This window comes from Aphelocoma coerulescens, chromosome 4 (genome assembly GCF_041296385.1).
Source record: "Aphelocoma coerulescens isolate FSJ_1873_10779 chromosome 4, UR_Acoe_1.0, whole genome shotgun sequence".
Lineage (NCBI taxonomy): Eukaryota > Metazoa > Chordata > Aves > Passeriformes > Corvidae > Aphelocoma > Aphelocoma coerulescens.
In genome coordinates, this window is record NC_091017.1 from 66,566,652 (window position 1) to 66,810,444 (window position 243,793).

Genomic DNA, 243,793 nt, shown 5'->3' on the forward strand with positions numbered 1-243,793 from the left:
ACTCACATGAAGATCACCTCTGCTCTTGTAACAGGACTCAGTCATCCCAAGAGATTAGGTTTAGCTTGTGTAGTTTGCAGGCTGCGATTTCCTTGATGTCTCTACAAAATTCAGAGCCTAGGTTGTTTATTCTTCCATGTCAGGTGTCTTCCCCATTCATTCAGTTTTGCTGAGCTCAGATGCATCAAATTCAAATCAGTCATGTGTAGCATTTTCATATTATGAAATTACCTAATTAACTCAAGAGAGATGCTAGGATCCAAAAATGCATATTTTGGCAAGGGTTAAACCTTAATCTCAAAAGCTACATGCCAATTCAAAGTGTATTTGTGTGCAGATTTATCTGAGAGTGGCTTGGCACTAAAGGATTTTCCATTGGCGCTAAAAGAGACACTGCATGCCAAGAAAGTAAATATCAAACAGAAATGTGCCAGTATTTCCTGCCAGCCTCACATTTTTGAAACTTTTTCCATCCTCCATGCCATTGATTTTTGATATGGTCCCAGGCTTCCTAGGGAAAGGCTTTTGAGTTTCACCCCAGGATGCTGAAAGTCTTCTAATTTGAATACTAAAAATGTTAAATGAAAAAGGACCCCTCCCCTTTCTGACACCCCCAGGAGAAATCCCAGAATATTTTCCTGTGAAATGCTGGAAGACTTCAACGAGTTTTTCAACCATCCAAAATACACAAAAAATAGAATGTGACATTTTTTCCAACTTTTGCACAAACAAGTTGGTAAAGCCTCTCCGCCTCTTTTTGGGATCTCTCATCCATACAATTTTGGTTGTTTTTTGTTACTGATTCCTGTGTCTCAGTTTCCCACAATTGGCATTTTAATTTTTTTTCTTACTCATTCCTACCCTTGGAGCTTTCTCCCTGCTCCAACATGCCAAGTTCCACCTCAGAAACTCTGTCCCTTGAAGACTCTTTCACAAGTTGTCCTTACACCATTGACCACTCAGTCCTGAGTCTGGACTGCATTTCTTTGTGCCTGTGTTGCATTCTCAGACCAGGAGTTCTCCAGTCCTGGAAGCGGATGGCATCGATCAACCTCCCAGTCACTAGCCTTGCTGCAGGACACCCTTCAGTCACAATGGGATCATGTTTAACAAATGTCCTGTACCAAAACAGCAGTAATAAAAGTATCCAGACTTTACTTCTTGGCCAATTCATTGGATGAAAAGAGGAAATGTCATAACCCACAATTCAACATATTTTATAAAGCATAGACTATTTTGTTTCTGTTTCTGGTTTGTTTGTCAGCCATAATAACATTTTTTCACTATTGTTTATAATATTTTGTACAAATCTCCTTTATTTCTTAGAACCTTTCTTGGCTTGCCTAACCACAGTGTTCAAACATCTGTCAGGTAGATCTTCTAGATTCTGGACATGGTACAACGTGGAAAAATGCAGTGAAAATCAAAAATACTTTTGCCTTACTAATAAGGAACTTTAAAAGGCATATTGCTTGAATTTGATGCTAGCATGAAGTGGTTTTGCCTCCTAAAAATTGTCTCATTACAATTTTTTAAGTTCTCTGGTAACCAGTAGAGCCTAAAGATGGGATATCATGAGTTTCTTGAAGTTGTTGTTATGATGGAGGCAGAAGTAATGACTGCTGTCCTCATCCCTGAAGGCCATTCTCACCTGACATTCCTAATGCCGCAGGGAACAGAATCAGAAATAATTCTCATATGATGGAGGAAGTATTATTTAGAAGCAACTCAAATAGAACTCCACCTCCTGAAGTGCTGGAGCTGGGCAATAGGAAATGCACAGCTTGGGAACCTCAATGCAGAACAGGGTTGAATGGAGGCTCTGTGTGTGCACATTTATCTGCACAACTGCATGCACACATTTGAACTCACTGAGAGAAAGAGACAGGAAGGGTGTTGTGCAGTAGAAGCTGAAAAGAATTTTTAAAATTTAAAAAACCCAACCAAAACAAATGAAATTATATGCATAAGTCTATGTTGATACTAGGAAAGTAGTATATGCACAAATAATAAAGTCAGATTGAGGGTTCACTTCATGTATATGCTCCATAAATTAAAGACAGCATTCTGCTCCTGGGTCTGAACTGTGGATCTCGACTGCACATTCTTTGCTGGAGTGAACTCATACCACACAGGGGCAGGGGGCTGCACACAAGGGTGGTGGCAGGGAAATGCCCTGCCACATCTGGGAGAAAAATGCTGCCCCAAATCCAGGGTGCTGCAGAGTTCTTCTCAGGTCATGGCGCTGCATGGTCCCAAGGTGGGGCTGGGTGTGGTCCATGTGTTCCTGGTGCTGAAGCTGTTGCTCACATTAGGCCTTGCTTCTCAGAGGGTGCATGGCCAGATGCCATGGCATGGGGCTGTTTGGGAATGCCAAAGTATATCACTGGGACTCCTAAAGGGCCACAATCATTGGCCTCTTTCACTGACCACTTACTGCTGGAATACTTGAAGACTCTTCGCTCAGCAAAGTCTGTGAAAATAAGGCAATAAATAAAATAAAATTAAGTAAAATAAAATATACCCCAAACTACTATTTTTACAAGCTTCTGGAGTGAGAAAAGTATAAACTCTTTCTACTAGAACTGACTGAAAAGTCATATCTTTTTAATCTGTGCCTGGAAGAGGGCAAATTGAAAGACTGAAAGACTCCTTTTACCCTTGTGTTCCTTGTTGACTTTTATTTAAAATTTCATCCCAAATATTATCTGACTGAAAATCAAAGTTGGTGAATTAATGTTTTTTCCTTAACTGTCTCTGCTGGGGACCTCTATCATTAGAAATCATCATCATAAAGCTACTTTGGTTCAAATCCTTGCTGTTAAAACTGCTGTAAGCCATGTTTTATATATAGTAAATCCTTAGCCCTGCCCAAAACTGGAGCAGAGAGACTCAGTGAAAGGCCAGCTCTCAGTTATGAATTTAATTTTTTTTTCTGAAGCTATGTAATATGGAATAACAGCAGGGAAAGAACCCCACCAACCATAAAAAAAAAGAACCTGTATTTACTCACTGAAGGAACTATGCAGCAAAACCCTCGACACAGACTCAGGGTGGTGTCACTGCATCTCACCTGTGTGAGGAAGCTCTGGAGCTGAGCTGTCAGGAAGTCCTTTCTTCTCCTGTGATGTGCTGTGGTTTTGCTATGGGTTTTAGAACACAGATGAGCAAAAAGACGACAGCTAGTCCGAGCTGTATCAGCCCAGGTTTGTAGCAATCTACCCACACTGAAAGTTAATGCTGCTGACTGTGTCCATGAGAAAGCCCTTGGGCAGGTTTCTATCCTAAAGGTAGATCAGAGGAGAAAATCTGTGAGGAAACAGGCAGCTTAATCCACATACGAGCAGTGTGTTCTCTCTTTTCCAATGGGTACAACAAACTGATCAGGCATAGATTAAACTTCTCAACAGGAGACTACGGTAAAGGAATGAAGAAATGTGTTTTTAAAAACAAGTGATATTTGATATAAAAATTGCAGGAAAACAATTATGCTGGTTTAGATTCTCTTGGAATAATTCACTTGCTGCTACTCAGCCTGTTAGTATAATTGGGCACACTGTAACTTATGGTTGTTTCTGCTGCCAACCTCTCTTCTGTAATTCATTAGTTTCAGGTTGCTGCTACAACATACAACTCATTTAAACTAGAGATCTTCCTAATTTTAATGGAGAAAAAGTACCCATGCTTATGTACTGTAAAAGTTTTGAAGCCTTTATTCAAAATGGACTGAGATAAAGAGAAGTCATGATGCAAGAGGTGGAAATGGAAAGCAAAACCCTGTCTTGCCTTGTTAATGGACATGGTTGCTGTGTGAGTGACAATATTTTGGTCCCAGACAGCATTTTGGTTCCAGAAATAGTGAACTCAGACTTTTGTGCTCAAACAGTAACCACACTCAAGTCACTAACCACACTCCTCTTGGGTGTAAATGATTTTCATGCCAGAATACTTTATGTGATTCAAACAGGAATAGGTAGCCCCTGCCATGGTTTTGAATGTTTATATAAGAGTCAGAGAGGTTAATGCTCCTTTTCCAGTCCAATGTTGAGGGCCAGTATCTGTTTGGGAACTAGATTATATGTTAGAATGGACCTATGAATAGCATCATGGAAAGATATTTTATTCATGCAGGTGCTCAGGAAAGGATATAGTGCATGGCTGGAGCTGAGGAACGTGTCTCCAATGACGCTTTTGAACGTGGGACCCCTGGCAGCCCTGCTGGCCCCAGCCTTCTGAGTCCATGATCCTGTATCAATTACTGCTCCTTAGCAGATTCTGGACTACTCTGTTCCAAGGGGAAATGGGGGAGACAGTGCACTGCGTGGATGGATCCCTAACCACGGGACCTCAGGGAGAAGCCAGTGGGGTAAGTCCCATGCTCAGCATGTGAGAATTCACAGTTCTGATTATAGACTGTGTCTATAAGAGAGACTGCTCTGCTTAAATGCAGCTTTTCTCTTGGGGCTTGTAAATCTAGAAGTGCTGTTTCTGTTAAGAAATATTGAAGTCAGACACCTTCTCACCATGACTGACTTGCTGGGAAAATTGTAGCTTGAGCCAGAAGGAAAGATCTTTTTGTCAAAACCTGGAAGAAAATGAGAGGGAAGCTGGCAGAATGTACCTGGTACCTAGCAAAAAAGCTATTAAGTGTCAGAGTCTGGGCCCATGGGCAGCTGTTCTCTGATGACACTTTCTAGCTATGTCCTTGCTGTGGAATTCAAAGGGGTAATTTTCAAAGGTTCCTTTGCAGTTTCTAGTTAAGTATAAGCTAAGGCACTTTGCTTGCCCTCCCTCTCATTCAGTTACTGTGCAAGGGGGGTGATCTGGGGTGTTTGTATTAATTGCCACTGTGAACTCTCACCTCTCTGTCCATGGTGAGCTAGTTTCCTAATCGCAAACCACGAGGGAAAAAAAGGCTCATTTCAGCCACTGCTCACTCATATGAGCATGTCAGGAAGCAGGAACCTGTGCCAGCTACTGGTTTTTCCTGCAATAGCCTTTTGGAGAGCTATGGGGACTCCTGGGCACCCGAAGCACTGCTCAGCACAAAGTTTTGCAATATGACATCAAAAGGAGTTATCAGTACCAGAGAAGAAGAACAAATCCACTCACAAATCCATTTCAGCACAAAGTCTAGCAACCATGGAACTAGTTTCTCCCACTAGATTTGCCCTACAATGCCCCCAGGTACCTTTATGCTTGATTCTTTTGACAGTTATGGTGGTGGTAAGAAACAGCTGGGAATATGGCAATACATTAATCTGACTGGTTTTGCTCCAGAATTTTCATGAGGAAGTAGGGAAAGATTTGGGTCTCTACTAATTTGCTTGTATACTCAATTTTATGGGTGCAGCTGCTAAAGTGAGATACTTCACAAGTCTGAAACCTCAGAAGCCTTAGAGATCAGACATTTCATTTGGAGTCAAGTGTCTATGGAGTCAGAAATCCATATTCAAAGGTTTTAAAGCACTTTCCCCATGTTGTAGCTAGTGAACAGGAGAGCAAGCAGAGAGAAAATCAATCTGAGACCATGCCTATGTTAAGCCAGGTGCTGATAGGAAACAGCGTGAATTTCCCCTCATATTTCCATAGCTAAAAGCTAACTTTATATGAAAAATTGTGTATTAAATTACACCACCTTGTGTGGTCATATGGATTATTATTATTATCATTAGTGTGTCTATTATCTTGTGGGGTTGCTTCTGTTTAGGTCTGTTTGTATTACAGAGTAGATAAGAAGTTTGTCCCAGAATTAGAGTCCCACTGAACAGGGTAGTGTGTCAGCAAGCAAAGACTGTGCTGGCTGGATACATCTTGCTGGCTGAGACAGCACTTGGCACATTATGTGCTAACACCACTGCACTCATGATATCAGTCATGCTATCATCAGTGAGGTCAGAACAGTTGAAGTCTGTGGACACAGAATCACAATTCAGTGTGATACAGTAAAAATAGGTTAAAACATGGAAGTTCATCATGGGAGCTGCTGTAGCTCAGGGGTGCTCAGTCATGTGCTGTACCCTAGTGCATACTGTCTACATTTTTGCTTTGACTGTACTGCCTAACACCTTCCTACAGGACATTTAAATTCAAGACTGTCCAAGGCAAACTTAGAGGTGTTGATACCTAAAATCAAAGCAGCATAATTCAAAACAAAAAGAAGAAATCTAAACATCTTTAGCTGAATGGGAAATACGTGGAACAACAGTGACTTGGACTCTTAGGAAGAAGAAGAACGAAATCTGATTGGTCTGGGAAAAAAAAAAAGTAACTATCTGGCACTTCTTTCACATTACACACAAAAATAAGTCACAAAACTTGAAATAACTTCAAAATATACAAAATGTTTTATTGTGGAAAAGACAGCACCTACTTAGATGTTTCAGGAACTCTGTGTTTGGTCTTCTCTTCAGTAAAACATTGTTAGCCTTACCCCGTAGAAAATTTGGAACCCGGTCTGTCTCAGCATAATGATCTGTTATAGAGGGCTGCAGAATGCCAGAGTGCTTCTATTTTAGTACTTAATGTAAAGACTTCTCTTCTGAGCTAGAAAAGACCTTTGATTTTCTAAGGAATGTCTTAGATGATCTGAGAACTAGTGGGTGTGTTAGTAATCACTTGAGTTTACAAGTGGAACAATTCTTTTAGCCAAACTGGATGAAGGATGAAGGGGAGGTGAAAAATCTTTTTAATCCTCTCACGCTTATTCCCACCAAGGAAAGGGAGGGAAAATCTAACTTCCTAATCTCTCCCACCCCAACCCCATGGAAGAAAGGTAGAGATAAAAAGGAACAGAAAAATAAAGTCTCTGAAAAAATATTAAACAGTGATGCTGAAAGCATTTATATATCTGGTTCTTTGAGTAACACCAGAAAGACATCACCAGGCAGGTAAGTGACCACTGGATTTCAGGTACCCTCATAAATCACAGCTCATTTTTTATTCCTCATCTCGCAGTATGAGGCAAACCTCCCTTGGCATTTCCATTCTGGCTTTGCCTTCCACATGTTCTGCTTTGCCCACTGCAGGAAAGTCCATACACCAAGAAGTTTTAGTATGAAACAGAGTCTCATAAGAAATTACCATAAGAGATTTCTGCAGGAACAACTGTCATTATCAGCAGCAATGTTGAAGACCCATGGCAGCCTTCCTGTAACAAACAAGAGATTTTTAAAAATTCTACATTTGAAAATGTTGCGCTGTGTCTGGAAATAGTGAGATGTGGCTGCTACCAAGGTTGAAAATCCAGACACTGCCGTTAATATACTTCTAAGATTAGAAGTCCAAGAAGAGCACACACAAGATTATACAACAATGAAATATAGATCTAATTTTTACTTTTCACATACTAAAAGCAATTGTAAAAATGTTTTTTCACAAGGAAAGAATGATCATTAGTTATTTTGGCATTATCCAGACAGTAATTATACCCTAGCTATGCAAGGTAATTATAATTACACCAGGGGAAGGGTCTCTGACAAAGACACAATAACTGGCTCTCTGTTACACAGCTGCCCATCTCCACAAAACATAGTAGAAAGTACAAGCACTGTTGTCCAGCTGACTTCACTCTGTGTGAAAGTGGAACAGCAAGAGGCAAGTCCTCACTGAGAAAGGGGAAGAAAAACCCCAGTGATATCTACCTGGAGCAAACCAGTCAGTTTGATTCCCAAACTACTGAGTTTCAGAACATAATAGGAAACAACAGGTTTTTGAGGCTGCAGTCATGGCTCAGGAGCACTTCTCTTCCTCAGATGTTTTCAAGCTTTTTCCCAGTCAGAAAGCAGAGCCACACATATTTTTAAGAAAGGAAAGCTGAAACTGAAGGACGCATTTTTATGACAAAAGGTGGTTACACGTTAAATTCCCAGGCCCTCATAGAACAGGAGGCCATGCTTCTGTGTTTTAAAATACTTCCCTGAAGTGGCTCTGGTGCAATGTGTCCTCTGTGACATCTGGACAGATCTTCCAGGAAGCCTGGCTGCAGCACTCCTGTGACACTGCAGGAATTATTGGCACACTCTTGCATGCCACAAACGTCTCTCTGCAAGGTGGCCCATCAGTTTTCTGGTTGCCTAAAAGCTGAGATTCTTTTCTGAATTTACAAGGCCAGCCTTGTGCTACCTTACAGTTATTAAACAGGACATCACTGGCTAAAGGCAAATAAATACACTGTATCTTAGAGAAAACACAGTTCTTAGCTGTTTCTCTGGAGTTGACTTTTTTTCTCCCACCCTGGGAACCCTCCTTTGCCTCTCCCCCTGCTGAAGTCTGTTTTGGTGTGTGTCCTGAAACTGTATAATAAAAACATATATTATTACTGGCAGATTCCCTGTGAAAAATCATAACTGTGGATTATTCTAGGCTTGCATTAGCAATGGGAGCTACTAGCAGAATTCATAGTAACTGTTAAATTCAATAGTAACTGTTAAACTGTTCAAGCTGCTTCATTATTTGATGACCTGAATGCATTTCTTTCTAGGCAATTAAAATTCTGCTTAGAAATGCTTTCAAGTACTCCACTGTGATTTTTATTTGAATGATCATGGACGTAAAATACAAATGAAACCAGAAATATATATAGCATATATAATATATAGCACCCTTTGTAAAACCATTCAGAAAAAAAATATTACGCAAGTGTTAGGCATTTTTAGTTGAGGAATATATCAGATCCACAGCTGAAGGAATCTTCCAGAGAAGTTGTAATTATTTGAATTTGTTATGCCACATTGGCTTAGCTTGTTCTGTTGCCTCTTGTTGTTTGCTTTCCATTTATCTTAAGAGTTTTGGTTTACAGCAATACTGGCAGAAGTAAAAAAAACCTTAAAAATTCCTACATGAACGGATGTTTCCAAGATCTGCAGCAGACACATTTCTGTGGTCATGATGAAATTTCTCTGCAATCTCTGCTCCTGTGGATGAGTGTTTAGACAGCTGATTCAGGAGGGGTAATTTTGCCAAATTACTTGAGCACTGTTTCTAAAGCTGATGGTATTGGGTATTTTTTCTAAGTTCATAAAAACTGGAGAAATATTACAGCAGATTTGCAGGGTCTCTAAATTAAGTGGTTAACTCATGGTCCTATTATTCTCCTAGATAAACCTAAAAATGAGTTCCTTGACGTTACAGAAATCCAAGGACCAGCTAAAACCTCTAAACATATTCATCTTTAAATCACAGATTAATCTATTTTTTCTTTACCTGTGAATATATGAGTACTTGAGGCTGAGAGTATAACCTAAGTTACCACAAGCAATGAGGAGGGAGTGGCTGGGGGACCAAATTAAGTTAACAATAGTTTGGAGAGAAACCACAATTTAAGATATATTTGCACCAAGGGTTCTGCATAAAGCAGCTGTTGAGCTTGGGAAACATCTTTTTCCGAGGAAGAACACCTCCCAGGGTTTTCCCGAAGAAACATGGCTCTGTGAGCCCTTGAAGATGAGGGTGGAGAGCTGGGGACAGCAGCACTGATCACCTTCCTGTCTTGTGGTTTGAACTTGGTCAGTGTCTCCAGTGTTTCTCAGTTCTCCCTAACAACAGGAACAGCAATGACAGAGATTGCCCCTTTAGCAATTTCTGGAGAAGGAAAGACATTTCCCTCTTTTGCTTCTGTGTAGTGATAATTCTTTTTCATTTCTAACATATTCCTCTTTGTGTTATTATTTTGAATAATGAGTGACAAACGGTGGTAGACACATCTACTATGGAGATTAATAACATCATTAATAGTTTTTAGAATGACACCTTTGCATTCAAAATAGTTTATGATGTTAAGGTGTCATGTCACATTTCTTTCACTATTGTGCTCATCCTTTCTTTCTCCTTATCTCAGTGTTTTTCAAACGTTTGAATTGCCCTAAGTAAGGCTTTGATCTTGCAAATGTGTGCAGACTATTTACCTAACACGAGCCATCTTCTTACATCCAATTAGACTATTGATTGCAGAAGTTCTTGCCTAAGTATTTGCTGATCAACGTTTTAAATTTGCACTGGAGGAAGGACAACGCCTTACTCTGTGTTTGCAAGCCGACAGTACCCATCGGATCCAGCTTCTGATTCTGTGTGCTAGCTACGTAGGCACAAGGCTGAACCCATAATACTATATGCTAATGATAAAATATTTACCCATATTTGTAGATATTCTGAAGTACGGTTTTTTAAAGAAAGGTTTTATGTAATCACGGAACACACCTGATGTTTGCATGAACAGTATTAAGCATTAGCATATATCAAATAAATAGTTAAATTGGTTGTAAAATCAAATGTATGGATTCTTCTGAGGGACTCTAGATAGGCCTGATTCATTGTGAGTAAGCATCCACAGATGGTTTTCACCACAGCTTTCCTTTGCTGGCAAATATACAAGATTTCCTTAGTCTCTTTGTTTCAAAGTTCACAATTTCCACTATTTATTGCTCACATCTGACATACTGTCCCTCAATGCTAGTACACAAGGTCCCTTATCTTTTATTTTCCTCTTTCCATTGCAACAAGTGACACCCCCCAGGGGAAGACCATTAGCAGGTAGAAGTCTGAGAAATGTGTATATTTGCTTGGTGCCTTTATGGGGGCTAAAACTGTACCTGGAATTATGTGGCCCGTTTGATGCCCTACCTTTTGTACCCTTGCTAGAGGTTTTGTGGGCACAGCAAAAGCAGCTGATGGGGACGCAATTAATTAGTGTTTGGAAGAACACAACTAATAGAAACAAAACTTTGGTTCACAGATCTGCCTTCAGTTCTGTGACTAAGTGGAAACCAAGCAGTCATGGAGATGCCTATCAATATGTCTAAATTTACTAAGAAGCTTTTTTTTTTCAGTGTTGATAGCCTGTGCAAAGGGTTGTGTGAAGGAGGGACAAGAATGATTCTAGATACATTCCCCTCGTGTTTACTTTAGGTGGTTGTGACTCACAGGATGAGCACAGGTGATGCAGTTGTGTCTGTTCAGTCAGCTTTGGAAGTAACCACTATTATTTACTTGAATGATGGCAGTGCCCTGCTTTCCCTGTCATGGATTAACACTCCGCTGTTCTGGCTGCTACACAAATAGCAAACAAAGACTTGTTCCTTGCCTCAAGAGCTTCTTCCACAAATAATAACAAATAGATGTGAGTTATCTCCCTTACTATTGAAAACAATTCCACCTTTCACCAGCTCTCTTGCCTCACACACATTTGCTGGGGCCCCCATGGACCTACAAACACTCGATTTTTGGAAAATACTCCAAGCATGCACAGTACCTAAATAACTTAATTTCTTTGCGGACAGCTAATCTCAGTTGTAGACAGCCTTCGGAAAATAATCACCAAGGCTGCAGACCAGGTGCTGTGTGCAGCTACAGGCACCCAGTTCATCCTTTCTGGGAGCTGTGGGTGTGAGCTGCAGTTCACAGCACTTCCTGAAGAATTTCAAGGGGGAATATAACAAACAGTCCAAGTATTCATACCAAGAGCTTTGTTTTCAGTTTCACTGCAATAACAATTAGCAACTAGTTGGCTTTTGGCCACTGAAAATTATATAGCCAACTGGCTAAAAGTAAAATTTTTTCCTGGCTTTATGCTTGCAAGCTGGGTGGCATAGGAGGACTGGGAGTGTATAACACTAACCTCTACAGAATAATGCAAGAACTAGTCAAAAGTGCTTTCTTCATACAGCCAAGGGCTAATTGCCAACCAGCTTCATTGATCTTCATCAAAACTGAGCTTTGTTAAACAGTGACATTTGCCAATGTCTTTCTCCTTTTGCCTGTTTTTCTCATGTTGTCTTACTTCCTCCCTTGCTATATTTTGGTTTTGTTTTGTTCCATGTATATGCACAAAATTCTTCCTGGTATTAGAAAATTTGCAGATAGATGGAAACCCCCAGTACCAAGGCACATTTTAACAGCAGTGCAGGATCTGTTCATGATACCCTCAACCAGTGCTCTGGGAGATACAGAGGTAACTTACTGGACCCCACAGCTGCCCTGCCCAGACTACGCAGAGCTGAGAAGTGCCCACAACTGGGTACTTCCCCCCCCCAGGACTGCCACGTCCTCTGAGAAGATGGTTGGATTGCAGCTGTCTCCTTTTGCAGCTGTACCTGTTTGCCCAGATTTCCCCCCTCCCCGAGGCGAAGCTGCCTCATTAGCAAGCTAGCAGGTTTCAATCCATCATCCTCAGTTACAGGCTGAGAGCTGAAAACATGTAACAAGCAAATAGAAGTTTACGACATTATAATTGCAAATATTTCTGCTTTGTTTTCATCTCAAGGAGGAGAATTTTGGAATGAAAGGAGATCAGAGGCTTGCCAATGCGTGAAGTTTTATGGGCTTATGTCCCAAAGTTGTAGCACCAGTTAGGAGCTACATCAGTGCATTGAATGCTGCTTAAAACCAAAGCAAACTCAAAATATATATATAATATTTGGTTTCTTTAGTAAATAATTAGCACTGGAATAGATAATATCAAAATTGCCATAATTAACATCTTTGTAAAATGAAAAAATGACAGAAATGAAAATGATAGGAAATCTATACTTTAGTAGAAGTGTGAGCATTTACTTATGTGTCTAAAAGAACAATTAAAAATTTGTTAAGTCAAACTCTCAAAAATGAAAAAAGGTTGCCCATGACCTTCTAAGTATTCTCTAACTTCTATTCACGTAACTGTAAATATAATAGCTCAGAACTAGTTTCAGCAACCCCTGGGGCAGACTGAGTTGCAAGCTCCCCCACTTTTGTCACAATCTTCTATTTTTTCTTTGAATTCCACAGCTCACATATTCAAGCACTGTGTGAGAACTTCAGCTGTCTTTTTTCTCCTCCTGTTGAATATGGGTAAAATTTTTGGAGTTTGAACCCAAAAGTCTTAAAAAAACCCTTTAAAATACCCAGGGTCATTACTTCAAACCATGTTCTTACTTATAAGCCAGCTATTTGAGGCACAGCTTGTACCTTTTAAAGATGAATATCACCTTAAGCACTGTGAAAATTAGATAGTAAATCCAGCAGGCACTATGTAGGCACCAGAATAAAAGTGCTGGTTTTCACACCAGTTTTTCAGTGTGGTGAGAATTTGTAACTTCCATTAACTCAGTAAGCTTATAAAGGAAGCCTGAAGCCATGTTTTTGTTTTAATGGAATACAGGTTGGTATCTTTATGTAGCAAGGCACATTAAATCTATTTAATACTGAGACTTTTTTAATACTGAGATATCAAGATAGCTAACTGGAGAGCAGTAACCTCATGAAAATACACCCAATATTTGCAGCAAGGGCACAGTAAGGTCAAGATGGGAACTCAAATCCCCTGAGGCAGTAAACAAGGCTGCTTAGTATCAATTCAAGCTAAAACTTCTAAGTTTTTGTCACTAGTCCGTGAGATGAAGCTTTGCAAACTCCCAACTCAAATCTTTTCAAACAAACAACAGGTTAAGTTGAGAGGAACACAAATTATCTTTATTTTAAATGTCTGATTGCTTCAGAAACCTCAGAATAACTTAGCTTGCATTCTGCGATCACTTTTCTGCAAGGGGGCAAAGTTGCAAACAGTATAAATTAAAAGTGGTAAAAGTATTTACTGGCAACCTAAGTTTTTAGGAGCACGATTTTATATGTCTCTGTTTGCATAGCTTCAGCATAAATGGGGCAATATTAATACCACAAGAAGGTCTGTTTGCATGCTGCTCCAAGAATTTTCATGCAAAGGAAAAAACGCTTGCCTTTGCCATTATTCTTTATGACCAGAAATCCTGGTTAGCTTAAAAAAAAAAAAATAAGGGTTTTTTGAAAATGTTTATATGATTTTTTTTTGTGATCATGGAAAGAAAAGATAATTACTTGGAACGCTTGATAAATCTTCATATTAGGATAATCACATTACTATTTTTGTCTATAAAAGACATCTTACCTGGGCTCGTTCTCTGTGTGGAAGAGCACTTATCATGCATTATTGTAGTCACAGTGCCTCTGTGCAGAAAAGAGATGGGGGTGTCTCCCGTTTGGACACAAAACTTGCATTTGTCCTTGACTAGCTAGAAACAGTCTATACACCTCAGACAGTCACTGGCTTGCATCTTTGTCCCAAATCCATTTTTCCTTGATGGTGTTCACGTCTTCAGCCAAACCCAGCTGGTAGAAGGGAGCACTCACCAGGCTGCTGCTACCTTGCACCAAGCCGGGCACAGGGGCTGCTTGCACTAAGCCAGTTTCCAATGCCAACTCTGCAGCAAGACATAAGTTCAGACTAATGTGAAAGCAAGGCAGAGATCTCTGCAAAACTTTTAGTGAGAGTCCTCCTTCCTGTGAAGTGCCAGTACACAGAAATGTACAACAAAACAGGGCTGCTGGGCCAGGAAACGATAATTTTTGCCCCTCCACACCAGCATCTGTTCAGAGGTTGAAAGGATGGAAGAAGACTTACTGGCCCCTCTATTAGGATGGTATTACCCATTCCCACAAGTGCTACCCAGTTTCCTCACATAAGGCTGTCCCTACTTAGGTGGAAAATAAGCATGATTTGACTTTGCTAAGTGCTGAGAACACATCTCTCATTGATGCATTCAGGCGAGCCTACTGCAGCACTGATAATGGCACACAGGTCTGCTGCACTGACTGCTTTCAAACTATCACCTCCCCCATTTCACTGAAACTAGAAAAAAAAAGCTCTTTTCAGAACACATGGTCATGTGACCTGAAAATAAAACTGTTGTGTTAAATGACATTAGGATGTACTTGGGATAAAAGGTTGTGACATACCTGAGAGAGAGAAGGCAGAGAGAACCGCTGATGATGACTGGAAGAAAAAATTGTGGTGAATGCAGAAAGGAAGAACAGCAGCTTACGGAGCTGGAGAAATTCTGGAGCAAAGACAAAACAATACCAGCGGTTGAGAAACATAAGCTGGAAAAGTCTTTGGAGGAAATGTCTTTGAGATTAGCTTTGCTTTGAGTTCATACCTCGTGTACAGTGGGGTGATAGAGCCACAGCTAGGTTGTGGTATTGCCACTGTGCAGATGGACTCAGAAAAGGAAAAGATTAGAAACTGGGGCTGTGTTGTCAGAGTAGATCTGCCATACAGTCCCAGCCGACCACAAATCCATGACTCCTTGTCCTCTATATCTCATGGTGAACCAGGGAAGGAACACAAATGGTCTAGGTGCTTTCTTGGCTTTTGGGGACCCTGTGTCAGTGAAATAAGGACTGGGAAACAGGTGTTAATTAGGAAACTAAAAAAAAAAAAAAAAAAAAAGCATCTGGCTGGAAGCTTGTCTGCTTTTCAGACAAGAGGTAAGATTTATAAATGGCCAAGGTTCCAGAGCAATTTAGCCTGTGGGTCTAGGGCTGATGCTTTGCTTGTCCTCTTGTCTGTGTCATGGCCAAAAGGTGAGATGATTGATTTTCCTGAGCAGTGAAGCTGTGAGAGACTGGACTGCTAAAGACTAATGACAAAACATTTACCCATTTGTGGACGTTCCAAGGTGCTTAACTAAGGCCAGGTTTGCATCCCTCGAAGGACGAGGTGAGTTTTTGGGTGTGTAATGGCTGGTCTGCAAAAGGCAGAGGGGTGAACTAGCACTGCTTGGAGGCTACAAACTTCTCTGAGCTTTGAGGTTGATAAGGGGAAAGGCGTGAAGGTGCTTCTTATCATGTTAATTGCTCTGCCTTACACAACTCGATCTGTTGTAAAACTCCCCCCACACCCTGGGAAGGTCTAAGGGGGCAGTACTGGCTCAACTGTGCTGAAGTGAGGGGCAGCTGAGGAGGTGTCATAAACCATCAAAGGGCCCCCAAGCATCCCCTGACTCATTTCTGGAGCCTTCTACCACAGGACTGAAAGCTCCCCTCCAGGGGAGGCACCTGGGCGTTCCCACCCAGCCTAAGCATGTTTTAACCTATCGGACTTTGTGTTTTGGGGGCTTCTTCCCCTAATTCCAACAGATCAAGACCATCACTTTGACCAATGGACATCTAAGATGCAACAATCAAACGTCATCGAAGATCCACGGGTGGTGATTATGTATCTTTCTGCTCTTATCCTTTTTTTATCTTTCTTTTCCCTATCTTAAGTAATATTTATATGCTTTCATATTGCAGTATTACTATAGATAATACTAACCAAAACAGCTGCGTTCCTGCTTTCCATTGCAACCAAATTGTTCTAAACTAAGCCCTACATGTATATATTTACAAACACCGATCATCCAGTGTTGCTTCTCTCTAATCCACCCCAAGGGATCTATTAACAAGAAATTGGGTTATTCTCACTTCTGTGGGGCAGGTGGTAACAAGGCCAACACCATCCAGGGCTGGGCTGATGGATAAAGGACAATGCCAGTATCCTCCCACTGTGGATGTCTGGGAGGGGAGGCAGGAGGAAACTGAAGTCTCTGATCCACAGGATGACGAAAAGCCTTAAGCTTCCTCTGACCTGGCTGCCATGACCTTGCCTGGAGAAAACAGGGCTCAGGTGTTCAAGAAATCATGCTGTGTGTCCATCCAGCTGTTTCTGAGTTATAACAGCCATTTAATTTGCTTCAGTTTTAAGGTTTTTAGGAGTGAAATTGCACAGCAAAAAGTGGCATGGGAAGGATTACAGTTCTGACCAGTGAAGTTAACCTGTCATTACTCACATCCAAATAAATCAGAATGTTTTTCTATTGGTCACAAAAAGAGATGGATCTATGATGCAGTTAATTTAGTTGTTTTAATGTGATCTGTGTGGAATTTTCTTAGTATTTAGGAAGAAAAAGTGACCCTGGTTTGCTTTGGTCAAGATAAATCAAGAGCCTTGAAATTTGGAAACAATATATATTCGACCACACAAACTAATAAGGCTCCAGTGTTTTAGCAGACATTATAAAACATAAAATTAGATGGAAAATTGCCTTAAGCCCCTGTAAATTAAAATTGCTCTTTTTATAGCAAAAATGAGCCTTATATAGCAACAAACAATTTTGTGATCTTCATTTAACTAGCCAATTTCATATGGCAAAGAGTATTTATTCATCCTGCTCAGTGACCTAACCAGCAATTTACAACGTGATGCCTTGCATATTTTCACAGCATTGTAAAAAAATGAGGTTCTGTAGATTTATTTGATCCCTGTTGAAAAATTATTTTTTTACCTCCTCCTAACCAGTGTAAACTGGAAATTGTTCTTAATGTAATTCTCTTGCTTACCATGCACTCATTAATCAAGAACCTAATTAGAGCCAGTTTGCTTACTCTAATTTGAAAATGTGAAAGTAACATATGTTGACAGTTAATTTGGATTTTTTTTTGTTAACAGGCACACAAGTTTTTATAATGAAATAATATTTGATACTGATACAGAAGAACATGGGCTAATAAATTGCAACAGGCTGGGAAAATGCAGTATGTTAATCACTATGGGAATAATAACATAGATCATTTAGTGCTCTAGTTTTTCTGTTGATGATTTTCCATTTTAGCTATTTTTTACGGTATTACAGTGACTTGATTTGGAACTTCTCAAACACACGTCAATACAATACAAGTTTTCAGCATTCTGCAAGTTTCTACAGGCCCAGTGCAATTTCTGAGACCAATTTACAAGAAAAATATTATGCATCTAGGCTCCATTTCAAAAACTTCTGTTGTCTTGGCTTTTTAAGAATGTCAATATCAATAAAAGGGTGCCAGCTGACAGCCTGCAAGGTTCTTGGTTTAAGCTCAGTCTGAAGCCCACCCAGGTCATTTGCAGGCTTTGCCCTGAGCTGCTTTGTCACCAGGGCAGGTGACTGTCAGCAGCACCATGAGCACCCCCATCTGAGCCACCTGTGAGCCAGACACTGACCTTGACCCAGCTCTGTGGGAGTTTGGTTGTAGTACAGATGTCCCAACGTGTGCAGCCTTCAGCCCAGTGACAACAGCATTGGTGACTTCACCCAGAGAAACCAGCAACCCCTCTGGCGGTCTCAAGGTAGGAATTACACACTTTATTCACAGCTCCCTGCCAAAGCCCAGAAAACTTAAACCAAGTAGGGGAAGGTATGCTGCAATGCCGAGTGGTAGAGCTGGAAGAAGCAGAGACACTCTTGAGTAACAGTTATTAACTTTCCCCAAAGGACAGTGCTTATATCCTTTGGCCATCATAGCCACACCTCTGTGCTGATTGTTAGTATGATTCTTTTTAAAAATAAAGTGTGAAAATACAAAATCTCTAAGGTCAACCGCTATTTGGACAAGACATTAAATTCTTTTCACCGTAGAAAACTATTTTTTCAATGCAGAGTTTTCTCTGGCTATTTACACCAGAGCTATTGTTCCCTCTTGGCTTTGTGTGAGCTGAGGGGTCCCACCCCAGAAGTGGACAGAGAGCTGAGTAATCACTCTCTGGTTCAACTGGGTATCAGAGCAAGCTGAACACAGGCAGGTCCTGTGGTTTGAAGTGCTTCTCCGAGCTGAGCTAGCCTTTGGTCGCCTGCCCACAGCATGCTGGAAAATGTGCATGTGGAAGGGCTCTCCATGGCCAGGCTCCCTCTCTTGTGCCCAGCACTCACACTCATCACTCTGAGATGCTGCAGAAGTGATGGGAGCCATGGGCCCTGCTGAAGTACAAAAGACAGCCTGACCAAAAGCTCTCCACACAAGTATTTTCCAAGGAAAAAGGAAGTTTTTTATTAAGAAACCCATCCCATCTGCAGGAAGAATAAAAAGGCCAAAATCTCAAAGCACTTGAGACACCTTTACATCAAATGTTGCGTGGATAGTGTGTTCATGGCAGTCTCTTCTGCCTGGATGTGATGTGAAGAGTAAGCGGAATAAGGCCATGGAGGAGGCATCCCGGAGGCTCTGACACTCTGGGCATCACACCCAGTGCTGCCCAGCAGGCAGGTGGGGGAAACAAGAAAGGAGGAGGTACAAGAGCCACTTTTGGCCTCACATGGATGAGAGATTAAGTTGTTCCTAAGGCAGTAAGGCAATTGGGTTTCCTCAAGCAAAGCAGCTGTGAGTTGCTGCTCACATCATGCCCTTCCAGCCCTATCCAGGACACATGTATGGACTTAACAGGCTGGGACTTGGGACAGCCACTTAAAAATTTATAACTCCATTTCATTGTATATTAAAAAATGGAGCTGTACCCACCTGATCCAGCAGACCCGGAATAACACATGAGGCAGAGGTATCAATGTGTTACCAAATTAACAAATTATTCAGCAAAGTATGTTTTTCCAAAAAAAATATTTTAAAATGTGGAAGAATGGAAATTTGCAGTTAAAATTTGCTTAAAAGCAACAGACATTTGAGTTTATCTTTTTTATCTTTCTTTCAAAACTCTAAGATGCTATCTGGAGGAGACCTGGGATTGGCAAAGAGATGTGTCAGGAAAAGAGATACTTACTAGAGAAAGGGGGGGAAAAACAATCTTTGAATCCATACTGAAGACTTAATCAGAAAAATGTGGTGGGTTTTTTTCCTCTTGGAGTATTTCAACAACTTTAATTTTGACAAGCAGCCACTAGAGGTCAGCTGTGTTTTTATTTTAACAAAATTATTTCCATGTTTCATTCTTTTTTGTTCTATACTGGTGTCTTTTTTTTTTTGTTTTAGTCAAAGTTAAACTCACAAACAAAATAATTACTGGCCTTTTCTTTTGTAAATAAATCCAAGAGCCTACCATGTGAAGGAAATGATAGCAGAAGAATGTTGTAGTTAAATGAGTTACTTTTACAGAGGTAGTTCTCAATGTTATCGTGGAAAATCTTCACAACTGTATGATACATTGATGTAACTATTGATGACCTGGCAGATATTAGCAGAGATCCATTCACTTCAAATACATGCCAGTAGTTTAAACTAAAAAACGCTGCACTAATTTACTCTCTGCCAAGGATTTAGGTCTCTTGGAAAGTGACCTGACTCTGCGACAAATCTTCAAATTTCAAATCTTTACATTCTTCCTTTAATTTTGTCTTATTTTAGATTTGATATTTCAAATGACCAAGTTTGAAAATTTTAGGGTTTTCAGTTCAAGCAAGATAAATTAATCCTCTTGTCTGCATTTCAAAGTCCAAGTGATTTCTCATCTGTACCACGTGAATCCACAAACTGCTCATGTTTCTTCCCCCTCCACAAAGTCTCCCTTGCATTCAAAAAGACTTGAACACTCCTTTCTTCCTTAGTGGGAAATCAGGCATTGGGAGTGCTATCTATGCAGTTCTCTCCATTATTGCTTTTAAAGGTTTGCCTTTTTAACTGTCCACTATGAAATCTCTTTTGAGTGCGTTCATGGCAGGGCAGCAAGTCAGGAGTTTCTAATGAGCTAGCATGTTTTTCAAAGGATGAAAATACTGCCTCCTCTCTAGCTGTGAAATGTGGATTTTTACTTCAGAGAAGCATCAGAGTGACCACACATTGTACAGTGTAACACTACTGTAGATGACAATAGAATTTTGACCAAACTCTGTAAAATAAATTTTTACTATAATGTTCTTAAATCCTGAACTCTTTAGTCTTAACCACAGCAAGGCAATGACTCAGCAAGGATTTAATGACTGCCCTCCTGGGAAGGCAGGCAGGCCTGATACTGATTAATTTCTATTGGACATTGCCATGTAACATGTTGCAGACAAAACTTGGATGAATTACTGTACCTTAAGATGGTTTATGTAATTTATTCTTTGCTCAGATGCCTTACCCTGAATCTGTTCCCTGGCAGTTTTCCCAGTGAATTGGGCATGGCAGTAATTAGGATAACAACACGTGCTCTCCTGCCTGCTTAGGTCAGAGGATTATCTGCCATTTCTGCCTTAATCCTCTGCTTTCCTACACTGGATGACAGATCCATATTTCATAATGCACAGATATAATTTAGTGGTTCCAAAGGATAAGTGTTCAGCAGGACAAATATCTGTAACATCCCAGCAAATGGAGCAATGGCACCATTTATGCACCTTCCATTTTGAATAATTCAACAGTGGCATGCTGTGATGAAGGTTTTGGTCCCCACAGCTTGTACTACTCAGTATTTGGGGCCAGTGTTGATTAATGTGTTCATCAATGACTTGGATGAAGGGGCAAATGCCTCCTCAGCAAGTTCACTGATGACACAAAGCTGGGAGGAGCTTTGGGCTGATCGTCCCATGTGCTGTGCAGCCCTTCAGAAGCACCTGGACAGGTTGGAAAAGTAGGCAGAGGTGAACAATCTGAAATTCAACAAAAGCAAATGCAGGGTCCTGCACCTGGAGAAAAACAACACCAGGCACCATCACAGGCTGGAAACCAACCTGCTGGAGAGCAGCTCTGCCAAGAAGGACCATGGGGACCTGGTGGATGACAAGCTGTCCATGAGCCAGTAGTACCCTGGTGTCCAAGGGGGCCAATGGAGTCCTGGGGTGCATTAGGGAGTTGATCCTGCCCTTCTACACAGCCCAGGTGAGGCCACCGGGGCTGAGTAGACCTGAAGACCTGTGTCCAGTTCTGGGCTCCTCAGTACAAGGGAAACATGGAGCTCCTGGAGGAGGTACAGGGGAGGGCTACAAAGATGCTGAAGGGGCTGGAGCATCTCTCTTACAAGGAAAGGCTGAGGGACTTGGGCTCCTTTTTGAGAAGTCTTGAGGAGAGACAACTGAGAGGGAACTTCATCAATGAGCAGTTGATGAAAGAATGAAAGGCTGGTAACCTACTACTGTGAACAAAAACTTAATTGGAATTAAAGTCAAATTCCAAGAGATGTGTGTTTGCACCAATTGGAAGCACATTTGGATTTGGGGCAAGCTGGGGAGATCCTTAATGTTAACACTGCATTTTTCATCTTCTGCCTCAAGCCAAGGAGGTGTTGGCACTATCCTGGGCAATGACCCTGCTTGAGCAGGGAGGTTGGACCAGATGACACACTGTGGTCCCTTCCAACCTGACTCATTCTGTGATTTTGTGATTCTATGACCTGAGATTTTGGAGCAAAGCAAGCTCTCACCTGCCCTTGTTCAGTGAAGCAGGACTGTGCATATTATTTTTATAATAAATTACTGTATTAACCCACATATCTATAGTCATTAATTTCTTACCCTAATAAAAACTTCTTTATGAGATCTGAGATTCTGGGTCAGTGAGTGGGAGAGGGAAAACAGCAATACAACAGCAATGACTGTGAAATTAAAAGTTTGTCAGTGGGAACAATCCTGCACCAGTGTTTTGATCAAAATGTTCAATCTAAGAAGTGCAATTAAAAGCACAATAAATTTTTTTTTTTGTCTCAAAATCCTGAAGGGAGAACATAAAAGTCCTGGGAAAGCAGAAGAAAGAAAATTAATAGCTCAATTTTCTGCCCCTCTGTATTTCTGTGTGCAATACTGCATCCAAAGGCAAGACACTAAACCATATCCAAGATCTTTTAACTCTTTCATGAAATTATTTTCTAACAAAAATTCAGGCCTGAGACCGGTGGTGTTTCAAGTGTGTGTTGACACATCCTTGGGATTTGTATTGAGTCTTAAGAAGAAATGGGGCTCAGTTCCCTCGAGATGTACACTAAGTACTGTGGTATAATCATATGGCATGGAGTGTGTTATTGTGGTACAGTCAGCAGCAGCTCCACCTGATAGAAGTTCATGGACTAGGTTGTCTCTGGGTAGAGAGTGTCTGATCAAAGTGATCCTGACACCATCGTGCAGTGCCACTGCAGCAGGGGTTGGAAAAGTGTGAGTCAGAGGAAGAAGTAAGATATAGGTGGTCTTTTACCTGATGAGTTTGGTAGGATCTACAGTATCATCCATTGTAGCGGATGTGCTTTCATCAGCTCCTGTCTGAGATTTTCTGGCACCTTTTTTCAGACTTCAAGGAGCTGAGCTTTCACAGCCAGAGCTGCTCTCCACTCATACTGCCCTCTCCAATCTTGGCTCTGCTCTGACCTGCTTTCCCATTTCCTTTGGACACAGCTGTGATATAAAGTGAAGGGGTTGCAATTTATTTGCTTCCAGAACAAGCACTCTGCTGCTTATTATCTCAGGAGATGTTAATCCTAGACCTCCAATGTTTTTCTTCTGCTTAATTATATCTCATGGTAGACCCAGTATTACAGAGCAGCTTATCTTCAGATGCACATTTTCAGAAAACATAAAGACATACTAGATTTCCAAACTATTTTCCCACCCAAGTGTTGAAGCAATGCAAAGGAAAGCAGCTTGTTTAATTTCCCAGTGAAGCTACCAAGGGCAGCTTGGGTTGCTCTCAGTTCACACCTCCTCTCTTCTCTTGTCATTCATTAAATTTTTTGTTCATTTTGTTTTGAAGAGATGGTGGTGGGTGCTCTACAGACACCTGGCACCCAGAAAGTGGAGGGAGTTTTATGGAGAAGTTCAGAGGAACTGAGGATATTGAGAGAACAGTTAATTAAACAGGATTAGGCTCCACAAATTCAACTGTTTCATGGAACTATTTCCAAGCCAATATTACATCCTCATCATTTATTGCTGCAGAGCAGGAGAAAGAGCTTGTTCAGAGTGATGGCTCATGCAGTATATTTAATACCCAAGAAAAATGCAGAAGTCTGTACTGACAGGTTGTAGGATAATGTCTCTCTGGAGATTAGTGGCTATTACAGTAATACAGATCAAGAGTCTGAACCTGTGTTTAAAAAATAACAGTGATCCAAATTTATGACAGATAATTCAATTTAAGAAGTCTTCATTTTTAAGATCTGACTACTAACTTAGTTCAATTAATGTTGGGTGCTTTTCAGATCATGTATGTGGGATGACTTGTCCACAGGCAAGATGATTACTCTTTTCAGTGCAGTAAAGGTGAGAACCTTAAACTGTGTGACCTCCTGATTATAAGCTATTGTTTTCTCCCTCTCTGAACCAGAGCCCAGAAGGGCTGTTTAGATGCTCTTGCTGCTGGCAGTGGGTAGGCCAGGCAGTCACAGAGCAGAAACCATCTCATCTGACACTAATTTTTCTGCTCTGAGGGTGACTGAGCTCTGGCAGGGGTTGCCTAGAGTTGTTGTGGGATTCCCATCCTTATCCAAAAGCCAAGACCCGGTCCTGGGCAGTCGATTCTAGGTGTCCCTGCTTGTGCAGAGGGTTTGAAGGTGGTGATTTCCAGAGGTTCCTTCTAACCTCAGCCCCTCTTTTATTCCTATCCTGAGACACAGGTGATCTTTCAGGGAGGAATAACTAAGGAAGAGAGGTCTGTTCCTTCTATTCTCGCACGTAACCTTCTCTATCCTTCCTAAGGAAGGTAATTTATCTTTTCAAATCAGCCTCTTGTTTCATCTTCCATAATCATGTGGGCCTAGACTCACACATTGGTCCCAAAGAAAACAATTCCTTTCCAAATAGTGAAATGTACAGTATATGAAGTACGATTTAGAATGGGTCTATTTCACTAAACACATTCTTTTCACACGTGCTGGCTATTTAAGGGGAACGAATATTCACAGGGTCACAGATTCTCTTGTCATAATAGAGATGTTAAGAGTATAAAAGCAGCGGCACCTGGGACGAGATCTGCTAACACTTCCTTCCCCCCGACCATCTGCAGTTGTACCACTAGATAGCAGTGTGCAGCAATGAATGCTGCTTCCAAAGGGGCCTTGAAATGCTGGCTAACCAAGCACAGCGCTTGTTCCCAAACTGAGAGCAGACAGGGGAAAAATGGCAGAAGGAGAAAGCAGAGAAAATAATTCCCTATTGTTTTAAACCTCAGACACTTCTCTCCTGTCTCAGCTTTTGGTTCATAAAAGCACAATCCCCTGCACTTGCTGAAAACCAAAGTGCTCTCAAAATCAGCCCACAAGATTAAGGTAACACAAAGGTGTCTTTTGTTCTTTGATTTTCTTTTGGTGTAGAAAGGCTGCTCAGGGTACATCAGTACTTGCTCCGAAGGACACATGAGAGTTAACACTAGATGCTGAATCCTACAGTAGTCTCGTGAAAGAAGGTGTTGATGCTGGAGACGGCAGAAACTTCAAAGGCTGCTGGTGGTGGTGCTGGCCCCACAGGCTGTGGCCATTGCCAACACTGCTGTTATGTCCTGACATCTGCTGTGGCCCTACTTTGCTGTTTCCTCTATGATAATCCCTTAAAATCTGATCCCTACTGGAGAGAGTGGAGCTGGGTTTTTTTAGAGAAATACAGTGACTTGCATCAGATGTGCATCTATCTTAATTTACATGTGACTAATTCATCCCACCTTGGCTAGGGACCAAGTTAGATTGATTGGTGAAATTTATTTGTGCAGTGAACACTGAGTGAAGATTTGAATTCAAAACGAAGTCAGTCTGGCAAGGGCTGCCAGACAGGGCAGCAACTAGTAAACAGCAGGACCAGTGAGTTGAAAAGCATGTCTTAAATCTAAGGAGGGAGAGGAAGCATGGTGCCTCTAAGCTGATTATGTCTCTTTTTACAGAGGAAAAAATTCTGTGTAATGCTTGGAGGAAGTAATTCAGAACTGTACATGTGTTTTAAGTGCTCTTCCTGAGAGTAATCTCATATAATACCTGGTATTTACTCCCTTGTTGTCAACTTAAAAACAAAAATGTGGTTCACATATTCTTTCTTAAATGCCCTCTTTCTTTTCAGAAATTTTGTATTTCTGCAGAGCTCTCTGCCCTGTAGGTCATGTGTTTAGAGAGGTGCTGAAATTATGAAGGATCAAAACCCATGTAAGATGTGGGAATAAGTTGAGATACGGCACTGCTTTGAAATTGTTGTGACATTGCCATGAACACCACCAAATTTCCTGAGAGGGGCCTTTTCCCCCTATTCCCTTTCCTGAGGGAATCCCTGTGTGCTTCCCATGTCCTTCCTTTCCTGAGGGAATCCCTGTGTGCTTCCCATGTCCTTCCAGACGTCCCAGTGACTGCAGCATGTTCCTGTTCCTATTCCATCCTGTCATTGTGGCTGATCCTGGCAGCCCATGAAGCAGCACTGCTGGATGTGACACAGATCTGGTGTTAGAGTTTTACATCTTCTGCTTTTCTGTCAGTGTGTCTCGAGGTACTCACCTCTGTAAGGTGCCAGAGTGAATAACCCTGCTCGCTCACAGCACACGAGTGCACTGCTGCTGTTTTTCCCTTGCCACAATGACATGAGTACATCCATCTTACTGAGGCTGTGTGGATACTGTAGTCTTTGCTAACAAATGCATTACTCCATTCTTTTTCATAAGATTCACATCATGGTTATGGTGCCAGATTTATTTTTGCTATTTTGCCTTTATAGATTCTTTATATTCTTCATATATATATATTTGTAGCTCTGCAGCCTTTTATTGTATAACTACATAGATTCGTACCTAGCATTTCACCTACTCTATTAGACAGAAAGACAAAGTACATTTCCTAGAGGCTCCAAGCCCCTGGGGACCAAGGTTAAGTTTTCTGGGGACCAAGGTTAAAACCAGGTTCTTGAGACACTTCTTCATAAGCAAAATATAGTTACTATCTAAAGGGGGGGTTTCAGAAAAGGGTCAAACGGGAGGAATTACCTCATCATCTGTGTCTCTAACTGGGTATTCTTGTCAGTTATATTAATTTGCTAAACATACCAAGTTGTGCCCACTTTATGTCACGGTGTGCATCTTTGGCATTCTTCTGGTGTGTATTCCAGAGTGTTGTGCACCATAAGGATCCTCACAAAGGTAACTGTATTTTATCACCTAACTGTGTCTGGTTCATGACTTTTAGGATGAGGGAAAAATCATCAGTTATAAGAAATATTTTCTTATCTCCTCTCACTTTGAGTGAAAAAGCTTTGGTAGAAAAGATGTGGTTTTTCAGCACTTCTAGCATGTTTTACAGAATATGTAGATCCCACATGGATTATATTGTTAATTTCTCTAAGTATCTGGAAATTTGGCAGTGAGTTTAATAATTTTGTCAATGGAGATTTTGCAGATTTTTTGGAGGAGGGGACCATTGGGCTGCCATGAGCTGGACTTAGACCCATATCACACAGTTCACACTGTTTTATCTCTGCATGAACATGTCCAAGCTGTTGCTAGATGTTGTTTTAAAAGATAGCAATTAGTGTCCTGGCCCTGACAAGATTTTGGCAGTCATCATGTAAGAGTCTTCCTTGTTGCTTGCTGTTTGCAGGGTGAGAGAGGACGACCAAGCTGCTCCCCAGAAGGCACACTAAGGGTGGCTGGTGAGGGCTCCCAGCTCCAGCAGGTGTTGCTCAGGAGTGGACGATATAAATCCTCCTTGCCTGAGGGACACCAAAATTTGTGCCTTGCCAAAGGCACCTCCTGTTCAAAGGAGGAAGGTGGTAGGAGTTGCAGGGAGGGGATGTAACTCTCCATAGATAGGCCAGGTTTGCTCTCCCTGTGTGATAGATAGAATCCCACACGGTGGGGAAGGCCTGATTAATCCTTCTTTTCTTGCATAGTTCTGAGCTTACCATCACAGGGAAGGGGGGAGAATTTCCAGTTCCTAAAGATATCATCTCACATTATCTACAAACTCCAGAAGATATCTTGGTACTGCTTAACCTTTTATATTTTTACTGGGTACTAAGATCTGGGACCTTGAGCCCATGTCTGTATTGCTTATGCTTCAACATGTGTATGAATCACTGTATTACCATGTTTTCAGTCTGGTCATAGTAATTTGATCTATTTCTAGCTAAACAAGGATGAACATGGGTCATCTTCTCATATTTTAAGTTGAATTAAATTCCCTGCAAATTCCCACAGTGCCTGCAGATCTATGTCTGTTGGACATCCTGGTCTTGCTTTGGTTTGTTGGAGATCCTGGCTAGCAGGAGGAAAGGGTGGCAGTTGATGACAGGCAAAGCAGAAGTCAGATGAGGGTTCATGCTATGAGCCTGGTGTATTTTTAAAAGGCAAGGATTTAATCTCTGTGCAGGCAGGAAAATTGAACCCTTATGGAAAAAAGATCTTGTCCTCACATGGAAACTATCAGGATGCCTTTCTGTTTTCTGCATTAAATTATGACTTGTAAAACAGAGGTACATCTCACTGGTGGGACTGCTGTGAATCAAAGCGGTTGCTTTTTTCTGTAAAAAGCAGGAGAAGAATTGCAGGTCTGAATGAAGAGGCTTTGAGAAGAAGTATTTGTCATATATATTTCTATGAGATGGATTTCTCTCCTACCCACAGACAAAGGACACCTGGCTGCTGCAGGATGCACTAACTGCACTGACTCAGCTGTATTGAAAACTGGGGATAGAGGCAGAGTCTCACGCAGCTGTAACCTGTGGTCACCCTCCTGCTCAGGAAAGGAATTAATCACAGACCTTCTGTTTACCGTGGCCAAGTTCTTAGTAACAGGAGCTTATTTATTTCACTTTATGTTCCTTTTAGCCTTATGTAGTTTATGCCTGTCAGTTACTGTCACTTTGGGATAAATCTGAAGTGCTGTTCCAAAAGTCATTTAATACCAAAGACATAAGATAGACTTGTGTTCGGACAGGGTAGGACAACTTTGTGCATTCAGGTCAACTCTTCTCAGGAGCATCTGTCTTCTTAGATTGCTGCTGCCACAACGCATCAAGGAAGAGGAATTTCCTTAATAAGTGAAGCAAAACTGTGTCACTGCTTTGTGGAGAACACTTGCTGCTCTCAGCCCTGCTATGGGCTCCTGATAGCTCTGGGGCAGGGAAGTGTGAGTTATGATGCAGAAGCAGCAGAAAAATCCTGCAGTTTTTAATTTATGTCTTTCATCTTTTTTCTCCTCATTCCTGAATCATCTCTATGGATTACAAAGAATTTGCTGTAGTACTGATGCTAGAGCTTGGCAGGAGTACAAGGCGTTAATGATCCCTGCTACCTTTCTGGACAGGACCAGGTTATCCAGCCCCTCCAGCCATGTCCTGGGGGTGCAGGCAGTCCTGTCAATACTGCCCAGCATGGTAAGAAGGGGGGCATTCCCTGCTTCCATAACCTTTCAGTGATGGAGTTCACTTCTGTTGTACTTCTATAGACAGTTGTGACGTTTAAACTGAACTTTGAATATTTGAACAAAAGTATAGAGTGAAAGCCTCTTGAGCCAGACCTTTTCTTCTATAGGCAAAGGAATGGACTTTGTCTCCAGCTGCCTTCATGAGCCCTGACATCTGGCACATAAGGTAAGACCTGACTCCTATCATGGGAGCAGTTTGTATTATCAAATGCACTGCCGTTAATGCCAAAAGAAATAAGGAGTGGTAGACACTGGCTCTAAGACAGCAGAAGCCATTTTATGTCTAAGTGTCTGTCACACTAAAATCAACAGACATTTAAGTGTCAATAGGATAAATACCAGAGTGTTTGAGCATAAACTGATTGTTTCTGTGTCTCAAACATCTGGAGGTCCCTTCTATTTACAGCATTGTGGATGGCAGTTCCTCTAAAGCACAGGTTGAGTCACCACCATATGTAAGAGACAAGATCAAATGGATTAAAAGTTAAATCCAGTGTTTTAAATGTTTTGGTTGAGATTTCCCAGGTTTGCTAATAAACAGTAGCTGTAACAGTGACTCTGTTACTTATGAACTGCACACTGGTGTTTAATTTGGGCCTCAAATATGTATCTGCTTTTCTACTGACATATTATCCTCAAACAAATTCATAAACTGTGAGGTGAATTCCACTTCTCATTAGTGGCAGTCTGCATGTAGTACACATGGTAGCAAAGCCAATATGCTGGCTGGACTACTATTTTAAGTAGTTCTGTGGGGTTTTTTTCTTGCTTGGCTTGATGAATGAGCTATTGAGGAGAAAGGAAGTGAAAAACATGGACAGACAAAGCAGAAATTTTCTTGACTGTTTACTGTCTTTCAGTAGTGAGTTCATAACAGTTCAAGTGATATGGAAGGGAGTACATCCTTGGGGGAAAATACAGTCATAGATACCAGGAATTTAGGTGGGCTTCATGCAGATATGATCCCATCCACATCTTCAGCCTCAGGGGGAGTTGCACAATTGCAGAAGTATCTAAATTCATACCTTCCTGGCCTGGTTAATTTAGCTACCCTCTGGAAATTCTCTTTCATGCAAAAAGCCACTCTCAAAACAAAACCAAACCCCACTAAGGGATGAGAAGGCCAAGACTAAGAATTCTTCCTGAACAAGAGATGTCAGACACCTACAATGTTGAGCAGTTAATGACTCAGTGACCTTAATTACAGATGCTATTTTCCAGGCATTCAGCCCATTTCAAAGAACAAGAAATGAGGTTCTGAATGCAGAATTACTTCAAAATTTGTCGCAAAAAGACTGGTTTGTTTCTTAAGGGATTTTTCCAGTTATTATCTAAGGCTTTTAAGTCTTAGGCTCAAGAAAAAGTTCTGAAAAGCTGAACTATGAAGTTTGTTTGTTGTACCAGAGAGAGCAACCCTTTTGGAAAATGCCTTCTATTCCTGTAGAGGCAGGATGAAGATGAGTGGTCTGTTACTTATCTCTTCTCATGGATTTCTCCATACAACCCTGATAGGGTCTGTCTTTAGGTCTTGTTTATCTCAGGAGTGCTGTACCCTCAGGATGTGTCTGGGCAGGATGGAGGCATGACAATGGCTTCTCGGTCAGACTGACCTGCTGAGTGGGTGTAGTTTGGACACATAAAACTGAGACATGAAAGTGCTTGAAGAGCACAAGGTGTGCTGTAAAAGGAAGCTGCACTATGGGTATGTGTGCACCAGCTTTGGCAAACAGCCCAAGAGTGCTCTGCCAGAGTGGACACAATTGCCCTGACTGCACGCAGGCCATGCATCCCCATTCGCTCAGCCTCTAAGTCCCAATCTAATTTACCTTTCACTGAGGCTTGATGCTTCCTCCTAAGTGCAGCTCCACATTTCCTGGGTTGAGGCAGCTTGTTGCAGAGGCAACATCATGATTCCCCAGCAGCTCATCCCAGTCTAAGTTGGGCTCTCCTCCGTCCATAGCTGTGTGATTCTGCCTCCTAACCCTGAGGCAGTTGTGGGGTGAGACAGTGCAGTAAATGAGTTGTGTGAAAATCATCTCAACATGGGGTAGGTGAGTGTGTCCAAGCAAAAAGCAAGAGTGCAGCAGCCCCACAAAATCAGCTGAGATTGTTTTGAAACCTCTCACTTGTCTGAAACAGATGGAGGACATGGCTGGAGGGTATTTCTGCCTGCTCTGGCATGGATGGAGGAGGAGCTGAGCACACCAGCGTCTGATAACCCAGTATCTAACCCTGGGGTGAGGAAGGTAAGGATCATGTCTGTAGGACAGATATGTAAGGTGAGACAGATGACTTACCTGGGATACTGCTTTTTCAATGCTTAATTTACTGCATCAGTCTCTAAAGCATATGATAGGGAGGGGAAAATGACCTAAGGAGCCTGGCAGCTAGCTGCTAGCCAGGAGAGCAGCCCCTGAATGAATAAAATATGCTTCAGCTTCCTGTTAAACACTGACCAGATGGTTCTAAGTGCTGGCCTATAAATCCTTTCCCACAACAAAATACACTGCAAATGGAAATACTTGTTTGTGAAAGGGGACAATTTACAAGTCTGTGGTGCTCAGCTCCTGAAATGATGGGAAACATAGGAGGTGTGGTATTAACATGCAGCTGTGTCAGCACCTACAGTGCTGCTGTCAATGAACCATGAGTGTAATGATGTGCTCCACCTGGTACCAGCAAGTAACCAGCCACTAGTCATATTCACCTCATATACACTTATATTTTAATTGCCCAGCATCTGTGCTGTCACCTTATTCCCCACAGCCTGACAAGGAGTTAAATTAGTACACGTTGTAAAATGAGGCAAGGCATCACATCTGAAGTTAAAGCATTCTTGCTTTAAGGTCTCAGAGTGGACTCACATTCCTGGGGGGAACATACTGTGTAAATGCTTCTGGAAAGCTTTTCTCAGCAGTAAGGCTGTGAATCAGTCTGTGCTTCCTCTGGGTAAGGAAGCAGCTTCTCCTGGATGGTTACCTTGCATCTCTGTGGAGGATTTTAGGAGTGTGATTTGCCGCACTTCACAAAGTGGGGGAGCGTGGACTTGAACAATACCTGCCTCTATCCCATCTAGGAAATCCTCATTCTTGAGTTGCTTATCAAACAGATCAGATACCTCAGCTTTCCAAAACTGAAAAGCCAGCTGCTAGCATGAGCATCAAGAAGACATTAAATCCTGCCAAGAAGCTGAGAGTCTTGCTCCTGAAACAATGTATCCATCTTTTGTGACAGCATTTAATCTCCTTTTGTCCCCTGAAGGAAGAATAAAGAATTTTTCAGCTGCTAAAGCTTTAACAACAGATATCTTGAGAAAAGAGGACAATTCTAGAGTCTCCACATAAACACTTCCATTGTCCACCCAGATTTTCTTGCTGGGGTAAAACTCAGCAAAGATCCTTGAGGGAGGGAAAGGAAACAGCGGAAAGCCAAAGAATAGGTGTTTCACTTGTGTCTGGCTGCCTGTGCTGTGACAAGATGGAATGAGTCACTGGGTTAAAATGAAAGGCTGGAGCTTTTTATTTAAGAATATCATGTTTTCAATGGTGTATGCTACTGGTTAATATGAAGGGCTGAAATCCTAATTCCAAGGGAGAAGGAATAAGTTACCTCTTTTACTTCACTAAGGCCTAAATATCACCCCAACATTCACAAAAATTGGAGAACTACATTATTGTGAAGACACTGCCCTCTTTCCATACATTTCAAATAGAGCAGCTGAGGAGTTTTCCTTAATGCTAAAGGTCTGTGTGGCACTGATTTCCCTTGAATCCTGATACTGAAATCAGCCAGATAGAAACTTTCTAACACAGTTTTGAGTACTAAAAAGTAGGAATTGTTTACTGCAGCATGCTGGTCACTCAGAGGATCCTTCCTCTAACTGAGGGCCCCAAGCATCAGGTAAACAGAGTTTTGATCATACACACTGATTACATATTAATTGGCTATCCACACTTAATTGATGCTTATGTATTACTTTATTTTACACAGTTGTACCCCTTATTGGAAGTCCTTACTTGATTCTTTGGGGTCTGTCTTCAACGTCTGGTGTTCTTTTTAGGGCTGTTCCTCGAGCCCCACTTTTGAGTAAGCACAAACTCATTGTTTTGCATAACTTCTGCTTTGTCAGCCTTGCAGAGCTGAGCTGGCATCCTGCTTGTGTTTTGCATGACTCCTCTTTGCCTAATTTATGTCCTTTATCTACCACTCCAAGGCTGTGCTGTTCTGTTCTACTGTCCTTATCAGAGAAAAGTGCTGTTCTGTTCTACTGTCCTTATCATCCTGCTCCAAACAAAGAAATTCAGGGAAAGCTCAAATCCTCACAATTTCAAAGAATTTTCTTCATCAATTTAAAAGTTAAGCTGTAAGAGGTGTGGGAGAAGTACTGAGAACAGAGAACTCTGAGCATCTTCAAAGATCCATTCTGTAGGAATGTATTCATCAAAAGGAAAAAATAAACACTTATGACTAAGAATGAAATAGAATTTGCCTTTTTTTTTTCTTTTTTAACAATCTGAAGACATCTTACTAACTGCATAATGTAGGAAGAACTGGATGTTCTTTGCAAGAGCTGGGTTAAAACTCAGAACCAGACTGGCTTGTGAATACAGCTAAAACAACTGTTTCAGGTTTAATAGGATTCATTGCATGTTTCCGCATTTCTTTCTGGCCTGAATCCATTTTGAGAAAATGCAGTCTGAACCTAGTGATAACAGAAAGAAATAAATCTATTTTAATTAAAAATAGAATCACAATCCCCTAAAGCAAGACAATAGGCTATTCTCTTGCACCGAAAATAAGCTGACCAGATTTCTGAATGACAAATCTAGGGTATTGTGAAGCAGGTGCTATGATGTCTTATCAGAAATTGGAGAAAGAATGTTACACTGACAAGAGAAAAAGAATTTTTATGGTTTTACATACAAATAAGTACTAATATCTGAACACAGCATGGCTGTATGGTAAATAATGACATGTTTCTCTGATTGTAAAATCTAAGGGGAATAATAAGAAATTCCAGTTTCCACAGAAGTCTATCCAAACAGAAATAGAAGCATAGCTTATTTAGAGATCTACTATTATTAATGTGCTTGATATACTATGCCAAGTAAAAATCAGAGTGGAAGTGATTTACCATGGTGTTAGGTAATTTGGTGTGGTGGGAGTGTTGACAATATGTCCCAAGATAGAATCCCTTCAGTCTTAAAACTCCAATAACCAGGAAGGGATGTGGCTCTTGCCAAGGGTGACTGTGTCCAGATCTGATTTATTCATATTTTTTTCTTGTAAATTATCCTACTTGTAGCTCAAATATGTTTGTGTCTGCACAGGATATTTCTGTGGGGAGTACTCTTTTCAGAAAACTGTGGTGTGTGCTGATTTTGGCTGGGATAGAATTAATTTTCTTCACAGCAGCTAGTGTGTGGCTGTGTTTTGGATTTGTGACAGAAAGAGTATTGGAAACACAGGGATATTTTAGCTACTGCTGGTCAGTGCTTACACAGAGCCAGGGCCTTTCCTGCTCTGCATCCCACCCCACCAGTGAGGAGGCTGGGGGTGCACAGGGAGCTGGGGGGGGACACAGCCAGGACAGTTAGCCCCAGCTGACCACAGGAATATTCCAGACCATATGGAACATGGTCAGCAATAAACTGGGAGATGAAGGGGAAGAGGGGTTGTTCGGGGCAATAAGTTTTGTCTTCCCAAGTCATTGTTATGTGTGATGGAGCCCTGCTTTCCTGGGGATAGCTGAACAGTTGCCTACCCTTGGGACCAGAGAATGAATTCATTGTTTTGCTTTGCTTGCATGCACAACTTTTGCTTTTCTATTAAACTGCCTTTATCTCAACCCACAAGTTTCTCACTTTTACTCTGCTGGTTCTCTCCTCCATCCCACCAGCGGGAAGTGAGTGAGTGGCTGTGTGGGGCTTTGTTGCTGGCTGGGGCTAAATCATGACGATGTATATGAAAAAAGACAGGGAAAACTTGCCAACTCACATGTTGAATAGGCGTGTACGTGTAGGGAGAGCTGTTCAACATCCTTCCTGCCTGCTTACTGCTGATGTTGCCACAACAGAACAAATTCATTGCATGGTTTTTTTCTTTCCACCCTTGAACTCTGCCAACTTGTATTGGAGCCAGAGCTGCTCCTTGACTGTCTTCAGCAGCTGGTGGAAGTGGGAGTTCAGCTGGGTCTGAACCACTTTCAGGGTTGCTTGTGTTTGCTCTGGATCCAGTTGGCATTTACACATGTGCTGAAGTATGGCTGGTGGGAAATCCCACCAAAATCAGTTGAGGGCACATGATTAAAGTCCATCACAAGCGCTAATGCTCTTCCTTGACACTGACTCCTGCCAATAAGTGAAATGCATCAGTTCCATTACTACTAAATATCAGCATACAGAAGTTCTCCTTCTGGCATTCTTGGAGAGCTGGATAAAACCTTTGTATTTGTTATCATTGTCCCTTGAATACGATTTCTCCTGCAGCAGCCTGCATGAGCTGTGCTGAGCAGGGTGATGGTGCAAAGAGAAGAAGCATAGGAAATGGGATGGAGAGTACAGGAGAGCTTGCACAGAATGCTCTTCCCATCATCCTTGGAAGGAGAGAGAAAGAATAGCTTCAGGCCCTACAAGACCTGAGTGACAGCTGAGCATCCTGAACACTTATAAACATGTGCCTTGCCTCTCCTCTCTGTAGGGGTAGTGGGAAATTTTGGTTCTATGTGTTGGTTTAACACAGCCTGATTTTTTTGGTGGGGGGGAAGCCACAGAAGCGGCTTCTGTGAGAAGCTGCTGGAAGTTTCCATTATGTCCCGCAGAGCCAATCTCTGATGGCTCTGAAGATGGACATGCTGCTAGCCCAATTAGAGAAGGTGGTAATGCCTTTGTGATGACATATTTAAGAAGGAAATCCAAGCTGTGCAGTGGCAGCTTTTTCCCAGGGGTGCCAAGGTGCCGCCACCAGCACCACCCCGGTGCTGTGCGGCCACGTGGCCGCCGCCATCTGGGCACAGCCTGCGGCAAGCCTCGCCTGCCTGGCCACCCCTAGCCAGCCGTGCTGCGGGTGGAAGGGCAGGGGCGGTGGCCCTTCTCCTTTCCAGAGCCCTGCATGAAGAGAGGCGTTGAATGGCACTGGTGCCATGGAGGCCACAACTGGCCACGCAGTAGTGCCAGGGGCCACATGGCCGGCAGCCGAAACATGGCAAAAAATTCCCCAACGCAGAACGTAGACAAAATCAACTTCTCAGTGCTGCAAAATCCTGCAGAAATCTTTGAACTGGTGGAATTTGTTAGGAATGGTACTTACAAGCAGCAAGTTTTTCCTCTTAATCAGAAAAAGAGGAAGAAGTGAGGACAAGTGGAAAAAGACAACATGATGATACCAAGGTCAGTGGAAAGAAAGAGGGGGAGGAGGTGCTCCAAGCATAAGAGTGGAGCTCTCTCTGCAAGCTCTGGTGAGGACTGTAATGAAACAAACTCTCTCCCTTGAATCCATGAAGTCTGTGGGGTGATGCAGAGATCCACTCGCAGCCCGTGAGAAAAGGTGATCATGCTGGAGTGGGTAGATGCTAGAAAAAGCTGTAATCCAATGAGATACCTGAACAGAGTGAGAGGACCCTTGCTTTCAGAGATAGAAAAAGAGAGCCCTTGCTTCCAAACTAGAGCAACTTATCCTTGAAAGACTACACCCCATGGACTAAGTGACCCATGCCATGGCAGTTTTGAGATGGCTGTTTTGCCTGTGAGAGGGACTCATGTTGCAGTAGGTTGGGCAGGACTTCTACTCATGAAATTAAAACCACGTTGGAAACATTCACAGAGAACTGTCTCCTGTGGGAAGGACCCCACGGCATAGCAGAAGGAACTCGTCTCCCTAAGCGAACTGAAGAAGGATCTCAAGTGATGAACTGACTTAACACTCCCACGCCCTGTCCCCCTGGGCTGTCGGTGAGAAGGAGGGAGGGGCTGGGGAGGGGAGAAAGGTGTTTTAAAGGCTTATTTTATTCCTTGTTATCCTTCTCTGTTAATAATAAATTTACTTATACCTTTAAGTTTGAGCCTGTTTTGCCCTTAAGAGTGTTTTCTCGCAATCCTTAACTCATGAACCCTTTGTTATGATTTTTGTGGGTGCCTGGTATTTTAACTAGTGTCACACCATGACACTCTATCAGTAGCACTTTCCTTGGCAGGAAAGGGATGACTAGAAAGTCAGGGAACAGATGGAGGATTTCTCCCCACCATCCATGATGGTTGTGAACTAGCAGGAATTTGTGGCTGGATCTAAAATTAGCTCCAGGCAAGCCTGGAAGGGAAATACTGTTGAGAGCTGCATTTTTTATATGAATGGGGTTTTTTAAGATTTCATTCATAAAACATGAGGCAAGAGACAATGCTTTATGGGACCATGGAACTAGAGTCATTACATTCTAAGTGATTAAAGAACAGAAATTTTTGCATCTATTACAGTAAAGCATGTGGGTTTTCCTACATCCATGGGAGGTGCTTGAGGTAGGGAAGAAGTATTATAGGGGCCTTCACAGCAACAGGGAGCAAAGCTGGTATAGTGTGTGTGTGTGAGGGAGTGAAGAGCTATGGAGGGGGAATGGGGTGGCATTTGGAGGCAGGAGGACACTTTTGCCCAGTCTGAGCAGGACTGAACCTGCAAAGGCTATTCAGGGTCTGGCTGATGTCCACAAGTTTCTCCACAGGTCTTGCTGGGCTGATTCAGGTACAGGAAGAGGGCAGTGCTAGTCCCATACATGCCCGTATGTGCCAGTAACTGCATCTTCTGCTTTCTCCACAAACCAAGCACAGAAGATTTGCAGACCAACTTCCACTAAAGTCTGGCAGTTTTCTGAGTTTAGGCCTGCCTTGTTGGACAGATGACTGTTGGAATTGGTTTCCATCTCTCCTAATCTTTATTTTAAGATAAGTCTCCCCACTTCTCAATCTCAGGTTTTATCTCTCTCATCCATTGTTTAGCACAAAGGTACTTCTAACACATCCTGCTCTTTGCTTTGTTCAGCATTCAGCACTCTGAGCTAGCCATAAATTACACATATTTTCCTTTCGCTGTCAGACCAGTGTATGTCAAAAAGTTTCACAAATGCAGCAAGTGAAGTCCTTAATGAGTGTCTGATTTCTTGAGTTCAGTAATTGGAATAGGACTGTGTCAAGTCACACTTTTGCATAAGAAAAAGAGAAAAAAGGAAGCTTTAAGTGGCAGAACTACAGTCATTCAATAACCGCTCTCTTTCCTAGAGTAGGATTCTCTATCTTGCCACTAGTGTGCTATCTCCAAAGCAGAATAAATCTCCTCCTTATCTCAAGCCAAAACCAATTAGTGGAGACAAGAGTAATAGTTTAACAGAGGACTTGTGTGGTTCACAGGAATCTGTGAACTGTTCTCACTTCAGTTGTTGCAACTTAAACTTTGCAAAATTTATCTTTAATAATTAGATTTGACAGAACTTCAAGTTACTTAGTGTTACATGGATCAGTTTGCTGGATTATAGGTTAAAGATTTTTCTTGTTGTTGGGCTTTGCTTGGGTTTTTTGCTTTGTTTTGCTTTGTTTTGCTTTTTTTACATGGAGCTTTTTAATTCTCTCCATCTAAGTCGTGATATTTCCAGGCTCATTTAGACTATGACCTGGTCTTATTATGGGGCTTTGAGCACTGAATAACAGACTCAAAGCAAACAGGAACACTCCAAGTTTTGTGGATATAAACATGATGACCACAAAACGACAGCTCTGAAACAAACTAAACAAGAAGGTGGGGTGGCCCCCTGGCTGTGACTTTTCATTGTTTGACCTGGGCCGCTCTTGCCTCCTGTGATGCTGAATTTGTTTCCTGTTTTCTCTGCTGTGATAAGGCTGTATTTTCCTCTGTGATCTCTACCACAGAAAAAACCTCTGTGGCATCTTGGTTCATTGAGATAATTGGATGTTGTGCTTACTGTTAAAGGTAACAAACAGTAAGTTTTGGAGGAAAAAAAAATTAAAAATGTACACATATGTAAGTATGTACATATGTTCCTTACATATGTAAAAAGTTGGGCATTTATCAGCATCAATTAACTGAGACAAGTGTCTGGAGTCGGGGAGAGTTGACGAGGGAGGGAAAACTGTTGCACTTGTGCTGTAATAGCATTGAATTGCCCTGTTCTTCTGGATGTGACCATACAAAGCTAGAATTTCTATTTTTCAGAAATAAAACCTGTCTCAGAAAGCTCTAAAATGGAAGCCAATACATCTGTTAGCTTTTTTCTAGATATGCTGTTTAGACCACAAGTAAATTTGATAGGCACAGTGGGTCTCATCTCTGTTGGTGATTGTGGAAACTATTTGACTTAGTAACCGTCATGCAAATGCCTTATTTCTTGCCTACATTTTTTTCCTCAATGGTAGTACACATAATAGTCTCTCAAAATTTTTAGAATTTTCCAGTCTTTTACAGTGTGTATCAATTTTATTCACACTTTCCTGACAGTTTCTCTTACTGTGATACAATTCTTGAGATGCTTGTACCTAATCTCATTCAAGGTATTTGTGTGTTTAACCTCTGGAAAACTGGCTAACTTTTCTCTTCAGAATAATCTCCTGAATTCAAAGGGATTACTAAAATTATGTTTTTCATGTCTACATATCTGCAAGGTATGGTTCAGTTGCATGATACCTCCAATGTCTTGGTCTGCAAGGTATTTCTAGAACTCATAAATGTTGACTTATTAATTGCTTCCTGTATGATCTCAGTATTTATGTACTTGGAGAAAAGAGACCTTGATTTCCCTAGATACAAAGAGATTTGTGTCATTCAGGAGAACACTTTATGTAACCTTGCTGTTATTCTTTTACTGGAACAGCATGAACCATTGGTTTTAATAAGGGGATTAAGTAAAACAGGCCCACCTTATTTGGCTACATTGCCAGGGAACACATTTTCCTACAAAACTCTTCTGGAATGTCTGGTTAGGAGCTCATTCTATGCTGTGTTTTTAAATCCATTCCAAGTCAGCATAACATTTAAATATAGATTTAATGAATACCTATCTATCTAATTTGTTGAGCTGGGGCCAGCCATTAACAAGGCTGTAGCAGGTGATAAGAGGTGAGAAGTTTTTTTGGTGGGCCATCCAGCCCTTGTATTCACTATGGAACCGCATCAACACACTGTTGCTGTTATAGAGGGAAAGGTACAATGTGAGCTTCAAGGGGATCAGAAGGTTTTTCACATCCATTCACATCATCCTATGCTGTCAAGAGGTGGTGATGGTTCTACCTTTGATATCTTACATATCTTCTTTGTAGAGACTTGATTAGGAATTTAATTTAAAAAGGAGACAAAAGGAAATAGTGTGCCTTCCCTAGAGGAATATTCCTGACACTGAATGTACGGTCACACAGCAGAAGTGAAAGGGAAGTGATCGAGCACGGGAAGGCAGCAACTCATGGAATGAGCACTGTCAAGTGTTAGTCAGCTCTGTGCTCTTGAAGAGTAATTGGGGGCTTTTTTTAGTTTGTTTTTCCTTTCTCAAGGAAAAAGTCTATCCTCCAAATAAAGACAACATTCAGCTCTCCCCACCCTCCTCTCTTCTATGACAGAAGCAACTGTTTCTGCTATTCCAAGCTGGACTTAATGAAAGCTATTTGCGAGTGTAAAAATTAGTAGGAGCTCTTGTAAATGGAAAATCCCACATGAGCTGTTTAAATAGATTTGGACCTCCTTACTACTGAAACTAGTCTTTTGACCAAGTCTATATTTAGTCCTTCTGTCAGAGAAGATAACAGTTTGGAGGAAAAAGTTTTGAGAAGAAAAACTGCACTGGTGGAGTCTGTTACATAAACTACCTTTTAATGGAGTCCCTTCTCTGCTGAGAACCAAATAAACCTCTCAGATAGCTTTGGTAAAGCTGCACTTACCTATATTCCTTAGAGACAACCATCAGGAACATTTGCCTGCAAAAACACATGGATGTCATTGCAGAATCACAGAAAGGTTCAGATTTGGAGAAAGTCTAGTTCACCCCACATACTCAAAGCAAAATCAGCTGGAACAGGTTTCTGAGGACTCTGCCCAGTTACATTTCAGATATCTGGAAATATAAAACTCTTCAGTCTCTCTGGTCAGCCTGTCCCAGTGTCTGACCACCCTCACAGTAAGAGTGAGTGGGGAAGCAGAGGGGAAGGATCACTTTCATTGACCTGTTGGCATCATTCTTCCTATTGTAGCCACAATTGGGAATTGTTGGTGTGTGTTTAATCTGGTGTCCACCCGAATTTCCAGGTCCTTTTCTACAAAGCTTCCTTCTGGACTCCTCATCTTGTGCCTGGGGTTGCTCATGTCCAGGTGTGGATCTTGTACAACAGACCAGAACGGTTGGCCCCAGTCTCAACCCTTGAGGTATGTCACTAGTGGCCAGCCTCTAACTGGACTTCATCCTGCGGATAACAGCCTCTTGGACCTGGCATTTTATCCAGTTTGCAATCCATCTCATTGTTTATTTTTCTAGGCTGTATGCCAGTCTGTCTTTGATGATATTCTGGGAAAACCTTTTTGATGTTGAGGTAAACAGCACCCACTGTTTTCCTCTCACACGCTGTTATCACTGTCTGGTTGTAGAAGTCTATCAGGCTGGTTAAAATCACAAACCATAAATCCAAACCGTATCGCCTACTTTCCCATTATATGTTTGGAAATAGTTTTCAGGAGCACTTGCTCAGGGACGGAGGTGACGCTGACCAGCCTGTAATTCCACAAATTCTTTTTACCTACTCAAAGATAGGAATGATTTTTGCTTTCTTCTGGTCCTTGGAAACCTCCCACAATCACCACAACTTTTCAAAGGTAATTGAGAGTGGCTCTGCAATGACACCAGCACTTCCAAGTGAAACCCATCAGGCTGCAGAGACTTAAGTAAGTCCAGATCATCTAAATGTTTCTCATATAACTCTTGTCCCCACAGAGTAAGTTTTGTTTGCTCCAGATGTTCCTAGTGGTCTCTGAGGCCTGGGATTTCTGAAGTCTGATCTTACCAGTAAAGATGAAGATGAAAAAGGCAGTGAATACCTTTGCCTCCAGCTTTGCCTCCTGCTCTTTCAGCAGTGTCTCCATGCTGCTGTGGAATGCAGGTCCATGGACCTGTAGAAGCCCTTACAACCCCTTGCCAGATTCAGGTCCAGATGGGCTTTGTCTTGCCTAACCCTGTCTGAGATTGATCAGTGTCTCTATATTCCTCCTGGGTCTTCTGACCCCAATTGCACCTCATGTGAGCTTTACTTTTATATTTGAATTTTGACAGGATCTCCTTGGTCACCTATGCAGGCCTTTAGGTGCTCTTGTTTTAGCATGGGTAAAGATATTCTCTTTGAAAAGTGTGGAGCACAGGGAAAGTAATTTCAAGGGGAATAGATTTACAGTCTGCAACTTCCATTATATAATAGGATATTAATAAATCACGTTTTTGGGGGTTGATTTATGGGAATTGACTGAAAGGATAAATTAACTCAGTTTTTATGAGATGCACTGTTTTCTGCACATTTGGGACAAATTTATCTCTTGGAGTTCATGTGTCTTCCAGCAAAGAGAAATTAAACGTGGCAATAAACTTTTCATACTCCAGACTTACAGAGACAAGATGATCCTCATGCTTTCTTGTCAATCTTCCTCCAATTTATCCAAAGCTATCTTCAGCATCAAGTAGCATCAGAATCTGTCTGGCTATTGTTAATAGTAAACCCTGAGTCAGCTATAGAGAGGCAGATTTCAAAATCAATAGTGTTAAGTGGAATGAAGAAGACAAAAACAGTCCATGCAGCAGCTATCTGACTTTGCAATCTGACTTGGTGAGTTGAGTCATAAGTTTGTGAACAGATGAAAAGCAAAAGTGATGAAATGCCAAAATCTTGATTGTAAAACCAGTTTGAACTAACTAGCATACAATCTTTTAAGGGGGAGGTTAAGCTTAGAAAAAACCCAAGGATGAAAGGTGTGAGTTATTGTTGCCAACTTCACTGTTTTCACTGCAAATGTGCTGTTAAAACTCATGTAGCGCTCAGACAGTTTCAAAAGTTGATAGGAGTGTTTCTGCTGTTTTTTTTTGTTTTGAGCCCAGCTCAGTGACTCAGATGCTGAAACACAGCATCTGTTTTCCAGATTGAACAGGCAATGAACAAGAGTTACTTACAACTTAACAGATTGACTTGCTTCAAGTAGCAATAATAGAAGGCTATAAAGAATTTTTTTAAGAAACGTATGACCAGTTCAGACTCCTTGTGCTCCTTGCATAAGTTTTAGCATAGTTCCAACTCATGCAAGAATTTGTGTGATGGAGAAGGGGCAGGATTTTTGTGGGTGCATCCCCTCCTGGGGTCTTCTTTTGAGTCCCACAGCAACTGCAGTATGGCAGAACATGCCATTAACTACATTGCATATTTGTGTAAGAGCCTGGTATTGATTAGTCTGCATAGATTCATAAAAGGATATATCACTGCCTGCTACAGCTTCCTGTTTACTAGGATCCATTACTTGGTTTGATCTCTACCCGAAACTCCCAATAACATATCGTTACAGTCAGTAAATCACTCTTAAAATACTACAGTTAACTTAAAATACTAGAGTTAACCCGTCTTGTAACTGTTGATTCCTTCCCCTCATTTTTTAATTAGAATTGTCAACCCTGATCCTGACTGGATTCTTGACTTTTATCAGCTGTACAGTGACATTGTATGAAATTGCATTTGATTGCCCAGGTAAAAGAGAGAAGAGGTGTGGGGCCTTATCATACAGTCTATTCTGATGTCTTACTCTAAACATGCCATGTGTTTGCAGACACATCATATGCTCTCAGTGGTGGTGGCTGCAGAATTGGCTTTTGAAGATATTAAGAATGAATCACTGTGCTCTTAGTGATCCAGATTAAACAGTTAGTTATTGTTCTTCAGGATTTCAACATTTTTAAGGAATCTATGGCTGTTTTGAAATTGTTTGCTGCTGAATTCTGGATTATGTTCTTTCCAGAAAGCAATTTGTGAAGTACATTTTGCTGTGACTATCAGGTCTTTGTTTTTCAACATCATGAGTCCCATGCAAGTCACTGTGAGAGTATTACAGAGAATAGACTGACCTTTTTTTGGCTTGACAGTAGCTTTAACGTGGAGGAAATATTTCTTCAAACCGGTTCTGGCATATGTAATAAAAAGAATTTAAAATTTGGGCCTCAAACCTAGCTTTGGTCAAAAGCTTGCCAGGAACAATAAAATAGCAATTTGTTTGATTGCCATGTAAAATGCTGGATGTGTCACCCAGACTATGTGAGGACATGTGCTGGAGTCACTGCTCAGGGTGCTGGAGGAGGAAGCTCGAAAGACATCTGTTTTATTTTTGTCACTGTCATCAATTTGCTGTCTGATTCTAGGCAAGCTGTTTGTGCTACAGTGTTCATACACATACCCTCAAAACCACATTTAAATAACAAAATAAGCAGCCTGTTTAGAGGCCTCAATGCCTGAGCTTAACAATCTCTTTCTGAGTTGTCAGAGGTATTGTGAGGTGTAATTAATGTAAATAAAACACTTCATGATCTTTTCTTCACCTGTATACATATCTATCCAGATTTTTATGCCATGCTGATAAAAAATTCTAAGTTGAAAGCAATTACTGTACAAATGAAGAGATGACTGAGAAAGCCTAATAGCATAATTATCTTTATCAATAGATTTTTTTGAGAGCAACTTCTTGTTGTCCTCCTTTGAAGACAGTGATGATTAGAAATGATTTTATTTGCATAATTTCTCTTCTGCATAAGCCTGCTTTGTGAGGACGTAAGTGATAAAATGCTATTAGAGGAGACTGGAGAAAGACTGATGAATTTGCACTGATTGAGGAAAATAGTTTTGTGGAAATTTAAGTATCTTTCTTTGAAAAAGCAAAGAGGCAGGATGCTCTTGCCTAGTTTTTCTTCATTCCCATCCACATTGTTTGCTCTCTGTTCAGCCAAAATGACCAAATGACCTTTTGGATCAGCTGAAAATTTTTGACTCTGTAAGTCATGGCAAAATGACAAGGTTTAAGTCAAGTTTATCTCAGGCAATTGGACAAGCCCATTTGTTCTCACAAGTGCTGAGCAGTGAGTTGGCATGTGGGAGAAGGAGAAGGTGTGGCTCTGATCTTCTGCTTGCTCTTTGTGGCCACAGTGGTAGTTTGCCCAGCCTTCCCTCTCCTGCAGATTGTCATGCTGTATCATTTTTCCTTTTCCTTGCATCACTTCGTGACATTTTTTACCTTTGATGCAGAGGATTTCAGGGAGGACATATGTACCCCATGCTGCAAGTAATTTGACCATAGACTTTCTCCAAGTGTCTGTACAAGCTTGGGAAAGCTCAGGACACAGACTCCTAGGACTTTTTCAGCATTAAACATTTAGATACTTAATACAAACAAGACACTAGTGTTTGAAGGGAATAAAAGAAGAAAGTGAAGAAAGCTGCTACTTTGCAAGGCAGACATACCTCCAGAAAAGGCTATGGCTTCTCCAGCTCTGAACTGCACCAGCTGGATGTGGGTCAGGCCCAAGCTGTACAATCTGGTGAGTGTAAAGGCTGAACATAAGGTACTCATGACTGGCTTTAGTCTATGACTGAGTTTGCAGGTCTTCTGAAAAAAAGATTTAAAAATCAATTATGGCTTGTTATTAAAATTTCAGAAGAGGACACTAAGGCAAGCAGTATACTTAACATCAACTAAGAGACAGGCCGTTCTGCTTGGGGGCATCAAATGCAAATAATTCCCAGATATATGGCTAGTGACCTATTCAATAGAAGAGGGAGTCAATAGAACAGCCTGAGTGTATTTCTTTACTTCCTTGACCTGGCCTCTGTGTCCCGATCAAGGAAAAATTTTTGATAAACAACATACTTTCCAAGCCCACATCTTCTGGCCCTCTAGCTGTCATAAGAAGACAGGAACAGCCAAGCACTTATGGATCTTAGAGAGCTCAAAGTGGAAAAAAAGTCTTGATTGTGCAACTGCAGAAAAAGATCCCTCTGTCTTAAACAGGGGAAAACAAGCAAAAAAAAAAAATGTTGTGATGTTCAAATAACATTTTTTCCCTTTCTAAGTCATTAGTGTTCTGTCTGACCATGGTTTGCTAAAATTGACATTCTTGCTTGCCTTTTTGTCTCTGTAGAAATAACACATTTCCAATTCATTTATCCGGTACTTACCCAATGAAAAAGTCATCAGGACACTGGGAAGATCTGGGGTCTGTTCCCTGCACTACTTCAGTGTTTGTGTTTAAACTCAGTAATAATACGAAATGCATTAACAATTTGAAAGGCACAGCTCTTCTCCCAGGAGAACAACTGAAACACTGTGCTCCAAAATCAGTCTTTTATTTATTTGCTCAGTGTTAGGAACATTCCAGGTGTTAAAGCATGCATGGCTATACTTGGAAATTGTTATAACAGTTCTGAGCACAGTTTTGACCAGGGGGAGATGCCACACTTCCAAACAAGTTTTGGATCTGTTCTAGGGGATAGCACAGACCGGTGACCATTGCCAAGAAGCAACTTGGCTGCAGCAACCCTGATTAGGAAGGCAAGTGTTTAGTAGTTAGGACAGGAAAGCAAAAGCAGCAGCCATTGTATTTCACTATCCATTGCTTTTGTGTGTCTGTTTTTCCTCAAACATTTTTTTTTATAGAATAAGGTGGAATATTTTCCTCCCTATTCCTAAAAATAGGAATTTTTATATTCATCTTAAAATTTAAACAAAAAAGTGAAACATTGTCTCCAAATACTTGGAGATAATTTTTCATTTGTAATCTACTGTTTTCATGGCAATACCAATAAATCTTTATTTCTACACTGCTGGACATTGATAAAGCCTCAGCTGGATATCTATATGTAACTTCAAGCACTGTGCTCCAAAAAAGATGGGAAACAAGAGAATAGAGCTAGAAGAAAGGCAGCAAGAAGGATTGGGTTTTCTAGACCTCTGATCAAAGAAGGAAGACTGAAAGAACTGGATTTGTAGAGTAGGGAGAGACAGAAGTCTTTCAACTAACATCTGCTGCTGCTGCAAAAAAAAGAAAGAACAATCCAATATCCATTTCTGTGATAAATAAATCTGAAAGCAAAGGGTTTAAATTTTGAGAGGGTAAATTGAGTTCCAGGTAAAACTTTGTAACAAAAGAGGGGTCTGGGATGGATTGATTTGAACTGCTGTGGGCTTTCTAGATAACTGTTTCATAAAGTCTTTCAGGCCAACTGCTACCAGAAAAGACCTGTGATAGCCAGGCTAGTCTTGGGCTTAAGGGTTGCAGTAGGAGATCTTGAGTTTCTTTCTTGTTCTGTGACTTTTTGGTTTTTACTTCTGTAAGATTTGAATACTAATGAAGTAATGTAAATATATTTCAATCTATTGCAAAACATCTTTGGAGAAATTTTTCTTTCCCCCACATCTATTTGCCTTCCAAATCCTCTTACCTGTCTGAACACATTCTCTTTACAGATCTGCAAATATGAAACAAGATTTCAAGGTATGTATCGATACAGTTATCTGTATTAGAAAGATAGATATTGATAAGTTTTATGTTCATTGCTATATTATTTATCTCAGGATATACATTTACCCTATGCTGAGGAAACTTAGACTATGAAAAATCCCTTGATAAGAAGATCATGACCTTTCTCTGGACATTATCTCTGAATTTTGACTTCGTTACCGTGAGCTCCCTTGCAGACTGCTTTGTTTACTCTGGCTGGCACAGGGTTCCTAGCCACAGCAAAAGAGAAGTGTGAACCCAAAAGATTGCACAACTAAAGTTTCTGGAGCTTGTCCATTGTAATTTTCACTTGCATTGCCATACACTCCAAAAATGAGAAGATTTTAATGTGGATAAAAGTACTTGTCCAAGTACAGTGGTTAAATATTTGTAAGGTAACACTGTTTACCAGATTTTAACATTGTAGCAAAGTTTTGGAAAATCTCTCTCAGCATCCCATTAATGCAACCCGCAAACACCACAAGCATTGGAAATGGTGCAATGGACAAATGGGCACTCCCAAATCTGGTGTTTGGACAAACCAATGTTCTGCTCAAAGTGTACAGCCTAAAAGAGCAGATTTCTCCTCAAGTCTGCATTAATGCTTTTCCTTTTCTTAAAAAAAAAGAAAAAAAGAAAAAAAGAAAAATAATATTGGTACCATTTTAAGTAGTTGCAAGTCACATTCTATCCAGAACCTCATCACCCTGAATGACCTAATTATTTGTTCAAAGTCTGCCATCTTTCCTGATTTCACAAAACCCAGTGTATGAGGAGTTAAGTGATCAGAGTCCTTACTTAAGGAAAGCCCATTTGACTGGAAAAAAATAGAAGGGGAAGGAACTGGATCTAGTAAAATTGCTATGAAATTTTGTCAAAATTGGAAATTAATGTTTTTAATAGCTTTGTAGAGACAGTACCCAAGGCCTTGTGATTCCATATGATAATATAAGGGAGAGTTTAGCCATCCTAGGACAGGTCTATAGTGAGGCTTCTTGCAGAGACAGAGAAGTCTGCAAAAGAAAACCTGCTCCTAGGAATGACTGCTCCTTCCAACAAACCTCCTTCAACAAGCAAGAAAACAGAACAGATGCTTTGTTTTTCTACAATTCTTCCCTAATCACTGTAAAAACTAAGTGCAGTTTCTTAATGATGTGCTTGTAGTAATATTCTGTAATAAATAGGCAAGATGCCAGTTGGCAAATTACAATCCCTTCTTAATCCCTCCACAGTCTCCCTCTTGGCCAGAGCCCTAATGAGCATGGACTGCTGTGATGCAGGAATAAATGCTCAGCTGCATGAATGGCTCCACTGCTCCTTATATACCTGGTGAATTAAAAAGCTGGTAAACTTAATGTTGCACTGAAAGGGAGAGGTGGATGTTTCCTTGTCAAATTAAAAGTGGATTATATCTCTTTATCAGTGGGGTTTTTTTTGCCCCTAGACTGTGACAACCTGGAAAAATATGCTGTTCATAAAAAGGGTTCATCTAATCACAAATCTTGTTGAGACAGTCTGATTGACAGGAGGTTATGGTGAACTGAAAGAGCATAGGTTTGCTCTCAGCACACTTTCCATTAAAAATGTCATATGAGATGTAGAGAGAGTCACAGCATAAACCATAGGGAATAAACTTGTAAAAGCACACCAATGACCAGACAAACCTGATTCTGGGAATAAAATACACAGCATCTGCAAATGGTGGACAGGCTTTTAAAGTCCATGCAAGTATGTACAGGCCCCAAATCACCTACTTGCTTTTTGCAGCTTCTGCAGAACTAGGATGTACTGGTACACAACGGAGCTATTGGTAAGCAGCCAGTATTGCAGAGTATGTCCCTGTCAGTCATGAAAAAGCTGAAGTTACTAACAAAAACAGTGCAAATAAAGCAATGATTTCTACTCTGTTTCCAATTCCAGAGACTTCTTGCAAGATATTTTGTACTAAAAATATTAGGTTACATTTTCTTCACAGAAGTGAAGTTTCAGCCTGAAACAGGAGAAAATATATTTGGAAGATGGCTGAAGGAATGGGAACATCACGAGAGAAATCTGGTGTTAGGATCAGGAATTTCATCAAAATGTCTAGGGCAGGCTTAGCCTCAATAAAGAAAGAGGAGTTATGAGATGATCCATGAGAAAATCGTCATCAAATACTCCATTTCAGAGACTGTGTGTCACTGGGACAGGAAAGCAGCAGGGGCAGAAGTGCCACAGTTACCTGCACGTTTACCCAAGATCTGGTTCTAGGTGCTGTGGTATGGCCTTCTGCAGGAGACGAAGCACATCTTGCTCTGCAGTTGGCAAGCATTTGCTTGCCAACTCACAATACAAGCTTTACAACAGGCCAGTGTTTAAAACCTGTGACATCTGGAGGTGGAAAAAACAGCCAAAAATTAACAGCTTCTGCTGCCAGTTTCCAAGCACTTGTACTGCCCAATCCCTTGGTTAACTTTGTAAGCACCATGGCCTGCGATGACCTTACCACACTTTCTTGCGGGGTTCATCCATGCCTGACTTTGTATAAAGATATGAAAAACAGAGGCTGTGATGTGGTTTTAGTACTTGTATGGAAGTGGATAGACATTGATGTTATACCAGCACTGCTTTCTTCCCCAGGAGGAGTCTCTGTCCCTGGTTAGGGGGAGCAAAAGCTCATGGAGTCTGACAGCAAATGGTTCAACTCTACCTGTGTTTCTCCTTGATCCAGGGATCTGCCAGTACTTACATGACCCTTCTGTGGGTCCCAGGCTCCCCACCAGCATGCTAAGAGCTGCTCTTATTGCAGAATATGTCTGCTGATGAAGGAGTTGGTCTTGGGCATGTCCAGGTGATGCAGAAAAATAGGTATTGGTATCTCTAGAGTGTGTTGGATCTTGTACAGAGGCTGTTAGCTTGGAGAGAGGGGTTCTGAAAGGCAAACTAAGCAATGACTTTCCTGCTATTAGGACTATCTGAGCTGTTGCACATTTTTGAGTTCAGCCTGGTATTAGATTAGATTGCTCAGTTGCTGCTGTCTCCACCAGATGCTTGTAGAGACACTTGAGTAAAACCACTGTGGGCAGAATGGCTCATCTAAAGGATTAGTAGGGTTAGCACACAAGGACTTAATCTTCAAGAGGGAATGATAAAGTCTGATAGGCACATTCCTTGAATGTACACTTAGAATTGAAACATACTGGGAAGAAAAGCACTTGTTTATTTCTTCCCTACTTCCCCTGGGTTCAGATTTTCCCACCCTTATTCTATGACTCAAAGGGACAGTAAAATTTCCTACAGCTAAAATCAGACTAGTAGTTTCAACAAAACAGGGTGATTACAAAATAAAGAAAAAGCCCTTTCCTACCCATCCCCAACATTTATTTTCCTTTGGGTTAATGTTTTTATTCACTTATTTACATAACAGTTGTCAAATATTTTGGTTTGTACCATCAGGATGTCAAGCAGAGGAACTGTGATGTCATGTAAACACCCAGTTACGGAAAAAAACATGGTGAGACCACTGACCAAGTCACCAGGGTTAGGGGTGCTGTAGATGAACGGTCAAAAATACTATACTGGAGAGAGAGCAATTACTTGCACAGAGGGAAGAAAGGGATTCTCTGAGGTAACAGCTACTTCCAAGAATATGGGGAAGAACCTTTCTATTCTTGGCATCAAAGAGCTCTTGGTTGTGAAGGTCTCATGTGCTGCAGATTCTGAAGACACCCATGACTCTAGAATTATTGTCTGGAAGTTTTATTAATCCTGGTAGCTCAACTAAAAGGGTTACGTCTCAAAAACTGTTTGAAATTTTAATAGGCTTTCTGGGCCTCTGGCTTAGAATTTACATTCTCACAACTCAGAAATACTATTAAAAACAAATCACTGATTTCATCAAAGAAATTGTTTGCAGTATAGAAAAGTTCTATTAGTAGAAACTTATACATTGTCAAATCATGCAGACACAACAAAGTTTGCACTGCTATGGAAACAAAGGTTGTGCTGGGAAAAACAACTTGCAAGTGAATGTGAAAAGTAAGTTTATAAGAATGACACCTTTCAGCTTGATCTTGAAAGACATGTTGCAACACAAGCATCTTGGATTAGAAGACTGTTTTTATTTAGTTTTCCACAGACACATTTTTTTCACCTCTATTCTCACAAATCTGACATCAAAAACTATCAAGATATATATTTGAGCTATTCAGGCAGAGAAATCTGCCAGTACAACGTTACTATACGTTCTTCTATTAAACATCCTACGAAAAACAAATATGGTCCCTTCCATGCCCATCTAATACAAGAAAAACAGCTAAGTCAAGAGAGAATGTTAATCATACAGTTTTTTTCTTTATATGAGTCTAGTTATTCATAAAAGAGTAAAAATAAAAAATCTAGTTTCTGATGTTTAAACAAAACATACTTTATACATTTGGCTAAGCTGAAATATCATACCTTGCCAAACGAAAAACTGCTCCCTAATGGTAGGTTCCCTAGCAGCTCAGTAGGTATGCAAGGTATGCAATTCATTTCCTGCCAAGGCAGAGAAAAATGGGTGGGTCTGAGATTATATTGCCAGTGTGCTTGAAAAAGATCTTAGTTGTTAATGTTATAGACTGCATATACATATCTTGACTTTTGGTCACCCCGAAAATTTCCCAGGCATAACTTTTGGGTTTAACTGCCTTTTAGCTCTCAGTGATGGAGTGTTCAATGGGAGGTGAAATGGGAATTTCCAGAGCATTACAGTCATCAGTGAGGAACACCAGGTCCTGGAGAAACAAAACAAAACAAAAAAAGACTAACATTTATGAGAGGAGGAAGGCAGAAGACAGAACAACATTGAGAAGCTTGGGCCTGATCCAGTTTTGCTGGTCAGGGGACAGTGTGGAGACAAAAACAGCTAAAAGCAGGGACTCTGTCCCTGTTGATGCATTGAAGCATCCTGACCTACCCTTCTACAGTAGGAGATCAAGATGGTGTACAGGCTCCGGGCTTTTTCCTTCAGTTTATTCACTTCAACCACTCTGTCACATCCGGGGTAGGCCACAAAATCACGGAGTTTTGCCAACACACAGTAATTCTGCAAAGCATGCAAAAGAGGTCTGTGTAACCCTGCACAAATACAGATTTATGTTTCTCATCCACCACTTCCAAAATTCTTACTGCTGTGTGGGAACCTTGAATTCCTACCTCGATGTACATGTAACCTATGCAACCTTTAGTTATGAAAATTCATCATCAATATTTTATAACGAAGATGTTTGGTCCAAATAAGTGCTTGGAAAATTGCATATATACAGTCTTAGTCTGCCAGCTTATTTCTCACAGGCTTTAGGAGGTAGCAGTGCCAATACAATCAAATCTGCTCCTGTAGTAGGTGGAGTATTCTACAGAATAGGTGCACTATTTCACTTTTTAGAGAGCACCTGATTTAGCAGATGAACAGATTATCAAGATCTCACAGACTCAATTCCTCTGTTCCTGTACAATAGGTGAAACTGTGACTACCAGTCCTGAATTTTTCAGAGTAATTTTTACCTCAGACTTTGTGCTACCAAAATAAAGCACAGACAACATGAACTTCACAACATCTTTGTGAAGCAGGTAAATAAATACCCCAGCTTTTGCTTTAAAGCTAGGGAAACTGAGGCACTGGACTCACATTTCTTGGTCTTTGCCATGATGTGAGACACTGGCAGCTCTGGAATTGGGATTGAGAGTGTCTCGAATTACAAGACTTGGTGTAGTTGCTTACAGAAAATGTGTCAGACAATTTCTTTTGTCTGAAGTTTTCTGGTTTTTATTTACTCTGTTGAGCACTGGAAAAAGAAGCAAAATATATCAAATATCTCACTGCAGAACACTATGACACTAACTGTGTGCCGGAGGTTATTTTGTCTTAGCTGGGAGACAACTACTGCTGTTTTTTCTCAGTATCACACTTCTGTATCCTCAGGCACACTTTTTTCCTGGATTCAACAAGTAGCTATTTAAAAGAGAAAAAGCCAGCAAGGTATTCCTGCACTGCTTTTTATTAAAACTACACGCCAAGAACCACTCAGGATATAAAATGAAGTAGATTTATTAAGTGAAAAAAGTTTATTCTGGATTTCTTCTTTTAAACTATTATTCAAAGTTTTGTTTCACATATTTAATTTCTGTAAAGGCTCTGCCACAGTAAATTAATAGCGTGTATATGGTAATAACTTAAAAATATTGATGTCCTCATTTTAAAATTTTTAATCAAGTAAAATCTCAGAAAGTTCATAAGGATTTTAATAAAGTTCAAACTGAGGGGTTTTTTTGGTCACTCATCTGTCTGGTTAATTAAGCTTTTAAAAATCCTTTAAAATCACTCCTCTGGGATATAATATTATGAGCTATTCTCTCTTTTCATTAACTGCTTTTACTGCACAACAGTAAGAAAGAACTGTGCAAACTTACGTGTATGTCCAAGTACAGCCTGGGCAGCGTCTCCACACATGAGTCCTGCAGGAAAGAAGAAAAACCTGTTGCAATTTTGTTTTGAGAGAAAACTGTGTCAGAAGTGGCAACCTGCAATGTCTGTGCAGGAGCAGTTTTTAGGTGGGCTCACCACAGTTTTGGAGGTCTGCAACTCCTTAAAGGACTCTGTGATTTCCTTGCTCAGAGACAGCACCCTCGAGTAGCAAGTTGGAGGGGCTGTGCTGGCTAGCAGGGCAGCAGAGAGCAGAACAGACAGGAGTAGCAGCATCTTCATTGCGGGGAGCTTGTCCAGAAGAGGAGGAAGGGAGGGAAAAAATCACTGCCACTGGTTAGGTAGGTACTGCTGAGCATCAATGAGTAAGTTAGACAAATCAGTCCTCAATTAAATAGTCTCCTGCATGAACAGGAAAAAAAGTCTGGGGGTGGTCCGAGCAGCAGCTTACTGCCGTCTTAAATTTCCTGCCAACCTATGAGGCAGAGCTGCAAGCGCTTTCCTGCCCGGAGCAGGGAAAGAGGGAATGAGGGTAACAAAAACAAACACCACCAGCCCTTTACATTCCAGAAAGAAAACAACCTAGTGAGCATCTCAAACAACAGAAATATGTGTAAGAAAGAGCACAGGGTTATCAAGTGTCGAAGGCCCTAACCTCGTTGGTGCTTTGGCACATGCATCTCTTTTCTGAGCTGTAGGACTACAGAGACTGCAGATAGAGAGAAATCCTTCCAAAAAGCAAACTTTCCCAGCACAGGAGGGACATGGACCTGTTGCAGTGAGTCCAGAGGAGGCCACCAAGTTGATTAAGGAGATGGAGCACCTCTCCTATGAGGAAAGGCTGACATAATTGGGATTGTTCTGCCTGAAGAAGAGAAAATGTCAGGGTGACCTAATTGCAGCCTTCTAGTACTTGAAGGGAGCCTACAAGAAAGATAGAGAGGATCTTTTTACAAGGGCACGTAGTGACAGGACAAGGGGGAATGGCTTCAAACTGAAAAAGAGTAGGTTTAGACTAGATATTAGGAAGAAATTCTTTCCTATGAGTTTAGTGAGGCACTGAAGCAGGTTGCCTCTAGAATTTGTGGATGCAACATCTGTGGAAGTGTTCAAGGCTAGGTTGGATTGGGCTCTGAGCAAGCAATCTGGTCTAGTGGAAGGTGGCTCTGTCCAAGGCAGTGTGGTTGGAACGAGATGATTTTTAAGGTTCCTTCCAAAACAAGCCATTCTATGATTCTATGATTCACAATTATCAATCAAAACAATAGTGCTTGTTATGGCTGCTTCGGGAGACCCATGTATTTCATATTCATGGTCTCAAGGAATGTGAATACATCTCTATATGGCTGTGATAAATGTATAAAAATTATTTTGCTTTCTGAGTTGAATTTATGAGGCTTTGTTCTTTTATTAGATGCCAGACAGAGCTGAGAAATCCAGATGCTGGGATGTAGGCCTGAAGCTGAACATATGTTGTTTTATATGTTAATTGTCCTGTAAAATGGAGGTACCCTTGAATGAATAATTGGTTATTTTGAAAGTTATGCCACCCCCAACTTTTTAAATTCAAATTTCAGTAAGGTATTAACCAAAACAATAAAGTATCTGATGAAGTACTGCAATCCCCTGGCATTGTAGTACACCAGGAAGATTAATCTGAAGGTGGGAAAATCAGTTTTGGAGAAAAAAAACATACTCTGTATGGTGCAGAGGACTCTGACTTAAGTCCACCAAAACACCTGGGGGAAATAGGAGAACAGGGCTGTATACTACTGTCTTGTTATGCACTTCTTTGCCTTCCTAAAGAACAGTTGGTTTAGTGACATCATGTACTCCTGAATGCTAAAATGGTAGATCCTTGGAGAATAAAGAAAAGTTGGGAGCCCTGGTTGTGGGGATTTTAGGACTGGCCTTGGACTGCTGGGACTTATTTTCAGGAAAAGGAGTTGTCTAGACAAGTGAGTTAAGAGGCCAGAGGGAGACAGGAAGCCTTTTGAGAGGGCCCCAAGCAGCTGGATTATAATTCTAAATGCAGCTACATTATGCTCATCCAAGGAAAGGATCCTACTGACTGTGAGTCTTGCTAGTAAAGAAACAGATTCTTAATCACCATCTCATTGCTGTAAAGAATAGCTGAGGACAGGAGTGAAATATGATCCTTCTATCACATTCATGTTTAGCAAGCTGCTGAAATGTAGTTGCTCTGCCAGAACAGCAGTTTTCTGAACAGCATAAATGCTCTCCCAGTACTAGAAGTCAGAAACCCAGCTGCTGCCAAGGATGACTTAGGAAAGCAAAGGCTGGATCCAGCTTCTCCAAAACACTTCATCAAATTAAAAAAACCCCAAAACAACTATTTTGTGAAGGTGGAAAATTGCTAAGATAATTTGCTGTGAGGTTTTTGCTCAGCTGCAGTATTCCTGCCTTTTGGTTCCCTTTGATCCCATATAACCTAAGTCAAGGAAAGCCACCTTTGATGGATGCCTGAGCTATCCTCAGAAACCATAGGGGTTTTTTTTTCCTGAAAAAACACAAAAAACTGGAGTTTAATTTCCTCACCTACATATTCTCTCTGGGCCAGATTACTTGCATAGGTGACTCTGACCCAAATGATTATTTTCCAATATCCAGTATCTCATCAGCACTATTGCCTATCTCACTGTGCAGAATATGCAATTCAGTTAAACGATGACAAATACTTTCTTCTCAGATACTTCTATTTGTAGCTCATCAGCAAGATTATCCTTGATCTCTGAGTACATTCAATTTATGGTTCAGATATGACTAAATAATTTTTTTTCTCCAGCAAGCTCAGTGGTGACTTCAGGAGAACTTGCAAGTGACACCAGGCACTAGGAGTCCTTCCAGTCTAAGGCACCTGGCACAACTGTGAAGCAGATACACAGTTACCAAAGCCCTTGAAACTCCAGAATCTTTTCAGTGGCTGTCTTTATCCAGTCACTTATGCAAAGCCACTTATTAATTCTGGTGCATACCCTGCCTTGGGCAGAGAAGGTCTTTAACAGGGAAACACAAGCTGTTCTTCACAAAGGCTAATAGCCTCTTAGAGGCAATATTCAAAATGGACATGGAAATAGAATTTAGAGCTACAGGAGGGGAAGGGGAAGAGGATCAAAATATATTAGAGTCAAAACTTGCCTAAGGATTGCCTCTGTGGAGAAGCAGCTATTTACAGCCCTTCCAGTCTGTGGGACAATGCTCAGGCTGGCATTAGGAGGGAGCGCAGCGGGAGTCAATCAGCGTCACCATATTTGTTATCACACTGTGGACACCTCCAGCACAGACACATCTTTAGCATGCTCTTCCATTCAATGAGCACGGGGGTTTCAAGGGCTTGGGACACACACTCTCACAGTTTTGCATTAACTCTTGATGCTGATGATGTCACTACATCTTCTGAGTGCTCTTCACAGTGCATTTATTTACTCTTATATAAGTAATATTCCATAGAAAAGCAGACACATGGGCTGAGAAGAAACTGAGAAGCCTATCATGACATAACTGTATACATATTTTTATTAAAAAGTTTTAATCTATGTTGTCTTCCAAGTTACTGAAAACTCAAACAATAATACTTCTCTAAAAGTCAAAGGACTCACTATGCAGTCAGAAATTCTCCCATTTTTGAATAGTCTATCAGGGTGTCCACCAGCTTTTGACAAAAGCCCTTGGAAGCTGCTGATTTCTTTACACCAAAATCCACTTTCTTAATGAAAATACTTACTTTAAAATAGTTGGGGGCCATCATGAGACACCTCATATAATGAATATAATGAAAAATAAAAAAAGTAAAATATAAAAACAATAAAACAGAGAAAGCTCTGTGTTTAAGCAGCACCTCAAAGCCCAAAGTGACTCAGCTTTTTGTTGTGATGAAGGTGCCACTTCTTGTTTCAAAGCAGGGCTGAACTGCCCTGCAAGCTCCCAGCTCAGCACAAGACTTTTTGGAAACCCTGGCCTCTTGTTTAAGGTCTTACCAGTTTGTCATGTTTTTCCTTGCTGTGCAACAGTACATTTTGCTGAGCCTTTCTGTAAACATCAGCTGAAATTCAGTGCAGAGGTTGTGCAGCCTCACACATTGCCCTGAGTCTGGGGGTGCTGGTGCACAACGCTGACACATTCCTGGCACAGAGAGAAGCCTGATATGGCAGCACCGTGTGCCTGCATTTGAAGCTGGGATAATCCAGTGCGTCTTATTTTCTCTTCCATGATGGCAGTAAGAGTCTGCTGACCATCTGCATGGCTTGGCCAAGCTATGAGAAAAGGACAAGGCAGGCAGGGTCTCAGAGCTGTCTCTGGGCTGGTGCAGCAATGCCATTTCCCCATGATAATTAAGCAAGAGTTTTTTTCCTTACTCAGTGGTACAGGCTTCTTTTTTCTTCACTGTTGTTGTTATTTAAAAAAATTTACATATATATTGAGGAAACTAATGCTACTGCTCAATAGCCTGTTCTTACATAAAATGGTTATGGAAGCAGGTAAAGCCATCTGGGTCAGAAAAAGAAATTAGATGTTCTGAAATCTGTTGGTCTTGCTAGCACAAACCTGGCACTGGGCACTTTCCCTGACAAAAAACATATGGCAATGGGGAGCCCTGTGATCCAGGACACAGACAGGACAGCCCAGCAGACCTGGGGAGCAGGAATCATTTCCATGTGCAGCGTCAGACCAGTGACCTAATCATTTGCACTCTCTGTGCTGACCAGCCCTCTCTGCAGGCAGTGTCCAACCCACCTTTGCAGCAGAGCAGGGGCTCAGGCAGCAGCATCCTGCACCCAGAGGGCACACGGGGCTCTGGATGATGGCAGAGCCCAAGACAGCTCAGAGATGTCCACACGGGCATCTGTCACTGCAGTGCAGGCGTAGCCTGGCTTGTCTCCCTCCTGGCTGCTGTCTCCATAATGGGGATAATGGTATTTCCCACAGACGCTGTGGGAACTCAGCCATCAACACCAGGGAGACGGGAGATTATGCGGTTTTAGCCTTGTCAGGGATACTCTTTTCAGTGACTGCAAGGCGTATTGATTCAAGTAATGCAGGATTTAGAGGCTTAAGCCGTCACCACCTTTGCTAAGAAAAAGGCAATTTTAGCTTGGAGTAACTTGCAGACCTCTCCAGTGAAATAACAGTGGTGCTTTCAGCCTGGCTCCCTGTCTGGCCATGGCACAGGCAGAGCTGCCTTGTCCCAGTTACACACAAGTACCTTGTCTGGACTCTGCCTGGGCGTTGAGACCACTCGTGTATGAGTTATCCCAAGGTAATACCATTCTTTATTAACACTGCAGTCAGAGTCACAATAACAGGCCTTTGAGGAGGGAGCCTTGTTCAGGTTTAGAGCAGCAGTATTTCAAGTTATTCGTGTTTTCCTGCTCTGCCTTGCCGTCCATCCTCCTCCCTCTCTCTCTCTCACATGCAAATGTGGTAGATAGCTCTAGGTCTTATCATTGCTGGTCAGCTTCCCACCCTCCCTAATTACCCTCGTGATGAAAAATTATGTCAGCCACCAAGGAGTGTACCGGGGGTGATATAAATAAATGTATTCATCTACAAAATTTGTCCTGGATATAAGCCCTCCAGGCAATTCAAATGCTGAAAAATGCAAGGTCTAAGCTCTCTGCTGTCCCTCCAAGGAGCTCTTGTCTATGCTGTGGTTAATATACAAGGGGATGAGTGACTCTATTTTTTAGGACTGGTATTCCAGCACCTTTCAGAAGAATTATGTCACTGAAAGAAAAATGGATGAGACTGAAAGTGCAGCTCTGTATAACAATCTAATCCAAGCCAAAGAATAATCCAAAGAGATTTTGCTGAACTACTGCCTACACAAGAGCTTTTTAGTAGCTGCTTAGCATGCTAGCAGGCACAGTTTTCTACTTATTCTTGCCTAGAAAACTGCAAATGTCATAGCTTATGTTGTTGTGTATTTCTAGATACAAACAACAGTTCTTCCAGCAGGCTAGAAAAACTGCAAGGTAACATAAATTCTCATCTCAGCTGGCAGAGAAGGTAAGGTACAACTCCACACAATACGTCATGTCTTCCTAGTTCTGCTTGCTTTCTGTGGCTTTTTGAACTTCATACTTAAGCATAGTGGAAGAAATCCTGCCATCTCTGAAATCAATAACACAAGTCACAGACTCCTGTGGATCCACATTCTCACTTTAGATTAAAACTTGTGTTCAGTTCACTGGCCTTAGTAGCACAAAAGCCCTAAAGCCAACGTAAGAGTAAATCAGTCGCATTATTTCTTGTTTGTCACAGAGAGCATTACCTTTGGAGTCCTGTCTGTTGGTGACACAGCACAGATTTAGAGCTTTATCAGTGCCTTGAAGCCAAATGATATGACAAGTACCTTGTACAGCTAAAATACTCTTCTAAGGAATAAAAGTGTATAAAATAGAGGGGAATAGCTGAGGATCTACTCTACTATGTAATATCCAGAAGTGATGAAAATGAGTGGAGGTTAATTTTATTTAAGAAAATCCATAAACTTAATAATTATATTTTTGTTCTGTCAGCTTGACTTGAAACAAAGAAAAAATAAATACCAGAACATGTCAGAAACTGGTGTTAACAACAGACTGTGTTTCAGATGTAATTGCCATTTAAACTTGAACAACTTTTCTGTTTTAAATTCTTTTGATAAAAATAAAACAGAAAAAGGATCTCCTTCTGCCTCTGAATCACATATTACATGTGTTCCCAGATGACTAAGTGTCCCTACAAGTGTGGTTTTAGCTTGGTTTTGTTTAAGTTGGGTGACTGAGGAAAGAATGAGTCGAAGATCCATGGAGTGTAGCTGCATACATACATGATACAGTTGATAGTTTGCTACAAGAATAAGACTGTAGCCTGCAGGGGGTCTTTCCTACACCCAGAGGTTGCCCTGTCATCCTCACAGGTAGTTTTGAGAACATTTGTAAGGACGAGGTGCTGAACAGGCCCCTTCTGCCTGCAGGGCTGGCTCTCAGGCAGCTTCCCAGAGAGCACCCAGCGCTGGGTTAACCCAGCACTGGGATAACCAGTGGCATGGAGAGCCAGGGCAGGGATGTGTGTTCATGGTCACCACCTGGGTGAAAGGCATGGCAGAGCCAAGGCTGGCTTGGGGGCCTTCCTCAGAAGAGTGTCTACTTACTCTCACAGTTTTATAAAGTTTCAGTTTATAGTTATTCCCAAATAAACCACAAAATGGAGACAATATTACATCTGGGTAATATAGTGAGGAAAGCACTGAGGGATGGCACAAAGAGAAATATTTTGAGTGAAGAATCAGCCTAGTTGGAGCATTATGTCTTTCATGTGTAGAACCAGCCAAAGTCTTAAACATCTATGCTTTTAATTTTGGACCATTAAGCTAATTTCCATTGGAAGAATAATCAAATTAACATTTATTTTCCTTCTTTCTATTTGGCTGCAGCTTTTTTGTTTTGTTTTGTTTTGTTTTGTTTGTTTGATGTTTTGGAAGGGTTGTGGCTGGGGAAGTGAGAACTTGGCTTGATTTAAGATGTAAATGCAATTCTATCAATCTTCCCCTCTGCTAATGGTCTGCCTGGGCATTTTAAGGGCATATAGTGAAAAGGAAACTGTGACTGCTAAAGAAAAGCCACCCCCTGCTGTTCCTGTTCATATTTATTTCACAATCAACCCATTGAAACGGTGTGATTCACACTCTGATGCTGTCGTTGTCTAGCTGGCAAAGTCACTGGAGAATTTAAAGTTTCCCAAGCTGAAAAGTAGGCAGACTGCATTTGGGCAAAAAGCAATCTTATCAGCAATGAGAGTTAGTTAGATCACTGCAGTGATCTCTCTTGCTGAGAGCTAGGCCTATTCTTGCAAATGAGAAGCTCTCTTGAAATAAGCAGCTGTCTTCAAAAAACTGAGAACGGTTGCTTTTGAAATGTAAAGTGTCCTTCTGATATACATATATATAGAATACACAAGAGTAAAGTCACGCCAAAGTCTGAAGGGGCAATTTAAATGTTCTTTGTTAAAACATTGTTTCTCAAATAAATAGCCCAAAAAGGGTAAAAGCATGTGTGAGTGCACAAGAGGGAAAGAGGCTTCCCAATTCCCCAGTAATCTTGAGTAAATACTAAAGGAAAACCCTGTCTGTTTATCTTAAATTATCCAGACTTACTGTACTCACCATCTACCTAGTAACTAAGCAGCTTGTGTGAAATAATGACTTCCTGGTGACATAAAGACACACGGCTGAAGCTTTATCTTTACTATATTAATCATGATTTATCTTTGTGACAAGTATTACCATACACCCTTCCACTGACCTAACTTAAACATTTGGGATTCTGTATCAACATAAATGATCAGAAACAAAAAGCAGATAACTAGAGTCTGGATTAATGAAAATAATTAAATCCAATAGCACTATGTGTTTATCTATGGGCTTTCACATCGAATTTCTACTGTGCAAGAACTCATGGTGATGATGGAGGATGCAAAAAAAAGTGCTAAGTTAATTACTACATACTTGCTCATTAATCATGGGATAAATATTAGCTGCTTGTTGGAACAGCCATGAAAAAGGTGAATTTAATCTTAGGATGTGTCAGAGAAGTTACAGCCAAGGACAAGGAGATACTGATTCTGGTATAAAGGCAGGGATCTGCTCATCTGGCATGTTGGCCACTTTTGGCCACCCATAGTTGAGGAGGATGAATTCAGACTGCATGGGGTGCAGAAAGAACTGAGAATATTCAGTGTAAGGGAAATTTGGGACAAGGTGTGCATATTTCCCTTCTACATCTCTTTCCTTGTCACCCCAGTTACTTTTCCAACAGCTGGGTCCTTGCCCTGCTCTTCTGGCAAAGCCAGCTCTCAGCCATGTTGCTCAGAGCACTCCGGATCCATCGCAGCCTCCTTTGTTCACAATCCATTTTCCCACGGCTGCTGCTGGGAAATTCTGTAATAGGGGATAGAAAGGGAGGTGGTCCTGTAGACCCCTATGCACATACATCCCAGTCTCTCAAAATCCAGGCACACTGTGACTGTAGAGCCCAGGGAAAGAGGGAACTCTGTTTCTGTGTCCAACCCTTTGGATTGGGCTCTGCCTTGGTGGCTGACCAGTAGCTATCACTTGGACTGAGGTGAGAATTGAAGCTGCAGAGGCACAGGATGATGGTCAATGGCTTTCTAGGAGAGAGCTCACAGCTGCCTGAAGTAGAGGCTGGAGGCCTTGGAGTCCAGCCCAGAGAAGGATGTGACCATGTGCTGGCCAGGGAAGGACAGTTGTCCCACCTAGTCTGAACAGAGCATTAAAACAGCTGTGCCAGCAGCACTGTGCAGCTACACAGAAAGGCTGGTTTTGCTCCTGGGGAACATGAAAAGCACATGTACAGGCAGGCAGCAGAGCAGCTGCTACACTCAGAACATCAACCCACTTTATTCATTAAATGTATGCTAACAAAAAAGGTTGGCATCAACTTTGTTCACATCAAAAAGACACAGTTCCAATTCTTGCTATTGCATAATTTAGGTACACGAGCTTCTGTAATAAAACAGTATGCCAGGCAGAGAATGATAGCATTGTCCACACCATTGTCTCTCTGACACCAAAGAGAAATGGAGCAAATGGAGTCAAAGAAACCAAACAACATTCAGGAAAGTATCAAAGTGATCAAAGCAGCCTCTTTTATTCTGCTTTACACATAGTTTTCAAAGAAGTGTTACATTTCCAAACACACTCTGTCCCTTCTTGATGCCAATGAACCAGCTCTGTTTAGCTTTATGCTTTGATAGGAGTAGGAACAAAAAAAAAAAAAATCTTTAGTGAGTTGAGTTTTCTAAGCCTTGCTATCAAGTTTTGAACTTGCTAGGAAAAGGCTAAATGTATTTGTTGTTCTTTGAGGAAGCAGAGCCTTCATTGAGGGAGAACTGGTGTCAGGCCTGAGTAGCCCTATAGACAAATCAGCATTTGCAAGCATGAGGAGAAGCTCTGAGCAGATTTTTTGTTCATCTGTATTTAATATAGCTCTTTGTTAGCAGACCAAGCCCCAGGGAAAAAGAGCAACTCACAGAGTATGTAAGAGCATTTTGGAAAAGACCATAGTCCTTTTATGGCTAGAAAATATTGATTATTTGTATGTATCTATCTCCCATTATTTTCCCAAAGACATAGGCAAGGTTTCAAGGCACCTGATCTAAATGCACTGAAGGAAAATATTATTTTGTCGATGTTATCATTTGACCATTAATGATGTCAAGCACAAAGCTTTTCTTATACCCTGGCAGGATGTACCCCATTTCTGTCTTTGTAAAATCAGATTTTCTCTCTGTGCTGCAGCGACTGCAAAGCACAAGCTGCCCCCAGGGAGGTATTTTGTTTAGCTGTGTGGACACATTCCTCCAGGAAATACTGAAGCCAAACCACACACACACACACACACACACACACACAAGCCCTCCATTAGAAGAATTCAAAGCTTGAAGAGAAAACAAACCAGTACTGGGTCTGGAATCTGAACTTCAGTGCATGTTTAATTGTGTATTTCACATTCTTCTTTGTTTTTACCAGCTGGGCTGTGGACCAATATAGTCATTTTCTGAACACAGGGAGCACTGTCCAAGGACAGCCCTATATCCCCTGGCCAGGTCAGAGTGGAAAAAAACAACACGGAAAAAATATTTGCATATCCAGCACTCACTTGTTTTTCCCATGTGTGAGACAGACATGGAGAGTGGCAGTTGTTGTCATGAGTGAGAACTTGCTGCACAGTATGTGGCTCTGGAGGAGAATCATGCAAGTCAGGAGGCAAGAGAAGTCATATATGTATGATTACTCTTTCATGCCTTCTTTTCTTTTCACTCACTCAAGGCAGAGATGTGAGGAAAATCAGGTTCTATTTTATTCTCAGATGGAGCCAGATGCTGGCATCCATTTTGGCAGCTGGTGTCAGAAACAGGACAACTGATACAGTAACATGATTAAAACTATCAGTCTGACCCTCACTTAGGACTTCCCTTCAGCCCTGAAACAGAGCTGCTATTAGGCCAGACATTCTATGAGATTGAACTATATTCTAGTGCTTTATTTTTTTGTTTCTTTAACACATCTATCTATCTATCTATCTATCTATCTATCTATCTATCTATCAATCACCTATCTATCTATCTATCTATCTATCTATCTATCTATCTTTATTTATTGAACTTTTATTTATCAAGATTTTTATTTATTTAATTTTACTTGTTTTGCAGCTTCTGATCACAGGAACTAAAGACACCAGGGATTTGTGGGCTGCTTGCAGGGGGCTCAGATGAGCAAACATGAGGACAAACCATGAGATTTACTTCTCCTGCCAGACCCGGTGATAGGGGCCCCTCTTCTGCTGCCCAATTGAAGTCCTCGAGGATCAGAACCCCTCATGTCAGTGAGTTCAAGGACTCTCCTTCTTGGGGCTCCCTCCATTACCAGCTTCCCCAAGCAGAGGAAGAGCCAGAAAGCAGATGGTCCTGTCTTAAGTGACAAAGGTGAAGAGGTGCCAGTGTTTGATGCTGGAGTAATACAGAAAAATGGCTCCACTCAGAGGTGAAAACATCACAAGCTCTGCAATGGATGTTACAGCTTGTTTTACTCAAAGGCACTGCTAGATAGGGACAAAATTTTTATAAATGTTTTGGGCAGTGTTGAACACACCATCATTTATTAGCAAATGATTCTATTAGAATTCTATTAGTAATTAGAAAGCAGATACCTATAAACTAGGATAAGACTGATGTAAATGAGGGTGTTGCTCTCCCCTTCAGATTGTTCTGGTGCTTCAGCTAACATTAAACAGTAGATGCGACAACTATATTCTTAAAAGAAATACAAAATAATTTTGGATTAGACTGCTGATGTTGAGAGATTCTTGCTACAGAATATAAATTACTTGAATTTCCAGTGCAATCTCTGAAAGACCTTCAGCTGTGTCAGAGATCAGCATCAGATGCTGACTTCTTTTTCAAAGACAGCACTGATCAAAAGATGATGGTGTTCTTCTTGGAGTAAAACTCAAGGTTCACAGTCTGATGGTGAATTCAGTAAGGACACCCTTTGACCTGAAACTCTGTGTGTGTGTGCGCCAAGAGCATAAAAAGCATGCAGAGAAAGTTGTGGACAAATACTTGTGTGCAACTACCAACTCAAGTGAAGTATGCTTGGGTGGACTCTATGCTGGAGTTTTAATGCATAATTCAGAATCTTCTTTAATAAATCATGTGGCCATTGGTCCTTCTGAAGCACAGATGCCTTAGGGACTATAATGATTTCTGGCTTTTTTTTTTTTGTTTATGCATGCTTTCTTTAAAAAATTCCTTTTGTCTTTTGGCTCACAGCCTCCAGTGAGGGAACGAAATCTGCTGATAGTGAGTGTAACTCACTAGAGGATATCTGAAGCATAGAATAAGAAGACACTACATGTCATTATCTACTATGCTGCTGAGGGCTGGAGACTAATTTCCAGGTGAAACATGTTGTTAGCACTGCTGTATGGATTAAAGCCTACGGGGCAACATCATAGATCAACACCCACTGAGTCAGAAGCTGTGTAAACATGTGGTGAAAAGATGATCTCTGGGTCACAGAACTTTGCTGTACCCTCTGCACACTTCTCTGTTTAACCTACTGCCGTTTTTCTCTGCAGGTTGTTCCTTACAGTCCATTAATAACGATATATTTTGCTTGTCTGGCAATTGCATGCCTGCTTAGCATTTGTTTCATGGAATCAATAAATGAAAAATCTGTGTTAATATGGTGGATTTCTCACTGTTGTGTCTACTGGCATCAATTAATCATTCCTTCTTGAGACAGCACACTGAGAAGGTACTCAAATTTCTGTCTCTTCCAAGAGCACATACATACATCTGAAAAAGTCTGTATCTGGTTTGGGGGTTTTGTGTACATGGGATTTTCAGACTGGCCAGCTCTTCTTCCAACAGTTCTTCCTAGTAGAAGAAACACTGCTTTTGGAGTTTATTTCATCTGGCAACATTTAGGATGAATAGCACAGTGAATGTGTCAGTGTTTCTAAACAGTTTCTTCTGTTTGAGCCTAAACCCAAAAGGCAAACTCTTCCTTTGTATTACCACTCCACTATCTGGTCCATAGAACAGAGAGCCTTCACAGCACCAAGAACTTGGCTATCCTGCTGCAGCTCATGTATTCTGCTTCAGAAGGCCTCAGCTCAATTCCTGTCACTTTAATGTCCACAATTCTCTAATGGAGGCTCATTTGGCACTGAATAGACAAGTCCAGTGCCAGCCACTGGACTGTGTGTACCACATGCTTGAGAGTTGTTTTCTTCTCTGTGGTGCTTCCATCTTGATGACACTGAGGACTGAAAATGAAATATTGTGAGCTGGTGTCTTGCTGAGAGTGAGGATGAAAACCCTAAGGGCACGGGGAAGCAGGAGAGCACAGAATGAACCATGGACGAGAAATCATGGTGGTAAATGACCAGAGAGTTCTGCACTGAATAAAGCAAGCGAGCAAACACAAGTTGTGTGTTCAAGCAAGCATGAGCTGTGTGTTCAATGCTGCCTAAAGAGAATTCCTGGTCTTTTTGGCAAGAAAGGAAATGTTTGCACAAAATATAGGGAGGAAACATATTCAGATGTGTTTCCAGCCACAATGCCACTGGTTTGTATTCAGTAACTGAACATATCACGCCTCTTTAGGTACAGATAGCATGTAAATCAAAAGAAAAATAAATTAACTGATTTTTTTGGTCATATTTTGCTGTGATTTTTATGATTTTGCCTCCTTTTCTGTCCTGTGTAATACTCAATTTCAAAAGCAGCTTTTAAAACACCTTTAATAATTGGGTTACTGAATGCTTCAGTAACTACACACACCTAGAGTCTATAAACTAGGATGGATGTTGCTGGAGACTCATTTTTCCCTTGGTCAGTGCAGTATAGGAGGTGTATTCTGACTCCTCTGGACATACTATCTTCTAAAGCCTTCTGTAGTATTCTTCCTAAGAAAATTGGAGGCTTTCTGGTCTATTAATTTTCAGTGATAACTGAAACCAAATTTGAAACCAGCAAACTTGCTTTGAAACCAGCAAGAGTACATTTTTGCTCCCAAATTGCTGCCATGCCCATGGGCCACAGTAGAGCAACATGAGCAGGGGTGTTTGGCCCCTTGCACTCTTGCTGTTACCCCATTCTTGTGAGATGACTCAGATGGAAACTGCCAGGATTTCAGTAAAATCCTCATTTGTGAGCACACTTGCAAATACTTTCGCCTGGAACAAGCCCCAGCGCCCTACGTGAGAAAAGGCCACTTTTGGGCTCATAGCAGGAACAGTTAATATCAACAAACTTCACCACCAACACAATTTTATATCAACATTTTCCTTTCTGTGTTTTTTATCCCCCTCCAAGGGCTGTCGGTCGCTCTATTGAAGATTCCTGTAATTTCAGCAATAAGCCACAGCAGGCTCCTTTCAATCAACAGCAGCAGCATCACAGCAAGAAACAGTAACACATTTCCCTCCAAGCAAGCACATTCTGACTTCATTCAGGCACACAAATGTGCTCCAAATCCCAAATCACCATCTCCCAGCCCCAGCAAGACAAAGGCTACAAACTGAGTTGAAACAAAACAGATAAGCAAGCTAAAATATTTTCTTCCTGCAGAAAAATAACCCAAATATTTGCACTTTGCCTACCTGCAGGAGCTTCTGTTCCTTCCCATGGTCTTGCTGCAGTTTCTCCTCTCTAGGCTGAGGGGTAAAGCCCTTTGCAGGGTAAACATCACGCTTCTTTCACCTGCAGTTGGAAATTTATCATACTTTTCAGGAGACGTGAAGGAACTCCTACTTTTGGGAACCTTGATACCAAATGAAACAGTTTTGACAAGCTGCCTTCAGTGATGCTAATCAGATTTTGGCTTCAGAGTAAGGAAGTAGGAACCATGTTTTCTTCAGCTTCTTTTCTTTTATTTCCAGTTCACCATTTGCATCACTACTTTAGGGTCATTTTCCATCTTGAAGATGCAATGGGGCTTTCCTTATGGAAAATACTCACACGGGCAGAAGAATGGATGTGGCAGGTGGCAGTTGCTGCTGAGTATTGACATTTGTAACTCTCTACTCATGAATGTTTGTTCAGAAGCAGAAGAGACAAACACCTTTATATGCATGTAAAAAAGGAACCTCCTGGAAGCTGTTTCCATTTTTAAGGTTCTCACATGAATGATAATTGTCTATAAATGTCACGATTAGCACAAATGTACTCTGAAGCTATTTTTAAACATCCTTAAAGGGAGGCAAAATCATAAAACTCATTAATAATCACATATTACATTGTGCCACCAGTTGTAGAATATTTTGTGTATTTCCTGCTGTATTATTTTTCCTTTCCATTCTCCTTCATGGAAGAGTTCAGAAAGCTAAAAAAGAATTCAGAAAAGACATAAAATAAACAGGCTTGAAGGGGTCATAAGCACTGAAGGTTACAGTACATCTGAAAAGTCTTAAAATCCAGACCAAATCGTCATAAGTCTCATTTCTGTATCAGGACAGGAGAAACTGGATCCCCATTCAGTGTTTGTTGTCTTTTTTCTCCTCTTTCCTGAGTGACTGTGTCCTGAAAAGTCAGAAAAATATCAGACATATAAAATGACCCTTTAATAGATCTATACTTATTAAAAAGTTTAATTACTTTTAAATTATAAAATTATTCCTAGAGGCGTAAAAAACATTAACATTAAGATATTTTAAAAGCATAATTTTACTGTAAATTTAACCTTTGACAGAAGTTTCTTTCCTGAATTTAAATATGCCATTACACAGATTTTTCAGAGGAAAATATCTGAATAAAGATATCTGAATAAAGTAGAAATGGCAGAATAATTAGGAACTTCTTCACATTGTAAGGACTTACAACTGCATCACATCAATGCCATCTACAGAGCTGCATATATTAGGAATCCTAGAAAACCCCAGATAACATGAGAATAGCCAATTCCCCCTTCTGCTCTGACTAGTCTGTGTAGAAAGAGCTCCTTCCCCTTCCTAACCAAGCATGACTGTTCCAAACCGGGTGTCCAATTGTACTCTAACAAGAAAAAAATTGCTGTTGCGAATGTATGTTATCCTGCAGGATTCCCCCCAGGAGACAGACTCATTTCTCACAGCTCACTGGCTCCCAGGGACAGCTGATGTATCTGGCTGTAGCCTGCTCATCACCAGCATCCATGCACGGTTCTGAGGACTTTAAATAGGATGCCTCTCCTGGTACTTTTATACATCTTTCTGTTTGAATCATTGCTTAAATGTAAATTGAGATAAGATGGAGTGTAACACAGAACTAAATGCTGTTGTGACTGTACATAAAAAGAGTTTTCTTCACCAATCTTTTTCCCATAAACTGCATTTTCAGATTATTTTCTTTTTTTGGAGAAGGAGTGAAGAAAGAACAGGTAAATTCTGCAATTGATCTAATGATATGCTGCTTCATGTTCATGATAATGACAGAAACATTGGGTATTGGGAAGGGAGGAGGGAGGCAAAAAATCATTAAACAGGGGCCATAACCTCTTTAGGGGTCTGGAGATGTCTTTTCTATCTATATTAGCAATCAGTTCAGTGCTGTTGGCCCAGATCTGGAGTGGTAAAGAGTTGGTTCTGAGGCTGTAATATCCATACTGTGTGTGTTTTGGGGGGTCACTTGGATGATCTCTGTTCTGGTGCCATGGGCTGAGTGCCCAGTACCATCAGGTTGTACGAGGTGCACTCCTGCAAGGTACCTTCTGGTTCTGGTGACCCCCAAGGAATCCAGATTGTGTACTGAGACTGCTCCATGGTGTAAAGCACAGCACAATGGATTGACTCAACTGTGAGATTTGCTTTAAAAGTGCACTCTTGTGTCAAACCAAACCAGCAATGTCAATGTGGGCAGTGCTGGGGGAAAAAAAATGCATCTGGTCACAGTCCTAGGGACATGTTTGCTCAGGGCATCTCTGCAATAGTTTCACTTGAGGGAAATCCTAGAGCTGAGAAGACAAACATACCTTAATGGAAAGCTTTATTTGTCTCATTTTTTTCATTCAGCTAATGCATGGACTGGGGGATAAAGGAGCTTAGTGGGTTCATGGAAATATATTTTACAGAGATTGGTGATGACTTTGGCTCTATAACAAGGTTCTGTCAGATAGCTAGGCTCTTGTGTTAATTGGATAGGATTCCAGTAAATGTAATAGCAATGAACAGCGAAATGCTTTCCCATGCTTATGTGTGACCAAAGGCAAATTGCAAGGTGTCAGATAAATAATTCCTGCTATTTTTCACAAGGTGCAATTACATGCCTTTAACTTTCCAAACCCATGTAGTTCTCAAGCACCATTGGGCCTCACTTCCATAGCATACTTAAACCTCCTACTTTGCCCTTTCTACCATCCTATTGCACAGATTACAGTCTTGTATGCATTTATTGAATGTACATGCAGCAAATCCTTTATGAGACAAGGGCAGAGAGAGATGTGATTAAATCTCAAGAACAGCAAAGCAAACCAAACAGAGGAAAATACAGACATCTTTCTTAGGACTACAGTGTTATTCTTTTAGCTTTTTTTCCCTGAAAAATATCATCAAGTATTTATTTCCTACCCTCTAAGCAATTAAGGTAGTGGAAAATAATAAAATTATTAATTTCAAGAATACTTATAAAACTTTGGATTCTCATTTACTGTTTTCAGCAGACACAGGACAACATTTAAATTTTGTTCATTTGATCTGTATATTTGAATGTGAATTTTTCACCCTTTGCTGCACACTTCAGCAATTCATGAATGTATCTATCTAGGCTTTACTCTGACACATTTTAGCAAATAGAATGGGTTACTTGGCAGCTAGTGTTTTCCTTATTTTATACATCCAATTATTGTTGATAACAGTTCATCCAGGTGCCACTTTTGTGAAAAATTGATTTTTCTTTCTTTCATTTCTCAGCTACCTGTGTTCAAAACCATCATGGTTCCACAACTTGCATGGTTTTATCTTGTGAATTCAGCAGAGTATTTCAGCTTTCAAATAACAAGCTTATATTTTCTTATCTCTGAGATGAGAATACATGTCTTGAGTAGCTTTGGATTTTATGTCCAAATTTAAAAAAACAACACAAAACCAAAAGTAAAAGGTGTAGCTACACTCCTGAGAATAAAAGAAACAAGAGAGCTGTAAGTCACCCTGGCACCCCTATTTAAGTGTTTTGCCTTAATAGCCCAAATGTAATAGCTCTAAAAGAGCAGCCTCTTAACTATTCTTCAAAGAAGGGCTCTTCATCACTTGAGCTACTTTATGAGTTCTTGAAAGACACACTGCAGGCTAGGAAAGATTGGGAAGTCTATAATTTTACATCAATCAATGTCGCTGATAAATTACTAGTCACAAGAAAGGACGTGGCAAAACACAATAGGACAAGTTATTAATGGAGAATGCCCAGTGCTCCAGATACAGCTGTATTACGTGAGGAGAGGAAGAAAAAAATCGTTAAGCAATAAAGTTTATTAAACAGCTAAGATTGAGGGGATCATAAACCACACAGGGCTGGTACAGGCTGTGAGAGAGAACGGCTGAGCTACTGCAGTGCAGGGTAATGGCAGTGCTGCTGAGCAGCAGAACAGCAGAGCAGGCTGCCCAAGGAAGCATAGATCCAGCATGACCTCCTGTGGAATACCTAGCTGTGGGGAGGGGCAGGAGGTGGGTTAGGTGCTGGAACCATTTTGTCTCTCTAAAGAGAGGAAAGAAACTTCAGACATTTTCATTTGCCCCTTCCTTAAGTTGCAAGAAGTCTACTTTGAAAAATATACTTTGTACAGGAAAACATCTGGTGGAAAGACAAAGAAGTGTGTAGTGGCCACAGACCATGAGCAGCAGGAGTGGAACATGGGATCCCTAGTCACAGTTTCATGCCCAAGCTGAATAGGCTCAAGTACAGTTGATGTTGCAGTAAGTTGATCAGAACAAAGTCCTGTGGTCTCCCAAGTCTTTTGTCATATACATGTTTTGACAGCCTCAGAAGGCATAGAAAAAATCCTTTCCAACATGCCAAATATAAAATCAAAGGCTGTGACCAAAACCTGTACAGGCAGAAGATATTTTGCCCATGCTTCCTGTTCATGTACCTGCATGAAGTAAAAACCAATCTCTTGACCTTTTGTTTTACTTTTTTGGTCTTATGCTACTTGACTCTGCTCCACCACAGCTGTTTCTGACCCAAGTATTGCCAGGGATCTAAAGAGGACAGCCATACATAATCCTGCAGAGACGTGACACCAAGTTTCTCACATTCCAGCTGTACCATTGGGGTTTGCTCTCTCACATCCAGGACTTCAAAACTTCAGTCATATCAAGGAAGGTACTTAGGAAAGTCTTTCACAAGTTTTCCGTGCTATTTCTGTGCTGAGGGAAATAAATAATGCATACCATGTTGAATTCCACAGAAAACAGGTAAAAGCTACAAAAGAACAAAATGCTATTTTGAAGTGATTTCTGCTATATACCACAGTGAAAATTGCTTAGGATTTATCAATCTGAGATTCAGTGTAACAGTGTCAAATCACAAGATGGGCATAATGGACCTGATCAGGCTGTGACTGAAGCCAATTGCAAAAACACAACTCAATAGTAATATGTCAAAACTGGGGCCAGCAATTCTGGACCTGTAATTACTTTTGATCTCAGATTCCCGTAACCATTTTCTTTTCACTCCTTGAATACACACAGGAAGCTGACATCCTTTCTATAGACAATGAGCTTCTGAGGGACTCCAGTGGGTTGGGGACTTTCTAGAGCCAGTGCTGGAATGGTATTTGCTGTGCAAGTAGCTAATTCAATCAGGTTTTGCCATTTGGCTGGCATCCCAGTATTGTACAGAAAACGTATATATGATAAGTAAGACTAGAACTTAACTGGAAGCCCAGCCCCAAACCTACTGCAATTAGGACCCCAGTGTATTTGATGTAATACAGAAATTACTTTCCCCTCTTTATCTGTTTAGGGTTCTGTACAAATAAATTGTTCCAGTTTTGCTCTAATGTATTACTTACTCAGGCATCCTTGTTCTTCTTGCCCTTTATGTCCTTTTAAAGGTGGTAAAGGTTTTCTATGATTTCCTAAGCTTAGCTGGGACCATCAACTTTCTTTCTCTCCTGAATGAAGGCTGAGGATACAGCAGGTCTGAGTAAATACACACAGTTGTGTTGTGCTCACACAGATGCAATGCAAATGAAGGAGCTGGCTGGCAGCCTTTTATAAATAACAGTGAAACCTGCCGGCCTCCATGTACAATGGATGATGGGAAAAGAAACACTCATATTCTAACCACCCACAAGATTTGATTGTGCATGACTCGTGCATGAATTTATTCCATACTCCATTATCTTTGCTATACCTGCTTTTATCCTCACACAAATCCATGCCTGGTGACCTATACTGGGATTAGTCCAAAACTCTGTTATGCTTTAAACTGGTGTCTTGGGGAATAGAGAGGGGATGGGTGGGGAAGGAGCAGTTGGGAGAGCAGGTTGTGAAGCCAAACTAAGCCACTCTCTTCCAGGATTGTCTTAACTTTGGCAAAGTAAAGGAAACTTTGGTCTGTGCTTGAACCAATTGTTGGAAACTTTAATCAATGCTTGAATTTATAATCTGTCTCTTGCATGGAAATGCCAGATGATGCCAATTGTACTCACTGCTTTTCACAGTAAATCTCAATAAAACTCCAGGGTTTTAACATTATTTTGATAGACCCTTACAAGAAACAGCTTTCTCCAAATTCATCTGGAGTGAAATAGGAGTCAGTCAATTTGCACAGTCTCTGGCCTTTCTTGGAAACAGCAAGCACTTATGCCTGACGAGTGACTAGAAGACTGTCAGCATGTAATTCCAGTTCCTGCCTCTTGCTTGGTTCTTTAGCAAATGCTCCCAATGCATAAGTTCTCTAAAACAAAAAGAAATATGAGCAGAGGCCATCTTCTGAGAGCGAACCATGGAAAGAAAAAATTTTTCTTCTGATTTCAGCATGTTCTGCCTTTTGTCACATCCTACTGATCTGAAAGGGTTTGGGGGAGAGCATATGTGGTTTGGAAACAGAGTTTGAGCAGATTTACCACTGCTTCGGCTGATGTAGTGAACAGCCAAAGTGAGCTTACTGCAGTCCTGTGCAAAGTCAAAGAATAGACTAGACTAGACTAGACTAGACTAGACTAGACTAGACTAGACTAGAATAGAATAGAATAGATGTGGGGACCCTACTGGTTTTGAAGGAGGGGACTTTTAACCCATCATCTTTCTTTTTAAAGTAGTCATAACCATAAAGATAAAAGATGCTATTTCAATATCTTCTTTGTTAACTCCAGGATAGTATTCAAACACAAAAATGTCAGTGTAAACAGTCTGCAATTTACAAATATTAGCATATCAACAAGGTATGCTGTGAAATCAAGAACTGTAAGGTCACCCTCACTCCGTAAGTCTCATCAGAAGCATTTTTATACAAAAGCTGTAATCACAGAATTACTGGCTTTAAATCACTGAATTCCCTGAGGGAAGTTTTATAATGCAAAGGAGTGTAATCATATTTGATTTTCTTTATTGCTAACTCTGCATGGAGATCTGAAAAAATCATTATTAATCTAAGCCAGACAACATAGGCCTCAAATGAAAATGTAAAACAATATCTTAAAATGATGTTCATGCTGATTGCAGGAGGAAGGGGGAAAGAAAAGAGGGGGAAGAAAACAGCTCTATTAGACTGTCCTTTTTCCCTACTGTGTTTTCTGCATGGGCTATGCAGCAGTTATCTGCTAAAAATAAAATGAGTTTTTAAGTTTAGAATTTTGTTTACCTCAAGAAAAACCTGATTGTCTTTTAAGAGAAAAGAGAAGCATGAGAATTTGGGTTTGGTTTTGGTCTTGCAAGACTTAGAAATGGACTGCTTGTAGATTAGAAATCTCTGTGCCAGAAGAGTAAACATTTGATTGTTCTGAGAATTCTCAGGCTTCAGAGAGCTTTACTGATATGCATGATGTTATGATAGAGAATTTCAGACTTATTTCTGGTTTACAAAAGCAATTGGAAAAACATATGAGTAATTGTTCTTGAAGAGTTGTTGCTAAATTTGAAGAAGATGCAATGGAATTCAGATGGTTCTGAATATTTTTAAGAAAAAAGATACTGGAGTTATGCATCTGTTCAGAGTTTAGCATGCATTCAGACTTGCAAAGGACAAAGGGGAACCCAGGACCACATGAATAAAGAGCCTATGTGTCCAAGGCTTGATATTACTCATGTCAAAGCTACTGGAAAACTGCCACTGATTTCCTTGAGTCTTTGCTGGGCTCTGAGCACACATCTAAGCTTCATGCCACTGGACACCATTATGTAAACAACTTTTGATTTAGTTGCAGAAACACTGATGCTCCCAGGAAGCTCGTGAGTATCATACAAACACACCTTAGCTCACAGCAAAGACACTGACTGTTATGTTGCTTTCAGTACAGCAAATGCAACAATTCTTGTCAGACTATCATGTTTTTGGTCTGTTTCTATAGAAAATGGCTGTGAAGGATAATAGCTGGCATTACTCAAGTGCAAGAGTTATAGAGGAATATAATGTTATCAATTAATAAATCAAAAAAAATAATGTCTCATCAATACTTTATTACTGTATGTTAATTTTTCACATCTCCCATTAACACAGCATGCCATTTGTCTTAACCTCCTAGCTATGCTGAGGTTTAAACATAAGCCAGAATTTTTTACAAATCAAGGACAGATTTATTGCAAAGCTGTCAAAAAGGAGTCAAAAAGATACATCAGCCTAGTTGGAGTGACTAATTAATGGACCAAGACAACTCATTGTTCTGAAAATTGTTAAAACTGTTTTGTTTCATGATGGGCCTTGTCATATGAAATCAAGAAAGTCATCTCAGAAGACTCATTAGACTTTTGGTATATATGAAGGAAGTCAGATGTAAAAAAGAAATAGAATAACTCTTGGAGGCTGTTTTAAGTAATTTTTAATGAATTTGTATTTTCTGCATGCAAAGGAATACCAAACTGTTCCTGCTCACCCCTCATATCTATACTCTATGGGTGTGTTTCTTGTGTGTAAAATGATCAGCCTGGGGACTTACTGGCAAATTAGTTCTTTATGTTACTTGGACTTTAAAAAACTTTCACATGAATTGAACCATTAGGTTGACTGGATGTAAGCCCTTAGCTCAGGCAGAAGGTAACTCTTATCAGTTGAAATGTGTTAAACTCTAAGTGCAGTCATCCTTGGTCCTGCCAAAGAAAATGGATTAACATAAAGCACTGTGTTGGCTAGTTAACCCAAAAGAGAGCTGAAGGTCTGTGATTTCTAAATACTATTACTCTGTTCTGACTGAAGGAATATAACCTCAGTAACATGATATTACTTCTGCTTTTGACTGGATGACTAAATCTTTGAATGGGTGAGTAATAAACAAAAGAATAACAAAGAGTAAGTCATGCTTTCCAGACTACATTTTAGAAGAACAGTCATTGGTCAATGTTTTGAAAGCTTCCCTATTCTGCAGATGTTTCATATGGAAATAATGGCAAACCAAATAATTTAAGTAAAGGACATCAGCAGGTGATACAATCTGTCCATGCCTACATATGGAAAAAATATCACCATGTCTGAATTTATCAGTTTTCTGGGTTTGTAGCTGCTGCAAGCTCTAAGCTCTCAGCCACACAGTAGAGGGTCTTACCCACTTAAGTCTAATCAGCCTTTCCCAGAAAGGTTATAGCAGCATTATATTGGGTTCAAAGACAGGTGATGAAAGAAACTAAGCCAGGTAAAAATCATAAGCAAAGAGACTGAAAGTTCTGCTTTATGTAGTATTTGTTCTTGGGCTTTTCTAAACAGCTATACTGAAAGAAGAGTGGTAAATATTATAGGAGAACATTAAAGTCTCTCTGCCTGTGTATAAGGAAATACATATACACTGGCTTCAAGCTTCAATTCATTCTCCCTCTTCTCCCCACGTAACAGTGAAGAAGCCAAAAATGCAACTTCCATTTGATTTTTTTTTTTTTTTTTTTTTTTTTTTTTTTTTTTTTTTTTTTTTTTTTTGTCTGCAGGTTTCCCCTACAGGAACTGCAAAGGCTTTGACCTGGATATAATAATAATATGGATATTTATTTTTTTCAATCTGTTTCCCTTTGGAGGAAGTGCCAAACGCAACTCTTCCGACTTCACTTCAAAAGTTGCTAACGGTAGGATTTTTGTAAGGGAGTGATACAGCTATTTCTGTCTATACAATAGCAAGCCTAGAAAGCCCTTACTGCTTGCTACATGGCAGGTGATCCGTGCTATCCCTTACCGGTGCCGGCAATTTTCCCTAATGCACTTTTACAGGGGAGTGATTTCCAGATGCACAGGTGCACACATGTGTATGTGTACGTATTTATACGTGTCCATGTCCACACACACGCACACACACAGATCTCTGCAGGAGCCGCACACGCGGACCACCGGAGCCGCCCCGGCGCCGGGGCTGCCCGCTGCGGGCGGCAGGTGGCGCTGCGGGGCCGGGCCGCCCGCGCCGCGCCCGCTCGGGCCGAGCGTCCCGGGGCCGCCCCGCAAGGGGAGCGAGCGGCCGGGAGCTGCTCCCTCTGCCTTCCTTCTGCCACTTTGTAAACTCAGCGAACTTCGGGCAGCCGGCCGCGTCCCTCCGGGCTGCCGGGCATGAACGCGCCCTCCCAGTCGGGAGGCAAAACAAAACCCATCTGGACCCAGGGCAGCGTTCACCTTCCTGCCTCTGCCGCGCCTCGGGAGCCCTGGGCGGCCGGTGCCGCCAGCCCGGCCGGGCGGCAGGAGCAGCTCTGCACCCACTCCCCATCAGACATCGCCGCCAGGGCGGCGGGCAGGGCAGGGCGCGGGGCCAGCCCCGCTGCCGGGGCGGGAGCGGGGGTTCCGCGTTCCCCTGTGGAGGTCTCGGAGGAGGAAAAGCGGAGGAGGGAGGATCCGGGAGGATCCAGGTAGATCCAGCTTTTACCGCTTACCAAAAGCCACCAACAGCAGGACCTCCGCCTCCTCCCTCCCCCCTTCCCCCCCTCCATCCCTCCCTCCTCCCCCAACTCCCTCCCTCCCCTGCCCCTCCGCGATGAGAGAAGGGCCAAGTCGGTGCGCTCCAGCCAGCAGCGATCTCTGCCAGGGGCAGACGGATCGCTTTCATGTCGCAGGGTGACTGCTAGCCCTGCGGAGGTCCCCCGGCCGGGCCGGGCCGGGGCCGGGGCCGGGCAGGCGGCGGGCGGGCAGCTGCCCCGTCGCCGGGGTGCCGCCGGCGCGCTCCGCGGGATGCTGGCGGCGGGGGATGCGGAGCCGGCCGCGGACTAACATGGGGGGCGGCCACTCCCACAGGGCGCCCGTCTTCGACGAGAACGAGGACGGTGAGTGCGGAGCTGTCCGCGGTACCGACCGCGCCCCGCCCGGCCCCGTCGGGCTGCTCCGGGGCCGCGGCGCCTCTGGCCGTGCGGGGTGCGGGCCCGCTCCGTGCGGGAGCCGCGGGCTCACGTCCTCCCGCGGGCTGCCAGCTGCGGGTGCGCTGCCCGGGGGAGCAGCGGTGGAGCCCGCCTTTGTCCAGCCATCCACACCGAGAGAGCGGGTGGCTGCTTTTAGGCACAGGCTCAAGTCTAGCACATCGTCAGCTGGGGTTGAAGCACATGGCAGGTAACTTCATACCTGCGTTTATGAATGGGCATCGTTTTGGAGATGGATGCCCACATTTTTGCTTTTGTTTATCGTCCTCTCTTTGCCCACCTGCCTGTTTTAAATGGTGATGTCTCTCTTACTCTAGACTTCTTCCATCACCTATACTTTCTGAAACTTTTTTTAGCTTGTTTTATTACTCTGAGTTTCTACTCCCTGCCTAGATAATATGTCATAAGAAAGTATATCTTGTAAAGTTTTTGGAAGGCAGTGGAAAAGTTTGCCTAAAATGTGGTGTTTCTTTTCTCTTTGTGCATTTCAATGTCATTTTCCAATGTAGACTGTAATTAATTGGAATTATGTGAATGCATTTCAATTAAGAAAAATTTTGGGTCTTAAAGCAGAGAGAACACGGCACTCTTAGAAAGCAGATATTTGTATATGAACATAGAAATGTTTTTAATGTTATTTATGGAATAGATGTTGCTGCCTATCCAGACAATGGGTGCTTAATTTTGAGCGTATTCTTTCTCTAGAAGTTCCCAATATATATTTTTTTAGGAAGTGATTATGCCTTAATAGACTCACATTGTTTTGGCTTCCTGGGTTTCATAACAAGTCAAAAACATGTATGTTCAGGGTACATGGAGATATTTGTATTGTTTTGCTAGTAGGGGGGAAATGTCTAAAATGCAAGTAAAGATATATTCACCCTTTTAAGCACTTTACATGCATTAAAACGAGATTACCATTCCCTATTCCTTGGTAAAGCTTGATGAGGTGTGGTTTACAACATTCCATTGTTTGTGTGGGGAGTGGGACCGATTATTTACCATTTGTGTATTGTGGAGCCATAGCTGTCATTTTCTTGCACTGATATAAAATTTCAGACTTTTACCATAGATCATGCTGTGTAAACATACAAATGAGAAAGAGCCCCCCACGCCTCCCCCCAGGTAAAGTCTCGACCATGCACAACTGGTGTTGTAAACCTCGAGGTAACTCACTGAGAAATACTCCAGAGTGAAAGCATGCTGTCTAGACGCCCTAAGGTAAAAAGAAACCCATGCTCCTGCCTTTGAAGACTTTTAATTGGGCTCTCCTGAGTTAGCAGTTTCCATTAATTATTACCACCTTACTTTTTTTTTCCATGATACAAAAGTGTGGTCAGTTTTTAAACAAAATTAACAAAGTCCAATAGTAAATTATTGCAGAGATGCCTTCATGCCACTTAGTTCCCTTTCCATCAGGAACATGTTTCTGTAATGCAGCCATTATTAACAGCTAATAAAAAAAAGCACATGAAGTATTTATGGATTTCTTTTAGGTCATTATTTATTCTTTGCATGGTTTTGTTTTGTTCTGAGGTGGTTTTCCCCATTATGAATGTTCCTAACCTAATCTTTTATTCCTCTTAAAATATTTTCCTTGGCACAACCATCTAGTTCAGAAGAGTCCATTGCTTTTGAAACAATAACCAGTTTCCAATACTACTTACAAAATATTGTTCAGGATGGCATTTTCCCAAGTACCTAAACAATATGGGGAAATATCTCCTCTTTGAAAAAGTATCTTACAGAATTTAATGCAAAATGAAGCTGGTTTTTTCATATTCCCACTAGTAGCTAAAAAAGTCACCATTTCCCACAATATTGCACTCAATGTGTAATTTTAAAAACAAAAAAAGCTAAAGAGAAAGTATAACAAAAGAAAGTCGATTTGTTTCTTGAGATGGTATAATTTTGCTCAAAAATGACAATTCAGAGAGAACTGGAATCAGTAAATTGTGCATGAAGATGTAGGAATAGTAGAAAATAAGCTATTTCATGTACTGTGTATAATATCACAGCTGCCTCTTAAAATTATAAAAATGAGCAGAATAAAGTATTGTCATTTTATATCCATACACATTAACGACAGATGTAGAATAAAACATGAATTTTTGAAGAAAAGGTTTAAAACAATGTAATGTCACTCTGTAAATCATAGAAAAAAGTTACTGACTCAGTGTATTACTTAACAAATAAATGTATGGAAATAGTGTGTGAAGAGCACCCAGGTGCTGCCTGACAAGCCTATGGGGTGTCTGTTCCAGAGTTACAACTCCTGCTTTCTGATGAGAAGAGGTGCTGATCCATTGAGTAGATCTAAAAACTGTAAGTCATATGTAGACTCCCCACCATGCTCAGGATAATAGAAAAATTACTCTAGAGAATCAGAGGCCTGAACTGCATGCTGTTAGTCCCCAGTTATTACAGACAGTATAACACATCATTACCATACACTAATCTTTTTGAAGGCTGTAATGCATACCATTTTTACCAGCTACATTAGTTCTCTGTGTTCCATTTTTATTATCAGGATCTTACAGAATGTCTCTCTTTGAATGGTTAGAAACATCTGTTTTCCTGACTAAATGTTTCTTAAACCTATTTATAAGAGTTGTGTTTATTTCAAGTTTTTGTTAGTTTAAAATGCTCTCCCCCCTCCAGGATTACTCTGGGGCTTTGACAGACAGCAAAAATGTCCCCTCTCACTCTTTGGCTAGCAGGGAAACCTTTTCTATTTTTCTGTTATTTCTACTGCTTTCTCATTTGCTGTGCCCTGCATCTGTCTGCATTTCAACCTGTCTTGGTTTCACACAGATAACCCAAATTTCACACAGAATTGAAGTTTTCACCAGGACCTTGCGTTGGAAAAATGCATCCTGTTGTCTACTGGAAATAACTTCTAGTACAGCCTATAACTAACTACATATGCCATTTTCATGGATATACCATGTCCTGTCTGTCACCCTGTGGTCAGTGCCCTGCTCAGTAATTTCCATTGATGAACTCCAATCTACATTAGAAATTCTTGGTGTTCCTATGTACATGGCCTTTTGCAGGACTGAATTTGGTCCATTTCTATTATTCATAGCCTCAAAGATGATCACTCACTTCTTCCCTTGCAACACTCTGATTCTTCTTTATCCAATGTTTTAAATTATCACCACCCTGATCAGCTCCATGCCAGTTATCAAGACCACTGAACACTTCGTGTAAGTATTCAGCTGGATCATATCCAGACTTAATCTTCTTTGCTCTTAACCCCTGCCAACCTCATAATTGCCATTTCTAAATAATATTTCTTCCAGTGTAACTGTCATGGTTTAACCCCAACCAGCAACTCACTCAGCCCCACACAGCCACTTGCTCACTCCCCCCAGGTGGGATGAGGGAGAGAATTGGAAGAATAAAAGTGAGAAAGCTCGTGGGTTGAGATAAAGAGAGTTTAATAGGGAAAGCAAAAGCTGTGCACACAAACAGTGCAAAACAAGTAATTAATTCACTGCTTCCCAGGGGCAGGTAGGTGTTCAGCCATACCCAGGAGAGCAGGGCCCATCACATGTGATGGTGACTTGGGAAGACAAATGCCATCACACTGAATGTTTCCCTCTTCCTTCTTCTTCACCCAGCTTTATATCCTGAAGCCATATAGTGTGGGATGTCCCTGGGTCAGTTAGGGTCAGCTCTCCTGGCTGTGTCCCCTCCCAGCTCCTTGTGCACCCCCAGCCTCCTCACTGGTGGGGTGGGATGATGGACAGAAAAGGCCTTGAATCTGAGGAAGAGCTGCTCAGCAATAGCTAAAACATACCTGAGTTATCAGCACTGTTTCCAGCACAAATCCCAAACAGAGCTCCATGCTAGCTGCTGTGAAGAAAATTGACTCTATTCCAGCCAAAACCAACACAGATGTCCACCTTGCATTTTGCCAGTTAATCCATACCATATTCAGCTTTCCATATACTTTCTTACTTATCATTCCACTGAAACTGAGAAAAATTAATTTTAAGCCAACTCTATCATTTATGAAATAAGTTTGTCATCAAGGAGGAATGTCTGGTTACTCATGTGCAAAAAACTTCTGGTAAAACCATGCTGTATTAATGTCATTTTCTCTTCTTAGCCTGGGTTAAAGCACAAAAACAGCTAGGAATAATCCAGGGAACAGAGCCCTTTGTTTGCCTAGTCCTTGCACTCAGCTAATGATATAGAAAAATATGTTTCATTTCTTGATTTTTATTGCTGTATAGGTTGGATAGAGAATTAGGTCGGTGTTGTGCAACATCACTACCTCTTACCAAAGCTAGGTACTTATATTGTGTGTAACTGCAACATTTTTTCAGACATTTAAAAAGCATTTTAAGCAAGGTACTACCCAAATTGTGTAATCAATTCAGGTAAAAGGAAAACAGTTTTATTTTGGTTAATACTACCAAGGCACAGGAACCTGACTCTCTTCACTTTGAATATTTCCTGTTCTCATAACTACCCTCTCCTGAATATGTGTATCCAGTACTGATATCAGGAGAGCAAAGAAGTAAATTTTTCCTCATGTTCAACTCTTCAGAAACAGCAATATGTTCACAAGAATGGCAATAGAAGAGTAAGGGTAATATTCACCATAGGTAAATGTTCCTTGCAAATTCTCAGTAAATATCACAAGTAATGAATATATTAACAAACAAGTGTCTGTGAAGAGTGTCTTTCATGGTGGATTTGCTTGACTGTGTTCAGTTAAAATTTCAATCATATTCAAAATGTGTAAATGAAATAGTCGAAAAGAGTAATTTAGAAAAGAGCTGACTCAGAAGAGATATTAGTGCTATCAAACAGGAATAATGTATTTGCCTACATTGTGGTGGAAGATACAGAGGAAAGGATAAGAAACAAAGTGTTAGAAGTTAGAAGCTGGTTCTGCCAAGTGATATGGCAGTTGTATTTGATTATTTGGGGCTCAAAAAGGCAGCTTTGGTACAGTTACTTTTAGAAATAAGTGTAGTGAACCTTTAAAGAGCTTGTTTTTATTTTTGTAGTACATGACTTTACATTTAAAGTAAATACGTATTTCCAAAGAACCTTTCACTGAGCATCCTGAAGTTGTAGAGCTTGAACACCCCTCTGTGGAGATCATTGTGACAGGCTGTGCCTCAGTAGTGTAGTCTTGTGTGTGGGAAATGAGGCACAGCAACATGCCTTGGCTTATTCTCCGTGGCTGGAACCTGATTCACTTCAGTGCTCATGTATCTACTTCAAGGAAGTGCTGAAGTCCCACTTCCTTGCCTGAGTCATAAGGCTTTGTTCTGCTGTAGTGTCATAACTACAGAGCTCAATGGAAATCTTACATGCTAGAGAATATAGCATCCATCCTCTGGAGTTAAACTTCCAATTTGAAGATGTAATTCGAAATTGATTTCTACCTCTCCTCTTTAGAAAAGCCTTCAGCTTAAATGAAGGGTTTAAAATTGTTGGTGAGTGTCAGAAAACATCATTATTAAATGTCCATCTGCTGAAAAGACTTGTACTAAAAGCCTAAAACCCAGATGCAGAGCCCAAGAAAAATGCCTGCAATTAGTATGGATTCAGGTGGTTAAATTCTGAGCATAATGGCTGAGTTTGTATATAAGGGCTATGAAAGCTGAAGAACTATAAAGTGTCATAGGGAAAAATGACAAATGAGTTTTGCTTGGAACCAATTTAAAGCAGTGGTTAAATGTCAAAATGAGTCAGATTGAGAACAGAGTATGCAGTGTCCACTTATTGTCAGTGATATGATAGTGCTCATCATCCTGCTGCCACAGAGCTGTAATGGATAACGCCTGATGCAGTCACAGAGCTGCTGCACTCAACTTGAATCACGAGATAATAACACACTCTTTCAAACTACTTGTTCCATAAAATACAGCCCTAAAGAACAGTTAAATAAAGGGTTTGGCATCTAAATACTTCTGTTAGAGAAAGTAGCAAACATCATGTGGGATCAATATTTCTGCTGGAGTTTTACTTTGTTCTTGGAAGTTCTATGGTGTGTTACATTGCATTTTAACTTTTTCTTTGCAAAGATGAATATTCCAGTTCCCTTTAGAACTCAATTGGATAAGAATACCACAATGTGATTTAAAAACTGCTCAAAGGCAGTTCTGTTGAAAGCCACAGCTGTCAAAGGCATTATTTTATGTGGAATATCAATGTTTTAGATAAACTAGATCCAGACCATTGGATTTTTTTTAACTTGTTTTATGACCATGTTGAATTTTATACCATTTCATTTTCTATTTATTGAACTTTAGAGAGGAAGTCATCATTATGGGTAGTGCAAAACAGTTTGGAAACCCTAATACCAGTGTGTGTACAATCACAGAACAAAACAGATCAGTGTTGAGTTTACACTTACAACATGATATGAGACAGTAGGAGAATATAGATGGGAAGGAGAGCACAGGAGAAAAATATGATAATTTCAGGCAGCCACAAAGGTACCAACTACCAAACTGCTGTTGACAGTTTACATGGTCTGTGCTGAAGGAGGTTCAGAAGGAATATCATAACATTGCAATCACCATTAGCCCTCATCTTCCTGACTCAGGCTTTGGTACAATGAACACAAATAATGTGGACCTCTTCAGACACTGATAATTGTAGGTGAAGTTTGATACTGTGTCAGTTTTCCCTTTTTTACAGAGAACTCTAAAGAAGGTGGATCTGGCACTTTCACCTTAGCTTCTTGCTATCTCAAATGAGCTGCATCTCTGTTCCACCATCTGAATGTCCTAAAAATGTTGTGCAATATCAGATTTACCTCACATTGTCAGGATTAGAACAAAGATCCTTTCCAGGGGCAGTATTTGCCAATTCTACTTTACTTTACATGATCCAGATTCAACAAAATCTATGCCAGCAATATCTTAGAGGTGGACCAGATAAATTTTCAAGATCCTTCTTAATAATATTTACTACAATTCCAATTTAGTTTTCTGCTTTGGTGGAAACATCCTTGTCAGGACCTCCATCTTAAAAAAAGGCATAACGTAAGTCTTTGCTGCTGCTTTTGTAGACTTCTAAAATTTGCAGAAGTGGTTGGCATGACACCTATGTCTAAGAGTGTTAAGGAATTTCTTGTTGACTTGTTATAGAGGACATGCTCACAGAGGTAACATTTTACCCATGTTGCAATATGTGTCAGTAGTGTGCCTGCATATCAAGATAGGCTTCTTGTGTATAACTAAGTATAAATAATTCAAAGCTAACCAAGCCTCAAGCAAGGTAAGCTCAGAGACTCCTATTCAAGATCAGGGAAAATTCTGATTATGAAATAATCTCTGAGAAAACAAGATTATTGTCTCAATCTCAACACCATTGCTTTTACAATCCCTCCTTCACAAATTCAGACATTGTCTCCTGTCCCTGCCCACAGCTGTTGCTTGCAGTGAAAAGGCTCTGCTGCTTCAGCTGTGCTGCTGATGTTTTCTGTGCCAAAGAGCAGCTGGGTTCTAAGGGACTGGAAAAGCTGAATGGTGGAAGGGGTGGCAATCTGAGAAGTAAATGATTGGTTTTATCCCAGGGCTAATGGTTTTCAAATGTACAGAGATGTTAAACTGACTCTACTCCTCAATACTGGCTTCACTTCTGGGAGAGTTCAAAAGTTCTGACAGCTTCCCACAGAACAAGGGGGAACAGATCTACTTCCTCCCACCTGGCTCCAGTGTGACAGACACTGAGTCATGGATAGCACTTGGCATAAAAGTGAAAGAATTCCTTGATGTGGATGTGTGAATGTGGGCTACAAAGCCAGCAGTAGCTTCTAGGGAGGGAAGCAGTTTTTTGTGTACCTTGGGTATCACACTGTCCAATGAGTGAAGTTCAGCCTGGAATCAAATGTTGTACCTGACTGAATTAGAAAATGGCCAAGAAAATTTTTGGGAAAAAATGTATAGTAAGAAATTATGATCTTGCTCATAGATACTCAGAGAAAGTAGGTCCAGTCTCACCAGAACTGTCTTTGTACAGTATCTTCTGTGGGCATAAACCCAAAGAAGGCAGGGTTTTGTTGGCCAAGCACAAGACTCACTCTTTTCTAGCTTTCTCATTAAAAAGCAAGCCTGGGGAGGCAGAAGGCGAAACCTTCCTAAAGCAAAACCTGGTGGGCTGTGACACCTGTTACTAAGCACTGAAGGGTGGAATAGAGGAGAGATTGTCAAGTTATTTTGGAGGTTTCACAACATTTTGATTTAGCCAGAGTGAGCTAATGATGAGATGATGGGAAAGGTGTAGAAGAGAATAGGTTGCTACTGAGATCAATCAGTACAAAGCAAAAATTTCTGAGAGAATATTCAATTAAAAAGGACAGCTTCTAGTTCAGTCTGGTAGAGGAGCTCCACAGCATCCTATCATGTAAAACATGTGAGGGAAAGGAACAAAATGTACAGGACACCCACCAAACTCAGCAGGAAAAGCCTGGACATTTTGGATGGGAAGAGCAGCAGTAGTGCACATCAGAGGGTGTGATCTCTCCTGAGCACAGTTCTACTTAGTTTAGTGAACTAGTTAAATTGATTACCATGAATGGCATTACTTACTGCCTAACATAGGCCTATGTTGGACTGTTGCCTAATTTGCTGTTGTGCCTGTGAACACCATGTATGTGTGTGTGTATATAAGCTTCCCTGCAACAGGAAAAAGTAAAAGATTATTATTACACAAACATAAAAAACTGAAGAGATCAATAAAAGTTGTTTTCTTTACTAAATCATACTCTGAGTCCTTGGACTCAATCAAAATTTGGCATGAATAGCAAATACAGGGTCTTTGCAGAAAAAGAGCAGGCAAATGTCTTGGGTTTTTTCTCCTATGATTAAAGAAGAACAAAGTTGGTTTACTCTCTAGGGTTCAGTCTCTTATACATTAAATGTTTTGAAAAATAACTCTTTTTTGTTTGGCTACTCTTGATCCCAGGAAACTATTTCCTTTATCAGAAATGTATGTTCAAATCACACTGTGTCTGCAGATGAGCTCTGATGAAGCCCAGGATGCCTACACCTTCTCAGTACAAGAGGTTGTTGAGCATCAATATGTTCATCAGGACCTAGAACTGATTGCCTTAATACAGTATTTCATGGAACATCCTTTTATTTAATTTTAAACTCTTAGAAATCAACATTATACTGTTTAAATTTTACATTACATGTATACAGTACAGTTTTATAGTTAGGCCAATATATACTATTTATATTCTACAGTATAGTACTGTACCTTTATAAAACACATTTCTGGGGGAAAGAAAGAAGGCATCTGTTCACTAGCGAATACTACCAGGCTTTCCCTCCCAGATTCCTCACTTACTAAAATCTGACAAATACAATGGAAGTGCCACGTATGATGAGTATTCATGTTGTCCTCAAGAAAACCTTAATGTTATACACTGGTCTATTCCCTTAGGCAGTCAGCATTCACCTCAAATATCCATCAACAGTGATAGTAGTAGGGTTGTACTTTTGTGTCACAGAAATGAGGACTTCCTTCCTTTTGTTTCCAAATAAGTTATTTTCCACTCCAATAGCTAGAAGACTTATTTACATGCAGTCTCTCACATGCTCAGTTTGACCTTATCTCTAACTCCTTAACTTCCACTTTGACTCTCATCAACTTGTGTATTTTACTGAGTAAATGAAACAGTCTGAATGGACAGGCTAGGATTTGTGAGATCACTGGACAGTTCTGGTTTTAATCACTGGAAATTTGAACTCTGCAAAAAGATGTCTGTAAAAGTCTTCTTAATTCACCACCTCTTTTCTAAAGACTATCAACTTTCTGTGTTTTCCAACCTGGCAAGGAAAGCTTACTGGAGACTGGGCTCTTACAGGCATGGTTTAGTGGTGGACTTGGCAGTGTTAGGTTTATGGTTGGTCTCAAAGATCTTAAAGGTCTTTTCCAACCTAAAATACTGTATGATTCCGTGATTTCAGTTTATTTCACTGGTAGTCAGTCTGTCAAGGTTCGTTTTCCAGTTTTGCATATGATTTATTTCTGCTACAACTAGTGGAAGATTCTTTATAATCAGTTTTTCTCCTACACCCCTTTTCTATGATTGCTGTCACGGGTCTTGACACAAAACTATCAAATACTGTAATGCTTTCATTCTTAAAAATATTGTATTGTATTTTCTGATATGGGTGCTAAGTACGAGGTAGACACCTAAGCTTCATTCATTCCATAATAAAGACAAAGGTATTTTCCTTTTAAATTGAAGTATGGTTCTTAGGAAGCATTACTAGTGTTGGTGACAGCTTATTTATACAGGCTCTAATGATAACTGAACATGGTTGATGAATCTAAAATTAATTTTCCAAATTTTATATTACCATAAGTATTTTCTTCATTATATCACAACATAATATGAAATTCTTTATTTTATACTTCATTAAACTTTTTCTATTTTGGTATATTTTGAAAAAAGCTGTTTTAGACATATTCATCAAATCTACCATGCAGTTTGTTTATCTGAATCAAAATGTGAATTAAATCAGTGCTTTTGACTTCTATCTGGTAATAGTTTATTGATTTTGTGTTTATCCACTCTTTCTTTCTCATTTTCTTTCTTTCTTTTTTTTTTTTTTTTTTAATAATATCAGATTTAGAAACATTTAGATAAGTTCTACAACCGATGTACTTTTCTGCCCTGTCATTTTTTGCTTGATATGATACTGAATAAAATAGAGCACTGACTTCATCATTCTATTGCTAGCACTGTTCTGTGTAAGAAAGACTATTGTATTTAGTAAGACAAATATACTACAAGGCAGTCTGCTGCAGTGGGCAAAAAATACTTTCCTTCCTTTTCCTATTTTTGCAGTGATAAGGGAACACCTGCTGTTCCTTATTTAGGACATAAAAATGCAAACTGAGTTAATCCTTCCAGTAATTATTATTTCCTTTTGAGATTGTTCCACCTCCCTTGCTGAGTGATGAGAACTGTTCTTAGCTACCTTGTTAAAACAAAGATGCAATATAATCACAAAATCACTGTCAGCCTCCTGAGTGTCCTTCACACCTTTCTGAAACCTGTCTGAAATCTTCCACTTCCCCCTGGATTGCTTTCACATTATGTTATGAAGATTGATTTTGTGCCTTTTGGGGTAAGGTTTAGATAAATCTTTGTCCAAGCTGTAAAGTCTTCAAATACTTTTGGGGCAAGCAACTGTGAACTGCTACACAGAGCTCGAATCAAACAAGAGATCATCAGAAGATCGTTTTGAGAAGTGGAAAAAGTCATTCTTTTAAGCTGAGCTTCATATTTGACTCTTTTAGCATGTGAAAACTACAGAAGTACAATCTTCTGTGTGGGGAATTGCTGTAAAACAAAGTTAGATTTTATTGAGGTTGATTTGGATGTAACATGAAGAACAGATTAGACAGAAGTTTTATGCAGATTCATGAGATTCTTCTCTGCCCAGCCTTGGCATGTGATTTTTCAGTAACTGCATGCCAATTATGCCCTTATTGTCACATCTTTTCCTGCCTAGTGACATGTCTTTGAGATCTCTTGCTCAAGTTTTTAGACTGAGTGATTAAACTAGGGTTGTTTCATGGTGCAAAAAAATAATAGCAGGTGAAAATACCTTAGAAAGAAAAATACATTTTTAGTGTGAAATTCTCCATAAAAATCTCAGTATTGAAAGACTTTCTTGAAGGATTTATTGATCTTTATTGAACAAAACACAGCACTAAGTGCTGTGAGATTTTGCTGGAAAGGATTCATAAACTATTTAACATTTGCTGTTGATCCAAACGTTCAGCAGGGCAATCATTTTTCTTTTGGATTTAGTGAGCTCTCTTTTGGTGAACAGGGGAAGAGAACAGCTAGAGTAAAGCTGCCTGGGCAGCTTTCAAAATAACAAAAAAAATTGTTTACAATCACCTGGTCTGTCCTGTCCTTTTTTTCCTTTTTTTTTTTTTTTATTATTATAGTTTGGGAAAAGGACTGGAAATCAGGTTCATAGGTGTTGGCTGTGGCTGTGGGAGGCAGGACATCCAAGTGGAGCTTGTCTGGTGGCTAGGCAAATTCCAGCTGTTGCTAGGATTGTATCTGCTCTCTGAATGGCTTTCCCAGGACTTTTCTGAGAGTGAGGAGAGGTTATGCCTGCTGTTTAGAAAAGATTAAGTAATATGTGGCAGTGAAGGGTTGCCGTGTTTTCAGTGGTTTCAAGCACTTATGCTGAGTGCTGCCTTGACTTCAGGTTGTTGGTGCTCCTAAGCCAGGAGCCATCAGCCTGTCTCAGTGGTGTTGGATGAAGCACAGCCACAGATTTTAAATGCGTTAATAGAAGGCGGCCCTATCACTGTTGTAGCTGTCCATTACAGAGGCAAGATTGTGGCATTCGGGTTTCTCACTTGTGAGATGCAGAGAATTTTAAATGCTTCCCTGGGCATATAAATATCTGTAACTACCAGCTGCTGTCAGCCCTCTAACCTTCCTCTGCCAGGTGGATCATATACATCTTTTGATCCACAGACATATGTGGATCAATGACATCCTGAATTTTTGAGTGACAGGATGTCCCAGATGTTGTAAAAATCTTCCTGAGGTGCTACATTCCAGTTTGGAAAAGAACACACCCCAGCAGATCATCCAAGAAAGATTGCTCACTACTGTCATATAAATCATGTTTCTGCTAGTCTTTAGTGATATGAAGTTGATTTCCAGTCCTTTCCACAACCTGTAAATAAAAAAAAAGCCCACAATTTTTTTTTTTTTTGCTATGTTGAAAACTTTCCAATCTGTACAGTGAAGAAGCCAAGGTTGTTTAATACTATTTTCATAGACAGCCAGAAGAAGCTCTGATATACTGATTTGCCATTTTATTCTAGTTAAGAAAATATAATACAAATACACATGTATTTTTAGAGACTATGTCTCTCTCTCTCCCTCTTTTTCTCTCTATAGAAACAGATTTCTTTTATATACTTTACTCTCATTATGGGGTAGGGGACTCTAGAACTGAGTCACCAGTATTCATTATTTATTTTCATCTAATATCTATAATTAAACTTATTTGAGGTTCTTTTTCTGTGATTATACAGAATTGGTATAAGCACATTTAGTGCCACTTAATGTTTCAGGCACTAACAAGCCTTCTGCTACACTGAGCAATTTTATCCTCTGCAGCTCACTGTTTGTTTGTGCTTTGCACCTAGTAACTTCTGTGGTTAAAATTAGAACTTATGTCCTTTCCATTAATATCTGTCAACTACCCACCCTGCTCACCAAGAAAATCTTTATATTTTTTCCTGTTGTGTGGTGATATGAGGTAAATCTAAGCTAAGTTGTGGCTTAGAGTCTACTGACCTCCTGCTGTTAATGCAACCCCCAGCCATAACCTGGGAATTGTGGCTGGTGTGAAGTCCTCCTCCTCTCCTCAGTCACCACTGTATCAGCTGACCTGAGGTGGATTTGGTTTGTTTCGTAAGTGTATCTATGTTTGCTTTGCTTGAAGTCTTTAATATTTCACTTCTGTTGTGGTTTTAATCCCAGCTGGCAACTAAGTACCACACATCTGCTTGCTCACTGTGCCCCCTCCCAGTTGGATAGAGAGGAGAATCAGAAAAAGGCAAAACATGTAGGTTGAGATAAGAATATAATTGCTATAAAGTAAATTATAATATGATGACAATAATAATAATAATAAACAACACTATATGAGATACTAAGAAAATTAACTCTATTCCAGCAGAAACAAGGGCAACTCCTAATCTTAGCAGTGAATAGATAAGATAAAGTGCCTGCTTTCTTTATTCATATTTACTGTTTCCTACAATGAATGGTCCTATCAGCTTTGGTGTAATTGCTTGTGGAGTGTAAATAAGCATACTTATAAATAACTTGTAAATAAGTATACAAGAATTTCCCAGAGGTAAGAAGCACAATGATGAGAGAATAAATCATCAGCTCCAAGTAAAAAAAAACTTCTGCAGTTAGGTGGTCATTTTATGTACAGCAGTCAGCCCATCTTTTTCAGTCTCTGTAGGAAAACTACACATTCCATCATCAAATACTTATCTGTAAACACTGAGATGAAGACCTATGCATTGCACTGAAATTATGGAAGTTTTTAATCAATTAAATAGAGCTGTTATTATCAGGTTTTTTTCCCTACCCTTTCTATACCATCCTGAAGAGAAACAACCACAAAAAGTGATGTATACAAAGCTAACAGCTCAGATGAAGTCGGAAAAAATTGATCATGTTTGATCAACAACAGTTTAGTCCGGAGCATGTTGGTAAAAAAAACCTTTGTGAGACCTGCTTTCCTCCAAAATTGCAGAGAAAGTGGAGTGATTCTTACGCAAGTAGATGATTCACACAGTGAAATATTGAGAACCCTAGCTAGAATCAAAAAGAAGCCTCTTCCTGGCTCCAGATGACTATAAAAATCAGAAATGTTAAGCTGAGTTGAGGTCAGTCCCTTTACAGCCTCAGAGGTTGGGATTTGAGGCTCCATCTCTAAAATGGATTTTATTATTTTTTTAAGAAGTATAACTTAGTTTAAAAAATTTACAAGACCTATGAATAAAATGCAACTTGAGTGCTGAAGTACATAGTGAAAGTCATTTAACTATGGAGGATGGATAGCTATGAGTAGGCTAACAGATGGAATTAATGGAGCTCAGCCCTCTTAAAAGTATGTTGTGTCTTTTACTTAAACAGTCAGTAGAAATCTGGCCAGTTTATGAGGTATCTAGCATCCACTGGACTCTGAGGTGCTACTTTGTGGCCAGGCAGTAACGGAATACTTGAAATTTTCTTTAATTCTCCTGTGCTGGAGATCTGGCCCTTAAATGTACTCTCTATATGTGCTTAATTTAATTAAATACTGCCTTTTTCCATGATGAGAAGCAGATTTTCCTGTTTACAATCCCCATTCTACCCTCAGCTACTGCTGTGCAACCTTGCTGCATGCAGCTGGGTCCTAAAGCCATGGCCCAGGTTATAGCTGGGATGTGCCACTGGAACAGGCAGGGACACTTCAGGCACACTTCTGCTGCATCTTAGAACTGGCACCATTCGTTTGAAGCCCAAGGTGATGGTTTGAGTTAAAATCACTAAATGGGAGGCAATCCCAATTGAAATGGGAATTATTCTGTCTCTTTACTGTCCTTACTCACCCCAAGTATTTAATTTGTAGTTGTGGTTAATAATAGAAGAGATAATTCAAGATTTGGTTCTGGAGAGAGACTCCTCAAGTTTTGGGTTCTGAATTTAGAAGAAAAAGAGAACAACTCATAGATGAAGGTGTTTGAAGGTGTTCTCTAGATGTTTGAGTAAAATCCTCTTCACATGGGTCCCCAACCTCCCATTAACATAGCACCAAGACTCATTTTGTGAAATCCTGATCTGCAAGAACAGTACTTTCAGAGCCACTACCCCCAGGAGCCAAGAGCAAAGAGGTTTATTTGCTTCCCCTGGAATTACAGAGACCTTTGCATGGATAAGATTGATGGATGTCTCACTGAGGATTTTGTTGTTAACTTCACTTAAAGAATTTTCCTTCACCTGGGGATCACTCTGATAAATTTTATTGCAGGAGAAAACAGTTTGGTAAACTGATATTTGACATTTTATTCCCATAGCAACTTCCCTCAGAGAGCCTTCCAGGTCAGTTATTAATGAGGTTATTTTCATAGAAACTCTGAGTGAGGTGAATATTCCCACTTTCCAGCTGAAAAGAATGCTTCATAGTCTATTATGTGTATCCTGATCTCACAGGGAAGTCTATTACAATAAAGTGAAATTTAGATTTTTCTATATTGTAGCAATACATTTTCACAAGGAGTATCTTTTCTGCTTCTTATATCTGTCAACCTGTTTCTCCTTACAATGATTTCAGAGATTGTTCCTGTCAGCTCATCCATAAGTGAACAACATGGTCAATCAGAAACTCTCTTTTCTCCACAAAAGGGTGCTATGTTTTTTCACTTACCAAAAGTCTTAAATTTTGCATTGGAGCAGGTCCTGGGACTTTCCTCCTTAGTTTCAATGTCAATGTCTTTTGAAAGAGTTATGAAAATCATGAAGACTCACAGAGGCTTCCCTGCTATTCACTGGCTGTGATAAGGTCCAGTACATCAATTCAATTGTTACTTGATGACTTCTGATGTTTCCAGTGGTGCTATTAAGTTATCAGAACCAAATCTCTGTCCTGTCACAAAACAAAACTGTTTTCATTGCCACAAAAAGGGATCTTTAATTGACACTTTCACTGGTCTTAGAATAAAAATAATTCACTGACTTGTGAGTTTATAATAGTAAAATTCTATAAATTGCTGGTTATAAGAGGATACATGGATGAGAAGTTCCAATTACTTTCCACTAAGCCAAGTGAGTCAATGAAAAGAAACCTTTCTACTGGAAAATAGGTTACCTGATTATATGCTAACAGAATGTAGAAGCAGACAAATCAGCTTTGTTATGATAAACTAACCTATGGTTATACTGAAGATTTGACACTGCCTGACTAAATCCTGGTCATTTCTCTGTGACAGTGAGGTCAGGACGATGGACTTAAAGCAGTTTCATTGTTAGCCAATGCATCAAACCTAATAGTAACCTAATAATGGCAGTTATTCATGTCACATAGTTTCAGTGCCAGTCTAAATATGGAGAGAATTGTGTTCTTTCACAGAATCATGGAATGATGTGGCCATTTTCATGTGGCCAGCTTCATGTGACCAGTCAAACCGAATCCTGTGTGCAAGAAGTGAACATACCTACCACACTGTGTGTTATTTTCAACTACTAGCAAATCTTTTCTGAGCTTCAGGATTGTGTTAACCAGGCTCTGGTCATTTCCAGACATCAATATCTGTTATTTAGCAAAGGTGAGGATTGTTACCATATTTCAGTCTATCCAGAGGAGCACCTGACCTCTGATGGTATTTTTCCTAGCACTGAGTCATACATCAATATGTAAAACCCCTGACAGCCGCTACAGGCTTTTCACAACAATTTGTTGCTATTTGCTCTTTGTTGAAAAAGAGTGGTAGATTTGGCACTCCAAATTCCTTTCACTTTTCTGTTAAATCTAACAGTAAAAGCCCATGTCTTTGGGGTCCAATTGTTTTTGGGGGTTTTTTAGCTCAGCTGATGGATGTTTAACCAGGCATCATAACAGAGGATAATGAGATGTTGAAAAGGTCTGCTTTAAAATTATGCTGCTGAAGGATTACACTAACTTGACCCATACAATCAAGACCATCTAGGCTGACAGCCCATCATAAGCACTCAAATTCTCGCTCTCCGTCCATGGCATCACATTTTCAGACTGATCAGATCAGTGACCCTCCACCTCCATGGGCATGGAAGTAGCATTAAAAGAGTGTCATTTGTGGTTGCCCTGCAGAGTAAGCTCTGCACATATCTCTCTTCTTAGTCACAGTCTGAGTCTTTCCCACTTTGTGCCTTCACTATGTGCTAGTTCTATCCCTTTCTGAACTTGCCTTTCAGTTGATGATATCTTGGGACAGGAATTATTATAAATTTAATTGACTTTTTGCAGTATTATCCTCCATTCATGCTTGCCACTGTCGTATTTTGTCTCTTTTTCCTTTTAAGTTGTCTCAGCTGCTGCTGTTTTAAATCTTAGGTATTTGTCAAGGGAGCTTCACCTTGGTAATTGCCTGTACCATTAGTCATCATCAGGATTTCTGAAGATCTTCCATTATCCCAAAAAAAAGACAACTAAAACATATCATTGCCTGTGCTAATTTTTTTGCTGCTCACATCATCTGTGGTGACGTTAAACAGATAATCATTCTTTTGTACTGCACTGCTGAGGACATGCTATGAATTTGGCCTTGATCCCTACTAGATTGTCCAGCTGACTTTTTGCAATGATAACACACATTTCATGTTCCTTGTACCTTCTGCCGAGCTCTGATAGCAATATTTGACCTTCCTTTTGTTTTGCTTATTAATAAGAAACAATTTAAAATTCATTAAATTAAATGATTAACTTTGCCTTCAAATAATAGTAATTGAACTTTAGTCTGTATTACCTTAAATCTTCTCACATAGGTTGCTTATTATTATGCCTACTTATTTGCATAAAGTTAATTGGTTGCCTTCTTGGAATTGCCAACAAAGTCAAAAGACCTGCTGAGCAGGCAATTTTAAATTTTTCTTTATCTTTGTTGCCTGTGCTCACTTATGTGTGAGGAAAAATGCAAATATTGGTGTCAGTATATATTGACATGGCAGGGATCAGAGTTTGATCTCTACTGTGATATAAAGCAATTCCTGTTAAAGTAAAATACACAAATTCGGTACTAATAAGCACTGTAACTTCCCTATGAAGGAGACCATCTCATTGCACTGCCCTTGAAACTTGACTTCCAACCAAATCAGCACTGTAGGTGTATAATAAGGTGCCATAATCAGCTTAATCCAGTCTAAACATCCATACTGCCATCAAAAGGGGTGCTTGTGATCTCCTCTGTTCCTGCTGTCTGCAGCATGCCAGACGTGTCTTTGTGACTGCCTCATTTTCTTCTCAGTTTTTCAAAGAACAAGTCTTTTACCTGGATGATCATGTGCTCTTGTCATAACATCATATGAAAGGGATCATAAAGGGCTAAAATACAGTGTCGGTGAGGTGGTCTCTGAGAGAAATTTGGTATGGTATAGGGCCTAGAGCATATGTTTCTGATGTTGGGAAATATAAATATTGTCTACTTCCTCTCATTATTAGGCTGCATGAAAATACAGCCTAAAATAGAAGTCTTTCCTGTGGAAAGCCAAAAGGAAAATGAGAAGTAGAATTTCTTGAAATGTTCTCGTTTAGGAAGAAAAGTATCAGAAATGCACATACTCTATATGGACACAGACAGCAATAGTAGTGAAGCAGAAACCATCAGGAATCAATACTCAGAAATTTTTCATTTCAGCTGAGATGAGTGAAGACCTTTTGATTTTGTAGTTCTTTTGCTTTGCTTCCTTCTCCAATAAAAAAGAGGAAAAATGGAAAGAAGGCACAAAGCAAAAAGATGAGAAAGACTCCAAAACTAGGTAGCTTTCTGTTTGCTTTCATTGGAGCTGAAATCACATCCTTACTCAAAAGAACAGAACTTTCATATTGCTTTGTATCCTTCAGACAGAGATTATTTATTTTAAAGAATAGTTTTTCCTCTCACCTTTTCCTGCATTTGCTCACACAAAGCATCACAGGCAAGAATTGGCTTTTCAATTACTCTTTTTTTTTCCCCAGCCACCTGAGAGTACTGCTGTGTGCCTCTGAAACAGAGTAACCTGTCTCAAGACAGAGGCAGCACACAAAAATCTCCAATTAGGAATTGTTATGGTAAAAATGTGGACTAGTTTTAAAGAGGCATAAAGGCAAGAAAAGTAACTTTATTTTTTAATCTAATGATCCCAAGAAACACTGCAGGAGAGATATGAAGTCACAAGAGATCTTCTGATCAGTACAACTAATCTTTGCTAGTAAACACCTATTTGTGCTCAATCCTTCAGAAAGAATAGCTAATTTCATCCAGTCTGTGTTAAAATTCTTGTGGAGCAAAGCAGCAGCTAAACATCCCCACAGCTTCCACAGAGCAGCAATTTTTTTGTTTTTTTCACAGGATAAAAATAACAGCAACCCCTGGAGTCACTGGTGCTTCTGGTGAAGCTCTTACTAAGGCTACCACAGGGCAACCTTTCAGTCAACTTTGGGCAAAAGCTAATGACTGTGCTCTTAGATCAAAATCCTGCTGCAGTTTACAGCTGTAATGCTCTGTGCTGACTTCAGTGGCTGGCAGACAAATCCCTCCCAGTGACTCACGGAAGTTGACACTGACATCCCTAAAAACATCAGATGTCTTTTCTTGATTTTCGGTTTGGTGATAGACCTCTAACTTCTCAGACAAGGTCTGGAGACTGTGGGATGGCACTGAGGAGTTTAAACTTCCCTCAGAGAAAATTTGTAATGATTTCCAGCCTGTTCTACTTGTCAAAGGAGCAAACTTTGTTTTACAGGCTTCAGGTAGCTGCCTGATATATTTTTCAGAATAGATGTATTTAATGGCAGTATCATTTTAATTTGGCTTATTGGGGGTAAGCAGCTCTGGAGAAAAATTTTCATTTGATCCTGGGTTCAAACAGATTCTTCTTTACCAAGGAATTGCAGTTCCCTTGTGAATGCAAAATCTCATGTTGGTTTTTTTTGCAGCTTTTACAGAATACCATTAGAAATACAATTATGTTCTTTTACAGAATTAAAAGGGAAGAAGAGTTTGAGAATCAGTCCTAGTATCTTTTTTGCTTAGCAGCTTGGTAACTTTCAAATGCTAATTTTCTTTAGAATTTCAATGTTACTTCTGGTTCTGGCAACACATGCCTGTTTCTCTAACAGTGTAAATTATTAGCTGATTCACCAAATTCTTTTAGTCTGTTTTTATAGCATTTTGAAAAATGGTAGGCTGTTGTAGTTCTTTCCAGCATTCATTTCAACTAACACATTCAGAAAACTCCCCAGCCATTTAGGGAAAACCCCACTCTCTTTAACGATGTGATGTGAGGTGGATTTCACTAATTACTGTGTAGAACCTCATGATGCTGGCACTGCTTTTGATGAACAAACCATGCATGGTCTAAATACTCTGTGAATTTCATCAAATGTGTAGCTAAATTGCATGTGAAGTACTGCCTTGTAGGAGGATTGACATAAGGAAATCAGAATGTCTGTAATGTATCCCAGCAGATGTTCTTTAGCCTACTCTTTTATCTATGGTATCAGTTATTTATTGATAGAATATAGAAATAAGAAAGGTATAAATAAAATCACGTTGTTGGTTTTCTAACACCCTGGTACTGAGGTTTTCTCCCCACTTTAAGAAGGGAAAAGGTTTCTTCCCCTATGTTTTGTTTGAAAAGTGACATAGATGGAATATAACAAGATATAACAAGAAACTCTGTCACCCTGTTTTCTTTTTTTTTTTTTTTGAATCAGACCTTTCCTCTGGAAACAATTTAAATGAATAATTAAACTTGTTGCCAAATCAAAATTCTGTTATTTTCCTTGACAAAAATTAAGCCTTATGCTGGGAAAACAAAGCTGGTTTTGAAAGTTTGAATGGGATTCAAGTTTACCTTTCCAGATTTCCTTCTGGCACAGTTCAAAGCTGGACTACATTTCTGTGATATGATGCTTCTTCAAAGGTATTGGAATCAGATTCTTGTATCCCCTTCTGTAGATCCAAATCTTGTACCTGTTTACAACTCCTGTAGCCCAACAGGCCACCAGCTCAGAGGGAACAGAGCACAGGCCATGCAAGTGCTGTGAGGACACCCATGAAAGGGAGATGTAGCCCAGCCAACGATCCCATCCTGCAGGTGGCTTCACAAGGAAGCAAAACACAGAAATAAGCTGTTCTGAAAAAGCCACTATGGATCAGTCAAGAGTTCTGAAATGAAAGTCTTTTGATAATACAGGAATGTTTCACTTTGACTGAAGAAAGTGAAGTATGCAAACATGATCAGACTGAAATGCATTGTAAAGTTCAAAACAAAATTAGCTGAATTTTAAATAAAATTTGTTTGGCATGCCTACAAAGATCTTAAATTCTTTCTAATTGCAAATAAAGTCTGAATAATTATTTAAAAATTAACATAATTAGTTTATATTGAGACTAAAACACTCATTAATAATGAAGAATTGAGACATTGTGATGCAATTTAAATACAAAGCCTCTAAATATCATGATTCATCATTAGTGAGATAAAACCAGCTCTGAAACTTCTTTTTTGTTATGTATCTCTTTCTAGCTAGTAAGTTTCCCAGTCAAATAATGTATAGCAATGTCCCATTTTACTCAGAAACCTATGAAGCTATGCAGATTTGTACTCTGTTCACTTCAAAGATGTGCCTGGCTTTATCATTCTGTCAGCAGAAATTAATTTCTGCCTTAATTTAAGAAGTGTCTTTCTTCACTAATGCACTTACCGTGAACAGAGCATGATGGAATGTGACTCCTTATGACTACCCAAACCATTTTATGACCCTTTACTTAATTTTTAGGCACTGTTCATGTTTGTCCTATCTATGTCCATTCAAGCAGGGGATTTTATTATGACTATTGAATATATATGACTGTGTCTACTTGGTTACTCATCTTATGTGTTTTGTGTGGAAGGACAGTAAAAATTTTAACAAGATCTGATGGCTGCTAAGATCTGTTGAGGTTCAGAGAGCCTGTGGCTCTCCCTACAGAAGGCTGGAACACCTGAAAAGTAGACAGACACAGAAAGAAGATGGCAGAACTAGTCTGAAATCCTAATAGCAGTGCTATCCAGTGAGTCTCAGATCAAACCATACAGGCCAAATCTAGAAGGAAATTCGATTTAGTTATTATTCTGTTTTCCTGATTCACAGAAACAGGAAGCATTAAACCACCCCAAAACAGACCTGCAAGACAGTGCTCAGACTTAAATAAAAATCTATTTTTTTGGCTAATGGGCATATCTCCTTGTTTCTGTTTTCTCTTGAGATCAGTGAGAATGAAGCTCGATGTGTTGAAGTGCTTGTGTTAAAAATATGGCTTTACTGTACACCTCCTAATGCCTCAGTCCTCGTGTTCTGGTTTTGGCTACTCCCAGACAGTCCAAATAAATCAGTGGGACTCATCCAGGGAAGGAGAGTTTGTATTTAGCTTATCAAGTTCTTCCAGAAAGGCCTCTACATTTTTTTTATTCTGCAGAGCATGTGTATGCCTGTGCTTTGGCCACATTCAATTTAATAATTTCTCTAGGAGAAACAAAGTTCTTTCAGGTAATGGTTATTGAGTGTATTTGGACTAATCACATATACATGCAGCAAATATTCCTCAGCTGCAGTGAGAAAACATATGTCAGCTCTATCTAGAATCCACCCAATATGCATATTGCCTCTTTAGTTAAATGTAATCTATGCTTGAACAAATGATGTGTGACATGAGAATATTTTAAACCAGTAAAACTACAAGTGAAAGGGTAAAAATGTTATGTTCCTTTGTGAGATCATAAATCAAATACATAATACATAATGGTCTGTTGTTGATGTAACTTTTTTTTTTTGGTTCAAGTAAACATAGCATTTGTGAATAATGCAGCAGAGGTGACTGCTTATAAAATACTTTGTTGTTTTAACATATATCATTATGTATATAGTGCTGATTAAAAAAAGAATAGGCATTTCCACTACAACTATCCAGTGTTTTTGCGGGGTGGTTGTAAAACCCAATAGTCTGTGATGTGAATCTTTTCCCCAAAGTATACTTTATCCTCAGGGAGCAGTGGAGCAAGAAATATTTATTTTATCTTTCACTGGAAAGTTTTATACTAAATATCTGCTCCATCAGGCTCGTGCAGTTCGGAAGAGGTGCCTGAGAATGTGTGGTATGAAGTGGAAGCCAGGTTTTGTTCTCAGCTCCACCACAACGTGATGTGTGGGGTTTGAATCAGTCTACTGATTTCTGTACCTCCGCTTCCACAGTGGTGTAGACTTCTCACACTTTAAAAATGGGTTTCATTCTTCACAGTGCTTTTATAAAGCACTATTACCTGAATTGGCTCTTACTACTCTCCCAATTCTTCGTGTGTCTGAGCTGTAAGGTATTCCCTACACCTAATTTTACAGCTGCTTGGTGATAGAATATTCATTTTTTCTACAGACAGTGGCAGAAAATATTGGAGCACTTGTCTAAGGTCACATGAGAAGACTGTGGCAGTAGAGGGGTTCCTGTGTATAATTCAGTCACAAACCACTGCACCATCCTTCTAGATATTCCTGATAGTTTTTGACTATGCTAATATATTTGACCAGGTATCTGTAATGGTTAGGACCACATTTTTTTTGTTTTTCATGGCAAGCAGGATGAAACCTTTAATTCAGTTGTGATTCCCGTTACCATCATCTGGCTTTTATTTGTTCAAGATCAAACTACTCTACATGGGGCTAATTTGAAACTATGATTCTAATCCAAGTAAAGTACACTTGTGCTAAAAGTTGTTAATAGAGAGTCGAGTCTGTGCAATGGAATGAATTTAAGGTTTATTTGAGTAAGACTAAATGGAAAGTAACAAAATAAAGTATTTATATGTATATATACAGCACGTTGCTGAAATTAACGTGCATCCATTGCTCTGATACTGTAACATGAAACAGATGTCATAAATGCTGATCTGTTTTGTTTCTTAGTTAGCAAAATATCTGATTTATTCCATATTTCTTCTTAGTTTTGAATTAACAGTGGCTTTTTAAGGGATGAAGGTGGGAGATGTAGTAGGAGAGATTATAATACTTGGTTTTTCCAGATTGGTGGAAATCAAAGAAACTGGAAAGAAAGTCTCTCATAGTGTTGTTTCATTCTGTGGGTATACTTGTATGAAAAATTACCTGAAGATACAATACAAACAAATTTTGTTTTCTGAAAACTGTTCATATTTTAGACTCAAATTCAGAGCTGATGTATAAGACCTCCAAAGTATGGTGTGGTATAAAAATGAAGGTGCTCAAAGAGTTGGAAAATATATTTTTTTCTCTTGAGTAAAAGGTACAAAGAAAGCTATTTTCAAAAGAGTAATACTCATATTACTGATACAGAAGAAAATGTCTTTCTACCAGCCACACCATTATCTCAGTGGGGCTTTGCACTAGAAAAATGTCATTAGCTGTAAAACCAGGAACCAAAAGAACTAGACATAGCATGTTTTGGAGGCCAAGAATTTAACACTTGTGATCTCCTCATTGCACAGAGGAAATGGCAGTGTCTGACCTTGATGATATTTTCAACATTGGAAGTGACAGAGGTCACAATGAGCTGTAATTCTTCTCTGAGTAAGTGGTGATATTTTGGCATTGAATTTGCACCAAAAATAAGGACAAAAAAGCACATATAGAACCTGAAAAAAAACTTAGAGGAAAAAAATTAGACAAAAGTTTTGAGACTGTGAAAATAAAAACATTTGAGGAAAACACCTGAGGTGTATGGCTAATGTAGTACATTGGCAGTGAACTTAGCTCAACCCTTCACTATTTTCAGAGCTGTGCTGCTCTGTTCTAGATGGGACTGTTGCTTAAAGCATCTTAGTTTTACTCAATGAGTTTAGTATTGGTCTCAGCTGCAAGGTAGCCCATTTGTTATTCTTTCCTAATATCCCAAGAGAGGAACTTCCTCAGTTTGTGAATCTGCAATGTTGTATGTTTGAATGATCAAAAGAGACTGAGTTGTCTCACTTTAGTGAATTACTGTTTTCCAGAGAACCACAATGGCTGCAAGTGGCTTGCTTATTTTAGATGCAGGTTCAGGCATGTTTACATATTTCCTCAGTCATTTAAAATTGTCTTTATTTTCTCCTGCAAAAAATGTGTTACAATCATTGTACCTTAATTTAAATAAGGCTTATGGCACTGTTAGCTACAGAAAGAAAATAATCTTTTTTTTCTTAATGAAGATATGAAAATGTAACATCCCACTTTCTATTCAAGTTAAGCACAGAAATTAAGAAAATTTGACCAGTTGTTGTGGCTATGATTTTTAACCATTTATTTACCTTACTAATAATCCATCTTCAATTCCATGGTCTTGTGCCTCATTTAATAATTTCATTCTTATGGAAGTGCAATTTAAATTAAATCCAATTTAAAAATTAAGTTTTTCTAGTCATTCAGAGCAACAAACACGGGAAAGAAGGAAGTACAGAGAGCTAGAACAGAAGTTATTTGGACAATAAAAAACGTCCTTTTCATAGCTAAGATAAATGCTTAATCTTAGTTTTACAAAAACAGAATAATTCTTCAAACTGATATATTTCAAAACATGTCAGGTTTCAGAATATAATATAGTCAAGTAATACTGAAATGTGGCTTGACTCAAATTGAGATAATTACAGACTGTTGCAACAATTTTTCACTTGTTTTGGGAACTGGACTCAGCTGAATGTCTGCAAGGTAAGGAACAAATTAAAAATAAGCTTTTTTTAAGGAATGTTCTTGTTAAAAAATTTAGCAAAATAAGCAGGAAACACGAGAAAGTTTGAAAACAGAGGAGTGACACAGAAAACACCAGCATACTGTGCTGAATTTTTGGATGATTTTTTCCTATCAAAGCAATTAATGACATTAACATGTTGTTTAGGATATTTTCAACACTGTTTTGAATTCCTACCTAAATTAAGGATCATCTTAGACAGCCCAATCATGCACTTGGGAGGGATGACAGGTGGGAACAGGATTTAAATGGATGTAAGTTTATGCGGAAGGGGGTTTTGCTAAACTGGCTATCTTCTTCATCAGACCAGTACCAGCCAGCGAGAGCTACAAGAGAGTGCCCTGCTGGTAAAAACTGTCAGCACAGTTCCCAGCTGCAGGTTGCTGACAGACAATCTTGATTCTCAAACATCTGGGTAACCCTAAATCTTACAGGATTCAGCACAAATAATTTTTTTCCTGATTTTCAGTTTCCAAGCAGCTTATATATCCTTTGTAAGGTTTTGCATTTTTATTTCAGTATCCAAATTCTAAAACTGCTATACTCACCATCTTTGTTTCCTGTAGACTAGAGTCTGCTGCTCTCAGCTCTGTCAGCTCTGGGTTTGATTTGTCTGCAGCAATTACCAGGAAGGTGGTTGCTATAGCTGCACTAATGAAAGGAGCAACCATGTTTCCTTGAAGGCAGTGTAAGCAAGCACAAATAAACAAATGCTTTGTGGTGTTAATAGTGTAAATGAGATATTATTGCAACAGGGAAAGTAAGATATTAACCCTTTTTAGAGGCTTGATAGCTATCAACCTTTCAATTTTCTATGCAAAGCTTAGCTTGAGATGGTATAACTTTTTTGGCAAATACTTGAAGTATTATGAGTTTTATAGGATTTTCTCCTTCCTCTTTATGTGAGTACATTTTCACTGTAGTTGTTCTTGTTACCACATTTTTGGGTGGACCTGGAACAGGTTGCTCAGAGAAGCTGTGGCTGCCCCATCCCTGGAAGTGTTCAAGGCCAGGTTGGATGGACTTTGAGAAACCTGTCTAGGGGAAGGTGTCCCTGCCCATGGCAACAGGGTTGGAATGAGATAATCTTTAAGGTCCCTTCCAACCCAAACCATTCTATGGTTCCATGATTTTTTCCAGTGATAGTCTGTGTCCACAGTTTTGCCAGTTACTGTTACGTCAATGACAGGCACATAGGTGAAGGTCCATGGCCAAAGCCAGGAACATAAGACAGTTTTAATTTAAAAAAATCCTGTTAAGTTGCACTGAACTTTGTCATCTCTGGTTCACTGAATTTAGCTCTAAGTGTGATTCTTTTCTGAGAAGTGACTGTAAAAACTGTATCACACATTGTCGTGTCTGTATTTCAGTGGCTTTGCATCAATTTTGTTCAGGATGTTGTTGGAGTTTTTTTAAACTAGATCTACCAAGGAAGATTTGAAGGTCATGCTGTGTTTAAACTCATGTAACACCAATAGTAATGGCATTTCTGAGAAATGAAATCTCACTCACCCTCAGAGCAAAGCACTTCAGTGTCTAGGACAGTCTGTGCTGTCAGATTTCCTGAAGTGCAAGTAAATCCATGCTACTGCCAAGCTAAAATGGAATCTCTCAAAACAAACTTATGCTACATTTATGAAATAGTCTTACAATATTAGAATTAAGTATTGCATTAAAGTGGAAAACATTGGAAAGGCTGATCATACTAGCTCACCATGGGACATGCTTCCATCACTGTAACAAAATATGGGAATTATTGTGAAGAGTGACTACTGTAAAAATACTAACCATATGTTATTATGTATCTGTAGGTAGAGGGTGTTACTTACTTGAATTATTCAGTGTCCTTTTAATAGATCTCAGTATTTCTGGAAAATGCTGAGCAGTTTTTGCTAATGGCTGCATAATGCTAACTTTTGTCTCGTTACTTGGTTAGGACAGAGATATGTTTCTTTTTGGAGATTGTGGGCACTGGAGGAATTGATCCAAGATGAACTGATGAACAAAATGAAGGCAGCACATTTTAAAGCAAACTTCCTTTTTGCTAGCTATTAAGTATATTTGGTATTTTAAGAGAAAAATTGAATATCACATGGTAAAAAGATGTTTGTTGGACACACGGTAATTTCTTTTCTTGTCTGATTTCTGATTCTGACTCAGCATGCTACAAACTATTTTCCTTTTCTTCTCTCCTTTATTTTGCAGTTAACTTTGACCACTTTCAAATATTGCGGGCTATTGGGAAAGGGAGTTTTGGAAAGGTAAGAATAAACTTATTTTTAACAGTTAAAAGTTTAATAGGGAATACCTTTGTGTTTTTCTGGCTTGATTAAGGTAAAAGAATATAGGTTTTGTAGCCTTTTTCTTCTTAAAGACATCTGACAACCAGTGTGAACTGTCTGACTATTCATTAAAAATATTTCTATTATAATCCATTCACTAAAATTAATTGAGGAAAAATTATTATACTAATTAATTATCCCAAGTGGAGATTAGCAGAATTTAGAAATCTGTCCTGAAAACAAAAATGAATAAAAAGGTAGGAGCGGACTACTTCTTTAGACTGTCCACCAGAGTGATCTTGTTCTTAACTCTCTGAGCTTGTTTGTGTCTTTAAAATAATTGCAGTATTTTAAAGGCACTTTACATAGATTAAATCCTCTTGGGACTGTATAAACTGACATACACTATAATTATGATCATTGAGTAAATGTTTGTTCAATTCCACAGGATTTTCCGAAACAGAGAAGATTAATGGTTTGTTTACACTTGAGTAGACAACCTTTCTTTCCTATAACAGTGATTATAACAAGGTTTTAAATTTTGATATGGGTAAATACAAAGCCACAAAGTCAGAGAAAATCATATTTTAAAAATATTAGAAACCATTCCTCACAGGAATACATCTGAAGGTGAAATATAACTGATACTTGATCAGGTGACTGGTCAAACAACAGCTGTCTAGATCTTGATTTCAGCGATTCCTGAGTATATGCCAGCTCAGTGCTGGTGAGGCACTTCTGTAGTCATGCATTAAGAACACACAAAGGATTTTGCTGGCCTCCAATGCAGAACAATGACTTTAATTTTAGAGAGGCCAGAAATACTTCTTGCAGAACAGCATGGTCCTTCATGGCATGGTCCTTATTCAATTCAGTAATTTTCAAGAGAAACCCTCTTTGAGGTCAATAGAAGAATATGCTGCTTGTGCAAAATGGTACTTAAAAACTCCTTAAAAATCAGGGCAGCAGAGATCTGTGATTGTTTATTATTGCAATATAGAGATGGAATACCATGCCAAACTAAATAAAGGTCCAAGAGTGCAGGTTAAGTACAAGAAAAGAAGTTAAAGATATATCTGAATCATACTAGTCGTCACAAAGGAAGAGCTACTTAGATCAGAGATCAGCATTTTTGGTTTGAATATTTAAAATTGTCTGCTTCTGAATTTACTTGGCAAATTTTTAATATTAAAATAAAACCCATTTCATCAGAATTTCTAACCTATCCTCTTCCAATGTACTTGGAATCTGCACCAGATGATATACCAGGTGTGTGCCAGTGTCTGTCTGCATAGATAATACACCCGGTAGGTCTGCACGTGCCCAGGAGTGCGGGCAACTGCTTGGTGAGTGGTCACACACGTTGTGCCACAGCTTGCCTGTCACTTGCCTTGAACAAAAGAACCACCAGCTCACACAGAAGCTGTGGCTGTGATGGTCCTACGCAGGCTCAGACCTCACCTCCTTTATCTGTCCCTTACTTGGTGAAACCCGAGCTCTCAAAGGACACTTTTGGAGTGAGCCTGTTTGTTTCTAGAAAAAAGAGCATGCTCGTGGTTTTTCTTCTCTCCATACCCATTTCCTACCCTTCTCAAGACTGCTGTGATGTATCTTTTTCTGAAAAATATGCAACAGTGTCTGTGAGATGGCACCTGCTCTTGACATGTCCCTAAGAAGCAGTGGGTACAGAGGCAGCAGCTGAAAGCAGGTGGCCACTTCTCAGAAAAGACACGCACTTAAGATACAAAGCATTTGATACCAAATGGCCTAGGAATTCCTGTAACAGCAAATGGTGCTACTGTGAACTGAAAATGCCAAAAGTGAAGGCGGGGAGCTGATTTCTGAAGCCAGCTAGGGGGACAGATCACAGCTGCTGAAGCTGTGAGGAGGTGAGGTGCTGAGCATCACCTTAAGCTCTGTGCACAAGAGCGAGCTGAGCAGCTCTGCCATATCAGGTACCTCCCGCAGAAATATCCTGCAGAGGCCTAAGGTTGCTGTAGCAACCAGAGTAATTTAAGAAATATTGAGAGAGAGAGAGATGGAGATATTGAACCAAAAGCAATAAAATAAAAAAATAGAGCATGTCTTAAAACACCCTGTTGCTCTCAGAAAACAGAAAAGGCCACAGAGTAGCCATAAAGGAAGCAGGCAGTTTAAGGAAAGCGTGATACTGAACACGGTGTTATATGTTGCAAGATGTTAGAGCAAAACAGACCCCAAGCAGTAAACACCCAACAATAGAGATTAACAGTCTTGCATCATTTTTTGACATTTTCTGCTGCCAGGTACTTCCAGAAGGACAATAATAGGAAAAGTTGCCAGCAATGAGGCTTCTAAATGAACAATAAAGGCAAGACTGACTCAGAGAGACAGACATTTGAAATGGTGACTGATTTACCATGTTGTGCTTTTGGCTATGTTATAATAGGTCATTTTCAAATGGGCTGCTTTCTTTCCCTTGCCCATGGAAGGAAAAACAAGGTGATTTGTCAGAAGCCTATACTCATCTGGGAAAAACAAGGCCTGTTACACCAAGGACTTTCCTGTTGCATTTGACAACTGCAAAATAAGGATTTAAGTTTAGAGGGAACTCATACTCAAAACATGTTCTCTCAGGATTGATCAGGATCTTTACCAATGCAGATTCCCCAAAGCAGGTTCACAAGAACCACACTCATATAAACCTGTAAGAAAATTAGATGTTTTTAGAAATATCACAGAAATATTCACCAGTTTTCCAAATGCCATAGAGAAGAGTGGATCAAAATCAACCAGCAAGCCTTCATAAAGTACGTAGGTTTGTTTCATTTTCCTGTATGCTGTGGAAGGGTGAGGGCCCCTTTGCAAGGGCAGAGACAGTAGAGGCAGAGACATGTGATACTTTAGAAGTGCTCTCTCCTGCTTAATCTGGTTATTTTTTTTCCCATGTTGTTATATGTAGAGCTATCACTCTTCTCAAACAAAATACTGCAAAAAATTATATATTTGAAGATTATCCAATCTGTGCAAAATGAGGACTGAAATACAAGAATTCTCATTGTCCTTTACTGCAACGATAACCATGTAATTGCAGGGTTACTGCTGCAAAATAATTTGTATTCAGGTGTAACAACTAGTTCTCAGAGATATTATAGTACCAATTTTCTTTGAGTTCTCTGTTCGTGGGAGTAGGTATATTGAACAATCTGACCTCCTTAAATTCAAATTATAATTTCAATGTACAAACTCACTCTTGTTTGTCTAAGATGCTGAGACACAAGACTTAGTTCTGATTAATTTGGTTGTATAAAACAGTGACTTCCTGTGATGAAGTAATTGAAATTACAGTGGTGTAAACCAGATGGGAGCCCAGAACCACGTCTGCACTGATTGAGGGTACTTTAGTAAATAATATGCAAAATATTTCAGAAAAAATATGCTACTATCCTAAAAGCAACATAGCACACAACTACAGAGTATTAATATTGTTTGACAATGTAACAACCCATTTTTTAGCTTGAGTTAATATGAAAGGATACTAAGCAGATGCTTCAGCTGCTCCAGATGTCATGCTTTGCTCAGGGGAATCTGGGAATGAATCTCCCTGTTTAAAGGAAATCCCTTGGCAGCATAAAGACAAACTTATGATATCCATTCTCCAGCCTCTTTGTATAAATTTTTCCAGCTCTGCTTGTATGCTAAGACTATGAGAACGATTTTTTCAGAGCACATGGGTAGAACAGACAGGGTAGCAGTATTTCAGGCAAATGCTCAATAGCAGATTCATCAATTCCCACCTGGAGTGTGAAGGATAGATCTGATTTCTGTCTTGTAGTTCTCTGTGTTGGGGTGAGTTCTTCTGCCCAAGCAGTGCCACAACCACTCTGCTGGGCTGTCATTCCTCATGGCAGCTGTAGCTGCCCCATCTCATCTCCTGACATAAGATGCATAATATCATACAGGAGCATGGGTGAGTATGTGCTCCAGCTTCCAGCTCTCCACCTAACAGTGACTTTGTGCAGAGGTTTCTCTGGCTGTGGGGTTTTGTATCTCTCCTCTTTTATGACCTGTCGTGAAACCACATCAGGTGGCAGTCTGAGAGGTCTAAGTACTCATGTGCCAAATTCAGACCAAAATTGAGACTAAGTACACCTTGTTCTTTCCAGACCGTGTACATGGCAGCTATAAGTCTCTTCTAGTGGGAAACGGGAGAAATCTGTGTTTTACAGCAAGTCTGATCTTTCAGCCATCCCCATCTTTTGTTCTGGGAAGAACTTTGTTGAACCTACCCATGGTTGCTCAGCCTATACAGCATCATGCAGATTCCTTCAGCAAACTTTTAGCAAATTCTGCCCCAGTTTTACTCAGCATGACTCTCTCACTTCACTTACAAAACTCTGCAATAGCCTATAGGGCAGTTTGGCACCAACAGCACTGTGTCTGTGTGACCTCTCAATCTCCAGATTAAACCTGATTTGTAGGTTCTCTGTTTTCTGCTTGTGAAATCAGAGGAAATTCAAGAAGGTAGTTTAGAAGTGGACCACAGCACATGTTGCTCCTGAAAAATGAAGCTTAGCCCTACAGCCATAACCTATTGGCTTCCTTCCCCAGGTTTGAGGGGAAATGGCTCCAAGTCGCTCTCTGTTGAAATTTCTTTTAACTTGATAGGTTTTAAGGCAGCTCACTGTTACGTTCTAACAGAAATAACAAAAGACACCACCCTGTGATAACAACTAAGAAATGTTAACAAAACCTCTTTAGAAAGGGAATATTTTCACAAGAGATTTCTAAAAATAGCACTATGCTATTCCAGAGAAAAGTAACAGGGATTCATAATGCTTGCCTATAAACAGGTACTACACAGATGCCTGTATCCAAACCAGTAATCTGCAGTCTCTTTAGGGCACATTAGAAGGGAAACCCTCCCAGGTACAGAGATAGTCCCCTGTACCTGTTTACCTCTGTACCTTATGGGGAGATGGATGTTCCTGTCCCTCTCTGCTGACTGTGAAGCTGGATAGTTGTTGAGTTCACAACCCATATTTGCTCTGAATCATCATACTGTCTGGGCTTTGGTAAATGATATTCACAGGAAAATGGAAAGATAATGTGAGTGTGACAGGCTTCCATACGGATACATGTAAATAAGGCAGCTCTGCACAGACTTTCATCATAATGAATCATCACAGAATTTTTTTGTTGAGGTGCCAGAGCACCTGTTTATCCCTATTTTAAAATTGCTCCTTTGGAACAAAAAAAAAAAAACCCGCAACTTAAACATTTCCATTAAGACCGCACATGTGAGAAGACCTCGAGGGCTTTTCCTTCCTTTCTTGCATTAGTGGAAAGTTTCAATCCATTGATGTTCTGCTCAGGAGAAGAGCTGACATCCAGCAGGTAGAAGTGCCAGGGAGGATCTCCACTATGATCCAGTGCTGTCATAGCAATGTCAGGCATTTTTCACAATAACATCAAAATGGATGCAGGTCGTGTTTCCTGATTTTTAGTAGGAAGTAGTTTTATCATATTAATGAAAATCCTATTGATTTTGTAACCATGCTAAAAGATTTGTGTAGGTACACATTGCTAGAAAATGTTTACTATCATTCTGCCTTGAAACTGTGTGTTAGGCAAGCTTCTACCAACAACAGAAGGTCTGTTTCAGCTGTGCTGAACACCCTTGTCTTTACTGCCAGGTAAGAGAAGTGAATGCCTTCTGGAGTCACAGTAGTGTTTCAAAATCTGTTTACATTACGTATGTAGGTGCTGCATGTGATCTTGGTTTGCCACATCGGTCAAATATGTAATTTTCAGGTGGGTAAAACCCCATTCTCTCAGCAGTCTCTCTAGACAACCCTTCAGTAGGGAGGTTTTTACTGTAATGGAACAGGAGACTTCTGCAAACACCTAACTCTTGGCCAAGTTGTACATGAAAATCATGATGCAAACTAATGTACGTGACTGAACTCCTGGACTTAAGTTCTGAGCTAAAATCCCCAAATGTTGTACTTTATAATGTACTCACTAAAATGGAGTCTCCATATATTCTAAGACAGGATGTCAGGATTTGCCCCTAAAAATATTGCTTAGGCTTTTGAAGAACCTGTGGGAGCTTGAAAAATTCATTTCCGTCCCTTCTTTTCCCACTCAGTTTCAGCTCGATCCCAGTTGCTACTTTTTCTTCCTCCAAAAGGCCAAACACAAATCCCCATTGTTCCACAGGCAGGGTTCTTTCCATATAAATGTGAACCTTTAGTTATCTTAAGGGCATCAACAATATTCAGATTTTTCATAATAGTCCAAGGTGAAAAATGAAACAAAACTTCAGTACTCACCATTGTGCAAAACTGATGGGCTCAAAACAAAATGTTACCATCCATGTTTTCCTTAATAGCAGAACATCTCCTGATATTAGGAAAGGTAATTGGAAACTCTGCTTAATCATGCCTTATCATTATAGGTTAAAGGTACTCTATTAACTCTGCTGTTTGGAGTAGATTTGAGCTCAAGGACACATTTTATGAAAATAGAGTTTCAGAGAAATATATGTGGTTTGGCTTCACTGGCCCTGTTCTTCCCAATATCAGCTGTGGGAAGTTGCCTTAGTTACTCCTGATTGTTTCTAAATATTGAGTTCATAAATTCCTTAAAATACAACTCAGACATAAAGGATTTCTTTTTGGCTGTCACCACGTTGTAATCTGATCTCTGAGCACAAATTTCAAGAGTGCATAGTATAATTTTTTTGTGTGTATATGGGAGCATGTATGTGTATGTGTGTACGTGCATAAATATACAAATAAAAAAATAGCTCCCACACCAAGTGAATCCAGAATACCTTTGAACTTAGACACTACAGACCTGTGATACCTAAGCCAGATGTTTTCAGTACATTCAGAATAATTGTCTATTTCTGTGTTGCCAAAAATTGTACTTAACCTGATGCTTAGTTGTGGTGCTTGTGACACTCTCCAGCTTCATTCTCAAGGTAAACTACCATGACAAAAAACAATCTAGACTTCCCATGGGAGTTCTCTTGACTAAGGTTTTCTTCATGCATTTACATTATTTGACTTCTTTCAAAAAAAAAAAAAGGAAGATAAAGTAAAATCAATAAAATCATAGAAGTTTACTGCCAGAGAGTAAATCATTGTAATGGTCTCTCATGAATTCAGAAATATTATGATGAATATCTGTATAAAAATTCTTTTTATTTTCAACAATAATTAAGGGAGCATAATTCTGATATTTAGATGAAATATTGAGCCTCAGGAACACAGGCAAGGTTTATGATGCAGTAATCAAGATGTGAGTATTGACTTGTGGGAATGAGGACAATGATTGTGCATTTTCCTAGGCAGGAGGCAATAATTTCTCTGACTAATGAAATAGCATGTGATTTCAGCCATTGGCATATACTTCTCTCAGCTTTACCATGTAACTTTTGAAAATTAGACACTTTTCTGGGTCCCCATTTGTTCTTATGCAGGGTTGGGTTGGTTTTTTGTTAATTTTTAATCTATTACAAAGAATCCTGCAGAGCTGTGAAGTGAACTTACAAAGGTGTTACTCAGTTGTAGTATCCAGATCTGAATTAGTGAAATATCATTAAAGAATCCTTTTATTCAAAGTCACAATTGAATTCACTTTCTTAAGGTGTCAAAATTTTTCTTTTACTTTGCTGCCAATTAGGTGTGCATTGTACAGAAGAGAGACACCAAGAAAATGTATGCCATGAAGTATATGAATAAACAGAAGTGCATTGAGAGAGATGAAGTTCGCAATGTTTTCCGGGAGCTACAGATAATGCAAGGCCTGGAACATCCCTTCCTAGTCAATCTGTGGTAAGAAAATCTTTAAAATGCTTTCAAGGATCTCTCATTTTCTCCTTGTTGCTGAATCAGTTCAGATTATGGAAGGCTGGAAAGCTGAAAAGAACAAAAGATCTTTGGTGACCTCCTTTGTTAAAGGTATTGAGGTTTCACAGAGAATTTTTTTTTGTCATTAATATTTTAAGGTGTCTTTTTTAATTGGAATATTTAAGCCTCATATTCATCTGTTCATTTCTGGTTTGGTTTCTCTCCAAACTGTTACAGCAGTGTGTGGAAATGTGTTGTCCTGTCCAGCTTCATCATTTATTGGTGATAATACCTGGATTAAACATCTTTCATAAAGCCGTGGAATATCAAAACCAATAATTCATTTAATTTTTTTTTCTTGAGTTGATTCAGAGAAAAGTCAAAACTCAGTTACTTTCTAAAAATTACTGACACAGGACAGCAGAAAAGTGTCTTTTTGTCCCCTGGAATTTCCCTTATCTTCTCCATGCTAGCCACTGAATCTCTTGGTCACATATGAGTGTGAGAAAATGCTGGTCAAGGAATGCCTAGTGTCAACTATACCCCCAGCTTAAAATATTTGCTGGCTCTTATGTAGTGTGATAATACTTGCTGGTTTTCACAGCAATAGTAGTAATGGGATGCAGAGTTTTCCTCCTTTTCTAATGACCTATATCATTCCGAAAATAAAAAGGTGGAGGGGACATAAATCATTATGATAATAAAATTGTTTGCTTTGTGAATAGCTTGATTGGCTGAAGATGGTCACAATGCACACTGATCTTGTGCTTTGTGAGTTTTAGCTGCCTTACTTGAGGTCAGTGTTTTGCCCATCCCTTAGCTCACTCCTAGTGCCAGGTTAGCACTTTTCACCTTTTCAATTAAAAGTCAAATTGTGTTCTGTCTTGAGTGAACGCAGCTTTAGTATAATTGCACTCTGTTATAACAGCAAAGCATTTGAACACAAAATTGGTTCCAAAATGACCTAATTATATATATATATACACATATATATATGTGTGTGATCTCCACTTGACATGAATGATCTGAGCTAATCTAATACCCTGTTGAAGGCTTAAAGAAAAAGATATAAACATTGTGACTATAATACAAAACTTTTCCAGTATATTTTCCAAGGTTCCAGCAACCTGTAGTCTTGGGATTTCTTGACCAAAGATATACCATATCTGTGCCTAGGAGCCTGTGGATTTCTCTGTTATGCATTTGTCTACCTTTCCTGAGATCCCACTAACTTTTGTTCTTTATCAGGAGGTATGGAAGTTTCCACTGTGTAACCATACACTGTACCGAAACAGTCATAGGTTAATGTGATCCGAGAGATAAACATAACAGTGTTGAAAGACTGAAGATCAAATATTTATTGTGAAACAAAAACAATGCTAGATTCCCATAACAGAATTATAATAAGATGATAAATATTGTTTCTCTTTTTCTTTTTCCATGCCAAAGATTAAACTTGAAATAAGCAATATTTTAAAATGGTATTAGGCATTATGATGCCTTTTATCCTTCCTGCACTTCTAAGATACTGTCACAGGATCTCAAGACTCAAATGTTATACTATATGTGTATATGAGAAATGCAGAAAATGAAAGAGAAATATAGTACTCTAGAGTTTACAAAACATTTCAGGCATACAGGACACTATTCAAGATGCTTCAGTGCACTAACCATGTTTTATATTTGATGTCTCTAGCTATGGTTATAGTTGACCAATGTATCTACAAGTATTGATCTCTTCACTCTCATGGCTGGTGACAGGACTTGAGGAAACATCATGAAGTTGAGGCAGGGGAGGCTTAGGTTTGATATCAGGAAAGGGTTCTTCAACCACAGGGTGTTTGGACACTGGAACAGGCTCCCCAGGGAAGTGGTCACAGCACCAAGCCTGACAGAGTTCCAGAAGCATTTGGACACTGCTCTCAGGCCCGTGGTGTGATTCTTGGGGTGTCCTGTGCAGGGCCAGGAGTTGGACCCGATGATCCCTCTGGGTCCCTTCCAACTCAGGATATTCTGTGACTCTATGATTCTGTATGAGGCTCTACTGACATTCAGGGACTTGGACTAACACTATCAGAACTGTAGAAATTTTTCCAAAAAATAATTTCATTGACCCTTATTATTTTCACCTCAAGTGTTCACCTCAAACACTGCACATTTAAATGTTTGGTGATTCAAAGCCCTGACTCCAGTGTGAGCTACTGAGCTGCTGGAGAACCTGTATTTCACCCTGGGATAGCAAAGGGAAATCTTGAGCCTGAGCCTTCCCAAAATTAATCTAGTCTACCCCAAATAGGTCTTTCCTTGCATCAGGCTCATAATATGTTTCTATAAATATTAGCTTTGAACAATCCTAAATGAATTTAGAATAACTTCTGATATATTTCTGGAGTGTCTACACTTGCAGGCTACAGTAGCATGTTCCAGACTTCTGACTTCTCTGTCTCAAATTTCACCTGAATTTCAAGAACATTCTATGCATTATCTTCAAATAATGACTTTTGTAATTGAACTGCAACAAGGGCAAATCACAAAAACAGTAAGTGATCCGTGAATAATGGTCACATCTGTTCTGTTAACACTAAGTCATATGAAGCTTTTAAACATACGAATTGTATTTCATTTATTTAATATTTGAAACTACATTTCAAATGTAGTTTGAGAAAAGGAAAAATGCAAGTATGAATGGAATAGTCCTTAAATATGATATTCCCAGAAATAATGTCTTAAAATAACATTTTCATTGATTGTTGGTGAACTAGCATCCTGTTTAATGTATTTTTACTTGCAATTTAGATGCAATAATGATTTGCACCAAATACGTTTACATCGTAGTTATAACTTGTATTAGGTGATTAACACAAATCCATGAGTTTTCCTCTTATGAGTCAATTCGTGACGTACTAATGGGAGGAAACAGTTGAATCTGCATTTCTTCTGTAGTAATTGCAGCTAGATTAGTTTCAGAGTTAGATTTTGTTGTTTGTTTTGTTAATTGCACTGTAAATGTACAAACGGACTCTAACAGGAGCTACTAACCCTGTATTGTTTCAGGAACTGGAATAGTAATTTAACAAAAACCAGTTATGTCCTGCTGTATGGGGAATAACACAGCTGCAGTTTGTTTAAATGACAAGGTTCTTCTGGCCTGCTGGCTTTCCAGCCTCTATCACACTCTCTCAGGGCTCATATCAGTTTTCAGTAATCCTGTCTAAGGTATGATTTGGTAACTAAAATCCAGAAATCAAAATACTTTTATTTTTCCTAAAGTATCCTGTAGGAACAATTTCAGTGTCCTTTTTTTTTTTTTTTTTTTTTTTTTTGCATTGGGCTGAGTTGAAATTAAGAAAAGTTGAATCTTTCAATTCAAAATATCAAATCCTAAATCAAAGTTGAAAAGTATATTTGGAGGAAATTCTGTCATGGTAACTTTAGCATGTGTTTGTGGGACTGTCCCTGACAAGAACAGCTGATTTTCAAAAGTTTATCATCTGGTCTTCAAAATAAAATTAAAATAGTAATAGATCTCCCAACAACTCCTTGAACAAAAGGGAATACTAACCAAGCATGTTAATCTTTGTTTGAGAAATTACATCATCAAAAATAAAAGTTGGCAATTCAAGAAACAAACGTGAATACTGGAAAGTCCTTTAGTTTTTCATGATAACTGAAGAAAGTAATGAGATGTGTGCATACAATCTGCCATCAGTTAAATTCTTGTGGAGAGAAAAAGAAGAGGAAAGAGGGTGAACATTCTGTGGTGGGTAGTTCTGCTGGATCTATCAGTAACCACAGCTTACACGAGAATACAGAGCAGCTCATATAAAAAAATGGGTAGCATCTCAACTCTCAAAGATCTCTATTAAAAAGCTTTTTGAGGCTCATGCATCTTCTCTGAGCTTTATTAAATTTAACTTCACAATCTCAACCTATAAATCACATTATTTGAAGTATGAACTGTCTTTCATAACATCTGACACAGAAAGGAATTATTCTTCTGTAAATGCTCATAAAGGCTTGGAGGATAACAGTGTTTTTCTGGAAGGGTTTGGGGTTGATTTATAACCTTCATTTTAGAAATGAAATTGAATGAATGCTTAAAGCCAGTTTTATCACCATTAGAGGCATTTCTGATAATAGAGATTCCTTCTTAAAATAAAATTCAGTCTGTTTTTTATCAGAACTTTTTTTGGCCTGGGTATTTCAAGCATAGATGAATGGGCTGTGGAAATGTCAGCTGCCAACTTGGTCCCACCTTGAGACTGTTCCTCTCTAATATTCAGCATTTTATCCATGTTCATCCTTCCCCAGATACCTGAGTGTCCCCTGGGCAAGATGAGTGGTGTTCCTGAATGTATTCATATTTTAAATACATTTCTTACAATGTGCATTAGGACTGAGCCAAGAGCCAGGTTACTTGCCACATACCAGTGCAGGTAGGTTTGGTATTATGTGACTTGCCCTCAAACACGAGGAGATGTTTGAAGCATCTACTCTGAAAGCTCTGAAAACAACATGGCTTACTACAAAAGACAGAATTTTTTTTGCAAAAAAAAAATAATGTATCAAAGTGGTTTCTATGCTGATGTAGAACTGAAAAAACTGAAAAAAATTGGACCATTTCTCAAAAGTTTTGAAACATTGAAGTAATCTTATTTTTAATAGCCTTGCTAAATTTTTTTAACTTGTCAGAACATTTTCTAAAGCAGCAGAGGGAGAAGGATAACCATTTACTTTTTTCAGCTTATAGGTCATTTTCCTAGTATAGACAAAACAATATGTTTGATTTATTTAACAAGCCATGAAGAAGTGTTAGCTGCATTCTTAGAGTGGCTGTATACTGCGATGTATTTTTCTTTTGACTCATCAGTCTGCAGAAACTGCATGTATGCCACGACAGACCCACAAAAGTTCATTACTGTTACCAGCTACAGTAAAGCCAAGTTTGAAATGAGTGAAAAGTGAAGAACACACATTGCAGCAAAAATGTTCATGCATTTCTGAATTCATCTAATACCCCAACGTGCCTTCAAAAGAAAGAGAAGGTAAAAAAGAGGAAAAAAAAGGATTCTGGAGACAAGACATTATTTGTTCAGTCTCAAGGGTTGGATGGGTTCCTTAATGTACACACGTTTACAGATGTGTAACTGGAAATTAACACTTCCCTGTGAAGGTGCTCTTTCTAGAATATTTTGGGAACAATGTCACCTTGGACTGCACCATAGCATGGCTTTGCTCCTCAGGTTGGCATCAAAAATGTACATAAATCTACAAACTTAGGGAAGCAAGAACACCTGACCAAGTGTTTTACTGCTGGGTGGAGATGAAAATGACCAACCAAGGAGCACCAATTACCTATCAGAGGCAACAAAAGGAGGTAGTTTAGGTCAGTCTCAGGTGAGCTTGCTTAGTGGCTGTGGTCTTGTGGCTGCTTAACTTGCCTTGATATAGGAAGCCTAATCTGGAATGAAGAGATTTTATGGGGGGATTCAAAATTTCTTTTCTGACATGTGGTGTGACTGGCTTTCTGAGCTTCATGAGACACCACAATAAAGGCTGTGAGTAAAGTTCATGATCTAACAGAAAAATTGTTTTATGTTTCTGGAAGGGAGCAGTGGGGTTGTGTTTCCTGCTAGGACACAGGCTGGGTGTTTGCTACTGTCCTGACAGCCCTGTGCTGAAAAGGAAAGGTAACCTGCACTGATGTCTGTCTTCATAGTATGTGGTGGATCCCAAAAAGGTAACGAAACCATCCTGACACAGATTCAGTTTTCCTGGAGAGTAATGAAGGTGCTCAATGCTCTTCACTCTCTTTGGTTATACCCAGCTGCTCCAAGTCTGGTTTATGTGGAGCAAAACTATGGTGTTGTCCTCATTGGCTATGCCTATACCAGTAACTTAGAACTAGGTATCCTTTCTGGGCTCTCAAACCCAGTATTTCATGTTGCAAAATGTTTCTATGCCTGCTCTCAACCTTGCTGTGGGCTGGGGCATGAGCATCGTCCCAGAGGAGCCCCAGGTGCAGCCAGATTGCTCCCAGTGGGTAGGCAGCTTGCAAACCCACATCTCCCTGGGTTTGTGAGCTGACCAGGCAGAGGCATTTTTGTGCCATTTGGTCTTAGTGCATTTGGACAACAGTCACTGACATGTTTATTGATGCAACATGTGTTTCTTTAGTGAATTTAGCTGAGGTCATGAATGCCAGGCCATGTAATCCTGGTCAATTTCAGGTATCTGACAGTGTCGAAGTTTCTATTCCAGCCAAGAAGAGATTGTAAATCAAGGGAGAAAGATATATTTAGCATCTTGTACAGATCTTAGACAGGTGAATTATTTTTGCTATAGACAAAGCAAAGGGTGAGTACTTTCCTCAATAGCTAGATCAATTCTTCACTGCATTAATGTAAATCTGAAATAGGCAAAGATACTGAAAAAGACTGAAAACATTTTCTGTTCTTTAGAGCCTTAGAAGAGATAATGATGGAAAAAGGGCAGGGAAAGGTGATGAGGCAGCAAGAAGGGTAAGATAATTGGAAGAAGAGAGTATGGAAAAGATTTGACTTGAGTTGTAAATGTTCAGGATATTATTTCTAGCTGTGGAATTTACATCGGACTCAACAGTGCCAGCTGGCAACCTCTGGGTGTTTGTGCTAAATCAATGTTAGCTGTAACATCATCATCAACTGATGAATGTGTGATCCAACAGTTATTTATTTTTTGTGCTGATTTTAATACCCTAAGATAATAATTAACAGTATTGGGACACCGTCTGGATAAATTTTGTTCTGGTGACTAATTATTTCCTGTGAGAAATCGCTGTCACCTTGAAATATATATCTTTGGGCTCAACTTTAATACATTCCTCTTAAAAGCAGGAATTGGCCTTTGGCATAGTTTAAGTTTTGATCTTTTTTGCATTAGAAACTGCTGCACAAGATATTTCATCTCCTGTGTGTCTCGCTGCATGCTGAGACCCCTTAGGAGCGTCTGGATCATTCTTACTGAGACACACACTTTATTTGCTGACCCCATTAAACTTTTCTCACAGAAAGCTTTCACTGCAAGAGGAGTCCTACTATAAATATTGATAAAAATCAAACTTCTGGGAAAAATAATCTCATCTGTTTTAAAAATTTTCATTTCCAGTCATGTTTCTCTTATGAATTTGCAATACTTACCTTGTTCTGCCTTCACAGGGGGGTACCTGCTACCCAAAGCAGACCCTCTTGAGCTTGGAGGGAGCCTTGGCCATGTCTCAGGTTTGTGGTGTAGACAGCTGCAGTAATCCTCTGCACATTTATGGCAGGGATGAGTATTATTCCTTTTGGGTGGATGCAGAGCTCCAGTACTGTGGCAGGGGTATTCTCAAGAGAGCAGGAGAGCAGGGTTTTGGTACTCTCAACCTAATGAGGTGTGAAAGAAAGAAGGAAAGCATTTAGATATTACTTCAGTCTCCTCAACTGCCACTTTTGGCAAGCAGTGGTTTTTTTTTCTTCTTTTCCTTTGTTTTTTCCCTTCCCTGCTTTAAAGTTTATGAATGCCAAACACAATATCTAGAGTGTACAATTAGACTGATAACCAAGGTCCTGTAGGTAAAGTGGTTCTTGTGACAGAGTAATAAGTATGTCATGTAAATCTACTATTTCCAGTCAGGATCAATTCTTATGCTGTGGAAATTGGGACTGCAATTAGCCTGTAGTAAAGGCTGTTAAATGTAGATTATGCAAGATGCAGCTAAGCACTGTGCTAACAAAGCCCAACTACAGTGGAATGGCCATCAGAGGGCAAAACTGTCTTGGATGCACCTATAAAACCACCCAAAGGGTCAATGTAAAGTAGGTGATCATTGTAGAATAAAAATAAGTTCTTAACACTTGCACTGCAAAACTTTGATACAGAGCAGATCCTACAGATATACAACTAGTCCACAAATGTTTACAGTTATTATAGCTATAGAAATTTTTCCTGGTTTGCTTTTGAATATATTTGTGGTTTTAGTGATGATACTTTTTGTTCAAACCAGATAAAACACATAGGTGAATTCCTTGTTATTTATAACAGTAAAAGTTAAAAGCTGAAGTAAAAGTCACAGTAATGATACCAAAAACAAAACCAAAGCCCCCATGGAACTAGCAAGAGATATCAAAACAGTGACAGAAGGACAGAACAGAAGCCTAAGTTTGCATATATGGGAATAAGAGATGTAAATAAATAATTAAATAACAATAAAAATCCTGAGTGCAAGAAAATTTAAAATTTCCATTGTTTGAATTGTATCAAACAGACTGAATTTTAAATGGAAAATAGGGCAATTGAAGAAAGCAGGAAGTTCTGTAATGCATTAATTTGCCTGCCTAGGAGAACCTTTGCCTTAGCTCATTAAAATTTATCAAAGCTTTTATTAATTTAAAAGTCAACTACAGATTTTTACAGCATAAGTGTGCTTTTAATTCCATTTTATTGAACGAAAATTGTATTTATTGTGCTTGTAAAGTGCAGTGAGAACCTGATACTAAGACTTCAGAAAATTATTAATGGTATCCTGTTTCAAGATTAATGACAGTTTTGCAGTGTAAAGTTCTAATGAGAAGAGGATAACTCTCATGTTTCATAAGTACATGACACATAAGGGAGGATTTAAGGTTCCTTTTCTATGATGATGTACATTTTACAAATTAACATCTGGACCAAAGAAAGGTCATGGGCTGTGAAGATGACTATTAAAATTCCTCTGCAAAATGGATATGGCCAGTAGGAAAATTACTTCTGCCCATCAAATTCTCTCTAACTACCTAAACTAGAATTTATCCAGGGTGCAGGGAGCAAGTTCTTTCTTGCCAAAAGGTGAGGTGGTGGTATTGAATCTTGTTGACAAATGAGCACGTGAAATAGAACTAACAGAAATAATTCTTCTTCTTGACCATAGCTTTCACAGCCTCACCAACAGATGGGCTGGGAGAAGGATGAGAGAAAATACAGGTGCAAACAAAAATGGTAATGAGCCTGGTGAGCATGTGAATGGTGGGCTGAAAGGAGAAGGCATTTTTCTCCTTCAGTGGGTACAAAATCTAACCTAATTAGAAAGTGTAACCAGCATCACTGCATAAATCAGATTCTTCAAGGTCTGGACTTTCTTTACTGATGTTTAAAAATAAAGAAAGTAGAAGACAAAATCAGGTTTTGTTTCTCGTCTCCAATGAAAGAGAGATGAACTACAGACTTCTGTGCAAGTTGTTCTTTCTGTGGAAGTAGAAAAGTCTGCAGACTTTTAAAAAAATAACTAAGTATTTTGTTTGTCTTGAAGTAGAGCACTTGAAATTCTCTCTTGAGGAAAATTTCCTTTATTTGAAGAAAATATTCAAAACCTAGATATTCCTTCATAGAGAAAGTAGCTTGGTCATTGATAAATGATCAAATGATATGATAAGGAGGAACAGCACATTCTAAGCCATATCTATTTAAAAGGAATTTTAGGAGTTAAGCTTCATAAGGCACTAAAAAAATGTAGAGCTATCATTTACAAGTGAAGATATTAACATCTGAGAGGAATAAAATATGTTATGCTGGTCTCAAGTATTATGCTTTTTATTATTGTTCATCGCTTAGTTAATGGTGACATCTGTAGTTTTGACAGTACAGTACTGAATTCCTCAGGGAGGGTAAGCATGGCTTCTTTCAGGTCAGTACAAGCAGCTCTGTGGAATTGACAGGTAGGACATTTCCCATTTCTTGTACCAGCTTTACTGTATGATTGAGGTTCATATGGTGGGCACCTGCCTATTTTTACTGGGTCTGGGAAGTCTGATGCAACGTCTTCCATTGATATTCAACCATGGTGTAGTTGCTTCCATTTCTTCAGTCTTCAACAAAGTATGGTTTGAGGCAAGCTACCTGCAGTGGTCCTATCACTCCTCTAAAAGACTGGTGGAATATGGTGTATAACAAGGTTCCTATGAAATAATAATGACTAAACTCTGATTCTGGATTCTGATCCATATTTGGGATCACTAAATTATAGAATGGTACTAATGATGCATAGGGTTTTTTAGCATTTGTTCAAGTGGAAAGTGGAATTTTAGTTGCAATGAGAAATTAGCAATTAGCATACGAAGATATAAGAATATTGATAAGGCAGTCTTTTAAAAAGCAGTGACACATTGAAAATATCACTGTGAGTATCTGGAATCACAGAGTGCAGGGTGTTTTTGGGACTAGCTCTGAGCTGACTGCCTCATGCACACGTGAACTGAACTGAACAGCTCTTCCTCCACACAGCAAGTAAAAAGCTCTTTGACCATTGTGCACCTCACCAGACTGAGACAGCTAAACAGCACAAGAGGATTCACTCAGACTAACAGAGGAAAAAAGGAATACTCTTATGACTCTTTGACAAAGTTCAGTGCTCAAGAAGAGTTAGAACTTTTCTGCTGGCACTGCTTTTTCAGCGAGCTTGTATTTAAGTTTCCTTTGAGCTCTTAAAAAAACTCCACACAGTGTCTGTCTGTGTTCCTAATCAATCATTTTCCTGCTCAACAAGGTCTGTCACTCACTTGTGACACATAGAGAAACGCTTGCTCAGATGTATCTCCTGGGTTTCCTCTGTGGCTGGATGAACCATGTATTTTTAATACCTCTCTCCTTCTCTTTAATTTTCCTTTCTGTAAATAATTCAAGAAAATCTTATGACCTTTCAATAGGGTTTTGACACACCAGCTTCAGGATAACCCATCAATAAATATAGAGTTGCCTGTGGTTCTTTCTTTAGCTATCTGTTCATTACAATTGATGCCATGTGCACAGTATCTGCATAACCAGTGGCAATGGTTGATACTCTCAATTCTGATGGAATTTATCTTTAATTATTATTATCATCACAACCTTTGACAAGTATAGCCTGTTTTAATAACAGCCAGTATTAATTTTTCTGTATCTGTTCTAATGAACGATTTCATTTCACACTTTTTTTTCTTTTATCTCTCTTACTTGGGAGACAGCTGCAAACTTTTCATGTCACTGAGACTCTTGTGCTCTCCTGTATGTCTGTGTTCTTTTCCAGGGACAAGAGAAAAAGGGGACCCTCCAAATTGTTGTCCAGCTTCTGTTTAACTAGGAAATCCTGGCTGAACAATGCCTCTACAGCCTTACAAGCATGACTTTTTCATAAGCTATAGAACACAAGAAACTAAGGATGCTGTCAGACACAATCAGGCTGGGGAGCAGTGCTGAGCACAGAAGAGGGCAGGAGTCACAGCTGAGGCTCCCAGCCAGGCTGCCAGCATGGGGCAGCTGGAACAGGGTCCTGTCACTGCCATGGACAGACAATTTGGTGCACATCAGCAGAAATCAATATGCTCAAACATTTTTTTCCCTGCTTAATCAGTTGTGTGTGAAGTGATTCAGTTTAACATTGGGAAGATTTTGTTTTATTCATTCATAACTCCCAGAAGCAGAGGATTTATAGTTATAATGAAATTAAATTATAGTGTCCAATAAGCATCTCCTCCCCTGAGACATGGTGGGTTTTGTTGCAGTCTAAAATTGGTGGTAAAGACAAAATCCTATAACTATCCATTGTTTAAGCTGGGGAAAAAAGTATTACTTTTAATCTCCTGTCTAACTTACTTGTGGGACTTGATTATGTAATAAATAAAAAGTTCCAGTTAAGCTTACAGGATGCTCACCCATCCTATCCTTTCCCATATTCTCTGTGAATAGTGAATTTTTAACATGAAGCTGCAGCAGGGTGTAAAAAGCATCATGTGTACCATTGTGCTTGCAGAGCCTTCTTCTAAGGACAAGACTAGAAAAGCAAGATATGGTGGTTTGTACTGTTTTAAACAGTGAGTCTTTGGGGAAAAAATCAGATGTGGAAGTAAAGTACAGAGGTACCACAGTACACAGATGAATTAAACCTGGCAGGTGACAAAGAGTTTAATGAAGAGAGATCAACTATTTCTTTAACACCCTCTTGCCACCATCTTGATGCTGCCTCCCTCTACCAGTACCCACATCCTGACATGTCTCATGACAACCTGACAGGCTCCTGCTTCTAACCCAAGGGGATCCTTGATCTTATAGAGAGACTGCCAGGTTGCAGGGTCTAAATGAAAGAACAGTTCAAAGTGGTGTTTTCTCCTTTAAATTTAGCCCTCAGAATATATCTGGGGAAAGAGTGGTGGGAGAGATCTCTTTTATCCATCTTGTACTTCTGACTTACCCCCATTTTAAAATGTTTTTATAGCAAAATTTTTTTTTTTTTTGGGCAGAAATCCTTTAACCATGCATTTGAAAATCATGTTGTATGTGCTGCCATAATGTTCCCAAGTATTGCACAATACATTTGCTGTACAGAAGAATGATGAGACATTAATTAGGTTCCATTGTTTCTTTGCCTTTAATGTAGGTTTCCATGACAGCAGAGAGAGAGAAATCAGTCAAAGCCAATAGTTAAAACTGACAATTTGCATTCTGGTCAGTAGCCTTACAAATGTGATGTACATTTAAATAATTAGATTGTCGTAGTGTTTGGTCACACATTATACTGCTGTGTCTTTATTTACAGAGTCTTCTGTAAAAATGTAGACTATTATGAGATGCTGATCTGCAATTTTGACTCTCTGCTATTTACAGAATAGTCTTTTCAAGTACAATAAGGGGTTTTATCCTAACTAATGTAGTAATACGGAGTAATAAAATCAGGGTAGGAGTTGTTATACTGTGGCCTAACTACACAGTTATATGAAAATCATGTGTAAAGATACCTGAAAATAGTTTTAACAGAAAATGCTGTACTAACTAAAATCTAATATTTTCTTTCTTCTAAATGTCTGTCTTCTACTAGAAAAAATTCTGAAATCCAGAATCATCTTGATTCTCTAGTGTTGGCATCGATTCTCCCGCAAATTGTAGTCTGGTGCATTTGCTTCCTGTTTCAATCAGACAAAGATGAAAGGAGTTTAGGCACACACAGCAATCTAATTTACACATATTTACAGAGGTGTTTTTAAGAGAAAGTTTGTATCTTACTGTAAAAAGTGCTCAGAAAAAAATTCTGGAAATGTATGATTTCTATCAATGTTCTTAACCAGTGATGCTAGCCTGTAGCACAGGTATTGAAGATAGCTGTAGGTTTCCTCATGGAGAACCGCAAAGAGTGGAACTATGAAGTCATTGTAAGTTTTCTCAAGTGCTGATAGACAAGAAATTTGATTTTAATACTCTTTTGCTGTCAAATGGATCTGATATGGGTCTACAAAATAAATCAGTCTACTCCAAAACATTCAGCTGACTTCACCTGAACAGTTTCCTATCTTACAATGCTCCTTTTTTTGGTGTGTGTGTGATGGAAAGCACTGACATATTTTGTTGAAACACACACATGCACAATAATTCCTCCTAATTTCAGCTGTCTTTCTGGAGCATCAGGGTCTGTGAGTATCTCTGTGAGTACAGCTCCAAAAGTTGCATCTGTGTCTCACTGGCACAAGCCAGATACATTCCCACTTCTTCTAAGGGAAATTTTAAGCAGCAGAACCTTCAAAATACAAAAGCTGGGGTCAGATACCTGCGGAACAGTTGTCACATTTTATGACAAGCTGGGCAAAGTGCCCAATTCAACTATTCAACATGTTCAGTTGAAAAATACTTGCTGGCAGCTGGGGAGAGCTGTGTGAACACGCTGTGACTTCATCAGACCCAGTTCTTGGTGGTATGTAGATGATCAGATAATGAAAGTTGTGTGCTTCACCCCCTCCCCAAACACCCTCAGCCTCACCCTGGGTCCTTTTAGATGTCATCTTACGGATGTCTCTGAAGGGCCAAGCAACTGACTGCACTATTTATAGAGTGCAAGATACATTCCCACCCTGCTCCTCCAAAGGGGTCATGTACCAGACATAAGAAAGGGGATTTTGTACCTTGCACCACTTTCTGCATATAAGGAGGTATCACAAGTTGTAGAAAACTATACAATTTAAAATCCGAAAGGACCACACAGCTCAAAGATGAACACTTTGGAGGAGGTTTGAGTAGTGGAAGGAGGAGCTGCTTGTTTAAACTGGATTTTTAAAAGGAAAACAGTTGGAAACAACTGCAGTGGAAGAGAAGACAAGATATGCCCAGGATTTTTGTGATAAATGGTCTCCACAAAAGGTTTAATCAGGATGGATGTTATAAACTTTCACTGAATAAGTAACAGTGGACTGGAGAAAGTGGTTGCTGTTATTACTTGTCTTTCAGGAAAAATTATATAATTTCTGCCTTTGGCAATTAAAAGGTCTGCTTTGTAAAAGAAAGGCTTGCTTTGGCACACCTGCTACTTCTGCTAACATTTTAGAAATGCAAAGCTTGGCTGCTGAAGAAAACAAGGCACTTGTAAAGCCTGAGGATGGCTGTGTGTACAAGGTAGCTCTGCAAAAATGAAAACTCTGAAAGTAGTTTGATGTGTAAAGATGTGATGAGAGTGAGAAGAATCACTAATTAAATCCCAAACTGAACCTCCTGATACAGGATAGATTGGAGAATTAGGTCATTACAAAAATGACTTGGTTGAATGGGAGTCTGATTACAGTGGTGACAGCCTGCCTTCAAAGAGAAGGAATTACAGGGGAGGGTTCAGTTCAGAGACTGGTTCAGTGTTTGTGGGGATACTCAAAACCCTCCTCTTTGGCTCAGTTTATTTTGGAATAATTCCGCCTCTCTCTCTATGTGCTGCTGATATAATCTGAGTACAGACTTAACTGAAAGTAGACATAATGACAGTGAGAATGGTAATGGGGGTTTCTGGACAAAGGTAAGTGTATTGGGTTGACCCTGGCTGCAGTGCAGGTTCTCACCCAAGCCACTCTGTCACTGCCCTCCTCAGCTGGATGTGAAAATAGAATAAAAGGCTCATGGGTCAAGATAAGGACAGGGGAAGATCACTTACTGGTGACCATCGCAGACAAAACAGACTCGACCTGGACAAATTAACTTAATTCTCACAGAAACCACACCTGCAGCCCACCTGCTACAAAAATCTTGCTATGCTAACCCGGTGGAATAAGTCTTGGAGATGAAGGATGGATTAATGTTTTATCTGTAAGGGGATATGAAAACAGTATTTGGAACCCTCTTTTGGTGTACCCACAAGACTGATCTGTAAATGATGTGATAGTGTGGTTCATCTATGAAATCCCCACAAAAAGCACAAGCCTCAGAGGCAGAAAAATAAATGGAATTGGGAAGAAGCCTTTGTAGAGAAGTAAATACAATTCTAGCAACTTTTAAGTTGGATGAGCAATAGCAGACCAGTGTTACAGGGGCTCAGAGAAATGGAAATAACTCACAATTTAACCAGGAGCAATTACTATGAGGAGTAGTTATGCTACAGAAGGAAAGAAGTGTGCCCAAACAGCTGGGAAGCAGCAGATAACAAGTACCCGACAGGAGAAACCCTTTGCCCCTGAAGGCGCCCAAGTGTTGCTGTGACCCAGCCCACTGTGGGGCTGGGGCAGCAAGATGCCAGTCAATCCCAGCCCATCCCCTGGATGGAGTTCCCCGAAGAGTCAGACTCAGGGGGCGGCTCAGAAGCCTCAGCTGCACCCCCTGGGCAGTGCCCGGGTCCAAGCCACCTCCCCCGGTTCGGGAAAATTCCCGGTTACTCGGTTGTTCACTGGTTCTCTGTTATAACTCCCGCCTCTCGGTTTTCGCAGGGGTTCTTGTTAAATTGTATCCTCCCCCTGGCTTGTAACTCATTGGTTGTTTTCCCCTTTCGCCATGGTTTTCAAATTCCCTATAAAACTGAGGACAAGGCTCTGGCGAGCCATCCCATTATCATCCCATCTCATCCCATCATTCCCGTGACATCAGATTCCAGCTTGTTTGGGTTGTGAAACTTCTAACAATAAACCTGTCAGGAGTCAGACCAGAACAGCCTCTCTCTTCCTGTGTCTCCGAGCTAACGTGAACTGATCCCATCGGCTCCTGCCGTGTTCCCTCTGCCAAGAAGCCAGCCAGCCAGCCCAGCCAGCAGCTCTTTTCCTGATGCCGAAGTCGCTTCAGCGACGCACAGAAGTAACACAGCTGGACTCTGTCTGACCTGGGGCACGCCAGTGCTCGTGCCTCGAGCACCAAACGCTGCGTTACCCAAGTGTTACGGTGGCTTGAGAACAGGAACAATCATAATTCTAGTAAATGATATCTTCCCCTGCAGTAATGCTGTTTTGGCCTCTGACACAAGCCAATATAAATAACTTAAAGACTATTTTGTCTCAGCTCCTTTCTTGACTGCCAAAGAGAAGGGAGAAAAAAGGACAATGCAAAATGCTGTTTGACGTGTGCCCGTGCCTGCCACTTCAGCAGCTCCTAATGCTTGAGGAGGCTTCTGTAACACCATCCTCTGTGGTGGGGTGGGCAGGTGCGAGGGCTGGCTGAGAGAAGAGCTTTTCTTGAGGAAGGAAGAAGGCTCTTGACTTTGGTTGTATAATCGAGGGAGTAGGGTGTAGCTGAAGTCTTAGTCTGGTGAGAAAACTAAGGATTCTGTGCCAAAAATGTCTACAGGATGAAACAGTATATTTTATTTCTTAAGCAGCTTTTATCTACATTTTCCCTTTGTTTTTCAAAGTGTGTAGACAGTACTGACTTTTATTTCCCACATGAGATCTACTTATTACAGCACCTCACTAACTCACAGAAAAGAAACACCTTAGACAGTTGGAGTTGTGGTCAGTTTGGGTAAAATATAGGGAGCATTCCTTTTTTAAGTGGGGTCTTTTGTTTTTGAGGATAAGGTTGTTTGTTTGTCTTTTAAGGTATTATTGTAAGGCAAAAGATGCCGTAAATTTGCCTTCTAATTTTCTGAATTCTTAGGCTAATAAACGTGTTACATTGTGCACTTTGGAAGACAAAATTTTCTATCCAGATTGGCAATGAGAATATCCTTCTGAACTCAATCATATTTTTTTTTTTTTCACGGCCTTGAGAAAAGTATGTAGATTTCTTTCTGGTCTTTTGATTTTGTAGCTGTCTTACCATCTAAATTGCAGCAAGTTCTTTTGGAGATGAGCTTTTTTTAAACTAAGATTTCAACTGAAGGTAACATCTCTTGCCTAAAAACTGTGAAGTGAAAAAATGTCCGGTGTTGGAAAGTACTGGAACACCATGTTTTTAGTACAGTCCCCAAAGATTCAAGGGTTTGGGTTCCTGTAGCTCAGCTGGTCTTCTAGAACCCGTTGGCTCTTTAGTTCAGATCAATTTTGATGGCAAATGAACTGAGATAACCCAAAATGGATGTATTTTTCTATAACAGAAAATTAAAATGCTCATGAAGAGGTAAATGAATTTACCCATAGCACAGGGTCAGTCCTTCCTGGAGAAAGATGAAAAATTGTTGCAACCAACAGTCAGTAGCAGAGAGGTGGCTAAAACTTCTGACTGTGTTTTATTTAGTTCTTTCAGGCTGTGTCTGTATCAGCAAGGAGCACATTGCTTGCCCTCTAGGAATGGATTTCTGGAGTGAAGCAGTGGTTGCTGAGGTTTGAAGACCCATGCTATGCTCATTTCAAGGTGCTTTGCTTCAGTGTGGGTTTGTGGACTGGGACCATGGTGGTGTACACTGGGACTCCCAAGTTCCCTGTCAGTTTTTGCTTACGATGGCATGAGCACCCATTGCACCTCACGTGCATTTGTTGTGTGCTGATTGGCCAAGCTCTGCACATCTATGGTTTTAGTTAATATCTTGGGGTATGTAAATGATTACAGCCCTGGAAATAACATGGTACATAAAGTTAGAACCTTCAATGGGAATGTGAAGAGTTACGGACCAAAACTATGACACCAATCCACAAATTCTGTGGGTTGGAGAATCTGGCAAAGCAGCTTCATGAAGGCAAAGGCAAATGGGATGGTTTCCCTTGGGATAAAGCCCTGCCACAGTGGCTTTGGACTGTGCCAGTAGGTCAGGCAACCTGCTTGGACATGAAAGGTCCTTCCTCAGTACTACAATAGTTTGGCCACCTAAGGTACCATGCAACAAATATTATTTTGGAATTGGTGTTCAAGGACCAGGTTCAGAGCAGTGAAAAATCTTTAACCCTCATTAAGCAGTAAGAACCCCTTCATTCTGTAGATAACTCTCTGACATTTCAGACATCCATGACTGATTTAAATGTCATTGTGTTCAGCAAAGTCTCCTGCTAATTGCTAGTCTTAAATATCCATTTTATACCGCTTCCAACACTGTGTAAAATTATTTGATCAATATTTTATGGTGGTGGCTTCTTTAGAGGCAGAACCATTGATTTTACTAGTTTAAATCATAGATAGAGGACTGTCATAATTCAGCAACAGTAATTACCTCATAGTAATTAGATTTAGGTGTATAGTAATAAGCAATCATGGTAGAATACAAAAATGATAACTGGAGGCTTTTATAATTAAAATTTCTAATGGTGAGTCATAAACAGCTGCTGAAACAGAGGAAATGAAAGATGCATCTGGGCATTTTCAGCAGCCAGATCTGTTTCTGCTTAAACAGGAAGCAACCAGGTTATTGGAACAAAGTTTGTTTCAGAGGAATAAATAGCTGAGAGGGAGCTGGTACCTGTCCATCCTTCAGTGAAGCATATGTCTCTCTGATGAAGCTGCCTAAACCCTCAGACGAAGTTCTCATCCATATAAGAAAAAAGGATGCATCTGTAATGCCAAAATTATTTATCCCTGGTGTAGATAGATAAAAGATCAGGAGCTGGCTGTGGAGAGAGGAATTGTTACCTACCCTTCATGTTCCTCTGCCTTTGAATTTCTTGAGTTTCAGGAGTCTGTAGCTGAGTGCTGTCACATGCACTGTCAGTGCATCACTGGCATTTGCCTTTCCTCTAGGTGTATGCTCTTTGCTGGGAGCAGCACACTCTTAAACCTTCTGAAGAGTATTGCAAGGAAACCATACCCTAAGGGTTATTTTTCTCAGTTTCTATAACACTGAAAAACATATATGTGGAATAAAGATGAAAATTTCTTCCACTTCAGGGAGAGGTTCTTGAGATCCAGTGAATTTACTACTAACAGTTTAAAAACTGTAATTTTTGTCTTGCACTTAAAGTTGTGAACAGCACAGAATTAATTAAAATATGGCAGATTTTTTTCTTTTTTTGCTGAAGTCTCTGCTGTTTCAAGTTCTATATAAATTCCCATAGAGAATGAGTATGAAATTATTTCATTCAGTTGTGACAGCATTTTTCTTGCAATTAGCAACATTCATCACTCCATAAGGGAAAAGCTTACAGCAGGTTAAAGGCAAGAAATTACCAGACATAGCTATTACATATTTTGGGGTTTGGTTTTGTTCTAGCTATATGGGTGAGAAGATTTGCATTGAGTCTGAATTGTATCACCAGTTTTATACCAGTGTAATTTTCTGAGTTAATAAGGCCATTGTAATTTTGCTCTTAGCCCAGAATACTCATTCTAATCTCTCTCTCCTTGAGATGAAAATCTGAAAGTATAGCTTCTCACAGAGACTGTTTTTGTATGTGTTTAAAAGCCTGTTCTTAAAGTTTTCTTCCTCCTTTACATCTTTTGGAGCTTGATCACAAAGCAATTAATATTTCTTGCCGTGCAAGCAAAGGTTTGACTCAGAATGACATCAGTTCCTGTCACCACACAGCTCTTCTCCATTTTCAATAGGTTCTGAGACCTTTTGGCTGGGAATTTACAAAGCTGAAAGCTGTGGAAGGCACAAATTTCTCTTATGTGCCAGTATTGGGACCAGTCTTCAGAGGTGTCTCAGCTCATCCAAGTGTAACTGGTTCATTCTCTAGAACTGACAATGCTCTGCCTTCTTGTCATCCACTTTCTTTCCTCTCCCTGCCTTATTAATGTATTTGTATTATTTCTGATAATAGATATATTAATAGATATATCAATAATACAAATAATCTATTTGTATCATTAATGTAATACTTTCTGGAATAAAGGAAATATAATCTTCCTTTCCCAAAGGTGGAAATGTCTTACCACTCATACATCGTCCTGTTATGCATATTTCCTAAATATGGGTGACTAAAATGGTTGTATTTACAACATAATCAGCTCAATAATCAGCTCTATTGCTAGCAAAGAACTTGCCAAGTGTTGGTACAAGGAAGAAATTTAAATATCTGAGAGATCATTATATCTGTTTTTAAGGATCCGTCCCTGTTCTTACCGTTTGTTTCAGCCTGGTGTTATTATGGTTGACTCATAGGTACTGCGTACATGTGTGGACTGTTGTTTCTGACTGTCCTTCCCTTGTAGTCAGCATGTAGCCTCTGACAGCTGCATAATTCTGTGTGTTCTTTTACCCATTTACAGCTAATTTACAGCCTCAGAGCTTCTCCACAGAAATATTCAATGCTACAGCAAGCCAGTACTTCAGTACTAGAAGCAAAGTTTCACAGATGTTACTTCTTTTTTAATGTGGTCAATTTTATTTTGACTAAAACTTTCTGAAAACCTTTTTTTTGTATTTATTTAGACTAGTGCTGTAGCTGTCACAGCAATATTTAAGTGATCATAATAGATACAAACAGGAGGAATTTATTTTCTCATGAATGTAGGAGAAATGTGCCCTGAAAGAGGAACATGCAAGGATTCTCTGCTACTTAAATGGAAAACAACATCTGAAAAACTTGTTTGAGTAAAATAAACAATTAATTGACCAAATTAATTTTCTCAGGTTTGATACTTAGTAATATTCCATTGTATGCATGAAGGCTTTAAGGCTGTAGAAATGTTTCTGGGAATAAAATTTGGTCCTTTGGGTTATGCTGTCTGTAACACAGGTTATGATGGATGCATGCAAGTTATTGAAGTGTCTAAATGGTTTGCTTCTAGCAGACTCTACACAGACTTGGATTTTAAAACCAGTACATCTTTGTCAGTATGTAATGTCATTCTATAGCCTGGTGCTCTCTAAAATCTTCAGATCAGTCAGTAGTTGATGCTGAATCTTTTTATGAGAAGAATGCATTGACAACACTTCCAATAACAAAGTGTAATGTCAAAGTTAATTTGAAATGCTGCACATTGAGATGTCATTCTTTCCTTGCAGTAACACTTCACAAAGAACACAGTGCTGCATTAGAGCAGCTTAATAACACTGAGTCAGGTCCAAAATGCCAATGGCACTCTCTTATGTCTTATTTAATTTCTTTTTCCTGAGGGCTACTGCAATGATACTCTTCATTGTCCTCTAGTAAGACCATACTTATTTTGGGACACTTCCAATTCTTCTCGTTTGCTCAAATCCCTGATTTTGAAGACTTTACCATGCTACTGTTTCATTATTTTTGTATTTTTCAGTAATTTTGATATTTATTTAGTAAATATTTCTGTAGGTCTCTTGAACTCCATTGGAAGATGGAAAACAGTATCACTTTAATAAATGGTCATTGGTATTCTTATTATATAATTAAATATATAATAATACAATGTATAACACTCTATATAAAACAATCCTCTATAATAGCATGTAATATTCTGAAATATTTTATATTCTGTGAAGAAAATGTTTATATATTGAAAAACTGTTTAGTATATAATATCACAGTAAATACTTGAGTAGAGCTAGGTGATTCAAGTTAATTTCTGAATGACTCTGTAAATGTATAGGGAAAATAAAGAGAGGAATGGGGCAACACTGCTTTAATTTCACTGCCCAAGTGTGGTGTTTGTTTCAGGAATCCCACAGGAAAGTTTGTGTCATAATTGCTTGTGCTGTTCTTGTAAAGTCTGCCCTAAAGGGGTTTGTGCTGCTGACAAATATCCATGGTGCTGGCAAAGTCTCAACAGCCAAATGTGTTAATCCTTTCCAAATGTATGTTCTGGAGTAACTGCTCTAAAGATTTTTTGGGTCAAGTTGTTTGCATTCATGGTATTTTGGTTGTGTGGTCTATCTCTGAGCCAGAATCTCTTTGGTATTCAGTCATCAAGTATTGACCACGTGCATGGGTCCTTCATCTGACACAGGGAGCCATTCTTCAAGTCAGCTCATTTTCTGATTCCTTTCAGGAAAGGGTCACTAATCTGTAGAAATATTTTAGCTTTAAGAAATTGTAAATCAAATGCTTTTTTTCTAGTGCAACAGATCTTTTTTTAGTAACAGTAAAAAAACAGTATTTATGTCTCACTGTGAAAAAGATTACTGATATGCATCCACGTATTTTATTTTGCTTGTAATTTTGAATCTTGAGAAATGGATAAACTGCCCTTAGAAACTGTTTGTTAAACCAAAAAACCTCTCAACCCAATGGTAGAACATAAAATATTCCCAAACACCCCAACCCCCTCTACTCTTCTGTGAAAAGAAAGCATAGGGTACCATGTAAATGAAAAAATGTGGTAGAAGAAAAAGCAGAGCATTAGCAATGCTCATGGTTGCCATTTCGTATAAAAATATATTTTCTTTTTACCAGAGAGAATCAGAATTTTATGTTCTTCAGTCTTTTACTGGAAAAATTAAATATATTTCTTGAGGATACATGTATTTCTTTGCCAAAAGAAAAAATACCAGTGAGAAACAATGAAAATTAAATATGGATGTTTCATCAGATTTTTGCTAGTTTACAGCATATACAGGTTGTAAAGAACTTCAATAATTTTAATATACTGTGCTACCAGTAAAAATTATTCATATTAATTTCTTCTCAAAACATCTCACAGAATTCAGAATCCCAAATTCCCAAATAAGAAAAAACTTGAACAACTTAAGATTGCATATTAAATAGAAAGCTCATTTTTCAAACATGATACTGCTCAGTTGTTCCTCAGACCATGCTTATTTCTTCTGTATTTAGAATTGCATCCTGATACCAGTGATCTTAAAATTTGCTTTCATCCAAAAATCCCCGCAGCCTGTGTCAAAGACCATTCTGATGCAAGACATGGTCCTAAGCTAAACTAAAAGGGTAATATAATCAGAGCTTCTACTAGGAGCTTGTTGTTTGTTTGTTTGCCATTCAAGGACTAACATAAAGGAAACAGGAGCAAAAGTTCCTTTATATGTGTTTTAATTATAAGCCTAGTTCAGTACTGTGACAAGTTTGCTTTTTATAAATGAAAAGCTAACGACCCATATAATGAGTAAATTAAATGATTTTACTCACTTTGCACATGTTTCCTTACAAAATTAATCAGAAATGGAGAAGCTTGTTTAGTCATGGAATGTCTCGTTGAAACAGATGTTTATCAGTCTCCCAAATGTAATATTTGCTGTCAAAGCTTCAGCACAAAACGTGTGTGTATTTGGCTATCAGTGGAAGATGTTGGAACTAAGCAGCCCCTTAATTAATGTTCTGTCACATCTCAGGCAATGTTTGTCTGGAACTAAGTTATTGCTATGCAGGGTACAAAGGTGTTACAGTAAATGTTTTTTAGGAAAACTGAGAATGTCATATTCTCACAGGGGACCTGAGTGCCCCACAGACCACCACTCTCCCTTAGAAGCCAGTGGCTGTGGTAGTGGTTTGAAATATGTCCTTGTCTACTGCTGAAATTCCCTTTGTTTAGCAAACACTTTGGTAAGAGTTGAGAGATTTCACTCTGATGTTGATGGTAAAAACCAGATGGATGTTACTAACTCCTATTGCTACTGTTATTTCAATCTTTTCACCTAATTTCCTTTTTGCTCAAGATTTGCGTCATTTGGATCAGCAGCAGGAAGAGGAGGGTAAAGTGAAATCTTACACATAAATCCATCAATGTCTGTTTAGACTTCAAAAGTTGAGGGGTTGATCATATGGTCTCAACTTGGACCTTTAGCATACAAAAAGTATACAGTTACATTGCCTAATGTGGGCACTATTTATTGCTGGGAAAGTTAGTGGTTTTGTGAATGTTTTGCATTAGTTATTCAGTTATAAGTTCAGGATACCTGATTTTAGCACTTGGCTTTGGTCAGGTCGCTCTAAATTTTCTGATGCAAAGCAGTTTCAGTAGGATTTGGAGAGAAAACCTAACTTTAGCCAGAAAACCTTATTGATGATTTTTGCCATACATACCTAACTTCAGGAAAGACCAATTTGGCTGAAATGATTTTGCTTTTTATCTTCTTTTTATAAAATACATATTGATCTCAAAGTGTCACATAATATAAACTGTGGTAGCAGGGTTTTCTTGAGGTCTTCAAATCTACAAAGCCCAGGTAGGTATAGAATAATGTATAAAAAAATTATCTTTTCTGGTTTCTTTATGGCATCCAGAATGCAAGAGTAAACATTGGTTTGCTCCTTTTGGCTTTAGATTATCTTGATTAGTTTTTATGTTTATTTGTAATAGGTCTGTGTTTTTGTAAAGTAGGGTATGAGCATTTTTAGGACACAATAAACTCCCTTGTGTTTAGTTATCACATCCTGTAGGAAAAATCTAATATCAGTGATATTCTAAGAGAGGGATTTTTAAGAACCAAAACAAAATAACGTGGTTCTAATCATCAGGAAAGTACCCTAAACTTCTTGCAAGACCTTAAATTCTAATTGTTTTAAGCTTGTTTGTACACACAGGAGAACTTTTTGCATTCTTTTGTGAATACCAGCTAATGTGTGAACTCAATTTTTTTAAATGCCTTTAAGCTAATTTATATAGTCAAATACTGATTTTTACCCTCCATAAATGAAAGCTTGAGTAAAATGCTTCTGACTTGTGTTGTGCAGTGGGTGAGGGGAAGCAACCCACTGGTTATTTCTAAATCCAAGATATATGAGCAGTCCAAAAAGAAAATAGGACATACCTAATGAATTATGGCAACTATAAAGGCAAAAGTAAGAAGCTGGGCATCTAGGATGTTCTGTTTTCTTCTTGTGCAGCTCTTTAAATTGCAAAGAAGTTGGGAAGTGATTGATCAAAATCAGAATTAATTGAATTCTGAGATTTAATCCCCAAGACATTGTGATAATGCATTTGTATAGAAAGCCTATCCATTTTTATTGACTGGGGACTTCAGGATGTAAGGAAATACTTTGTCTTGGAGACAAATTGAAATTTAATGTCTTGCTCACAAAATTTAAAAATACTCTGAAAAACATTATTCAGCAAGCAGGACTTGAATCTGGCCTGCATATGTGAAAAACGAGAATTTCAATTCTGCTTTAAATGCATATCAAAGCACAGCAATAGAAAACAATCACTGCTGACTCTGCCTCGTTTGATACACTCAAATGTTACAGAAGGGAACAGCAATAGAAAATGAGCAAATTTGTCTGTGCCCTGAGCAGCTGTGGGTATAAGATACTGTGCTGGTTTTGGCTGTGGTAGAGGTAATTGCCTGCATAGTACAGGAATGTGTCTGGGATTTGTGCTGGAAACAGAGCTGGTGACAGGGATGTAGTTATTGCTGGGCAGTGCTTACACTTTCCTGCTCCTCACCCATCTCACCAGTGAGGAGGTGAGGGGCGCACAAGGAGTTGAGAGGGGACACAGCCAGGACAGCTGACCCCAACTGACCCCAGGGGTATGCCACATCATATGGCATCATGCATGAAATGAAGTCATGGTCAGCATATACAGCTGGAGGAAGGAGAAGGGAGGGGATAACATTTGGAGTGATGGCTTTAGTCTTCCCAAGTAACTGTGTGATGGAGCCCTGCTTTCCTGGGGATGGCTGAACACCTGCCTGCCCATGGTGAATCAATTCCTTACTTTGCTTTGCTTGTGCATGTGGCTTTTTCTTTCCTTATTAAACTGCCTTTATCTCAGCCCAGAAGTTTTTTCACTTTTTCTCTTCTGGTTCTCTCCCCCATCCCGCTGTGGGGGCATTGAGTGAGTGGCTGTGTGGGGCTGAGCTGCCAGCTGGAGTTAACCATGACAGGTACAGTCAACACTGGCTGCAGGTGCAGTACGCTTCTTCCACTGATACAGAAGAATTAGCTCAGCAAAGCTTTTCAGGCAGGAAGCCCTGGACTTTTCTCACCATTAAATAATTCAGGGAACTTAAGAATTTCTGGTAAATTTCCAGCACCTGTGACTGGGTCTCAGTCTGTGCATCTGAGTCTGATGTGGTTCTATTGTTCCAGTATCTCCTGTTCTGCTACAGAAGAATCCTGTTTAGCGATCACCAACATTGTTTACCGGTTACTCTGAAAACATAACACTCCATCCAACCTACAGCAAAAAATTGCAATGAACAAGGGCAAAATGTATTTGGAAATTATTTATTGACTGAAAAAGGTCAAAATTAATTAAAAGGGCTACTCAAATGTCACAGTCCCTGCTAGCAGAACACCTATAAGCATATTAATATGTGTTAAAGCCTGGAAAGTAACAGTTAAATGACACGACGTCTTGTCTTATCTAGATTTTGCCACTGAAATAACATCAGCAAATGGGTTTGTTAAAATCAGATCTGCAAGATGCAGATAGGTAGGGATTTAGAATTATTCACATTTTAAAAGAAGTCTGTTGCAAAATCTTACCGTTGCTGGGCAATTTCACTTCTCTGAAGGTGAAATAGCACTGTTTCTCTCATGGGCTGCAAAATGTAGTAGTCAGTAGAGCTCTGTGCTTTCAGGTCTCACCAGGAGCAAGGCTGAGCATACATTCCCACCAGGCACATATGTAAACACACCCTACACCATACACATACTTGTGCCAGTCACACAGATTGACATAGGCAGAGCACACAGCACTCACAAGCACCACCAGTGGCCTTTTTCAGGATGACAGACTCTTACTGGGAAATAATATACATGTACATGTACATACACAGTGTGGATCCCTTTGGAAGCCAGACTTAGACTTGAGTAGTCCATCAAGTAGTTGTATCTCCTGTGATGTAGCTCTGGGAGAAGCCAGGGGAGAAACAGGTCAGTTCTCCCTTGTCCCATTGCTCCATTGGGCTCTCTTGCATCCATGTGTGGAGATGACTCTGGCCACAGAATTTCATGGCTTCCTCATTAGTTCAATGAACTTGTAAGAAAAGGTTTGGGTTTTCTACTGAATATTAATTCAAGTCTAGATAAATACAGCTTGAACTGTGCTTCAAATGTGGGCCATCAGTGATGTTTCAGCCCCAGGATCACTTTAAAAGGGTGTCACTTTGTATTGACTACATTCAGAATGGCTGGGCATAGAGGGCATGCCAGGATCATGCAGCATGCCAGGGGGATTGATGGAAAATCATTAGTACATGGTTGGAATATGGATGAATCTTACAGTATAAGATAAGTATAAGGCACAAGAACAGAGAAGGTCTTTTGGCATGGTAGCATAGAGCAGGCTTATTTCTATTCTACAGGAGGAGTTAGCACCTGCTCTCCTGACCATTAATGTAAAACAGATGCTGTCTACCAGCTGTACACAGCTGCCTGCATTTTGAAATTAAATGTTCCTTTTACTCAATGGACCAGAACCTCATAAATTGCCCTTTCTCTGTATGTCAGATCTCACAGAAGGTCAAATATCAAAGTGACAACGGGAACAGACAGTGCATGAGGAGCTAGTTTGGGCTTGGGTTTTTTTGTTTGTTTGTGGTTTTTTGTTACAGTGGGGATACTGCAACACATGTATCAGACAATGAGGCCCCTGGAAAAGAAATAGATATGGTCTGATTCTTGGTAGATGCTTCAGAGATGTTTATTTCTCCAGCTGCATGGCCGGGATCTGCCGAGGAACTGCTCAATCACGGGATCTGAGGGTCCTTTGCCCGCGCAGGGAACACAAAACAGCCCATGGGGAACGAGGCTGACCAGGGGCAGGGAAACCCCGTGCCTCCCTCAGGGCCCCTCTCCCTGGGCTATATGGCGGGGGGGAAGGGACCCCAGCAGGTTTTATTTTGTAAGGTTTTTTTGTCTGTTTTTTTGGGTGTTTTGTGGGGAGGGGTTATCCTCTTTTAGGCACTCAGAAGTCTACTATGAGGACAATTTTTTTCAAGAGGGGAATATTCATCTCTACTCTTCAAGGTAATCTATGAGTTTTAGCACATTAAGCATGCCTGAAAGTAGTAAAGAAAAAAAAAAACCAGAAGCAGTTTTCCTAAATTGAGGAAATACTGTGTGTACTTGCAGTGTCTGTCATCCCAGGCTTCACTTCTTGTGATGTTGGATGTAAGCGTGGTTTGCTGAAGATCAGCTCACATGTGTTATGTGTCTACCAGTGGTGTCTCAAGCTGTTATTTATAAACTGAAAATTCTGAAGTTCATTTAAATGTGTAGAAAATGACTGGTTTAAAAAGCTTGTGGTGCTATTCTCCCAAAAACATTCCCCTTGTGCTTTGGTCTTTGTTTAGGAACATCTTCCAACTGTTAGGAAATAGTTGACTTGTTTTGTGCATCACTATCTGCCTGGTTTTGACAAATAACTGAAGAATTCCCTGCTGAGAGATTTTTCTCCCTCACTGCTTTCCCTTTATGTATTTTCATGTGTTTTTCTCTTCAAGATAATCTTCTAACACATAATTTAATCTTGCTTGCTAGATTTTGTTTTCCAGCCTTCCATAAAAATTGAAAAGCATGCAAATTAACTTCTCTTTTCTTGTGTACTTCGATTCTGTTGCAGATTATTAGCTACTACTTTGCCTTTCTCTTGGTGCAAAGATAATGCAGCCACACGTAATTCAAGAGCCAGACTTGAGCCTGAATCACATTGTGCCTCCTGCTATAATTCTATTTCATTCCATTAAGTGAATAGTCAAGTAGAAAGTTCAGAATTAATAGTGCAATTGCTACTCTAAAATTAGGGTATACCCCAGAGTTTTATACTTTTCTTTGATTCATGTGTGTATGTCCTCCAAATGGAGGGCTTAGATGTTCAGATCAAAGTCAGAATATGCAGTACTTCATCATACATTTTCCATGTCAAGTGGAAACCAAGTTTCAGGGGTCAGTGACTGGAAAATTAGACATCTTGACCACAAAAACTGCAACTATAAAATCAGCAACTACTTCAATCAAATATAGATCAGAAATATTTCTGATGCTCTTTAAGTAAAACAATAGAGCCCAGGGGCATTTATTGGCTAAACTGTGTTTTGGAAAAAATACATTTTCACCACGGGGAACAAATAGTTGAGTGACATGTGTCATTCAAAAGCAGTTCTGATTGATTTGAGTGCTTACAGGAGAGGAAATGAAATACTGCGGAAAAAGGAAGAATGAACCCTGATAAAATATTCGATTAAATCTGAAAGAAATTTTTTTTTCCATACATTGTTTTTATTTATTTATAAGTTCCTGCAGTTGAGGAGCTGTGGAAAATTGACTCACATCTGAAGCATGTTGCTTAATGTGTGACTATCACGTAGTCGTGAAGAGCTCAAATATATTAATTAAAAGCTTCAAAAAAAGGAAGAAAAATAGAAGCCTGAAAATTTTTCTTTGTTGTTAAAATCACAATATTTTTATTCAAATACAATGGCACAGAAGCACAAAAGTGTCTCTGTTTTTATCAATATTGTCAGCATTCCCTGCAGCCCAAATCCTATTGTATCCTCTATGGGATTAACAGAAAAAAGATACAGTTGATGGATGAATGGAATTTTTTATTACTAAATTTTATTACTAAATTTTATTCCAATGGTTGAATTCCTTGAGCAATTCAAACAGCTTGGTTTTGCGACAGAAAAAGTGTGAGTAAAGAGTGAATGTGGTACCATCAACTATCCCTTCCCAAATGTGAAAATGGGATCTTGCAACCATTTATACTGCAGGAAAGCTCAGCTAAGTGATTCCTCACAATCAAAATACCAACTTTTGTCTTTGGTGGCCTGAAAATAATAGGCATTTCTGTATAAATGGGTGATTAAATCACTTGAATATTTTAGTTAGTTGTCTACAGGTGGACTGATGTTTTGACAGACTCTCACACACCCAAAAGTTCTACATTTTGTAAAATTTTTACATTTTGTAGAACTTTCAGATACTCTCTGTAAATGATGTGAAACATGATGTATATGCCATCATCATGATGGGTATTAATTGCTTTCTGGTACTGGCTTGGAATAATTTTAAGTAAACTTCTCTTTTGGCAACACTTACTGTGTTTCCCATGCCATAAAATCACTTACATGTAAGTTGAGTGGTAAGAAATAGCATAAAGTGTTTTTTCAACTAAAGGCGTGTGCCAAGGTTAACCAGTCATGATTCAAAATGAACATCCCAACAACTGTAGATGTACATGTGCAGATGCAATAGCCCAGAAACCACTCTGTCAGAAAATCATTCACATTCCTATAAGCAGTAGCTGGTAGTTATTGATTCCACTGGTTAAAATATCCAGTAACTCCATGAAAACAGCAGCACCTTATTGTCATTATTAAATCTTACAAATCTTATTAGACTTTCAAACTCATTTGTTGGCCATATCACCTCTTTCACCAGTGAATTACAAATATCCTGACTCTTATATCTCATCAGTCTTTTAGAAATTTGCTATAATATGAACATTAAAAACCATGGCATTACAGCCTAGAATCAGATCATCTTTCTGCAATAACTGCCAAAAGCAGTTTTGGTCATGAAATTTCCCTTCTTTTCTTTTGAATCACCTGAAATATCAATAAAGAAATTTTCCACCAGATTATTTAAAGAACTGCACCTGTGACATACTAATGAGCTGCTAATTAAAACCAGCCATTAGAAAGAAAGCAATTACAGTCACTGAGTGTTTAAAATAATCAAATGATACACACCAAGACACTGAACAGCGTTTCATTGCATTTGATGTTAGAGCTGACCTGAGCTCTTCTGGCAGTGTTCCCACAGATAGGAATTGAGAAATCCTTTTAATATTGGATTCCACTAATGAGATGAACAGTTCTCAGCAGCTTTAGGTTATCTTATTATTTCAAATATATTACTAGAATGGAGACATGAGTGTTACCCACATAATTCACAGGGATGCTGGGCAACCCATTAGAAGTCGCTAATCAGTATTGTACTTGTGGCCTATTCATTCTTTAATTCATATCAATGTGATATTCCTTCTCTTTAAAGGCTTTGAAGATTTGATTTCTCCCTTTCCTGCATAAAGATGACTGCTGAGAGGAGATTTGCTTCACATATTTTATTTTAAAATCTCAGTGTATTTGTGCTGTATCTCATGACTGCTGAGGTACGACAAGTAAACCCTGGACACAGAAAGAGGGATATGCAAGCAGTGGCTTTACACAGCAGCTTTTCTTCTGATAACAAGTCCAGCCCTGAAAAAATCAGCGACCCTAATGGAATTTTATATAAACTGTTCATACACTGACTCAGGTTGCCTCTGTGGGTAGAATGAGATGTGGACAGGGCGAAAGAGCAGGTAGAGCAGGCTGCCCATGTGCCTCATCCTAAGGGCATACTGTTGGTAAGCTGACCTTGAACTTGAAGAGCAGGAGAAAAGAAGGATATGACTTGAGATGAAAAATTAGTTTCTGAAACAGTGCATATAAGTTTGGGAAAGAGCTGGTAAGGGATGAGAACACTCTTGACAAGAAATGGGTCTGTTCTGGGAGAGGTGACAATTATGATGATTTAATAGACAAGATTATTGCTAGTGAACTGTGAGCACTTCAGTTTTCTTTTAATGAAGGGATTGAGATGGCACGGTCCCTGAAACTGGGTGTTCTCATTTGGAGCAGGAGATGGTTGGAAAATTAGGTGAGTTTGAAATTGCTTTAATTCATGTCTTTTAAAGTCTGGAACTAACATAAAAGTGACTAGTGTACTGATTTAGTAAAAGCAGTTTATTGTCAACTTAGTATGGCATTTTGAAAATGGTATTTCTCACTAATTTCACTTCAGGAAATAAACGCTCGGTTAACATTATCTCTCTTTCTTCTGCTTCTTACTATGCTTCATTTTGGTGCTTGTAGAATAGTAATTAACATGACTGTGAAAAAATGAAGAAATGGAAGGTCGTAGAAAGTTTTATCGTTCAGAATTCCCCAAAATTAAAAAATCCAGGGTTTGACCCACTATCTTGAAATGCAGGACCTGAGAGGGTAAAAATGAAATAAAACCAATCAATGTCTTCTTGTGAATTACTGGTCACAAATTTCTGTTAGTAAGCAAATTAATAAATACCCAGTATTCTGTAATTATATAAAAGTTATAAAAAGAACATTTGGGTTTTCATCAATTGTTTCAAAGCATTTCTGTATTTTTTTTTTTACACAGTGCAATTAAATGCCCAAAAAAAGAAGGCTAATCTACTTGTTAGAGGTGAAATTATTAATCATCTAAAACACTTTTTTATTGCCTCCCAAATCTTAACTCTGGATAGCTAGAAAAATAAGACTTGCTTTAGCTGGGAAGAAAGTGCATATTTCAGAATATTTGAAAAAGTCAAATGTACATGTTAACAGATCTGATAAATATATGAGCAGACCACCAATGCTACAAATATTTTGCTACAGAGAATTTAGTTGCACTCCTGATGTGGAAAATGGCTGGGGACTTGGAGGAAGTACTGAATAACTCTTCCAGCTGTCAAACTGTTTTTCTGGAAATATTTAGTTTGAGGTGTCCACTGGCCTTTTAGTGTGCGCTCTGATGAAACCCTGGTGCTTCAGAGGACTTCCTTCCTGCCTTTTAAATATTAATTTCATACAGAATTTATGACATTGTCATGGAGACCAAGCTTCAATACTGCTGGTACCTTGATGGCCTCATGCTGCCATCAGCCAATTTTACAGTTTTCACCCTATTAACATTTCACTAAATGCTGATGTTCTTCTGTTCCCGTTCCCATTCCCTTTGAGATCATCCCTTTGAGAATTGTCACCAGTTCTCTGCAATAACAAAAGCAGCAAGTTATAATGGTAGCAAAGGAACAAACAAATAGTTTATCCTTCCTTATAGATATCTAAATAGGTCTTTTAAACGAACATTTTTAAACTTCTGCAGTAATTGCTTTGATTGCTTTTATCCAGTTCTAAGGAATTTTTTGTGGTGGGTGTGAATGCATATTTTTGCTATTAATTATTTTTCACCCATATTGTAACAGAGAACTTGTGGCTGTGAGATAAGGTGATTTACAGTCTGGAATTTGGGAAAATAATTGTATTAGCCCTTTTTTACTTTTAACATTATTCTCTTGATTTGAGGTGAGTTTTTATCTCATGTTCCGCCCTTATCTTTCTGAGCACAGACCATCACATCCACCTCACTATAAATGTTATGTTACAGATGAGATAATTTTTGAGCTTTTCTGATTAAGTAGTGATTTTCTTTACTCATTTCATAAGTAAGAAAGTGCCAGTCACTTCTATGCAAAAAGTAGTGGGCTTCTTTTTGAATGACCTGCCTCCCAGCAGATAAGACTTGCTTGTAGTTTCAGGTTTGGATCTGCTTTTCTATATTAATTATATGTACTTAATGACTGAACTTAATCACTGCTCAGTGATTAAGTCAGAGATGCTTCACTGGAAAGCAATTTGGGTGGATGTGATTTGGTGCAGAGCCAAAATGGAAGGGAGATGCTTTAGTACAATATAAATCTCTACAAGCACAGAGCTGGGGTGGAGATCTTGGAACCTGTGTTGAGGACAGCAGGGAAGCAAAGTGAGAAGATGATCTAGAATCCACAGGCTGGATGTGTAAGAACAGCTGTGGCCCAGACTCCCCTCCTCCCTGATGGCAAATGGAATCCTTTCTCAGAAGTGAAACAGGGATAATAATCAGGTCTTTTCTAATGACAGTGGTCCGTGGGGCATTTGTTCTCTCCCTTCCATTGTAATAAGCTGGTGTGTAAAGACAGAAATTTCATATTGTTTTTCTTGTAAATATCCATTTGAAAGAGACTGTTTCATCTCTAACCAGTGCTGTCTGATTTTTCCTGCACTGGGAAGTCAGAGTCAAAAACCTCTGGCCTGGGGATCTGGCTGGGCAAAACAGAAGAGCTGTGCTCGTGTTAAAATGGGATACTGTTGACAAAACACAGAGCAGTGACAGAAGGCAGTGTGTGCCTTGCCCATGGTTACAAACATTCCTTTCTTTCTTCTAATTTCTGTTTTGCAGAGCAGCTACTCCTACAGCTTGCATTATAATTTCCTTTCCTGAGGCAGAACCACAAACCGGTAGGGAGGATGTGCAGGATGCTCTGCACTCCTCATTTCCTCCCAACCACAAATTTGTGAGGATGCTGAATATTGTAATCATTAGAAAAGAAAGGAGAGATGACAGACAGATTTATCACACTGGTGTAGTGCTCAGGGGTGTGTACAGGTGATTCCATATTTGCACATGGATGAACTTATAGAAACAAAGAATTTCCTACTTTTTTCCTGCCTATTTAGAGATATGGCCTAAGAATTAAAGAAGAATGTGAGACCAAGAAAGAAGTTAAGGTTTTGACCTTGCCAGTTTTGTTTTTAGGCTATTACCCAACTTCATTCGCAGAACTTCAGCTTTCTTGACTGCTGCATTACCGTGTCTGTACTCAAGACTGTAGTTAACACATGCATTCAGAAAGGATCATTTCTGCAGCTATTTGCCTCCCTCTGTCATAGGATAAATTTACATCTTCAGTCTACACATTTGCATGCTAAAAGTATCTTCCCACTCTCTGCTATAGTGTGTAAATTGCCATCAGCCTCTGTTAGAAGCTTGGTTAATGTGTTCAACAAAGTGATGTTTCTTTCTTGGTCCCAGTCCCAAATGCAAACGTTTTTCAGTCTCACACTACCTTATTAAAGGAATATATTGTTTCCATTGTCCCATCCAATTTAGCTACAGCTGCCAGCCTTAGCACTCAGAGTCAGATCTACTTATTACTTCAAATTAAGACAAATACAACTTGGGAGGACAGCTTATAATCATTTTCTCTTCGTGTGTAGTGAGATAAATTTGCTGTGTTTGAACCTGGCTGAGACTTTTACAGAAAAATGAGAAGAACCTCAATTAAAGTGAATCAAATGTTCTGAAAACATGTCAATTAAGAAAAAATTTTGCTGGAAATCTGCCCCCTTCTTGTCTTGCCTGGAGGACTGTTAGACAGCCAGAATCTTGACTCCTTTGCTGGTGGGTTGTGAAGAAGAAAGAGCTCCCAGGTTGAATTTCTGCCTTCTTTTCCCATATGCAGGCTGCTGGCTTGCCTGAGCCAGAAGATCTAAACCCACTTCAGTGTCTGGACTGCCCTGCTTCGAAGCTGCCATGTCATCAGGCTGGCACCTCTCCCAGCTTTTGTAGTCTTTGGTTGGGCACACATTAAGAAGAAAAATAAAAATCTGAGATTTCCATGGATATTTATAAGCATCAGTGAACCAAATTTTGGAGCAGAGTTGCTTAAATTTCCTTTCCCCTCCTATTTTCTTTATAAGAAAACATGTTAAGTGAGATTCAAGGTAAGATCAGGACATACTTGTGCAGAGGCAGGACAGGTCAGGAAAGGAAGCAGCACTCCATCCTCTCCTGAGCCACTGGAAAAATCAACTGCCCAGCCATTTGCTCATCAATTCAAGAGAGCAGAGTGAAGCTCTTCAGCTGTAGATTTGGCCATCCACAACCATTGCATCCAATTTATTCCTTGTCTCATCTTAACCAATAGCACAACCTGTCTTGGCAGGTGGCCTGCAGTAGTGCAGAACATGCAGTCAGGGGAGTCTTCCATTTATATCTACTGTATTCAATTAATAACTGTTGCATTTTGTTGTATTCTTAATATAGAAATAGTGATTCAAGAAGCCCTATATGTGGAAGCTGGGAAGCAGTGCCTGTGAGGAAGCTTTCAGTATTACTCCTTCAAGTCTGCTTCTGTTTGCATCTGGAAAAAAGATGCCTGATGACAAAGGCCCTGTGTACAGCCCTGGATTTAGTTCACTTAGTGCAATGGTGCCTTTGAAGGTGATGTTGTTTGCTCTCATTGGGGTCTCTCCCATGTTCCTGATGGTTTGACATGCTCCTCCTCTCTGCACCTCTATTAACCTAAGCAGTGTTACCACAAATAACATGACGTTGACACGTTAAATTAAAAAAAAAAAGAAGAGGAAATACTGAAGGCTTGACAGACAATTTTGCAGAATAATTTAAATGTCTGAGGTGAGATAGAATGATAGTAGTTGACATCTGAAGTTGCTTGTGTATGATTGCTCTGAATCAACTTGATAAACTCAACTATAAATTAGAAAGGCAAGAGTTATCTCAGTTTTATAACAAATATTAACATTTATTGTGACTATAATTGGAATTGGAAAAACAAGATGCTGAATCTAAGGATGGAAATAAGGTTTGATTATTCATATTCTGAAATAATTTTCTGCCATGACAAAAATATTGCTCTTTGGCAGCAGTTACAGTGAATAAAGAACAGTGAATCATTGAGACTCATTCCCAGAAAATTTGAACAAAGAGACTACACCAGAATTAGAGTTTGGGTTTGGGTTTTTTTCACATGATGAGATCATAAATTCTCATTCAGTACATCCTCTCTGAAAAACATATTTGTACTCAGATTTGGCTAATTCACGGATAAAGTAAAGCAATAAAAGGGTTTCCTTCATTTTTTTCTTTAGAGCTATAGTCTTAACCAGGCTCTAAGAACTGTATCAAACAACTTCTGTATCTTCTGAGAGCATGGAGGAACATTCCTAACATAGTACTCACAGTGCTGTGCGTTTTAGAAAACAAAATGACCCAAAAGATCTACCAAGGGAAGATGTTGCACTTCCCATGCTAAGAAAAGGAGGGGACATGAACATGTGGCACATACACAAAATACAAATGGAAGCCTCACTGCCTCCTATGGCATGAGCATGGCATGAGCATGGCACAAGAGCTGCCATAAAACAGAACGCTAAGAATCATAAGCATTGATTATCTGACTGCTCATATTTAAATTAATGAGTATAAAATGCTGCCAGCTGAGAAATAACTATAGAGATGTCCTAGTCTGAATCCTTACACTGCTGTGAGCCAATGCAGGTTACTTTGTGACCATCTGTGTGACTGGTCACTACAGTATCTGGAGAAACTCAATTGCTTATCATTATGTGGGAGTAAGATGTGTTAAACAGAGGAGATTTTTGAGCAGCTCCTCTTCCTTTGAACTTCACTGATATGCTGGGATTATTGTAGAGAGAGCAATATAAAAAAATTTAAAAAGCACAGGAGTAGTCTATGTTTATTTAATTTACTTATTCCTTTAACTGCCTTAAAGAATCTCCTTCTTAATTCAGGATCCCTAATTCGAAGGGCTCCTCACTCCTTCCCTGTCTCCTTGCACTAAATCTTATTCTTATTAAAGAACAAAGTGCCACTTACATGAAATAGAACATTAACAAAAAGCTTACTCATATGGGGTCAAGCAACACAGATAGAAAATTAGGGAAGTTTTCATTATTTGCCTTTTTCCTGGCTTATGCATCATAACATGTTGTATTTGCAAGTTAATGCCTTTCCTGTCTTTTTAATGCAAATAGATGAAGGTCTATCTTCCTGGAGTTAAATGTAAAATCAATTAAGTGATCAAAGGCAAGATATGCACCACAGTTAAGGAAGGAACTCAGAACCTGTAAGATCAGCATAAGTCAGAAAATCTGTCTTATCTTTTTCTCTGCCAATCAAACAAAGAATGTTCACTCACAGTCATAATTATCAACCCTTCTGTAGCAGTCAAAATGTACATGTGAATGTGATGTACTGACCATAATAGGGACTTCCTAAAACAGAAAAGACAAGCTCCAGAGAACTTGAATTCTTCCCATCTCACTTCAGACATCAGTCTCATTGTCTGGTCTGCCTCTGTAATCAGTGGGAAAGAGAGGGAAATTCTAGAGGATAGTTACCACACCTATGAGCAGGACCATAGGTGTCCTGCTTACTGCACAGTAACCATAGAGAAACTACTTTTCTAACCCAAAGTACATTAATAATGTACCCAAAGGTAGTCTGGACAAAAATGGAGCTAAGTAACTCAATTCTAGTAAGTTGTTGAGCATGTGCCCACTTAGATAAAGGTTTCTCCTAGATTTGGTGTACGGATGAGAAACAACAGTAGAAAGAAAAGGTTATTTCATGTATGCTCATACTGCTTGAAGAATCACTTGAAGAATCACACTGTTATCTTATATTCATTCCAGAAGAATTGTTTTTTGCATGGAAATTGAATTTTGTAAGGAAATTTTTGTATGAAGGAAATTATCTTTATATTGAAACTGAAAACAGTTTTCTGTCCTCATTTAAGATGACAGAGAAACAATAAGCCTGATTTGTTTTGCACTACATCCTTCACATTACTATTCAGATTATTGCTTCATTTTTTGGGTTTGGAAAGCTTGCAAAACAACTTGCATGCCAATTAAGGGGGTAAGTCTGAAATGAGTTAGTAAATATTTGACAGAGTGAGACGTGTTTTGGTCCATCTTGTTTAATTTATTTTAATGTTTTAGAAATGCCCCCAAGTAGTGAGGGACATCATACTAAGAGGAATGTCTGAAAATGTTAGTAGGCATCTACTAATATCTAGGCATGTGACTGAAAGCATTATACTTGAGCACCACAGTTTTAAATTAATTATTTTATTGACAGGAAGGAAGAGAAGCTGCTTGAGTGAAACCTTTTGAGTAGCTGGCTTTACTCACCAGGATTATACTGGAGTGGCGGAGATTTTCTGGGAGCTGGTTGAAGAGTGTTTGTATATTTCTAACAAAAAAAACCTATTTATGTCAGTAGCAGTGAGAAATTTTAGTTCACAGTGAAGTCAGGAAGAGGGAAAGACATGATAGGAAATCTGTCCAATTCCAATGAGTAAACTAGCTACAGAAGGTGTATGCATGCAAGGAAAGATTGTTCTGCCTTTTCTAGGTTTCATACCAGGAAAATGAAGGGGTTTGTTTAGCTCAGAGGAAAATCTAGTTCATGCCTAAATAAATGAAAAAAAAAAGCATTATTTTGCACCTCTCAACTCATGTAGAGTGCCAAGCACACAGAGGTACACAATCAGTGCAGTGTCTAAGGTTATACACAGCAAAGATTTATACCTGTTCTTAACTCCAGTATGTGATTTGTTGTTCATTCAATGAATCGTGTGCTGAAGATTAAATTTTGTGATTGAAGCTTAATGATAAGTGCTGCAACTTTGATTTTTTACTTCATAAAACTGAAAAAAAGACACAAGATTGTCCATAAATATAACAGTGTTTGAAGTTAAACACAGAGAGTTTGGAATAATTTGTTGTAATCTATCACAAGTTTGACTGCTGAACTTTGGGTTCCAGCATAGTTTAACTCCAGACCTGCAACAGTTTTCTTTCGTTATCTTCTGTTGTCCCAGCACAATCTTATTGCTCCGTGCTCTAAAACTTTGGGTTATTTGGTTAGGTTGAAATCCTTGTTTAGTAGTTAGTGTTTATCTCTATTAGTATTGGTAACTACTTTTTAAAAAATCTTCCACCAAGTGAAGATCTGTGAACCTCAAATAATGAGGTTGTGAGAAAGAGGGAAGAGAAACAGAGGAGATTCTCCATGAGACAAACATCTGCTCAAATTCTGTTCTTCAACACTCCTTTAATTGTATGTAGTTTAGAGAGCTGGTTAGCTGCTGCAATGAAAAGATTACAGAATCACAGAATTGTTTAGTTTGGAAGTGACATCTTGTGTTCACCTAATGCAAACCCCCAGCTTGAGCAGAGTCACCTAAGACAGGTTGCCCAGTTGGGATTTTAGTATCTCCTCAAAGGAAGACTCCACAACCTCTTTGAGCAACCTGTCAAACCAATGTTTGGCAATCCTCACAGAAGAAATATATTCTTGTGTTCACAAGGGATTCATGTGTTTTAATTTGTGCTCATTTCTTCTTGTCCCGTCACGGAGCCCTGCTGAGAAGAGCCTGTCTCCCTCTTCTTCATTTCTGCCCATCAGGTATTTATACACATTGATGAGATCCCACCTAAACGTTCTCCAGGGTGAACAATCCCAACTTTTTCTCATATGAAAAATGCTCCAGTCCTTTATTCATCTTTGTGGCCCTGTGCTTTACTCTTCACGGACTGGGAAGCCAAGAATGGAGTGCCGTATTCCAGGTCATCCTTGGCTCGGATAACTCTGTGTTCTTCCTGGATCACGCACTCCTAGTTCCACCTCTTGTACACTTATTTTTACTCTCTGAGTTCAGTTAGGATGTCCTTGCTCATCCATGCTGGCTTCCTTCTTATGCTTGATTTTCTACTTTTCAGGATGGACCATGTCAAGCATTGGAACTCGCTCTCCAGGGAAGTGATAGAGTAACCATCCCTGGGGTGTTTAAAAGACATGTAGATGTGGCTCTTAAGGACATGGTTTAGTGGTAGACTTAGCAGTCTTGGGTTCATGGTGGGAGTTGATCTCGCAGGTCTTTTCCAATCTAAAGTATGCTGTGATTCCGTAATTTATTAATATATCAAACTTTGCAAGTTACAGATTAAGCTCTTGACCTGCATCTCAAATGGGGTCTAAGTTTTCAGTCCATTATTTCCCATGAGCCCACAACTTTCTCAAGTACCTATTTTTCTAGGTGAGCAGTTTCTTGTATTGGTAGTGGGGCCCTTGTTTGTGTGAGTAATTTCCCTGAGTTCATCACATAATCTGTCTGTTGCCTGCTTTAACTGGAAGTGTTTGAGACAAGCCGGGGACAAGAGAGACTGGTTGGCACTATACACATAATTGCTACTGCTGTAGTGCCATGTGCATATGAAGTGCTATAAATTGGCAGTGATAATAACACAAAGTGATAATGAAGAACTTGGTGAACATTCGCCAAGTCACAGCACATCTCCAACACAGCTGAATGGATTTTAGAGGCTGCATTCAGATGAGAGTGTCAACAAACCCTAAGTGCCTTCTATATATGTTCTAATTCAGTCAAGCAGAATAGAGCTCTCATGTAATTGTGATGTAACTATTTTAAAGACTATAAATAGAACAGAAGATAGTGGAGACTTTATTTCACTCAACAAAGGTATATGAAAGATAAAACACTTGGAAAAAATTGATGAAGAATGAAGCTGACTTTGGGCTCAGAGAGTAAAACTGAGTGAGGCTGGTGAAAGCTGTTGTGCTTTGCATGATAGCAAAACAATTAAAATGAGCTTTGAGGATATTGCATCCAAATCTGCTAAAAATCCTAAACAAATAGACTGAGAAATGAGCCTATTTTGCATTCATTTGCAAGTCTTACTTTATCATTGGTCTAATAATATTTGAGAAAACACAGACTTTATCATGAGACTGTGCCATTAAGTCTACAAGTATATGAGCAAATGAGCCAGAAAAGTAATTAATTTTCTCCTGAAAAACAAATTATGAGAAAACACTTTTAGAGACCAGCCATTTGCAAAAACAGAGCTCTTAATATGTGGGAATAAAAACGTTTCCAGAGTCAACAGTAATTGATAGCAGTGTGGCTTTTTCCCTCCATTTGATTGTTCATAGCGTACCAATAATTCATCCTATTTGTCTGAAATTTTCTGGGCCTTAAACAAGTGTTCATGAAAGTTTCAGCTAATGCCATTTATCATCTCAAAAGTGATACCTACACCTACTACAGTGGCCTTCCTTGGAATAAGGTAATCCAGCCCTTTTCTACAAGATCTAAGGAAGTATCACTGCTCCTGGGTTAGAGCAGAGCTGGGACATGACACTGCTGAGCTGAGGGAGGGAACAATTTACAGTCTTCCACTACCCAAGGGTGTGGTGGTGATGACATGAAGACAGCAATACCTACAGATGGAGAAAAACTCACATACACTGAAAGGATGAGTGACTTAAGTGGCACAGTTCAGCAACTGAAATCCTAACTGGATATAAAAAAATGTCTCTTCAAAACTAAATGATTGGCTGGAACATGCTTCCCTGGGAAGCTGTGGAATTCCTATCCTTGGAGAGTTTCAAAACTGCCCTGGATAAGGCCCCTGGCAACCTGACCTAGTTTGAAATTAGCCCTGCTTTGAGCAGGAGGTTGGACTCGCTGACATCTGAAGAGGTTTTCCATTCAAAGTTATTCTGTGGGTCTATATTAATGTTTAGTGAACACTACTTAATCACAGTGTAAAAGAGCTCACATGACTGTGGGCTGTGTGCAAACCCTGCATCTAAGCTCTTTAGTCCCAGCCTAAAAGCAACAGAAAACAGTAAGAACTCTTTCTCTTTTAGTAGATGACCACCTACATTTAATCACATGGTTTCTCTCATGGTTTCTCTACAATATCACCATGATCAAAGACAAGCAAAATACCATATTTTCAAAGAATGGTTAGGGTTGGGAGGGACCTTAATGATCATCTATTTCCAATGGACAGAGACACCTTCCACTAGACCAGGCTGCTCAAAGCCCCATCCAACCTGGCCTTGAACACTTCCATCCTCAGCTTCTCTGGGCAACCTGTTCCAGTGCCTCTGAGTAAAGAATTTCTTCCTAACATCCAATCTAAACCTGCCCTTTTTCACTGTCCAGAGTTATTATCATAACCCACATCACAAATAACCTCTTCCTCCCCTAGCATTTGCAAAATCAGAGGCAGAAATAAAGAAGCTTCTTTTAGGTGGAGCAAAGCCTTAGTTGATTAGAACCAGGTGAAGGAGTGAAAGAAAATGTGCTCTAAAACAAACCAGCTCAAATGATCAGGACTCCCAAAGAGCTTAAACACTTCAAAACAGCATTGATCAATAACTGTAGTTTGTGCATGCAAAAATATACTAATGAGTTTTATTTCATTAGCTGAAAGCAAAGTGCATTGTAAAAGAGCAAACAACAGTTATTTATTTTGCATTTTGCTTTTTCATGTTTAGTTCATTACTGTTTGCTGCCTGCCCATGGCATGGTCGTGTATCTTGTGATGAACTGAGCCAAATGCTGTGACAGTGCATATGGGAATGATCAAAAAATCACAGAGTGGCCTGGGCTGGAAGGGACCTAGCTCAAAATTCATCTAGTTCCAACTCCCCCGCTATGGGCAGGGATGCCTTTCACTAGACCACATTGCTCAGAACCTCACCAGACCCAGCCTTGAACACTTTCAGGGTAGGCACATCCACAACTTTTCTGGGAAACCTGTACCAGTGCCTCAGCATCCTCACAGTAAAGAATTTCTTCATAATATCTAATCTAAAATTGTCTTTGGTTTAAAGCCATTCCTCCTTGTCCTGTCCCTACACACTCTCTTTCTTGTAGGCTCCCTTCAGGTGCTGGAAGGCTCCAGTTAGGTCACCCCAAAGCCTTCTCTTTTCCAGGCTGAACAATCCCAATTCTCTTAGCATTTCCTCCTAGAAGATGTGCTCCATCCCTCTGATCATCTTGGTGGCCTCCTCTGGACTTGCTTCAGCAGTTCCATGTCCTTCCTGTGATAGGGCCCCGGAGCTGGATGCAGCACTGCAGGTGGGGCCTCAGGAGAGAAGAGCAGAGGGGCAGAATCCCCTCCCTCACCCTGTTGGACACGCTGCTTTGGATGCAGCCCAGGACAGCTTTGGCTTTCTGAGCTATGAGTGCACATGGCCAGCTCATGTCCAGATGATGAATGGTTCATTCTCAGATCAGAGAGGATTTGTGGTCTTCTCAACCTTCTGGAGGGAGAAAATTTTCTTCCTTGTGAGGATAAATACTGAGCTGTCTCTAATTAATAATCCTTGCCTGGATGGGAGCTAATGGTGAATATTTACTATGCTAATAAGTCTGTGACATGTCTCTTACTATCTTTGTTGAAACAAATTCTAGTCATCTTTCAACTTAATTTCAGGTCATTTTTTATTTAGGCATTTTTCTTACTTGTTTCTTTTGGTCACTTCAGAGCTGAATAGAATTTGAGAAGGTATAAGCACAAACAACTTAACTCTTTATAGAAAAGTTTATAGAAGAAATTCCCTGTTCTCAGAAGTTTTCAATAGGGAATACTGAAAGATATTTTCATGTCTATATAAAGAAATATAGGAAGAATAAAGGAAGTAATTGTCCTTTGTCCTTAACATTTGTAGAAATGACTCTTGTCTTTCTGAGTTTGGAAATAGGCATATTTCTTTCCAACAATAGACTTCTATTAAATACTTTGCAAGCATAAACCTCAAATTCCAATAGCTGATGTTTATCCACTTTCCAAAAGAACAAAGAAATCTATAGAAATGTAAGCAAAAACAGACATTATTAAGGAACATTTCCAACATTCCTTCAAAATACTTGCATATTTGTATTTACCAAGTTAATATACCTTGAAGCTTTGTCTCTTGAGGCTTGTCCTTGGCTGGCAGAACACACAAACTTAAATAAAAACATTAATTTGGTTGGCTTGGACACCTCATTTTATGAAACATGTAATTCAGAGGGAAGTATTTGCTATTCCCAGTCACAGTGGGTGTAATAATTTTCAGCACACCTTCTCAGCACGGGCAAGTTTGTAATGATTTGATGTTTGACTGATCAAAGTTGCTATTTTTGGCACCTATATTATAACCTATACTTATACCAACTTATGTCTGTATTTTATTCCACCATACCCATACAAGAGAGCTCTGGACTGTTAATTTTCTTCTCTGACTTACTGTTCTTTGGCAAATGCCAAATTATTCAAGCCTTTAAGCAACCTGTAGTTTTTCAATGCAGCAAGTCGTGGGTGACCCTGTTGCTGCTTTGCAGCAGCTGAGGAGTATTCTATAACATAGTTCCACTAACTGGACTGGTAAGAGAAAAAAGCAAGGCAACCATATTGAGAAATGGCATCTACACTGGGAAAATCTACAGTTCCTAGTGGGGGGTTTATGTCCTTGAAAAAATTACCATGTCCCTTTAATATTACCAGGGGAAAACTGAAAAGGGATCTTTCTTTAATTTTGTAGTTAGGAGACACCAAGGATCAATCATTTGTTGTATTAAATAGAAAGCAGAAGTGTTTTCTGAATATATGAACTGTGCTTTAACTGATTACCTCAAGATTATGAAGTTAGGTTTGTGCTTAATGATAAAATTTTTCTAATGTGTTTTTAATCTTTAAGTAATATATAAAATATCCATCATGATGTCCTTTTCCCGAGGTAATTCATATGAAATAAGATATATGAATACTGGGTTCCTCAACTGGAAGGATTTAAATGAAAAATTACTCTAGTTAACTAAAAAGAAGAAATGAAAAGGGGGAAAATTATCTTAATAATTCATTTCTAACTGCTTTCATGAAGACACAGAGTTACAAATAATAAATACAAATATGATATAAATACAAAAATTACATATTATTAAAACAAATATACAGATATAAATGTGGAAACAGATATAACATATTAAAAAAGTTATTTGTTTAAATGTGTTTCCATTGAGGACTATGTTCAATACTAGTTTATCTTCCTGTCTGAAGATAACCAAAAATTCAATTCCCTGTTTGCCATGGGCTTTATTACTTTATCTTAATTTGGAGAAAGATGATTCTAATGTATTAAAACTTTTCTTCAAACAAGAGAAAGCAGAGGCTGAGTCTCGAATTAGAACAGTTTTCCTATAACTGGATAATGACACTACTTAAGAAACAAGAACTATAACTTCAAGTCGTTTGCTCTTTCATTTCAAGAAGGATTAAAATTTTGTTTTTAGGGTAAGCTAGTAATGTATTATTGGTATTCAGTATCAATTGATTAATATTCCATATAAGTCACAATGTTACAATTCATTCAGCAGGTATTTCCCAGCTACTGTTTAACATAAAAATCCCAAACATCTTCTGAGTTTATTTCAAAAACCAATAAATCCTTTTCTATGTCATTTACCTTTGAGGAGATAAGAAACTTACAGAAGTAAAATTACAGCTCAAAAATTAATCTCCACTGGTCTGATTTGCCACCAGCCCCTCCCCAACCTGCAGCAACATTTTCAAAAATTTCTTTCTCCCATATTTCACTTGCCCATTTCAATTCTTAGACCAATAAATCAAAAGCTCTTATTTCTTGAAATATTGAAATAGAAAAAAAGATAAAGGTATTTCATTTCTTATGTAAAGAAAGAATACTGGATTTGTGTGAGGGAGAGAGCCATAGGACTGGATTGCTTGTGACTATGACAAACCAAATTGTCTAAGCTGGTAAACGAAGTCCTGTTAGTCCTTAAGGCAGGGTAGGAGGAAAACAAGACCATTTCTTATCCAGCTGCACAGCAGGACCTGGAGAAACTCGTGCTCTGCATTAGAAATTGGTAGCTGCAGGATCTGCTTAGTGGAGTGTCTATCAGCTGCAGACACTTTCTCCTGTTTGCCATGCCCAAGCTCTCCTCTAGGTCATAGACACATATTTTCACAGGGATAAACTTCTTCACCCTCCGGAAAATACCTTGGGGTGGTCTTAATCACACTGTAGTCTGATCCAGACAGTCAGAGAAACACCACCCATGAAGGTTTGACCCAACTGGATCAAATGTCCAGGGAAGACCCCATTATCCATGAGAACAGGCATAATAAGATTAGCATAATGATGTGTGTCAGGTGTGATAGAATTTAGAGAGGGTGAAAAAATCTGCTGATATCCTGAACATGTCCATGCACATATTCTTTCAAACCATGCCTGTACAGCTTGTGTCTTAACTACACCACCACTTCTGGCAGGGTCAGCAGAGTTACCACAGACACATAATCAGTACAAATGAAAAAAAAACAACTCTGGCTCTGAGTGAAAGAGCAGAACATCAGAGAGGATATACCAAGCTTCACAACTGCTGTGTTTTGGTGTGTGTCATTCTACCTTCAACATCCAAATAAAACTGACTTATGTTCCATCCACAGGTCATGAAAGATCACAGAATCATAGAATACCAAGGTGGAAGGATCTCAAGGATCATCTGCTCTAACCTTTCTTAGCAAATCATGATCTAGACAAGATGGCCCAGACAAATCTGAAAAGTGTCCAATGAGGGAAAGCTGCTTAGTGCAAATATTAGCCATACTTCTGCATACCTCTCAGTTTAGTTTTGGTGTTGATGGGGTTTTTGTTTTGTTGGGTTTTTTTTTGTTTTGTTTTGTTTTGTTGAGGGTTTGTTTATTTGGGTTTTTTGTTTTGGTTTTTCTGTTTGGGTTCAAAGAGGTACAGTCACATCTGGAAGCCTGGTAGCTCTGTCTGTAGGGATTGCACTTCATGTGTTTATCTGAGAGGCAAGGCATAGTAGCAGGAGACCAATGATTTACTAGCAAATCTGACAGCCCCTGGACAAAACCTATCTGTTGTCATCCCAGCCTGGATTCCCAGAGATACCTGAGGCCCTGAGAGTCCCAAGGCAGTGAATGGGTGGGGATTGGTTGAGCCCTGGAGGAAAGTTTTGTTTGATCTCTCTTTTAAATCGTTAACAATTATAGATGCATCGAAGCTTGCCAGGGAGGTGACAAAGGACCACCATTCCCCACTCACAAGCACAGAAAACCAGAGTACATTAGCTGAAAAACATGCTTGGAATGAAAACCATGTTCCACCAAGTGTTAGCATTCATCTGGACATGAACAAGATTTCACATTTATTTCTGGATGGTTCTGATGGGTCTTTTGTCTAGACTGAACATTCACCTTGAAACATACTCATAATTTTCCAAAAAAAAAGGGAGTAATTATTGGATTTAAAAGCAAGTTCACAGCAGTCACTCTTTACCCTGTTTTCATGCTCTGCCGAAAAAAATGACTAAGAACATGTATATCTCAAGACTAGAGTTGCATCAGAACCGTTTCTACTGACATGTAATCATATGATTTAGGCACCAGGAGTGTTCTTTAGTCCCAGACAAGACACAGTATTTCACTTATCATTTGAGTAGAGTTTTCAATCCGCAATTTGTTTTCAATTTTTTTTTTTTAAGTATAAAAAGGAAACAAACAAAATCTATACCTTATTCAAGTGGTAAATGAAGGGAAAAATTAACATTTTTCAGAGGGTGGTGAGGTACTGGAACTGGTACCCAGAGCAACTGTGGCTGCCCCATGCTTGGAAGGGTTCAAGGCCAGGGTGGATGGGGCTTTGAGCAACCTGGGATAGTGGAAGGTGTCCCTGCCCATGACAGGGGGGTTGGAAATAGATGATTTTTAAGACCCCTTCCAATCAAAGCCGTTCTATGATGATGATTTTACGTCTGCTCAATGCTACAATTTCTTCACTTAAAATAACAGCAGTGTCAAAAAAGAAAAAAAATCTTAAATGTAACTACACATTTAAGCTTTGCTTCTGCCTTTGCTCCAGGTTCAGTAACACACAATATTTGGAGGAATTTGAATAGATTTGAAGACTTCTGGGTTTTTAACCTATGTGTTTGTGTGTTGCAAAATTCTGCCTCTCTAGAGGTGAGAAGACACCATGTGCCACCTACTTTACCATTTTTCTTCAGAGGTTTGACTTATGGAGAAGTAAGCTTAATACAAATAAAATTATTTTCCCCTCCTGGCATTTGGCAGTCACACAGAAATGCAACAGCAGAGCAGAGTATGAGAGAAAGTCGCTTCTCAGAACTGTGTTCAAAAAGAATAACAAGCATTAAATTCAAAATGAACCATCTGTGACAACCCCTAAGCAGTGCCTCACTTCAGTAAGTGCAAGCCTGGGAATGAATGTGAAACTGTACGTAACTGTCAATTAAAATAATCTAATATAGACTTTTCTGCCTCTGGGGGGAGGGTGTACACAGATTTTCTGGAGGCCCACTTTTTTTCATTTCCTTGGCATAAATTTTACAGTTCAGGAGAACTGAATCACATCTGTAGCCAACATATGTTACACACCTCATGGGAGCAAAGGTGGTGGAAGAGGCACTACCATTGTGGATCACCTCTCAGTAGTCCATATATATCTGGTATAAAATAATATAACTTCACATCAAAATTAATTCTAAAACAATTTCTAAGAAAAGAGTGATTTCACATCGGAAATAAGGTATTTACCAATCCCATTTGGGAAAACTAAAAAACTGTATCTTATAGAAATGCATTTAGAAACGAAATCCAGAGAGTTTCTGTCGGTTCACCCAGACCACAATAAACAGAGCAATGGCAGCATAGCCAAGGTAAGTAAAAACACATGGAAATTCCTGCTTGCCCAAGCACTATATATGTATATATATACTGTACATTGACTGGTTACACCTTTGGATTTACAGGATTTAAATCACATCAAAATTTGGTCCTCAGAGTGTTCAGCAGGCAGTTCTGGGAAAGGGTCCAGAAGAATTCAGTCAGTAACCATGAAGACTCTGTCATTTTATAAGATATAAGTTGCTGACTGAAAAAAAACATGTATTGTTAGGCAGTAAAATTGCAATTTTATTCCTTATTGAATTTGGACCTATGCTGCAAGCTGTAAAAAATACTCAGCTAATAGAACATTGTGTATATTTATTGAATCTGGAAAATACCCCTGAGACAGCAGCTCTCAATGCTGCCAGGATACTTTCCATAAGCACTGAACTAGAGTTGTATGTGTGTAAATACCAAGTGTGCTTCAAGGCCTTCCCTTTTATTGGTACTATTTTGTAAGCCATTTTGTCACCTGAATGAGAATATGGTTACTTAAGAATGTAAAAACCTTAAAGTTGTTTTAAATACTGTTTTATCAACATTCAGGTGTTAATCCATGTTTAGAATAAGACAGTAGTATGGCAGTAGTTCAAGGTCGGCTTGCCTTCATGTTCTGATTTCAGCTGGGATAAAATTAGTTTTCTTCTTACTAGAACAGTGCTGTGTTTTGGATTCAGGATGAGAATAATGTTGATAAGATGCTGATGTTTTGGCTGTTGCTCAGTAGTGCTCACCCTAAGTCAAAGACTTTTCAGTGGCTCACGCTCTGCCAGTGAGGAGCTGCACAAGGAGCCAGGAGGGAGCATGGCTGGGACAGCTGATCCAAACTGTCCAAAGGGATATTCCACACCATAAAGTGTCATGGTCATATAAACTGGGGGATCTGGATGGGAAGGGCTGTTCGCCACTGGGGGACAGGCTTGACATCAGTCAGGAGGTGGTGAGCACTGGTGTTATGCATCATTTGTTCTTCTCAGGTTTTCTTTCTTTCTCTCCTTTTCATTGCAATTATTACTGTTTTTATCATTAGTACTATTATTATACTTTACTTTTTTCAATTATTAAACTGTTCTTATCTCAACCCACAAGTTTTTACTTTTTTCTTATTCTCCTCCCCAACCCACTGGGGCAAAGAGGAGTGAGTGAGTGACCATCTGCATGGTACTTAATTTTCACTGGGGTAAAAGCACAATGCTTAAATAGGCAGAGTCCCACCACAATCGAAGTCTGCTGCAGGACTGGACCACAGCAGTCAGAATTCCTTTCTGTGCATGTCTTTTGAGCAAATCAGGGACTTACCAGGCTCCCCTTAATGAGAGCCACTCTAAGGCACAGCTGTGACTGCATTATCAGCCCTGAGATCTCAGCTGTAACTCTTTCTTCCAGGTATTCATTTCAAGATGAAGAAGACATGTTCATGGTGGTTGATCTCTTACTCGGAGGCGACCTGCGTTACCATTTGCAGCAGAACGTTCACTTTAATGAAGGAACTGTTAAACTGTACATTTGTGAGCTGGCGCTCTCCTTGGATTATTTGCAGAGGTACCACATCATTCACAGGTGAGTGAATTTCATTTGAGGAATGGGCTGCTTGCTTTTGGTAAAGCAGAGGAATTTGATCACATATCTGATTTTGTAGTTCTGTTTATTCAAAACCTCTGAAAAGTTCGCGTTGCTATTCAAGGGTGGAATTTGGCTCTGAAAGGGTTTTTTTATAGTGCCTTCTTTCTGTCCATAGCCATTCAGTAGCCATTCAGTATCCTTCTCATACTGCCCTTTTCTTTTTCTGATCTCATACCATGATGTAAATTTTTTGCTATGATCCTTAAACACTAAATACAACCCATAATAGCATCCTGACTGCTTTTAATTTACTTTTAATTCTCCAGTTCCACAATGTTACTGAACACAAAAATGTTGTAATCGTAATCCAGTATAAGAGCTTCCCACAATAACATCAGGGAATGGTTATAGAACCTAAATCTGAGACCAATTTGTTTACTTGCAGCATCTGCATGAAGGTCAGGAGGAAGAGAGGTGGGGAAGTAGGAATAATAGTACAAATTCTGCCTTCTATCTCACCACTATGTGGAACAGCAGTCTGTGGGATGGGTCCTCAGCTGCCTTAAATCTCTCTAGCATTTCTGGCATCAAGGGCACAGCAGTGACTTAAACTCATTCAGGAGCAGAGCCAACAGTGATGCACAGTGAGGAGACATCTAGTCATTCCTTTATCATTGCAAACACACCATCTCCTTTGGAGATGAAGTCAGTGATCTGCTTGGTGTTTATAGTTTGTGGTAGCAGACCTAAGCAATATCATTGTTACCAAGTGCTTCCAGTCAGCATTCACATGCTAACCTACAAAACTATATTAGATCTTTCATTCTAAAATGAATGTGTTGGCAGCAAAAAGGAAAAAGATTGTTAGTAAGTGAGTCATTGAGAGAGCCTGCTGCTAAATTTCATCTTGGCTACAAATAAAGAATAGTTGAACAATTTATCAGACTGGGTAGGTGGATTTTCAAACTGCAGTATCATAAAGAACTGAATACAGGGGATGTGAATCAGGAGCTTAACTCCTCCTAATATACAGTTGTGTATGAAATGTGTTCAGGTTTCCATTACTATTGCATCCAGAAACATGACAGAATGGGTTTTTCTAGGCTAACCTGTGGCCCCGGGAGTTTGCTACAAAAGGAAATGGTACTGAAGGGGACAGGAATCACCAGGCATGTATGAATGGAGAGAGAAGTGTACAGATCAGTACTATGCCAGTTCCCCTTGGAGATGCCTTGCAATGCTTCTGTGTTTGTTGATGTGGTTTTTGGTCTGTACTTTAAATGTGGCAATCATTTCAGCAATAGGACTATTGTTACTGCAGGGACAAATTTAGCCATAAATAGAGTAAAAACCACTACTGTTCTGGTGTATTTATGAAACTTGCATTTTTTATTAATCACATCCATGTATATAAAATCCAAATTTGTCATTCATAATTCTGCAATAGTGGATTTATTTATTATGGCACAATAATGAATGCTGCACTATGTCTCACAGCTCTATTGTAAGTGTTTGCGTTTACATGGATATTCACCCAGACTTATAAAAACTTTAAAAAGAAAAGATCTAAGCTTCAAGGTATTATTTGAAGACTAGTCTGGGTAGATTTTTCACTGTTGGAGATACAACATCATAAAGTCACCCCAAGACACTTTTACAACAGCTAACTTAATACTGAGATTGTTGGTCACAGGTAAGAGTTACACCAAAAATCCTTATTTTCTCACAGCACTGCTGTAATTATATTTTATCCACATTACTTACATGAAAAACTAATTATTTTTTAGCTGGACGAGTGCTGTTTCTTATAGACCCTTGGATCCCAGTACACACAGAAAGGCTTCTTACAGTATACATCTTCTCAACATTCTCAAATCTTGGATCAAATCTGGCATTCTGCCATTCCAAGATGGTATGACTAAACACATTCTTTCCAGAACTCATTGTATAGTGCCAGTGAATAATGTATTGGACAAAAGTTTTCCCATCAAAGGGAAAGGCTGAATAAACTTATTTCAGCCATGAGTAAATCAGCCTCCTCCTGTCACAAATGTTGCTGTTCATACATTTCAATAAAACCACCTGCCTCCTCACCAGAGTAGGCTGCCTGTTTCCATTCAGCGAGTTCTTCCAGCAGTAGCTCCAGTGTTGTGATCCTTCCAGGATGCTCTTGCAGCTACAGCCTTGGCTCAGAGCAGTGCTGGCCCTGCAATGCTGTGGCTGCTGCCCTGGTAATATGCTCACGCTGAAAAAAATCACATTTTCTCTTTCTAAGGGGCAAGTGTTAACTGCATTGCCCTCACAACTTTTCATCATCATCTGGCTCCATTGGTTTTCATCTGCTTAGAGAGGAGGCTGGATGTGGCAGATGTCTGGAATGGAAATTGCAGTAACCTTCCAGCACAATTTTAGGATACTGGACTAGCTGTTTGATCTGCATGCCCAGGACACTTTTATTTTAGTGGGGTTTATTTAATACAAAACTATTCATGCTTGTATGTGTACATATATAAGCATACATAACAATTTTTGTTGAGCACAATATGACTGCAATCAGCCTGGATTGGCAGGTCTGTGCAGTGTGGCTACTGTGATCACCAATCTGTTTTCCATTCCTCCAAGTTCTGCTTCCAATGGAGAGTAGCACCAGCAGTTATTTCATCTTGGAGTAACTCAATAGCAGTGCAGGGTGGGCAAAAGCAATTGGAAAATGGGGGCAAATTGAGCACTGCATTTTCCTCTGCCAGATGACCCACTGCAGGGTAAGGATGTCTTACTGCTATCAACTAGACAAGGGCTACTCTTTGTTCAGAACTGGACCTGTTTGTTCATCATCATTGAGCCTTTCAAGATCTCCAACAGTCTGGTGAAATAAGAGGCTATATCTAAATGATTCGACACTTCTTTAAAATGGGGCTTCCCTGCCTCGCTTGTAACAACACATAGCAAAAGAACAAACTCTATTTAAAAGTGTTCCCTTCATAACATTTTCCATTTAGTATGTAAGCAGCAAATAGGCTTGAAAATTACTTGGAAATGGAAAATTTGCCCCTAGTTTTTCACAGTTGTCACAGGCAGAATAGTGCCAACCTGATATTTAGCTGGACATAATAAAACACAGTTCCTTACAGATTTCTGCTCATACTAATAGTTTTTTACTTTCTGATAAGTGTGTGTAGATGAAGAAAAATAAGGTCTGAAGTAGATGAACTAGGGAAAAAATAGCCACAATACGACTACCATTCATAAGCATTACCAAAGATCATAGCAGATCAAGAGTCTTGTCCATTGAATTTTCTTAGTTCACATTCCCATGTCTCTTCCATGGCATTTTATTTTGTTCTTTAAAAAAATGCTAGCCCACATTGTTCCAAGGAAAAATTACAGGAACTGAGCAATGAGCTACATAAGAGAAATAAATCAGAAAACATACCAAAACCAGTCAAAAAATAAGCACCATGCAAACTATAAAGCCCTGAAAACCTGCTGAATGCTTATGAGCCACCACTGATGAAAAAAGAAAGCGATTCACAAATTCTAGGCACAATGGGTATTTAAATTTCAGTCATGCACTTAACAAAGAATTAGATACCACAACATACAGATATGTAGAGAACAAGCCTTTCAACTTCTGAACGGAGTTCACTCCCTACAAGAACAAACTAATTTTACTTGATACACCAGATGAGATACTGCTAATAAATGAAGCTGGTTTCAAAATATACTGAGATTTCCTTATACAGAGACTAGAGTACTAATGAAGTAAAACAGGCTGTATTGGGAAAGAGACACAGGGAACTCTCTGAGGTGCATTACACCCCATCAGGTGCTCTAGTTCCTGCCACTGGCGTGGATACAATCTTTTATTGTGGGCCTGATGTGCTCTCCTTTCCTCACTGAGGTGAAATACCAGAAGATGCCTATCACACCCTCACTCCTTCAGTACCCCAGGGCTGAGACCCTCCCTGAACCCAGCAGGGAATTGCTTGTTTCCTTACAGTTTTCAAGTGAGTAGATGAAGTCACCTCTTGGCCCTTTCTTTCATCTTCCTTCTTTCATTATCGTGACATTGCAGGAATGTGCTTATATGAAATTATTGTTTAGCCAAGGAAAATTCATCTCACCAGCCCCAGATAATTTAAAATTTACATGTCTGGTCAATGGTAGCAGATGGAACATCTGACCTATAGACTGAGCTTGGCCATGCATTTTGCATTAGGTAACAAACCTAGTGGCCAAAGATAACCTAAATCAAGGCCATCTTAAATGTGTGTTTGTGGTGTACACAGCACAGTAGTTGGTTTTATTATTGACTGCTTCTCTGTTTAAAATCAGACACCCAGACAAGTGTAGATATGATCTAGAGATGTATAAGTCCACAATGCCCTAGTGATGGCATTGTGATTTTAGAGATTGCTCAGGTTTATTTTGTTGGTTGCAGCTAAATGACAATGAATTGAGAGAGGATTCAGGGAAACCTTTAAATCAGTGTATAAAAATTATGATTTAGATGCCATTGCTTGAAATTCTTTCTAGAAGAATTAGTAACTATTTTTTCTAAATGCATGTCATACAATCCTTTGTGTATAGATCATGTCTACACTTGTCAGGGTGTCTGCTTTTAAACAGAGCAGCAATCAGTAAGAAAACCAACTATTATGCTGTGTACACCACAAACACACACATTGGTTGCACCCACACTTAAATCAGCTGCCATCACCTGTCTATGTTCCTGCTTTTCCCTTCCTGGTTTTCTTAATAATCCCTTTACATTAACCTACCCTTTTAGGAAAAGAAGTCTTTAGGGCACACAATATGTATTAAAATGCTACATATCCCTCATCTCCACAATTTAGCATTCTATTGATGGATAATAAAATTAAATGTTTTGTTTCCTTCCTTCCCTACCTCCTCAGTATTAAAATTTTGATCATGAATCATTTTTAGACATTCAGACACTGAAGCAGAAGATGCTGAAAGAACTAAAGCAGAGCTTTATATTCAAGATTATTTCAGGTCTCCATGCACAAATCTGATCTGGCTACTGCCAGTTTTCTGTTTTAGCATATTGCTAGTTTCTTTGTGGCCAGTTATCAGAGATATCTTTCTTTCACAGAAATCCCTTAAAAATTTCTTGGTTTTGCTTTAAAGCTTCAAGTGATTTTAGTATGGGTGTCTGCTCCCAACTGATCTATGCTAGCAAAGACCACCATATTAATAGCATGTTGATACTATTATGCTAAATATAATAATCAAGAGTATTAATAACTACATGCAAGTAATTTTACTAAGTAATTAAAATGATTAGGCACTCCTTCTACAGAGGCATAACTGTATCCACTGTCTCATATGGCACTGCCTGGCTTACCCTGGTTTTGTGACCTTCCACCTCCTGCCCCAAACCCTCCATGCATCTGTGGAGGAAGTGGCTGATCCAGAGAGATAAATGAGCAATGATGTGAAGTCCCAACAAACAGAGGGGAGAACAAGAGCTAACCATATGTGATACAACAGTCATCCTTTTTTTCCCAAAGCTTCAGTGTTAATGTTATAAGTATTCTGATATCTTTGTATCTTGGAAATTTCACAACAGCATGACCCTGAGCAGCATATTCTCTTCACTGAAATGGCAGATTTGCATGCAATGTACTTGAGTCTTTTTTGTTTGCAGTCAGTGAAGAAATTTAAAATCTTTGATTAAAGTGATGGGAAAGGAAATATGGAAAAACACTGTACATTTCATGCTAAGCAAAGTATGAACCAAGAGCAGCATATGGACTATTGTTTCTTTCTCCTGTTTCTGCTTCAGTGGTGGCAATGTTTTTTTCAGCTTGAATAGGCAACACAGACATAAAGTATTCTATCATTCCCTTGGAGATTTCCTTACAATGTAAGTTTTTCTAACATATGGAAAAATAAAAAAGACTTAGGAAAAAAGTACACTTTTACTTGATTTCTTCAGGCCTGCAGTAGTCTTCTGTATCTCAGGAGTTGAGTGAACTGTTCACAGTGTGGCAGAAGACATTGCATTAATGGATACTGCAATTTGAGCTTCCTTCATCCCTTGGAAATGCATTCAGCAGCTTTCAGTACAGCTTTAATATTTCAGGTGAGATGTAGTCTACTTTGTACAACTTTTGACTTCACAGATATACTGAGAGATGAGAAAGAGTGAGAGTTGTAATTGTAATCATATGACAATTTCTTCTTTCAAAATAAATCACCTTGTGAGCAGGGACTGCAATTAGGACAAAAATTGTCATCAGATTTGTTATGCTGAATTTACCTTTTCAATTTTTTTCCCTTGCATTTATTTTCTATACCCCTCCTTGGATGCTCCTCAGGACACTCCCTCAAGGTTATTTTCAAACATTCCTATATTCTCTGTAAAATCCTGTCCCAACTCCCCTGGATAGGTTTTCAAGAGGAGAAATCACAGCAGCTCAAAGCTTTGATGTTTTATGACAGACAGTGCTACTGAAGAGCCTCTGCTTCTCCCAACATGTGCATACACAGCTTACATTTATCCTGGGGGAATTTCCTGGGATAATGCAGTGTGGATAATCATGCTTGCCTGCAGCAGAGGAGACAAGGAAAACCTGCAGTTCAGCAGCTGTGGTGCTCTTGTGGTGAAGAAATGTTGTCAGCAGGGAAAGACCTTAAAATATAATGCCAAACTGGGACCTTGCAAGGTGGAAACAGCACTTGATAGGCACTGCATGTTCAATAAACCAAAATTTATTAAATTGGTTTCAGATTAATTGGGTCATTCTTACAGTGATGATCAAAATCATCTCTACAGCCTAACTAACAAGAATGAGAAATTCTATCCACTGGCTACCATTTTTATTCAGACATTTTTCTCTTCATTTTGTTATAAATGTGAAACTTTGGTAGTGTTCTGAATGTAGAGGACTTCCTTTCTAGCCTAAGAAAAAAACAATACAAAACTGGTGCATCTCTTTTTTTTTTTTACCTTTCAGAGTGTGAGTGAGTGACTACTCTGTGCCTAACCATGTTATACTCTCAAAGTTTATTCCAGTGATACTCTTACTGCACACGTCACTTTATTTTTTAGGTTTGGAGTTTTAATTATGGACACAGATATATTAGAAGATAAATGTGAGGGTTTTATGATAAAGCTGTGGGCCCACTTTCTATACTCAGATACTGTCTTTGCTTTCAGGCTGAGTTTAGATTGCAAATATTTTGGACAGCTACTCTTTAGAGAGACAGGAGCAGTAAAAGAGAAATTGATGGTAAGATAGATGGATTTGAGGGTACCAAAAAAAAGACATCATCTGTCTGCATCAGGTAGGGCAGAGATGTTCACAGGGGGACTAGGATGGCTGAGGAAATGACCAGGGAGTGCAGAGTGTGGTGTAGGATGTGGGCAAGAGAAAACTGCTATGGAAAGAGTCAGACCCTAAAAGCCAAAGTTAAGAGTGTCCAGAGAGGGTGAACATAGGGGTGCAGTAACAGAGGAAATAGGGGCTTGGTGGCAGTATGCAAATTTCCAGACAGCAGGATAAGATTTACTGAAGGCTGAATGGTTTTGAGTATGTTTTTCTTTGTCATTGTAGGGGTCAAACAGCTTTATTTACCAGCTGTGAAAAGGTTTGCTCAGAGCTCTGCGGATAAAAATTAACACATGGACATAAGGATTAATCTCTCTGTGTGTTTCTAGAAAAAGTGATGATGTGGGGAAGTGCAGTTTTATATTTCCCATGTTTCTCTCTCATGTTGCTAAAATAATTAAGATACGGTCTTCATTAAAAATATCAGATCGACAGGACTACTCAAAGGTGTCAGAGGTCTGTTTTGAGTGCAATCCAATAAAAAATAATTGATGTATTGTCAATAATCAGTAACAGTTACTAATACAGCCACTTAACAAGACTTGCTGAGTGGAAAACCTATTGCCAGGATGGTGCATTTTCAGCTTTTATGTTAATTAAACATATTAGTTATCTAGAGTTCTGCTTTTAAAACCCACAGAGAATCACAGCTTGCCTCTTAATTTGAGATGCTGCAGAATTTCCCCCTGGTGGTGCTCCTTCAACTCTCTTCTGCAAATCTCCTCAGCCACAGAAATGCTTTACAGATGCACCCCAATGCAAACACATGCACTTATATATGTAAAGAGAGTTAACACTAATTAAAGTACCAGCTTATTTCCCTGAGTCCCAGAGTAGCTCCACTGCTGAAACTAAGAATTATGAGCATGTACTTAAGGAAGTACATTTCCAGCAAACAGTCTTTTATCCTATCATTATTACTTAATATTTGCTTTTGGAAGGAACAGTGTCAAAAAGGAGTAGCATATGAGATCTACAGCTGAGAAATGGAATTATTAAGCCTTAGTTGTCTAGATTTTTGAACCTATACATCAGACCACTGCTACTCTTCAGTTAATGGGCTCAGTCATTGCCTGTTGTTCCCTCCTATGAAACACTGGTCACCAGTTTTCCTCTCCTTACAGGAGACAAGATGTTAACTCCCCAAGCTGAAATGTGACTCCAGTTGTACAAAAGCAGCTCTGTGTGGCAGTGCCAGGTTCCTTGCATGCCACAAACAGCTGAGCTTGGGAAGTCCCCCTGCCTTGGAGGGAAGCAAGGAACTCCTGGGCTCCTTGTACAGGCATCTCCCTCTAAGCCTCACACAGACAGAAGACAATACAGAGCCTCAGAGGGTTCGTGTGTGCAAATGTTTTATTTGATGGCTGCAACTAAAAGAATTCTCAAATGTGCAAGGTGTTTTAAATACAGGCACAATTAATCACGTATGAAGGATTGCACTGCTCGTGATGTGACATGACGTCAAACAAGACAATGAGTGCCAGAAGCGTGACTCCTGCAAGAGGCTTAAACACCTGCCTGCACTTCTGTGATAACACCTTACAATAATTTGACTTGAGAACATCCCCAGTTGTTTTCAGAATTCCACACAGCATGCAAGTTTTTTCTTGTTTTTAAAAACTTAGTCCACAGTTTACCAAGATTTAAATGAGAGGGACTATGCTTTTTTAGTTGTCTGTCCAAACAAGCCAACAAATCTATAAAGCTAACAGAATCTATAAAGCTTTCAGTTCATCTAAAAACAGATAGTCATTTGAATGGCTTTTGCACTCCAGTGACTGTGAAGGTTACACATCCATTGACTATAAATGGGTATATACATGCCTAATTCACAATAGAACCTAAGCCAGGCGCCTTAACCTGAGATCAGAATCCCATAGCTATTTTCACTTGAATAAATAGCAAGAATAATCCTTATAATCATTTCAGTGCAAGTAGTTACTGTAACAGCAGTTTCTCTGCACTGTCTTGTTTAAACTCGCCTTCAACCCTACTATATTCTTGCCTAGTCATCCAGTTAACCAGGATGCTGGCACTACAGTCTGTGGGCTCAGACAGTATTACCACTATATAATTCCTTATCCAGATTCTTCAAGAGGAGTTAGAATACTTGGCTGCTTGATTTCATGCAACAAGCAGTGTGTTATTGACATCTCCTAGAATAGGGAAACTTCTTAGAAGGGTGGTATACTGAAACAGGGGTTGGGTTTCGGTCAAATGTTGCCTGACATCTCATCTATCCTAAACAGCAACATGCGGTAATACATTTATTGCTCTGTGAGTTTGTTTGCAAGTGTTCCTTCTTAAAAGCATACAGAGTTATTCTTACAAGTAACTTATTACAGTGCTTCCCAAGATACCTAAAGCTCAACACAGAAAAGTATCATGGGACGTGCTACTGACATTTCAGGTAGTAGCAGGTCAGTTTTTTAATCATTTATGAAATGTAATTTTCTTTTCTAGCATAGACTGCACCTCCCATCCTGGTCTACCACAGCAGATTTATCCATTTTGCATAAATCTATAAAACAACCCAGGAGGGGAAGCATATGCAGGACATCAAAGTTTGCTTGTCTGTGGAACATATTCAACATCCTCATGGTGATATGTCCTGGTTGTGTATATTGCAGGATATGAGGTGGTCAGTTTGAGGAATAAAGGTCCAAATACTTGTACCCATGTCATAGGCACAAGCCAGCAGGAGACACTGGCAGTGGTGAGGGTGACTTGGGGCTTCAGATTAGAGTGAACAACACAGCCTCATGTGGTTGTTTCCTGATTGCTGGTCTGCAGCCCTTCTCCCTGCTGCACTGTGCTGCGGAAACTTGGATCAGCAGAAAATGTGCTTGTTGGGAAGTTTCACTGCTGCACTGAAGGTACTTGCTGAAATCTTGAAACCTTCAGAAGCTGCTGTTTATTTCCTTGCCCTGCACGTGAAGAGCACTGTACTGAGCCACACTTTAGTTGCCAGCCATGTTGACTGTAATTGGTTGCACTATGGTATGGATGAAGGAAACATAACGTGATAATATTATTGTGGATACTGTTGTTCTAGCAGGTGGCACATGAACTTTTAGGTACAGAAGTTGGTAGAGGGTTTAAGGTAAATATTACAGATATTATACAGTATTACACACTGTGAACAGTGGCTGACAAGCACATGTGTGTGCTTGGAATTCTGTATATTTTCTTTTTGAATTTGTCTGATAAGCTGAGCAAACTCTTGGGGATGTGATACATCTGAATGGGTCTATTCCATATTTCATGCAGAGAAAAACAAAGGAGCAGCTATATGAATTTCAGACATTACAAAACACCACACTTCCAATGCTGACTTTTTTCAACAGATAAAGCCAAATGTGCTTATCAGTAACAATACCCTACAGATTTGTCTTTAGGCAGAGGGCAAATGTCATCAATTTCTTCTCTCGTTTAGTTTCGCACATGGATTTCTGCCTGTGGAAATTGGAAGAGGGCCTATGCCTTCTACTGGAAGGAGACTTCTAGTCTTGCAGTTGCTGGCACCGATTACATTCTCCCTTATTCCTAGTAAAAAGGTCTCTTCACAAGGTCATGGAAGGAAACATCACCATTGCAATGCATACACTTTCCTGCTGTACCAGATAGTTCTTTCCAAATGCCACACTCCAGTTAATGCCTAATGAGCTGTGCCCTTCCCATGGTTATCAGAGGTGTCACCTGTTCCTGAAACTGAATCACGCACAGTGGTTTGAGCCTTGTACACGCAGAAGGTCTCAGTAATACTTGACTCTACAACACAGAAAAGATTGGAGTCATTACCTGTGAGAGTATCAAAAATTACTGCTCTGTGGTGATTCTGCATGGCTCCTCCATGTGATCTGAAGAAGCATTTGGCTGAAGAAGCTTTTTATTTGAGATGTGGTGATGTTTGATATCATCACAGTGTTGACAGTTGTTCCCTTCAGATTTGCATAAAAGTCCAAGGCTGTAACTGTGTAACATTAACTCTAGAAACTATAGAAAACTGTTCTAGCAAAGGAATACCACATTTGTCATTACTTTAAGTCCTTCAGGCAAAATGAAAACTAACCATTAGATTGCCTGAAAGTTGCTTGTGCTTGTAAATGTTTAGTTGAAAAAGAACTAAATTTGTCTGGAAGACAAATCCTGGATAATATAGCCTGGGCTTTGTTATGTAAAAGCTCAGTTTATAAGGCTGCAGTGGTACTTTCTAATCCCATTCTCTGAGGCATCATACAGTGAAGAACAAAGTACACATTCACAGTGTCCTTTGGACATATCTTTCTAGCTTGTATAACATTTAAGAATCTTTGCGTATTTTTCTTGCTATTGCAGTATATAATTACCCCTGTGGTAAAGCAATTTGGGATATTCAATAAGAACAATATAATGAAATAGTCCATGTTTAATATTTTTATTTTAATTTGGCATCTGTGTAAATTCAGAAGCTGAACGTAGCCAAAGAAGAGTATTATCTAGCTATATATATACCCAGATATGTGAAAGGTTAAATATAGGATTTCTTTATTTAAAAAGGTAATTTTCTTCAACCTGGGATAAAAATATCTACTACAACCATTTATCTAAGCTAAAACTGGCAAATACAGTGTTTCCAAAGCCCACTGGCCATCCAGACAAATGTAGATATCATTACTGCCACCTATTGCTACGAGGAGAGAATTGAAGATATTTTCATATTTGTATATTTCCACATGGGGATAAAATTGGAAAATAATGAGCTTGTTCCAGTTAAGACATTTGTAAATAAACATGTTTTGATGTCTTCTTTGACAGCTTATTTGTAGAGCAATATAAAATTGGCTAGTACAAGTGCTAAGAAAATCCAGCATTGTCATGGACACCTGGCAAAAAATAGAATTCAACTAGAAAGGAACTCCAGGCACCACACTACTCAGCATCACAGTAACTTTTTTTCTGTATAATGAGGCACTACAATCCCAAGCCTTGAGCCAGGTGTCCAGACACTCCTTAAAGGTACATAGGGAGAGGTGGGGCCTTCAGAGGCCTTCATGGGTGGGAGCTTTTTCACTTGTCAAAGTTATTGCAGCAGTCATATCTTTCATACAGACTAGAAAATGGTCTTGTAGCCACATAGGTTGTCCCACAGAAAGAAGAGACTCCAGAATGTGGTAATAGACTGGATGATGGGAGCCTGATTAGGAGCGTATGAATGCTTGCTACCAGATAAATAGTTGGAAGTAATTATGCATTTTTTGTTTCTGCATTAAAGGCCCAGGAGCAGGAATTGCAGAGAAAAACAACGAAATAAAATATCTCATCTTCTCAGCTTATTTTCAGTTTCACTGAATTGTTTAAATTTCAAAATTACAGTGATGCACAGGGTCATGTAATGTCACAACATTCATTGGAGCAGAAACAGAAGGCTCTGAAGATCTTTTTATGAAAGGACAGTAAGTGGCAGCAATTACTGCTGAGATCTAAGTGAGCAGTATGTGAACAGGCAATCAGAGCTCTGGAGCTGTCAAAGTCTTTCATTCCCATTCATCTAATAGTAAATAACAGTAAAGAACTCTGAGATTCTTACTATGATCTTTTTTTAATACCATTATACAGTTCTTGAAACTAGGAAGGATGTTGGTCAGGAACAGAAAAATAAAAAGATAAATGAGTGAGGTGTTGATGAAAGGAAGGAAAGATGCATCACACTTCATTAAGGCTATTTCTTGAACAAGTCCTCCTGGTAGGTGCCCTGCACAGTTCAGCTCTGGAAGATACCTCACTTCTGTACCACCCTTACAGAAGCAAAACACCTTTGACAAAATTGATCTCTTGACTATACAGTAGCTAATATATATTGACTTTTCCTTTTTCCAAAGCTTCAATAAATTCACCTAAAGAAAACTTCCCTATGTATGCAGTCACTTCTTTCATGTACTGCATGCCTTGGACATTTGTATTATTTGTGTGTATAATAACAAATAGGAAGGAAATAAGATCCCTATCTGTGAAAATCAGAATGTGTTCATGTTTCTTTCCATAATCAGGAGAAAACCCTTTATCATATATTATGTTCACTTCAGTGCTCTGATACAGTGATGTCTGATGTGAACTCAAATAATCCATAGCTGAAGCTTATATTTCCCAACTCTTTGCCTTTTTTATGGTTGTTGAGAACTGCTATGCACCTAGCATTAATCTTAATGCCCATTTCTACGTAAGGAAAAAAAATATTATAGCTAGACATGAACCGCATAATTAAGAAAAAACCTTTAACTCAGTATTTCATGGTTTTATCCTATGCAACAGTTAGATTTTTAGCACTAAAGAGACAAATGGATAAGAAAGCCTTTATTAAAGTGGAAACAAAGTCTACTGAAGCCAGTGTAATTCTTCCACTGACCTCAAGGGCCTTTAAATCCTGCTTATTTTGCATCCTTATGAGAATGCAAAATCCATCTAATTTAATTTCTCTGTGGATGTGTTGAAATTATCTTTGAGAAAAAACCCCTTAGTGTTCTGCAAGGACATGGGTTCATTGTCAGCCAATGAATTTTCAGTGATTCGCATGTAAATGTGGGGCCACTACATCCAGACTGAGATAAACATATCTTGTGACCCATGGAGTTTTGTTGTCCATGGGCTCTAGGCATCACCATTTCCCTGGAGGAGGCTGGCCATGGGCTGCAATGCTGGGTGTCATTTATAGGAAATTACTCACCTTCTGCTCTGAAGCGTGGAGAAAGGACTCTTTTCTTCCTTCAGAACTTGTCTAAACATAAATTATTATAGGCAAAATTCAGGTAGAAAGGAACCTCAGGAGGTCTTCAGTCCAACCTTCTGATTAAAGCATGATCAGATACAACACCAGACCAGTCTACCCAGGAATTATGTAGTCATGTCTTGAAATCTCCAGGGATGATGACCATACAGCCACTCCTGTTCCTCTCTCTGTTGTCACGGTGGAAGTTTTCCTTTATATCCAGTCTGAACTCCCTTGTTGCAACTCACACCTGTTTTTCGTATGCTAGATTCTGTCCTTTGAATGAAAGTGAGTATGTGTCTTTTGTCTAGTCAAATAAAAGCAGGCAGGAGCTACTGTTAAAAATCTAAGGCCTCATTTCTTCAGTTTGTACAGAATTGTGTTTTCTCTTTAACTCGCCTTTGGTTAATGAACAGTTGAAGCCTCAGTGGTCCTCATTTTGGGGAAACCAATCCTCATTAAAAAGTGGAGATGCTGCATTGTAAGTCATGCTGGCAAAATTTCTATCAACTGGAATGCTCATATATGGTACTGTCAGAGTTTAGAAACTCAAGAGAATGGAAATGTGATATTAGATCCTGGTCTGACCCAGTAAGGCAAAGAGTGAAATATATCAGATATAAATCTGAAATAATGTACTTTGAGTTTTTGCCGATATCAAATTAAGGGTTAGGGGTTATTACATCTGTGAATTTAGACCTATACAGAGCTGTTATAAGTGGAAATATTTCATATATTGATAGTATTAAAAAGCTGTTTGGATGGGCAAAGAACAGCTGTCCCTGTGTTGGAAACACCTGAAATCTTTTGATAAAATGAGAAAATGTAGCTAAAAGCAAAAAATCACAAAATTAAACATGGCCAAAACCAAGTGTGTGGTGTGTATAAGTTTGCTGCAAAATTTGAAAGCAGAGTAAAACAGGCGGACAGTGATAGGTTTTCGGTCCTCACAGGTTTAAGGAAAAGCATAGATCTTGTGTTTGGTATTATTATGGGTGTGTTTCAAAAAGGTGAAGGGTAGAGAGTCTCTGTATTTGATGTAGAAGTGCTTTCCTAAATCAATTAGATTAATATTAGCTGGAGGAAGTCTAGCTGGTAGTTCTGTTATTCACATCAATGGCTAAATCTTTGCTTAAGCCTCTGAAGCATTTTTACGGAATTATGTCTTGTAGTAATCAACTTGCGTTTGATTCTCAGTTGTATAAATAGAACACTGTTTATTTTGCTTTGATTTTATGGAATATGAATCCACATTCAAATTCCAAAAGCAAATAAAAAGGTTTTGCTGCCCATGTAGGTACTATTATTTGTCACATCACATCTTACAGGTCTCTGCTGTTAACTAAGCAATCTAATCTATTTGTTCTTTATTCACAAGGAATTTTTTTGTTTAGCCTTAGATCTTTCCTTTGTTGACTGTTTTCTTACAGTCCCTAAGAAATTACATAACCTAAGGACCTACATTTTTTTAAATTACCACACAACACTTTTTTGCAATAATTTTCTGTAACCTGCTTAGAATTAGTTGATTTCAGTGTGAAGTGATATGAACCAGCCATCAGTTTTTTCTTGAGAAAATGGAGCAGTTCATGGTTGAATTCACCAGAGATGCTCCTTTCTTTTGTAGATGGATGTTTCAAGTGTCGTCAATAAAAACAAAGACAAAAAGTCACGAAGTCCTGATTGACCATATCACAAGAAACTTTTTTTGAGTCCCCTTCAGGTGATATAATCCCCATTCTTTTACAGCTTACATAGCTAATAAATATTGTGTTACACCTCTCCAGTGCTAAACTGCAGGACATTGCAATTTTAACCTCATTTCAAGATGAAGATAGGCTATTTATTCCTACTATTTTCTTCATGAGCATTCAAGCCCCATGACAGAATTTAAGAGGTGAAAGCTCTCACTAGCTGCCAACTACTATGGACCATATCAAAGATTCACTAAATTCCACATATAGTTCTCTCACAGGTTTCTTCAATCTTTCATGAACTTCCTTGCAGTCAAAAAGAGGGGGAGTAAGTATGACGGTCTTTGAACTCGGATACATTATTTTTCATAGACTCAGACTAATTCAGGGTGAAAGGGACCTCCAGAGGCCTCCAGTGTAATGATCTTCCCAAAGCATGCTCAGCCTTTAGATCAGAACAGGTTATTTGGGATTTATCCAGTCAGGTCTTGAAAACCAACAAGGATGAAGACTGCATGACTTCTCCACCTCTTGATATAGAAACCTGCTTCTACTTAGTAACATCAGAAAGAAACTGATGGAAGAGGTGATTAAAACTGCAGATTCTTGAACCTAAGTCCTTTATAACCGTTGTGAGCCTTTCCAGGGAGGACACTCTGACTGGCAATGAACGTGAGTTGAGACGTGTGCATAGTTTTACTCCATGCAGAGAGAAAATCTTCAAGTATATTGGATGCACATACAGCCTAGATATTATAGAAGATACAAGTAGATTAATCATTCTTTCATACTTGGAAATTGTTTTTATAATAACAACTTCTTACTCAACTTTCATCCTTCAGGCAGCTTTATTTTTACATTTGTAGATAAGGCAATTGAAGAAATCTAGAAATTGTTTCACAGGCAGTATCAACAAGTGGCAATTAAATTGTGGGATTTTTCCATGTTTTTTCTCAATTGTCTGCACCTTTGAGTTTCTTGAGCCAGCTTTTATGTTAGTTATGCCTTGTCCTGTCACTGACCAGAAGACTTCAAAGGTTTCTCTACCTTTGTTTCTATGTTGCTCTGAATTTTCTGCATATAAAAGCAGTTGGAGTAGCACTGGTACAGACTGAGGAGGTGTCAAGGATGCTTCCATAGCTCTGCTGGTCATGGCTTGATGAATGGTCAGAGAGAAGCCCAGGGCATATCTGAATCCAAACTGTGGTGAGTGTTCTCCTTGCAAGAGTCCTTCAATTTCTCCTAAAAACTGGTTTAAAGTACTTGGATTATGAAATGAGTGTTTCAATTAATTGTCTTAGCTAGGGATACGTGTAACAGGAAAACCCTGAAGTTAAGGTGCTGCTGAACAGCACCCTGCTGTTTGAACATGCTAGTTAATGGGAAATTTTTTTCAGAAAAATTGATGTGTAATCAAAACAGAATTTCACTTACATAATATGTTTGAATTTAAACTGCTTAAATAAAGAGGCTTTATCTTTTAAATTCACTAAAACAGTGTTTTAGTGAATTCAGGGTATTTATCTAGAGGAACTAAAAAAACATATTTCAGAAGCACTCAGTTCTGAATATATCCAGTAACTTGCAATGCACCTGGACCTGCCAAGTCATCCCCTTGACCCTGTTGAACCCTCTCTGCCCTGCACCTGGCTGGCAGCGGTCAGTGCAAGAGCAGAGCAGTGCTCTTGCTCCACTGCAGTCCTTAGAGCTTTCAACAAGCAGCCTCTGGAGAGCAGAACTTTAGTGTGTGCTGGGAACTGGGGACAAGCACACAGCAGAGAGGAAGGCACGCTGGAAGGCACGCTCTGCACGGTGACCCTGTGCTTGTCCTTCTCACCTGCCATGTGAATCTGTGCTGCTCGCGCATCTCCAGGCGTGTGACCCCAAAGCAGTAGTGCCTTAAGAAACTTGTTACCTTCTGGCTTAAGTTAGCCCATGAGTTTTACTTGCTGTAAAAGCAGTTTAAAATGGACTGTTTGAGGTCTGAGGAAGGGTTATGAGTCTATCAGATTGCCTCAGGGACTGAGGGGTTGCGCTGCTGTGTGCAAGGCGATGCACCCTGTGGTGCCTGCCCCCAGCTATATCCTGCCTCTGAGCAAAATGAGCAAAGCTGACAGTGGGGAACATCCCTTAGATGGGAAAGGCTTTATGGTTGTGCTCATCTGTATCAAGTACCAGCCACTGCGTGAATTAGTCATGGAAAGATAAGCACAGATCTAATTTTACCACTCAACTTCTGAACATTACAGATGCAAACTGCCTGAAGAATATATTTGATGATACATGCAGTTGTCAAGTGGATTTGTCAATGTCTTCTCTGGTGACTATAAAAATGTATAGTCCATTTAATGATGCAATACCATAGCAGATATTCAAATTGTTTGAACTAATCTTCTTTAAAAAAAAAGCTAGAAAAGGCACTGTCTTGCAATGAGCCATCCCTGGTTGCTGTATTGTTATACACATGGCAGTAGCTCATAAAGATGAATTTCTCCTTTTGATCAGTTTTATTCTTGGTGAAGTGCTAATGAATGTATAATTCTAATTCTCAATTTTCTTAAACTGGGGAAAAGAGTTTGGAGTGATGTTGAATGTATCACTGAGTATAGGAAGCCACAAAAAGACCCAAATGTACTCGTATATGACCCCCAATATTTTTACCCATGTTGAAAACTTTGTGCTTGTTAAAATTTGTGAAGACAAAGTTTAAAATATTTAACTCAGTTGTCAAACCTATGACTTACTTACTTACTTCCATGGAAAGTTATTGCTGTATTTTCAAGTCATGGATCAATCCCAAAGACTATTCAACAGGAAATCACAATTCCAACTCTTATCACAAAACAGTTATCAGAAACCAAAGATCATTTTGTCACTAGCAAATATAGATACCATCAGAGCAGCAGCTCTTTCAAAAACTGTCTCATCAATTGAGAGATTAGATATAACGTTACATTCGAATTGCATAGAATCTCCTGTGATACTTCAACCAAATTCAACAAAATACAAAATTCCAAATTCAAACAAAACACAATCATGTTTTATAATATATACAAAGTTATTTATTCCTACAGTTTGTCTCACAGCTTCACCCATATGAAATCAGGGAAGGAAAGATTATGATATGATAGATGATATGCCAAGTGATTACAGTGAACAGGAAACACAGAACTCAGAGTCTGGAAGATTTTGGATTAAATAAACTTTAGGACAGATGTTTCTTTATATTACACACATAACTAGAACTGCTGTTGAATCAGACAGTTATAGGTAGCTTGTAAGTTGTGCAGAAGAAAGACAGTATTTCACACTGAAATACTGGTATAATTTTAAATTTCCATTCCAAATGGTAATTCATAATGAGATCCTTTTCCTTACACAGATATATGTATATGCATTCTACATTATTTCCAAATTTTCAGAGAATTATTCAAACTAATTTCTTATTTATCCTGTGTTTCCCCAGCTGCCACTACACAAATTATAAAAATAATTGTAAAATACTTCACAAATTCATATGATTCTCAGGAAGGGTTAGAAAGTGTGGAATCCAGAATGCTAAGGAAAGTGTGGTCTTCCTTCTTCTGTCAATAAAGATGTGAAATTTAGGTGATGACTGAGCTCATATCATGCAAGCAATATGCATGTTATAATTGCTATTGCCATCTTATTCCTGTATAATGTTTACTTTAGAAGTCCTTCTCTACTTTAAATTTGGAAAAAAAAAAAAAAGACATTCTGGTGTAATATGTTTCCCTCTTGCAACATTTCACTTTTTTATTCCATTTATGGGCATGTTGTAAAAAAACTTCCTAGGAAATGGTTAAATTGGAACTTAAACATTCCTTATCTAAAAGAGATTACAGAGGTGGAAGTGTTTGGAGTTCATTTGCAGACATTCAAGAGCTCATTTTGCCAGTTTATGGTTCCTTGTCTTTTGAGATAAGTGAAAAAATCAGCCCAAAGGGCAAAATCTTTTCTCAAGGTGGACGATTGCCTCTGCCACTCTGGCAATGCCCCACCAAGAAAAAAAACAGAGTTTCAAACCTGCATGAAGTGCAAGCTGCCAGTGACAAGGCAGTGCCACACAACACTGCCTCAGCACACTCACCAAGCCGTGGGGTGAGGCAAACCAGGGACCGATCCAGACGGCAAAGTGAAGAGATGAATTTTTCCTGAACAGCTCCACATCAATGGCAATAATTCTGGACCAAGAAAGAGAATGGGAATGCCTGACAGTGGTGGGGAAAAGTTGTTTCCATCCCTCCTCACAGCACCATGAACTTAGGTCAAAGGAAAACAATCCTGAAAGTGCAAATCTCTAGGGCAAAATTGTTCTCTTGTGCCAAGAATGGCAAGAGTTGACCTGATGCTTCAGCCTGCCATGATCTCCATCTTCCCTTATCCCTGCTCCTTTCCCCAGTATGGTACTTGGTTACAGAGAGCCAAGTGGGGATTTGGGGGTAAAGGCAGAGCTGCTGGACATGTTCAGTTAGCACAAGAGAGCTCACGGGACTCTGCAGTATGTGAGTGACCATGCATGTGAGCATGGCAGATTAGTGGGGTCTGGCAGACAGGGTAAACCACCTATGTTTCCAATTAAATAATTTCTGTCAAATGTGGAGTCCCTAAAGCAATCAGGCACCTTCTAGATGCAAATCTTCCTTCTCATTTTTACTGCTGCTATAAAGAATAAAGCACATAATCTTGAAAACCAGACCCATGTCGATGTTAACCATATGAAAACAAAAGCACAATAAATGGAAACCCAGAGAGCCTCTTTAGTATGCATGTTTTCTCAGGGCAGCAAAAGGATATCGATAAAAATCATTCCCTGTATGTATTACATGGTTTTCATTGGTTTTGTAATGATTTAAGTGACTTAGTCCTCATACCCAAATGGGAAAAACTTTAAAATTGCAGATTTCCTTTTGGTAAAAAGTGTAATGCTTTCCTTTCCTTATTTTCCAGGGACATCAAGCCTGACAACATACTGCTGGATGAACATGGTAAGTGAGTATTGACTGCTTTGTCTCAGAATCTCTAATTCCTGAGATCTCGGTGGCGTGCTCATGACATTCTTTGTAAATCAACCTCAGATGTTGAATTCCTACCTAAACCTGGACTTTCTCAGAAAGCTCCCTCAAAACACCTTGTGGATTTTGTAGTTTTCTCTCTTATTGCCAAAGAAATGTGTGGATCAGAAACTTTCAAGGTCTGAAAACAAAGGAATTTAATATGAGTTGAGACCAGCAGGGACACTTGATAAAAAGATCTTAGTATTTTATTAACAGGTTTCTGTGAATCACTATAACCCCTTTTTAGGTGCCTACCAGTAGAACAGTACCAAGCACTTTATTTTCTTTTTTTGAACTTCTGAAGGGCTAAGAAAGGTCACATAACAAATCATTTCTCATATAGATAGCTAAAATTACTTTCCTAAATCAAGATAGGGATTTTGGAAATTTGACTGCAAAGTTTGTGTGCCTCTACATGTAGTTCTGGCTTAAATAGCACAAAAAAGAGTAGACAACAATAAACAACTTTGAACTTTTACTTCTAATTCCATGTTCTCAAAGATAAAAGACATAGTATGAAAAAAAAAAAAACCAAGTAATTTCTTTAAACTTAAATTTTAAGCATATATTCTCTCTAAGGAGTATTTAGCTAAAATGTCATGTATCTTCTTGTAATTGTTCATAGGGAAAACATGAGAAATATAGGCAAAGAGGGCCTTGTATCAGTCAGAACAGAAATACATAGAGGAAAAAGACTAAATGGAAAAAGGAGATATGTGTTTGCTACTGTGCGAAAATCTTGTGCTTTGTTTACTTCAGAAATTGATTAAAAGCAGATAATCTCTGAGAAACTATATTATTGAAATTATGCCAGCGATGGCATTATGTTTCAAAATCCATTGCAGAGCTGCTGGGTATACAATTTAAAGTTGATTAAAGAGGTAACATTCTGCATAGCTGAAGTTCCTAGGAACATGAAAGCTAATAAAGCTAAGTAATATTAAACCATCTAGAGTTTGAAACCATTTACAACTTCAACAATTTAATATCTCAGACCCATAAGTGTTAATGTTCCCAAGACTCTAGCATTAGCAAACAAGCATGAAATAGAAATATCTTGTCTTTAAGTCCTGGTGAATTAAAGATGTCAACAGCAACACAAAATGGGTATGAGAATGTTAAATCTCTGATTGACAGCCTTTGAAGCACAGTCACCTTTATCTCTCCTTGCCCCTCATCAAGGTCAATTAGTGCACAAAACCAGCCTCTTGCAGGAGCTTTCCTACAGAGACTCAAGCAGCACAGAGAAAAACCCACACCAGAGTGAGCACTGAAATGCAAAATGGAGGGATTTTTTTGTGATTATAAACTATTCAGCAACAAAGTTACCTGTTGGAATAACAGCTTGGAAATTTTGGGATGGATGACCTCTTTTTTGCAAAGCAGCAGAGTACTGCTCCCTCATAGCACACCTGCAGACAAGTGGTGGAGCAACAGACCGCTCCAGACATGCACACAAATCTTGGTCAGCAGAAGTAATCAATTCATGGGTTCAAACAGGTTCAAAGACCTGTCATGTGGCTTGGAGAAGAAATTCCCTGGAGCTGGGAAAGGGTCTATACACTTCAACTCACTAAATGTGGTGATATCAGTAGCACAAGTGTCTGTACCATGCTCGTTACCTCAGGCTTACCTTACAGAAGTGAAATTCTTTTGCAAGAAAAAGCTATTCTTAAAGTCCCTAACAGCTCTGATTAAGCTGCAACATAGTAACATCATTTTAATGAAATCATCAGATTTCACTTATTGGAAAAATGTGCTGAATATATGCACCACAAATATGTTTGCCTGCAGAGTAAGCGTAACAAATTCACCTAATATGAGCTTAACCAGGTGCACGGGAAGGAACTTTATCTTAGCCTGTGGCCTCTAAGATGGCACAACAGTTTCCTATGTGCTTGACTGTACCCCCTAGGTCTTTCTTACAGTTCATTAAACAAATTATGCTTACACAGAGTATCAGGTAATGGGATATGCACAGCATTTCTGACTGAGACTTTGTCTCACTGACTTAGATTTCTTTGGCCTCACTGAACAAACCTGTTCTGGCTGAAGTCAAAATTTAGTGTTACACTATTCACATTGCCTTACATCTTCAAGCAGTTAAATTGACTGACTTTCAGAACAGACACCAAGAATACATATTATAGATATTTGTGCTCATTAAAACTATTTTCTCTATAATTTATCTGTATGGCTTAGGGAACATACCCCAGGAATACAGAAGTAGTGAAAATAGAAGATTTTTCTTAAAAGTGATCAATATAATTTACAAATTAAAAAAAAAAAAAAAACAACAACACAAAAACATATACAACCTATTCAAAATCATTCTGTCAGTCTGAATTTTTCCATATGTTTTTCATCAAAGCCACATCTCAGCACTGCTGAGCACAGGTTCTGATGCATCAGTGGAAATAAATGTTTGATGATCATGAAAAGCATATTGGCACATGAGAATGGGATAACCAGCAGTTTAAAATAGTGTTCAGCCCCTATCAGAGAATGATTGCATGGTGTCCTGGAAAGATTCCACATCCCGTCTCTGAGGAGAGAAAGTAGGGATGGTTTCAGGGTTCATTCTCTGAATCAGAATCAGAATCAGATCAATCAATAAAGCTCTTTTTTTTTATGTTTCCTTCTCAGCTTTCCCAGAAAGCTCTTCCTCTTATGACTAACACTAATCTCTAAATTTAGTAGTAGTGCTCTGTTCTGCTAACAAACACCTGAAACAGAATTATTCCAGTGACTGCTGAAGGGACTACCTAGTGTTCCAGGAGAACTATTACTATTGTATTGTACAGAGAAAAGCATTATAGAATTCTCTTAATGGCAGAATTCTGCTTCCTCTTCTACTTCTTTCATTTTAATGGTTTAGAACAATATAACTGAAGTGACAGCATTTAGATCTGGAATCTGCTAAGTCTGGTCCATGTTGTATTTTTTTCTGAAATACCAAAGAAATTAAAGATATCTTTAAAAGTGTGCATGATCTATTAACTATGACGTCTAAAGAGACGTAGAATTTTGTAAGTGCAGAAAAACAAGCAGTGGCAAACAGATGAGTAAACTGACTTTTTAAAAGGATGATAACATTATTTCTGTAGCTATTTGGTAGCACCATTAAAATGAACATCTCTGCTGGTTCTGCAAAAATTACAAGCTCCACTTTTGCATCCAGGCTTAGCCTTGTACTAAGTGACCACACCATCATTAAAATATGTTTACAAAAAATCTGCAAGGGTTGGAATTCCTCTCAGGCAACTTTTCCACAACATCATTTCATGAGATGCAGCAAGATCCTTGTTTGGTTTACTGAGGAAGAACTCCCTGCTAAGTCAGATACAAGACCTTGGCCAGCATTTTATTGCAACTGGTGGCAAGAGGAAACATTATTTGTGGAACATGCCTTTTGCCACCTGGGCACCAAATGCTTCAGTGCTGCCTATCACCCACAATTTTTTTGTGGTGGGATATTACAGCATCTTTTCATATTCCATTTAGAATATGAAGGAATTCTTGTTAATGAGTTTGTTTGCTGCCTCTTTGAAGCTGCAGCTGATACTAGCCTCTACAACCTCCTGGAGCAACAAATTGTAGAAGTTCACCATCCTTCACATCCTTCATGAAAGAAAAGTGGTTTTTTTAATGTGTTTTAAAATATTATTCTTTAAAAAAACAAACAAACAAACAAAAAAAAAAAAACAAAACAAAACAAAAAAAAAAACACAAAACAAACCAACAAAAAACCCCCAAACATTTAGAATTCCAGGATTTGATTAATTATAACTTACAATCACAATATTCAAGATATTCAAAAACTCCTTCAGCACCCTCCTATCAGCAAAAACCCTCAGTGTTTTTAATATCTCCCTATTAGGGAGATGTTTTCCCCTCTCTCTCTTGCCATAGATAGAGTTACAGGTATGCAGGCTTTCAGTTTCAGGGCAGAAGAGCAACCACGGTGCATCAAAGACCCGTCTAATTGAGCTTCTTATCTCCAGGAGTCTCCAAAAAGTGAATGACAGAGCAGGATATAAAGAGACTATTTTTTGTGGTACTTTCCCCATGTACTCACCTGACCTCCAGTTTTTTGTGACTGAGGTGTTTCCTGGCTCATGGTTTCCACACATTTAAGAGCTTTCGGTGACCTTTTCCAAGATCTTTCCTGGTGCTTCCTTGAGTGAAGAGAACTTTTAGCATCCTTAACATCTTGTGTTTGGGTCCTTGTCCTTAGCTTAAGTATAGATTATGTGAAGACTCACTACCTCCTTGTTAATTTTTGAAGGTGCTACCTGCTAATTTCACTGAATTATTACTATTTCTAATCTTGAAACTGTTTCCCGATGGTTCTCCATACTGAAATCACAGATCTAATATTTCACTGTTATACTTAGCAGGGCTATTTACATGTTATTAGGTTTTGGGGGTTTCTTAGATTTTTGCATCTGATTGTGACAATTTTACTCAGTAAAATCATTTCACTTATGAGTAAGCAAAATTAATTGAAACTGGCATTCATTTGTGCCTTATTATATATTATTATATTAGTTTGTGATCATCAAAGTTTTCATTGAAACTCTATTTCCTTGAATACATTTCAGCTCTTATTTGAAAACTCTCAGCAAAATTGAAAGATGTAGCCAATGAGCAATCCTGGCATTAAAACCAAAAATGGGATGAAAAAACCTACCCACAAATAAATAATTGGAATCCCAGTATTGACTTCTGAATACCAGAACTGACAATACTATTGCTGTATGCTGATGTCTGTGAGACACTTTGCAAGGGCTATATCTTGTTTAACACTCCAGTGCTGATTAAGAAGACAAAAGATTCCAGCATAATTCATCCACCTGAAGCTGCCTAGACTTTGAAAGTGTATCTGAAATTTTACATGCCTACATGGCCATTCAACAGCCTAACTTTTTGAAATGCACAGCTTTGCTGAACCCATATACAGTCATGAAATTTCTACCAATCTCCCTGGTGATAAGTGTCAGACTGCCAAGTCATGCCAAGTTCAGGTGGGTGCAAGCTCAGGCTCTCATACATAGTACAGATGAACCCAGAGAAGCTTTTTAAATTCTTCATGGGGTTTGACTTTCTGAGAGCAAATCAGATTTGACTGTACTTCAAAATGTTACAGTTCTGAGATTTACAATCAGCTCTGGGGCATGCTGAGTTAATGGCATTAACTCCAGTATAATATTTCTTCTCTCTGACATCACATTCACCACTTTGGTTCCGACTCTGAAAAATTCAATGAGGTTTGAAGTCACGTACATTTTCCTCTGCTGAATGTTAGTCAGCTAGCCCCAGCCAACTTTCAGGACTTGTTCTAATTGTCATTATGATTTGCTCAAAAATTAAATGCAAACACAGATCATTTGCTGTTTACCTCAGAAACTGTAATTTCAGGCCATGTTGAAAAGTGAGACATAAAAGTCACATCGCATAAAGCTTTCCAAAGTCATACACGGTTCTGTAGGTAGTTAAAGCTTTAAATGGAAGCTGACTGAAGCAATATAATTTTAAAACAATTTCCACTGAGATACTTTCTTCTTCAAATGTACGTGTTGGTGTATGTGAAATCTGCAGTCTGATGTTATTTGAAGAAGCCACTCTGCAGAGAGTCAAAGGAATGCAGTCATTTGCTTTTTCTGCCACCATCTTATTATATACGGGGTCATGCAGCTCCAAGAATTAAGCAATGAGCTCTTTCCCTGGGATACTTGAATTTATTTAGGTCTGCTGAATCTGTTGTGCACTGCTCTGCTTCACTGTTCATAAGAGCAAAATTCAAGTGACACTGACATTCTGCTTAGTTCAATGTTATACCAGGGTACAGACTTGGTTTTGACATTTCGTTGTTCACAATCATATCCAGAAAGGGAGATCAACTACAAGGTGTGAAGCTCAGATGGGAAAAACTCCCCACGAACAGAAATTTTGCAAACAGTATGAAGTAGGTGGAATCCCAGCATATTCACTGCAGCAATAGCAACCTTCCCTTTTCCTACATGCAAGAGTTTCAGTAGAAACTTGTCTTAGAGGTTGATTAGAAAGACTGCTGTAGAGAACTGGGATCTAATTGTCTCTTGAAATATTCACACCAGGAATGAAAACCTTAAAAAGCCAAACCAAACCAAAAACTGCCAAAACCAAAACCCCAAAGTCCTTAGGCTTGCAAGAGTTGAAATCACTCAGTGGTATGCACAGGCAGGCAGAGCTCCACCTCAACATCTCTCCAGCCCTCCTCCACTGCCCACAGGCACAGGGAAGTCACCCCTGCTCTGCCCCTGTCCCACACACAGCCACTCTCCCTGCCCCCAGCTCCCACCAGCTGCCTCCCCTGCCTGCAGAGCACCTTCCTTTCCCTCCAGCACCAATTAGCAGCCCCTCAAGCACCAGGCAAAGGCAGCCTGCAGACAGCCTGAGGGTTGTGGAGTGGCCCTGTGATGGGGAAAAGCAAAAGGGCAGCTTTTCCAGCAGTAAACTGTGCCCTACCTCCTATACAGGAGCTGCCTGTTGCTGTATGGACAGCAGGATGCAGAGGAACTGTAGAGAACCTACCTTCCCAATCCATCCCTTACCTTCCAAAAAGGCATTTTTTAATAAAAACCCCCAAAACGTATACACCACTTCATGTGTGCTATTCTGGTTTTGTTAACTGAAAAAAAAAAAAAATCTAATAAAAGGGAGAGAAAACAATCCCATTTTCATTGCAAATCACCTATTTGGATCAGTCTGAACAGATATTATGCAATAGATGTTTTGCAATGGGCAGTGATGCTAGCTGATGGAGGAAGAGCAGTCTCAACAAAATATCATGCTGCTCCAACAATCTAATAATAGGGAGTGTCACTTACAATGCTGTCATTTAAATGACAGAGCTATATTTATAATTTATATTTATATTTATATTTATATTTTTTGTTAAAAAAAGAGAAAGCATTAGTCTACCAAGATCCTTACAACTATTCATTCTATAGTATACATAGAATTGCTTGAAACTACTGCCATGAGGTGGATTTATATTTTTCAGTTATAATTTTCAAAAACATTCTGCCACAGTGTTTTGTTATGGTGGAAATAAACTGCAAATACTCCAGCCACCAGGAAGGAGGAATACCACTTTCCAGTTGTTATGTCACCTGGGCTGTGAACACTAATTCTCGTTATGGCAGCCTAACATTTCCCACATCTTGTAAAGAGATGGCTTTCACTGGCTCACAGTTTTTCTCTGCCATGTGTAGAGGACTTCCTGGTCTGGGTATCTTAGGAAAAAAGTGTCAACAAAATGCAAGCAGGTTTTTCAAAAAAATTGTGGAAAAACATGCAAACCATTTCATTGAAAACTTCTATTGTGTCTCCCATTTGGAGAAGCAGCTTTAAGTTTAGCAGTGAGAAGTGTCTTCTTCCTTTTCCAATTCAATATCAGCTCAGATCTGGCCAAATCAGGGTCCTCTGAGAATTTCAGTTCACACATGCGTAACTGCACAGTTAGAGGTTGGCAGATACATTTCCTGTGGACTTTGAGCAGGATCTAGATTAGATTGTTGGAGCAGCATGACATTTTGTTGAGACTGCTCTTCCTCCATCAGGCACCAGGGTAACATCCATCAGGCACCAGGGTAACATCCATCAGTCATTTGTTACAATCTCTTCGTCTGATAAAAGCCTCCCTCGCTTAACAACTGCATCATGCCCAAACCCTGATCCATTCTGTGGATTGAACAGGACTGAGACCTTTATTAAAAAAACCCACACAAATTTGTCACTCAGGAGTCTAGTTAACCATGTGATCTATTAATCCTGATCTGAGTGCAGAGCTCAGCTGGGAAACGGAGTACATGCCCCTGTCCTCCATGGCATTGCCAGATGTAATCACAGAGAGGACAGTATCTGCATCACTCCACAACACTAGTCCTTGAGCAAAGATGCAAAACCTACCAGAAGACTTGAAAAATTAAAACTGCAGATTTTCAACTGGATTTCTATTCAGTTTACCTGCCTATGACAAACCAGGATTAACAACTATTACTTCCCTGTGGTGGAGTAATTGAACATATGCTTATCATAAACTACCCCAGGAAAAAAAGTAATAGAAGGTTTGGACCATCCAGCCTGATTAGTTCAGTTTAAATTATCTGTCTGGCTGGTCAGGCAGCACGTTCTCAGGCTGACTTCTGCCACTTATTGTTCATCTTGTCACCTGCTGTCAAACGAGTGAGCATTTGGGACCTGCTCCTGTTACATACACATCTTCTGCTACTATGGATCTAATTTTATAGTTACTGTGTGATAAAAAATTTTCTTCTCACCTCTCTCTTTGCCCTGAGAAGACAGAAAAAGTCAGGCTGATGGTAACATGTAGTGGATGCACTTGTAGACGGTGTCGCAAGTACCTGAGATGTGAGGGATGATGGTAGCTGGAGATAAGGAGAGGGAGAGGCAAATTTCACACATAGCTTCACATTCTGCTTCTGCATGTTACTTACTGTTCTGAGAATACAGAGAGAATCATAGAATAAACAGAATGGATGAGGTTGGAAGGGACCTTCAAGATCATCTTGTTCCAGCCTAAATGCTGTGGGCAGGGACACCTTCCATTAGACCAGGTTGGTCAGAGCCCCATCCAACCTGGCCTTGAACATTGCCAGGGATGGGGTATGCACAACCTCCCTGGACAACCTATGCCAGTGTCTCACTGCACTCCAGGTGGGGTCTCATGAGGGCAGAGAGGGGAGGAATCACCTCCCTCAGCCTGCTGGCTGTGCCTCTTTTGATGCAGCCCAGAACAGGCTTGGCTGCAAATGCACACTGCTGTGGCATGTCCAGCTTTTCATCCACAAGAATCCCCAAGTTCTTTCCCGCAGGGCTGCTTTTAATGAGTCTGTGCTCATGTCTGAGATTGCCCCCACCCAGGTGCAGTAGCTTACACTTGGACTTGCTGAACTTCGTGAGGTTCTTGTGGGCCCACTTTGTTCATGGCAGGGCAAGATTGAGGAGTGATCAGCAAAAACAGTTCAGCACTGCAAACAGGTAGTGGGGTGCAACCACATAAGAAGAGTATTCCACCACTTTGCTTCCAATTTGATTTTTTCTAGTTGAGAGTAACGTTTAATATTGTTTCTATTAATGTTACAGATCTTTCCAAATTTGTTTCTTTCCCTTATCATTTAAATGTTAGATAAAGAGAGGACTATTTGTATGATGTGCTATTTTAACTTCTGTTTTTACTTTATGTAATTGCAGGACATGTTCATATCACCGACTTTAACATAGCAACCATAGTGAAAGGTTCAGAAAAAGCTTCTTCTATGGCTGGCACAAAACCCTATATGGGTAAGTTTTCAAGACACTTAAAAATGTAAGAAAATTGACAGATTAAGGATTACTAATGGTATAGAAAAATGATTTTAAGTTGTAAAAGCATAAAGTAGATGAGATCAACTTCTTTTTTTGACAGGATATACGTGTGTTAGCAGTGGAAAACTTGGGAGATAGAGGATGTAGTTTGGATGCTATTTTAAAGAGGAGCTTGATCTCTACACTGCTTCTAGTCAGGTTCTGTTTGGTTTTGTGAATTCAAATTCAGCAGAATTTCAGCCGTGTTACTTTCTGTAAATCCCCACATCTTGAGACAAGAATATATTGTATATTTCCACCACTGTGGCTATGACCTAGCAGAGAACACATAATGTCATTTAAAAGTATTTAGGTACATCCTTAATTGCTTTCCTATGTTGAGTTCCTCAGAAAGGTGTCTGTTTAAAATTAGAGTTCTTTGTAACTAATTGCTGAAGTTCTTGCCCTATGGCTTTTAGGGCCATGTTATATATTGTAATAATATATTTAAAATGTATGATTGATTGAAGGCTGGAAGAGTAAAATTCTGTTTATCTGTCTTAATGTGTCAAAAAGGTAAACTCAAACTTTCCCTGAAGCTGAAGGATAGAAGGCATCTCCTGAAGGTCATTTGTCCCACCAAAGTTAGGCTAGCTTCCATGACTAAGTGTATGTGTGATTTGTCCTATTTGTGGCTTCCTACATACCTGCTGTTTTAGTTTTTTCTGTATATGGAATTGTCATTGCTTGGGCAGATGACTAGCTTAAGACTAAATGTGTTTAGATTCAGGAAACCATATATTAAGAGACAGGTGTATCTCCAAGAGTCTTTAGCAGACGTGCTCAGAGCACACCTAACACATGTGCAGTGGTGAAGTATTGGTAAATTATCATGTTCTGAAACTGCCATTTGGGGAACTAGAGGCCACTGTGTTGCCACACCTCTGCATTTTAGCATAGGAGTAAAAGCATGTGCCCAAGAAATAGGAATTGACACTGATGTTTTTCACAGCACAAAGAGCACTGTACTACCCTGCACATGAAGCATCTGCAGGGTGCCTCCACACCACCTGTGGGACTGTGGCAGAGCAGTCCCAGGCAGTGGATGAGAGTAGATTTTTTCACATATGATACATTTTTTGTTGTGAATCAACAGTTAGCAGGAGCAGGAGTCTGTTGCCCTGGACAAGCTAGTTCAGTGACTCTGCTTAGATGAAATGAGCAGCACAGCACAGGCATGGGATATAGAGTATTAGGAGGTCAAGGGAAAGATGGGAGATAGGGAAAAGATTTTACCTTTTCACACTAATGGGTCTGGTCTTGGTTCTCTTCAGCTCATGTAGTTGTTCTACTCCTGAGGCCTCTTCCCCACACATCAGATCTCCACCATATCCAACAACCTCACAAGAAGAAACAGTACCAAAAAATGCTCTCCTTTCCTTTATGAAGGCTGTCATACCATCCACCAGCTTACTTTCTCTTCAGTGTGCCTTCCTCACCTCTTGGAAATGCAAAGATGCTGCAAAAACCACAAGTGCAGTCTTTGCCATTCAGAAGGAGTCAGAAGAACCATCCTTGTTTTTATTTGGAGCTATAAAAAGACAGAAAATATTTCAGAGCTGTAAAAATCCTCTATTTCAGATGAAAAGCGATGGGTAAGGATTCTCTGTGGCACAGTTTGGATATCAAGGCTTCAACAAACCAAATATTAGGTGTGTGACAGATACGGTCAGACATTCATTGGTGCTGCTTTTCTCTTTTAATTTACACCTTTTATTTTGTGAAGAATTGTAACTTTACTGAAATTCTACAGGGGCTTTTCAGTTGCAGTGATTTCTGGTTGTAAGGCTGTATCAAAGGCTTTCCATGTGGCTTCTCCTGAGACATTTAGACTAAGAGAAAAATGAAAAAAACAGCTAGGGAGGTTGGCGGTAAGATTTTATTACCAGGAAGTCAAACCACACCTGAAGCTTGGTGTAACAAGCCAAAGTCACCTTCAAGCATGGTACTTGCTGAGTACCAGAACCAAGGAAACTTAGCAGTTGCTGTGAGATATGCCTTATGCTATGCTGATTTTCACAATGATGACAGTATGAGATGCGATGAAAGCTTTTTCCCCCTCTTTAAGGTTTATAAAATCTTACTCTCATGTGGATCCTGTTATGTTTAATCAGATATGAGGGCACTCTCCAACCTTTCCCTTAGCAGAGGCCCTTATAGGATTTCTCACTTCTTCCTATGGCCCATTTAAGGAAATAAACAGAAAATGTTATCTCTAAAGCCTCTGTTCCTCTTTCAAATCTGATTGAAATAGGCTAAGAAATTCCTAGGGAGTGATTTGTTCACATGCAGCATGACAGAATAAAAATGGTTTCCAGGAAAAAAACCAGAGTGAATTGATATTGTGTTGCAAAAATGCCCTAGCTGTTCTGATTAAGATGCCTATCTTGTAATGCTAAGCATGGTGTGAGTCAGCTCCTGAAGCTTTTTCTTAATCCCACTTCACATTAGCCTTTTAGCCCCTAAGTCTTTCTCAGCCTGAAATATTCCGTGCCTCTTTCCCTACTTATTAAATGTTTATGCAGAATGCACTATACCTGAACCTGAATGTTTCTCTAGAAACCCTGTCAATTTCTGTGTCCCCCCCTTCCCAGCCAGTTCACTCAGACAACTGAAATACTTGCCACACGCAGAAACAAAGACAGGGACAGCAGATTATGTGAAAGGAACAAGGCCAACAGACTCAGGTGGCTGTGACTGTGGAAGGCAATGTGTGCCTTCAGCTGATTTGGGAAACCTGTGTGTCACCCGTGCCTGATTTTACCTTCACAAATTCACTGCTCAAACCTTCTGCAAGACCTGTGACTGGAGGTGTTGTCAAGGCTTTATTGCAGGAATAGCCTTCTGAAACCTCGCACGGTTTCAGGCTGTCATCCTACCCTGGCAAGCAATGCAAAATATCCTTTGAGACCAGGCTGGCTTTTGGCAGGCACAGCTGCTGCCAACAATGAGCATGAGCACTTGTGGAGAACCCTCTCCATTCTGCATTGGGATGTGGACCAGGAAAGTCAGTGCAGGGCAGGACATGGTCCTTGGCTGCAGCCTGTGCTGGGCGATTCAGCTGTGGCTCTTTCTTCCTGCAGAAGGATATTACTTTGGCCTCTTGTGTGAAAGGGAAGTGTGTGTTCACCTGACTAGAAACACCTGTGTAAGTCCTTGCTACTTTCAACACTGTTCCATCTTTATGAGTGAAAAACAAAAAAAAAAAAAGAAAAAAAGGATATTTCTTAAGTTTCTCCCTCATGAGCAAGGCTGCAGGAAAAACCCATGTGTCTGAAAGAAAATGCTTTGTGCTGGGCATCCATCTGCAGTGATGGCCCTCTACACTGGAACAGGTTGCTCAGCTACAAACCCAAAAGTTAAATAGTAAAACACATCTAGAAAACATGACAGGCATCACTTTTCTTTATTCCTCACTTTGGAGGACTGGGTGTTTGAGTCCTATAGCATATGCTTTCTCCTTACTGAAATATTTTGGAATAATTAGTTTCCACGGATCTGTGTATTATTTCTGAGTGCTGCAAAAACTTGCCATTCACAGGTTATATTTGGGGGGGTTAAGGATTTTTTTGGTTTTTGTGTAGTTTTGTTGCTGTTGTTGCTTATTTTTGTTTTGGTTTTTGGGTGTTTCTGGTTTTAGTGGTAGGAGGGTTTGGGGGGACTAGGTAGAGTCTTTGATGTTTTTCTCAGCAGAGACTGAAGTTATTCAAATGATGCACTGTGACTTTACCTCAAATCAAACTAATAAAATACATTTTATTACACAAATACACCTGACAAAAATCCAAAGTCAATAAAATCAGTCATAAATTATGTGAAAGGTTTCAGCTACCCTCCTTCTATCCTACAGGCTTGTTATCTCAGGTTTTCACAGCTCCTTTCATAGGTTGCTGTCGTGGTGAAGAATGACTGTATGCCTGAGATTACCAGAGGATTGTGGATTTACACTGGTCCACTGAACTTCTAAAATGTATGAGTCATCCATATTTATTAATTAATACTGTGTAGGAGTACTATTGGACTCAGAGGAAAGCCAGTGGATGTTCTGATATAAACCTTTCATGTAAAAAAAAAAGTATCCCATAGGGCTAAATTTGTTCCTCAGATGGTTAAAATACAGCAGGGGCAAATTTTGAGTAGGGTTTTCAAAAGTGGTCAACCTTTGGTCTTTCTTTGAACTCAAGCAGTGCTCTGAAATTAAATATTGTTTTGCAGCTCATTGCATTTTGAATGCAGTTAAGGCAGTGTTTAGGTTTTTAAAAATCCTACCTTTATCCTACAAGGAGTTTGACTGCCCATCTGCAGAGTTTCTGTGTTCATGGCATTACCTGACCTTTTGATCCCAGGGAAATCTCACTATGTCAGCATGGCAAGGGAGGCTCCTGTTTGTTCTGATAAGAACCAAGAGTGGCTGTGTGAGACTTTGAGGTCCTGAAACAAATATTCCCCACACTGATGGGATTTTCAGCTCATGCTAGGAGCTACTTGGCTCAAGGGATTACACACTGAGCTGCAAGCAGGCATTCAGGTTTTGGTTCCACTCTGACATTAACAAGTAGGAGCATAAGCAGCTGAGGAACCTCAGGAGGTCAGGAAAGGAGTTACTACCTCCAGCTGCTCTTCACCTCTTTGTGCTCTCTGACTTCTACCATCCTTTCAGATCTTCCAGCAAAACTAATAATGTAATCATTTTTTTGACTATTTCAGTTAATAAATACCCCACTCTGAGTTCAAGAGGTAGTTTTGGGTTGGGATTTTTATTTGTTTGTTTTATTTGTTTGTTTTATTTGTTTATTTGTTATTTGTTTGTTTATTTATTTATTACCTGCCTGAAAGGGCCTGATGTGTTGTGGAGCTCTGCAGGCAGATCTGAGGGGGAGCAGGTGTCCAGTGGAGGTGGCAAATAGTCCCCAGCAGGGCCCTTCTGCCCACTGGGTAACTCTTGTTCTTTGGTCAGGCCAGCCCCCCCAGGTTTTTGCATGCATAAACTGGTGTAAAGATATTTTCTAACCTGTTAGGAGTATGTGAGGCAGGAGTATGTAATAGTCCTTCTGGTGTATCAGGTACAGTCTGTCCTGTGAATCCCCAGTTATGCAGATCAGCTAATTTCAGTATTAGGCAGAGCAGCTGCTGTCTATACACTGGAACACCAAACAGATATTTTTGGACAAAATCCCTTCTAAAAATTGCTAGAAAAACTGGCCCTGCAGCCACTGTGAGCTTTTGTATGGAGTAATGAAGGTGCTTGTGTATAATTTCATGTTCAATAACGGGAGACCATGACATGCTCATTGCTCTTGGGCTTGCTTTCAGCAGGGGTAGCAACTTGAGGTTGTTTCTCTGAGGCTGATCTGGATGTTCAGCCACTAAGGGCTTCTCTGTGCAAGGTTGGGAAGTGAGTTCTGTTCAGTGGTTGAGTAAAGCAGAGGGTTGTATGAGGATAGCACGCTGAATAAGGGCAGGAGAGGTTATATAGCCATATGGGAAACTAATAAGGCATTCTAAATGCCATGTCTGTTTTCAGGTAATGGTATCTAAATTATTTACTTTGATTGAATAATTGCATTAAATATGAGTATTAAAACTATTGAGGTGTATAATGTGAACAATGGTGCAAAATCGGTTATGTGGCTTTAACAAGTATAAACCTCACGGTAGAAAATTGCCATCCCAGCATGGCCAGGTTTTAAGCAGCATTTTGCCTTATAAAATAGAAGTTAGCAGCTGGCTAGTCTAAAGCTCTGAGTCAGAAGGCTGACCATTATAATTTCGACCCTTTTAGCACATGAGAAAGTAAACACTAGGAGGTAAATTGATAGTTTACCAAATCCACATGTATATTCAGGGAGAGAGAAGTTGTTTTCTTCCATTTTGCTCTAGAAACAGCTTCTACTCTGGATAGAGGATCACTTGTCATTACTGTAGTTCAATTTCTGTTTTCTATTTAAACCATGATCCAAAAAAATTACTGACCCCTGAATTTACTTCTCAGGGGAAAGTGAAAATTATTATTTTCTCATCACAGTGCTGAGAAAGCAATTAATATTTCACTGAAGCATTTCAGTTCAAGGTTCTTGGAATATTATTCCAAAAGTCAAGTTCATTTTTTATTCAGCTCAATCTGTCATGCCTTAAGCCTGATTCAGCAAGGTAAAACTATAAATGTGTTATATCCATCATCATTCACACATTTAAAATTTGCAAACATCTAAGCTTTTAACAGCTTGACCTGTGCTAGTCAGTCAAAATATTGCTTATGCTGTGGGTATTGTATGTATATGTATATATCAATTTATACTTCTAGACATAATTTTTTTGCCAAGTTCAGGGACTAACATGTGGAAGGAGAATGATATCTGGTAATGTGGTATTATGCTGAATCGTGGTTAAAGACACTGAAATGTATTTTCTAATCTGAAATCTTGGGCACTGCAATCAAACCCATGCCACTGAAATATGTTTTGCTGCAATGACTACAGCAGAGTGTGTTGCTTTGCAACCCCAGCTGTAAACCACAAACCTCTGATTCCCCTTACTGGCAAGTAGGGTCTCTGCTGAGATACAAATAGACTTCAGAGAGCTGTAGCTAGACAACAGGATGAGCAATGTCAGGGATTTAATTCTTAAGAAATGTTTTGGACATATCCACCTGAAATGGATCATTCAAAAAAAAAAAAAGACACAAAACTACTGGGGTTTAATTCTTTGTTTCATTTTCAGTTTCTCCTATTGATAACACTGGCACAGGGCATTTTGTAGGAACTGATGACCAGCTGTCATTGGCAACATTTAGCTTTTCATGGACAGTGAGCTGCTTACAGTAATCCATCTTGCAAGACTGACTAGTAAGTTATTGCTTAAATAGATTTGTTAGTATGTAGATGCTCCATCAGAAATAATAGCAGCTATTCTTTTTGCCAGCCACACCAAGAGATAGACCTCAAATTGATCATTTTATCACGGTCAGCATTTTCAAACTCACCTTTTAGCACCAAATTAAACATAGTCTGAATTTCAGAGATCCAAAGCACTTACAATTTATGAAGTTGTGATACCAATGAGTACTCAGCAGATTTTCAGAAACCATACTCAAAACATTTTATTCTTTGTACAAAATAGACTTCTACAATAGGAAAAATATTGAAAATTTGGTGTAGCATTGTTTGCATTTACACTGATATTCTCTTTAATTTCAAGCTCATGAATCATATTGTTAGAGGTAGATAATTACCTACCAGCTACATGACATTTCCTTTTTTATAACTTTATTTTCATTACAGATCTTTAGGAAAATATGTATACAGTATGAGATGCATCATCTACGTAATTCACATTGCAGACTACTATGAAAATTCCAGTGGATAGTTATGTACATTAATGGATTTGCCAGAAATTACTCCCTTTTGCACAAACCTACAGAACAGGAGTAAGGATATCACAGTAAGCCATTGCTTCTGAGACAGCTGCAGACCCACTAGATTTGCTTTCACATTCAATTTTTTCATATGTTGTCCTCTAGTATGGTTTTATTTTACAGAGAAATAACCATTTATTTACTTCCTACAGTCTGCAGTAATATCGTATTACTAAAAAGATACTGTGCAAAAGCATCAAAACACACATCTCTGAAGAGGATTTATTTTAATTTATTAGTTGGAAAAAAATCTTGACTGGAAATTTGTATTGGGGACTGCAAGAAATGCACTGAAGCACACAAGACAGTACAAAAGTGGATTTGTTTATGTAATTTTTCAAGAAAGCAAAGCAGATAAACAATAAAATCATGAAAGTGTATTATTAAGAGAAAAATATAGATGCAGAAAAGAAACAATGGAAGGGACTTTTAGCTTGGTTAGTTGCCAAAGTTAAAGATGTTCAATTACTCATATAAGACACTGACACATTCCTGATTTTGTTGTTTACTCTGTTAAAATTAGTACAGATGTCCCACCTTGGAATGGCTTTGGTATTTAAAGGGGGTTTTTTTGTCAAAGAAACTTTTCTTTCAAAAAGTCGCAGGAAAGGTGTCAGATCACACTTCTCAAACCATGCAAAGCAATAACCCAAACAAGAAGACTGCATTACTTCTGAATTGCAGACTTTTAAAAGTTCCCCATACTCAGGATGCCAGGTTTTCCGGGTGTCTGAGCAGAGGTGAAGAGCCCATGCAGTTAATGATGACTGCCAAGAGGAAGAAGCTGTAAAGACCTCGTTGAGGCTTTCTGGCCTCAGATGCCTCTGTTATCCCACTCAGATGTGCTGGCTGCTTGAGCTGGCTGCTTGAGCTTCATTAGGGTCACAGGACTGTGGGGTGGCTTGTGACAGCAGGGGCCCCAGGAGCCTCTAGCCCAACTCTGCTCAAAGGGTGAGCAGTGAGGCTGGCCCAGGTTCCTGCTGTTGAGTTATTCTTCAGGCAGCTCTAGGAATATGTAGTTCTCCATCATATAAAAGAAATTAGGTCAGGGGGAGCTGTGAGGACTGTGAGGACCTGTGGGATCTACCAATTGCAACACTTCTCAACTTTTCTTTGAATTTACTCTTGATGCTAGACTTGCTATTACTTGATTTAGTTTCACTAAAAAGTTGTGCTATTGCCATGCAAACATCTACTGCCTTCCGCTAAGTGCCTGTGATAGGAACTACAGCTCTCAGCCAAAACAGACTGCAGGATCAAACCCATTATTAAACCCATTTATTTTCCTGAAAAGCCTTTGTTCAATAGAAACTGCTAGAGGGAAAAGGTCTGAAACTCTTGTTGTTGCAGGTACTCTCACTCTTGTTGACACAAACTCTCAAAGGCAGAATACTTCTGCCTGTGTGGATGCATGGGGGTAAAAGATGATGTATTCTTCTCATCCTAAGTCTGTTGTGGCAAGAGAGGATATGTTCACAAAGGATGCACACATCAGAGCTGTTGCCCTTGCTCCAAGCTGGCGAGCTCAAATCTGATCATCCGTTGGAAGAATCTACCCAGAGCAGTCTGCAGGAAGGCTGTCCAAGATGAGCCTGGGATCAAGTTCAAATTTCAAAAGATTACAGATAGCCTATTTAAGTAACAATGTTAAAGAAATTCAATGAGAATTTCATCCCTCCTTTCAGAATTTTTATTTGCTTTTATCCTAGACAATTTGCACTCGGAATTGGTTCTCCTGGCACAGTTATTTCTTACAGGAAAACCTAGTGTTATGTCATGTATTTCACAGCTCTAGTTCTTCAGAGCTTGGCTAGTTCCATGATTGGAGGGTGTGCTGTCTTTCTGTAAGATCATGCTTTCTCTGTATGAGCAGGCAAACTCCAGAAGTCTGCACACAGCCTGGAGCCCTTTGTTCGTACCTAATGTCTCCATTCAAAAAACTTTTAGACACATTAAGCACAAGCTTAGTGTGAAATGGGTATTTAACAGCCTTGTCAAACTAGAGAAAGTTCTTTTGGCTTCAACATCGTTGAGATTTCACTCTGGGAAAAAAACCTGTATATAGGATACTGCAAATTATATTGCACCCTCTGCCAGTCCCCCACCTCACGGGAAGAGTGTTTACAACTGCTTCACTGGAGCTGGTGGAATGCAGGGAGGCATTCCAGGTGGACTGAAAATAATGATGTTAAAGTGGGCAAAAGGGGCTATCTGCTTTAAAAATTGGGGCCTTAACTGCTCATATTCTGACCTAAGAATGCCATTGGCTTAAGGTAAGATAACAGCTTCAAAACTCCAGGGCAAAATAAAGCATTTTCTGCTGATCTGCTTAATGTAGGATGATTTGACCTTGAAACTTTTAGAAGAAAATAAAATACAGTGTAAGTCAATTGCTCAGTCACTAAATTAGCAAAATAGCTGCACAATTCTGGCAATGTCAGGTTGCATCAATAAAGTACTTTCACCTCTATCTCACAGAAATCAGATAGGGATCTGTCTCATTATTAAAATGTTAAAGCTATAAAAGAAATAGTGAAACCAATATTATACCTGCACAGCTTAGTAAAAATGCCAAAAGGCTATTTTCTGTAATGAGATATTGTACGTCATCTAGGCACGGTGGGCAAAAACCATAACAAATGGAGCTAAATCAAGCAAACCTTCACTACAAGGTGCCTGTGGTGATATTCAAAATATAAGTTTGGTGCCTAATGTGCAATTTAAGTTCATCCATCCATTCAAGTAATAAAAAGAGTCCTGCTTACACTCTCAGGACCTATCTGATAGACTGCACGCCTGTAAAATGTGCCTGCACACCAGCAGCATGCAAACAAGAGCTGAAATACACATGAAGATATAGCATGCCAAGGGAAGCTATGTCATCTGGAGGTGAGACAGAGTTAACTCAGTGTAATGACTCTTACAGCATTGTTGATTCATGTCATACTGGATCACAGCACAAGTTTTACTCTGACAGAGATCCACTGGTCATCTATTCTCCAAACACATGTATCCTAGTAAAAATGTTTATTTAGGTGCCTGCAGATCTCATACCAAATGTGTTTAGACATGGTCCTGCTGGTCAAAGAATATAAGACCACTTTCATACATTCACTGCTTTTTATTCTACAGATTAGAGTTTTGCTGTGCTGAAATCTTCTATTATATTTGGCTCTTGAAGACTTTCTGAAGTCAGGTCTGGAGTTGTAAATTATTAGGTTGCCATCCATAATGCAAGGACTGCAAAAACTCCTCTAAAAGGAATGCCTTCCCATTTATTAAAGGTGCTTCTCTAAATGCCTTAAATAGTGAAATCCCAAACTGCCAGTCAGAAGTAAGTGTGACCAGAGCACATCATTCACTGCAGTGTGCACATCACAAAGCGAGGCCATGGTAATCAGAGGGTAATGTGGTACATTAGACTCAGTACCATGGCCAGAAGAGGCTCACATGGTAATTGTAATCTAGCATGATGTTATGACTGGGGACAGTGTTGTTTAGAAAATCTCCAGTGAAAGTGTTGTTTTCACAAAGTGCACTAAGATTCTGCTGTTAAATCATTAGAAAAGAATGACTGAGTTTAATTTAATTTCATTTCATTTCATATGCACTCTTATTTATGTCTGGTTTTCTGAAGAGACTACAGTAGCATTATTTAGTACAAGTTTTTATCCTGAAATTAGACAAGTGGATCCTTGTTTTGAAAATAGCTTTTCTTTTCCTCCACAAAAGTTACTTTTATGGAAGTCAATGCTTCATTGACAGTGTGTTTTCTTGCAGTCACCACAGTTTCTCACATCATAAAATCAGTGTCAGGATTTCTATTTAAGTACCATTTTCCTGTGTTGAATACTTTTAAACCTGTCTGATTAGTTCTACCCAAATGGAGAAGGATGAGATTTACTATATTCAACACCTCCATCAATCAGGAAGAACCACCTCACTTGCAGATATTTTTCCCATAAAATGTTTACATTACCTTAAACTTTCTAAGTCACACTTCAGATCAATAATTCCCCCCTTATTACTTATTTTTATTCACATAGCTTAAAACTTCAATTAATCAGGTAAGAATTAACATATGAAATTACTTTTTGAAATACCCTGACTGGTGAAGGTTGCTTTTTATCAGTAAAACAAGGCACTGAAACTACATCCTGAAAATGCTCTTCTTCCAGGTCTATTTAATTCCAGTTTGTTGAGTCCTTATTAATTTTTCAGCTGTATAGCCTTAATGAAATGCTTTTTTTTTTTTTTTAATTTCATTTACTGTTTTAGCTCCCGAAGTGTTCCAGGCTTTTATGGATGGAGGTCCAGGATACTCGTACCCAGTAGACTGGTGGTCTCTAGGAATTACAGCATATGAATTACTGAGGGGTTGGGTAAGAATGATGGAGTTTGTTGTTATCTGACAAAATTCTCAAGTTTGCAGTGCCACTGATTGCACTCTTCAGGATAAAATTTGAGGTCCAGGTCAGGAATGCTGTCCTGATTCTTTTCCAGCTGAAAACACTCTTGGGAAAGTTTCACCCCACACTCAAATACATTATGAAAATTTTCCTCAGTTTGGCTAAGGAAAAGCCTTATGTTAAATGGCTTCTTTATAATGCTGAATTGCAAACAATGGTGTTCTTTTTCAAATAGAAGTTGAGTTACTTCAGACTCTATTTTATCTTTGATTGTCTTGGCTAATACCATAAGAGACCTAATGCAATATCCTAAGATGCTTGGCCCAGCTATAGAAAATGCTTATCTGCCAGTGCATTTGTTTCTTATCTAATCAATTATGTGAATAAGCTTAATGAAAAATCTTCCTGAGCATGGTCAAATATCACAGAAGATAATGGAAAATTCTTTTCCATTTTGGCTCAAAGGATTTCAGTCAGTTGCTTAAATATTTACTATTCCCCATGGAAAACACTAATTTAGATACTATTTCAGATGACATAGCTAAAGTAGCTGTTTGGGGGTTTTAAAATGATTTTTCATTCCTGTTTTGGAAAGAGGATTTTATTGCATTGCAGTATGCTTTTTTAAAAGGGAAGGAGTATTTTTTATATTATGACACTAACACAGTTCTGCTACCTTGTCTTGCCAGACAATCCATCCCACAAAGATCTCACAATTTCACGTAGGATGACAGAAAAAGGAAAATAGAAATAAAGAATAATTTTTATTCCCTCTTTTTGGTGGAAGACTTAATTTGAGAGTGTCTGGATATTGTTGCTTCAGAATTTAATTTTTCAGAGGCCTAAAATTTGGCCAATCTATTTTGTATTTTCACAGAAAAAGTTATGCTCCTGAGACAAAGATCTCTCCCATGCAAACTGTTTCAGCTCTCAAAACAGAGGAGTATTAAACATCTTTCTTAACAAAAACAACAAACCAACAATTATTATCAATTTTTCTCTACCATAATTCCCAAACCTCAGGCAGTTTTTAGGCTGACATTCTTTCTGGAATTGAGAAGTTAAAGTCTGGCAGTGATAAGCATAATACATCCTCAATCCTAGTCACAGACGGTAGTTCTAGCTGCACTTACAGTAAATGTAGAGAACATCCTGATGGTTTTATAACAACCCTTTCACCACTGAGTGTCTCCAAGAAAGGACCACAATGAATGATTGCTAATGAAAGCTGAACTCCCAAGACTAATCACAAAAGATCACTTTAATGTGATAAATTCACTTTAATAAATGAAAAACTACGTGGACTAATATCCATTTGCCAAGATCCATACAGTCTTTCCTGACTAAGTCAATCTGGCTACAAACAAAGCAAAGTTGAGACTGAATCAATTTTTTTGTTTGGTTTTTTTTTTAATAAAAACATTGCCATCTGTACCTGCTCAAGTCAACCAAGTCAGCTGCTTGTTTTCTCCTGAAGAGCAGCTCTTGGCTGCTGAGCAAGCCAGAGGATGGCTTGGCAGCCCACACCACTGTATGGATAAGGAAAAAGTGAATATTTTCTAAATTTTTCTAGTCTAGACAAGGCCTAAACTGACAAGTGATGACAAGAGAAGTAGCAGTGGGTTGAAGAAATGTGCTTAACCCGAGGCACGTTGCTGTCTCAACAGCCGCGAGCTCCGAAGCCCCATCTGCGGCAGCAGCGCCGTGCAGATGGCCACGAAGGTGCAGTTTGCACACACAAGGCTGCGAGCTAAACCTGCAGGCACACAGCCCCTGCTCCTCCAGGCTCCCACAGCTCTCTGTCCCACAGCAAGGAAACAGCCCCACTGCCACCCAGAACATGGGTGGGCGCTTGGAGCAGCCCACCCGCGCCAGCAGCAGCAGCCCTGGGCAAAGAGGAGGAGGCTGTGGCACAGGGCAGAGGCACAGGACACAGGGCTGTCTGCAGCTGGAGCCTGGTGCATGCTGCTGCATGGGAAAGGCAGCAGGCAAGCAAGGAAGGAGCATTAGAAATAAGGAGCAACACAAATTTGATTTTCCACCTCGGAGCCGTGCGTAGCGTATGATGCTGACAATCTGAATTCAAGAGGTGATAAGTAGAAGTTAAATGAGTAAAAATAAGTTGTTTGTCATTGAGCTGAAAATTTTTGGTTTTATTTGCCTCTAATGCTAAGGGTGCTCAAGGCATTCCAGCCACTCTCATGTCTGGCTTCTTAGTGCTGGGCAGCCAAAACAATGCTGTGCTGGAAATGAGGCTGTAGCTACAGGAGCAGGTTGTGTCCAGTACAGAGCTGTCTGCACCATTTTTTGGTTATCCACAGCAGAGCTAACATTTCTCACTAGTTTTTCTCCTTTAATTTTTCTCCTTACATGTAGATACAAAAATGCTGCTAGCAAGGATTTTCTTGCTATTTTCTAAGTCTGTGAGAGACTTTTCTCTCTCACAGAAGAGGTAGCAGAGTTATGTAAACACCCAAGCCACCTGCAACCTTGAAAAGTCTTGTTTATGGTATAGTAGAAAAATATTTTGACAATGGATGTTTTAGGATTTTAGCCAACCACCCCAAGGGGTGGCTGATCCTTTGTCCAATTAGACTACGAAGAAAAAAGTCTATAAAAGAGTTTGTAAAATAATTAAATAAATCAATCTTGCTGCACAATTCCTGCCTGCTGGATCTCCTCTCCTCCTCCTCCCTATGGCTGTGGGACATGGTGATATACCCTAGGGCCCAGGCCTGCGGTAATACTTACCCAACTGCTAATAAAATACCTAGCAAGAAAAAATCAAATTCATACAGCCTTGCATCAAACATTGATCTTTTCACCAAGTCCATGAAATTAAACTGTAATTAAACTGCCTGCTGCAAACTGCCACGTGACAGTCTGCTACTGAGCTATAGACAACTGCTAAAATGCTACAATAAATGTATATACCATGAATTCAGTAGACACAAAGAGAAGGAATGAGATAGTAGGGGGGATTCCCAGATTCTGACTTTCACTGCAATGTGACCAATTTACAACAACTTTGATAAAAAAACCATGAAAAAAGGCAAACCAGATTTTTTTATTTTTTCACAAAATAGAGCTGAAGGGATAGGACACTCAAGTGGATTGAATAGCTGAAAAACAGGGGAGATAGAGGTATGAAGAGCCTCAAAAGACCAAGCTTATAATGGCCATTTATGGTTTGAATTAACTAATAAGAATATTTAAAATCTCTGCAAATCTCAAAAAATCAAGAGGGCAGAATGCTAATAGTCTTGAAAATAAGGTAAACTTCAGGGATTTTCCTGTGAGGAAAAAGGCATGGACAGAAATATCCTTAACAGAAAAACTTTTCATGATTCACAATTCCTTATAGTTGCTATTTTTAGAGTTAACTGCTGTTTTCAACAATTGGTGTACATTCTGCCTCAATGATCCTATTGACCACATTTTTTTATCGAGTTAAGTCAGCAGTAGGTTACTTCTAGGTGACAGAAAGCATGTCAAGACTTCATTTTTAATAACTGTTTTATGCCACAGTTGGGGAAAAGCATGACAGACTATTTCTAATGACAATTTTGAAACTGATTCAAGAAAATTATGTATTTAGAGCAGACATTTAGGTCCTGTTGAATTCATATGGACATGGTATAGCTAAATGACAACAGGCTAACTTAATGTGAATCAAAGCAAAAAGATTTAAGCCCTCCTTGAACTTATTTTTAGAACACCCCAGTGCCTTGGAATGGACTTGGTTTCATACATATGTTAAAAGTTAAATATGTGCATGAATCTTCCCAGAATAAGAATATATCCTGGGTCTTTATGAAGAGTGACTCCAATTCCTTAACAGATTAGATAACTAACACCTAGAAATATTCTTAAATTATAATCTTTTACCAGTGCATACTAGCAAAAGTCACGGCATGCTTCAGTTCTTAGTCAAGATAATGAGTGTCTGCCCTTTGCTGTTCAGGATATGGATTAATAGGAAACTCTATGTTGTTTATGAATTACGAAGCATTAATTTGCACACTGCTGCTAGGATGGCATTTAGCTGCAGCTCTCATATCACATATTTATCACCTGCTGGGTACAACTTAATTCACAAACAATCCACTCTCTGTCCTTGTTTATAAAAATACAATATGTATAATTATAACAACTTGCTTCAAACATACAAGTATGTGCACAGAAAATGACAAGAATATAAATTTACATGTAGTACCTTTGTTTCCAAATTCTACATTTTATAAAAGATAAATCAGAGCAAACTTCATGAACAAAGCACTGCAAAGCCCGAGGCTTTTCTTCATCTATAGAAGAATTTAGGCACTGCAAACACATGACAGCAGATCCATATAATGAGTAAATTTTGGATTTTAAACAAGGGCAAAGGAGAAGGATTGGGAGTCTTCTTTTTTACTGTGATTCTGACACAGACTTTTGTAAGCATTTCTTAGTTTCTTTATCTACTACTCAGTAAGATCAGGATGACAAAGCTCCTTTCAGCCACCTCTTTTTGATTTAGTCAGTTTAGGTCACCAGAACTGATCACTGGTACTACAACCAAAAAACAGTAAATAATCCACATTTCACATAGAATGCCCCAGGTTCAAAATTATTTATTCATCTCATTTGAACTGATACTTCCTTTCATGAGATAAAAATTTGCAAAGGAAATGCATCTATGAGTAATTATATTTATTACAACCAAAGAAAAGCACACACGCAAAGGATTAGACTCAAAATTGTTATAAGATGTTTTCGTGGTTTTGGTATTTCCAAGATAAACAATACTGAGCTCAGGAAAACGTGAATAGTCTGCACTCTTTTATCCATTCTTGCTGACTTGATTTTGTTTTAACTTTATCCCAGAGGCCCTATGAAATTCATTCAGCTACTCCCATTGATGAGATACTCAACATGTTCAAGATAGAAAGAGTTCACTACTCATCTGCATGGTGCAAGGGCATGATAGCACTACTGAAAAAGGTAAGAAAGCACAAATACCTTCTGTCCTCTGTTCTCTTCCAGAAGCCCCTCCAATACTGGAAAAGGCATTAGACAAGCACACACATTAGGTAGTCGACATTTCAAGGATAAGAGAGCAGGGCTTATTTCTAGGCTGAGTGTGAGTGGTGCAGTATTTTCTCTTCAGAAGGTGCTTTATCCTTAGGCTTAGATTCTGGCTTTTCACGGCTTCAGAGAAGTAAAAATTTGGTATTTCTTTTATTTTAGAACTGATTCACAAGTGATAGTAAAAGTTTGGGGATCAGTAATTCCTCCTCTGTGCCCTGGCCCCATTTCCCCCCAGCTGTGGATATGCAAGTGGGACATGGAAGGAAGGACCACTCTGCCCTCTGAATTTCTGCTGCAGTTTCCAGAAAGAGAGATTAGAAATTAAAATGGCTGTATCTCTCCCTGTCCCATGTTGATACAGTGGCAACAACAAAAGTCAAGCCCCTTTGCTGTAAATGTCGCTAAGCTACAAGACAGGGCTCTTTCTGAATGCATCCGACCCTAAAAATTGTTTTCATCCTAAAATCCCAGGTTTTTGTTTGCTTTAATTGTCTGGCCTCACTGCAAAGATAATCTGTCTATTTTAGATATTTCAGATCATCAATATTGACACTTGAACAGGAAATACTGGTTAATGTTTGAATAGAGTAATAAAAAAATATATGTCTTTTGAAGCAATTAGCAATCTAGTGTTGAATAGATAGAGAAGTGAGGTGGATAATTTTACTTGCTGCCAGGATGCTCAGTGTAACTTTATTGTCCAAAAAATTAAATACAAAATACAAATTGTTGGGTGGTGTTGCACTATGATGTTTCATTTCGCTCAGACTCTTGTGTATTTGTAAACAGACTTTTGTTGCTAATGCATTTGTATACTTCATGCCTGCAGCAGCCATCCGAGGGCAATTAAATTATACCCATACCCTATGAGTTATTACTTTAAATTTTTTTTTAATTGGGACTTCTAGCATCTGTCAGAAGATTCCCTAGCCATTTTCTTACTTAAAGATATGTATCATACAAGTATGTGTGTGATACATTTACTCTTGTATATGGCATCCAGTCCCTTAGAAAATGCCTTGTGCTTGATCACAGCTCCTCACTAAGGACCCAGAGTGCCGCCTTTCAAGCCTTGCAGACATCCAAAACTCTCCATACCTGGCTGATGTCAACTGGGATGCTGTTCTAGAGAAAGCTGTGACCCCGGGCTTTGTTCCTAACGTAAGTCGATATTCCAGGTGAAAATGTTTGTAAATTCTGACTTAAGTTATCACTGCCATTTTACTTGTTTATGCTTGTATTTATTGCTCTTCAGCAATTTACTTTAGGTTCTACTTTCATTTACTCAGTCACAGCTAAGGGAAAATTCGTCCCATTTTAATAGATCACAACAAAAACTAATTAACCTTGGTTCACTTTTCATTCCCTTTCAAATAAAAGAAAGCTTTTTCTAGACTTTGCATTTCTGCTGTTAGAGCAAATGATTGTCAGAGTTAACTCTGAGACAAAGAAAACCAAGAAGACTGTGTGGCTGTGAAAGTCAGGCATTTGAATAACATTTGGAAAACTTTTTGACATCCCAGTATGCTGCTACTTTTTCACTTAAAAATAGTGTTCCAAAAGGCTGACCTATTTCCTTTGTGACAGTTTCTGACAATAAAACATTCATATGTGTGAGGGAATCTAGTGGTTTATTTTCTACTGTAGTCTCATTTTGTTGGTATTTTCTGGGTATTTCCATTTTCATAATTTTCAAGTTAAATGTATTTGAGGGCCATGAATAAAAAGCAATGACTGTGGTGTTAATATGCTTCTTCACTTTTTTCAGTCATATCACACTATAATTCTTCTCCAAACAACATATTTGTAGCATACCAAGGTTTGTTTCTGTTTTGCTGGGGGTTTTTTAATGCAACTGTAAATAAAGATGAGGTAGGTGGAATATCTTCATCCAGGTGCACATTAGAGTCCATCATAAACATGATGGGGACAGGACCCAACGCTTCAGAAGCTGAAGGTGAGAGACATTGCCTAATGGAGCAAAGGTAGACAGGTTGCCAAGACACTGCTAGCAGTGTTTGCTGGGCTTCTTGGCACCTGACCAGAGCCTCTCTGGAGGCAACATCCTACATGAGAAGAAAGCTGTGGGTGGGCAAGCAGGCCTCCCTCAGGGAACTGGGGGAAAGACCAGGAATATGGCAGGTATAATACTAGCACAACAGGAGAAGGGAAAGGCATGCTCCTCTTACAGGCACTCAGGGCAATGTTCACCTGCGGGGAAATTCCTTCCTTTCATTTTGTAGCTCAATCCTAGTGCAACATGAAAGTTGGAGAGGTGAATGTCATATCTATCAGGCCAGGAGTCTTTCCCTCTTACTTCGTGTCCAAGCAGCTGGAATAATTGCTATGCCATGCCAGGATCCTCCCCTCCACTCCCTCAGGTTTCTGCCCTAAGCAAAGCACTGCAGAACAAAGCTCCTTCCTGGCCTGGTGGACTGTAAACTCCGTTCTCCTGGTGGTGTGGATCTACAAGATGAGTGGAGACTGACTTTCCTCTTTTCCTTTTTTCAAGTTCAAGCTGCTCTTTGAGATACCAGAGGTGTGCACTGACTTCTCAGGCAGAACTCAACTGATTATTTAGACCTCCTACTCCCAGCTAAAAGTTTAATCCACAGCTGTCAGCATGTGGAAAACTTCACAACACAGTATCTTAAAAGGGAGATCCATTTCCCCATATCCAAAGGTACAACATACTTGGGGATCCAAGAGAGACTCAGATTCTCCAAAGACAGCTTTTCACATTTGGATTCACCTTATTGTGTTTTGGCAGGCATCTATAAAACTGAAGGGAAAAGCTGTATTATTTGAAGCAAAACAATATTTCACATTTAAAAGGAAATAGGAGTAAAATGTTTCATTTATCTACCCAGATTAATATGAAAGTCCCATTACAAGCTCTATCAGACTCTTTCATGAAGAGTCTGATATCAACCAGGGCTTGTTTCACCTGGTCAATCAAGTGTGTCAAGAAAAACAGTGACGTGAGAATCAAAGTGTCTTTTCTAGCACAATATTTCTTGTTACAGAAACTTTATTGTCATGAGACCAAGTTTGGTCACACATTTTCCAGGAACTTTCTCTTTGTTGCACCAGCAAAATTTTCATTGATTAATTGGGGCCACACAACAAAATATTTCTTGTTTTTCAGCCTTTGGTGAGAGGGTGAACTGGGGCCCTGTGACTTGTGGAGTGTTTTGAAAGTAGAGAGTTTTACAAATTTTGACAGCTTGCCATGACTGTCAGGAGCTTGTCTGCCTTCTGCAGCTAAGAGGGCACATGGGAGGCCCGTGGGAGTAATATCCCATAGGTTAATTTCTCCCTTATAGTTTGATTCCATAAACATAGTTCTTACTTAACTAGCAGATGTGTTTCTTTATGGCTTAGTTAGTTTCTTCATATTCAGCTTGGAGTCATAAATTATTAGTAGGGTTTTTTAAAATATAATTTACTTGTATTTTTAAAGCTTCAGAATTAAAGTGATCTATTTTTTGTCACACAAATCTCAGAACTATACATTGTCAAGAAAGAAACTGATATTGATGAAACCTAAGGTAATAAATATTTATTTATTAATAAATATAAACAAACTATAAATTGCCATGAATAAAAACCAAATACATTTTACTAAAGCTGTCTGGACAATATGCAGGAAAAGGCATCAGATATCTAAATATTATGCTCCAACTATACAGAATTCACTAGGAATAAAAACGATGGAGTGATCTCCTTTTGGAGAAATCGTGTTATGGTACAGACAAGTGATGCATGTGATGGGTGGGGAACTGGCTGGTGGGCTGCACCCAGAGGGAGGTGGAAAACAGCTCCTTTTCAACTGGCAGCCTGTTACAAGTGGGGCCCCCAGGGATCAATATTGGGTCCAACACTGTTTAAGACCTTAACAAGTGATGTAGATGATGGGATCAAGTGTGCTCTGGGGAAGTTCCCTGATGATATCAAACTGAGTGGGGAAGTGCACACTTTGGGAGAACCACCCTGCAGGAAGACCTGTGGAGAAGTGGGCTAACAAGAACCTTATGAAGTCCAACAAGAACAAGTGTAAAGTCTTAAACCTGGGAAGCATAATCCAGGGATGTAGCCCAGGGTGGGATCTACCCCGCTGGGGAACAGCTCCAGCACCTCTGGAGGTCCAGGTGGGCAGCAAGCTCAACGTGAGTGACCAGGGTGCTGCCACAGCAAAGAAAGCTGATGGGATGTTGAGTTGCACCAACAAGGGCATCACCAGCAGAGGTAAAGTCATTGCCCCACTCTACTCAGCACTTGACAGGCAACGCCTGAAATACTGTGTTCAGTTTTGGTCCACACTACACAAAAAAAAGTGTGGAGAGGCTGGAGTCAGTCCACAGAAGGGCCACGGAGATGATCAGAGGAATGGGAAACAGCCCATAAGAGGAAAGGCTGACAGAAATGGGCTTGTAGAGCCTTGAGAAAAGAAGGATTAGGGGAGACCTTATCACCATGTCCCATTATTTAAAGGTTAGCTACAAAGATGGAGACTCCCTTTTTACAGGGAGAAACATGGAAAAGACAAGGGATATTGGGTACAAGTTACTCCTGGGAAGATTCCAGCTGGACACAGGAGCAAAATTTTTCATAACAACAATCAGCCATTTCAATAATCTGCCCATGAAAATGGTGGATTCCCCAAATCTGGACACTTTTAAGATCCAGCTGGACAGGTTGCTGAGCTGTCTTGTCCAGACTGGGGACTGTGGTTTTGCCCAGAAAACTTTGACCAGATGATCCTTGAGATCCTTTGCAACCTGGGATTCTATAATACTGTGAATCAATTTTTTTAATATATGCTGCTAACCAGAACAGGCCTGCTCCTTCCTTTGTTCTCATGGACAGCATTTAAGTAACTGAATCCACAGTAACACTTCAGAAAATCAGATTTCAACAAGGTCTTAGAGGCACTCGCCATCTCTTTTGCACTATTACAGGTGCCATTTACGCTCTACAGCACTAACTGATATTCTGATGAAGACCCAGGACCAGATTAATCTCTCTCACTGGGGAAACATAATATTAGTCACTCTAGGAGTATATCTGTTTATAACTAGGAAGTGGATCTAACTCTTTATAATTGCTATATAATATGATTTTTATCTTATCTCCCTTACTTAGTCTTCGAGCATCACTCCAGGCCTAAAAAGACAGTTTTCATTTTACAGATGTGATTGAGGAGCTGGTTCATTATTACTGCTATTAACACTTGCCAAGCAAACTAAAAAAACACAACGATGCTTCAAAGAGTAACTTTGAATCCTTTTGTACCAGAAAGGAAGACTGAACTGTGATCCCACATTTGAACTTGAGGAAATGATTTTAGAGTCCAAGCCTCTCCATAAAAAGAAAAAGCGACTTGCCAAAAACAAATCCAAAGATGGAGCCAAGGAAACCTGCCCTCTGGTAAGATGGGGACTGTGACTGCAGTCAGTGGCATTTTGATTACACTCGAATAGGCAAACTCAGTTCACTTCTATCACCTCTGAAAATAGATTCAACCTTTCTGTCTGTCATTTCATACATTGCAGAAATCGTCTCCAAAGCAAGATGAAAAGCAACCATTTTTCCGGTAAAATAGTAACAACATGTTTAAGCTATAATAATTTTTAAGGTTATCACAGATGCTCATTTAAAGTATGAAAAAGTGTTTCCAGTTGCCAAAAACACTTCCCACACATGGACAAATAGTTACAAAGAGTATTTATTCACTACTACTACCAAAAATGAAAAGTATGCAGTGAAAAGGCTTTTTATTTACTCTTGACTCTGTCCCATGTAGAAAGATGCATTGTATGAACAGCCAAAAGTACTGAGAAAATTAATAACAATTTCCAGACTAGAATTATCATTTCAGTGAGGTTTGATAAATTAAGTTGCTACTCCTAATGATTTTGAATGTTCGTGCGAGCTGTTCTTTGTACAGCTATCAGATGTAAAAATCCTCAGGAATTATTTATGGGGAACTTCTTCCAAGAGAATGAGATTGATTGTGCTATCACAGCCCAATTTAAGAGTCTTCAAAATACTCTTGATAGTATTCATTCGTAAGCCTTATTGTTCAGTGTTGTTTGTGTTTGTGTGATTTTTGTCTATGATTTCTCATCTTTTTTAATCAACCTATTCATGCTGTTTTTTAAAGAACGTACACCTGCAGCAGTGCTTGGAAACCGTTAGGAAAGAATTCATCATATTCAACAGAGAGAAGTAAGTGCATTTCTTAATGCCTCTTTAGCATTCACTACTAAAATTAAATTGAGAATTATTTTTTTTTCTCACAGTGTAAGGGAAAGTGATTAATGATCACAGCAGCAGAGCCTAAAAGACTGGATTTCCATTGATTTCTTCCCCTACAGTCTCTGGTGGGATGGTTTTGTAGTGCTTGCTTCTCTGCAAGCAAGCAGAAGACCTTGTGATGAAAGTATGTTAGAAATATAAGGTAAATGTTACTGAACTCCCCAGAGAAAATGCCAGTAATTAAGCAGAGGAATACAATACAAGGTTCTGCTTTTTCACAATTCAAACAAATCCAAGGGAAGTCATAACTCATGAAATTTTAATGATACGAGCTGCACTGTTCTGACTTGGAAACACTGTTCATACTTCCCCACTATTGGGGGAAAAAAAATAAAGTGTATTTCAACATTAACTATTTCAACAAAGCTAAGTATTACACCTATACCAGACATGAAGCAAGAACTTGTAATCTAAGGGTCAGTCAGAAGCATAAGACTGATTCCCAAGGATATCAATAATCTTCCTGGTTCAATTAATGCACTGCATTTTTCATAATTTACTGCCTTTGAGTTGCAGTCATTATGAACCCATTTGTATTAGCAGATACACCTCATAACAGTGGAGTTGTTTGTGTCTTTGGTCAAATTACTGCATTTCATTCAAGTATATTCCGTGTTTTTATTTGGCCTAACTATATATGCAAGCCTTTCTAATAGAGTTGTGAGATGTTAAAAATGAATTTAAAAGTTGTGACTATTTTATTTAATGCATACAATGCAGGTAATTACTGTCTCTGTAATTAAAACTGGGAAAGGAATTGTCGGCTTTGTACAGTTCACACAATAGCACAAAGGAAATTATGCCATGATATACCCTTCTTTCTGTTACAATCTGTGGGACATTTCTACGATTGATACTGATGCTCACAGAAACTACAAGGTCTTAGAAAGAAAAGGAAGGTCCAGCAGATTCTTCATGTTATTTTGCATAATCTCTAGCACAAGAAAGCCTTTTGTTTCTGTAAAAACCATAAAGAAGAGCAGCCAGACTAAGTCAGCCCATAGAAGGTTTTCAGAAGCATCTTGGTGGATTCTCTGAATCAGTTGAACCAGTGAATGCTTGAACTTTGAATTTAACCCACAAAAATAAAATTATTAAGATCATAATGACAAGATTAGAAAAATGTTACATTTATTAATCAATTTAATGAGTTTTCTAGAAGCTATTCACACAAGTAATTAATTTCCAGATATTACTACTATTATTATTATCCCACTTACTCTAGAGTCATATATCAAGAAGTTCCAATATGCAGCAATTTTTGAAAGTTAAAACCCCAGATTTTGTAAGACACTCAAAATTTCATTGGTGTGTTCACTACCTTGAACAATTTCTCTTGTCATGATTTTACTGTGTTATTCTTAAATCATTTTATGCATAGGAAATTTTTTTCATTTGTTTCATATTGCACAACTACAGTAGCAACACAAGCTATAAAGAACTCTGAGAAGCTCATGAAAGATCAAGAGGTTTAAACTGAGTACCAGTAAAATGGAAGCAAAAGGTAAACCACATGCACTTCAATCAAAAAAAGCATGTGTTTTGGTCATTGCTTGGTTGGCTCTGACAAGGTAATGGAAAAATATTTAATATAGGCCTACAACAGATCCTGCATTGCCTAAAGCCAGATCACAATAATTTCTCATTTAAATTGCATTATAGCTTAAGAAGGATATGGAGAGGCTTCTGTAATACTTTTCAAAGACAAAAATGTTAAGATTGGGGGGAAGTAGAGGTCAAATGTTTGAAGTGCAAAGTGAATTCAAGTTAATGAGAACAAAACAGGAGCAATGGCAGGCACAGATGCCATCATACCAGAAGAAGCTACACAGTATACACCAGAGGAACTCAGGGTGGGTTTCCTTAGACCTTCTGTGCCCTTGAGACTGGATGTAAAGGCTGAGGCTGTGCTTACATGGATTTCCAAAGCCACATGGCCCATCAAGTTCTTAGGAACAGCTACAGATGCTGGAAGATATGAACTGTTTGTTCCCACAAACACATTACCTATTAATATGTGATTGTATCATTAGGTTAGGTGTCAATCCCAAACAGGGCTTTAAATCAGCCTCAGATTAAAGCAGCCAGATGTTTTGGTATTCTTCCATGTTCCTCTGTATAGTAACTGTTGAAACTGTCTGCATATTTCTATAGATATTCATTATATTCAGCAACAAAAATCTACATTTTATTGTGACCTAAGCCTTCTGCTCAGTTTACTTCAGTGTCACAGAACACTACAAAAATCCCAATAAAGGATGAAAAGAAAAAAAAGCACATCTTTCAAGGGAAAAAATGAGACTCTCCAAACTACAAGGATTCAAGGAAAATTTCAGATGCTTCTATCCGAGCAACACAAAGTCAGGTAGTAATATGTAGTTAATTGTGTGGTGTTAAACCATCCCAGTTCCACAATATCTTGCAATCCAATACTTGTAAAATATCTGCTATGAAAAGCAGAGTCCGATTTTATTAAATGCCTTGCTGGTAGTTCTACACTGTGCCTCTTTTCCACTGTGTGTCTTTCATCTTGCAACAGACACTGCAAATCTTGCAATATGTCATACTTGCTTTCTTGTCAAGAAGCTCAGGAGACTATCAGACACTCTTAAGAGTGCAGGCAAGAGGAGCAGGGGGAATTAGAGAAAAGGCTCACTATGATAAAAATAATTTAAACATAGTGGAAGAGACTGAAGTACATTAATAGTTTCAGTTATTGGAGACAAAGACAGAATGTGCACATTTTCTGTGTTCCATTGCTTTCTGTATTTTAGTAATGGAAAACTGGTATTTGTAAGAATGTTTTAAGCAAGGGCTTCCTTGACAAAGACATGATGTTAGTCATTGCCAGCAGTGGGTAAAAAAAGTTAGAAATGCATCCCTTACCCACTCCTGATCACACGGCATCTTCTGTTGAATATTTCAGTGGGCGTGAGCTACAAATTAAAATACGTGTGGGTGTGGGTGTGGGTGTGTGGGGGTGTCTTTTGATATGACATGGGGGTATGGCATCTGTCCACAGTGATGTTATCTTCCAGTACCTTCAAGAGAGGGGCACGCACTGCACTGATCCAAAGTAAAATAATATAGGAAAATCCTTTTGCAGGGCTTGTTTTCTATTCTTAAAAGTGTCTATGTAGTCTCTTAGTTTTGAACACATAAACAAAATAAACTCTGATATACAAATGGTCCACACACTGATTAGCTGGAAAGTATGATCTGAAGTAGGTTTCAGGGATCTGTTTGGCTCCTTTTGGTGGAAAAATAATTATTTTTTGGTTTTAATTCCTTTTCTGTATATAGATATTTTATTATATCCAGAAATGCAGCACCAAGCATTCTGCAGTATCTTAATGTGTATTCCCATAGACTTGCCAGCAATTTTTCAAGAATTTGATCTCATTTACAAGCTGTAGGCTACAATTTCAAATTTTCTTTTTTCAATTTTGTGTGTGTGCCTCTGGTGGGGGAGATTGTACAGATAAAGCCACACTGTTTTCCTGTAGCTTTATTGAAAAGATGAGCACAGATTATTTTGCTATTTTTGTGCTGTAATCACTAAACAGATCTTCACATACAACTACATCTCTTTATGAATACCTAAAACCTGAAATGACCAGAAATTAAGAAATAGACCCAATACTTGCTTGTAGTGGAATCATATTTCTTACCCCTTATGGTTCCTGAGCCTCTTCTTCACCCTGAAAAACTGTCCTAAGATACTGATACACCTTATTCCTCTTCTCAGTATTTGTTCAATGCTTCCACACTAAAAAAAATCTGCCACAAATTGAAGCACATTGCTCTGTCTTTTCCTGCTATCATTCCTACCTTTTGAGCATATCTAGTTCTCTTATAAATGATCCTGAACAGCTTGAGGTGAACAGACAGCTCTCTGTTCCCAGAATAAATAGCAAAACTTGAGGGAGCATATTTTAAGCATATTAAGATGCTTAAAATCACATGGTCTGATTTTTTCCATATCATGGGTGAAAAGCTTACTTAAAATTCTCTGCATTTTTTATAGGATCAAATTTATTATCTCTCTCTTTTTAGTTCTTTTTCTTTTCTTTTAACTGTCTTTTCAGATTCAAATCCAGAGTCCCTGAGTACTCTCATTTTATTTTGATTGAAATTGAATATTCATAATGATTTGCAGTATACTTCATTGAATGTACTTTTCTAATATGTATTTTACGTCACTTTGGTATCTCTGGAGATCTTTATATTATCATAATCCTTCTAATAGCTGAATGCTTTTTGGATGAGGTTGCATTCCTTTTCTTGCCCCTTCTACTGACCTTAATTCAGTTTAGATCCATTTCTTTCTGAGCATTTCAAGTGGTTGCACAGCTTTTCACCGAACCTTTCTTCTCCCTTTTGAAATGGATATGTCTGCTTTTGGAGATTGCTCTCGCAATTAGAAAGATGCTTTTCTGAATGGGATTGAACCTGGTTTGTGTTTGGGCAGTAATAACTGTTGCTTGCTCACATGAGCCCTTTCACTTCTGCCTTTGATTCCTGCTCACTGTTGCTGGTTTAGAATTGCCAATCCAAATGTCACTCTCTTCCTAGTGAGCCAAGTGGCCTAAAAGTTTGAGCGTAGCAGGTCCAAACTGGTAATTTTTCTACAGATATACCTTCAAATTCACTTTTTTTTGAGAAAGGAGTGGTCAGACAAATGCCATTGTTTCAGCGATGTGTTCCCTTCACAGTTTTGTGGAGGGAAAAAAACCCACAAAGGCTAATGAGTACCTGGAACCTAATTTTAAAAGTCTTCCAGGAAAAATGGTCAAAGTTTTCTCAAGCAAGTAATGATACCATTATAATGGCTACACTTGACCATCCAACTTTGGGAATGAAAGTTTGTATGGGGGTGCATATGTCAGGGCATTCTCCATGTTGAAATGTGGTCCTGGAAAGATCAGGATAACATGCAAATCCTCAGCAGTGGAGGGCAGAAATTAGATTTTACTCACAGAAAACTAAACAGAAATATACCTCATTAAAACTAATTGGAAGTCAATTCAGAGGAAAGAGGAGTCTTCATTTATACATCTCAGATTTTGGAGGGGAAGCACAACTGTGTAATTCTGAGTACCAAATATTTTAATTTTTTAAACAGGTTACATGGGACAAATCATATCTATATAAATAAAGGCTCCATAACAGGCCATGACTGTTCCATTGCCATAGGGGACTACCTCCATGATTTCTCTTCATCTGTCTTTGTGCCCCACACTAACATAAATTTTCACTTATTATGAGTCACCATAATGAGTTGGGAAGACTGAAATCCTTGTCCTGTTTTAAGAAAACAATTTGGAGCCAGTTGATGAAGCAATGCAGAAACAAGCCAGTAATGAGATAACATTATTACTGCCAGTCCCTCTGATGTCCATGTATCTGTTGAATATATTCATAAATGAGTTGGAAAGGGAGGTGAATGGTGAGGGAACAAAGCTCACTTATGATACCAGAGTAGTCACAACTAAATCTGACTGCAGAGAGCTGCAATAGATTATGATAGCCATGGTTCTGAGTTGCAGGGTAAGAAAATGGCAGCTCAAATTCAGTACTGATAAATGCAAATACATTAGGAAGAAGAAAATCTAAACTTTACCTTTAGGATAATAGACTCAAAATTAACTCCGGTTATGAAGGACAGAGAGTTTGAAAAAACTGTGGATAGCACAAAGCTAAGCAGAAGACTAAAAGGTGCTGATATGTTAAAACCTGAAAAAAACAGCTACAGATAAATATATGTTCATATACATAAACTTGCATCTTCCATTCTGTGTACAGTTCTGCTTTCTTATCTGTAAAATGTTACAAAGGACTCAGAAAGGTTTCAAGAAAAACAGGATTGGCCAGGGGGGTGACATGGGTCATGTAGAAGGATTTAATAGACTTGAACTAATTTAAACTCTGAGAAGAGGCAACTGAAAAGACAGAAACTGGATAAAGAATAACGTGTTCTGAAACTTATTGAGAAGATGACTAAGCAATGATTATTCACTCTTTGTGGTAACCCAAGGTCACAAAGTTATCAGTCTGCAGGTTTAAAAGAAAACAAACCATGTTTTTTTGTGAATTGCAGCATGTTGCTGAGTGGTGCTTTGGATGTTAAACATACAAAAAGATTTTTAAAAGGATTAGAGAAATTCATGGGAAAAAAATCCATCAAGGTCCTTGAGATGTGAGGCCTCTGATGCAGACATTGGTTCAGGAAATCTGGAAATGTCAGAAGTGAGGGGGATATGCCACAGCAGACATTTGTCTCCATTCAGCTCATTCTTCGACAACATGCACTAGTGTCTGAAATGGGCCACTATGAGAGAGGGGAATGTCTGTTAGGTAGAATGGCTGGGTTTGTGCATTTATGGCTTCTCATAGATTACAAGGTCTCCATTTTCATATACCCTTCATAATAGCTCAAGGGTTGCACAGTAAAATGTACATATACATATATATCTGTGTATGTTTGCATACATGCAAGTATGTGTGTGTGTATATATATCTATCTATATATATCTGTATCTTTATCTATCTATCTATCTATCTATCTATCTATCTATCTATCTATCTGTCTGTCTACTATTGGAAATAGGAAAAGAAATGCAGACTTAGGTCAGTAAAAGATTTAGGTAAGATTCAGACTGTCCATTGCTGTGTTCCAGGACACATCCCCCATCCCCTGGGAAGACCTCCCATGTGGAGGTAATTTTCCTGTGTCCCACCTGGGGCACAATATATGCTTCTGCTGTGGGTGCACCTTAGTGACTAACCTCAGTGATGTTCAGTAGAGTGGCTTCTGGGGATCCCTGTGTTAGGCACCACCTTTCCCACACATTGTGCACGGAGATTTGGTGATTAACTGAAGGCTGCAAGTTATGCTGTGCAACCACAAATGAACTCCTGGCTCAGCCTCCTTTTGTGGGGTCCACCTTCAGGGGAGGAAAGAGGTCCACAGTTAATCAGACTTCATGTGAAGCTAAGTTTTGGACTGGGGCAGAGAAATCTTGCATAAGGAATAGGTGGAGAGAGATGAGCCTGCAGAGAGGTGAGTGCAGGCTGTGGCTGTTCCCTGGCAACTCACAGCCTTTAATTCCTGGACGTCTGGTGCTGTGAGAAGGGTAGGGCTGAACCTGCCTACTCCCAGATGCATATGCCAGCCTGAGAATGTTTATTGTCAGGCCTAAATAATTAGGCAGAGCCAGACTGACTTTAGTGGTGTGTTGACCCTGTCTGGATGCCAGATGCCCACCAAAGTCACTGTATCACAACCCTCCTCAGCTGGGCAGGGGAAAGAAAATACAAAAAAAGGTTCATGGGTTGAGGAAAGGACAGGGAGAGAGAGATCACTCACCAGTTACTGTCATGGGGAAAACTTGCTCAGCTTGGGGAAGATTAATTTAATTTATTGCCAATAAATAAAAGACCAGGATAGTAAGAAATAAACCGCAAATCTTAAAAACATCTTCCCTCCACCCCTCCCTTCTTCCTGGGCTCAAATTCACTCCCAAATCCTCTACCTCCTCCATGACAGGGGCACATGGGGATGGGGAATGCAGTCAATTCATTACATGTTGTCTCTGCTGCTGCTTCCTCCTCACACTCTTCTCCTGCTCCAATGTGAGTTTCCTCACACAGGCTGCATTTCTTCATAAACTGCTACAGAGTGGGTCCCTTGACCTCCATGTGTCTGTCCATCTGCTGGTAGCTGAACAAAAGGGTGAGCCTACATCCTGCAGGATACACACCAAAGGCAGGCTAGGAAATTAATGTTTTTCTTGAAAATGTGTTTTGGCCCACACCGAGAAATATCTTTATTTGTGGACAGGTGCCTATGGTCTTAAAACTGGATATTGGCTAACTAGAAAGAAAATCTTTTCCCTGTCATCCCAAAAGGTCTAAAACCCAGTATATTATTGGGAAATTTCATAGCTGCTTTCCTGTTCTCTGTAGATGTGGATCTGCAGAGAGATTTAAACTAGAAAAACTTGTTCACATTTAAAAATGTGGCTGAACAAGACAGATACTGTTTAGGATGCACCTGGTCTTGAACAGACAATAACCCACTTCTAAGAGACACCTATTTCACTTGTCTGAACCTGGCTTTAATGTTAGCGTTAATCAGTTGGTTTAGTCACATTTTCTTAAATGACTGCACATCATTTGAAGTCTTCATTTATTTACTTCATGTCTTCACTTATTTTGCTTCATCAAATCCCAGGATAAACCCAAGATCTCAAGACAATGCATGTCAACATGCTATAGCACCCAGTGCAATATTTCACTTGCCTTCTGCACACCGGTATTTCACATGTCACTCACGCCGTATGTGCACCTGAACCCATTAGGTTTGATTATAAATTGCTGGTTGATAGAAAATTATATTCACAGCCATTTACTAAGTGTAATTACTCAGCAGGAGCCATCAACCTGAATCAATTATCCAAACTCTAAGAATATTTCCCTGAAGATTCTTGGAAAAGGTGGGAGTAAATGTCATGAGTGTCAGTGGTAAAAGAAGATTTACGGGCTACATGGGGATACTTCCCCCAACATTTTATTTTTTACATTCAGCTGTAATAAAGCATAACTTTTAGTTTGAAAATCATTAATTTAAATTTAAATGGAGTTAAAATACAGTTATTTGAATGATTACTTGGTAGTCTACTGAGCTATCAAAACACGTACGTCATGGTGTATTAGGAAAACAGACCTGACGTTATGACTCTTTCCATCAAAGCACTCAGTTCCAAGAGAACATGTTTGGGGTCAAAGACTGACTGAGTTAAATAGTGCTTAGACACAGAACAACTCCTACCCCACAGGCTGTACACAAGGTTTTTCAGAGATATCTGAAATAAATGGGAATTAGATGACAAAGTATTTTTCAAGTTATAGCCCAAGTCATGCAGAAAAGCCACTGCTGGCAGAGCCAGAGCCTGGATATGCTACAGGCACGTCTGCATGGATGAGCAGGCAATTGCACCCTGTTCTCGTTGGTGATTTCATTACCCAGCTCTTGGCAGAGTTTATCAGCATGTGCTGTGTTACAGGCTGATGGGACCATTCAATTTCTGCACGCCTGAACAGTGTGGGTGCAAATTAGCTCTAATCCAGAAGTAAATTGGCTCTGATAAGCAGTGCAGTGTGTGGTGAGCTTGTAAAGCAACTAGACAGGAAGGGCCTTGAATCTGTTTCTCAAAGAGGGAAGGCATGTATGTTTTTCTAGAGGTGCAACAAGCCTGTATCCCTTTAAATTAATATATTTAAAAATAACTTATTTAGTTTAAGCTCCTTTAGTACTCAGTGAGGAGAGACTTGTATCTCCCAAGATTGATCTGTGACACATTTATTAGATAACTTAGACCAGAAGAAATTAATCTGTGTTAGTGACTTTTTTATCCTGTAGAGAGAACCTGAACTAATCTTTCAGTTGTCTACAGTTAGCTGGCATAAAATCCACCCCACATTTGAGAGTTCAGATCATTTATAAATGTCAGTTCCACAGGCACAGGTGCTTTGTGGTCTGACCACTCTCTCTGTGTCAGGTAATCAAGGGCATCTCATGCAGCAGCAAGCATCACTTGTGGGGCAGCTGCATTTGAGTGTATGTCCATAGCCGTGAGGACAGGAGGCCAAGAACAAGCAAGCCATAGCTGTAAACATTATCAAGGAAGTGTCAAAGACTCATGACATCCACTCTTGGCTAGTGGTTCGATGGAGTTACTTCTTGGACCCAGGTCCCCCAAATCACACAACTGCTGTAACTCAGGCAGCAGGGAGGGTTGTGTCTCATTTAAGGCTGCTCTGCACACATTGGTTCTCTACACAAACTCCAGATCAAGGGGAAATGCTCTGAGTTTACAGACTAATTTTCACTTTGGAGTCGTGTGACTCAGCTTTGATGTGGCTGAGTGATGAGTGTTGTCTCTGCTTCAGCAGCTCCATAAGTCTGCCCTGGTCTGCCCCAAGCTTCCTCTGGCACAGAGCAAGAGTGTGCCTTCCTTGTTTACTCAGAAATGATTAGAAAATTCATACACTTTTCAGTGATTTCTGTTTTCCTGAAAAGACTTCTGAGATCACTCTGCAGAAGCCAAATGAAAGAAAAGCCCACTATCAACTCTCCTATGCTTTCTGCTCCTCTGCTACATGTAAAAAAGAATTTTTAATAAACAAGCCAAAAAGGATATTAGCTATATACAGCTGTCTTTCGAGACAGTTTTAATTTGCTATATAATTACTTAGTTTAATTAATAAGATGCCCACAGCTGGGATTCTTTTGAATCCGTCCTCTTTCCTAAAGTGTTTAACTCTCCTTCCTCTATTTCCACTCCTTTTTTTTCTTATCCTCCATTTTCCACCTTCATTGCTGTTTTCTGCCTATTTTTCATAGGGAGTACACAGGCAATCTTCCATACTGCTCCATTTTTAGCGTGGTCCCTGGCATAATTTTTCCCAGGCTACAATCACTCTTTGAAGCAATTCCCTTCATGCATCAGGGGTTATCACAGACCAAAGGCTGCCCAACAGGCAGCTGGAATCCAACAACTCTGGTTTGCAGGTTAGAGATTAACCATAAGGGTGTGAGGCAGTCTGTGCCACTCACTCAGCTCCCAGGCACTGATCCTTATCTTCAGGGGCAAATGGAACTGATGTCCAAAAGACAGGAATTACATTCCCATGCAGTGCTCTATTTGCTGCCTTTCATGAGAGCCCTCCCAGGTACCACCAGGGAATAGGAAGTGGATGAATAAATTGTCAGATGTTCAGGTTACCAGGTAACTTAATTTTATTTCTGCTATATATAAGGCAACTTATTTCTGCTATATGTTGCTATGAAATTAGAGCACATCTTTTCAAATTGGGGAATTTCATAGGATTTGGACAGACCTGACTGCTCCTTAAGATTTACACTGAGCAAAGCTACTATTTTCTTCTTTATGGATGGAAGTGTAAATTAAGCAAATTGTCTGAACTTCTGATAAACTTACAGGCTCATTTTTGCTAACATTTTAAAAAAGAAAGCAAATCTAGGAATTTTCAGTCCTTTATGATAACTTTTCTGGCTACTTTGTTTTGAAAAGTAAAAATACTCTTCTTCATATGCTTATTCAGTTAAAAAATGACTTGATCAGGATCCTTTGCTCACTTCTTCCTTCTTTATTTCACCTTTTCACTAAAAAGTATAGTTGAATGAAATCTTGGCAGAAGAGAACTAGTAAGCTGAATAAAGGAGTTGTAAGAGAAAGCGTGACACTCATTTACATTTGTAAAGTACTGCCAGCTTCTTCCATTTTTACAAAAAGTAGAACACAGCAAGGACCAATTTATAAGAGAAACCTTAAAACATGCAGGCATAAAATTATTAAGTGACTGTGTATCAAAGTCCATTCTTATTCCCAACAGAGGAAACCAGATGACAAGCCAAGCTGCTTATTGTCCCAGAAATCATGCTCTGTTATCAGTATTTCTGCAATCATTGCCTGCAGCTGATGTTAAAATGATGTCAGAAAAATAATGGGTGAAGTTTTCAAAGTGGAGTATGAGATGCACATGCATACAGCCCATTATTTTTGAAAAGACATGTGTGCACTGCAGGACCTACATTTTACTGCCCGAAACTTGCCCTGTTTTTGTAGTATGTCCACTTTACTGAAGTGCATGAGCTGCTGTAAAGCTTAGACAGGGGTTTTATAAATGATGAGGTTTTGCATGACTTTGGGGAAGTGACTCTTTTACCAGGTAAAGCATGAGAAATTGTGGGTGCTGTGAACATTTTTCCTCAGCACCAAGCCGAGGGAAGAGTCCTTTTGGGGCTGCTGGGTGAGCTGATGTAGAAAAGGAGCTGGTATGACCAACATTGTTAATTTCCGCCTGTCAGCCACCTACTTACTACTGAATACTTATTATTTAGGACAAAAATGTAAACCAAAACAGACCCCTTTTCATGAGGGTTATACCAAGGTGTAAAGTCCAAGCTGCCCAGCAGCTTTCTGGTTACATTTTGTGTCACACTCAGTGTGAGTCCTTTCGAATCCTCACAGTCCAAATCCTTCTGTTCTTTCTAGAACATGTTTCTCTGCATAAAAATACTTAAAAATGTGAGCAACACAGGGATATAGTCTGTACTTATTCCACAGTAAGCAAATCTTATTGCCACAGTTAGACTCCAAAGTCCCATTAAGTTTTCCTTTTTATATCTTTTGACTGGAAATGAAGGAGATGGGTGGGGATCTGGTTCACAGAGCTCCAGACTGCCACAAATTTTACAAATTCTTTGGGCTGAGCATTTCATCTTTCTTTTGTGTGGAACCAAGCCTTGAAGCCAGTTTCAATAACAGCTGCTAACTACGTCCATTTCCTTAGGAAGCAATTTCTGAACCATTTGGTGAAACAGTGCTTAGTTATCACTCAAACTAATTAGCTGTGTTCAGGGATAGGCAGGGGTGGTGTGGGAATAGTTAAAGAGTCACCACCTTGCAGAAGAAATCGTGTTGACCACTTATGATTTATTCTTCTGGGCCTTTTTTGGTTATGTTTGCATACAAATTTGGATGCATCATTACCACACTGAATAAAAATTGAAATTCAAAACAAACAGTGGGCAAGAGTAGTGGGTACCAAACTGACACCTTGCCTGCCCTCAGTGCCGAGAATATCTTACTCCATCCTTGGCTATCTTGGCAACTTGCTCCCATCTTGGCTGGACACGCTGGGTGTCCCCAGCTCTGACAGGATCCCTGTGAGACATTGCTACTGTTGGGATCTTCTTACTTTATGGAGTCCCTCTACAGAATTGTACCACCCTGTAAAAATTATTTGGATGAAAGTTCTTCAACATTATAATATTCAGCAATTTTAGTTATATGGCATAACTTTCACGTTTGTATTTTCTCTGACCAGGATATAACAAAATAGTGCCTATCTCTGTCCCTTTCTGGCTTCTTTTAAGTCCTTCACAAAATGTCATTGCTAGATCTTTTCTATTGAGAATGAAAAGTTTCTAGTGCTGTGTTATTTGCCAACTCATTCTAAAAATATGGGATTTGGACATTAGGACATGCACTGCATTTTAAAAATCTCCTCGTGACTTCTATATCTGTGGTCTCGTAGACAAAACACATGACATGTTCAGACACATGTAGATGAAACAGTTCCTTCCTGAGCACAGTCATTCCTCATGACAGATCAGTCTCTGATTCAGATGTGTTCAGAATTAGCCTTATAGCAAGGCCATCTGCACAAGCCATCAGCATTACTTCTGTGTAGATGCTAAATCATACAACTGAGATGGTTTTCGGACTATTTAGCAAACTGTCCTCCAGGATTCATGAATTTCAAAAAGCCAGCATAGACATGCCTCATCTCTTCTGATCTCAGACCCCCTCCCTTGTGAAAAATAACTGGGATAAATATTCCACAGATTTATCTACTCCTCAGGACTTATCCCAAGGGATGTAAAAGTTGTCATTAATAGGCTTCTTTTCCTACAATAAAACTACAGTTTCTAAAGTTCATTTTATTATGCTCTTCTTTCCCCCAAACCAAAAGCAAAGCATCCATTTTCTCCAGCAAAGTGTTTGAAATATCAAGAGACCAAGGTAAAATGCTAAATATAGAAAAGGCAAAACAAATCCACTGACCCCTCAGACTGTTCTGTTTCCTCCACACCTAGGACACTCGATTTGCAACATTGGCAAACTCACTTGCAGATTTTCCATAGTCAAAAGAGTTTCCTTTATGACGTGGTAAGTGTGAGAGTCTCAGAGGAGGGGCAGCTCTGCCTGGTTTGAGGTCTCTTTTGCCAGTAGAAGGTCTCTTTTCTCCTCTCAATGGCTGCTGAGAGCAGGCTCACCCTTTGAAACAACTCCTTATATTTCTGAGGCTTCAGTTTCACCCTGACAGCCTGGCAAGGCCCACTGAGGAGTGCATCAGCTGCACAAAGGTGTTACCATGCACTGAGCAAACAGACAAGAGTGACAGGCAGTGTAACAGCCTCTGCATCAAACACAGCAACTATGTTTTGCAAAGCCTGATGCCACTGCTCTGTACTGATATAGCAGTTTTGGACCTAGAATTCTTCCCTCTCCTCTGAATTCCCTTCCACTGACCTATATCAGATTCAAGATCCAGCATCAGAAATCAATGCTGCAGGAAAGCTACTGTAATATCTGAGTATTGAGAAAATGAGAACCTTAAAAAGCAATTCATGGCTCACACAGGCTCTTCCTCTTTACCAGAAATAGTGACAAAGCCAAGACTTGACTGGAGGTTCCATTACTGTTCTTGATGCATTCCTGTAGTGGCTGGTACAGCCTCTTTCTTCCTGACTGCTGGAGAGGAGTCTGTGCAATGCTCAGTGTCACACACTAGCAATATGGCACAGATCAGTGGTGAAGGGAAGGAAAACTGTTGGTTCAGCAGAAGCACTCAGCATAATTGCCTCTGAGACTACTTATGTATTTGCACAGAACTGTCATGGAATAAATGTAACAGACACTGTTCAAACTTATTTTCATCCTCTTTTCCCTGCAGGTTTTTTTTGTTCCATATGACTGTCCACTAGAACCACTTGTTCACTTTTTCATTCATAGCTGGCCATTTTATTATTTATTCTTAGCCAATAGTATTCAGCATAGGAACATCTGAACCTGCTTCAGATCCACCACAAAGTCTCTGTCAAGCCATTCATTCTCCCTGGGCCTTTATCAAGTTATCACAGTCTGTAGCTGCATCAGCTTAAAGGCAAGATAAGTCATTCACTGGAAAGCAGCTTCCTACAAGTGATTTATTGCACTAGAGTCATTTTTAAACAAAATGGCTCAGACTGCATTTATTTTGCCATGATTACAGGAAACATGTCAAGGTACTCACATTTTTTAAAAGCTGAGAACATCTGACAGAAAAGTGCTCCGGGTTTGACACCAAAGAATCAAGAATGCACCAAAAAGAGAGAAATTTCACTTCTGTAACTGTCTAATATTTTAACTGAAGAGACTGTGCACACACATTTCTTTGTGTCTTGACCTGAGTCTGCAGTTTTGAGCTAGAGAGAAATACAAACCAATTGCCTTATTTTATTTTTTCTGAAACTGCAGTGGTTTGGGAGGAGGCCTTATTTTTAGCAAATCTGCAATTTTGACAGTTATGTTGAATCTGCAGCTTTTCATTCTTTGTCATTGAACTTATCCTACTAAGCAGCCTAAAGACAAACTTCAATATTCTTCTTCATCTAGAGAACAAAGCTGAGCTCTAAGCAATTCCCTGGTGCTCCCAAGTTTGCTACTGGGTTTCATTAAATGTTTGTGATTTTCATTCTGGCCTGCCATAGTTGTAGCAGTCTGTTTCAGTTCAAGATTTTATTTTCCATCCTAGCTTTTAGCCAGTTTATTCTCTTTATTTTTGTATTTTTATATATTCAGTAATGCATACATGCATAATTACACATGCAGTATAATTACATTTTGCTTGATTATACACACCACCTTCTTTTCTAATAATCACAGACACCAGACTGTAATTCCCTGTTTCATTCAGGCCTGTGAGACACAGAGCACTACTTAGAGACACAAAGTTCTCAGCTTCCATCATTTTAGACAGCAGCTGCCTTGACAGCTGATGAGAGAAGCTGAGACACAGGAAAAGTGCTGCAATTTGTCCACAGAGGTGGAAACAGAATAAAAATCTTCTCATTCTTAGTCCAATTCCCCAGCTCCATGAGACCACTGGTAAGCAGGTTTTTGTATGCCCACAGTAACTAAACCCCTAGAGTGAAATACTTAATGTAATTTTAATAACTTAATAAAGTTATTGATAAATTATTAAATAGTTAAATACCAGTTAATTTTTTACCTCATCATCAGGTTAATAACGTATTGCTTACTTCGATAGTTTGAAATATGGGTAGTGAATCTAGATACAGAAACAGAAAATGTCTGAAAAGGGAATTCAATGAAGCACTGCTAAAACAATGTATTTCTTTAGCACTTCCAAATCCCCATATTCTGTTTCAGTAGTAGACCTGGGGAGTAGGAACAGTATAAAAGAAAATAATGGAAATAAATCACCATTATTAACCACCTCTGTAGAGAGTGAAAAAATTGAGCCTGGCCAGAGGTATCTTTTGAACTCAGCATGGGTTTTATTTCTCTCCTTTTTCCACTGTCCTCCTTACGTGCATGCTGCCTTTGTGCCAGTTTGAGTGGTTCTCAGAAAAAAAAAAATTAGTGTTTTCTTGCTTCACGTTGTTATTGAGAGAATTCTTATTTTCCTTTTAAATTGAGCAGTGCAGTAAATGCCTTCTTTTTCAGCTTTCTACAAACAAAGGAAATACACAATTTCAGGGAGAAAGTACCTGCATGTCTTAGACCAATGCAATGATTCCTCAGATCTCTATAGACCCAAAATTTGTCTCACTCCACTATTTAGCAGTTTGCAAGGTTTGCCACCCACACTTTGCAACATGAGTTTCCAAGCACTGTAGTCTTTTCTTTCGATGCCTACAAACACATTGTACCAGTAGCTCAGATCTTGAGATGTTTCAAGTCTCAAGTCGAGCTCTATTGCTCTCCTGGTAGTCTCTTGGATCTTTTTTGAAGATCTTGTTAAAAAACCCAAACCAACAAGCAAACAAAAAACACCCCAAACCAACAAAAAAACTAAGTCATCAAATTTGCTGTCTTCCATGGTGCCAAGACAGTTTGAAGAATAAGTTACACTCTCCATTCAGCTGTGCAAAAATTATAATTTTCTTAGAGTCCTTGGGTGAAAATCCATTGTCTTGATGCTTTGCCAACATTAACTTAAGCAACAGGTTCTAAAGCTGTTTCACTGATGGTTTAACTGGAGATGATGGACAAATTTGTCATAAGGAAAGGAATCTTCCTAAGCACATTTGTTGTGGACATTAGTGAAGATAATTCATAGGCTTTTCAGCTGGGGACTCATATTTTCTGTGCTATCCTCTAATAAATCCTACATTGACCTCTAGACTCAATGGTAACCATTGGATTTCTGATACAATTGAAAAAGTTCGCCATTAGGGTAAATGCTCTTAGAAATTTGTTCCTCTAATTTGTTGTTTTCATTCTGTCTTACAGCTTTTCATTTAATGTGTCTGCCCTTTTAAACTTAAGTTTTTGTACAGTGTTCCCATATTTTTTGCTTTAATAGCCTCCTCTATTCCTCTGTTTAATTATTTTCATGTCCATTCACATTCTCTTCTGAGTGTTCACTATGGTGTCTCCATATATTCTATATTCTTTACGCCACCTGGAAGTATTTAAGGATTTGAAAATGATCATTTAAATTTGATTTTTTCATGCTTTTCCATTAATGATTATTTTCTAGGTATTCTATATTATTTTCAAAGCTGGGGTTTTCTTGGAGTATAGCGTATATACCTTTTATAATCACTGTACCAAAGAGCTCTTCCATCATGTCTCTGGTGCCAAGTCTTGGTGCCATTTTCAGGAATACTATTTCCTATTTTGAGAAAAGAAGCAGAGAAAAGTTCCTTCAAAATAGTAGCTGTCCATGCTTCAAAAAAAAATGGTCCCTACCATGCAGCTTCCCTGTGAATCTTTACATCTTTTCTGAACATATTTGCACAATGTTTGGAGGAAAACACTGAATATGACATGAATCACAGTAAAATCACAGAGACTGCTACCACTGTTGAGCAGAAATGCTGAGAAGCTCTATGATAACACAGTTGGTGAGGACTGCAGATGCTTCTAGGGCTGTTGCTGTTCTCTAGAAAGTGATGTCAAAAAAAGATAATGTTGCAGTCTTTAAACATACGATTTTGTTGCCATTGTTGCTTGAAACCACTTATGAGGCTCTGATAACATATGAAGTAATAACAAGAGGAGTACTGAATATGCTTTCATCTCATGTTTTTTTCTCTTTTACTGATGAAGGTCACTGATAACTTTGTAGGACAACAGAGGGGAGCAGCTGTGGTGTGCCCAGTCAACAGCTTTCATCAGCCTTCAGCTACCTGGAGGTTTTACCAAGCTACAGCCTGAGCAGAGGTGCTAAAGCCAGGGAAAGCACTCTCCTCTGCTGGCTGTTTATGGTAGGCTTGAAGTGGAGCAGGATTTGTCCAAGACCTAACTTCACATATTTAGGGGGAAGGAATCATCAGTGTTTAGAGGAAATGGCAGCTATAAAGCTCAGGCAGTTAATACAGGTGAAATGCCACAGGAATCTGTTTTATACCCAGGTGTACGTGGCTATCCACAGGGCAGGCAGCAGCTGTCCTTCTGATACCGCTACCTGCACATGACAGCTCTATCAATGTTTTTAACCTCTGGCAGATTAAGAAGACAGCAGGATCAAAGTGGACAGACTTCCAGCATTGACAGCAGAGCATCCCTTCAGAGCCATGAGAAACTCCAAGACGGGAGAAACAACAATTTGCTGGGACACGGCTGCACCAGAGGCTGCAGCAGTTAGTGAGCCACGGCCCCACACACTTCCTCAGCAGGAGGGGAGGTCCTCTCTGCACACCCCCTCTTCTGCACCCCTTGGGTCCTGGGACACCTGACCCCTCCAAAAGCCGGATCCCTGACCGAGGACAAACCCACACAGCACACCAGCTGAGATTTTCCACATACAACTCTGCTCTTGAATCTGCCACTGGAAAAATGACCATCAGCAACAAAATACAGTTTTTTAAGTAAGCGTGACTTTTGTTTTCAAAATCCTGGAAGAAAACTTGAAACAATTCATTAGGCAGCCTCTCAAAGATTGCCACATTCCTGGATATTTGCAAGAGACAACATTATATTGGGGCCAGCTTTATCTTGAAGGCTTTACATTACCCCCAATCCCTCCGTTAATTAAAATGGTCCAGTTTGGAATTTTGTGAAACTGCTGCACACAGCTGTTTCTAAGCACCTGCTGTTGAGTTTATAACAGATGTACATGATGTAAATACATGAATGTAGTGTCAAATAGGCCAAACACGGAATAATTTCATTTAAATACCTGAAACTCATTGAAAATGTTGCAGTGTGAGTGTATTCACATTGTTCTTTAACATCCTGTGTTCTGCTTTGTAGTAAAAGATGTGACCCTGGCCAAGTCAAAGTTTTGCTAGTGACTTTAGTGGATGCAAGATCAGACACATTAGTTATGTATGCTAACCATGGTAAAGAAAGACCTTTTTATTTGTACCAATAGGCTGACTGAGCCAGAGTTAGTAAGGAGAGCTAAAAACATTAAGAATTTGCTCAGATCCATAGCTAGCTGTTATAAAATGTGAAGAAGTTACATGTGTCTCTGTTTCCATGGATCTATTCTGGATGAAACTATCTTGAATAGAAAGAAACATACTTTAGTCAAAATATTGCTGACATGAAATCCTTTTATTTTAAACAGCACCCAAAATTCCAAACATTTATGGCATTTTACAACTTGTACATCCACATTTTGATAATAAATGCATGTTTATTCTCTCCTATTGTGCTTCTGTTTTGAAGGGTTACCACTTGTAAGCAAATTTCATTTCAGCCTTTTAAAGAAAAGTAAGGTTTTTGGAAGTGAAAAACATTTGAAATAATCTATTTTTACTGCATTGTTCCCATTCTATCTTTTACAAAGTTCTTTGTAATTGAATATATTTTAAAATTCTGTTTCATGTTATATTTTGGTCACAATTTTTTGCAAATACAGATTTTTATTGCTCCACAAAATGGTGTTCCTATCAACAACAAACAGTTTACAAATGTACAAAGGTAAAGATTTTATGTCTGTCATGAGCATGATGTTGGTCTACTTGCTTAATTTGGTCATAGACTGGAATAATCATAGGATCAAGCAAAGGAGCAGAATTTTTCTGGTCATAAGAGGACAGATTTCATTGCCCAGAATAAACTGTTTCATATCCATCCTTTCTTATAATGACCTTTTTCTTTTTTTTTTTTTTCTTGATATTGGTTTCCCTTGGGAAGGACCAAAGGGGACAAGATTTCATGTAATTTCTGGAAACACCTGTTGTTCTGTTCCAGTCAAAATTCATTATGATCCTGGACCTTGATCTGGATGTGAAAGAAAATCTTTTATTTATTTGAGTAATCCTACAGAGATTAATGTTACTGGGTAAATATCGTAAGCAAAATTTTGCAAGATCCATGATGTATCAGACGATATAGATTAGAGACATAGAGTGTTTATAAGGAGAACCAGTAATTTAGTGAGATTTTCCATGTAAAATTTTCCAGCTGGAAAAACATGGAGAAAAAAGGCAATTGCACATTTTATTCTTTTTCTGTGATTACAGTTATTTTGAGCAAGAAGAGTTACTCTGGGTGATTTTGTACATCAACCACACAGGATGCCACTGTGCTAGCACCTTAGCTGAGGCTAGGAAGGCATTTTTGAAGTGAATGTCTCAACCTTACAGCCTTACTGCATTTTAGTACCTATTGCATCACCCAAATCAGAGGCTTTTTGGAGGATACAAAACCAGAAGATGTGTTCTGAGAGAGCACTTATTGCCATCTGCCCAGCCCTGGGCCTGTAGACCACAGGAACAGGTAAGAGAAAATCTGAGATGGAACTTCCCCAAATGTGGCTCATGTGGATGTCAGGTCAGCAGAGCCCCTCCTGTCCTGCTGCACTGCCAGCTAATGCACACACAGCCCCCAAGAAACCTGGGCTTATAGAATGAGAAGTTTATAGAATGGAAGATCTACATATGCAAGAAGATCATCAGTGACTGCATCAAAAATTGGAGGAGTTTACTGCAGACAGAATTTAATTAGCAGCAGGATTCTGCCAAATATTTGCAGTCTGATCTGGCTGTTGCTGGATGTCTTTGCCAGTGCTTTACTAAGCTGTTTTTGAGAGGAGCCTGGTTATTCAATAGATTGCATCTACTTAAATATATTTGCACAGAGTATTGTGCATGAAGGCAAGCTCACTCAGACACTTTAATTTCACGCTTGTTGCCACACAATCATTTCTCAAACAACTGTACTGCTTGCAAAAAAATGAAATCATGGCACCAATCAGCTTTATCCATAGTCCATGGCACTTCCATTGACTGCAAGCTGTACCTTATGCTGCATATAATTATTTATGTCAACTTATTACACAGATCAGTGAATGCCCTCACCTATACCATGGAGACCCAATATTGAATCAAAGAACCATGGAATCGTTTGGGTTGGAAGGGACATTTAAAGGTCATCCAGTTCAAGTTTCCTGCAGTGAGCAGAGACACCTTCAACTAGATCAGGTTGCTCAGAGCCCCATCCAATATGGCCCTGAATGCTTCTAGGGGTGGGGCTTACCACCTCCCTGGAACACCTACACTCTTATTTAATCTTTTCTTTCAACCAACATAGCTGTAAGGATCTGTCTTGCCTTGGGAAGCTCTGATAATGGTGCAGAAGAACATGAAGAGAGGTTATTCTTAATAGAATATGATTTGTGGAGCCAGAACACAGAGCCTGGGAACACGCCTGAGAAATGCTTGGCTGAGACTTGTCTCTCCTACTTTAGACATAAGAAAAATGAATTAGCCTGATCCAGGCTCAAAAATAGAGATTAAAAAAAAAAATGTTTTTAGGATGTGGTGCATTTTCCCTGTCTTGATTGTCTGTTTTAGCAGATGGTTCTCCCTGTGGCTCTGCCTCCATGGAGTACATCAGTGCACACAGCCCAGATGTGGACATGCACATTGTGCACTGACATTTATTCAGATGAATCTTGTTTGTGATGGCACAGACAATTTGTCAAGTTGCAGTCGAATCCTTATGAAAAAATGGGAGAATTTGTGATCTATTCAATGGGAGTAAGAGAGGTTTAAACAGTTTTTATCCTTAAGTGCAGAAGTGGTATTAGAAGAAAAAAAATTCACAAACATTCTCTTGTCTTGCATTCCAGCAGAAATGAAAATAGGGAAGTCCTAAATAAGACATGGAAGGTTTTTACAATATACTCAGTGAGATGGAGAACAAAAAGAAAGCAGGGCAGTCATAAAATCAGAAGAAACTCCTTGGAACACATTTATTCTATACAACTTTATTGTCTTGCAAAAGCAGACAAGTGATCTGGACTCCCAAAGTCCCATCTGGTTTCACCAAGTCATTTAAAGGATAAAAATATTTTTTCTCATTTCTGTTCCAGGGAAGAGAGAAAGGAGTCTAAAACAGCTGGAAAAGCAGTTTGCTGCTACCACAGTGTGCTAGTTTGAAAACAAACCAGTGAGAGGCACCAAGTCAGAATAACAATTTAATGGAACTTAAAGAAAAGGAAAAGAAAGTAAAAGAAAACACTGACAGAGTCAAGATACAACCTGAGTCCCTGTTAGGCAGGGTAGTGGTAGCAGTCTGGTGGAATGGTGGCTGCGATTCTCTGAAGTGGTGATCCTGTAGTAGAAGGGGTCTGCTCTTCCTCAGAAAATCCAGCGGTGGCTGTGTAGCTCCTGTCCTCTGGAAATCCAGTGGAGCCCCCCCTTTGATGCTCAGAGTCCCAGTTATATCCACGATGGGATGCTTGGTTCCTCCCTCTGGTTGGAGCATCTCACAATGGGGTAATGAGTCATGAGGCCAAGTGTTGATTAGGCTCGTTAACAGAAGATAGTCTGGAGGGAGTTATCTCTGAGTCATGCAGCAGGACAATGATGGGCCATTAACAGCAAGATAGTCTGGGGGGAGGAGGCAAGGAAACACTGCCCCACCTGATTTCAACGGCTCATGAGGATGGTAATAGAATACACCTCAACCCAGGACACACAGTTATTGCAGTGCCTCTTGCTCTGTGGTGTTGCAGTTCTGATCACACATGCACATTCCCACAGCATCACTCCACATTAAACTCTGCCAGATTTACCTTCTGTTCAGTTTGCTCCTTCTACATTGTGTATTAAATATTGGCACAGTACTGTAAATGTTTAATTACCAACTGTCATAAAGCACAAATGGCTCCTTTCATCTGTAGTCTTGACAAAAAATGATTAATGTAATGTTTCCAGAAGATTTTCCTGTAGATTTGGGGGAATTGGAGGGTTGGTTATAGGTCTTGGCACATTATTCAAAATGACAGCTAAGTACATTATAGAGGAAATAATAGGCACTGATCCATCCATTCTATTTATTTAGATGTTTTCAGCTTGCAGGAACATGTGATCGCAATTTCAAACTTATTTCTGACAGTTTAAACTAAACCTAAATATTGGTGTAATGGGGTGTACTGAGGAGCTGAAGTTGGCTGAATCAGACCCAAAGCATTTGGCTGTTTTGCACGTGGGTAGGTATGCCAACACTTCTGCTATGAAAAACATGACTGCCAGCTTAGGAGAAGCTTAGAGGGTTTGGACAGGTACATTTACTCTTTTGGTGGGAGCTGGAAAGCAAGGAGATATTCAAAGTGTATTAAGAAAAAAAGCTACAGGTTTAATAGGCTGCCTCTGGTAGCCTCACTGCTCTAGCACCTGCCCCGAGAGAAGACCAGGAACAAACCACTGTCCTGCAAGTAATCTCCACTATTTCTATATTTGACCCAGATTTCGTCCATGACAAAGTGAGTCCATCTATTGCAGACTCTGATTAATTAGCAAAGGAAGGCAAGACCCCCCTGTCAGCTGTGCTGGGCTGCTCAGACTCTGCCTTCCAGCGTAGCAAAAGGGACAACAACTTTCAGCACCTGCTGCAGCCAAAGTCATCAGCCCTGCTGGGGAAAGCAGGAATTACTTTTTCCTACACATCAGTTGCAGTTCAGGCCCTTAGCATGTGCTACCAACATGTCCTGTGATAAATTTTGAATGAGGGATATGTAATGCTTTTAGAGATCCTTCTCCTGCCACACAAAAACTTCCAATATAGATTGGTGTGATTTTTAAACAGGGCCTTGTGTTCTTCTGGAGAGCATACTAGTAGCTAAATGACTAATTTTTTATGCACATTGTGCTTCATCATCTCAGCTTTCATCAGAGTAGTTACTTGTGTTTATCTGTATTTTAGTGATTGAATCAGCTATGCTCTGGCCGGCAGGGAAAAATGTTTTGGTATTTTTAGCCTTCATTTAGCAATGCAAATGAGCTTCCTATAATCGTGTTTGTGAGAAAACACATGGTACAATCAGAACCTCAATAATGACTGATATTAGCTATGCTCTATACATCAATGAAATTGGCTCAGAGTCACAAACTCCCTTTTTTTGTCCTTTTTAATTGGAAAGGAGGAATGTATCTAATCAATTAAACCATTTTTTTACAAAATTGCCCAATTGTGCTCATGAGTCATCGCAGAGAATCAAAA

General features: G+C 39.4%; 2 protein-coding genes across 4 annotated transcripts; one reads left to right on the forward strand and one right to left on the reverse strand.

Moving 5' to 3' along the window:
- Positions 1-51,512: 51,512 nt before the first annotated feature.
- CYTL1 (cytokine like 1) lies at positions 51,513-54,358 on the reverse strand. 2 transcript variants are annotated; one of them, XM_069012219.1, is made up of 4 exons: positions 54,010-54,358; positions 53,856-53,900; positions 52,363-52,491; positions 51,513-52,180 (listed from the first exon to the last, which is right to left on the reverse strand). In XM_069012219.1, exons 1-4 carry the CDS (start codon positions 54,148-54,150, stop codon positions 52,097-52,099), a joined length of 399 nt encoding a protein of 132 aa, XP_068868320.1. In that variant the 5' UTR covers positions 54,151-54,358; the 3' UTR covers positions 51,513-52,096. The 2 variants fall into 2 exon arrangements, with proteins under 2 accessions (XP_068868320.1, XP_068868319.1); XM_069012218.1 differs by having other exon boundaries at positions 54,007-54,355.
- A 24,900-nt stretch (positions 54,359-79,258) lies between these two features.
- STK32B (serine/threonine kinase 32B) lies at positions 79,259-239,403 on the forward strand. Of its 2 annotated transcripts, XM_069012221.1 has the most exons (12): positions 79,259-79,316; positions 107,616-107,671; positions 115,364-115,515; positions 165,827-166,000; positions 186,772-186,809; positions 196,140-196,229; positions 207,985-208,088; positions 212,982-213,098; positions 214,221-214,346; positions 218,484-218,615; positions 219,352-219,416; positions 237,842-239,403. In XM_069012221.1, exons 1-12 carry the CDS (start codon positions 79,265-79,267, stop codon positions 237,978-237,980), a joined length of 1,245 nt encoding a protein of 414 aa, XP_068868322.1. In that variant the 5' UTR covers positions 79,259-79,264; the 3' UTR covers positions 237,981-239,403. The 2 variants fall into 2 exon arrangements, with proteins under 2 accessions (XP_068868322.1, XP_068868323.1); XM_069012222.1 differs by lacking the exons at positions 79,259-79,316; positions 107,616-107,671; positions 115,364-115,515 and adding an exon at positions 165,323-165,380.
- Positions 239,404-243,793: the final 4,390 nt, after the last annotated feature.

Bases quoted from the DNA above. Each gene is read 5' to 3' on its own strand.
- CYTL1 (XM_069012218.1), bottom strand. From the start codon at position 54,150: ATGAAGATGCTGCTACTCCTGTCTGTTCTGCTCTCTGCTGCCCTGCTA. The intron at 52,492-53,855 runs GTAAGTTTGCAC...CATGCTTTGCAG, and splicing joins GGCTGTACTTGGACATACAC to AATTACTGTGTGTTGGCAAA. The intron at 52,181-52,362 runs GTAGGTCAGGAT...TTGTTTCTCCAG, and splicing joins TGATCTCCTACTGTAGAAGG to GACCTGGTGTTCCTCACTGA.
- STK32B (XM_069012221.1), top strand. From the start codon at position 79,265: ATGGGGGGCGGCCACTCCCACAGGGCGCCCGTCTTCGACGAGAACGAG. The intron at 79,317-107,615 runs GTGAGTGCGGAG...TTTATTTTGCAG, and splicing joins CTTCGACGAGAACGAGGACG to TTAACTTTGACCACTTTCAA. The intron at 213,099-214,220 runs GTAAGAAAGCAC...GCTTGATCACAG, and splicing joins TGATAGCACTACTGAAAAAG to CTCCTCACTAAGGACCCAGA.